The sequence below is a fragment of the Caretta caretta genome, chromosome 3 (assembly GCF_965140235.1).
Source record: "Caretta caretta isolate rCarCar2 chromosome 3, rCarCar1.hap1, whole genome shotgun sequence".
Classification (NCBI taxonomy): Eukaryota; Metazoa; Chordata; order Testudines; family Cheloniidae; genus Caretta; species Caretta caretta.
In genome coordinates, this window is record NC_134208.1 from 103,842,702 (window position 1) to 104,112,612 (window position 269,911).

Here is a 269,911-nt window from a genome sequence, read left to right on the forward strand (position 1 = left end):
AATGAAGAAGTTCTGAACTAGCTCAGGTTCTCTCTCTCAGAGTGAACCCAGAGGGTCACTTTGGACAAGTGCTGCACCACCCACATAGTCCTCATCTGAAGATTGCTGCAAGGCTCAGTCGACCTTTCTCCACTCAGTATTTGTGCCTGGAGCTGGTAAGACATTGTGGGCTGAAGGACAAGCAGCACACAGATAACACTCAGATAATTCCTTTACATCACACGTAAACAACATTATTCCCCAGCTTGCTCAATGCTCAGCCAAAATCCATACCTGAAGGAAAAGCAGCTCACCTAAGCTACACCCATGCAAGACTGAGGTGATGCTTCAAACTAGCCTTCTGTGTGATGTGCCAGGCCCCACTACTGAGGGCATCTGCTCTCAGATTAAGTGGTTTCACAGCCTTGGAGTACTTGATTCCTCAAAAGAGTTCAGTATACTACCAGCAGACCCCTTTTAATTGTTAATTTTTCTGGTGGCAAGGTCAGCAACAGAAAGGAAAACAAATGAACCAAGTACTCTGCTGCCACCATATGGTCACAAACTGCAAACACAGCAGACAAAGCAGCCCACAGGAATGAAAGGCTTTTCAACCTGAGAAGGGCCAGATCTTTGGCCCATGCTAACTTTGGCCCTGTGCCACCATGAAAGAAATACAAAGGGACCATGAAGTAGCCGATTATACCCGGTGTCTCCATCTCCAAAGGAGGCATACACAGGGACTGGGGCAATTTAGAGCAGCCTTTGGACCCTTTAAATTTTAATAGAAAAAGGATGCAAATCCCAGCATTAGCATAGCCAAGCTACATGCAGTAAAAGCCTCCTTAGAAACCATACATTTCAGAGTGTGCAAAGTAATCCAGCTGTAACACAATGGCAAAAATATCAAACTACTCATGTGGGAACCTCAAAAGGTAAATTATGAATTAGTATTCAAGTCTGAACGGTTCTCCAAACATTACCTGAGTTACTGCTACCAGGTACACCTTGGCCTGCCATCCCAGCTCCTTATCCCTCTTCCCAACAGGCCCTGAAAAAAGATCCTTCTCCTAGTCAACCCTGAATCCTTTCCCTTGTGTTTTCTCTGTTCTGGGCAGAGGAGCAATAATTTGCTACTCCCCCATATGGTCAGTCTCTGGTTACTCAACACCTGTAAGTGTCTAGGGGGAATATCTCCTTCTTCCCCCACAAAAAAATTAGTCCTGAGACTAATTCATGAGAAAATTAGTCAAAATGGCCCTGGAACCTGAAAGACCACCATGCAACTTCAACCGAGTGATAAAATCCAGCTCAAAACATGAAGAATACACCACAAAAAACTGCTCTGATATGTCCACTGGCATTTACTTGGGGTAGGAGAGAAATTGTGCCCAACTTCAACTCCATTTTCACCAATGGGAAAGTTTTGCAAGGTGGGCCATTTTAACAGAAGCCTGAAAATGAAAAATTGGCTAATTTTAAGTCGTTTTTTTTTTTTTTTTTTTTTTAACAAATATTTCAAACAGTCCTGCTAAAAGGTGTCACTTCCAGCCTTTATCAATGGGTATATCTGTGACTAGTTCTGCCAGCCAAATTACTTTTAGGAATGTGAAAAATACCAGCATAGGAGCAATCTACATGATGAAAGTTTATAACATCAAAATAACCATTTTAGAAGGACAACAATACAGCTACATACCTTAAAAAAGAGTTATGATGAAAATATGTTTGCTTTATTTGTGCCTTACAGGAATATCCTGGGTCTAGAGCAGAGGTGGGCAAACTATGGCCCCCGGCCTCTCCTCTGCAGCCTCAGATCACCGCGCTGCCAGTGCTCAGGCCCGCCACTCCTGCCGAGCAGCGCAGCAGGCTCCAGCCGGGTGGTAGGGGTGCGATCTCCTGCTGCTCTGAGTGGCATGGTAAGGGAGCAAGGCAGTTGGATGGGGTGGAGGTTCGGGGTGTGGCGGTCAGGGGACTGGGAACAGGTCAGCTGCATAGGCATGGGAGTCCCGGGGGGTCTGTCAGGGGGCGGCGATGTGGATAGGGATCAGGGGGGACAGGAGCAGGGAAGGTTGGATAGGTGGGGTCCTGGGGATCCCTGGAGGGGGTGGTCAGGGGACAAGGAGCAGGGGGGTTGGATGGGTCGGGGGCTCTCAGGGGGGCAGTCAGGGGGCAGGAAGTGGGAGGGGGCGGTAGCCAGGCTGTTTAGGGAGGCACAGCCTTCCCTACCTGGCCCTCCATACAGTTTCACAACCCCGATGTGACGGACCAAAAAGTTTGCCCACTCCGCTCTAGAGTTTAGCACAACTAAATAGATTAGCAGCACTGCCTTGGGGATTTTAGTGTGAAATTTCATTAGTACTAGTTTGATGATGCAATCAAAGTGCAAACCATATTGTTAATGGGAATTACCCATTTAGAGAGGAAATATGTTTATTCCTACTAGAACATATCATCATCACTTGCTTGTATCTTTGTCACTCAAGGTGATTTGTTGACCACAACCATCATTATTTATCACCCTGTCTCTAATCGGCCTTTTTGGGGGACATGTATTCGCAGTGTTGTTGCGGCGATCCCAAGATATGAGAGAGAGAAGATGTGTGAGGTAATACCTTTTATTGGAACAGCTTGAGAAAGAAATGGTGAATTAACTTTGGAATCCTCAGGATCTCCTTGAGCCCTGCGAATCAGGTTTGTGGCTTGGATATGATACAGAATCTACTTTCTCTGCTGCCAGTTGTGCATCTTTAGCTTTAGCTGGTATTTATAAACTAATGGATTTCTATAAAAATTAACTATAAGCAGGCCATGATGTCTTGGCATATCTCAGAGACGCTTGTAAGCACAAATGTCGGTTGTTTATTTTGCCATAAAATACTTAATGGACAAATTTCAGTGTTTTATTGTAATGGTTTTGACCTCAGTGAAAAACTCGTAAGACTCCTTTGCTCCCTCCCTGCCTATCCCTGATGCTTTCATTCCACCAAATGGCAAGTTCAGTTCCCTGACTAGCCAGCAGTTGGTCCACACCAGGCCAGCTTGCAGTCTCTTCGCCACACGATGAACACGCCCCACATTGCTTGACCATATCGTGGCTGCCAGGCCATACTTGACACCATTGGCTCTTTTAATCACTTCCTCTTCCGTATCAAACGGTACCACACATGTCACGGGACCAAAGATCTCTTCTTGCATGCAGCAGGATTCATCCTTGACTTCAGCAATGACTGTAGGCAGCATGAAATAGCCATTCTGATTTCCAGTTGGAAGAGCCAAAGAATCCACTCCTTCTCCACAGAGAATTCTAGCTCCTTCAGCTCGAGCCTTCTTCACATAATTCTTTACCTGAATGGGGGAGGGCAAAAAGTTAATGTGGGAGACTGAAAATGCTGTAAAGTTCATATTTTCAATACGGATAAATCAACAGGGAACCTAGGATCCCACTGTTCCACGTTGGCATTTTCCCCCTGTCATTGACAGGGTCTCATTCCCTAGGTTTTGCAGCCAAATATATGTAAAAAGAAGTCAGAGCATTTTCCCCTGTAAGTAAACTGTTCCCTTTCTCTCATTAATCTGCTAGCCAAAACATTAATTTGTTCCTTCCTCTAAATACATTTGGAAGGGGTGGAACAATAGTCACATTATTAAAGCACAGAAGACCTGGCTCCTATCCCTTATGTATCATAGACTTCATCTATGACCATGGGCAACACACCACACCTCTCTTTGCCACAGTTTCCCCAGGTGTCACATGGGAGAGATTACATTTTCCTACCATACAAGGAAGCTCACTACATGTTGTCATGGCACTCAGACGCTACAGTGATGAGCACAACAGAAAACACAGTCAATAAACCATTACAACAATTTATGTGGTTGCTGCTATCATATGCTATCTTGAGCATACAGGTCGTGCTATTGATCTTGTTCCATCTACAGCTTTGAAACTACTGGGTGCTTTCTCCCACTCTAGGAATTCCACAGATAAATCACCGGGTTTTTTCCACTCCTTTCTTTTAAATGCTCCGTGTGAAAGAAGCCCTGAAAGGTGCCCAGAGAGACTCCCTGAGACTTAAGTCCTCCATGTAGCCAAAGAACAGGTACAGCAGAGGCAGCAACAGTGTAGGGTAATTCACCAATACGTGTCATCACTGACCTGGAGGGCCCAGCACTAGGGCCCAAAGGAAGAGATCAGTCTCTCTGCCTATTTGAACCTTCTCTTCTGTGCAAGATTGTCAGCATGTTACCAGCTCATGCCATTTGCATCAGTGGGTTTTATGATATGGACACCTGATCTCCAGCACACTGGCTGAGACCATTATACTCATTTCACATCAACCACCCAGCAGCCACCAGAGGGTAACTACTGTCACTGTCAGCCACTCATGGCCGAAGCGGAATTCCTGGAATTTGTGGACTACAAGTCTCCATGTATATACCATTACCAATTGCCCCAAAGCCACTCAGTATCCCAGAGAAAGTGTGCTTTTGCATTCCTCAGTAGTTGCATTATAAATCGGATATACTGCAATCTAAATGCAACTTGTTTTATGAGGCAAATAGGTCACCGCTATAGGCCCAACACTTAAGTCAATGAAAATGTTGCCTAATTTGGCACTGTAAGATTCATTTAAGTACTTTCACAATAACAGCTTGATCGCTTAGTTTAAAATTATTTGTCCACAGACTTTATTTTTTCTGAGGCAATAATGTGAACCTAGCCCATACACAGCAGACACCTTAATCATCAGACACTTTTTAATGACCATTTATGGGGAAATGACAGTGTGACTGGCATGGTACTAACACAGACGATGACATGGTCCTCACCACAGTCATGTACAAGTCATCTTTTCTGGAGCTTTAAAATGTGACTATAGTTCACACAGGATTTCCTCTGCAGTTACCTTTTCTAAATGCTCTTTACTTATCAGTGCCCCGATACTGGCTGTGGGATCTGAGGGACTCCCAACCTTCCACTTTCTGGCTTCTTCTACAAACCTCTTCAAAAACTCATTATAAATGCTCCTCTGAACAAAGATCCTGCTGGTGCAAAGACAGATTTCACCCTATCAAACATGAGGAGAGAAACAAAGATACTGTCAATTAATTGCAATATTGTTACTGCTGAGTGCCCAGAAATGTGCTAGGCCCCTCACAAAACACGTAAAGATAGTCCCTACCCCACAAAGAGCACAAACTAAATTTAAAGACACTCAAAATTGAGAATCCTAAACAGACTGGAGGGGAGAAAGAAGAAACGGGGACAATAATAAAATCACACGGTCACTCAATAAGGGATGTAGACATCTTGACTGTTGAGTTTATTATTAAGTCTTGGTTATTTATCTTCCCCATCACTTCTCACAGAAACATTACTTTCCATGTCTGAATGATCATTACCCTGACATCCTGGAAATGCTTTTTTTCTTTTCCTGACTTGCCAAGTTATCTTCGTACCCACTGAAATAATTTTCATAGGCTTGCTGATCGTTGCTGAAGATGTTGACAAAGAATGGGAGCATCTAGTAGTTGAATCAGGTAATTGGAACTCCTAGGGGTTTATACCTATCTGTTGTATAGACTCATTTGATTCTGGGGAAGCCACCTGACCTCTCAGTTGTTCCCTTCTAGATAAATAACTTACCTACTTTCTAGGGGGATAAGTAACTCATTTCCTATAGGTTTCAGAGTAACAGCCGTGTTAGTCTGTATTCGCAAAAAGAAAAGGAGTACTTGTGGCACCTTAGAGATTAACCAATTTATTTGAGCATAAGCTTTCGTGAGCTACAGCTCACTTCATCGGATGCACCGATGAAGTGAGCTGTAGCTCACGAAAGCTCATGCTCAAATAAATTGGTTAGTCTCTAAGGTGCCACAAGTACTCCTTTTCTTTTCCTATAATATCAAATTATTTACTATCATTGTTTCTCTGCTGCTAGGATCAAGAAAGCATCAACTTCATAAGTTTCTACCTACACCCTGCTAATGATATGGAATCTTAACAAAATACCTTTGACTATTTAAGAGTCAGACAAGGAGAAATGCATGCACATGCACACATTGCTGTTTACACACTTAATATGTAACAAGGTTAAGAGAGGGGCATCTCCCTTTACCTGATTTGCAAAGCTGGATCTCACAGTGGTAGGGATGCACTGGTCCAGATTAGCATCCTCAAAGATGATTGCAGGGTTCTTGCCTCCCAGTTCCAGAGAGAGCTTTTTGCAGTGTGGGGCACTCCTCTCCCTGATGTGCTGGGCCGTGAGCGTGCTTCCAGTGAAGGAGATCAGTGGCACATCAGGATGGGAGACAATAGCCTCCCCAGCTTTGGGGCCAGTTCCAAACACAGTGTTCACCACCCCTGGAGGGATTCCTCATGGGAACAAACACACAAAACACTCATGTCCTTTACTTTGGGGTAGCTAGGTTAATTCTGCACTCCCCTCGGAAGCCAGCAAACTACTAATAGTGCTACATTAACGAGGATGCCCTTGACTTTAAGGGTGGTTGAGCAAAATAGGAGAAATAACTAGATAAAACATTGAACTATTGGGTTTTAATCTCTGTTCTTGTATTACTACAGGGGGACCTGGTAGCCCTGCCAATAGTTAAGGTTGCCTGACACCTCCCATTATAAGGCTCAGTTTTCAGTGGGATATAACCAGTGGTGAGCTGGAGCCGGTTGTTAAATTTAGAAGCCCTTTTAGAACCGGTTGTTCCACGAGGGATAACCGGCTCCAGCCCTGGAGCACCTAAGGGGAAAATTTGGAGGGTGCAGAGCACCCACCGGCAGCTTCCCGCCCCACCCCCAGCTCACCTCTGCTCCACCTCCGCCTCCTCCCCTGAATGCGCCGCCCCGCCCGCCCCAGGCTTCCCGTGAATCAGCTGTTCGCGCGGGAAGCTGGGGCAGGCCGAGAAGCAGGCTGCAGCTTCCCACTCAGGCCCAGGGAGGCAGAGGTGAGCTGGCGCCGGTGGGCGCGAGGAGGGCCTCCCGTGCAGCAGCAGGTAACCGGGGTGGGGGAGGGGCGCAGGGGAATCGCTCCCCACCCCAGCTCACCTCCACCACCCTCGGCCTGAGTGTGAAGCCACCGCCTGCTTCTCAACCCTCCCCAGCTTCCCGCCGAACAGCTGATTCGCGGGAAGCCAGGGGAGGGAGCGGAGAAGTAGAGCGGGGCGGTGCGTTCAGTGGAGGAGGCGGAGTGGAGGTGAGGTGATCTGAGTCCAGGCGCGGGGTGGGGAGCTGCCAGTGGGTGCTCTGCACCCACCAAATTTTCCCGTGGGTGCTCCAGCCCTGGAGCACCCACGGAGTTGGCACCTAAGGTGCCACTTTTGATGCGATCAGTGGGGGAGCGGCTGCTCCCCCTGCTCCCCCCCAGCTATGCTCCCCCGCCCCTAGGAGCCAGAGGGACCTGCCGGATGCTTCCTGGGAGCTGCCCCAGGGACTCCCCACCTCACCCCCCGGCAGGTACCTCTGGCTCTTAGGGGTGGGATGGGCACCCACTACAGTGGCCCACGAGACCCTGCTGCCCGGTTCTGGGGGCAGTCAGGGAACAGGGGTGGATGGGGCAGGAGTTCTGGGGGGGGCATCAAGGAACGTGGGGGGGGTTGGATGGGGCAGGAGTCCCGTGGGGGTGGGCAACGACCCCCTCATGGGGTGACGAGGGAACCTGTTGTTAAGATTTTGGCAGCTCATCACTGGATATAAACTTGCGCCAAACTTTCACCATTAGGTCTGAAATTTTCCATGTTGGGTATCTGCTTTAGGCTGATACACTTTTCTTTCTTTTTTTTCCTGTTCTTTCTTTTAAAGTTTCAGCAAACAGTCAACAGTTCAGCCATTTCTGAGAATTAATTTAAGAAAAAACTCATTGTTTTGCCCAGGTTAAAGATATTCCTGCAGCCATTTTCTCTGGAAGTTCTAATGCCTACATACTTGAGGAGAGGGACTTGACGTTTGGCAGAGAAGTCCCTTTGATGTCAGAAATGGGCCTTTTGCTGGTGCTGTGAAAAACTGCACCCATCGGGACAAGTTATAAGACACTGAAAAATCACAGACTGTACATGGTCAGTGGAGGCTTGTTAACTGCGAATCTTTACTAGGAAATAAAAGTGTATTAACTCGAGCTGGCTAACATGAACTAAAATCAGTGAAGAGAAGAGTGTTTGCAGCTTTCACACAAGTTAGCAGGTTGAACTGAAGACTATGGGGTAGACCTAGGGGTTAACTTGACCTGCTAATTTGTGTGAGGACCACTAAGTTCCTTGTCTTCACTAGAATTTTACCTTGTGTTAGTTAACTGAAAGTAGCTAGTTTTTCTTCATGAAGACACAGCCTTAGAGGTTGGCAGCTCTATTTTCTGAAGCTTCCATCTGTACTGAGCATGCTTCAACCTGGGGATGAAGGATGAGCAGTACTTTCTCTGCAATTGCTGCTCCCAGCTACTGGGGACCAATGTGGCACCAGGCACAGGAACTGAGAACAGACAGACTTTTCCCTATGCTCTCCACATTCCCCCTGCTGGCACTCAAGTACTGTGGAGGGAGAAACAGCCTAATGGAATGCAGAGGTGAGGTGAAGGGAATACATGGCGATGTGGAGATGGTGGCAGGGGGAGGGAAGGTATGGGAGAGAGGCAGGGATAGAAATCAGTTCTCCAGGGCAGAATTCAGCTCCCTTAACCCGGTGATCATCCTTTCTCCTCCTGCAATCCTCAGCCTCATTCACTGTGCACCTTCCAACTTCTGCAACAAAGGAGGCAACAGACAGTAGGGGTCCCTGTGCCGAAGGCGTTTCCAAATTACCTGCTTTACCCAGAAGTTTGCACATCATCCAAGCAGTGACAGATGTCATCTCACTGGGCTTGGCGATGACAGTGTTTCCAGATGCAATGGCTGGGGCTATTTTCCAGGTCAGCAAGTAAAGTGGCAAATTCCAAGGACTTATTAAACCAGCTACAAAGGAAAAAAGAAAAGGACAAAATCAAGAGGCCAAATGTATTGGGACAGGAGATTTGAATTTGATGCCCAGGCTTGGCACCTCCTACCCAGATGGAAGCCAAAGCTTCAGTATGGCAGGACAATGAAGGAAATTCTGCTATAGCTTTTACACCCGTACCTTATTCTTAATGGTACAGTGAATCCTACAATAAGGGCCATTTCTAATGGCCAACGCCTTCTGAATAACCCATCTAAACTATGCCAAACATTTCCAGTGCAAATATATTTGACCGCCTCAACTGAACAACTGATTTTTGCTGTACTTTTGTCCCAGTGTAGCAGAGAGACATTGCAGTAGGAGCTTTGTCATGCCCTACAGTCAGGTCCAGGTGTTCAGAATTCACAATTCAATGATGTGCAAATCGAAAATTTTTGTTTTGTTTTAACAAATACGCATAGATTGCCACTTCTGGCCCTTGTCAAATATTAGAGCTGAGTGCATCAGGCACAATGAATAATTTACCTGATGAATTTAGTCCAGGATAATAATGAACAGACTGCCTTCCTCAAATTGCTGTGCTATTTAAATTTATTCAATTACTATCTTCATGAATATTCTTACTTTGTGTATTTATCACAAATATTTGAAACCCAAGCTGTGATGCTTAGTTGTGATTGGTTATGTGATACTCCTTGTTGCTAGATAGGTCCATCAATGGCTATTAGCCAGGATGGGCAGGAATGGTGTCCCTAGCCTCTGTTTGCCAGAAGCTGGGAATGGGCGACAGGGAATGGATCACTTGATGGTTACCTGTTCTGTTCATTCTCTCTGGGGCACCTGGCGCTGGCCACTGTCGGAAGACAGGATACTGGGCTAGATGGACCTTTGGTCTGACCCCGTATGGACGTTCTTATGTTAGATTGAAAGAGAGTGAACAGAGTTCCAACAAAGGCATGTGTAACGAATTTAAAATTTGATGTCTGTGAGCATTTTTGGTCAGTAAGACTCAGATTTTCAATTGCTCATGAGAAGAGAACTAAACAGGTCAAATTCATTAAACAATGTATTAAATAATCAAACTGATATAAAATATTTGCACCATTATTCACGTAGCTCTAAAACAATATATGTATTCAGACTTTCTCTGACGTGACAGCGCCATCTTGTAGCTAGCTTTCCAAAAATAACAGATATAAATATGCAAGCATTAAAAAATGCTCACCATTGACATAGCTCTGCTCCCACTGAAGTCATTGTGAGCTTTGCCAATTGGTATCAACAAGAGCAGAATTAAGTCAATTCTAAGTGTTTTTGAAAATCCCACCCATCCAGACAGTATGTGTCTACATACCACATGTACATACTTCCAGACATATGATAAATACAAATACAGAGAAGATTTTGAGGATGGGAAGTGTCCTACTGTGGGAAGAGGGAACTTTTTAGGATAAATGTTGGAATAGCGCGATAAATGTTGTAATAGGATAAATGTTGTAATTGTTCACTGATTTTGCGGCATGCGGGTGCCAGAGTTCACAGTGGAGTGTCCAAGCTTAACATGGGATCTAGAAGCAGTAAACATTAACTTTATGAGAATCCTTTCTCCCTCTGCGCTTGTGAATGCTGCCTGAAGTTAAAAAAATAAGCAGCAGAGCACAAGGCCCCCATTTTTCTTACTTTTTCCCTCTCTTGGTAGACATCCTGCCTCGCTTTTCAGCACTTGTCCTTTGAGAATACCCACCAATGCCTACTGGAGTTCTCACTGTGTAATGCATACAGTCCATGTGGTCCATCTGAGTGCATTCTGTGGTATGGTGAAGGATAGAAGATGCAAAGAACCGGAAATTGTATGCTGCCCGTGGGATGTCCACTGTTCTAGCAAATGTAATTGTTTTTCCTGAAAGAGAAAAGTAACAAGCATGCCATTGTGTCATTATCAAGCACTTTATCCCAAGGGAAAAACTAACATATTTATATAATACCATAAGTGTGCATACTGCTGTACACACAGGAAGACAAGCATCTGCCCTGAAGAGCTTCCAAATGAAGAGCCCTGAACTAGGATTCCTACCCACTACCTAGGGAAAAACTTTGTTGGTGATGATAAATGGTGAAGTAATTAGATGCTTGGAAAGCATCGTGAATAGCGTAAGTACAAATTATAGCGTAAACAACCATTTAGAGGATAAGCTCTTTGGCGGCTGTTTTTGTCATCCGTGTGCACACTGTGCCGGGCACAATGAGGCCCTGGATTCTTGTCTGGGAGCCTCTAGGCACCACTACCACTATAGATTAAATAGATGATTTTATAGTACATCCATAGGACTGGTAATGCTTCGCTCTTCGGGAGCATCCTCTGTCTGAGGACCTCAAAGTGCTGTATGAATAGTGATTAAATTTAGCCTCAGCCCCTCTGTGCCGCAGGTATTGCCATCCATATTTTGTAGCGAAGAAAACAGAGGCATGGAGGAGTTAAGAGGCCCACATTTTCAAAACCAGCATCTAGTACTGAGTGTCCAAGATTAGAAACATAGCACTTCTGAAAATCAAACCCAAGGACTGTCTAGTTTGGCACACAAAATTTGTGGCAACTTTAAAAATTTGACTCGAACGGATCCAATCACACAGACAGCCTGCATTAGAGTCAAGAATAGGACCTGGCCATTGTGACTCAGTCCTGATATTTAACAAGACCCTCCTTCTCTATAACCTCTTTGGGGAACAGACAAAGAGATGGATGAATTCTTCCTTTACCTTGATCTTTTGATTCTGCTTGTGCAAATGCCTCCAGGTCATGCTCGATCAGGTCTGCTAACTTGTTCATTATCTGAGATCTTTCCTGAGGGCTTTTGGAGGACCAGCCTAGAAAGGCATCTCTGGCAGCTGTGACTGCAGCTTCTACCTGAAAGAATAAAGCAGAGATGGCAAACTTCAAGAGTGCTTCATGGGGGGAAAACAAAATCAATAGAGCCATTGAGACTAAAGATCTTTTGAGTCACCTTGTCCTTGCAGAAGACTGTTCCTTCCTTACATTATAGTCTCAGGTGGTGTGTCCAGTTGCCATCCCTCAGTCTTCTCAAGAGACAACCCACAATCTAACCAACATTAAGAGGGCATTCTTCTTGATACTCTGCCTAAAATTTAACTCTCTTCTTTCTTCTAGTTATACTCCTTTTTTATCACTTCTTGATGGTTACAGCCTTCCGTTTTTTTGAGACAGTTACTTCTCTTTTCCTTTTGTCCCACTCATTTAAACAAATGAAACATATTTCATTCTTTAAAATCTTTCCTGTAGGTCAGTCCCTCTCATCTGGTTAATCATTGCAGTGGCCCTTCTAGAAATTCCTTCCAGTTTCCTGGTGTCTCTCTAGGAACATGGGCGTTGCCATATCAGATTAGACCTGTAGACCATCTACTCCACCCTCCTGTCTCCAGCAGTAGCCAAGATAAGATGCTTCAGAGGAAAGTGCAAGCAATACAGCTATGGAATAACCTGCCCAAAGGAAAAGTTTCATGCTAATCCTATAATTTGGAACTTCACTTATGCCCCAAAACAAGAGAATTTATCTCCCTTCCAAAGCTCTGGGGTTTTTCATTCTTACTAGTGTGAGGTGCCAGGACAATAAACAGCATCCCAGATGCAGTCTCATATATGGCCTATCTCAGTCCCTTCTAGGAACACTGCAGCATATTTTGCAGATGCAGGCCCCTCATTTGAGGCAGTGCCTCCAGCATTACCTTCTCTGACCTCTGCCAACCCTCAGGAGGAAGGTAAAACAGAACCATTACATCATCTAGTCTGATCTCCTGTGTATCACAAGCTATTAAATTTCACCCAGTTACCCCCATTCTAAGCCCTGTTTGGCTAAAGCGTGTCTTCTAGAAAAGCATCCAGTTTTGTTCTGAAGACATCAAGAGATGTAGTTGGTAGTTTGTTCCAATAGTAAATCACCTTCACGGTCAAGACACAAATTTTTATTTCTAATTTGAATTAATTGAGCTTCAGCTTCCAGCCATTGGTCTTGTTATACCTTTCTCCGCTAGATTGACAGCCCTTTAATACCTTGTATTTTCTTCCCATGTAGGTACTTATACACTGTAAACTGGTCACCTATCCATCTTTTTTTTTTGATAAGCTAAACAGACTGAGCTTCTTCAGTGTCTCACTGTAAGGTATCTTCTCCAGCCCTTAAATCCTTTTTTGTGGCTCTTTTTTTTTTTATACCCACTCCATTTATTCAACATCCTTTTAAAAATGTGGATACCAGAACTGGATTCCTGAATCAGTATCACCAACGCCAGTTATAGAGGTGAAATCACCTCCCTACGCCTGAGTACTACTTCTCTACTTATACATCCAAGGATCACCCAAGCTTTGGATGGCTTGTTGGTCTAGAGGTCGGATTCTCACTTAGGATATAAGCAGTCCTGTGTTCAAATCCTGGACAAGCCCAGTTTTCAGGCTGGAAATAGGCATAAATCTGTGACAGTGATTATCCATTGGAACAATGTACCAAGGGTTGTGGTGGATTCTCCATCAATGACAACTTTTAAATCAAGATTTGGATATTTATCTAAAAGATCTGCTCTAGAAACTATTTTGGGGAAGTTCAGTGTGGTACAGGAGAGCAGACTAGATGATCACAATGGTCCCTTCTAACCTTGAAATCTAGGACTCTATGAAGCCCTTTTTTTGCCACAGCATCACACTGGAAGCTCACATTCAGTTACTTGTCGTCTATGCTTCTGAGATTCTCTTCAGAGTCATTGCTTTCCAGGATAGAGCCCCACATTGCGTGGGCCTTCATTCCTTACCTCTAGAGATATTACTTTCATTTGGCTGTACTGAAACATTTTGTTGGAATAGGGCCAGCTTCGCCAGCAATCCAGATAGCTCTGTACGACTGCCCCGTCCTGACTCTGCTAATCTTTGTGTCACCCACAAATTTTATCAGCAGTGATTTTATATTTACTTCCAGATCATTGTTGAAAATTTTGAATCGCATCAGGCCTATTACTGATCCCTGCAGAACTCCATTCGAAACACCCTCAGTTGAATGATTCCCCATTGATGACTACCTTTTTGATATCTGTTAGTTAGCCAGTTTGTAGTCTATTTAATGTTTGCTTATTGATATTGTATAGTGCTAATTTTTTAAGCAGAATGTCAAACGCTATTACATCAAATGCCTTACAAAAGTCTTCTACATTTACACACTTACCATTATTAACCAAACTTGTAATCTCATCGAAGAATGAAATCAGGTTTGCTTGTCAGGACCTATTTTTCATAAAACCATGTTAAATGGCATCAATTATATACCTATCCTTTAATTCTTTATCAACTGTTTCCCACATCAGCTTTTCCATTATTTTGCCTAGGATTTATATCAGGCTATAGTTACTGGGTTATCCTGCTTCCCCTTTTTGAATATTAGCACATTAGTACTCTTCCAGTCTTCACGAAGTTCTCCAGTATTCCAAGGTATAATAAACATGAAAATCAGCGGGCCAGAGATCTATTCAGCCAATTCTTTTAGCCCTTTTGGGGGCAATTAATCCAGATCTGCTGATTTAAAAATGTTTATCCCTAACAGATATTTTTAACATCCTCCTTTGTTACTAATGGAATAGAAAGTACTTCATCATCCTCAGGATATAAGTACATGATATCCTGCTTTCCAAATACAAAAAATACTATATTTATGAATCATTAACAATTTCATCATCTCCATACAGTAATGAGTGTATACCTTTTATAGGATTTCTTTTGTCCCTAGTATATAAAAAAAATTCCTATTGTCCTTAGCTCTGCCACCCATGAAATTTTCCCTGGTGTCTTTAGCTTCCCCTTTCTATTTTTTACACTTCATAGCTTCTAATTTATATCGACAGCTACCAGTTTCTCTTTTTATCGATTTCCTATAGGGTGTTTTAAAATTCTAATTACTGCCTTCACTTTGCCACTGAACTAGAATGGGCTTCGTTTCTTGATTGGGGATTCATGACTTTTGGCCATCTAATAAACCATTCTTAAAGAGCTCTCAATTTTCAGTCACATTTTCCTGTCTATATTTTTCTTCCCAAACAATTTCCCTCAGCTTTAGGAAATTAGCCCTTTTTAAAGACGTGTGCACGCCAGACACAGGTTGGGACTGCCCTCTCTTTGCCCATGCTGAATATAATCAGGTCAGTATCACTGGTCTTAAGGTAACCAGTAACTTCCAGACCTATGATTAATTTATCTTTATCTGTCATGATGAGGTCAAAAATAGAATTGCCTTGGGTTGGGTGCAATACAGTTTATGTTAGGAAATTATCATCTATGAACTCTAATGGTGTTTTAATACTGCTTGCATAGCTGCTGACTGGATCCAGCACTCATCACTCCAATTGAAGTCCCCTGTAACATACCTTTCCTTTTCACACATTATGGTGAGGTGATGAGTTTACCATTTAAAGAGATGAGACAAAGGCTGGGAGAAATAGGGGCACAGAGAAGTGAAGTGTCCTGCACAAGGTCACACAGCAGGTCACTGGCTAAGCCAGGAACAGAACACGGGGCTCCGGACTCCCTATTCATTTGACCACATTGACCCACCCCCGACTCCTTTTTTAAAATACCCTGCTCATCCACCCTTCCGCCACTAGGTGCCATCCTGCTGCTGTGGCTGCTTCTCCCTTTCCTCTTTCCACTGCCACTTCCACACCATGCTGTATGCCTCAGTGCAGTAGCTCATCAGAGGAGGAAGCTGCCTGATCCAGAACTAATTGCCCCATGTAGTATCCAGAGATTCCCCTCTTCCTGAACATTTTGGTGATTTTTATAGGTATGGGGTGTGAGCACTACAGAGGGATTCTCCCAGGCCAAGAGGGGAAGACAGCCTGAGGAAAAGAAAAAAAAAACGTGGGGGCAAGGAGGAGAGATGGGGAAGAAGGAAATGGAAGGGAATTAATCTAAGGAGAAAACGAAAAGGAAGAGGAGATACGGAGATAGAAATACAATGAGAGGGATGGTGCAAAGAGTTATAGAGAAAATAGACTGAAGTTGACTGAGGAAAAGAATCAGAGAGAGAAGGGTCAAAAAAAAAAAAAAAAACAAATGAGCCAAGACAGACAATGTGTGTAATCAAAATGTAATTATAAACCCATGTTTATTGTCATATATACTTCCCCTGCCCTCCTCCATATAAGAAAGGAGAAATAACAGACTAAAAACCGGAGAGAAAGCACAATTTAAAAAAAGCTGGATGTTAAAATGTTAGTCAAAGTACACATGGTAAAGTAAATTTGTTTCTCTCCATCAGGAATTGTAGGAGGACAAGACCCCTTAGGATAAAGGGGTTTTGCCAGACCTCGGTGTCCATGGGAACCAGTGTTCCTGTATGTGAATGAGGGAGACTAACCTACTTACTAGGGTTAAGTTTGATGTTGGCTGTTTGAATATTTATATGAGCCCAATCCTGCAAACCCTTATGCATGTGAATAGCCCTACTTACGTGGCCACTGACCCAGTACTGAATTCTAATACAGCAGGTGCTTATTTTCATGTCTTAATATATCTCCTAAAATGCAGTCAACTGCACCTGGTATTTTATATTACTGTGCTAATAAGCAATGGTCATATAACCACCACCCTATACTGGAAACCTACTGACGGCTATACTTACCTACATGCTTCCAGCTTCCATCCAGGACACACCACACGATCCATTGTCTACAGCCAAGCTCTACGATACAACCGCATTTGCTCCAATCCCTCAGGCAGAGACAAACACCTACAAGATCTCTATCAAGCATTCTTAAAACTACAATACCCACCTGCTGAAGTGAAAAAACAGATTGACAGAGCCAGAAGAGTACCCAGAAGTCACCTACTACAGGACAGGCCCAACAAAGAAAACAACAGAACACCACTAGCCGTCACCTTCAGCCCCCAACTAAAACCCCTCCAACACATCATCAAGGATCTACAACCTATCCTGAAGGACGACCCATCACTCTCACAGATCTTGGGAGACAGACCAGTCCTCGCTTACAGACAGCCCCCCAACCTGAAGCAAATACTCTCCAGCAACCACACACCACACAACACACACACTAACCCAGGAACCTATCCTTGCAACAAAGCCCATTGCCAACTCTGTCCACATATTTATTCAAGTGACACCATCATAGAACCTAATCACATTAGCCACACTATCAGGGGTTCGTTCACCTGCACATCTACCAATGTGATATATGTCATCATGTGCCAGCAATGCCCCTCTGCCATGTACATTGGCCAAACCGGACAGTCTCTATGCAAAAGAATAAATGGACACAAATCTGACATCAGGAATCATAACATTCAAAAACCGGTAGGAGAACACTTCAACCTCTCTGGTCACTCAGTAACAGACTTAAAGGTGGCAATTTTGCAACAGAAAAGCTTCAAAAACAGACTCCAATTAGAAACTGCTGAGCTTGAATTAATATGCAAACTAGATACCATTAACCTGGATTTGAATAGAGACTGTGAGTGGCTGGGTCATTACACATATTGAATCTATTTCCCCATGTTAAGTATCCTCACACCTTCTTGTGAACTGTCTAAATGGGTCATCTTGATTATCACTACAAAAGTTTTTTTCTCCTGCTGATTATAGCTCATCTTAATTAATTAGCCTCTAACAGTTGGTATGGCTACTTCTACCTTTTCATGTTCTCTGTGTGTGTGTGTGTATGTATTATATATATATATATAATCTTCTTACTATATGTTCCATTCTATGCATCCGATGAAGTGGGATGTAGCCCACAAAAGCTTATGCTCTAATAAATTTGTTAGTCTCTAAGGTGCCACAAGTACTCCTGTTCTTTTTTTGGTATTTCAATATCTTCCACTGGAGGACTCTACACCCGCCCCTAACTCCCAGCTTTGTAGAGCCTCCCCACTTGTGTTCAGCAGCCCACCGGCCTAAGCAGAAAACTTCACTAAGTTGATTGGTGCCTAAGTGTAGTTCCTAAGGCGCATGCTGTAGTTGACTCCGAAAACTGAACGAGAAGCTAGTGTTCCTTCAAATATGCATTACCTTACACTTAGATATCTAGAATTTAGCCTGCTATGATGCCCCATAACCTATTTTTGTTCGGTCCTTCTGGCATGCTCACAAATCTCCCTGTTACTGTTATAATTATTTGTGCATCTACTTATGTGAATAAACAAAATGGGGACCCACGTAGCGTTTATGCATGAAAAAAACAATTCTTCAAGCACAAAGAGGTTTTGTACGGACATGATTTTACATTAAGCATATTCTAGCAAAGGCAGCCTGGTTACACTTTAACTATTAGTTATCAGCACCTTGCAAATATTTACCCAACCAAAATTATGGTGCTAAAGGTTTCTGCTGAAAAAGGAAAATGAGATCAACACGATTGATACATATGTGAAAGAGGTATTCTTTTAATAAGACCACTTATTCTGAAAATGAAACAATTTTGAGCACTTATTAGTCAACATTTTGAAAGCCCTTGGAGTGTAATATAACTCCTTTCCGTTCATCTGTCCCCTCGCTGAACCCAGCACACTACATTGTACACACCTCTAACTTCGTTGCTTATAAGCAGTACTTCGCCATAAACTAAATGGCAGTTTCCAGAATATGTGTCTTGTTGCAAATGATGTGGCAAAAAACATGCAGCAAAGATTAATTGCAGGGCTGAAAAGGAATATTGCTTTTCTGCTCTCATTGATTAGAGCAGGCTACTGCAGTGTACAGAAATCACATTCATGCAGCTGCACTAAAATGATTTGTTACCCTTTCACCTGCAATATCAATGTTCTAAATGCTCAAACTCCATCTGCAGAGATCAAACCTCAGGAAGGCTGAGAGATTTTGATCCTGTTTCATGGAAAGAGCCCTGGTGTGCAAAGTCCTTTGAACGAGTAGTAGAAATTAAAGATATTAAGGAAGAAGATACTCATTTGGATACAGTGTCTCCAGGGCTGTTCATGGAGTGGAGATGAACAGCTCCTTTTTTCCTGACTCTGGTGTTATCATCTGCAAACTGCTGATGTGACCATTGCCTTCAACTTGCATTCTGCAAGACGGAGGACTCCATCCTCTGCTGGTGTAATTGACGAACCTCCAGTGAAGTAATTGAAAACTGCACTGATTGACACTAGATGAGGACCAGATCCATAGCTTTTAATAGTGAACAGTGTGTCAAAAAGGATTTGTTCCTGGAGCAATGTTACCTGGCCTTGTAGTAATGTTAAGAACTTATTCATTTAAATATAAACAATTAATCACTAGAACATTCCTCTTCCTGATTTCTCCACCTTCCACCCCACAAACAACTGCACTGATGTTATTTATGCTCCCATTCTTATTTTGCCTTCTGTTAGTGAAACTGCTGTACTCACCTCTTCTTTTCCGCTGTCTGGTACTCTGCAATACACGTCTCCCGTGGATGGATCATAGGAGTCTATGTAGGAGGAACAAGGGACAAATTTACCATTTATGAAGTTCTCCAACACTAAGAGAGTCTTTGGGCCAGCCATTGTCAACAGCTGGCTTCATCTGCGATTTCTTTCAGCTGTCAGTTTATACTGCTGGTCTCATATCTAGTTACACTACAAGCCTGAGCTCCACCCCTTCTTTCTCGCTCTCCCTCTCCAGTGTGAGTGAGAGAAACGCGACAAATAACCCCTTGTGTGCCAGCAGAAACAAATGAGCAGGAAAAGGGTTGCTTTTCCTACCGTTCACCAAGAATATTCTGTGCTGTTTAAGAAGGGTGGCAGGATCAGCAAAAATCTTGATGGCAGGACAAAAAAGATGTAAAGCCCCAAACTAGAACAGAGTGGGACAAACAGTGGTGGGGGGGGGGGGAAATTGCTCCCCTCCAGTACATTTTCTAGCTTCTTTTTCAGTCTAAACGTCCCTTGCGTAACAATTCCACAGTATAAAACACCTTCCCATCAGGAAGTTTCTTCTGTCGTTTACTTAAGCAGTTTTGTTTTACTTGCCTGAGAAATAGAAGCAGACATAAATATTGTCTGCCGAGATTTTTCTCAAACTGTGCAGATTGTTTCAATAAGGAAATCCCCTGTCATCAAAGTGTATACATCATCATATTGCTGTATTCAAAACGTATTCCTCAACAACCCCAACTTCAAACTCAATGAACAGTGCTACAACAACAGGGTCAGATAAGTACCCAGACAGCATGCAGACTGGTGTCAAAAGCCAGTACAATGGCCTTTTCGTGTGTTTTGAAACCGGAAGGGCTGCAGGCAAAACCAGCCATTCAGCCGTTCTGCTGTACCCACTGGGCATTGAATCTCAAGCCTTACTGGATAGCATAATGGAGAGGTGCCACAGGAACTTCATTGCTGGGACCAGGCACGTTGCACAAGCGGTACAGTGCAATGAAACCACCACACCTCAGCCCCTGGTTGGAAAGATGGACTGCAGCTCCCCACAAGTTGCGTATACACAAACAGCACAATAGTCAGTCAGGCTTTGTGTGGCTACCATCTCACTTGTATAATGCAAATACATATGATTTATTTTCAGATTAGCTTGCTTGTTCATTTGTATTGTAATAGTAAAAGGTGTGTTCATGGGGATTGGGGGTGGGGGGGCAGGGGAGAAGATCAAGTGGAATTAGTTGGTAAAGTTCATGCAGTACTCAGGACTTCTGGGTTCTCCACTTAGCACTGATCCGGGGTAAAATGGGGACTGGGGCACAAGGAAAAAGAGCACATTAAATGTAATAAAGGTACTTTTAGGAGGAACAATTTTTTTCACCTTTGTAATGCACCGATCACACAAAATACCATGCGTTTTATGAAATTCCTAATAGGGGATACCCATGCAGCCATCCAACAAGGACTTTACATTTTGCAAAGAGAGTTTTGTAAACAATGTGAGCGGTATTGCTCATCCCTAGAATTTTTCTGTAACTACATCCCTAAGACAGAGTATTGTTAGATACTTCTATAAGGAGATTAATCTGGAGAGCCCTAAAGCTACCAGCTAAAGAGATCTGGGAAATCCTCCTGAATTCTATTTTTCGTTTAAGAACTGGGAAACAGACAACACCCAAGCAACACTTGCACATTGCCCTCAGAGAGCCAGGACTCACATTTTAGGTACTACGCTAGGGCTTTGCAAGTCCATCTTCAATAGCAGACAGGAAAAAGATGGGGGTAAAATCTTGGCCATATTAAGGTTAGGCTAGAAATTCACCCAGAGATTCCAGATATTTGACTCAAGTTCCACTGGAAACATTTTACCATCATCTTCTAACCCAGAGGTTTTCAAACTGGGGAAGGGGGCACAGAGGAACATTTGTGGGAGAGCAGCAACCCACTGCCCCACATGGTGGGGCTCAGAAAAGGAGCACCACCTCCACCTCCTGACTCACCTCAGCAAGCCACCCAAGCCAGTGAGTGTCAACGGCCACCGTGTCCACACCGATTTCTGCTCCCAGCAGCCTCTGCACCCAGCACTGGCTCCGCCCCCAGAGACCGTCATACTTGCCTTCCCCCACCCTGAAAACCCAAAGAGGGAGGGGCAGGTATTGTATCTATTTTTGTCTGGGTTGGGGGAATGCAACCAAAAATTGTAACTCAAAGGGAGCGGCGGGGAGGTCCTCAGCTCAAAAAGTTTGAAAACCACTGTTCTAACCCAAAACATACAGAACTCTAGGACATGCTGTGCCTGAGAAATAATAATAATGTGGTGGAACCTGTACTTTTAAAATTAAAAAAATCACTGATCTCGAAGTTGTAGCATGTCTTTCCTTCATCTTTTCCACCATTTATTTATTTCTGTCCCTTGTACTAACCAGGTGTAACACTTGGGTCAATTTGCATTTTTAAGATGAAAAGAGGCTCTGATGTATATGGTTCCTCATGCACAAGAGTTAGGAACTAGACTAAAATTTTCAGTTTGGGGATACTTTTCTTCCACTCCCAGCACTTCAGCTCTCCTGGGATTTCAGATCTATAAACAGTGTTACCTTGGTTTTAAGTAAGTCTACTGAGGTGGCTCAATGCAAGTGTTTGGGAGTATGAAAGCTCTGGAATCTTGTCAGCCTCAGGACTGCTGCCATAATGGTTTAAGTGCAACTTTAAAGACATGCATTGTTAAAGATCTACTGGAAGCTGTAACTAATGGTACTGGTATAATGGTATAATTCCCCAAACGAGTGTTCAGTTTTGAGGGTAACAGGCCCAGAAATTCACGTAACCTGAGATCAACATGGCCTCTGGTTAGAACCCAGCTTTGGTTTACCTGGGGCCAAAACCTGCCCACTTCACACTGAGGATGCAGGCAAAATAATTTAAGTGCTCATAGCACTACTGTGCCCTTCTCACAGTTCCCCCTGAAGGACAGACAACTTCTCCCACAACTGATGCAACAGACTGTGAAACAATCTTAGTGTTTCTCACCACAAAGAACCATGGGATAAGCTCCCAAGACACACACGGCTGAGTGCAAGAACAGTGATTCATACCTGGCCTAAGCTCACAGAGGTGTCAATTACCCATGTTAAACGTGCAGTGAAGACACATCTTTAGGCCTCAATTCTGCAAATACTTAGCACATGCTAAAGTTGACACACATAAGTACTCCCACTGAAGTCAATGGGATAATTCACATGTGTAAAGTTAAGCACTTGTGTAAGTATTTGCAGAACTGGGATCTATGCATTTGATTGTAGTCAAAGTAACTTCCACCAGTATGAGAAGAGTAAGGATAGATGAGCATAGGTAGATGCCTATGGGAATGTTTTTGGGCAATCACTTGAATAGAATTATAAGCCCAGTCTTCAGTGTTCTTCACATCTCAGGGTATGTCTTCATCACAGAGTTAATCCAGGTCATCGCATTCATGTCTGGGCACCCAGATCAGAATAGCATGGACGGGAACAGTCGCACTGCAAAGTGCTACCCAAGTTACTGTGTCCTGCACTTGCTAGGACTTCTGGGGTCATATCCAGCAAGCTGAGTCACGCTGAGTCCCAATGAATAGTGGGAGAACTTGCCTGTCCTTCAGGGCACACAGGGGGAATTGTGGGAAGGCACTGAAGGACTACCAGCACTCGAGTGGTTTAACATGCATCCTCACTGCAAAATAAGCAGGTTACCAGCCCAAGTGAAAACATCATTCAGGCTATAGCCTGTACCGCGGGAAAGGAATCTCGTGTTGAAAGCATCACTAAAATTGGATCAGTGGGTTTTTCCGATGATGGGAGGGGTGTTGGTGCAATGCGCAAATAAGAGCCTGGACTAACTCTGCAGCGAAGACATACTCTCACATGCTAAGTATGCAGTTTCTAGTTTTATTTTATAATGTTTACATAGAAATGTTTTGTCCTGCAAAATTATACTCAGTGTAATGGAATTTAGCACGGGTTTAAATTAAATAATACGGTTTGAAGGAGGCAAAACATTATGCTCAGACCAGGCTACTTTATTATATTTTTATACTTCAAAAATAAAATTAGTCATTGTTGGCACAGCTTCCACTACACATGAAATTAAACTTTCTTTTTTTAAATAAATTTTGGGATGCGGGAAATAATCTTGTGGATGACATTACATACCATTCTCTGAAACTGAAGTAAACAATTATTTTTTCCCTGAAAATGCATTCATCTCAAACCTTAAAATACATTAGACCAATTAAGTTACTTTACTGGATTAATGTGCAGCAATGAGCAAATCAAAGAAAAAAATGTAAACAGTCTATGGCTGGAAGTAGCAAGATGGTGAATCATCATGGAACAATCTTATCTTCTAATGCACCTTTCCAAACAAGTTTCCATAAAGCTCTATGAGCTGCAAATGTGGGGTGAATTTCACAGAGAAATATGGAACCTTTTGAAATGAGATTGTGCAACATTAGCATTTCCATGTCAGTTGGCATTTTGTTTCGCAGTAGGCAGAGACTGATAAAAAGTTCACTAAATGTCCAATGTGGATTTAAATTTTTTTTTTTTTTTAAATTTAATTGCACTTAGTTCCTTCAGCTGAAGTAACTGGATTCGGAAAGCGGTTTGGATGGCTGATTGCATTTTGGTTGGGTCATGGAAGACTTAGCACCACTGTCATTCTTTAATCTAAAAAGAAGAAGAAGAAAAGCTGTAGGTTTTGTTGTCATTTCATAAAAAAACAAAACAAATGAAAATACTACAGCAAAAAAACAGAGACCACCACCAAAGGGTCATAATGTATACATTCTAATAGATTATCTACTGATACATTTTCAGGGACAATAGTCTGAATTTTCTCTAAAATTCTTTGAAACAACACTGAGTCCTACAAAAAGTTATTTCCAAGCCACAAGCTTATTTAGGCCCCAACCTACTGGCACTTAGGCATGTGCTTAACTTTATTACTGTGAGGAGTCCCAATGGGACACCTCACAGTAGCGACGTTAAATGTGTGCAAGTGATTTATAAGATCATGGCCCTAGCTCAGAGTCCTGTGTAAACTGTGACAAGAAAGTATGTTAAGACACCTTTGTAACATAGCTCACAAAGCCTCACGAGCTCTGGGAAATTGTTTTAAGCATAGGGATAAGAGTTCTACTATTTAAACCATGGGCCTCTGTATAGAAGTGGGAGGATACCAGCACCTTTCCATCACACACTAAACACAGCTGGAACTAGAACTCAGCTCCTACGGATCCAAAAACACAGGCCTCAAAAAAGACGGCACTGTCTGTCAGTTTAGAGGAATCTTTGTATTTTCAAAGGTGCAATCCTGATAATAGAAGACAAAAAGTCTTTACACATGCGCATAGTGCCTGTCCCTGAGTCTTCTGAAGTTAACAGCAGAAAACTCCTACAGCCGTCTGTGCAAGCAGGATTCGGTTTACAAGCCCTTTAAATTCAGTGGGACTAGGACTGGGCCCAAAGCTAGTAACAACAAAAATTAACAATGTTGCTTAATTGCAACCTATTTTCTTTAAACATAGTTGAGGGAGAAGTTTTCAGGAAAGTTTATCTATGTGGAAACTTTGAAGGGATAGTAATAAGCCATTTTTTAGTTGGAGTGATATGAAGAAGAGACATTTTAAAATTTCAAACCGTGGTTCTTTTCATTTAATGACCTGTACTTCAAAGAACAGTTTGACAAATTTTCCTCAAAACTTTGCAGAAGTGTTCTCCTTTGTCTTCACAGTACATCTGGCAATTTTCAGGTCAAATTCATTTCCCAATCCATAGTAATGGGGCTGATAAAATAGGGCTTTGTCATGGAAACTGATTGCAAACCTTTATTATGGAGAAGCTGCCACCTCTCCATAATCAACATTCTAGAAAGTCTGTTACAAAAGCATCGTACCTCTGTGACAACTCCTGCAGCTATAGTGGATCCGCTGTAGCGTAACATAAACCTTCCAAGTTCTTTAAAATCTTTGTACAATTCCAGGGCAACAGGCCTTTGTGTTTGTAGTTCTATTAAAGCATTCTGTCCTTTAGTGAGGACCCTGCAAACAAAATATTAAAACACCCAATTTTTATATCTATCAATATATCTATAAAATAACAGTGAAACATCTGTCAGCAGATAAAAAATCTAATCCAATTGCAAGTTATAGATTAATACGTTATAAGGCCAGCAGGGACCACTATGATAATTGAGTCCGACCTCAGGTTTAACACAGACCATAAGACTTCCCTTAATTAATTCTTGTTTGAGAATCTTTTAGAAAAACATCCAATCTTCATTTAAAACTTTTGAGTGACTATCCCTCTTGGAAAGTTGTTCCAATGGTTAATTACCCTCACTGTTAAAGATTTGTGCCATATTTCTAGTTTGAATTTGTCTAGCTTCAACTTCCAGCCACTGGATCTTTTATACCTTTGTTTGTTGGACTAAAGAACCTTCTATTATCAAATTTCTGTTCCCCAAGTAGGTACTTACAGACTGTGACCAAGTTACCCCCAACCTGCACTTTGTTAAGTAAAACAGATGGAGCACCTTGCGTCTATCACTATAAGGCATGTTTTCCAATCCTTTAATCATTCATAGAATATCAGGGTTGGAAGGGACCTCAGGAGGTCACCTAGTCCAACCCCCTGCTCAAAGCAGGACCAATCCCCAATTTTTGCCCCAAAATCCGAATTGGCCCCCTCAAGGATTGAACTCACAACCCTGGATTTAGCAGGCCAATGCTCAAACCACTGAGCTATCCCTCCCCCCATTCTCATGGTTCTTCTCTGAAACCTGTACAATTAATTAACATCCTTCTTGAACTGTGGATAGCAGACCTGAACACAGTATTCCAACAGCAGTCACACCACTGCCAAATACAGCAGTAATACAACCTTCCTAGTCCTACTCAATATTCCTCTGTTTATACATCCAAGGATAGCAGTAGCCTTTTGGGCCACAGCATTGCAATGGAAGCTCATGTTCAGCTGATTATTCACCCTCACTCCCAAGACTTTTTCAGAGTCATGGCTTCCTAGGATAGAGAACCCCATCCTGTAAGTATGACCCACATCCTTTGTTCCTAAACATTATGAGTGTACACTCGGCTGTACTAAAATGCATATTGTCTGCTTGCACCCAGTTTACCAAGCTATCCAGATTGCATTTGATCGGTAAACCTGTCCTCTTCATTATGTACCACTCCCCCAAATTTTGTGTTCTCCACAAGCTTTATCAGTGATGATTTTGTCTTTTCTTCCAGGTCACTGATGAAAATGTTAAATAGTGTCGGGCTAAGAACCAATCCTTGTAGGACTCCATTAGAAACACAGCTGCTTGATGATGATTCCCCATTTACAATTACATTTTGAGACTTATCAGTTAACCGTGCTTTAATCCAGTTAATGTATATACCATGTTGATTTTGTATCAATCTAGTTTCTTAATCAAAATGTCATATGGAACCAAATGAAATACCTTACAGAAGTCTATATATATTACATCAACGTTATTATCTTTATCAACCAAACTTATGATCTTATTGAATAAAGATATCAAGTTAGTTTGACAGGATCTGTTTACCATAAACCATGCTGATTGCCATTAGTTATATTATTCTCCTTTAATTCTTTTTCAAGTCCTGTATCAACCATGCCATTATTTTGGCCAGGACGGAAGTAAGGCTGACAGACCTATAATTACCAAAGCCATTCCATTTCCCCTTTTTAAATAGTGGCACAATATTAAGCTTTCTTTCAGTTCTCTGGAACTTCCCCAATGTTCCAGTACTTATTGAAAAACAGCATTAATGGTCCAGAGAGCTCCTCAGCCAGCTCTTTTAAAACTCTTGTATGCAAGTTATCTGGACCTGCTGATTTTAGTAGCTGCTTACTTAGCATTTTCAATTTCATTTGAAATGGAAAGTATTTCATGGTCATCGTGTGATATGAATACATCATCTGGCTTTTTCTCTAAAACAGACATTTTTACTGAATACTTCTGCCTTTTCTGCATTATCATTGACTTATATTGCATTATTACTATTATTTCAATCTAGTAATGGACCAATACCGTTGTTAAGATTCCTTTTGTTCCTAATGCACTTTTAAAACGCCTCCTTATTGTCCTCAACTGTGCTGGTCATAGATTCTCCTTGTGTCCGTACGCTTCCCTTCTCAATTTTCTACAAATCCTATCTTGGGATTTATATTCATTACTATCAACTTCCTCTTTTTTCATTTGTTATATATTACAGAATTTTTTTTAAATAGCTGCTTTCATTTCCCTCTCAGCCAACCAATACAGCCTTCTTTCCCAAATGAGGCTTTTGGGGCATCTATTAAAATGTTCTTAAATAACTCCCAATTATCATTCATATTTCTTTTGTTTAAATAATTTCTCCCAACTGATTTAGCTCATAAATTGTTTTCAGCTTTGTGAAATTCTCCTTTTTAAAGCAGACAACTCTAGTTAGAGAATTTTTGTAAACTCCAGCTGAACTAAGAGCTCCCTGTGCATTTTCCTTTCAGATTACTTAAATATTGCTTCATCTATTTGTGTTCTGAAATAAAATGTAAATTTTTAAAAGCTCTCTCCCAACTTTCTCTATTATTACTAAATGCCAAACACTGTAGATAATTTTTTCCACAAGTTGGATGTGTAGTCTCTTTCTAAATTGCTGTTAATAATTAATGATGTTTCATTTACATAGCACTTTTCATCTAGGTCAGTGGTTCTCAAACTTCTGTACTGGTGACCCCTTTCACATAGCATGCCTCTGAGTGCGACCCCCCCTTATAAATTAAAAACACTTTTTAATATATTTAACACCATTATAAATGCTGGAGGCAAAGCGGGGCTTGGGATGGAGGCTGACAGCTCACGACCCCCCATGTAATAACATTGTGACCCCCTGAAGGGTCACAACCCCTAGTCTGAGAACCCCAATCTAGGTGCATGTCAAAGTGTGTTACAGACACTAGAAATTACAGGAATTAAATACTTCCATATGTAGAACAACATGGGACAACTGTTTAACAGTGCACAGTACTAACACACAACAGCTTAGGGCAAACAGGGAAAAATGTTGTGTCCAACTGAAACTACAGGTTGGATTTTTAAATTCAATCAAGCAGAATGTAATTACCCAAGAGGGATGTTGGTTAAACACCAAGGCTAATAACCCTACTCTTGTGAAAGATCAAGGGATCTTTAATGACCACAAGCAGCAGGATCTCAGTTTTAAGTCTCATGTGAACGACAATACCGGCAAGCTGGGGCATTGATTTAATACTGCTTTAGACAGGTGAGTGCTCTCTACTGAATCACCATCACCTCCATTTCCCCCCTAGTGGTCACCCATAGTGGTCACCCAACCAAGTAGTGAGTCTGCTATCTCTGCTTAGCTTGTGAGAGCAGAAGAAAAAAAAATCAGTGTGAGATGAGAGAGAAAGTGCAGAATACTGAGGGGCACTGATATCACCTCTTCTCTAGAGACAAAACACAAATCTTTTTTCTAGGATTCAGGATTTCCTCTGCATTTCTTTTCAGTGTGAGGTCCAGCCATGCATTCGCTGGGAGTGGGCCATTTTGGCGATGTCACAGCCATGCAACAATATGTCAACCAGTGTCTAAAACCATACTGTAGACTCTATCCTGTTTCAGGAAATAAAACTACAGCAGCATGATCTAGTGAACAGGGCACTGAGGTGGGAATCAGGGCATCCATGTTTTATTCCTGACTCTGCTAATGACCTGTTGTGTGACACTGGGCAAGTCAATTCACTTCTCTGTGCCTTAGCAGCTGCAAAACAAGGCTAAAGATACTCACCTTGCTTTATAAAGTGCTTTGAGCTCTACAGATGAAAAGCAGTATAGAATATGCAAGTATATTATTATTTTATCGTTAAACAGAATATGTTTGGGAATAATATGATGCAATTTGTTTTATATTAACCAATTTGAACCTGCCAAATTTCTTCACCTCGCAAATACTTACTTAGGTTTTTTCTTTGTGACTTCGCCAGTACTCTTGTGAAGGATACTCAATAATCGTCTAATAGTGGCAGGCTCACTTACAGTTTGATAGTGTAAAAGTACCTAAAATAACAATAGTTTACTTTTTTCAGTTAGTAACTTGCATTTTAAAATTCTACATTTACACCTACCTACATTGTAAGAGCCTGAAAGATCCTCAAGCTCTGAAGTTTGACTTCTGAAAAATTCTGTCTACTAATGCACATGCCAAAATAAAGAACTGGCCCAATGGTAGCACAACACGCTGGCATCCGTATAAAATCCATTGCTTTACTGATGGACATTCCTCAGTGAAGCATTTGTACCTCATGTTCACAAACACTCACCGGGTATGTCTCCACTGCAATTTGAGATGCAACTGCAGCACATGTAGACAGACCTTAGCTAGCACTAGCTCGAGTAACAAAAGCAATGAAACAGTGGAAGCGAGGGATAGCCTCCTGAGTATATACCCAGGGTCCCAGGCAGACTTATAGAGCCCATACTGCTATGGCTACACGGCTATTGTTACTCAAGCTAGCTAGATCCAAGCTAACTCAGGGGTGTCTGTGCTTGCTGCAATCACACCTCAAATTACAATGTAAACATAAACATGTTCTTTCACTCAGAGCTTATCTCCTGGGGAGCCACATCCTGGACTTTATGGGATCTTTGTGGACATGACTGCTAGATCACTCTTATGAGTTATACTTTTACACATTACAATAAATACTTCATTCACTCTACGTTTTTTGGTTACTATCCATTTTTGAACCCTACCACATCAGTGCAGTCCTGTGGCAGGTACTGAGATTTTTAGGTAATTTACAGCCAAGTGCATTTCTACAATCACGCATATACTGTCTTATTAATGACAGGCATGGCTGAAACCCCCACATTCTCTGAACAGGGCATATCGTCATATCAGAAACCAGCAGACACAGGCATCTACCTCCAAAGCTGTAACTCTGCAGCCTCTTTAAACTAGAATCTGGAATTTCAAGAGAATGCCACTGATTTCACAATTTTGTTTACTAAGTGTTTCCTCTCCGAGTTTAAAATTGGTTTTTAATCAAAAAGAATACTGAGCCACCTAGAAAGAAAATCAGAACATTCAAAGAGAAGAATATTTCAAGACTTACCGGGAATCCTTTAGTAATGGGGACATCAATATTAAAGATGAGGACTCGAGCTCTGAAACGAATGCAGGCTTTGATGGGTTCCTTGAGACCACAAAATATACAGCCAACACTACAAGAGGAAGAAAAAAGACAAATATTCTGATAGCATATTGGAAAAATGTTAAGCAGTATATTTTTAAGTAAACACTAAGTTAAAGAAGTGACACATTAATATGCTGTATGTGAAAAGAAAACATCACACTGTTAAAGCACCCAGTCAAGTGCATTACTACAGGATATAAAAGCTGTTTTATGGGTGAGCACAAAGAATTATGGCAAGATCCAAATGGACAAGTACCTCCACTGCTAAAATTCTTCTGAAATGACATTATTTGGTGAGAAGAGACACTTAGGAGAATAAATTAGCCTGTCACCCAGAGGTCATCTCTCTGCAAGATATTTTGGGATGGGCAAATTTGCAGTGCTGCTGCCTATTATTTACCTGTTCTGTACCTTGACGGCTTCAATCTCCAGCATTGTCAAACCTTGCAACTTTCATCAGCACTATATTCAGTTGCAAAAAATAAATCCACCTTCATAATAGAACTATACTGAATCTAAGAAGAGCAACTGGCAATGTTAAATCAAGAAATCATTTTTTTGTGGGCAAAGGGAGATGGGGATGAGTGTTGCCCTGTGTCACTCAGAACTAACCAGCTCTCCACTAACAAAAAAAACATACAGAAAGAAAACCAATGCCCTATCCCATGCATACATCACTTTGCTACTCACACACAACAACATCAGTTGTACCCTTTTAAACATGACCATAAAAAAAACTTTGGCCAAGGGATCTGGGCAACGCAGCCATGCCCTAGGAATTGGACAGAACAAAATACCAACAATTTCAATAGACCTGAAACTTAAGGACCTCTACTTCCCAAAAATTTACATCACCCAAGATAAACCACCTACAGAACATGGACAGCACAAATCCCACCCTAACTCCATTTGACAACAGCACAAGGACTTCTCACAGGAATACCACTGCAGTGAAGGAAATCAAAATAACTGTCTTCTTTCCTTTCATAAACAAAGTATAAATTTGCACAAATATAGAGGCTAGAAGCATTTGGTCAACCAGCCTGAAAGATCCATGTGAGTTTGGCACTCTGACCCGGAAGCAGAAAAGAAGCCATATGAATTATGTTACTAACAATGTTGCATGAATAGCAATTTACAAATAGCCAATACTCATTGCAACAGTTGTGGCAAACACAGTGTTAGATATGAGTAGGCTGAAATATGCTTATATAAACCATTTATTATTTATTTGAAAAATTGACATCTGTTTCCCAATAATTTAGAAACAGAATAAGGGCCTAAATTTATTGAATAAATTGTTCACTACAAATTTGGCCATATTTAGTTACTGGTACAAGGCTTGTACGTGCTGGCAGTTTAGACATGCTTTGTTGTCTGGATGATTTACAATTTGGTGAATTCTTAGTAAATCTTTTATACTATCTAAATTCTAAATATAATATTAGAGTATTCTCTGAAGTTCCATTTAGCAATTAAGATGTATGTTCTAAGATTCCAAGAATGGGAAGCATAAGCAAAAGGCTTTTACAGTCACTTCTGCCATTATTAGGGTGAATTAATCATGAACACGAACAGTGTTCTTCTGAGGTTGCCGTTGCACATGCAGCAGATGTTTCTAACGTTTGTACATGCAGGCCAGGTGATATGCATCACTTTGGTTTTAAATATCCTGGTAACCAAATCATTCTTCAAGTAAACCGCTGACTGTAAAGTGTAGTAGTTACAAGGTTTTTCATTAAAAACAAACGGTTGCTTAGACTGAAACTCAGATTTGGACTCACTTGATTTTGATGATATCCATGCCGGTCAAAGTGAGACTAACGTGATCTCCTGCTGCAGCCCAATCAACTGGTTCATCATGCAGTGTGATTCCTGGAAATGAGTAAGAACAGAACCTCACAGTGAAGTACCTAGGTTCTGAGCTACAAACATACAGCTCTGTTTGGGCCATTTGTGCTTCATCAACCATTACTCATCAATTTTCAATATGAATGGGCTGAGAGTAAAAGCTTTTGATTAAAAGCACAAAGGAAACAATTTTTTTTTTGGTCAGGACTTATCGCTCTCACTCCACCCTGTATATTAATATGGCTTTGTCTAAGTCATGGGAGTGGACCTGCCGCTAGTCACACAGTGCAGATGATGCGGTCTCGAAAATACTACTGTGCACTAATACCACAGTGCTTGCCCCACCCATCCTCTGATGCACATGAATATTTTACACCGCCTTTCATGTTCCTTAATGGTTCTAGTGTCAACTTTCATTTACCCTACATGGGTTAGCGCTCGCTGGCTCACTGTCATAGAAGGATGCAACAAATGATTTTGGGTTGCAGCATCATGTTATCTATTAGAAAGCTACTAAATAGGTATTATATTCTGTTTGTGAGGTATGCACTCATGGGTGTAGACCAGTGATCTCCAACCTTTTTACGCTCAAGATCACTTTTTTAATCTAAGGGCAACACAGGATCTACCCTTCCCCTTCCCTGATGCCCGCCCCTTCCCCAAAGCCCCACCCTGCTCGTTCCATCTCCCCTTTTCTCCATTGCTTGCTCTCCCCCACCCTCATTCACTTTCACCAGGCTGGGGTAGAGTGTTGGGGTTCGGGGGGGGGGGTGTGGGCTCTGGGCTGACCCTGGGATAAGGGTTTGGGGTGCAGGAGGGAGTGAGGGGTGCAAACTCTAGGAGGGAGTTTGGGTGCAGGAGGGGGCTCCTGGCTGGGGCAGAGTGTTGGGGTGCAGGAGGGGTTGCAGGGTGCAGGCTCTGGGAGGGAGTTTGGGTGCAGGAGGGGGCTCCATGGTGGGGCAGTGCTGAGGTGCAGGAGGGGGTACAGGGTGCTGGCTCTGGGAGGGGGCTCCAGGCTGCGGCTTGGGGTGCAGGAGGAGGTTCGGGGTGAAGAAGGGGGTATGGGGTATTGGCTTCAAGAGGGGGCTCAGGGCTGGGGTACAGGAGGGGATTTGGGATGCTGGCTCTGGGAGGGGGCTCAGGGTAGGGCTTGGGGTACAGGAGAGGGTTCAGGAGGGGGTATGGGGTGCTGGCTCTGGGAGGGGACTCAGGGATGAGGTTTAGGGTGTGGCCTCCTGCCGGGCAGCACTTACCTCCAGCGACTCCTATGCCTACCCCAGTCCCACACCACTCCCGGAAAAGGCCAATCCGCCCCCGGGGGGGGAGACTGACGGGGGGCATGTGGCTCCATGCACTGACCCTCTCTGCAAGCACTGCCCACGCAGCTCTCCAGGCCAATGGGAGCTGCGGGGATGGGTGGTGTTTGCAGGCAGGAGCAGCACGCGGAGGGAGACCCCTGCCCCCTGGGCTGCACTGGCCACTTCCGGGAGCAGTGTGGGAGGGAGGTGGGCACACTGCACCACTGGAGATCGCGATCAACCAGTTGGTGACCACTGGTGTAGACTTATAGGTGAGAATAAAAAATTCATCATGACTTTTAAATGAATGCTATTGATCAGAAGAAAGGTAAGTGTTATAAAATGAAAACTTTGGTAAATACTGCACACATTCACAGACCTAGGTCTGTTTCACTGCAGATCACAACAATTTAAACAAAACACATTCCATGTTAACATGTACCAAACTGTATTTCTTAGTTTTCAAATCTGTCTCTCCTGCTCCCTTCCAGAATAGGCATAGAGTCATTCAAATTCAAGCATGTCAAAGTCATGAGGAACTATTTTGTTAAGCCATGTTGATAATTACTTCACCTACAGGTGGCACTCCCATACATGGATAAATGAACTTCAGACTTTTCTTTCTGTTATAAATGATAAGCTAATAGCATACCATATACAAGTTACCATGCCTCAAGTTTGTATTTAAATATAAATATATTACATTATTTTCTCTTCCTTAAATGTAAGCATGTAATAAATAATGACTCCAAATCCTCAGCTACATTTGAGCCACTATGTGATGCTCCAGCACCAGATGGATCTTCCCAACATAGGATGGAGGATCCCCAGATGACGTAGACCAATCATAGTAGTTTCTGTGCTACCTCCTCCTCTCCTGCAACCTGTGTAGGAAAGTGGTCAGGGCATCCCCGCACTTAGCATACTCTGACTGCTGTAACTTGCCCTTGGACTCTAATGCACTAGAGAACCAGAGCAACAGAGTGCACTGGAGAAAAGACACATATAAACATATGTTTTAAACCATTGTTATTTTTCATCTAGTTTAAATATATCTAGCAGGGCATATCTATGCATTTTACTACTGCAAACTGTATGAAGATTTTGTTGATTTTGTTCCAACACATAATAATGTCATGTTTTTTACTTCTGTTCCATGTAATGGAGAAGCATTTGCACCTTAACATATTTAAATGTACCAGCCATTACTTTGCATATTAATATCAGCGCACAAATATTTTGAATTTTTTTTCACGAGGGCTAAATTGTTCAGTCATTAACCAGTGGTACAAAACAAATAATAAATTTAGCATCAACTCTTCCATATGACGAAATCAGAAAAATGGGTTTTAATTTCCCCCAATGCTGAATACTATATACTTAATTGTTAACACAAATAGATATTCAGCAATTTTCCTCAGTTATGTAACTTTTTACCATCATCAGAAAAATACACTGAAACAAAACTTATTTTCAACACAAATTCCATTCTCTCTTCCATTTGTTGACACAGGAATTAAGAAAACTGTGAAAAAATAAAATTAAATGCTGAAATTTATTTGGCATATTTTGAAAGGGAAATATGATTTAACACTCTTTTGTTCCTTGAAATTTTTAAGACTGCAGAAATATATTTGCAATTCTCCCCTGAGCACCTGGGATCCAGTTGGGCTGCTAAGTGCCTCCATCCCCAGCAAGGAATGTTTTACAGCACAACAGGATATAAAAATCTTCAGCAGTCAAGATTTACCTGCAAGGGCTGTTTAAAACCCACACAAAAATAGCAATGCTCATAAGTAAATCTGACTACTAATGATTTTTTGTGTTTCATACATTTTATAGCTATGAACTGCAGAATTCTCATATTTTCACTCAAAAAAACATGAGGCTGACAAATTTGGTATAACTAGCACTGTAAAAAAGATGAAAACCCATACGAACTTTCACATATCTTTCAAAGACAGATATTTATACCGTCACATCTAAAATTCGTTTATGCTTTCACATGTTATGTTTGACAGTTAGTATCAGTTTGACAACCTGTTACCATTTCAGTAACTGTTCCTAGACCAGTATTGACCTGAAAGTAAACAAGCTTTTGAATACTATACCTTTTGCAGTGCAAGTTTCATTGGGAGGCATAGCCAGAAGTCGGTCTCCAGTCTGTATATATCCTGCTTCTATTTTACCAGTCACACAAAATCCTGATCCTTGGTCTGTAATAAGCATGTTAATCATTTAAAATAATAAAACAATTAACTATATGGTAAAATGCATTTTTATATACAATTAACCCATTAGCAATGTAGACAGATTTTAATGTGATAAAAAGCATTTTCTCAGCTGAGTCAGTATTCATTACTTGTAAAGTCACCAGTTTTACATCATACTGAAAACAAACCATTAATTCCAAAACCCCTTGATCTGATATTTTTCTTAACTAAGAGCAGAAACCTATACTTTAAAATTCATGTGGTTGCATAAATATCCAGTTTTTAGCTTTTCAATACAAGAATTAGATCATTAGCCTATTTTAAGCACCCCAAACACTGTTTACAGACAAAAATATTTATTGAGACACCTTAATAAACCCTCATGCATTCATGCATGTTTATTGTCCAATGAACCAGAAATTATGGAAGCTCTATTGGCATTTTATACTCTCGGAAAATCAGCTAAAGATTGGTTTGCCACCCAAACTTACTGCAATAATGGTGGAAGAGTGTAGCATATTTTATGAATAAAGAAGTATTGGATTTACAAAGTATATTTCTCACTTTGAAGGTCTATATACTGGGTACATTTCTAGTCATAGGAATGTTCACATTGGTTATTTATTAAAAGGTGAGTCGTATGTTACTGTTCTTGCTCTTACGGACACACTTGAAGCAAAGTTGTTTCTCCCAAACTATGGAGACTGCATATATGCAGGTATGTTTGGTTTTACACAAAATGTCTTTTTAAACAAAGTTTTTAAAGTTTCAGTGTGCATCTGGAAACACTTCTTTTATGTATGTATGCATGCTATATTCATCAGAGATGGAATACATTTCCTCCTTTCCTACTCATTGCCATTACTGTAAGGTGCTCCAGTATATGTACCTAGAAAAGCATTACCAGATGTGCCAATGGGACATTTTTCCTCTCCATTAGAGCAAACTTATAGATGAATTATTACTGTGTTGGTCAAATGATAAAAAACATAACACCCCAAAAGTGTGGAAAGTGAGAGAACTGTGTATGCTAGAAAAAAACCAAAAACCTAAAATCAAAAACTATGAGCCCAAATTTCAAAGCTGGATGCATGTTCAAAGCTAGCTTTGAATGCAGAAATTCTTGGTGTGATCTGTATGTGCAACTATAATAATATTTACTATTTAAACAACAGACCCTATATCTGTAAACAGGGATATACTTCCCATAATCACCACCACCAATAAACTTGGAAAATGCAGATTTTTTTTATAGAGTAGGTTTACTGAAATTATTCATTTTAGTTCTTTAGTATATCTGTAAAACTAAGCTCAATGCAAAATTAGTTACTGCAAATAATAAAGCCTTTCATCATAAAGGTTCTCAATGAGCTTTACATACTATATACATATAGCAAAACTGTAATGACATTTACTCTCATATGCAATACACAGTACAGTCATGGTGGTAGTACTGGAAATTTTGGCCAAGGTACTGGGACAAACCCTTATCTAGTGTTACAGTATTTACCATGAGATCCTCAATGTTCTTGCAGAGCTGATAGGTCCTAAGTTTTTAAAGGTCTCTTTGAAAAAGACCCTCTCCCAATCTGCATGGAATGCATTTTTCTACCATTGCCTATATTTGAACCTAATTCCATTTTCACTGGCTTTTTTAACCTGATGTTCAGATTACTATACTATCACTCTGATTCCAAGTATGTACACACTATACAAACAATATGATAAAATCTTGAAGTTTCAACAGTAAAACAATACAATTTATGATAAGGCAATACGTTAATGGATACTATGTCAGGTTGGATATTAAATCTCAGATCACGGTGTCACTTAGTAATGGTCTCAAAGAATAAGAACTGGATTGGAAGCCAGGACCCCTGATTTCTATTCCCCATTCTGCAACCAACTCATTGTATGGCCATGAGCAAGCCACAATCTTTTACCTCAGTTTCTCTACCATACGAATAATAATACACACAATAATAAAAGTGCTTTGCACACAGAAAAGAAGAATAATCCCCTGAACAAAAGTCTCTTTTTACACTTATTTTATGGTCAGATTTTAACAGTATAAGAAATATGATTTTAAAATTATTTAAAATTATTTCAGAATACACACACACACATACATATTACATGTGTGTGCATTCATGTGAGAGATTTACTTACATCTTCAAAATGATTGGTCAAATAAAATTTATACACAGTAAAACCAACCTTTAAAAACATCAGACACGCATAATCTAAATGGTTTATCCACTGATCTCTGTGGTGGCTTGAAAGAATCTGAAAAAAAAATTGATAATACCTTGAGATTTCCTGTATTTAGTAATCAAAAAGACCATCTCACAATTTCTCACTTAAGTAATCAACTATATTGCATTCTATTCCCCCCCCCCAACTTCCCTCCCCACAAAAGAACATTTTTGATATAAACAAGATTACAATGTACCAAATAAATATTAAATCAAGCAGAATGGTACACTCACCAATTTGTTCTAACAAACATTTTCCCTTATACCATTCAGTGAGTTCACTTGATCGACAGCTTGTGACTAGATTTTCACCACCAAGACCACTTGTAGGGATATAAGCTACATCGGACTCCTTATTAACAAAACAAAACAAAAGTCTACAATAAATATACAGTGTTTCTCTAAAATGGTACCTTCATGAAAAAGCAGCAGCAAAGAGCACATTTTCAATATTATAACTGTTTTTAAGCTTATGGACCCTTTGCTTACTATTCCACATTTCCCTTGAATGAAAAAGAAAATACTGTGCCCAATAAGATAACACTTGGCTTCTATTAAGATGGACACTCAATTTATTCAAAATTTGAAGGCCTTTTTGGCTGATCCAGCTTCCTTCTATTTACTGTACATCGAAGCAATGAGACAAACACAGAAATATAGGTTACATGTCAAGGCTGCAACTTTATTAACTGTAATCAACAACTGAACTCAGCGAAGAACCCCTAACCCTATCCCTCAACTGGCAGGAATTTTCCAGTGCAGGTTGCTAGTTTGCCACAATGGCCTAGATTCACAGATTCCAAGACCAGAAAGGACAACTGTGATCATCCAGTGTGACCTTCTTTATAACACAGCCCATAGAACTTCCCCAAAATAATTCCTAAAGCATATCTTTTAGAAACACATCCAATCTTGATTTAAAAATGGTCAGTGATTTAGAATCTATTACAGCTCCTGGTAAATTGTTCCAATAGTTATTCACCCTCACTGTTAAAAATTTACACCTTATTTGCAGTATGAATTTGTCAAGCTTCAACTTCCAGCCACTGGATTATATTATACCTTTCTCTGCTGGAATGAAAAGCCCATTATTAAATATCTGTGCTCACGCAGGCACTTACAGACTGTAAGCAAATCACCCCTTACCCTTTTCTTTGTTAAGCTAAATAGACTGAGCTCCTTGAGCCTATCACTATAAGGCATGTTTTAATCCTTTAATCATTTTTTTTGACTCTTCTCTGAATCCTCTCCAATTTATCAACATCCTTTTTGAATTGTGGGCACCAGAAATGGACACAGTATTCGAGCAGCGGTCACACCGGTGCCAAATACAGAGGTACGATAACCTCTCTTCTCCTATTTGAGGCTCCCCTGTTTATGCATCCCAGGACCACATTAGCCATTTTGGCCACAACACCGCACCAGAAGCTAATGTTCATATAATTATTCATCATGACCCCCAAATATTTTTCAGTGTTCTGCAAGAGGAGGTGCGGAATGTCCGGGAGAGGGATCATTGGGCACGATGCGAGCTGTGACAAGTAAGTCTGTCTTGGCCAAATAGGAGCAATCAGAATGACGTAGGGTACCTCTTTCGGGAAGCCCGACAAACGAAGCCATGACGTTCATAGCATCACCGTAGGTGTGGAGATGGACCTAGCTGCCGTATCGAGTGCAGACTGCAGTAATGTCTTTGCCACTAATTGGTCCTCCTGGATAATGGCCTTAAATTGGTCGTGATATGCTTCTGGCATCTTTTCAATAAAGTCATTGAGTTTTAAGAGTAGCAGCCGTGTTAATCTGTATCCGCAAAAAGAAAAGGAGGACTTGTTAGTCTCTAAGGTACCACAAGTCCTCCTTTTCTTATTGAGTTTTAAGTAATTTATGTAATCATATTTCTCCGTGAGGGCCTAGTAGTTGGCGATATAAAATTGTAGAATGGCTGAGGAGTATGCTTTTCTACCAAAAATGTCAAGACTCTTCTAATCCCTATCCTAGGGAGTAGCCCTTGACTGGTGTTGTCATCCCCGGGAGTTTAAGGCGTCCGCCATGATGGGGTTGGGTGGCAGGTGGGAGAATAGGAATTCAGATTCCTTAGCAGGCACATAGTATTTTTTGTCTGCTCGCTTGCAGGTTGGCACCACTGATTCTGGGTTCTGCCACACAGTCTTTGCCGGGTCTAAAACGGCCTCATTAATCAGGAGGGTGATCTTTGAGGAGGATGTATAGTGGAGGATGTCAAGGAGTTGATGGTGGGTGTCCTTGAATTCCTCCAATGGTATCTAAAGAGTGTCTGCCACTCTCTTTGCCAGCTCCTGGAAGGATCAAAAGTCATCTGCCAGAGACGGTGGAGGAGGCATGACAGCTTCATCTGGAGAAGGAGGAGAACATAGTTCTCAGTACCGGCTTCCCGTTCCTCAATATCTTGAAGCAGTTCTGAAGCTGTCACTGGCAGCGCTAATGTGGACTTGCATACTGGGAGTGTCTTTTTAGAGGAGTGCTTACTCCTGTCCTTCAGTGCTGATGACTCGGTGCCCGTGCCCATCAGGTCCATGGGCCTGTCAGTAGTACCGGTTGCTGCTGGCCTCCATGAGCCAAGGGAATCTTCAGTACTAAGACCATGAGATGGTCTCGGTGCCAAAGACACCGAGCGAGATGGTGATCGCTTATGGCTATCTCAAGGCTCACTGTGGGGACCTCACTCTCTCTTCTTAGATGATTTATGAGAAGGGTCCGTAGCTTGTTTTCTCGACCCACAGCCCTTAGACATAGAAGGCTGTGGGGAAGACTCATGTCTACCAGGTGACTGGGGTGAGAGCTGCCTCCATGAAGATGGTCTTCTGGCAGACCTCTCTGTCTTTGTGAGATCTGGGCCAGAGTTGTTGACAAAGACCACACATTTGTTGTATGTGGCCTTCCCCGAGGCAGTGAATGCACTGAGAGTACTTCTCTGCAATTGGGATCGCCTCTTTACTAGTGAGACATTTCTTGAAGACCAGCATACCGGGCACACCCAGTTGTGGGGAAGGGTCCCCGACAGGGGAGAAAAAGCAGGCAAGAAATTGAAGTCTTTTCCCCTCCCTCCAATAAAATAAGAAAGGAGAAGAAGACTACAACTAGAACTAGGAGATTAACTATAGGTATGTAAAATAAAACGACAGTCTTAATGGACTGCTAATGGCTCCGCCTCTAGCCAGGGGCTGTTGAGAAGGAACTGAGGGGGTTAGCCTGCATGCGGTGGCTAGCACAGCACGAGGAGATACAGCACATGTGCAGGCCTAATGGACATTGCTACCGAAATTCTCTGATCAGCAGCGCAGGGATTCAAACACACTTACAGTGGAGCACCCATAGGGACACTACGCAAAGAAGAAACCTCACTGCTTAAGACATTGATTCATATACCCCTTGTGACAGATAATGCAATACCCTGGATAAACCTTACGGAATTAAGTTAAACTTTACTGCATTAAATGCAATACCTTTGTGGGCAACTGTATTAACAATGCAATTACAATCTCACAACAACATATAAGTATGTAATGTCTCTAGGAGAAGGGGGCATGCTGCTGAAATTCCTCTGGTTAGCAGCCTCTCAAAGCTTTATTCTGGGGAAGGGAACCATTATCTGGCTGATTACCTAGTCACAGTTTCTTCAAAGGTTCAAACTGGATTCTCAAGAGACCAGCAGACAAAGAATGGAGGTTGAGATAAATAATCTGGTGATGAACTGATTCAGGGGTTTTATTCCGATCCAGTAAATGGGCAAACTCCGGTCCAAAGAAGGCCCCAATCATTCAGAAAGGATGGCTACTTAGGCCCCATAAGACTGTGTTCTTGTTCAGAGCAAACAGTGTGGTGAACTTGAAACCACAGGAAAACTTCTGGGCAGGGATCTGAAGGACTTCTCTTCATGTTGGAAGGGGTGATCCCTGGCAAACTTATTACCATGCATGTGGGCTCTTTTATTGTTCCCCTGCAGTGTTTTTGCCTTAAGAATAAAATAGGCTTGATTAGAAAGAACTGTGTGGTGACTTATAACTGGGGCAAATAAACTGTGTACAGTCTCTGGGGAGAGAAGCGAAGCATGCCCTGCTTAGGCAGACTGGCTTTTGCTGGGAATACACAGGGAAGGCAGGAAACTTGCCAGCCTGGAAATACCCTGGTCAGATGGGAGCAAGATGTGGGTCTCTACCCAAGAAAGGCACCAGCTGCAGAGCCGGAAGCCTGAAAGTGGGTGCCCTTGCTGGACCATAGAGGGGAAATACAGGTGCAGTTGCCCTAAACTGTGACACTGTAACAGGGTCATCAAATCCCCACCAATATACATTAATTGGGACCTGACTGAAAGCCAGGCAGTTGGCAGAGGGTGCTAATTGACTGAGCAGAGATACAGCTGAGGGCTTAATTGGATGGAAGGAATCACAACAATTGTGACTATATAAGCAGACAGGAAGGAAATGCTAGGGAGGAGAGTAGGGAGCCTGAAGCAAGGCAGGACTGGCTGCAGCTAATCCTGTATCCTTCCCCAGAAGCAAGCAGAAGAAGCTGGCTACTCTCTGTGAAAAATATGTACACAATACTCCCGACTGTAGCCTACTGAAAGGATATAATAAAGTACAAGGGTGGTTAAGAACACCCGGAGCAGTTACTGAGGCTGGAAAAGACTCTCAGGAGACCCCATGACATCCCCCACCCATCATACAATGAGAGTGTCAGGACCAAAGCCTGCTTCCTTCTCAAATGAGAAGGGTCCCAAAATTGCACTTGCTAACTCACAATGTGTACTATCTACAGTAAGTCCCCTAAACAAGACCTCTTGGATACCAGAAGAAAGATGTATAAAATGTGGAAAGTGTTTTCTTCTGCCTTGATGAAAACACTCCTTCCAGACTCCAAAGAAGGCAACCAGCCACAACTCTGGCATCCCAGGAGATCTAAAGTAAGGGGAGGGTGGGACTGCTGGAAGGGCACCAAACACTCGCTGTCCACACCTGACACTGCCTAAATACCCACTAGTAGGGCATGTGGGGTACAATTCAGACTCTGCTATGTCCCATTAACCCACTAATGGGTTCAGCACAGGCGGCACAGCAAAAACCCAGACCTTGCTGATATGCCCAGGCAAAACTGATACAAACTCATCCCACCTTAGTCCCAGTGTACCAGCAAGGTATGAACAAAGTGTTAACAATCTGTGAAGGTATAAGAGATGGTATATCCCTCGGTTCAGAGGCTGGTAGCTGGCTGGCTGATTAAACCCTATCCACTGCACATAGGAAAAGACTGGCAACTTGCTGTCTCTCTCTCTCACACACACAACAAAAACAAGAGGCTGTGAAGTGTTGATCCTGGTTTTCACTAAGAAGGCTTGAAATAAAAATCCCACAGCAATGAATGACTGAAAAAACTCTCCTCCCTGGATTCTGTGAGGACCCTAGGCAGGATTTTCCCAGTGAAGGAGCTGGCTCTGCAGGCACAAGCCTGGATCTAGCTGGAAGAGGGTGCTGTATAGGAGGCCCCAATCCTTTACAAATCTCATAATCTTAAATTTACTTTACCTTAAAGCCAGCTTGTTTAAGAAACTGGCCAAGTTTACTGGTAATTTCCTGAAATCTCTCCTGTTGCCAACTGACCTAAAATAAAAACATATTTCGATAAAAATATTGGATTTTGGCATATTTCTCTATACAAATTATATTGACCTCTTATACTGTACCTTCCCTAAGATCTTCTATGAAAACTTCAGTTCAAAGATTAAGCCTAATGAATAAAATGTTCATAATGTTTCTGCCATATTTTTGAGAAAAACAGCATAGAGCACACTATGAAAGAAAATAAACTGAGGGCCTTATTCTATAAAGGGCAAACCTTCTGGCCTCAGAACACAGATCCCCTTAATTTAGGGCACACAGGAAGGGACGCAAGACTGTTCACTAAAGGAAACTATTAAGCAAGTACCTGGTCCATTTTATTGACTGCAACTGCCAGTTGTGTTACTCCAAGAGAGCGAACCAATAACCCATGTTCTCGAGTCTGTCCACCAGTCTCGAACCCTGCTTCAAACTCCCCCCTGCTAGCATCCACAACCAAAATAGCCACATCAGCCTAGGTAAGAAAAAAGATGGTTAGGAAAATAATTTCAACAAGAAGAATGAATTATGGATAAATATGGTCCTGAGTGGTCACACAAAAACACATCTTAACCCTCTATGGTCACCAAGAGAATATCAGCATGACTTCAGTTGAATGAGGATTGATTTCTAGATCACTAATGTGGACAGGGAAACAATGAGACATGTACATACACTCATGTAACCATGAGTATGGTTAAATATGGAGACAGCAACTTTATTAAAACTATTAACCAGCTGGAGCTACTATTAAAACTACCTGACAGAGCTGTTCCAGTGTGGATTTCAAATGGGCATCAAAGGCCCTGCGTTCTACTAACCAGAGAATGGGTATAAGGGAAATGCCTTCTCCGTACCCTCAGGCCTGCCCAGGAACCCTGGGTCCAAGCCAGAGTCCCAATTCATGCCCTTCCTTCACACAAGTGATAAGAGGGATAAGATGAGGTGAGCTGAGCCACACACCAAATGACCCAGAGACATATCATACCTCATCACTCTGTAATGTCATGACAATGCCCAAGCAGCCCCTTAGGTTACAGGGAACTCACATCAGACTCTCATTTAACCAACCAACCACACCTCAAAACTGCCAAAGCTGCAACAAATAAAATGTAAGCCTCCAAATATCTACAGTTGCCCTAAAAAAAAAATTACGCTCAGGGCTGAAAAATGCATAAACTATTTTATTAACACTGTGTACTGCAGGACAGATCATGGCCTTTGATAGGGCTGCTTTGCATTTTGCAGAACAGCAGTTGGGGATTCCCTCAGAATGGCAAAACTCCCAATTACTGTAGAGCCATCAGAGTCTGTTCTACACCACCTCTTTATAAACACTTCCTCATAGTGCTGGAGCATGGCAATAGCAGGTCTCCAGTAATCTCCTACAATAGAACATCACTCAAGCCTCTAATTACATTAAAGGCTAGAATGGCCCCTGGCAGCCGAAGGATGGAAGGAGTGTAAAGGAGGATTAAAACTTCCTCTGCCCCACCTAATCTTCACCTGCAGACCCAAGCTCTGGTGCATTTGAAGATCTGGACTTGTATATTCTCACCATGTTACTTACTTGTACAGTCACCAATATGAATCAATAATTTAAATAGAATTAAAGGAAACAGTACAGTTAAGTGCAGCATTTTCCAATATTTCTGAGATTAAAGATCCCCTTTTCTACTTAAAAAATTAAAAATAAATCATGGACATTCTGTAACATGCATAAGCATCCACACCATAAAAAAAACACAGCCCAGTAGATCTGCCATAGACTACTTGTATGATTTTGGGCATACAATTTCCCAGTGTGCTACAATTTCTCCATTTGAAAAATTATGATAATATCCACCTTTGTGATGCACTTTGAGACCTTACATAAGGCCCTCTATACTAGTATTGGGTAAGACTCATTATAACAAATATGACTAGGAATTACTTTTCAAACAAATATACAGTAATGAGAGTAGAGCCCAAATTTGCTTCTTGCCTGTTACTGAAACTTTGGCAATTATGTCTGCACAATAGTTTAGTCAGACTTTCCTGCAGGCCATAGTGACTAAGGCCAACTAACTGGCAAAAATGTGAAGCGGACATTGTAAAACAGGAATTAGTTCTAATACGAAAGAGAACATTACAACACATTTTAACTTCTAACATTCGAACCAGTAACAGGAATATGGACTGTATCGTGCACAGCAGAAGCAGCAGCTCAAAACAGTACTTTGTGAGAACCCAAACTGACTACCCTGACTTCTCTGCATGTAAATAATCAATTCTGTTAATAGTTTTTTAAATTTAAGTCTATGCTTTTAAAGAAAAAAATTATCACATAGATAGATACATTTAAATGTAGCTCTGTTAATCTCTCTCATTCAATTTATTTAATTAAAAAACATCTATACAAAGCTGTAGCTGCCATTACTCTCAATCTTACAACATAAACACACCCAGCAACACTGAAAAACCAAACTTTCACGAAGGAACAGATTTAATTCAGCCCAGACAGCCAGCAAGAAAAGCTTCCTTCCATTCCCCATCATTCTGAGAACATACCCTCAAATCCTCTCCAGAAAACCCTATTAAATTGACGGTAGCTTTTGAAGCATGCCTGGTAGGTCACTGAATTCAGGCTATTTCAAGACCACATTGCAAAGCAAGTTCCAGAGTCCCAGGACTCCCACAGAGACTACCCTGCTAGCAGTCCCCTTCATTTCATAACAGGGGAAATCCAGCTCAAGAACCTCTGCAAGACTGCAACTGTGTCAGTATGTCAAGTGGTGATCTCTCTGGCAGGCAGGTCCCAGCCATTCAGGGCTTTAACATGTAACTACCAACACCTGAAACTTCACCCGGAGACCAACAGACAGCAAATGCAAATCCCAGAGCATTAGCGTCATGTGCTTCCAGCAAGATGGCCTGCCCAGTAAGCTAGCCAATACAATCTGCACCAGCTTCAGTCTCCTGAATGTCTTCACCTGTACACCCACATAGTATGTTATCTCCTGTTTTCACTCAAAGCTTCTTACAACACTTTACCCTATAAAACTTTTTCAGCACTACCTGTTGAGCAGTACATACATCTCAAGTTTGAATATTTAAAGCTAAACTGTTCTTGGAGTTATCCTAGTGCAATAAAGTATTCAAAGTAGTTCGTTAATGAATGTGAAAACCTTTTACCTCAATATAGTTGACTAACCTAAAATACTGCCTTTAAAATGTCCACAAAAGAATGTCAGCTTTCAGTTTAGAAAAAGATTGAGACATAAAAATAAAGACTTATTTTTCCCCATATTTTTTCTACAGGTTAGGAAGCATAGAATAAATTTACATTTATGATATTTTGAACAGAACAGAATAAGATTTATTAACTGATAATATGCAGTATATAGAAACTCTGTTAAAGATTCCACTTTTTCTTTTTTTGTTTAAAAAGGTTAGATTCAAATAAAGTAGAATACGAAATTATAAAACATCACATTATATTTGATAGGTGCAGTTAAGAAATGTTCTCTACCTGTGCAGCTCCTGTGATCATATTTGGGATGAAATCTTTATGTCCTGGAGCATCCATCAGTGTAATAACTTTAGTCTTTGTCTCAAATTTGGTCATACCCACATCCATTGTTACTCCCCTTAAATAAAACAAACATGTAATACACCATTACAACTGCTTCCAAAGTTCACCACACAAAGTTATTAAATAGTAGACTTAACAAATCAGAACACTGTGGCTGCCTTTTGATTTAACCAGAACTAAATTTTGGCCAATTTAATAAGTCTATTTGTGACACTGACTTTCCCTTTCATTGGAGAAACTATCCATCTGCATTGGAATTTCATCTTAAAGAAGTTAAGAAAGCATGTGCTACTGAGAGAAGTTTTACTCTCCTTCCCCTTTATATGCTGCTTTGCTATGTATAAAGATATTCAAATCTAATTCTGCTATGCCAGGCAGGAGAGATGTATAGTCAGCCAAAAAATGTAGATAGGAAGAGAACAGGCAAACAGTTGAAGTCCTAGAAGCTGATAATATGATAGTTGTATACAATAACGGATTATGCCTCGAATCAAAGAACAAGTAGCAAAGTTCAGAATTAACTACTAAAGCGCAAAGCAGCTGTCATAATTTGTAAGTCAGTATTTTGAAGTTCTCCACCCCTGCAAAAATAGGCATCAACACCAGCAAGAGCACAACCAAGAAAAAATTACTGCGTATACAACTACAGGAATAAGATTATATTTTCGTAAATGTCCCCCCCCATTCACATATGCCTGTTATCATTCAGAAAGGGCAGAATAGTTCTGGACTCAATTCTAAATTTGACTAAATAGCACCCAGGGGAAATTGCCTTGGCCCATCTATTTTTTACTCATGACACCAAATGACAGCAAAGAACTATCTAAATATTTGAGGAGAGCTTCAGAATATTTTAGTTTTAAAATATAGGCTTGAGAGCAGAGAAGGATGAGGGAAAAATCATTCAAGAAGTTCTTAGCCTGTTTTGAGGGTGGAAATTCTCTAAGTTTCCCTTAAAACATGGAATAAATCTTTTATTTACAGAAATAAAGGCGAAAAGACATTGTTTCCATTATGTATGTCCTGATGTTTAAGAACACTTTCGTTTGAAGGCAACATTTAGAAATATTTTATTAACAGATGGCCAAATTCCGTTTAAACTTTGAGACCAAAAACATTTTTCACATTTTTGTCTGCAACACTGATTTTTGGTGGAATGGGGTTTTTTGGCCTTTTCACACACAAGCTTGTACTGAACATATGTACGGGAAGACTGGCATATGCAGAAGTTTAGTTATAGGTATGAACTGCACAAGTTCATTTCTCTTATTTTTTAAAAAGCTAGACGCTCTGCAGCCCACCCCACTCTCTATTCCTCTGCATCAGTTTACATTTTCAAGGTTATCTATGCAACCAGAGGAGCTTGAATAAAATGATACCATGGGTGATGAGCATGACATAAAAATACAATTACATTAGATAAACAAATTTCTTTCTGTGGTTTTAAATGAAACCAAAGATACTGGTGAATACCACAAAAACTGTGGTAAGATATTAATTCTACAGTTTAGTTCATGTTTTTCTGAACACAGAAGGTCATTGTCCAAAGATCCAATTTCTACAGTTTTAAAAAGCCATTTTATGAATTTTTTTTAAATTATCCACATCACTTCCTCCTCATGTATTTCCTCACTGTAATACAATTTAAAATGCATTACACAGAAAAAATATTTACACATTTTATTTCAATGTAATATGTTACTGGCAGGGACTTTTCAAAAATAGTTCTAATATTAATTTAACGAGTCAGATATATTAGACCAAAAATTTCACCTTCCTTAAACTCCTCACCTATGCTGGTGCATTGATAAAACAAATTCTATCAGCTCCTCATACTGAGGATTTTAACAAAAAACACCCAACTTCTCAATGCCATTCCATTTCCACAACCAAGATAAGACACTGACTTTTCTTTCAAAATGGTGTATATCTATGTACACAAAGAGGATAAAATATTTCCTACCAAACATTTTAAAACATTTAATATAGGTAGCACATAGCTAATTAGTAGAATGACATTTAGTAACACGTTACAATCAGAGAGAACATTAGTTCACACTAGAAGATAACTTGCCTACCTTTCTCTTTCTTCCCCAGTTTCATCCAAGACCCATGCATACGCAAATGAAGCTTTGCCAGCCTTTTTGGATTCCTGCTCGTATTTGTGCATAGTTCGTTTGTTCACGTTGCCCAGAAGGTAGAGTAAATGACCCATTAGAGTACTTTTACCTGCATCAACATGTCCTAAGAAGGGAAGTAACCATTAGACTACTATTACTAATTTACACATTTTAGACTTCATAATACAGCTGGAAAAGAAACACACTGGCAGATATGGGAATCTAATCCCCTGAAGTTTTGTTTCATGCTCATGCAATTCACAAGAGTCTGATAATCATACATAGTAGAGAGAGGGAGGGGTGGGGGTGGGGGTTTCTAGAGAGAAGAAATAGGTGAAGTTTGACAATGACCTCTGTTCTGCCAAACTCATGTTAAAAAGAATAATGCTAAAAAAATGAGTCAACTTTAAAGTATTTTTTATTTTGACAAGGTGAGGATGAGGGACAGGCAGAAGGCCTAGTTACTACTTTAGTCCATGCAGTGGCTCCCTCCACAGAGGAGGGTAAAGCAGACAGGTTTTTAGTGCAATCTGAGATGTTTCCTTTCCTAAACAGAGAAGTGTCTTGCTTCTGCATCACTCCCAGACTCAACAAGCACACATTTCTGGCCCAAAATGTATTCAATTTGGAATTAAAATAAAGAAAAAAGGGTATTACCTATGACCACTAAATTCAGCAGCTGTTTTCCTTCTTGCCTCTTCTCCAGCTCTGCTTTCACATCTATTTGTTGTCTTGTCTTGCTGGACTTTTTCACTGGAGTAGGTACTGTACTCTGCTCTTCTGGAATCTGAATTGTTTGGGATGGAAGAGCTGATTTAGAGACCAACTCAACTATTCCAGAAGTGACACTGGAATCTTCAGATGATGGTCTTTTTTGAGGTGTATTAGCACTATGACCATTCTCTTCAGCAATCACACTAGGGAAAGCAAAGAGAAAACAAAGATTTATAGGGAATGTCACTGAAGCCCTACAGCTTCAGAGAACAAAGGGAGTGTCTCCAGTACAGTCCAACCCTTCAAATTAAGAATCTCTGATAAGTAGTTAGAGACTATTAAAATGGAAGTGATAAACAACGGAACACAAATGACAGATACAGGCTCTGAATATTCTTCCTGAAAAGCAGCCTGAACAAAAGCAAAAGAAGAAAACATCCCATGTACTATTTGAAATTCAGATAAGACAAAAAAACCCTTCCTCATGGCCACTTCTTTTGATGGGGAGGGAAGAGACAGTTATGAGAAGCAACTAATGAGGGGTTGTCTTTGCTGCAGAGTTAACTTGGACTCTTACCTGGAGGTTGTTCCTAACCTGGCTCCTGTCCATACACAAGAACCTCTCACCCAACTGTGGTGGTGTTTTACAAACAGCTTAGCTGACTAGTCCTTGGATATAGGTTAAAGCCTGAGTGTTGCTAATACTTGGGCTGATAATGCACCCACTTTGTTGCATGCATGCAGGCTAAACCACTCGAGTGCTAGGAGTTCTCCAATGCCTTCCCAAAAGTCAGCATGGTTGCCATGTTTATGGAGAGTTGTGTTGGGGAAGGTAGGTTTAATTAAAAAAAAAAAAAAAAAAAAGGGAAGGATGGTCTTATGATTAAGGCGATGGCCTTGGATTCAGGACATCTGCAGGAAGAGCTGTCTTCCCAACTCTACCACAGATCTTCTGTGTGACCCTGGTTACAGCATTTCCTTTCTCTTTCTGACTCAGTTCCCCATCTGTAAAATAAGGCTAACAATCCCTAATGCACAGAGGTGTCATAAGGATAAATTCATTAATTAGAGTTGCTCAGATACTTATGGTGATGTCCACCACAGAAAAGCCAAACACAGTAAACAAATACTGAAGACCGAAAAATTTCCCATTCTGGCTTATACCCAGAGCTTCAGAAAAATCTACTCATTCAGTCTCTGTGCATGTAAGCTGCCTGGTGAACTAGAATGGGATCAATGGGAAGGCATAAGTTCACACAGCAAGATATGAAAGACCTCATTAAACAATACTACAGTATTATAGTGTAATGGCCCAAATACATCAAACTACCGAGACTGCACTGTTTTGAACAATTACTGCAAAATACTGCATGTCAGAGGTGACACTGGCCCTTTAAGAGGGAAAAAGCCAATGCACCTGTGACTTCTCAGCTGACCCTCAACTGGGCTTAAAAGAGGACACAGAGAGCTGACAGAGTCAGGAGGAGGACAGGTGAGAGCTGCCTGAGGAAGACAGGAGAGACGCAGCAGCAAGCTGGTACAATAAGCGACTGGGAAGAGCAAAAGGTTGATGGTGAGGACTGGCCAGAGCTGGGGAACCCCTTGTGAATCAGCCCCTATAAAGAAGGATAAGAACCAGCCTGGTTAAGAGAAGCTGAGCCCAGTACAAGAGGGTTGATACTGAAGGACAGATCCAAGGAGCAGGGGTAGGACTCACAGGCAGAGAGGTCTGGTCAGTGAAACACTGCAGGGAGTTCTGTTGTGGGATACATGACTTGGGGCTATGGGAGAAAATGTGGGCGAAAAGCAGGTCTTGGAAATCTCAGGTAGGTGGCCTAGAGAATCCAGCCTTGACACAGAGGCTAAAAGGAACTGTGACCAAGTGAATAATGACTCTCGGATAGGTGATCTGGGAACAGTGACCTTTGAATGGGATTGAAGAGCTTCTGCATAGTAAACACTTGTTTTACTTTAGGATTTTTAGAAGAATTGTTTTTGAGAAGATTTGTGGACTGCATCCCTTTAAATTAATAAAAGGTTACAAAACTGCCACTAAGATAAAATATTACTTTTCACAAGTGGATTTCAAGGGGAAACTGAGGCAGGTGTACATGTTCTGCACCAGCTTGCCATTGGAAAGTGCTCCAGGCAGTGCCACATAACCACACTTCACTTTAAAAAAATATTTATAGGGAATGGAAGGATGTTACTGCAATAATCATATCTGTGTCCCCCCCTGCCTCCAAACCCCATTACCCTTTTGCCGTTGGCTTTTCTGTAGGCAGATAATTTTATTCATCACTTTTGTCCCAAGAAGGCCTACCAATGGAAGCTAATGCAGTCTCAAGTTGCATCAGAGTGAGTTTTCATGGTTCACTTTCCATTTACCTGTAAGAGTATATTTCTCTGTTTCCTCCCCTTCAGCTTTCATAACCAAAACTACTTTTCCATATACATCAGAATTTTGTGATCAGCATGGTGTTCCGCTTCATCCTTTTATCACACGATGGCATCCAACAGTGTAGCTGACTCATTTTCTGCCAGTTTTCAACCCTATTAGGAATCTCTTTCTTACTTTAGGCCAATGGTTTTCAAGCTGTGATCCGTGGACCCCAGGAGGTCCATAGATTATGTCTAAGATTTCCGAAGGGGTCCATACATCCATTTGAAATTTTTTAAGAGTCCACAAATGAAAAAGGGTTGAAAACCACTACTTTGGGCTATTTTCCATGACACAAATTATAGGGAACAATTTAACCCAGATTTTCTAACTCTTATAATTGTAGTGTCAGAGACAGCTTATGATCTAGTCAGGTTTCTAACTAAAAAAAAATTAAGCCTGGTGAGGACCCACGTTGCACACCTGCAAAGGAAGTCTACCACATGTGATACAGGAAGTGGCACTGGTGATTTCATAGGTCACACTCTTTCCTCAAATTCAGAACTAAACGAAATGGTCCCGTACTGTATCAGGACAACGTGCTGCTGAAGATGCCATCTTCCTGATGAGATCTAAAGCCAAGGCCATGACTTCTGATGGTCATTAAAGACCCTGTCCCCATGGCACCCCATTTAGGTGTGTGTGAGCACTTTTGTCTTGGTTACATTCAAACAAAATAAATTCCCCTTGTAATTTAAACTGAAGAAGCTATTCTTCACTTCCTGTGCTAAAGATCTGAAAGAAATTGATCATTAAAACATTCATATTTAAAAGTAGTTAAGGGGGAAAAATGACGGCATCTGAACTAATCTACAGAAAAATATAACATCGCTCATCCATGCTTGCTTTTACTAGACAATATTTCAAATCAGCACCTATTCTGCATTGTATACCACAGTCCTTCATTTTTTTTTAAATTACTTAAACAAATAGTATGTCAAGTTTAAACTGAATGCCTGTTCTAGAAACAAACCAGTACTACGTTCATTTCATTCAAAATCACCTTCCCCAATTCCTGTCTGTTTAGACATCTATTTCATAAAACAAAATATATAATTAGTTTTTGCTCCAAATACACATGCACAGAGAACTGTAGTGAGAGAGCTTTTCCCACTACCTGAACAGTAGATTTTAAATATCAGAAGTTATAAAGTAGGCCAAATCAGTTTTGACGGAAGTCATGCATTATTTCGGACTTAAATATGTAAACATACTTTACTTGTATGAGGCTTTTCCCATCAAGATTAAGAGGCTCTTCCAGCCTTTTCTCTGAGACTTTTTTTTAGGTACTTATACTTCGTAATTTTCACACCCAGTGCTTTCAGACTAAAGTGTAATACTTGCACATATTCAAAAGAACAGATATACTTTATATTGGTCTCCTTATGACATTTAAAGATCTAGAGAGAAGTTCTTGCATAAGAAAAGAGGTCAAACTTGACTTTGTAGATGGCGACCCACTACCTCCCCTTTCACTGTCTACATGACTTCCCAGGCTAATTAAAAACAAAGGTTAAAAGAGAAGAAACTATATGAAACTACAATTAATGCAACCCCAAAAGCAGAATTCAGAAGTTTTTCTGCAGCTTTTCAAGCACTCTTCTAGAGATTTTTATACTAAGGCTACCCAAATACCAAGGCAAAGACAAAAAACCAAGAGCACTGAACAACAGATTCAGAAGTTAATCACAGGTTATAACTTTTTTATTGGCTTAACTATATTTATGAAAGTCTCAATTTCTTAGCAGTAATCTTTTATGGCTGTGTAATAATTAGAATTTTCTCAGAAAATTAGTCTTTGATAATTACTTAGAAAATGTAAAGCTTTATATGCTAGGGGATTTTCTTTCTTCAGAGTTCTGGGTGCAATTGCCAGTACAGCAGTCTTTAGGGATCTCAAAATGCACAGTCAAAGAGACCATCAATTTATAGAGGTCATAAATCTCATCATTGGAAGCCTATGTGCACAGCCTCAACTATCCATCCTCCTCCAGCAATACTATGAACCTTTTCAATGAGGCCCCTAATGGCTGGCTACCACTTCCCCCCACTTAGTCATTAGCTATTTGTCACATAAGTACCCTTACCTATAGTTCACTCTCCATGGGACTGAAGAAATTAAAAACAGAATGTCAAGTCCAGGGTGGGGAGTCACTCCTCCCTTCCAAATTAGTGGGGAAAAAAAGCTTACTGTTGGAAGTCCTCCCAGAAAAGAAGTCCTGCTGCCATGCGGCAAGGAGCCTTGCCTGAGTCCCCAGAGTGTCCTTCCCTGGTAATGCACTTTTGAAACAGTGGACACTTAAACAAAGCCTTTCCTCATCTCACTTCTGTGAGAGCTGCATGATGGGAACTGGGAAGGGGACTTGGGAAACATGAGGAGGGAAAGATTTTATAAAGGAGGGTTTGGAGACTCTTGAGGAGTGACACACTAGATGTGCTGGTTGCAAAGGCAGATGAAAGCACAATAGGGAAGAAAGGAAAGGAGGTGAGGAAAAAGGGGATGAGGGTAAAAGGAAGAGAAACTATAGAAGAAAAATGGAAGAGAAGAATTATGCTGAGTAGCTGATGTAAGGTAGAAAAGGAATAAAGAAAGGAGAAAAGGAAAAAAAGTAAGTAAAGTCACAATCTTAAGATTATTAAATGTATTCATTTGTATACTTATATTTTGGTTTGAGTATAAACCTAAGAGTAATAAGGGGAGGGGAGATTTGGGAATTCAAGGATCAGGATTGGAGAAGCAGAAGGGAGTGTGATGGTGCAACTGAAGATGGGAGGAAGGAGAAAATGGACTTTGCAAAGTGGAGGGTCAGGCAAATAGGTTGGGGGACCTGCTTATAAATGGGACAGGGAAAATTGAGGCGCTTGGCAAATAGAGTGAGGGTCTCAGTTAATCAAATCCAAGTTCTCAACTTGACCCAAAACTTTATTTCAGGTACTATGATGTCACTGCTAGAAGAGGAAGCACCACAATGACATTTTATCAAACACATGACAATATTGCCACAACACGAGACATTACTATCACTGATGCAACACCATGATGTGAATAGAAGCATCAAGATGATGAATCATAGTACCAAATACTCATGGAGCCTCAGTTGAAAAACCAGAAGCTGTATTTAAATTGATCATCAAACTTCCCTTAAATAGGCAAAAAGCAAAAAAACTAAGAAAAAGTGAAGCAGTTCAAAACACAGTAGGAGGAAACTCTTTCATTAATTTATGGAAGGAAAAGAAGCTTCAACAACCTCTATCCTAGAAGAATTCTCAAAGTGCTTACGCAGTTGACTGTTCTCAAATAATACATGCATACACCACTTTGTGATCTATGTACTTTTAGAGACTGTGTTAGAATGTCTGTCTGTCTCAATACTGCAAATTAAGTAAAATGCAACAGAAAATGTGCAGTTCCATCTGTTTGGTTTAATTGTGTGAATGCGTTATAAAATGTGCAATTTCTTCTGATACGGTTTAATTATGTGAATTTCAGTTAAATATTCTTTGTAATCTTCCAGTCACCAGGGATACTAAACCTCTTTTGTACAGCAAGCTCTCTTTGGGAAACTTACATTTATTAAGGAAGCTCTCCAAATTGGTTTGCCCATTCCAAATCATAGTTACACACATTTGGTCAGCATGGCTGAAATAATCCTCATTTGCTTACATTTGCTTTCGTTTCTTTCATGAATTCAGGCACAGACAGAAAATGGTAATATTTTCTTTAGTTAGTGGACCAGAGAAGCAGTTTGTCAGAAATGAACAAACCACATTTTTCCAGGATAATCCCTGTAAAATATCCACCAACACCAAGAAAGGCAACCAGAACTCTATAAGCAATTCACAACTGCCAGTAACCATCCATTTGTTTTAATAAGCTTCTTTAAAGAAGAAAAGATCACACTTTATATTAAGGTTCCATTTGCAGAGTTTATAAGGGATAAAGTATTTATAAAATGTTTTAATAAATGCTTAATTGATTGTTATGGAGTCCAACAGATTCCTTATAACCTTCTGTAACAGTGAAGTGCATTAATGGCTATAAGCACATACTAATCTCTGTAGTGCACTTATAAAAAAAAATCTATTTTTTAAACCTTTGTAAGCCATTTATAAATGGAACCTTAACAGCAAGAGTGACCAAAGAAAGCTAATAAAGAATCTTTCATAGGTATTAATAAACTTTGCAATTCCCCCTGATCCTAAACAACATACTATTATGCTTTCAGTATTCCAGATCATACTAGTGTAAAAGAAAACACTGTAGGACAGAGACTCAGTGTTGGCTTTTTTGTTTGTTTCAAGTTCAGAACTACATGTGTAACAGCTGCAAAGGAGTGATAAGCTTGTAAAGCAATACTCATATTTTGGCTAACAACTCTGGGTCTAGTTACAGGCACCACCACTAGGCTTCCTACGGACTAAACTGTCCATTGTACGGCCTTCTCCAACCTGACTATGCATGTAAAACACAAATCTGATCAACTAACCCTCCAAAAAGTGCTCCTTGTTTGCCAGGATGCTTCTCTGGCCGTCTAGCAGGACTCTCTTCAGATCTCACATCTTACATAATCAATAATGACCTTTCCATGATTCCACTAGAGTAAAGCTCCATTAGGAAGGCAGGCTCTATTCAAACAATGGTAGCTTTTTGCACAGAACAAAGTCTTCCCCCATCCTAATTAGTGCATCACTTCTATAATGTTCCCAACTATTTTTAAAGGAAGTACTGCATGAGAAATTAAACCTCTCTCAGAATACTGAGCATTCAAACTCAGCTGGATGACAAGCAGCTACTTCAGAGTTGAAGACTGCTAGCATACAAAACAGCACCGCCACTAAAAGGGAGGCATATACAGTTCCAGTTTAGCATCACTAGAGGAGAGAAAGGGATAGTGACAACCCTGCCAAAACTACTGATGATTTCAAGAAGGAAATGGACCACCAGCTGCCTATCCTGAATTTACTTTAGCCTCTGGATATGGGAGTAGTCTTCCAGAGTTTACCTCCCAGTTGCCCCAAGAAATGGACAACACAGGAACTCAAAGTGTGGCTGTTGTTCAACCAACGGTACATGCATGGTCAGCTCCAAACTGCTTTTTTTTAATATGAAGAATATTTTTAATTGTGATTTTTGTTGGGCACTTAAAAACAAAACTATTCCTACAATCCTTATAGGACTGTTGAAGGATGGAGAGCTTTATCACTTCCATCTACTTTTTCTCTTTCTTTTTTAGAAACTTTTACTCAGAGCAACGAGTTTTACCACTTCCCATGCAGAACCACAGACTATAAAAGGTGCCATAGGAAACACTAGAGAGGGAGGGTGATCTTCTGTCCGTACTGAAGTCAATGAGAGTTTTGCCACTGATTTCAATAGGGAAAAGATTTCATCCAGAGTCACTGGTTACTATGAATAGATGTGTGTCACTGGTCATATCTTAACTCTATTTCACAGATTCCCCAGCAGTAGTGGCAGGATTTTGAAAGACTCAAGGAGTTACATGTTAGATTCAACTTCCAACTCACATATTATAATTTGCTCCAGGTAAGTAGCTAAAAGTAGTTATTGCCACCTGATGAATATTCAGCGGCCTGCGTGAAATTATAGTCTCAGTGCAGTGCCCCATGAGTTGACACCATATTACAAAGCCACTATCACAATTGAAATTAATTGCCCTTAGATAGCATGGTTGATGGACAGTATAGAAAATCCTGTAACAGACAGAATTGCCAACTTTCTTGGCAGTCTTAGCAGAGGCAGAACACAGAATGCACATGAACACTCTCTCATTTCTAAAATGATCACTCCAGAGCAGAGTAGTACACACTGATGAGCCGTGCAGGGCAGTTTTTTCTGCTGGTGCTTGTGATGTCCTTTTTCTGATTCAGACACTTAACATGTTGCTATATTTTTCCTATCAAATGAATGAGTTTTACTATGGAAGAAAGCGGACATCCCACACAATGCTCTCATAGCTCAACTTCACTCTCGCTTTATTCCTGATATATTTCTAAAACTACATCTTCCACTAACTTTCTTTTTTAAATACATAAAAAAAGGAATAGGAGATTCTACTGTTGCAATGTATGATACTTAGCTATCAGTTGCTCACTATTAAAGATTCAGCTCTCTGAACTCAAATTATTTTCAGAACTGTTTTCTTTAATCTGTTTGGTCTTTAATCTGTGAAAAGAAAGACTACTACTCAACAACTCCTAATTTAATCTGACCCTCCTAATTTTGCTCAATCATCGTATTATTTTAGAGAGCACAAAAATGGCCAAATTCTGCCTTCTAATATCATGTGTATAGGCCTTCCACTTAAAGCAATGGAAGTTGCATGTGCAATGGAGGGCAATTAGCCTGAAGTGATTATTTTCTCCATAAATTATGTTCTCATTGTTTAAACTATTTCCTTTCAATGAATAACCAATTATAGTTTTTAGTGACTTGTCTCATAATTCCATTTAGAAAATTTATTTTTAAATAAACTAGCCTCCAGAAAGATAAGCGTTAGCATTCTATGAAGCGGATGTTTAAATAATCTGACTAGTTGATATCTCTGCACTATTCATAGTGAAAGGATTTGTTAAACTCACAACGTGAGATGCCTTCTTCTGAAAGTAATTATGAGTCAAACAAGAAGCCAAGATGGTTAGTTTTGCAGAATGTACACTAAAAACTCTGTAAAAATATATAAAAAAGAAGTAAACTTGCTACAGGTGCACCAGTCTGAAAGAAGAACTGTTAAAGTATCTTGAGGTATAAAGCTTGGTTTACCTTGGCACTTCAAATCCCATAGCTTGTTTCTTTCCAGACACAGTCATTTTGGTAACTTTCGGCACAATTTTAGAATCGATTCTGGTTGACTGGGAATCTCTTGGTTTTCCTAGCAGCAGAAAAATTAAAGTGTGAACTTAAAATTGGAACGAACATTGATAGCATAATAGAAGATTTTACAAATTAAACTCCTAATGTAATCCATTTTCTGACAGCCCAGAAAGTGTGAATTTCACACTTAAAGTAAAATACAAACATTTTCATTGTGTATCTACAATGTAATTACCCATGGGACGACATAAACAAATGTATTTCCAGTGAAAGGCTCTATTGTTTCTCCACTGATTTAGATGCAGACAGTGTCATTCAAAAGTTACATAATTTATTTTATAGAGTTTTTGCAGAAGATCGAGGGTATCTTCCCACAGACAATGAGAATGAAAAAAAGTTCTGTACTTCATTCACTGGCTAGCAGAGTGGAGTTGACTTGTTCTTGTTGAATGTATGTATCTTAAATGAGAGAGTTTCAGGTCACATATTTTTACTACTATTTAAAATTAAACAAACCAAACCACGCATATAATATGGTTTTACTTTGAATTATGTGAACTGGTATTCCAGTGGTCTTGCAAAACCTAACAAATTTGCAATCAAATTCCTTTGAAGGCTGTGTAAAAGGGTCATTGACCTCTGAAAGAGAAGAATCTCACAATCCCAGCAACCTTCTTCTTAAGTCATGGCTCTGAGATGCAGTCATATTGTCCAATAAACCAGTAATTCTAATTTTCAACCAAATGAACAATTCTTTCTTGATGAATAAGTATTTAAATTGTTCTGCCTGACTACAGTAAGATGGGTTAAGAGTTGTTTGATCCTACCACTCAATGGTTAATTTTTATTGTATTTTAAGCACAACAGCTATATCTTCAAAACCACACAATCAAATTGCTATACAGGTTATATATAATTGTGGTCAAAGCTCTTAAAGTTATGTTTCAGGTGAGGAAACAGAATACCACAGACAGTTCTTTAATAGAGAGCAAGCCAAAAGAGCATGTGCATTTTTTTATTTTTTTTTATGATCCCACAACTGGTCACAATATTAAATATTTAATTAATGAGTTTATCTTCATCTCTCTTTGCTCAATTTTCCCCACCTTTAAAATGGGGATAATGATGCTCACTTTTATTTGTAAAGCATTTGGAGATCTATGGGTGAAATGTGCTTACAAGAGCTAAGTATATTAATACAAGGATTTTTTTATATGTGTAGATATATATACACACTGAGAAAAACTGCAAATTTTTAGATTTAAAAAACTTTATTCAAATATGAAAAATAATAATTGGTTTTGATCAAGCACACACACATCCAGAGGAGTTGTAAATAAGGGATAAAATAAAATAAAACGCAAGAAAATAAAGGAGTGATAGACACAAAAAACTCAGTTACTTATGACATATGCATGAGATGATATTAAGTTTATGGATCATACACAAATATGATGCAACTAGTAATGCATAAATTACACAACTGTCTAAAATAAATGGTGGGGATTGAAAACTTCTCATGTTGCATGGCTCACAGACCACTGGTTGAAAACAAAGTATTTGTTTGGTTTTAAAGCACTTACACAGGTCAACTAAAGACTATCTAAACTGAGAGCTATTCAACCTGAAAAATTACATCATTTTGCTTTTTCTCTTCCCACTGACTCTCTCTAGCAGCCATATCTCAAAATGCTTATTTAATTTAATTTTATTACTTCTTGACCCCATTAATGCCTTAAAAACTAAAACTTAAATCCTAAAAAAAATCTGATTCTAGAATCTGTAATTATATTTCTTTTTGTAGCTCACAGAAAACTAGTATCCAGCCCCCCCAGAGAAAAATTTTAACATAAGAATGGCCATAGTGGATCAGATCAATGGTTCATCTAGACCAGTATCCTGTCTTGCGCCAGTGGCCAGTGCCAGATACTTCAGAGGAATGCACAGAACAGGGCAATTTATTGAGTGATCCATCACCTGTCAGCCAGTCCCAGCTTCTGGCAGTCAGAGGTTTAGGGACACCCAGAGCATGGGGTTGTGTCCCTGATCATCTTGGCCATTATCTTTGAAAACTCATGGCGATCGGGGGAAGTCCCAGACGACTGGAAAAAGGCTAATGTAGTGCCCATCTTTAAAAAAGGGAAGGAGGAGGATCCTGGGAACTACAGGCCAGTCAGCCTCACCTCAGTCCCTGGAAAAATCATGGAGCAGGTCCTCAAGGAATCAATTCTGAAGCACTCAGAGGAGAGAAAAGTGATCAGGAACAGTCAGCATGGATTCACCAAGGGCAAGTCATGCCTGACTAATCTAATTGCCTTCTATGACAAGATAACTGGTCCTGTGGATGAAGGGAAAACAGTGGACGTGTTGTTCCTTGACTTTAGCAAAGCTTTTGACATGGTCTCCCACAGTATTCTTGCCAGCAAGTTAAAGAAGTATGGATGAATGGACTATAAGGTGGATAGAAAGCTGGCTAGATTGTTGGGCTCAACAGGTAGTGATCAATGGCTCCATGTCTAGTTGGCAGCTGGTATCAAGTGGAGTGCCCCAAGGGTCAGTCCTGGGGCCGGTTTTGTTCAATATCTTCATAAATGATCTGGAGGATGGTGTGGATTGCACCCTCAGCAAGTCTGCAGATGACACTAAACTGGGAGGAGAGGTAGATACGCTGGAAGGTAGGGATAGGATACAGAGGGCCCTAGACAAATTGGAGGATTGGGCCAAAAGAAATCTGATGAGGTTCAACAAGGACAAGTGCAGAGTCCTGCACTTAGGACGGAAGAATGCCATGCACCGTTACAGACTAGGGACTGAATGGCTAGGCAGCAGTTCTGCAGAAAAGGACCTAGGGGTTACAGTGGACGAGAAGGTGGATATGAGTCAACAGTGTGCCCTTGTTGCCAAGAAGGTCAATGGCATTTTGGGATGTATAAGTAGGGGCATTGCCAGCAGATCGAGGGATGTGATCGTTCCCCTCTATTCGACACTGTAATCTGGAGTACTCATCTGGAGTACTGTGCCCAGGTTTGGGCCCCACGCTACAAGAAGGATGTGGAAAAATGGGAAAGAGTCTAGCGGAGGGCAACAAAAATGATTAGGGGACTGGAACACATGACTTATGAGGAGAGGCTGAGGGAACTGGGCATGTTTAGTCTAGGGAAGAGAAGAATGAGGGGGGATTTGATAGCTGCTTTCAACTACCTGAAAGGGGGTTCCAAAGAGGATGGCTCTAGACTGTTCTCAGTGGTAGCAGATGACAGAACAAGGAGTAATGGTCTCAAGTTGCAGTGGGGGAGATTTAGGTTGGATATTAGGAAAAACTTTTTCACTAGGAGGGTGGTGAAACACTGGAATGCGTTACCTAGGGAGGTGGTGGAATCTCCTTCCTTAGAAGTTTTTAAGGTCAGGCTTGACAAAGCCCCGGCTGGGATGATTTAATTGGGGATCAGCCCTGCTTTGAGTAGGGGGTTGGACTAGATGACCTCCTGAAGTCCCTTCCAACCCTGATATTCTATGATTCTATTCTATGATTCTAATGGCCATTGATCGACCTATGGTATGAACTTACCTAATTCTTTTTTTGAACCCAGTTATACTTTGGGCCTTCACAACATCCCCTAGCAACAAGTTCCACAGGTTGACTGTGCATTGTATGAAGGAAGTATTTCCTTATGTTTGCTTTAAAACTGTTGAGTTAACAACTTCATTGGGTGATTCCTGGTTCTTGTGTTCACTGAAGAAATAAATAACACTTCCTTATTCACTTTCTCCACAACATTCATGATTTTATAGATCTCTATCATATCCCCCTTGTTGTCTCTTTTCTAAGATGAACCGTTCCAGTCTTTTTAATCTCCCCTCTTGTGGAAGTGGTTACAAACCCCTAACCATTTCTGTTGCTCTTTCTGTACTTTTTCCAGTTCTAGCATACCTTTTTTCAGATGGGGTGACCAGAATTGCACACAGTACTGAAGTTGTGGAAGTACCATGGATTTATATACTGGCATTCTGTGTTCCCCTTATGATCTATCTACCCCTTTACTAATGGTTCCTAACATTCTATTAGCTTTTTTTGACTCCGTTACACATTGAGCTGATCTTTTCAGAGAATTGTCCACAATGACTCCAAGATCTTTTTCTTCGGTGCTAACAGCTCATTTAGATTACATTTTGTATGTATAGATGGAATTATGTAAATTACTGTACATTTATCAACACTGAATTTCATCTGTCATTTTGTTCCCCAGCCACCAGTTTTGTGAGATCCCCCTGTAATTCTCTGCAGTCCACTTTGGACTTAACTATACTGAGTCATTTTTATTGTCTGCAAACTTTGCCACCTCACTGTTTACCCGTTTCCAGATCATTTATAAAAAAATTTTTAACTACACCAGTCCCAGCACAAATCCTCAAGGGACTCCGTTATTTATCTCTCTCCACTGTGAAAAATGACCTTTTATTTCTACCCTTTGTTTTCTTTCTTTTAACCAGTTACTGATCCATGAGAGGATCTTCTCTCTTTTCCCATGACAGGCTTACTTTGCTTAAGAGCCTTTGGTGAGGAACCTTGTCAAAGGCTTTCTGAAAGTCCAAGTACAGTATATCCACTGGATCACCCTTGTCCACGTTTGTTGACTCCCTCAAAGAATTCTAATAGATTGGTGAGACATAATTTCCTTTGACTCTTCCCCATCATATCATGTTCATCTGTGTCTCTGTTTGCAATTATAGTAAAGAACAGAATTATCAGTTTCCCTGGTACTGACATTAGGCTTACTGGGCTGCAATTGCCAGTATCACCGATGGAGCCATTTTATAAAAATAGGTGTTACATTAGCTATCCTCCAGTCATCTGGTACAGAGGCTGATTAAACAATAGATTATATACCAGAGTTAGTAGTACTGCAATTTCAAATCTCAGGTCCTTCAGAACTCTTGGGTGAATACCATCTGGTCCTGGTGACTTCTTACTGTTTAATTTACCAATTTGTTCCAAAACCTCCTTTACTGATCTGTCACTTAGGCTATGTCTACACTACCATGGTAAGTCAACCTACGCAATGCAACTTCAGCTACGTGAATAATGTAGCTGGAGTCGACCTTAGGTCAAGTTACCACAGGGTCTACACCACAGGGGGTCAACAGGAGAAACTCTCCCGTCGACTTACCTTACTCTTCTCATCGGGGGTAGAATACAGGGGTCAAATACAGGGGTTGACTGAAGAACGATCTGCTGTTAATTTGGCGTGTCTTCACTAGACCCGTTAAATCAACCGCCGGTTGATCGATCTCAGAGCCTCAATCTCTGAGATGTGGTCTTAGAAAGCATAGCTCAGATCTGGGAATCTCCCTCACGTCCTCTGCAGTGAAGACCATTTTAAAGAATTCTTTTAGCATCTCCACAACAGCCTTGTCTTTCTTGAGTGCTCCTTTAGCATCTGAATCACCCAGAGGCCTCACTGATTGTTTTGCAGGCTTTCTGCTTCGGATGAACTTTTTAAAAAATTGCTATTACTTTGTGTGTCTTTTACTAGGTACTCTTCAAATTCTTTTTTGGCCAGCCTAATTATACTTTTATTCTTGACTTGCCAGAGTTTATGTTCCATTCTATTTTCCTCAGTAGGACCTGACTTCCAATTTTTTAAAGATGTCTTTTTGTCTCTAACCACCTCTTTAACTCTGCTGTTTAGAGACAGTAGCATTTTTTCATGCTCTTACTTTTTTTTTTTTGTTACATTTGGTGTGTGTGTAGACACACACATTTTGAGCCTCTATTATGGTATTTTAAAAAAAAATTCATGTAGCTTGCAGGCATTTCACTCTTGTGACTGTTCCTATTAATTTCCATTTAACTAACTACTCATTTTTGTGTTGTTCCCCTTTTTGAAGTAAAATGTTACTGTGGTTATCTTCTTTGGCATTTCCCCTGTACAAGGATGTTACATTTAATTACATTATAGTAACTATTACCAAGTGATTCAGCTATATTCACCTCTTGGACCAGAATCTGTGCGCCACTTAGGACTAAATCAAAAATTGCCTCTCCCCTTGGAGCAGCTAGTCCTGGAACCCACAAGAAGCAGTCTTTAACAGCGTCTAAACATTTTATCTCTCTATCCCGTCCTGAGGTGACATGTTCCCAGTTAATACAGGGATAACTGAAATTTCTTATTATTGGGTTTTCTATTATTGTAGCCTCTCTAATCTCCCTGAGCATTTCACAATCACCATTCTGGTCAGGTGGTCATTAATATATTACTACTGCTATACTCCTTATTCAAGCACGGAATTTCTATCCATAGAGATCCTATGGTACAGTTTGATTTATTTAAGATTTTACTATATTTGACTCTATGCTTTCTTTCACTTATAATGCCACTCCCCACCAGTGCGACCTACTCTGTCATTCCTATATATTTTATACTCTGGTATTACCGTATTCCATTGATTATCATTGTTTACCCAAGTTCTGTGATGCCTATTACATCAATATCCTCATTTACTACAAAGCTCTCAAGATCACCAATCTTACTTAGCGTTGTAGCATTTGTATACAAGCACTCATAAAATTTGTCACAATTTAGCTATCTACCATTATGTGATGTAAATTAATGGAACTCTCTTTTGTTTAACTGTTTCTTTTCCATTTCTACCTGTACTTTATAAACTTCCATCATCTCTCTTTACTAGGATATAGAGTATCTCCTTTAATAAATCCTCCCCTAAGGGATATGTCTGTCCAAACTGTGGGCACTTATGCACCTCTCAGCTTTTTAAATACTACTCTATTACCTTCTAAAATTTACATGACAACAATCTGGTTCCGTTTTGGTTTAGGTGGAGCCTATCTTTCCTGTATAAGCTCCTCATTTCCCAAAAGGATCCACAGTTCCTAATAAACCTAAATCCCTCCTCTCTACACCATTCTCAGATCCATGCATCAAGATCCTCCAGTTCTGCCTGTCTAACTGGCCCTACACGTGGAACTGCAAACATTTCAGAGAATTCTACCATGGAGGTCCTGGACTTTACTATCTTACCTAGCAGCCTATATTTAGCCTCCAGGACCTCTCTCCTACATTTCCCTATGTCATTGGTATCTACATGTACCATGACCACCTCCCCAGCACTGCATATAAGTCAATCTAGATGTCTTGAGAGGTCTACTACCTTCGTACCCCGAACGCAATTCACCATGCTGTTCTCCCAGTAATCACAAACCCAGCTATATTTCTAATAACTGAATATCCCATTACTAATACCTGTCTCTTCCCTACAACAGCGGTTCCTTCCGCTGGAGAAATATCCTCAGTGTGAGAGGATACCATGACATCCTCTGCAAGGAAGGTTCTAACTATGGGATCATTTCCCTCTGTGCCAGTTTAATGTTCTCTTTCTCAGAGACTTTCAGCCTCCTCAACAGCACAGATACTGTCAGGATGAGGGTGGGACCACTATACCGTGTCCTTGAAAGTCTTGTCTGCATACCTTGGTCTCCCTTAGCTCCCCCAGTTCGGCCACTCTGGTCTCAGGAGCCCATACTTGGTCTCTGAGGGCCATGAGCTGATTGCACCAGTTGGAACACTCTGAGTTAGTATACAGAAACAGCTCTGATTTCTAAATCTAGCTGTTTGACACAGTGAATGATAAAAACTGAAATGGGTGGGAGGACAGGAGAAAGAAACTGAAATGCCGGTGGAGAAATCAAGATAATGAACAGTAATATGTAATTTTTGGATCTATCTCGCAACCTAGTAGGGATAAGGACACAGGCTACATACCGTCTGAAATCTGAAAGTCCTGTGTTTGGAATGGTATACAGTAATTATTTCTAAACCTGAAGATTCATGAGATTTAATATTAAAAGTTTCACTGGTCTCTACGTCAAGTAGCATGTTTTTGACAACGATCCAAGGGCTAAATACCTCAAGTCCCCATGTAATTTTAATTCCCTGAATGTATTTGTCATCTGTTTCTGAGAAAGCAAACCAAATATCTTCAAACGCATTAAACAATTTAATTTCTCACTTGTCTGATAAAATTTTTCAAAACCTGAGCATTAAGATTACAATGTCTTTTTGACATGTCAAATTGTGTATTTCCACTTTGGTAGTAATGTTTAAGCACTCAAAATGGCATGCAGTAAAAACTACATTTTATATTGTAGAACAGACATCAAGTTATTCAATTAAGCTAATATGATTCCTTAGGAAGATTCTGTATATAACCAAGAAATCAGGATTGAAAGAGAGAGTTAAACCAAAGCCTAAAGCATTCATGTTGTACAATATTAGGCAGTAAGTTGGATCTAAATCTAGAAAATTGTAAGAGCTGGACAAAGAAGTGGGAACAAAATGTGAACGTCATGAAGAATTAGATGGGGAAAGTTGTCTGTTGGTTATCTCCCAAACTGTAAAAAATAATGCAATCATGTCAGCATTTACATTAAAAATAAACTTTTTAACATTGCAATACCACTTCAGTACAGGAAGCAGGTTCGGAGCAAACAACAAACACACAAATGGAACTGCAAGAAGATACCACTGTAGCACACAAATAGATATAACTTCAAACCAAGGTTACTTTATTATTTATACTGATCGGGGCACATCTGAAGCACTCTATGCACTTTAGTTGTTTATAAAAACACAATATAATAAATGGAGCAATACTGGACTGTGAGCACTTCAGGTAAGGACTGTGCCTTCTTCTCTTTTTGGAAAATACCTCACACACTGTGGACGTCAATGAAAATATATACATAAAATGTTAGCAAGAAAGTCTCCCAACTCAATACAAACAAAACTCTCTCTTCTCCTTTCTGTTCCTGTTCCCCATCAATCCACTCCCCCCAAAGGAAGGCAAGGAGAATTAATTGTCCTTGTATAGTGCCCTAGGAACAATAAGACCTTGTCTACACTAGGAAGTTTCGGCGCAGTAAAGCAGCTTTCTGCATTGTAACTCCCGAGGTGTACACACTGCCAAGGCACTTAGTGAGCAGAAACTGCACAGCTGCAGGGCTATAAAACCACCACCCCAAAGAGCGGTGTTACAGCTTTCTGTAGACACCCTGGTCGATTACAGCGCTGCAACTGGCATCCAGGAGATGTCCCACAATGCCTGTTTTTGCCTCTCTGGTTATCAGTTTGAACTCTACTGCCCTGCCCTCGGGTGACCGTGAGCCCCACCCCTTAAATTCCTTGGGAATTTTGAAAGTCCCCTTCCTGTTTGCTTGGTGATGCGTGCAGTGGTCTCGGTGCATCTTTCCAGGTGACCATGCCTATTCCACACACCAGACAATCCCACTTCGAGCAATGCCAAGCTGTAGGACCTCATCAGCATTTGGGGAGAGGAGGCTGTCCAGTCCCAGCTGTGCTCCAGCCATAGGAATTATGATACATACTGACAAAGTTCATGATGCATGACAGAAAGGGGCCATGACCAGGACACACTGCAGTGCAGGGTCAAAGTGAAGGAGCTGCTGGTTCTATAAAGAGCTGGATGCGATACTTGGTGGAGACGCCACCTCCATTGCGAAGGTCACTGTAGATACTTTGGTGGTTCATGTGCCAGTCGAGAGTGAATTGAGCCAGGAGGAGGAAATCTTGGACAAGGATGTGGAGGGAGAGGGGGACATAGAGGCAGAGGATGACTCGGAGGCTACAGATGCATGCAGCCAGGAGCTCTTCTCTATCCCGGAGGATGCTAGCCAGTCACAGCAGTCAGATTTCATGAAGCGCAAACAGGAGAGGAGGCCCCTGGTAAGTGGCTTTGATTTTGGGAATCGCTGAAGCGAATTTTGGGGGGCAGGAGGGTTGTAGAAAGAAGGCTTGTGTTTGTGTGATGCGTGTACCACCACATGCCAAGTCTTTGTGTGGCAGAACAGGGTGTTGATTGACTCTCTCACTTCACAGGAATCTGCCTCAGAGATCTACAGGAAACTCTCATGAAGATACTGGGAAATCCACAGCCACAGGTTCTTTGGCAGAGCTGCTTTGTTTCTTGCCCCATTAAGGGTAACTTTCCCGCAGCACTCTGCCATCACTGGGTTGGGGGGGACGGGACCATTGCTGCACACAGGCGAGCCGCATAAGGGCCAGGGCAGAAGCCGCAGTCTTGCAGAAGTCCCACCCTTGAATCCCTGCTCACCCTCACCAGCAAGATATCTTCCATAATGAACACAGCCTGTGGAAAATGTGGGGATAGTAATGATTATAAGGCCCCCCACCTACAGTGCTGGCTCTCCCCAAGAGCCACGTGCCCCATACGGTCCTGGAACACTGATTTCCCCTGCCCCTGCGGTTACTCACCATTCTGGGGGTCTTGTGGGTCATGTGTGCTTGCCTGGGGTCAGCCAGTTAGTGACAGGTATGTGAATAGTGGCTGAGTTTTAAATCACTGAATCAGTGGTCTGTGTGTTGCAAACAATACTGCTTCTCTAAAATGTTGCATTTTGGCTTCACAGATATGACCTTGGCAGCCCAGTCTCCCTCTTCATTATCGCCAGCTGAACGGCTGCGCAGAATTAGAAAGCGGCCACAAAGAACTAAGGAGGACTTTCTGCATGAGGTCATGATGCACTCCGTGGCCAAAAAACAAGAATTGAAGGAGTGGTAGGACAGCGAGAAGAGGGACCGAAAGGAAAACGCAGCAGGCCAGAACGAAGCTACAGAGCGGTTCTTAAACATTACGGAGCACCAAGCAGACACATTCCAGGCACCACTGGCACTGCAAAACAAGCAGCTCCACGCCCGCCCTCCCCTGCAGCCATTGTCGCAAAACTTTTTCCCATGAACCCCCCAGACACTGCCAACACACTCTTATCAACCTCCTGGCGCCAGTCTGTACCCACTGTATTCCACTCCTCCTCCATCACAGCCAGCACTGAGGATTCCCAGTACCACTGCACTCAATACCCATCCCTCTGCAATTCAGCACTGCTAAAGTGCAGTACCCACTGCACTGTACTCCAAAGGAGAAGGTTGGATATATATGATGAGACACCTGGCCATATACAAATCTTTAACCATTCCAGGACCCCACCACCTTCTGGGACCTTCCCTTCTCCCATCCCCTTCAGTGCAGATGTGTTTTTTTGTTTGTCTCTCTCCTCCGGTTGTTGTTTTTTAATAAAAGAATTGTGTTGGTTTGAAAGCAATCTTTATTCTATTAATTGAAAGCAGACAGAGCCCTGCAAAGCAACAGGCAACTTTCTTAAACCTTCATAGTGCATTGTCTGTGCCAATCAAAATCACCTCCCAGCATTACAAGCACTGCACTCCCGAGCATAGCAGCAAATATTAGTGGCTTTCAGCTTCAAATTGTTGCCTCAAGGCATCTCTGATCCTTATGGCCCCGTGCTGCGCCCCTCTAATAGCCCTGGTCTCTGGCTCTTCAAATTCAGACTCCAGGCGCTGAGCCTCAGTGGTCCAGCCCTGAGTGAAGTTTCACCCTTCCCTTCACAAATATTATGGAGCATACAGCACGCAGCTATAAGCATGGGAATATTGTCCAGCCTCTCATATAGGCAGTGCCAGCAGGCCTTTAAATGGCCAAACGCACAGTGCTGCTTGCTGCTGTCAAGGTGCCCCATGTATGGCTTCATAAGGCACAGCATTAAGGGGTAGGCGGGGTCTCCCAGGATCACAATGGGCATTTCGACATCCCCTACGGTGATCTTCTGGTCCGGGAAGGAAGTCCCTGCTTGCAGCTTCCTGTGTTCCAAAAGATGCGTGCGTCATGCACCTTTCCGGACCAGCTTGCATTAATGTCCCTGAAACGCCCATGATGATCCACAAGCACCTGGACAACCACAGAGAAATACCCCTTCCGATTAATGTACTCGGTGGCTTAGTGGTCTGGTGCCAGAATTGGAATGTGCGCGCCATCTATCGTCCCTCCGCAGTTAGGGATGCCCATTTGTGCAAAGCCATCCACAATGTCACGCACGTTGCCCAGAGTCATGGTCTTTCAGAGCAGGATGCGATTAATGGCCCTGCACACTTCCATCAACATGAGTCCAATGGTCGACTTTCCCACTCCAGACTGGTTAGCGACCAGTTTATAACCTATCATTTAAATCAGCTTCTGTACCAAATGACTGGAGGATAGCTAATGTGACACCAATTTTTAAAAAGGGCATCAGAAGTGATCCCAGCAATTACAGGCTGGTAAGCCTGACTTCAGTACCAGGCAAACCGGTTGAAACTACAGTAAAGAACAAAATGGTCAGACATATAGATGAACATAATTTGTTGGGAAAGAGTCAACATGTTTTTTGTAAAGGGAAATTATGCCTCATCAATCTACTAGAATTCTTTGAGGGGGTCAACAAGCATGTGGACAAGGGGGATCCAGAGGATATGGTGTACTTAGATTTTCAGAAAGCCTTTGACAAAGCTCCTCACCAAAGGCTCTTAAGCAAAGTAAGCTGTCATGAGATAAGAGTGAAGGTCCTCTCAAGGACTGGTAACTGGTTAAAGGACAGGAATAAACGGTCAATTTTCAGAATGGAGAGGGGTAAATAGTGGTGTCCCCCAGGGGTCTGTAGGGGGACCAGTTCTATTCAACATATTCAGAAATGATCTGGAAAAAGGGGTAAACAGTGAGGTGGTAAAATTTGCAGATGATACAAAACTACTTGAGATAGTTAAGTCCCAAGCAGACTGCGAAGAGCTACAAATGGATCTCTCAAAAATGGGTGACTGGGCATCAAAATGGCAGATGAAATTCAATGTTGCTAAATGCAAAGTAATCCACATTGGAAAACATAATCCCAACTATACATATAAAATGATGGGGTCTCAATTAGCTGTTACCACTCAAGAAAGAGATCTTGGAGTCATTGTGCTCTCTGAAGACATCCACTCACTGTGCAGCAGCAGTCAAAAAAGCTAACAGAAGGTTGGGAATCATGAAGGAAGTCATAGATAATAAGACAGAAAATATCATATTGCCTCTATATAAATCCATGGTATACCCATATCTTGCATATTACATGCAGATGTGGTCGCCCCATCTCAACAAAGATATATTGGAATTGGAAAAGGTTCAGAAAATGGCAATAGAAATTATTGGGGTATGGAAAGGCTGCCATATGAGGAGAGATAAATAAGATTGGGACTTTTCAGCTTGGAAAAGAGAGGACTAAGTGGGGATATAATTGAGGTCTATAAAATGATGACTGGTGTGGAGAAAGTAAATAAGGAACTGTTATTTCTCCTTCTCATAAGAACTAGGGTTCACCAAATTAAATTAATAGGCAGCAGGTTTAAAACAAAAAGGAAATTTTTTTTTTTTTTACAGAACACAGAGTCAACCTGCGGAACTCCTTGCCAGAGGATGTCAAGAAGGTCAAGACTATAACAGAGTTAAAAAAAGAACTAGATAAGTTCATGGAAGATGGGTCTATCAATGGCTATTAGCCAGGATGGGCAGGGATGGTGTCCCTAGCCTCTGTTTGCCAGAAGCTGGGAATGGGCGATAGGGGATGGATCACTTGATGATTGCTTGTTCTGTTCATTCCCTGTGGGGCACCTAGCACTGGCCACGGTCAGAAAACAGGATACTGGGCTCGATGGACCTTTGGTCTGACCCAGTATGGCCGTTCTTATGTTCTGGGAATTATACCAGTCAGTTTGAAAAAAGAACAGTTTGGAAAGATACTGGAATAAATTATTAAACCATAAATTTGTAAGTACAGGGAGAATATTAGGTTTATAAGGAATAGCCAGCATGGATTTGTCAAGAACAAACCATGCTAAACCAACCGAATTTCCTTCTTTGACGTGTTTAGTGGTCTTGGGGGGGGAGGGGAAGAGTAGATGTGACATATCTTGAATATAGTAAGGCTTTTGACACAGTCCCACATGACCTTCTAATAAGCAAAATAGGAAAAGTGCTCCAGATGAAATTACTATGAAGTGGATGCAAAACTGGTTGAAAGACTGTTAAAGATAAAGAGTAGTTACCAATGGTTCACTATCAAACTAGGAGAGCATATCTAATGAGGTCCAAGAAAGGTCAGTCCTGGATCCAGTCATCATGTTCCCTTTATGCTTCTGGCGTTTAGTGCAGCGACGAAGCTCCTCCACTCCTGTCTGTTTCTGGTAAGTCTTTAAATGGTTCCCCAGCTGTGCCCCAGGTTTACTATTCAATATTTCATTAATGACTTGAATAATGGGTACTGGAGAGGATGCTTATAAAATGTGCAGATAACACCAAACTAGGAGGGCTCGCAAGATTTTGGAGGACAGGACTAAAATTCAAAACAATCTTAATAAACTGAAGAACTGGTCTGAATTCAGCAAGATAAAATTCAATAAAGACAAGTGCAAAGTACTTCAGCTGGGAAGAAAAAAATCAAATGCATAGCTACAAAATGAGAAATAACTGGCTAGATGTGAGTACTACTGAAAAGGATCTGAAGGTTATAGGGAATCACAAATTGAACATGAGTCAACATCACACAGCTGCAAAAAAGGCTAATATCATCCTGAGGTGCAGTAACAGGAATGTCATATTTAAGACATGGGAGGTAATTGTCCCAATCTACTCAGCACTGGTGAGGCCTCAGCTGGAGTACTGTGTCCAGTTCTGAGCACCACATTATGGGAAAGAAGATGACAAATGGGAAATTGAGTCCAGAGGAGAGCGACAAATATGATAAAAGGTTTTGAAAACCTGACCTATGAAGAAAGGTTAAAAAACTGGGCATTTTTAGTCTTAAGAAAAGATAACTGAGGAAGGACCTGATAACAGTCTTCAAATATGTTAAGGGCTGTTACAAAGAGGATGGTGAGCAATTGTTCTCCATGATAGGAAAAGAAGTAATGGGCTTAAACTGCAGCAAGGGAGATTTAGGTTAGATATTAGGAAAACTTTCTAACTATAACAGTAGTTAAGCTCTGGAATAGGATTCAAGGGAGATTGTGGAATTCCCATTATTAGAGGTTTTTAAAAACAGATTGGACAAACACCTATCAGGGGTACTCCAGGTTTACTTGGTCTGCCTCAGCACAGGGAGCTGGACTTGACTTCTCAATGTCTTTTCCAGCCCTACATTTCTATGACTATAAGATTAAATGTTTAGGGTCTACTTTGGTAGGGTCAGATACAATGGCCCAGAATTCGATCGAGCCAAGGATCATTTTGGCAAAGGGGAAAGGTGGAATATGAAGGAGCTAGTTAGGACGCCTTGATTCTCAGGGCCAGCCTCAGCCATAATGTGAACCAAAGCAGTCCAACAGCAGGACACAGGCACAGAACCTTGCTGTACTATATTTGTACCAGCAGGGGAGTTCTCCTCCAACAAAAGAATTCTCTGCTGGATATTGAAAGCCAGATTACAGCATCTTTGCTCTGCCTGAGCAGTTCAAAGGCTCTGCCACACAGAGAATTTGGACTAATATTTACATCCTACTTGTTTCAATGGCAACTGGAAGCTGCAGTTATATCTCCTCAAACTGTTAACATCGCTGTACACAACAACAATATAGATCAAGGGTAAATTTTTCAAATGCACTTAAGTAATTTAGGAGCCTATGTTCCGTTTTCAAAAGTGTCTTAAACTCTTAAGTGCTTACAGCCAATGGGACGTCGACTTCTAAGTGTCTAAGTCAGTTTTGAAAACGAGACAAGTGCTTCTGTAAATTTTACATCAATCTATATTCCCTTTATTTTACATTTACATATGTGGGACTTCTATTTTCTACTTTTAGCAACTGTGTGTAAATGTAATGCCCTTACAGTGTGTCACACTGACTACCTTGGAGACGGAAGACCAGTTTAATCACACAACAGAGCAAGCAGCAATGCAACCTTCCTCAAACATTCAGCCTGTCTCTCTTAACCCTAACCTGGAAGGACCTCCTCTAAGAAGGAGTATGATTCAGTTTCAATGCCCTTTCAGTCCTCGGACTCTCTGCTGAGATTACCAAAAATCAGTGGCAGTTATGATAGTAGCTGTGGACATTTGTGCACTGAAAACTCAGCATCCGTTTCATAGATTCATATGATCATAGATTCACATATTCACAAATTCTAAGGTCAGAAGGGACCTCTAATCTCACCTCCTGTAGGCCATAGAACTTCCCCAAAATAATTCAGAGCACGTATTGTATTGAAAAAAATCTAATCTTGATTTGAAAATTGTCAGTGATTGTCAAATATATTCATCAGAATCCTCCTGCCAGGAAATGAAGTTAGATTCAAATAAACTACATATGGAAGATGTGAAACTGATTATTGCAAAGGATGAAGAGACCATGAGATATTTTCAGCATAGATTAATTTCTCAGTATATTTTCTGGCTTTGTTAATAGCAGGCATTTGCCATTTAAATACTTATTTAAACCTAAAACTAGAAGCCCTGCATATGTACCTTCCCATTATCTTATAAATTACATTACTGTATCTCCAGTCTAAATAAATTATGCACTTCCAATCTTTAGAAGAAACATATGCCAATACCTACCATTGATTACTCAGCACTAATGTTTAATTAAACATTCAACAATTCAGAGTATGCAGAGTTAATGCTGAAAACTGAGCTTTAATTCTGCCCATGCTTGTGACGTAAAATATGATCTCAGTATTACTATAAAATAATTTGTCAAATATAATAAACCAGAATTTCTTACACATTTATAGAGAACTCTACAGTACATGGTTTGGCGTCTCAATAAGTTCTACAGAACATGCCAAATCTGAAGATATGATTTAGTAGCTTTTAATTTATGAACATTTAAAGTTAGTAAGGTCAAAATATTAGTTCTTTTTTAAAAAAAATCAATTCAATCATTGAGAAGCCATGAATCATTTCAGCTTTGAATCAGTCTCACTTGTAGGTTCTGAATGTGTCAATTAATTTAAAAGGTGAGGAAGGATAGTCTTGTTCTTAAGCAATGGAATTGAGAACCAGATATTTTGGCTTCCATTCACAAGAACATAAGAATGGCCATTCTGGGCAAAGGCGCTGGCTTCCTCAAGGTCCCGGGGGTGCTCAACCCTCCACTCCACCTCAGGCACCACCCCCACCAGCTCCCTTCCCTCAAACTATCACCCCCGCCCAGCCCCAGGCCCCGCCCCACTCCACCCCTTCTCCTAAGCTCCCGTCTCGCCTCTTCCTGCCCCTGCTCCACCTCACTCTGCCTCCTCCTTCCCCATTCCGTCCCCTCCCACTAGTGGGCCCTGTCCCCAGCGCTTCCTGCATGTCACAGAACAGCTGACTGCACTGAGCAGAAGGCACTGGGAGGGAGGGGAAGGGGGAGTCATTGACTGGCGGGGCTGCAGGCAGATGGGAGGCACTGGGGGCGGAGCGGGGAGCTGGCTACTGATGGGTGCTAAACACCCACTAATTTTTTTCCATGGGTGCTCCAGCCCTGGAGCACCCACGGAGTCAGCATCCATGATACTGGGTGACACCAATGGTCCAAACAGCCCAATATCCTTTTGTCTGAGAGCAGTCAATGCCAGATGCTTCAAAGGGAATGAACAGAACAGAGCAATCATCCAGTCATTCATCCTCCATCATCTAGTCCCAGCATATGGCAGTCAGAGAACTATGATCACCCAGAGTATGGGGTTGCATCCCTGACCATCTTGGCTAATAAGTCATTGATGGATCTATCCTCCATGCACTTATCTAATTCTTTTTTTAAACTAGTTATAGTTTTGCCCTTCACAACATCCCCAGGCAACAATTTCCGCAGGTTGATTGTGCACTGCATGAAGAAGCACTTCTTTTTGTTTTTTTTAAACCTGATGCCAATTAATTTTATTGGGTGACCCTTGGTTCTTATGTTACGTGAGGGGGTAAATAACACTTTATTATTCACTTTCTCCATTCACCATTCGTTGCTCTGTCACAGACTTTCTATATGCCCATGAGCAAGTAGTCGTTTACACTTAAGTCTACCTGTATTGTGGCAACAGCCACCAATGATGTAAGTACTACCAGACTGTGCTCAGGTTCTATGTAACATAAATCTGCTCCAGGTCTGATTTTACAGCATCAAGAAAAAAAAGCTTTACCCTGGACTACAGTAGTGGCGCTGTACTGTTTGTAATAAGTCATTTTTTCTAGTATAGAGGCACCCTTTCTCTACTTAATATTACCCCATCTGTAAAGTGACTATGATGATAACCAAGGCCCATGTCCACAAAATCCATCCCTTGTGACAGAATGATGCTCCAGAATCCATGCTATCGTTTAAAAAAAAGTTTCTATGCCATTACTATTGTAAAAACATTCCAAACATGAGCATTGTGCAAGATAAAGGATGCAGAGATGTCAGCCTGAGTCTACGCTGTTTCACTTGTGTGACGTGTGAACTGCACCCCTTCATCTCAATGGGAAGTTTACAGGGACATCTATTCATGCAAATTTCAGTATCAATAGAGTTAACTATTTCACTGTTAATCATTATAACACCCAGCTCATGTGCATCTCCAGCAGCTTTCTCTGGGCCATAAATCTCCACTGTTTCTTACCCAACTGTAAGGACCTCCAGCTTCTTGACAACTTCCATAATATAATTATGCATTTCCCAATCAAAACTCTGCAGCACACGGAAAATTTAAAAAGAGATAATATAAAATTAAATGTTGTAACAAATTAAGAAATGGGGAATATTATATTGATTTGCTTTCATTTTTTGTTTTCGTATTTAATTAAATAAAACACTCAATTTAATATATTTGAAGCTGCCACAAAATCTCCAGTCTGCTGTACTAGAGAACTGCCGAACTCAGGAATCTTACTACACAATGCAGATCAAGATTGCCATGGGACCTTCAATGGCAATTATCTAATTTACATGGATGCATTGAGGCCCACCTAAGAGTTTGTACAATGATCTATAACCATGGTCACCAACCGGTCGATCACAATCGATTGGTCAATCCTGGAGACTCCCAGTTGATTGCAATCTCTGGCTGCAGCAGCGTCCCCAGGGCGGGGGATGGGTTCTCTGCGCGCTGCTCCTGCCTGCAAGCACTGCCCCCACAGCTCCCATTGGCCGGGAACGAGGAGCTGTGGTCAATGGGAGCTGTGGGGGAGGTGCCTGCAGAGAGGGGCAGCATGTGTAGCCACATGCCCAACCCCAGGGGCCGCAGAGTCACGTTGGCCCCTTCCGAGAGTGGTGTGGCCACATGGTGCACTACTGGCTGGCGGGGGAGTGGGAGGTGGCCCAGCTCATGATGGGGAGAAGGTTCTGATGTGCCTGAGTGGGGCCGGGGCAAGCAGGGAGCCTGCAGCCCAACCCCTAGCCCTGAGCCCCTTCCTGAAGCCAGCACCCCATACGCTATCCTGTACCCTCAACCCCCTCGACTCCCAACCCCCTGCCCCAGCCTGCCCCCCGTCCCAGAGCCAGCACCCATACCCCCTCCTGCACCCCAACCCCATGTTCCAGCCCCTGCTCCCTCCTGCACCCCAACTCCCCTCCCAGGGCCAGCACCCTGTACCTCCTCCTGCACCCCAACACTCTGCCCCAGCCCGGAGACCGCTCCTGCACCCAAACTCCCTCCCAGAGCTTGCACTCCAACCCCCTGCCCCAAGCTCATCCCGGAGCCCCCTCCTACATGCTGAACCCCTCGCGCCAGCCCAGAGCCCACTCCCCCTCCCGAACCCCAACCCCCTGGCCCAGCCCAGTGGAAGTGAGTGAGGGTAGGGGAAGAGTGAGCGGGTGGGGTGGGTCTTTGGGGAAGGGAAAGGGTAGCTCTTGGGTTGCACTTACATTCAAAAAGTGAACTTGTGCATAAAAAGGTTGTAGACCACTGCTCTACAAGTACAAGGTATTAAGGGGCAGTCAGCAATCTTGGGACTAGATCTTGGGAATAGAGCTCAAAAGTTCAGGATTCTCGACCATGAGCTCTTTATGCCTTGTGACTCAGAATTAGGAGACCACTACTACCTCATCCTCAGATTTTACAATGTCCCCTCCAGACTTCCTAAAGTATCTGAAAGGTTTGCTGAACTTAAATCTTTAAAAGTTTACGTTCTGCTGAAATATGTTTTACAATGTCCTCATCACTAGAAGGCACTTTTGACCAAGCAAGAAAACTTAAAAGCAAAGTCCACTGCACATGAGAAACAAGTACCAGTTGGAACAAATAGGATGTGGTTTTCAGACAAATATACAAAGTAGTAAAGGACTCTAGGAAAGGAAAACTTAAAACATATGAAACAGAACAGACTTTTCTATATTTGCCAAGAGGCATCAGCAGCTCTTTAAGGAGTGATAACACAAAGAGCAAAGATACACCAACTAGCTCAAACTTCACACTATAACTATATTAATGTAAAATTCTGCTTTGCAAAGAACTCTGTTTTTCTACAATTTTAACTTATACAAACTCAAAACTAAGCCATTTTTAGTAAAAGTCACAACATTGCAACCAAATACAACATTTATAAATAAGATACTTGCAATGTACAGTTGATACTACTGAACATCTGTAACTGAAAACTTTAAAATTTTAAATGGGGGCGGGGGGGGGGAGAGGCAAAGTAAGTCAGTCCCACAATATTGAGATTCAGCTATTCACAAGACATTATTGAAAACAATTCCTCAAATAAGAACACTGAGTTTTGTTTTTCTTTTTAAAAGAAAGGTTATTTCCTAAATACAAACCACAGATAGGGGTTTTCCAGGTAACTTAGGCTTATTACCAACTATTATCTTCTCTGTAAGGTTTCAATCAGTAAACATATGAAAATATTTTTTAAAATTTTTCAATGAAACTACCAGCGGGCATTTTCAGTGAAAAATGCTAAAAATGTAACTCTATGCGTGTGCCTGAATATAGGGATATTTAATTTCAAGAGTGGTAAGGTTCTGATTCAGAAGGTGATACAGGAGGGTACTGAAAACAAATTCCTGTATATTATTAGGATTAGTTTGAATTATCAGAACACACAGTAATGCAAACAGCATCCAATTTGATTTCTCCACATTACTTCCAGCAACAACTTATGTCTTGAACAGTTCATTACTGTGCAGTATTATAGCCAGAGTCAATAGCATCCCTTATTATCAAAGTTGTCCAACACTTCCAAGTACATGACCCTGTTTTCTGTTTCTTATAACTTCGCCGAATTTCAACTGTTTAGGCAAAAAACTGCCATGTCAGGTGTCTGCCTCAGACTGAATTTTTTTTTAAATTTTTCAGCCAAAACGATTCAGTTATAAGGCTAGTGAAAAATACATTTTGCCCATGTTAAAATCCTGGAAACCTTTTTCTTTGAAAAGTTTAGTATTGACATGCTTTGGGGACTTGAAATTTGGCAGAGAGGTTGGCTGTGTGTCAGGGTCTAGCTTTTTGCTAAAATTTGGCCCAAGTTCTAAGCTTTTGAAAAACTACAGTTGGCACATGCTCAGTACAGACAGACTTTAGCAGCAAAATTCCCCAGATTCCATCTGCATGGGGCATGCCCCAACCTGAAACTTTAACTGCTGCTCTGAGGAGCTGTGCGTCGCACCATACTGGGTCCAGGCCAATGATCCCTCTAATTTTTTACATCCATGTGAGGAATGAATTTTGTCATGTGCACCAATATGGAGATGATGTATGGTGGGGGTGGGGCTGAGGGGTTCGGAATGTGGGAGGGGCCTCAGAGCTGGGGCAGAGGATTTGGGTGCAGGGAGGGTGAGGACTCTGAGGGTGCTGGCTGTGGGGTGGGCCTAGGGATGAGGAGTTTGGGGTGCAGGAAGGGGCTCAAGGCTAAGGCAGAGGGTTGAGGTGTGGGCTCTAGCTGGGGCCGAGGGACTCAGGGTGCAGGCTGCCCCGGGGAGAGAGGACTCCCCCCAGCCCTCTCTCGCCACAGCAGCCTGGAGCCAGGGGGAGAGGTGCCTCCTCGACCAGGGCAGCTCCAGGGCTGGGGCTAGGGGAGATCGCCTCTCCCAAGCTGCAGCAGCTCTGGGGTCAGGGCCGAGAGCCTCTCCCCAACCGTGGCAGCTCTGGGGCTGAGGGAGAAATGCCTCTCCCCACCTTCGCGCCCACACAGCTTACAGGGAACTTAGGTTCAGCCACCTGAACTGAGAGTGAGAAGACTGTCTTTCCTGTGCTCTCAATGACCCCCCTTGTGGGGCTCACACAGTGTGGAGGAGGAAACCGCCTAATTCAAACGCAGAGGGGACAAGAGGCATACCTGCAGGGGGGAGTAAATTAGGACAAGGAGCCTGGGGTGAGGTGAGGGAACTGGAGGTTGGCAGGAGGGAGAGGAAAACAAATAGTTGTGTGTGGGGGGGCGGGGGGGGGGGGGGGACAGGCACTGAGAACCAGTGGGGTACAGGAAGGAGGAGTGGAGGACAGGAAGACAGATCCGATGAGAAGTTAGGATGCAGGGGGAGAACTGAGCCTGGTTGGGCAAAGAGACTGGGACAAGGAACTGGAGGGAGTGAAGAGGGCAGGGGAGTCATTAAGATTGGATGCAGTAGCACTGTGGACTAGGAGTAGTAGGGCTGGGGAGGCGACTGAAGGCCAGGGTGAGGGGAAGACAGGGATTGGGGGAGAACTGGCCAGGCCAGGAGACAGAAAACAAGGAGCTGGGGGAAGACTGGAACTGGGATGGGAAGTATGGAGAGGTGAGCCTAGTAGGGCAAGACGACAAGGATGAGAAATCTGAGTAGTAGAGACTGCAACTGGCCAAGTGAAGAGAAAGGACTGGCATGAGGACCCAAGGGTAGGAAAGAGACAGGACTGGGACAGAGTCAGCTTAGAGGTAGAATAGTCTGTGTCATTAGACATGCCCCTCCACCGCCTGGAGTGGAATCCAGGATTCCAGAGTCTCACCATTCCTCTGCTGAGAGCAAACATCTGTAAAACCCACTGGCAAATTGTGTGTTTCATCCCTCTCTAGTACTGGTCCCCACACAGGATGACAGCTTACCACTGCTATCAGTTGCTCTGTTAGCTCAAGCAGCAGAGGCCTGTACGATGAACATAAAAATTCCAATCCTGTCAATGACCAACATGGGTGTCAAGATAATGCCACATAATGAATTTTCTATTTTTTCAGTTTGATTTTTTAAAAACCTAGGAAATTGCATTTAAAAACTATATTAAAAATCATTATTAAAGGCTGTAACGTCAAATATTCAAAAGTTAGAAAATGCCAGAACTTAGGTTGCCTATGCAACCTTAATTCGGCTCCTTTGTGCATATGCATTATGATACAGTCTTCAATATACATGATCACATACCATTTTTGTCCACAGGACTCTTGCCTCATTCCGTACACAGAATTTAGGGTGCTCTTTTAAGCAGCTATTCATAGTTTTTCCTCATCCTTGTTCAAAGTGTCGCTTCATGCCTAATTATCTGTGCATTGTTCATGCTCTGTTCTGAAGACAGAATTATTCACTTCCTTAGAGGTTTTTTCTATGGTGCTCATCACAATAGTATCCAAATACTTCACAAATATGAATAGATTTAATGAACAGATTTATTTTCACAACAAGCCTGTGAAGTGAAGGAGTATGATTATTCCCATGTTACAGATGGAGAACTATGGCACAAAGATTAATGTAAAAAGTATCCAGAAATTTTCAGTGCCCAATTTAAGATACCTAGCACCTGATTTTTCAGAGTACTTAGCATTATACAGCACTTTATATGTTCAAAGCACAGCTCCCATTGACATCAGTTGCAGTTATGAGTGCTCAGTGCTTCTGTAAATCAGACTCCAGGGTCTCAAGTCAGGCACCCAGAATATGAAGAACATAAAATTAGTGATCATCTGGGAAAAGTCTGGTCTAAGACTGCTTAGCACCACATGGGAACTTTGCGCCTGAAACAGGGATAGAGCAATCTTCTCTGAGATCCTTCCTGTCCCACAAACAAAGACAGTAGTCAGAAGATTTTGGAAGTGGATTGCTGGCTAGGTAAGTGGTGTAGGGTTTTGGTTTGGAAAACATTGGTCCACCTTCTATAGGGAGAAGGGGCTATAGAGTTTGGACGGCTTCCAGACTCAGTAGATGGGGGACCATTTCCTTGGGGACAGGCTGGCAAGAGAAGTCAGGAGAAGATGTGAGCATTCAGCACAAAATCAAGGATGAGAGAACAAAATTTATCAAGGAACCAAAGGACACAAAAAGAAGAAATTCTTGCATTGCTTATACATTAATGCTAGGAGACTGGGTAACAATCAAGAGGAACTGGAATTGCTCATTTATGAGAGTAAATTTGATCTAGCTGGTATTACTGAAACATGGTAGGAGGACTGCCATGACTGAAATGTTACAATCACTGGTTATGACCCATTTTGAAAAGATTAAGTGGGCAAAAGGGGAGGTTGAGTGGCATTAGATGTCAATAATAAAATTAAATAAATAGACAGTTAACAGGAACAAAAAGAATCCTAACAATGATACTGGTTCATTACTAGATGGAAGCGGTAGAATTATCAACAAAAATAGAGAAATGGCAGGAGTGTTCAATAAATATTTCTGTTCTGTATTTGGGAGAAAAACAGATGAGATAGTCATATCAAATTCTAACACTCTTTCCGTTCCACTAATATCTCAGGAGGATGTTGAACAGCAGCTACTAAAGTTAGACATTCTTAAATCAGCAGGCCCAGATTACTTGCATCCAAGAGTGTTAAAACAGCTGGCTATGGAGCTTGCTAGACCATTAATGCTGCTTTTCAATAAGCCTTGGAGCACTGGGAAAGTTCCAGAACATTAAAAGAAAGCTAACATGCCAATATTTAAAAAGGGTAAACAGGATGACCTGGGTAATTTATAGGCCTTGGCAGCCTGACACTGATCTTGCACAAGAAAACAGAGAGGCTGATATGGGACTTGATAAATAAAGAATTAAAGGAGCATAATGTATTTAATGCCAATCAACAGGTGCTTATGGAAAATAGATCCTGTCAAACTAACTTGATATCTTTTTTTAATGAGATTACCAGTTTGGTTGACAAAGGTAATAGTGTTGATGTAATATAGACTTCTGTAAGACTCATAGATTTTAAGGTCAGAAGGGACATTTGACTTGGTACCTCATGACACTTTGATTAAAAAAAACTAGAAAAAAAAATTAACCTAGCACGCATTATATGTATTACTGGCTAACTGACAGGTCTCAAAATGTATATACAAACAGGGAATCATCACCAAATGGCTGTGTTTCTAGTGGGATCCTACAGAGATTGATTACTGTACCTACGTTATTTAACATTTTTATTAATGACCCGGAAGAAAACATAAAATCATCACTAACAGTTTGCAATGGACACAAATATGGGGGAGTGGTAAACAATGAAGAGGACAGTTCACTGATTCATCTTGATCTAGATCACTTGGAATTCTGGATGCAAGTAAACAACGTGTGTCTCAATATGGCAAAATGTAAATGTGTACATCTAAGAACAAAGAAGGTAGGCCACACTTACCGAATGGGGGACTCTATCCTAGGAAGCCAGGAACGCTGAAAAAGATTTGGTAGTTGTTGTGGATAATCACCTGAACATGAGCTCATAGTGTGATGTGGTGTCCAAAAAGGCAAAAGCTATCCTTGAATGTATAAACAGGGAAACCTCAAATAGGAGTAAAGTGGATATTTTACTTCTTTATTTGGCACTGGTGCAACAGCTGCTGGAATACTGTGTCCAATTCTGGTGTCCACAATCCAAGAAGGATGTTGCTACATTGGAGTGTGTTCAGAGAAGCCTTGAGAATAATTAAAGGATTAAAAAATAAGCCTTACAGTGACAGGCTCAAGGAGCTCAATCTATTCGTTTAGCAAGAGAAGATTAAGGGGTGACTTGATTACAGTTTGTAAATACATATATGGGGGAAAATATTTAATAACAGGCTCTTCAATTTAGTAGAGAAAGACAGAACATGATTCAATGACTAGAATTAGACCAAATTCAGACTGGAAATAAGGCAAACATTTTTAACAGTGAGAGTAATTAACCATTTGAATAATGTATCAAGGGTCATACTGGATTATTTTCTTTTCTAAAAGGCATGTTCTAGGAATTATTTTGGAAATTCTATGGCATGTTATACAGGAGGTTAGGGCAGATAATCAAAATTGTCCCTTCTAGCCTTGGAATCCAATCTTCCCAGGCAGCATTCAACTGCCTTAACCGTACCACCACCCTTTCTTTCCCTGCAATCTCCTGCCTCACTCACTACACTCCTTCCAACTTCTGCAATAAATAAATCAGGATCCTACAGACAACAATTTCCTTTCACTGCCCAATTCTGGTTCATCCCCAAAGCAGGTCCATCCTGGGCACTGAATGAGGCAGGCATGCTGTGGCAAAAAGTAGTATGTGCTCATGTAAGTACAGAGGGTATATGGCACAATAGGGAAAAATTCTGTGGCTTAATTTTGGCATTTCCTAACTTTTGAATGCTTGACTTTGCAACATTAATAGTGCTCTTTTAGCACAGTTTTTGTGTGTGTAATATGCAAATACCTTAGAAGCTCATTAAACTGGACTGTATTTCAGTCACATATATGGAGCATCTGTATACCATACATGCAAATAGGGCTAAGTGGACTGCTATTTCTCATTCACATCTAATATAGTATAAGAAAAGCGCTGCTGTTAAGAGTATAATGCTTGTTTCAAGATTTCCAGTTTCATCAAAGCAGCACTCAAGCATACAACAACAACAAAGATCTGCTTTGGATGGGGCACACACATTTCAGTTTCCATAGAGATTGCATGCGTATCAGCTGCCTTATCTGATGTTTCTGCCTTGCAGAATCCTAAAGATCCAGTAGTGAGTGATGTGTCAACCAAAAGAATTATTTTCTCACTTGTCAATTTTCTAACAAGAAAGTTCCACTGGAATTTTTGGTGCCAAATTCCTGTAGTCCATGGACTAAAATCCAGTAATTAACATGATCACAAGACAATACAGCTTATTCTGTACCTATGGAAAGTCATGATTTGTGGGATACATGCTTCTTTGCTAATCTGCATAGTAAGGCTCAACAAGATCCTTTCTCAATCTATAACTCCCTGCATTTTATCTGAACTCATAATTTGTTATAAACAATCATTTGTACATTAAAAATTTGCACTCCATACATTTCTATAACAGAACACCACAATATCTGATTCTCACAGACATACAACCACGAATCGTTGGTGGTGTTTTCTTATTCAACGTATTTTACTTAAATGACTGTATTATGGCTTTCACTGAGATTTAGAAAAAACTCAGCCCAATATTTCTGAAGTTTAACTCTGACCATAAATGGGCACACATAGAGCAGAGTCAGCATTATATGTGGGATAGCCCTAAAAAGGTATATCCATTAGCCAGTAACCTAAATTGAAAAGAACTGATTACAGTCGATGCAAATTAACAGAATTTCTGTTGAGACTTTGGCCCAATATGAGTGTGTAAAACTGAAAGTACAATATGTACAAACCAGGTACATTAAATGTAATTTCATTTCCAAAAATAATGCAGTTAGTAATGTCAGGTTTGATCTAAAACTTACATTACAGCACCAGAGGATGGTGCTATTAGTCTGTGTTGACAAAGTATTTTAGAAACAAAGATGTTAGTGTTTTATGCATATATAGGTATACCACATATATATTTTTATTATTTGGATTACAGTAGCACCCAAATATGCAAGGTGCTGTGCAAATGTAAGAACTGTCCTGACCCAAAGCTTATACTTATGCACCAGAATTGCCTTTAGCTGATCCCAAGAAACACAAGTTAAATTACTCAAATATATTTGAAGTGTGAAAGGTAGTGAAGCAGGATAATATTGGAATAAAGGTTATTTCCTAAACAAAAAAGAAAGATTACCTCAAATCTGCTGTTCAATTTATCTAACATTATTCAATAAACACCTTCCAGAAATGTAACACGGAAGTGGCATATCAATCAAAGTTGTAAGATATTAAGTACAGTAACTAGAGTCCCAAAGAGCTAAAGAAGATAATCAATCAGCACATAACTGATTTTTAAATTCCCAATCTGGAGACACCCTAACATATAACTAGTTTTAATATCTTATCTAATTTCCTTTAGGCCCTGTGAAGTCGCAGAACTTCTACTCTGTTAGTACCCTAGTGTGCACTCTACTGGTGAAATTACAACCACCCCCAACCATGAATGGTCAAAGACCTGACCTATCTGGGGGAAGTGAGTGATGTTCTCTTAGTGTTACTTTTATCTTTGCTTTCCACTTTCTCTTATTTCTTTTTACTAATTTGCAAAACCAGGTCATTGTGTATGAAAACTGTACTTGATCCTCCACCACACACCTCCCATAATTCAAAGGATGCCCATAGAGACTGCAATGTCACTAGCAGAGTGCATGTTGAGGAATCTCACAGACTGGAAGACTTGTGACTTCAGAGAACTAAAAAAATAATCCAATTATATATTGAAAACCCTTCAATTTAAAAAAAAATAGAGTATTTTCAGGCCATACTGTCAGATATTGTCACAAAAAAGGTAACGGCTAAAAATCGAAGTAAAGAAGTACAAACATTAAGGTTCAAACAGCAATATTCATTTGCTGTGTTGAACATTCTTTTGGTAAGTTTAAAAAGTAATATTTTAAGAGACATATTTAATCAGAAAAACCATGGACAACACTGGTGCAATGCAGCCAGCTTAACCATGAGTGTTAATTTTTGCATTTCCTATTTGTGATTTTAATTGTGCAACTTTAACAGGGAATTTACAGTGTTTTCCCGATTAAGTTGCTTAAGGTATTCTTCTAAAAAATGATGCAAATCTAAAACTACCTGGCTTACAGACTTTATAAATGGCTAACAACGTTCTGGACTCTGGAAAGCCTTGGTGAAAAGCGTTGCAATAGTGAAGACAAGAGGAAATGAAAACTTGGCTGAGGATTTCATTTAAGAGAAAACTGAAGCTCCTAATGTAAACTGGCTATGGTTTGCAAACAGGAGAAATGGTAGGAAGAAGAGAAACACAAGTTCAGGAAATGTACCTATGGATCTCAGAGAAGAGGTCATTCTCAAAGACGACAAAAGAGCAATAACAGAAACAGAACTATGTCATAAGAATGTAAGAGTGGGCAGATTGGGTCAGACCAACAGTCCAACATCTAGCACAGAATCCTGTCTTCCCCCAGTGGCCAGTACCAGACACTGCAGAGGGAGTGAACAGAACAGAGCAATTTATCAAGTGATCCATTCCCTGTCTTCCAGTCCCAGCTTCTAGCAGCCAAAGGTTTAGGGACACCTAGACCACAGGGTTACATCCTTGAACATCTTGGCTAACAGCCATTGATGGACCTATACTCCATAAACTTCTTTGTTGTACCCTGTTATGCTTTTGGCCTTCACAACATGCCCTGGCAATGAGTTCCACAGATTGACTGTGTGTTGTATGAAGAAGTACTTACTTTGTTTTAAACCTGTTGCCTATTAATTTCATTGGGTGACTCCTGGTTCTTGTGTTACGTGAAAGGGTAAATAACACTTCCTTATTCACTTTCTCCACAACATTCATGATTTTATAGACCTCTACTATATCCCTCCCCCAGTCATCTCTTTTAAGATGAACAGCCCCAGTCATTTTCATCTATCCATGCATGAAAGTTGTTCCATCTCCCTAATAATTTTTGATGCCCTTCCTTGTACTTTTTCCAGTTCTAATATACCTTTTTACAGATGGGGTGACCAGAACTGCATGCTGTATTCAAGGTGTGGGTGTACCATTGTTTTATGTAGTGACATTATGATTTTTCTGTCTTATTATCTATCCCTTTCCTAATGGTTCCTAACATTCTGTTAGCTTTTTTGACTGTCGCTACACATTGAACATATGTTTTCAGAGAACTATCTATGACTCCAGGATCTTTCTTGAGTTGTAACAGCTAATCTAGACCCCATCATTTTGTACGTATAGTTGGGATTATGTTTTCCAATGTGCCTTACTTGGCATTTATCAACACTGAATTTCTTCTGCCATTTTCTTGCCCAGTCACCCAGTTTTGTGAGATCCCACTGTAACTCTTTGCAGTCTGCTTTCAACTTAACTATACTGAGTCATTTTTATAGTCTGCAAACTTTGCCACCACACTGTTTACCCCTTTTTCCAGATCACTTATGAAGATGTTGAACTGCACCGGTCCCAGTACAGATCCTTGGGAGGCCCTGCTATTTACCTCTCTACACTGTGAAAGCTGATAATTTAATCCTATCCTTTGTTTTCCTTTCAACCAGTTACTGATCCATGAGAGGACCTTCCATCTTATCCCATTACTGCTGACACTGGCATAAGAGCCTTTGGTGAGGGAAACTTATCAAAGGCCTTCTGGAAATCCAAATACACTATATTCACTGGATCACCATTGTCCACGTTTGTTGACCTCTCAAATAATTCTAACATTCTTGATCCATGTTTTCCTTTTACAAAAGCCATGTTGACTCTTCCCCACCATATTGTGTTTGCACGAAAAGTGCTATTCTAATTTCCTCTAATCACCTTTTGCATGTCTTTGACAGATTTCAGAGTAGATTTTCAAGAGAGAACCAGAAATGCCTACATCTGTAAGAGACAATACCAAATGATGAAGCAGCCCATAGTGTCAAAAGCTGCACTGAGGTAAGCATAAAAGCAGTACCCATAATCAACAAAAAGAAGTCACTGTAGATATGCTGGAGGACCCTTTTGATGCTATAGCCAGAGAAAACCCGAAGAGAAATCTATCAAAGATATGATTGTGCAAAAGGTGATTGGAGGACATTAGAACAGCACTTTGCTGCAAAATGCAGTTAAAAATGAGGCAGTAGTTAATGCCTATGAGTATCTTGGCCACACGAGGTCTAAGAGAATTCTATCATATTTCTGGGACTTGAGGAAGTTGGAGGTAATCAAGATAATGGGAGTAACCATTTTGAGGACACAGGATCAAATGTAAGAAAGAAAGGAAATGTAAGAAAGAAAGAAAGCTTTTGACACGGTCTCCCACAGTATTCTTGTCAGCAAGTTAAGGAAGTATGGGCTGGAAGAATGCACTATAAGGTGGGTAGAAAGCTGGCGAGATTGTCGGGCTCAACGGGTAGTTATCAATGGCTCCATGTCTAGTTGGCAGCCGGTATCAAGTGGAGTGCCCCAAGGGTCGGTCCTGGGGCCGGTTTTGTTCAATATCTTCATAAATGATCTGGAGGATGGTGTGGATTGCACTCTCAGCAAATTTGCGGATGATACTAAACTGGGAGGAGTGGTAGATACGCTGGAGGGCAGGGATAGGATACAGATGGACCTAGACAAATTGGAGGATTGGGCCAAAAGAAATCTGATGAGGTTCAATAAGGATAAGTGCAGGATCCTGCACTTAGGACGGAAGAACCCAATGCACAGCTACAGGCTAGGGACCGAATGGCTAGGCAGCAGTTCTGCGGAAAAGGACCTAGGGGTGACAGTGGACGAGAAGCTGGATATGAGTCAGCAGTGTGCCCTTGTTGCCAAGAAGGCCAATGGCATTTTGGGATGTATAAGTAGGGGCATAGCGAGCAGATCGAGGGACGTGATCGTTCCCCTCTATTCGACATTGGTGAGGCCTCATCTGGAGTACTGTGTCCAGTTTTGGGCCCCACACTTCAAGAAGGATATGGATAAATTGGAGAGAGTCCAGCGAAGGGCAACAAAAATGATTAGGGGTCTGGAACACATGACTTATGAGGAGAGGCTGAGGGAGCTGGGATTGTTTAGCCTGCAGAAGAGAAGAATGAGGGGGGATTTGATAGCTGCTTTCAACTACCTGAAAGGGGGTTCCAAAGAGGATGGCTCTAGACTGTTCTCAATGGTAGCAGATGACAGAACGAGGAGTAATGGTCTCAAGTTGCAGTGGGGGAGGTTTAGATTGGATATTAGGAAAAACTTTTTCACTAAGAGGGTGGTGAAACACTGGAATGCGTTACCTAGGGAGGTGGTAGAATCTCCTTCCTTAGAGGTTTTTAAGGTCAGGCTTGACAAAGCCCTGGCTGGGATGGTTTAACTGGGAATTGGTCCTGCTTCGAGCAGGGGGTTGGACTAGATGACCTTCTGGGGTCCCTTCCAACCCTTATATTCTATGATTCTATGATTCTAAGGAAGGTAAAAGGCAATTTACCTTTCTTTAGGGTCATCTACATTACAAAAACTACTGTGTTGTAACTGGGTCCTCTAACAGTTATAATTCATTAACTGGAGTACAGTAAGCTCCAAAGGAGACAAGGGAGTAGCAAAGGAAAGCATTTATTATTTTATAGTACCTGTAATGTGCTAGCCAAGTCACAAGGAAAGCATTGTGGCATTAGGGCTGGATGACACTCAAATTAGGGCAATGAAGCAAAAAGAAACCCCTCACACTTTGTCTCTAAAGCTGGGAGGATGATCAGAGAGGATGGAAACAAACTGTTAAATATGATGGACATTTCTCTTCTTTTAGATAATCATCATCTGAGCTACACAACAGGCCCTTATTACTTAATGTTTATATAAAAGGATGAAAATGTGCTACCTATTGCATCTAGCATTTAAAAAAAGTAACTATTTTGCATACATAAATTAGTAGCATATAGCACTGCTTCAAAATTTTCAAAACTACAAAAAGTTTTGTAATATTTTTCAAAAAATTACATCCTGATGTCTGATCAGGTCTAGTAGTATGTAAAACTGTCTATACATTGACATTTTATATACATTAATAAATCATAATACCTCTCTATCACCACCCACTCCCTTTATAGGTTAAGCAATATAGAGATGGATTCAATACAAGAACAGTTAGACTAGAAATATGTTTAGTGTTTGTAACAGGGCAGTCACCCCACTCCGGTTTGGAAGAGGTTAAAAATAGCCCTGGAAAAGTGAGCCAATCACGAGCGGGCTTGCAGCAGCCAATCACAGCCCAGCTGGGTCAGTATAAGAAGGGCTCCTGGGAAGGAGGAGGTCAGTCTTGCTTCAGAAGAACGTAGCTGCCTGGTAGAGACAAGGGTACCTTGGACAGGGGATGATGGACACGTTGGGCCTGCGGGCAATGCGGACACCTACAGTGTGAGTCCCCAGGCCCAACGTGGAGGATCCAGTTGAGCCCCAGCGAGAAGGGGGGACCCAAGACAGACTATGAGAGGCCCAAGGCTGCAGAGGAGCAGGGAGTCTACTTTGGCTGCCGCGAGCGGGGCCATATTAAGAGGCACTGCCCCCTCAGGGGAGGGCGGCCGAAGAAGAAGGTGCCTGGCGACCCAGAACAGGCAAAGATGAGCGTGGTCAACACTGCAGTGAAGGCGGTAGACCTGCCCGAGAGCCACCAGCATGAGGTGGCAGAAAAAGGGACTGAGACAGAGTGGACCCAGTGAGAGGTCAGGACCCAGGCTGTGAGCAAGCAAGCTACAACGGGAACCCCAACCCTGACGTTAGAGGGTCCAGGGGACATTAGCCTATGTATGCAGCTGATGGCCACGGAACAGGCCCTCTGGACGGTGGAGGTGGAGCTGCAGAAAGCCCACAAGGAGAAGGAAGACCTGGCCCTGAAGTTGAAGGAAAGTGAAGAGAAGTGAGCTCAACTGGCAGGACATCTCTGGGTCACACAGGCAAGAGGACCCCCTTATCGCCAGGCGTGGGATTTTGAGGGGGAGGTGTAGTGTGGTGGTCACCCCGCTCCAGTTTGGAACCGGTTAAAAACAGCCCTGGGAAAAGGCTGCCGCAGGAAGCCAATCATGAGCGAGCTTGAGGCAGCCAATCAGGGCCCAGCTGGGCCAGTATAAGAAGGGCTCCTGGGGAGAAGGAGGTCAGTCTTGCTCCAGAAGGATGTAGCTGCCTGGTAGAGACAGGGGTACCTTGGACAGAGCAGTAGAGGGAAAGGGCAAGCTGAGCTCTGGCCTGGCAACCTCCCAGGCTGAGGCCTTGAGGCAAAGGCCTGAGGAGGTACTAGTGCTGCAGGGAGGCAGCCAGGGAAAGAAAATGCAGCAAGTCCAACCCCCTTGCCAGTGATGAGTGGCCATTTCAGATTGCAGTTTGCCCCTGAGAGAAGGGACTAAATGATGACTGGCAGTAGCCACTGAGGCAAGGTAGGTACAAGGGATTGGGATTCCCCTGGGAGGGGAGACCCAGAGTGTGGTGACCCTGCCGTAGGGCAGCACTCCAAGGTAAGGGGCACCATGGTCTGGGAGGGACATGGGGCCTGAACTGGTGGAGATAAAGGGACGGCAGAGGGGCAGGTAAGGGCAGGGGAGAAACCGGTCAGAGGAGGGAGCTCTGGAACTGGATGACCTAATTCCCGGACTGACCAGCAGGAGGTGCTGCGGCGGTGAGTGCCCCACCTTATTACAGTGTAGTGTTAAAACAGATTAAAAGTGTTTTGTCAAAGATTATGCTGGGAGTATGAATGGGAGCTGGGATTAGCCTGTTACAAGCCTGCTACATTCAAAATGTTTAAGGAACTATTGGAAACCTTTACCCTTTGGAAAATGTTTAAGAAAATATTAACAGACCTAAGTGATTTACAAATGTCAAAATTAAGTTTGTTGAAAGTTAAATCCTTAACATTTAACATCTTAAAATATTATATTTAATATGTAATACAGTGCTTGTGAAATGTAATCATTTAGTAATACATACTCATTTTGAATAAATTAAGTAGTAAAGTAGGGGAAGATTTATAAAAAATATTCTTAGCCTTTAAAGAACAAAAAAATGATGGTAAGAGGAATCATGGGAAATGAATTGTTTTCCTTTGCACATGTAAATTAGGTACAGTTAAACATTTCACACGATCTGTTAAAAATGAAGTTTGCTGAGAATACATATCCCTTTTATAGTATTAGTTTTACTAAAGTTTAAAAAATATGCAGCAGATATACAACAGTTACCTATCCACACACAATCATGTAAACTTTTTTTAAAAACAAAACTAAGTGAATGGTATTGTTATATTTAAAACAGAAAGGCAGAATAAAATAAAAGGCATTTTATTCATGTACTGAAGACTGTTACCATTAATTGTTTCATGTGGTTTTCAGATATTGGAAGGGCTGTTTTGTGCCACTATAACCTAGGATTTGGTGAAGTCTCCATTATCAAATCCTGTTTTTTCAGTAATTATTTGTTTAATTTAAAAAACAGCGACTACTCCATCCAGAGCAGCATTTATATAAAACAAATGTCATAAAAATATTGAATTGTGAATATAAAATGAAGATAATTAGCTTAACACATCTGGTTGCTATTATACGTAACCCAATTAAAAGAAATAAAATTTGCCAAGTGAAGTTCATTATATAGTCCAGTCAGTTCTGGTATTTTGTAGAGATATGTAACTCCAATAAATGGCCAGCACATGTTTACAGTATTTGCTTAAGGATTTTCTTCCTCATGCTAATGCATTTGTTTAAAGTATTTCAACATTTGTATGATACAAATAATCTCTAAGTGTTAAAACGCTCATACATTATGATTTTTATGCTGCTATACCCTACAGCAACTTTTGTTTTCCAAATTATTTTAAAATGCACAATAGTCCCAGGCAGGGAACATGACAACTTTAAACTTGAGGTGAAGATGACATAGATATTAGGAGGTTCACAATCCAAAATAAAAAGTTATAAATTGCTTTGGAGCTGTAAACGGGGGGAAGAAAAGCAGCTCTGGCCACAGCTGCCATGCAATCATCTAAAGGCAGTTAGGTATCTCGTACGATCCCCATATTGTAAGCTCGAATGAAACTGTGGATGCACCCTGTAATAAAAGGTCTTTGCCAGACCTTCCAGTTGCTCTCTCCCAACCAGCCATCTTCACTTCATTATCTCAATTAAGTTTCACAACACCCCCATTACCTATGTGCTATTCCTATTTTAAATTAGGAACATGAGGCTCGGAAGTCAGAACATTTGCCCAATGTTAAACAAGATCTAGCATTTTTCCTCAATGCTACTTCCCACCCCCATGATGGAGCCTGAAGGAGGCGGCAGAGGGAGACTGAAATTCTATCTGCTTAATGGACACTTCTCTGATGAATATCACCCCCATGTACAGTTGCACCAACTTAGAACAGGAGAAGGGGCAGAACCTAGAAAAATTAACTGTTATCCTGACCCCGCTACAAAAGAAAAAATCTGATGCTCCAAACATGCTCTGGTATGATTGGATATTTAATGTATTGTAGTTGGTTTCCAAAGACATTGTGGACCTTATTCACAGCACACAAGGACTGGGGATTCTCACTTTACAAACAGGCTGACAGAAAACAGTTTGAAATAAGTCTCTCTTGAGACTAATTTTAGTGCTAAATTGTTTTCCTCCTTGATTTAGAGAAAATGCCTCTTTGTTTTTAGCATCTCATCTGCCAGGTTAACAGGCTTGAAGATTCACTTTAACTCTTACGTTTCTTACCGCTCATTTCAGTCTCCTGGTATTTTTCTGAAGTAAAAAATTAAATCAACCAGAGTTTGCCACTCTCCTCTCTTGCATCCTCACCATCCTGGACTGTATACATATACAGTACATTTGAATAAGAGCAAAGTGCAGAGGAAGGGGAGGGCATTAAAAATACTGAGAAAAAGCTTTAGTATTCTTTGTTATTTAAATGTGTTAGTGGCAACACATTTACAGAAAAAAAAACCTTTGAAATCTAGGTGTGAAACTGCTAAAGCTGCTTTGAATCTAACTTGAAAAACATAAAACCAAGCTGTATCAATGCAGCAGGCTGATTAAGCATAGTCTGAGTTTATCTGCAACAACTTTTGTGGTATTTAAAAACAATATATTAGCAGTAAAAAGTACACTGATAAAAATTCACATCTCATTACTAGAACTATGGTGACAAACCTTAAATTATGCAAAAAGCTAGGAAGGCAGTTTTCTTAGACTAAGGCCTTGTCTACACTATGGGGAGAGATCAATCTAAGTTATGCAACTTCAGCTACGTGAATAACATAGCTGAAGTTGACATACTTAGAACTACTTACCACGGGGTTCACACTATGCAATGTCAACTGGAGACACTCTCCCATCGACTCCCCTTGTGCTTTTCGTTCAGGAACTGACTAGAGAGCGATCAGTGGGCAATTTAGCAGGTCTTCATTAGACCCACTAAATCAACCGCTGATGCATCAATCGCCACACGTCAAACCCCGGTAAGTGTAGACAAGCCCTAAAATTATTTATCCAAACATTCAGATAGCACAGATTACATAGCTGGGACCAATGCATTGCATGAAAAACGCATGGTCCCATCAAAAAGCACAGTGTGAAACAGAAGCCACCAGCCAGACTGGTGTGTGCATGTATCAGAACTCTGTGGGGTAGCCATATATGTAAGTATATGGTGAATCCAGTACTAAATTGACTGTTCAGGTAACAGAATGGCTATCACTAGTAATCTGGTATCAAACCATAATCTTTGATTCTGGTTGCATCTATCCAAGAGAGAGCTGGGGGGGCAGGAAGGGGAGACCAGGTTTGGAATCAGACTGGAGGAAGACAGGCTATGTTTAAAATTCCAGCACCGAATGCCATTTGCTATTTTAAGTATCAAAGATTCAAACAAAATTTCAGATTCACTTTTGTATGAAAACAAAACCTGTAAAATTTCTGTACAGAGTCTCCATCACAGAATCATCCTATTCATTATTGTAACGCTCTTTGAACAGAAATTTCAGAAATTAGTGTCTTTTGGGGTGGGTTCTTTACATGCATGGTCTCAAATTACATGCTTTTTTTAAAGCAAAGTAATCCTTACAGCATTTTTGAGATGTTTCAGAGTAGCAGCCATGTTAGTCTGTATTCGCAAAAAGAAAAGGAGTACTTGTGGCACCTTAGAGACTAACCAATTTATTTGAGCATAAGCTTTCGTGAGCTACAGCTCACTTCATCGGATGCATAAAAGTGGAAAATGCAGTGAGGATGTTTTTATACACACAGATCATGAAAAAATGGGTGTTTACCACTTCAAAAGGTTTTCTCTTCCCCCCCACCCCACTCTCCTGCTGGTAATAGCTTATCTAAAGTGATCACTCTCCTTACAATGTGTATGATAATCAAGGTGGGCCGTTTCCAGCACAAATCCAGGGTTTAACAAGAATGTCTGAGGAACGGGGAGGGTGTTTGTTGGATCTGTATTCGCAAAAATAAAAGGAATACTTGTGGCACCTTGGAGACTAACCAATTTATTTGAGCATAAGCTACCCCCTGTTCCTCAGACGTTCTTGTTAAACCCTGGATTTGTGCAGGAAATGGCCCACCTTGATTATCATACACATTGTAAGGTCAATCTAAGATACGCAACTTCAGCTACGTGAATAGCATAGCTGAAGTCGACGTACTTATTTCTACTTACCAGGGTGTCTTCACTGTGGTAAGTCGACAGCTCATACTCTCCCGTTGACTCTGCTTGCGCTCCTCATTCTGGTGGAGTACCGGAGTTGACGGGAGAGCGATTTATCACCCCCGCTGGATCGATTGCTGCCCACCAATCCGGCGGGTAGTGTAGACAAGCCCATAAAGGCAAGTAAGCATCCATATTCTGACTCTAAGAAAATGAAGATATGATCTACCAAAAGGAGAGAACTTTCACGGGGAAAGAATAGTACTGTGGGCATATACTGTAACCGTAAACTAAACTTATGTATTTCCAAAGTAATAGTACATAGTTTTTTAAAACTCTGAATAACTTTGATGCCAGCCACAATACTCTGTCCATTTGTCCTCTTCACCCCATCCCCCATTCTCCAGCTTCAAAGGGGGGAGGGGGGAAGAGACAGAAACTGGAGAAAAACAGTGATTACACACCTCTGCAAATCTTTTAAGACTTCCCAAGTATGACACCAGTAGATCTATATAGGAACTTACATTACCACCATCTCAGTAGTAGCAAAGTGTTTGGTAGTTAGTAAGAAAAGACATGGAAATATATTAGAAAAAAGTATGGATAACACCCTCTATCTGTAATAAAAATAAAAAGTTACCTCTAGACCAGAATCAAAACTGAGCTGTGAGACCCTACCCAGATCAATGGTCTTTACAAAATCAAATTACACTGTATAATAATGAGAAGTACAATGAACAAACTAGTACAGTGAGGTAAATTAGCAGACAGCTAGGGTGAACACTTACAGCTCTATTCCCAGGTGCTGAAATTAAAAAAAGGCTTCCTTAAACTACTGGTAAGGTTATAAATATATTACTTTAGGGAAGGTAACCCTAAGAAAACATAGGATTTAAAAATATCAAATATTAGAAGCCAGGAAATTCAAATCATACTTCACCATGAAAAATATTTACTTAAAGTAATATTATTGCAAGATGTCTATAACAGGAAAATAATTATCGCTGTTTTTCAGCTTACTTTGTGCATTGAATAGTCCTTTGTGTATAGTGTCATCATTTCCCCTGTATTGCCAAATTAGTCATTTTCCTCTTTTTATGTGGGTCAACAGGGAAGAGAAAAACATAAAAATATAGGAAAATGTGATTGTAAAACCACAGAAAGTAGCAGCAGGGACTCAGAAATGGCTGTAGTACCTGAAATTATTTTAAAACTTTTTTTGGCATTTATTAGATTTAAAGTTAACAACTCAAATTTAATATTTTAAACACAGCAAAGTATGAAAGTGGAGCTGGGGCAACCCAAATGACCATAACTATTCCCTATTTCTCCCACATTGTGCATCCTGGTAAACAGTAGATATGTATCTATGCTAAGTATCAAAGCTACTTGCACGTTACACTCCTCCCTATTCTTTGGCATTTCAACCAGGAAAATCTTATCACCATGTACCTTGACAGTCCACTTAAAAGATTTTCTGTCTATCACCATAAAGATATGCAGGGTATGCAGAACAGAAATATAGGACTTAAAATGGGACTAATGTACAGATCATTTGTAAAGGTTTAGAATGGGGGAAATGCATGGGACTTATATGAAGGAACTATACCAGAAGTATAGATGAGGATTGGATGATTTCTTTATATAAAGTGTGATATCCACAGAATGAAATGGAGTATGTTCTCCGGTGTAGATGTGGGAACACACATAATGGGTGGGTAGCGCCTATTATTTCATGTATGATATAATGTACTAGAATATGTACTTAATGCTTTCTATGAGGAGGATGAACAATATGCAGCCGGAAAGCTGTCTTATGATGTAAGCGTAGGTGGAGAAGAGAATACACAGAAACGTCAAAGCCATGCCTTTCTACTTGTATTGTAAGATGCCTAGCACACTTGGGTACTAAGATACTCGAAACATTATTGTTATTTAAGTCTGCATTTGCATACTTCCCTCCCGCCCCCCTTTTTTTAAACTTACACTTAACTTTGCTTTTCCTGAGTTTGTACATTTATTTTTTAAGCTACAATGTTCTTTTAGGCTCTTTCCCTTATGTTATTTATACATACTTACAATTGTAAATCCAGTTTAAAGGTTTTTTCCCACCCCTCTGATTTCTTAAAGATTTTTGTCCTTTTGATACTTATATGTCTATTACTAGATTCAAAAGCTGGAATGTTTTTGTTTAGAATTGTGAAATATTAATGTGACATAAACCTCTGTAGGTAGTAACAACATCTTCAAAGTGGAGCTCCTCTAATCTTTGGCTGCTTAGCTACACACTTCAGGAGACATCTGTAATCTAACAGCTATGCACAATAGCAGCAAAGTCATGAGAGACATTACCAAAGTTAGCCTCAGGCCACATGACTTTCTGAAGATCCATAAGGTCTCTCAGACCTTTGGACTTCAAAAAAGAGATTTTTCTCTTTCCAACTGCCAAATTGAATATATATAAAAAAGTAGCTCCATTCTCAAAAAATAATGAACTGAACTTCAGCAAGGATGGATAAAAGACTAAATCTGAAGTTTCTAGGCCGAGTTGTTAATTTCTTTTGAGTGATGACATCACAAAAAAGGGACCTGAGTAGGATTGTTGTTCCCCCCCATCCCCTACTTGAATTTTGTTTAAGTCCAATAACTTATAAATAAACTATCCATTTCACCTCAAAGTTTTGGGGAAAAGTTCTTCACTCAAATCTCACACATGAAATATGAACTGCAGAGATACACAATGGGGAAACAAAAGGCAAAATCAGCCTTACAATGGAAAGCTTCCTACATTCTCAACTAAAGAAGGAATGTTCTCTTCCATAATCTTATGGAAATGGCAAAGCATTCATTTATATATTTGGTCACTAAAGTGTTTACATATTGATTTAGTTCTGCAGTGGTCTATACGGTGCTTTGAAATCCTGTGATATATAGGTGATAAACAAGTTACCTGTTAATTTCCTCCGAAATTTTCAAAGTCATTCTAGACAATAAGACATCTATCATCAACCAGTAGAAGACTGATCTTACTGCTCAAAATTTTGACAATATTACTCTGAAGCAGATTAACTGATCTCCTGAGAACTGCACCTATCTGAACAGCAGAGACAAAAATCACATATAATGAAAAACTAACACCTTTAAGAAATACCGGTCTATAAAAGGAAGAGGCGCTAAAGGAATGTAGTGCTCACAGAAGGTGCTGGATTGACAACATTAAACACTGTTCTCCATTTATCCACAAAAAACAAAACGCAAGCACGGACGCAATGAAAGCTTATCCTTCCTACTCCACACATTTTCAGATACCAAACTGGGGTGCAGAATGTTACTGTCTTAAAGAAAAATTCTGCTCTCCTGGCGGATCTTTATGCAAATAAGATGGGCTCCATAACTGCACACACTTCATGCTGACAGCAGGAGAAAAAACTACATATATAAGGAGAAAAGTATATTGGAGTCAAGTTCTGCCATAGGCATATGAGAAAAGCATTTGGCTCCTACCAAAAAAATTGGGAGTGAAGTTTGTCATACTGTGGAGAATTTTTTTTTAAAAACCTGTTTAGTTTATTTAAATTTTTCCAATCAGGCTTCTACAATGCTCCAGAACGCAAGCTGTTGTTTAGAGAATCCCACAGTTTAGAGATCAGATTGATTGTTCGCTTCAGTGTATGGAACAAAAATGAAAATATTATTCTCCTAAGGCAAACAGAAAATTAACGGATATACATACTAATCATCTGCTCAAGACATGATCCAGGGGGATACAAATAGGCCACACCTGGATATCAGGAACCAGAATACTAACTCTGCTGGAGATTTTTTTTTAAAAGGAGGTTAGTCATACACCTGTCAGGGATGGTCTGTTTACTTGGTCCTGCCTCAGGGCAGGGGACTGGACTTGAAGATCTCTCAAGATCTCTTCCAGCCCTACATTTCTATGATTCTTTTGCTGGCTCCTGTGGAACCCTATAGAGTTCCAACTGGATATCATCAATTTAAATTTTCTAAATACACAGTATTCATGTGTACTATAGCTAGCTATATGACCTACTTTGTATAGATTGCTATTCTTTGAAAAATAAACTATATTACTGTAGTGTTAAAATGCTGCAAGGCAAAACTTCTCTCTCTCAGAAAAAAGGCTGGAGTGTCATTTTTTCCAGTGTAGGTGTACAGTATATAAAGAGAATCTCAAAAAGGTATCTCAGAACGTTTTAAAAGCTTTTCACTGCTGATGACACATTTTTCTGTGAAATAAGCCACTTCCTTTCTAAAGCCCACACAGTATTTTAGTGCAGAGATTCAGTAAGTCCTAATGTCTGTGCAGACATATTTTCAGTACACAAAACAGTCTTGAAGTAGCTCATTATATCCCATGATTTAAAAGCTAGTTGAATAATCAGTTATATTGGATTTCAAGTGCTTTATATCAGAGCTAAAACATTAAGCTCTGTTGGTCAGGAAACATTTTTATACACTTATTTATACAGCACCTAGCACATCACTAACTGAAGCATCTGGGTGCTACCATAACAAATGTTTAATAAATAAAAATGTGACCAGTAAAAGACCATGACAACATTTCCAGTTTCCTACTGGGAAGTTTAGATGTAAATATGAAAATGATTTGCAGACTGGAGTGGGTCAGAATACAACAACCAAGCATGATAGTTCCTATATCCTGAACAAAAGCTGTAGGCATCTTAAGCAAACAAATATATTAATCACTATTATTATAAGCATCAGAACACTTATTTTTCACTGTAATTCCTGGGAATCCTCCCTAGGGATGCAATGTGAAAGTCTAGCATTTGGATGTATGTTTTTCTAGTTTGACTTAGATTTTTATGAACTCACAAAACAGCCAAAAGTTAATCATAGACTTTAAAGCCAGAAGGGACCACCTTGATCATCTAGTCTGATCTCCTACACATTGCTGGCCATAGAACCTTACTCACTCACTCCTGTAATAGAGCCACAATCTCTAGCTGAGTTACTGATATCCTCAAATCTTGATTTGAAAGACTGCAAGTTACAGAGAATCCACCATTTAGTCTAGATTAAACCAGCAAGTCGCCTGTGCCCCACGCTGCAGAGGAAGGCAAAAAAAAAAACAACAACAAAAAAACCCTACGTCTCTGCCAATCTGACCTGGGGGGAAATTCCATCCTGACCCCAAATATATTGATCAGTTAGAACCTGCACATGTAGAGAGACCCACCAGCCAAACACCTGAGAAAGAATTTAATGCTGTAACACAGAGCCCTTCCCATCTAGTGTCCCATCTCCAGCTGTTGGAGATACTTGCTAATAGCGGGTGCAGCAGTGCCATATACCATTGTAGGCAACTTCATCATATCATCTCCTCCATAAATGTAACAAGCTCAGTCTTGAAACAAGTTAGGTTTTTTGTTGTTTTTTTTGCCCAGGCTACGCCCCTTTCAAGGCTGTTGCAGAAATTCAGCCCTCTGGTTAGAAATCAATGTCTAATTTCAAGCCTAAAAACTGATGTCTAGTTTATATCCATTTATTCTTGGGCCAACATTGGCCCCTAACTTAAATAACTCCCCTCGCTCCCTGGGGTCTATCCCTCTGATATATAAGTAGAGAACAATCCTATCTCCTCTGAGCCTTCATTTGGTGAGGCTAAACAACACAAGCTCCTTAAGCCTTTTATCATGATAGGTTCTCCATTCATCTGATCATGCTAGAAGCTCTTCTCTGCACCTGTTCAAATTTGAAGTCACCTGTCTTAAACATGGAGGATCAGAACTGCACCTACTATTCCAGATAAGGACTCACCAGTGCCTTGTACAATGGTACTAACACTTCCCTGTCTCTGCTGGAAATACCTCGCCTGATGCATCCTAGGATTGCATTGCCTCTCTCATGGCCACATCACACTGGCAGTTCATAATCACCTGTGATCAAACAATACACCCAGGTCTTTCTCCTCCTATGTCACTTCCAACTTATAGCAAAAAAAATCTTGTTGTTAGTCCCTAATTGCATGAGCTTGCACTTTGCACTACCAAATTTCACCCCATTTCTATTACCCCAGTTTCCAAGGTCATCCAAATCATCTTGTATGATATTCCACTCCTTCTCTGCATTGGTATTACCTCCTAACTTTGTGTCATCCACAAATTTTATTCGGACACTCCCACTTTTTGTGCCAAGGTAATTAATGAAATCCTTGAAGTTCACTAAACCTCCCTCCAGCCTGACAGTTCCCCTTTCAGTATGACCCACTTTAGTCCCCCCTTTAACCATTTTTTTTACCCACCTTTCAAGTCGCATATTAATCCCCAAATTGTACAAATATGATTGTTTACATTCCACTATAGTGCACTCTGGAATAGACAGCTGTTGCAACTGTAATGCGCATCTAGAAGCATGAAAGCCAGACCATCAAGTGTCTGTCATTGGGGAAACCCCTATCACCATGGAGCAAAAAAGTAGGAACCACTATAGTAAGCTAAAGGGGTTAGTGCAAGGCACTTCTGTGGCATTTATCTGAGTGGCTGTTTCTTGTTCCAGTGTGTTGTCATACCTAAGCTATGCTCATATGCCAAAAATTGTTTATGGAATAGAACTGGGACAGGTTTTGATATAAAGAAAGAGGAAGGGAAGGGGTTGAGACAGAGGAAGGTGATTAACTTAGAATAAAATGTAGAGCTAAAAAAATATACCACACATCTGCTTACTTTGCTTTTATGTTGCATCCTTTTCTCCTTCCCGCCCCGGCCCCCATCACACCCCCTTTATCTGTATGTTGGAGAAAAAATTTGTCTTCAGACATGTCTGTAAAATTCCCAGAATACTTGACATTCATGAACAAAAATAATAAATTAGCAATTTATACTAAGTAAATACTGTCTCCCCTGTAGTCTGTATCTCTGCCGGTGAGGCACTGAGGACTAGTGGATAGGGCACTGGACTGGTTTGCGAAGACCTTGGTTCTATTCCCAACTCTGCCAACGACACGCTGTCAGACCTTGGGGCAAGCCTCTTTAATTCTCTGTGCCTATTTCCCCCAACCCTTTGCCTTATCTATTTTGATTTTAAGTATTTTTAGTGTAGGATTGTCTGTTACCATGCATTTTGTAGTACCTGGCAGAATGAGGCTTCATTCTTGTTTGTGGACACTAGTATATAGTGCTTTGTGTATCATAAGTTAATAATTAATATGCATTAAACAGAATATCTTCAACCAGAATTTGAAAAATTATTTTGTAAAAATAGACGCAGCAGAATTCCATTTTTATTGCTTCAATAACTTGCAGGTCAAATGTTCTGTTAGTACCACCATTTTAGGGATAGATGAAGTGAGTCATGGAGCAATTAATGGGATTTAGGCACCAAACTCCCATAAGCACCTTTGAAAAATTCCAGCTAAGTAACTTGCCCAAACATTGTACAGGCAATAGCAGGGGATGTCCTTTATTGGGGCAGCAAACCAGTTGGAACAGAACAGCACAGAATGACTTGGCAAAGGAAGCTTGTAGCATGACCCTGAAGCTGGTGATAAAACTGCATGACAGACCTGTTGCTCCACTAGCCAATCACTGATGCTTCCTCGGTAGAGGAAGCAGAAAAGGATCCTGAAGGAGAGGACAAGAAGATTTACAGGATTTTTTTTTTTTTAACCCCAAAAATTTTAGCAGAGATCTGACTTTTTCTGGTTCATGCATCACTGAAAATAAAAATCTTAATCAAAGTGGTTAACAATTCTCTTAATGAGGCCCAAGATGGAATAAAATCTAGCTCACTCACCAGTATGCATGTCTGTGTGTTCTATAGGTTTCAGAGGAACAGCCGTGTTAGTCTGTATTCGCAAAAAGAAAAGGAGGACTTGTGGCACCTTAGAGAATAAATTGGTTAGTCTCTAAGGTGCCACAAGTACTCCTTTTCTTTTTGTGTGTTCTATAGTGCTAACAGGAGTAAAAAAAGTAATGAAAACATCTTTAATAGTAAAAAGCAAGTAGAAATGAAAATGAATATGCCTAAGAAGCACATCCTTTTGACTAAGAGGGTGCCATTTTTTTACATAAGCATTTTTCAGATGAGAATTATGCTGGAAGTGTTTTTTTTTTTTTAAAGATTTCTCAGAGAAGTTGCAATCCAAGTTGCAAATATTGGATCACACCCTGGATCAGTCTATTTCCAATGTTTCAGAAGGCAAAAGATTCACCTGAATAACTGCGAATGGGGGATGCAGGAAGGGCGGCCAGCACATCCTTCGGCCCACTCCACTTCCCACAGCCCCCGTTGGCCTGGAGCGGAGAACCGCAGCCAGTGGAAGCCGCGATCGGCCGAACCTGCGGACGCAGCAGGTAAACGAACCAGCCCGGCACGCCAGGGCCTTTCCCTGAACAAGCGGTGGACCTCAGTTGTGAACCACTGCCTTAGACAGTATAGCTACACATTTTAATGGACATAAAATTAACCATTTTTAACATTCTAACAGTATTTGCATCCACTTCCTTGAGCAATAAATTTCACAGGCTGACTATATTCTATTAATTCTAAATTTGTCCTTTTTCCACCATCTAATGTCTCTACATTCTCAAGAAAGGAAAAAATATCAAATTCTGCTTTGCCCTTCATTAGTCTGGGATTTCTGTCTGGTCCCCTTATTATTCTCCTTCTCTACATAATTTTAGTCTCTGCAATCTCTGGTGTACATCTAACCATATTCTTTGCTCTTTCCTTGAAAAACTTCACTTTTGTTTCCTAAGGTAAAGAACACAGCACTCTATTCAATGGTGTACCATTGTCCAATATAGCAACATGAAATGCAGTAATTTCTATTCTTTAATACACTCAAAGTTTCTTATTTGACCCTAACTGCTAATATACATCAGACAAACATTAAATTAGACATACATAGTAATTTGTATAGCACAGCAACATTCTCTGGGAAGCACTCAAAGTGAGTGACCTCCCTGGAGAAAGCAACTTAAAGGAGGAGAGGAGTGGAGTTCCAGCTGCAGAGAAAATGCAAAGACTTATTTCTAAATGTACATTACAGATGCATGGAGACTTATTCCCTTTTTTGCCCCCCTCAGAAAATCCTGCAAGTTTAAAGCCATCAGTGTATGAGAAGTATATACTATTTGTGCCCGTATGCATTACCTTAAATTTAGTTAAGTTTATTTCATCTTCCATCATGATGTCCAATCTTCTACTCCATTTAAATCTCCCTACAGTCTCTCTCTTACAAACTAAGGCAAAAACTCATTAGCTCAATTTCCAAAACAATTCTGGCTCAAGACAAAGCTAGCGTCATTAAAAGTAGTACCGTAGCCTACTTGACTTTATTGTGAAGTTATGTTTTCTGAACACATTCCATGTAATAACCAATGAATACATACTGTAGCACAGCCTCAAGCTTTAAAATGGTTTTCGGCCCAAAAGCATATAATCTGTATCAGTGGTTCCTCAAAGTGATCCCTGGGGGTCTGCTGTGGGTTATGCAGGGGTCCGTCTCTTGAGCCAGGGCTGGAATGTGCCAGAACAGTATTCCACTGCTTTTGCTGCATGGAGACAAAATGGCGTCCTTCAACAGCATGGCAGAGAGGTCATGATGGCAGGGGCATTCCCACGCTGGCAGGGTCATTCTAATAGTACCAGAAATGAAAGGGGCTAGAACATGTAGTCAGATGCCAAAGAGATCCTTGGCAGAAAAAAATTTGGCAGCTACTGATCTATATTATATAAATCAAACAAACCTACATTAAAAGAAAATTAAGGTTACAAAATTAACCACTGAAAAGTTAGGAAATGCCAGAATTAAGGTTGCCCATGCAACCCTAAGTAGGCCCCCTTGTGTACATGCATTGTGAAAGTAATTATGACCACATACTATTTTTATGCTTCCTCCCAATGCCATTACAAAGCATGGCTTTCTAAAGAAATAATTGCAGGAATCACTGTGCAACACAGAATGAAACTGATAGTTCAGAACTTGGAAGAAGCATCTCACTGTTCACAAGTCTTCAGTACAGCTACCTACTTTCTATAGCCACTGGTTACTCTATTTGTTTTGCAGAAAGGCTTATTTGCAGACAAGTAGTCTAGTGAAAAATATAGTTGAAATGCATGTAATTGGGTTGGATAGGGCAGAGCACAAAATTCCAAAGATTACCTCTCTCAGTTAGACCTTTGGGCACTGCAAAGAATACAGAAATTCTCATGAAGCAGTGTGATTCAGAAAGACCTGTGTGTGAAAACCTGTTCCTTCTGGGTCTAAGATTCTGAGAATTTTATGAAAAGCTTTTAAAGTAATTTTATCATTTTGTTTACATACTTAAGAGTATCAGATAAATAAATTGGAGAAAGGAATTATTCTGTATGTCTATTCTCCAAATAAACCCCATCAACAAACAACCAGGCCCTTTAAGCTTATTGCACATGCTTTTTGAAGGCAATCAAAAGTCTAAGGCAGCAAGCTTAAGACTTTTTCTCCTCAACTTTCTACAAGACAAAAGGAAAGAGCAAAGGCAATCAATCTTGATTCCTTCAAAAATGATCTAAATGTAAAATATGAACATGACAAAATTAGTCCACATTCCTGCAATCAACTCTGCATGAATGCAAGGGACCTATCCATGTGGAGCCCCACTGCAGAATCACGGTCTCAAAATGTAAGCTTGCTGGGTCAAGGACAGTGTCTTACTGTATCAACATGTTCAGGCCCCATTCTTACCACTCTTCTGTAACACATTTTAAAAGGTAAACTGAACATACCATTTCAAGGTACTACCTTTTTCCTTCAGACATTGATGACAACGCTTATAAGCATTGATGTAATTTCTACATCTACACAAGTATACTGCAACGGTTTAGGTTAATTACGTTTTTGTTAAACAGCATATCTGTTTGCCTTTAAGTCTCATGTTGTAACATGTCTCTTGACCTCAGTACCTTGTGGCAATTAATTCCACAGGTTATTCACGTATCACGCAAAGTAGTATTTCCTTTACTCCACTTCAAATTGGTTGTCTTTCAATTCTTCATTGAATGGCCCTTGTCCTTGCATTATGTAAAACAGTAAGTGCCTGCCTGACCTGCTCTGTATTATTATTTTGTGTGCCTCTTCCACATGCCCTCGTACTCATTTCTTCTCCAAATTAAAGAGCCTCAATCTTTTCAGTGTCATACATGGAAGATTCTCCAAGCCTTAAATCAATTTTGGCACCTATCGCTGAACCCCTACTATATCTAGTATCTTTTTTGAGACCGTAACCAGAACAGAACACAATGTGCCAACTGAGCTTGCACATTGCTGATTATAACATTATAATTTCACTATTCAGTCAATCCAATTGGTATGAAATAGAACATTGATCTATGAATTTACTGTAGTTTTATCTTCCTCACGGACGCTTTTATTATACCAAACTACTTTGCTTTTCAGTGTTTTCTTTGCATATCTGATAATTATGCAAGATGCATGTTCTACAAGAGCTATCCTCCAAACAGAGTTTCTATTCCTGCTTGATCCTGCAGTTAGTATTTTTGCATTTATGACAGTATTTTTGCTCTATGAATGACTGTGAGGTGTCAAATTTAGCACTTCACTGAAGGATTAAATAGAACATGGACTGTGATAGAGCAGTCTCTTATTTAATCACAAACAGCTTTGGTAATCAGCAAGCTAACAGGGAAAATATGAAAAACAAGTTGGATAAATTTGTTTAAATCTAATATTTATTTTTTCTGCTTTCTGAAAGTCCTTAGTGTACAGTTTTTATTTGCCAAGTTTAGTTATTGGTTCATGCAAAGTACTATAGGTAGGGCCCTACCAAATTCTCAGCCATGAAAAACACGTCACAGACTGTGAAATCTGGTCTCACCCTCGTGAAATCCGGCCTCTTGTGTGCTTCCCCCTCCCCCCCCATACTATACAGATTTCACAGGGGAAGACAAGCATTTCTCAAATTGCGGGTCCTGATCCAAAAGGGAGTTGCGGGCAGGGGGTCATGGTATTGCCACCCTTACTTCTCCGCTGCCTTCAGAACTGGATGGCCGGAAAGTAGCAGCTGTTGGCCAGGCACCCAGTTCTGAAGGTAGTGTTCTGCCAGCAGCAGCACAGAAGTAAGGGTGACAATACCATACCATGCCATGCCATTCTTATTTCTGCACTGCTGCTGGCAGTGGCTCTGCCTTCACAGCTGGGCTCCCAGCCAGCAGCCACCGCTCTCCAGTTGCGCTGCTCTGAAGGCAGCACCACTGCCAGCAACAGCAGAAGTAAGGGTAGCAGTACCGCAACCCCCCTCTACAAAAACCTTGCGATTACCTCCCCCACACACACACAACTCCTTTTTTGGGTCAGGACCCCTACAATTACAACACTGTGAAATTTCAGATTTAAATAGCTGAAATCATGACATTTACTATTTTTAAAATCCTATGGCCATGAAACTGACCAAAACAGACTCTTAATTTGGTAGGGCCCTAACTATGGGACAGCATTCAAAAGTCACTTGTCAATTACAAATTAAATCTTCCTATGTGACGAGAGACGTTTAACCATTTTATTTCTGTAAAAGTTAAGCTTTCATTTAAAAGAAGTTAACCTCCTGTAAATTAATCCATGCAGCCTTTTCTTGTTATGCCTGGAAACCACTCTAGTGTCTGTGCTGTTGCTTGTTGAAGAGCTATGAGCAGCAACATAGTGAAAATGAAGACCCTGATCATTTTCACTGCTGTTTACTGAGTCTGGTGGACAACAGCAAAACTGACAATCAAATCAATGACACTCTATTCCTACTTAGGAAAATTAGCACAGCAAAAGCCCTGCACCACAACTATTCAGGAGAGAAGAGAACCCAAAAGCAATGATACCCTTTACTCTCTGAAAACGGCCTGGAGGACAGAAGGGCAGAGTGGCAGAGATTCCACACCTAAACAGAAATCATGAGGCTCTAGATGAGAGGAGAGGGGGAAAAGAATGCACGTGCAGCCTTATCTATCATTTCCTGATTTTTTTGGATGTTTCACCATGCAACCTTAATTTCTCTTAACATAATTATTTGGATGAAATTCCTAAGTTTTATCAAACAGAAAAATAAATTCCATGTCATGCAACTAATCATTTGTCTAGATATCACTGGAATCCTCTGTATCAGATTCCTAATAGTCCAGGTCTGCAGGAGGGCATGCCACAGGAGACCTGGACTACTTAGGAGCTGTGCAGCTTTTACCTGCAAGATGCATAGAGACTGAGGCAAGGACTATAACTGGTCTGCACATATATGCAGTATAGCCTTCCTGAACTACATAGACAAGCTGTTAAAAGAAGTTTATTTTTAATTGATGGAGAAAGTTTAATTTTCCATTCGCCTTGTACTCAGTGTTTTTTTGTTGTTGTTGCTCAATTTTTCCAAAACAAGTACACCCAGAGGCAGACACAATAACCTGGAAAATTTAAGTCTGAAAGATAAGTGTCAGACAGTTATAAATGCCTGAACACCTGTACAACCTTAAATGCAGCAGCACTGATAGCCCCCACTGTAATGTACAGTCTGAAGCTGGTCTAACTAAAGCTGAAAGTTGACCTACGATATGCTACTTCAGTTACATAAATTACTTAACTGAAGTTCACATACCTACGGTTGACTTACAACATGTCTGCACTGTGCTGTGTTGACAGGAGAGCACTCTCCCACTGACTTACCTTACGCTTCTTGGAGACCTGAAGTACAGACGTCGACGGGAGAGCACTTTCCCATCAACTTAGCGGGTCTTCACAAGACCCACTAAATGGACACTGCTGCATCCATCGCAGCAGTGCCAATTTAGCTGTAAATATAAACAATCCCTGAGAATGAATGTCAGGCACAGAACTTTTTCTTTAGAGCTAGATGGTTATTTCATTAATATCTGTTCCCTTTTACTTTTTGCTTAGAACTTAGAGAAGCTTAAAAATTCTATCCATAATCTAACAGCTTGAAGGTTCTCAATTACATTTCTAAAAAAGGCCAACTATGACCCCTATACTGCACCTGGATTCCATATGTGTGGATATATTTGTCTGCATAGAGCCTGAGTCATTTCCGGAAACTTGTATGGGAACAGGAGTACATCTGTGCAAATCTAGTCATACACTGGGGCCTACCTCCCCAAAAGAAATGGCTAGTGCACTGCTAACAGCGACAACATTTGTACAAGACAAATTACTAGCAAGAAATCATGTGTTATTTAATCAGTCTTTACAGAGTGTTTTATTTTTTGTACATAAATGAAAAACAGTATTCACAAAGAAATTTCGTTAAAAAAATACTAAATGACCCACTTAATTTTAAAAAATTACATATAAAAACACTTTAATGTACAAAAGATTTGTACTTTACAACAGTCTGAACACTGTAAGCAGTATATTCCATGTAGCTTAATGCTTTCTTTCATGTCTACATTGTGTGTGCATAGACACAAATACTTTACGATTTCAAAATCTGAATATCAATATATAAGCAATTAGTACAAGTGACCCATATACACAAATGCAAAGTTAAAGACTGGCTGCAAACTATTAAGGAAATATTTATAACAAACCACCTCCCTGACTATTTTATATAAAACATAAACAAAGAGGGATTTCACTAACAGATTTTAATGTTCATTAGGTAGAAATACTTTTGGAACCAACCAACCAACCAAATGCTATATGAAAATTCCAGGTGCCATAATATCATGCAGTAATTGAAGAAAATTAAGAATATTCTGTGGTGAACCACATAAACATAGTTCTTATTGAGTAACTGTTTTATACACCCGTTTCAATTTTAAAAATACAGTAACATGCTACCATTTAGTTATAAATCAAAACTGGGTAAAATTTTCAAAAGTGCTTAAGTGGCATAGGAGCCTAAATCTCATTGTATTCAATGGGAGTTGGGCTCCTAAGTGATGTAGGATGTCACTTTGGTGCTTTTGAAAATTTTAGCCTCCGTGCAAATTTATTCAAGGGTCGTTTCAGGCTGCAGGATTACAGTCTAGTCAGACAATCCCCACCACACGCTGCATGATTTTTATCCTCCTGAACAGCATTATGCATTGCATCCTCAGGATCACCAATAGTACTAATGCAACAGATGTGCGAAATATTAAGGGTTAGTCACCTAGTACTTACATGTAAAGTTAGACACTGAGGCCCCAATCTGCAATGACATCTGCGTGGGTGGACAGCAACATGTGGTTGGAGTCCGACTGAAGTCAATGGAGCTCTGTGTAGGCCCATGGGTTCATCTGCACAGATATCATTGCAGGACTGGGTTCTAAGTGCTGAATTCTTTCATCAGAGACTTGCACATAAGTTGTGATTGAATCAACAGGAGTTCTGTGCAGGTATGATTTCTGCAGAATTTGGCTCAAACTGCTAGCAGCATCTAATGTTAAAGAAGGGTTTGGGAGAAGAGTAGCAAAAAGGAAATGAGAGAACAGAGACAATACAATAAGACTAGACAGAACAGGACGAAGACAAGACAGAAGCAAAGAAACAATTTATTCCACTAAATATAACAGCACTTTTTCCACCAGAGATTAGTAACATCTCCATTAGAAAAGCTAATTCAAGCCATCAGGAAGTGGCAGGAACAAGAAAAGACCAAATCACCTAAAGTAAACTAAAAAAGACTGGGCCATTAAAAAAAAATTATTAAAATGTTAAACAATTTTTTCATCACTGTCAGAACACTATCCCATTTAAAATAAATTTGGAGATCTGTTTGTTGCACAAATTCTTCAGATAAGACCTAAAATCTTAATGGGAAAAATAGATTCTGGGTATCAAGTAAAGGGCTGTTCATATTTAGAGAGACTTCAGAAAACAGCTAACTTGAATGAAGATTTTTTAAAACATTTTTGAGCTATTTAGTCAGTATTTTGAGCCAGTGAACAGCCTCACCATGATCTACCTTGCTTGCTTATTGTTCAGCAAGTAAAATTGGAGCGCCTACTATGAAAATCTTAAATGATAAAAGAACTAGCATACTTGAGGGATTGCCCTGTGATAGCAACAAAAGTCATTAAGGGCTTTCTCTGTTTAAGGTGTGAGACAGCGGAAAGTTCTTCTCATAATTTGAGAGAATGTGACATCCTTCTGGACAAGGCTCAAGAAACTGTTTGCATGTTAGTTTATGATGGGAAAAATATATACAATTTGTGAGCAAAATAGGATGACGTTTGGTTTTACTTCTGTTCTTTGAGTTACCTAAATAAGCTATGTTTACAGTAATTATCTTTTAACCTATTTAAGGCTCCTAAAGACTTCTGGATATGAGTGACTAAACAAAAACAAAAACAAAAAGCAAGCTAAACAGTTAGAATATAAACACTGAAGTGCTACCATCTTTATTAAAAGGCACTAGAACCATGAACTCTATTCTAGAGAGGTTAGACGATCAGAAAAAAAATCTGATACTCCTATGTTTAAAGAATTCCCTAAATAGTGACAATTTACAAATATCTACCAGCTAAACAAAGTAACGTACAGCAAATGAAACCAGCATTCCAGTGCTTTCAAATACATTTTTATGACTAAACTGACATAGCTTCTTAAAGCTAGGAACAATTCTAAATATTAAGTTTTATTTTTTATAAATCACCTTATTAAAGCTCCACCATTAAGATTTAACCCATTATTTCATAAGTTTCCTGTTTCTATTTGAATAAAGTTATGGTAAACTATGAACAAGCTTATTTTTCTAGTAGTAATAGTACCTTTATAGGATATATTGCAGATTGACTGTTGAACATACTAACTGGTAGTCCCTGAATCCAAGTGAAAAGCTACTAATATCTGACAAACACAAATACCTGTGTAAAGGTGCAACTACCTACAGACAGCATCAGAGTCCAATGACTATTAGATAAGAAATGAAGTTCAAGACCTGACTTTGGCCTCACATATTAAGGCTCAAAATAACGAGCACTGGCTCCAACAATAAAAGAGAATGTAAAATTACACATTTCCATTACTAAAAGTAACTTTTTCCTAAAAGGAGAAATAGCACCTATAGCTTGTCCTGAAACATGTCCATTTCACTAGGCAATGACTAATGCCGAAGGGGAAAAAAAAGGGGAGTTCTTCCTACACACTTCAAACAGACTTAAAATAAGTGATGGATTCCAAGTAGAAAAATTTTGATGAAATATATACAACACCACAATTGTTTTCAAATGTCCTTAAATGTCCAGTTTTAGCACTTAAGGTTACAATTTTTGTATCTGTTCAAAACACTCAAGTTATAGTACTTTGCTGTCATAAGAAAGTCTGGTCCCACCGAAAAGCTAGCAAATGGTTTTTCAAGCATAGTGGTCAATGACAGATTTTTCTGGAGTTATTTCTTTTAAATGACTGGTGCTTCTGAGAAAATAACACAATTTTCTAAGATTAGTGACATCACTATGACCAAAAAAAGTATATAAAGAATAATGAAATTGAGAATGAAATAAGCAACAGTTGGAAATTAAACCATGCCACAAGACAGTAATTATGGAACGTATCAGAAACCTTAATCTTTAAATTTAAGTACATCTAATCAAATTAATCCAGAGCAATATCTATTTTAAGTTTCGTTCTGCAATATAACCAAACAGTAAAATTGAATGGCAAATCTAGGATTTTTTTTTCAAATTAAGTCTATTTTTTCTTACTTAGAAATGTACTTTTGTATAGTAGTACTCTATATATATGCAATTCCTACGTATTAAAGATTAAGACTTTGAAAATTAACATGTTGTATCTTTGTTGATTAAAAGTATGCAAAAAATAAAAATACAGACTCAGTGCAGTAGTTTAAAAATTCACAAATTTTATCACCAACTATTTGTTGAGAATTATCAAATGTATAATTAAAAAATATAGAATGTGAATTCTGAGTTATAAAGTCACCCTATACAAAATTTATAAAATCATTTAAAAAGGCTCTGAAGGATAAATACTATTTATTTCCCCTACTTTATACTATTCTCTTGTAAAGGCTCTTTTTTGTCCAGCTTTTACAATGTCATCAGGAGATGCTGATTTAAAGTCAAATGGTGTTATTGATATTAAAGGACCAATTTCCTTATTTTTTATTTCTTGTACTTGCCTACTGTATAGGAAAGTCTTATGGATATCAATCGTGCGCCGTTTACATCCTTTTGGAGGATAACGGAGACACAAAGTTAAAGCAAAAGCTGAAGGTCTGGCACAGAGAGCCTTCATCCACGAGAGAGAGAGATCCTGGCTCTTAGAAATATGCCTTTTTTTGCTTTTTTTATTTCCTTTTGCTAAAATAATATTTTTTCCTTGCTTTGAACTTAAAACTTTAGTTTCTGGGATTATGGTATTTGACTGGCATACTACTGATTCTGCAGATACGTCTGGATTTTTTATAAGGACACTTAAGTCAATGTTTGTATTTACTCCTGCAGAAGGCCACGTTTCAGTGATACTGAACCTCGAACAGTCTTTTGCTTCTTGAGGCTTATCTACTTCAATGGTTTCTGCAATTAAATCTGAAAGTGACAAATTCTCAAGTTCTCTTACTGGAGAAGCCTTAGACAATGCCAGAGAAGACAGAGATCCTGTTAATTCTGACATCCCAGTTGCAGTTTGATGTTGACTAGCTAGTTGTGACAATGGTGAGGATCCCAATTTCAAATCTGTAAAACTCGTAGATGATTGATTATAAAGATCAGACAAAGAACAGTGCCTTGAATTACTTTTCTGGTGCTCTTGAAGTAGGTCAGCCAGTGATGGACCTCCAGATTTTGAAAATGGCAAATTACCCATTTCTGAAGATGAGATGTCTTGCCTGGTACTTTGTAGAAATGAAGGAAAATTTTCAAAAAGCTCAGTCTTTCTATTCTGAGTAGAGTTTATATCATTATCAAGTGCCAGTTTCCGTACAGCACTCATTAAGCCAGGACTACTATCCATACTTCCTTTACTATTATGATCTGAAGAATTCTGGACCCCAAGTAGTCCCCTGTCTTGGAGACTTAAATAATCATAAGTTATATTCTGCATCATCAAAGATTTCAAGTCTTGTGATTCCTTGCACTCCAACTGCTTCCAGGAAGGATTTTCAGATGGACTAGCTTCCAATAATTCAGCACCTACACTAAAGCAAATTTTGCCTTCATTGCTGGAAATCAAACTCACTGTGCTGGTATTGTCTGGTAATCGTACTGCTACACGTTTATTGACAGATTCATAACATGATTCTTCACACATATTATTACTGAGGGAAGAATGTAGAACTCCTGAAGATTTATGAGAAGATTCAGATATTTTCTTTTCAATTGAGGATATATTAGAATGTTTAGCTTTGAAGAGTGTTTTGTCACTTAAAGTTGAAAAGTAACAAGGTGATTTAGTTTTGACTGTCAGGCTACTGAGCTCAGACATGCTGGTGTTTGCTGAAGTGTTTTCTATTAAGTAAGACAAGTTCTCCAAATAAGTAAAAGTTTCTGAATAAAGTAAATCTCCTTACCTTACAAGAGCCAATAATTTTCAGATAGATGCACGGTCACAACGAAAATTCCATTTTTTTTTTTAAGGAGACAGCAACAGCGAAGTTAAGAAGAAACATGAAAGGCATTTTAATTACTAAATGTTATTTGAAAAATTGCATTGCATCATAGTCTCTATAATCAAATACAACAGAGTTCTGAAGGGCATTTATTCAATCATTTAGCAGAACAACAATTATCCAATTATCCACTAAAAGAAACACTAAGTTAGTAAATTAATATCAACCCTTAAGAGGTCTGACTCTACACAACCAAGCTATTGTACTAGCTCTACAAAAACAGTCTTGCTATATCGCAAGCAAACATTTAAAATGTCTTAAAATTTGCTGTCTCAAAAAAATTTTAAAATAAATAAAAAGTTAGCAGTCGGATAACTTAAGTAGTAACATAACTAAGGTATTTATTAGAAAATAGAATTTCATTGGGAATTGTGATTGCTTACATTCTGAATTTAGCAGAGAGGACCAAGCCTAAAACTAAAACTTGATTTTAAGTTTAGTAAAAACTATTGCTTCCTTTAAAGAGATGTTCTGTATATTTCCTAAAACTGTGAAATGTATTTAGAAATAGAAGATTGAGAACTTTGTTTTGTTTTCCAATGAGTCATTTTGATACAATAGTGCAAGTATCTTCCAGTTCTAAACTCACGAGTATCCTATGCACAGCCAGTGAACTTTAATCTAAACCAGTGGTTCCCAAACTGGTGTTCGTGAAATGTTAGAGGGGGTTCTCAGGAAAAAATTCCCTAATGGTGGACAGAGCTGTCCCTACGGACTCCAGGCAGCACAGGGTCAGCAGCCAGAGCCCCTGGACTTCCAAGAGCTAAGCAGATCAAGTAAGCATATCTATCACACTGAGGAGACTGAAACTTCAAGACTTCTTGTAAGAAATGGAAAGGGAGGTGGATATTTTTTGCTGTTTTTAAAATTATATAGGCAGCTAGTATTGTTTTTTAAATTATTATGAAGAACAAGTTTAAGCTTTGTTGTAACAAGCGTTGTTTGCCTGGACTCTTCAAGACCTGAATGCTTGTGTAGGACGAACTCTTTGAGTTGGCTTCTTAAATACCTTCATGCTGTTCCACATCTGATACTCCTTGATGAAACATAGGAGCTTTGTCTAATAACAGGCTTATTCAAAGTGATACAAGCTATGAAAGTGAGATCTTGGAAGAGTGTTGCTGTTTTCATAATGTAATAAAAATACTGTAATTATAAATAATAATAAAGTGTGTGTAATAAGCATGTCATAAGAATACATTTTATATTTCCAAGATCACTGCTTTAATAATTTATACCCAGGTAAAGGAGAAGATCCCTGGAAATATTCATTTTTAGGAGGGCGTTCGTCAGACACGCCATTTTAGTGAAAGGGGTTCACAGGTTGTTAAATTTTGGGAACCACTGATCTAAACCAAAACATAATTAAATAAAAGCATACCTTTTGTTGTCTTTCCTGTAGTCACAGCTTCTTCATTCTTGGTCTTCACATTTTGCTTACTGTCTTGTGCAAGCACAAGATCCAAAGCCTTCTGTACATCAAATTTACTATTCAACACTGCTTCCACCATCACCTGCTCTGGTACAGCTTCCCCCAGCACTTCTCTCATCTGGTCAAGGCACGAATAAAGACGAGCTACAAAAGACATCAGTAGTTATAAAATTATAAAACGTGTGTTTTCAAAAAATAGCACGATAAATTACTAAAACCATACTTGCAATAAATATATTTGGGGTGGGGCAGGAATAGTAATTATAAAATCATTGCAACCTGATTTCTTACTCTGGCAGGCTCTCTCACCCCCAGCACTGAAGAGGTTTTTCCAATTATTTCACCAAAACATTACTATAAGAAATACATCTAATGATTTTTAAATTGTCTTTAAAGGGCCGAACACTTAATTATGAGGTGTTACCAGCATGAACAGTATTCATGCCAAAGAAGAAATGCAATCATTCATCTTAAAACTATTCCAAGTAATTTGATAAATCATGTGATATCCATTTAACAGGACATTTTAAGTGTTTACAGATAGTGTATTTAACTTTTACGGTGAACAGCATCTTTTCAGGCCTTGGAACTTAGCAGCTGAATAAAAATAAATGGTCTCATCTTTAGATTAACACTTTAGCATTAAAGCTACCTGAAATCTTACCTTTCCTAGAACTAAGAGAGATTTCTGGGTCTTAAAATCCATATTCTTTGAAGACAGACTTCTCCATTAATATTGCATACATTACAGAAAGTAAAGGGAAATTAAAGGGAGACTGCAGAATAAAGTGATGGACAATCCTAAAAACAATAAACCAAAATCATAGCACTAGAAAGGACCTTGAGAGGTCATCTAGTCCACTCCGCTGCACTCATGGCAGGACTAAGTATTATCTACACCATCCCTGACAGGTGTTTGTCTCACGTGCTCTTAAAAATCTCCAGTGATGGAATGAAAGAATATACAAAAGAAATGTCGGTTTAAAACGGAGTATAAGCCCTGGTCTACACTAGGACTTTAGGTCGAATTTAGCAGCGTTAAATCGATGTAAACCTGCACCCGTCCACACGATGAAGCCTTTATTTTCGACTTAAAGGGCTCTTAAAATCGATTTCCGTACTCCACACCTGACAAGTGGATTAGCGCTTAAATCGGCCTTGCCAGCTCGAATTTGGGGTACTGTGGACACAATTCGACAGTATTGGCCTCCGGGAGCTACCCCAGAGTGCTCCATTGTGACCGCTCTGGACAGCACTCTCAACTCAGATGCACTGGCCAGGTAGACAGGAAAAGAACTGCAAACTTTTGAATCTCATTTCCTGTTTGGCCACCGTGGCAAGCTGCAGGTGACCATCATGGAGTCCCAGAATCGCAAAAGAGCTCCAGCATGGACTGAACGGGAGGTACGGGATCTGACTGCTATATGGGGAGAGGAATCCGTGCTATCAGAACTCCGTTCCAGTTTTCAAAATGCCAAAACCTTTGTCAAAATCTCCCGGGGCATGAAGGACAGAGGCCATAACAGGGATCTGAAGCAGTGCCGCATGAAACTTAAGAAGCTCAGGCAAGCCTACCAGAAAACCAGAGAGGCGAACGGCCGCTCCGGGTCAGAGCCCCAAACATGCCACTTCTATGATGAGCTGCATGCCATTTTAGGGGGTTCAGCCACCACTATCCCAGCCGTGTTGTTTGACTCCTTTAATGGAGATGGAGGCAACACGGAAGCAGGTTTTGGGGACGAAGAAGATGATGATGATGAGGTTGTAGATAGCTCACAGCGAGCAAGCGGAGAAACCGGTTTTCCAGACAGCCAGGAACTGTTTCTCACCCTGGACCTGGAGACAGTACCCCCCGAACCCACCCAAGGCTGCCTCCTGGACCCGGCAGGCGGAGAAGGGACCTCCGGTGAGTGTACCTTTTAAAATACTATACATGGTTTAAAAGCAAGCATTTGAAAGTATTAATTTGCCCTGGCATTCACGGCTCTCCTGGATGTACTCCCAAAGCCTTTGCAAAAGGTTTCTGGGGAGGGGAGCCTTATTGCGTCCTTCATGGTAGGACACTTTACCACTCCAGGCCAGTAACACGTACTCGGGAATCATTGTACAAGAAAACATTGCAGTGTATGTTTGCTGGCGTTCAAACAACATCCGTTCTTTATCTCTCTGTGTTATCCTCAGGAGAGTGAGATATCATTTAATTGGGGATTGGTCCTGCTTTTGAGCAGGGGGTTGGACTAGATGACCTCCTGAGGTCCCTTCCAACCCTGATATTCTATGATTCTATGGTCTCCTGGTTGAAATAGGGGGCTTTTCTTCAGGGGACATGCAGAGGAGCCCATTCCTGATGAGCTATTTGCCTGCGGCTGAACAGAAATGTTCCCCGCTGTTAGCCACGGGGAGGAGGGAGGGTTGAGGGGGTAGCCACGCGGTAGGGGGAGGCAAAATGCGACCTTGTAACGAAAGCACATGTGCTATGTATGTAATGTTAACAGCAAGGTTTACCCTGAAAGAGTGTAGCCACTGTTTTATAAAATGTGTCTTTTTAAATACCTCTGTCCCTTTTTTTTTCTGCACCAGCTGCATGTGTTTCAATGATCACAGGATCTTCTCCTTCCCAGAGGCTAGTGAAGATTAGAAAGAAAAAAAAATGCACTCGTGATGAAATGTTCTCTGAGCTCATGCTGTCCTCCCACACTGACAGAGCACAGACGAATGCGTGGAGGCAAATAATGTCAGAGTGCAGGAAAGCACAAAATGACCGGGAGGAGAGGTGGCGGGCTGAAAAGAGTAAGTGGTGGGCTGAAGACAGGGCTGAAGTTCAAAGGTGGCGGCAGCATGATGAGGAGGCAGGATTCAATTCTGAGGCTGCTGGAGGACCAAACCAGTATGCTCCAGTGTATGGTTGAGCTGCAGCAAAGGCAGCTGGAGCACAGACTGCCACTACAGCCCCTGTGTAACCAACCGTCCTCCTCCCCAAGTTCCATAGCCTCCACACCCAGATGCCCAAGAACGCGGTGGGGGGGACACCGGCCAACCAGCCACTCCGCCACAGAGGATTGCCCAAAAAAAAGAAGACTGGCATTCAATAAATTTTAAAGTTGAAGAGCTCCTGACTACTTTCCAGGCTGCCTGTGTACGGCTTCATGAGCCATGGCATTAAGGGGTAGACTGGGTCCCCAAGGATACATATAGGCATTTCAACATCCCCAACAGTTATTTTCTGGTCTGGGAAGAAAGTCCCTTCCTGCAGCTTTTGAAACAGACCAGCGTTCCTGAAGATACGAGCGTCCTGTACGTTTCCTGCCCATCCCACGCTGATGTTGGTGAAACGTCCCTTGTGATCCACCAGAGCTTGCAGCACTATTTAAAAGTACCCCTTGCGGTTTATGTACTCGCCGGCTTGGTGCTCCGGTGCCAAGATAGGGATATGGGTTCTGTCTATGGCCCCACAACAGTTAGGGAATCCCATTGCAGTAAAGCCATCCACTATGACCTGCACATTTCCCAGGGTCACTTCCCTTGATATCAGCAGATCTTTGATTGCGTGGGCTACTTGCATCACAGCAGTCCCAACAGTAGATTTGCCCACTCCAAATTGATTCCCAACTGACCGGTAGCTGTCTGGCGTTGCAAGCTTCCACAGGGCTATCGCCACTCGCTTCTCAACTGTGAGGGCTGCTCTCATCTTGGTATTCATGCGCTTCAGGGCAGGGGAAAGCAAATCACAAAGTTCCATGAAAGTGCCCTTACGCATGCGAAAGTTGCGCAGCCACTGGGAATCGTCCCAGACCTGCAGCACTATGCGGTCCCACCACTCTCTGCTTGTTTCCCGAGCCCAGAATCGGCGTTCCACAGCATGAGCCTGCCCCATTAGCACCATGATGCATGCATTGGCAGGCCCATGCTTTCAGAGAAATCTGTGTCCATGTCCTGATCACTCATGTGACCGCGCTGACGTCGCCTCCTCGCCCGATATCGCTCTGCCAGGTTCTGGTGCTGCATATACTGCTGGATAATGCGTGTGGTGTTTAATGTGCTCCTAATTGCCAAAGTGAGCTGAGCGGCCTCCATGCTTGCCTTGGTATGGCGTCCGCACAGAAAAAAGGCGCGGAACGATTGTCTGCCGTTGCTTTGACGGAGGGAGGGGCGACTGACGACATGGCTTACAGGGTTGGCTTCAGGGAGCTAAAATCAACAAAGGGGGTGGCTTTACATCAAGGAGTATTTCAGGCAGGACTTCACGGAGGGTTCCAGTAAGAAACCTTTGACCATGGGATGGTGTTCCATGAAGGAGGAGTGCTGGGCAGAGATGGGCTCCACCTAACGAAGAGAGGGAAGAGCATCTTCAGAGGCAGGCTGGCTAACTTAGTGAGGAGGGCTTTAAACTAGGTTCACCGGGGGAAGGAGACCAAAGGCCTGAGGTAAGTGGGAAAGCGGGATACTGGGAAGAAGCACAGGCAGGAACATCTGTGAGGGGAGGGCTCCTGCCTCATACTGAGAATGAGGGGCGATCAGCAGGTTATCTCAAGTGCTTATATACGAATGCACAAAGCCTTGGAAACAAGCAGAGAGAACTGGAGGTCCTGGTGATGTCAAGGAAATATGATGTGATTGGAATAACAGAGACTTGGTGGGATAACTCACATGACTGGAGTACTGTCATGGATGGTTATAAATTGTTCAGGAAAGACAGGCAGGGCAGAAAAGGTGGGGGAGTTGCACTGTATGTAAGGGAGCAGTATGACTGCTCAGAGCTCCGGTACGAAACTGCAGAAAAACCTGAGTGTCTCTGGATTAAGTTTAGAAGTGTGAGCAACAAGAGTGATGTAGCGGTGGGAGTCTGCTATAGACCACCGGACCAGGGGGATGAGGTGGATGAGGCTTTCTTCCGGCAGCTCGCAGAAGCTACTAGATCGCACGCCCTGGTTCTCATGGGTGACTTTAATTTTCCTGATATCCGCTGGGAGAGTAATACAGCGGTGCATAGACAATCCAGGAAGTTTTTGGAAAGCGTAGGGGACAATTTCCTGGTGCAAGTGCTAGACGAGCCAACTGGGGGAGGGGGGCAGCTTTTCCTGACCTGCTGCTCACAAACCGGGAAGAATTAGTGGGGGAAGCAAAAGTGGATGGGAATCTGGGAGGCAGTAACCATGAGTTGGTTGAGTTCAGGATCCTGACACACGGAAGAAAGGTAAGCAGCAGGATACGGACCCTGGACTTCAGGAAAGCAGACTTCGACTCCCTCAGGGAACGGATGGAGTTCCCTGAGGGGACTAACATGAAGGATGGGTATGATCCCCTGGGGGACTAACATGAAGGGGAAAGGAGTCCAGGAGAGCTGGCTGTATTTCAAGGAATCCCTGTTGAGGTTACAGGGACAAACCATCCCGATGAGTCGAAAGAATAGTAAATATGGCAGGCGACCAGCTTGGCTTAACCGTGAAATCCTAGCGGATCTTAAACATAAAAAAGAAGCTTACAAGAAGTGGAAGGTTGGACATATGACCAGGGAAGAATATAAAAATATTGCTTGGGCATGTAGGAATGAAATCAGGAGGGCCAAATTCCACCTGAAGCTGCAGCTAGCAAGAGATGTCAAGAGTAACAAGAAGGGTTTCTTCAGGTATGTTGGCAACAAGAAGAAAGCCAAGGAAAGCGTGGGCCCCTTACTGAATGAGAGAGGCAACCTAGTGACAGAGGATGTGGAAAAAGCTAATGTACTCAATGCTTTCTTTGCCTCTGTCTTCACAAACAAGGTCAGCTCCCAGACTGCTGCGCTGGGCATCACAACATGGGGAGTAGATGGCCAGCCCTCTGTGGAGAAAGAGGTGGTTAGGGACTATTTAGAAAAGCTGGACGTGCACAAGTCCATGGGGCCGGACGAGTTGCATCCGAGAGTGCTAAAGGAATTGGCGGCTGTGATTGCAGAGCCATTGGCCATTATCTTTGAAAACTTGTGGCGAACGGGGGAAGTCCCAGATGACTGGAAAAAGGTTAATGTAGTGCCAATCTTTAAAAAAGGGAAGGAGGAGGATCCTGGCAACTACAGGCCAGTCAGCCTCACTTCAGTCCCCGGAAAAATCATGGAGCAGGTCCTCAAAGAATCAATCCTGAAGCACTTACATGAGAGGAAAGTGATCAGGAACAGTCAGCATGGATTCACCAAGGGAAGGTCATGCCTGACTAATCTAATCGCCTTCTATGATGAGATTACTGGCTCTGTGGATGAAGGGAAAGCAGTGGATGTATTGTTTCCTGACTTTAGCAAAGCTTTTGACACGGTCTCCCACAGTATTCTTGTCAGCAAGTTAAAGAAGCACGGGCTGGATGAATGCACTATAAGGTGGGTAGAAAGTTGGCTAGATTGTCGGGCTCAACTGGTAGTGATCAATGGCTCCATGTCTAGTTGGCAGCCAGTGTCAAGTGGAGTGCCCCAGGGGTTGGTCCTGGGGCCGGTTTTGTTCAATATCTTCATAAATGATCTGGAGGATGGTGTGGATTGCACTCTCGGCAAATTTGCGGATGATACTAAACTGAGAGGAGTGGTAGATACGCTGGAGGGCAGGGATAGGATACAAAGGGACCTAGACAAATTGGAGGATTGGGCCAAAAGAAATCTGATGAGGTTCAACAAGGATAAGTGCAGGGTCCTGCACTTAGGACGGAAGAATCCCATGCACTGCTACAGACTAGGGACCGAATGGCTAGGAAGCAGTTCTGCGGAAAAGGACCTAGGGGTGACAGTGGACGAGAAGCTGGATATGAGTCAGCAGTGTGCCCTTGTTGCCAAGAAGGCCAATGGCATTTTGGGATGTATAAGTAGGGGCATAGCGAGCAGATCAAGGGACGTGATCATTCCCCTCTATTCGACATTGGTGAGGCCTCATCTGGAGTACTGTGTCCAGTTTTGGGCCCCACACTACAAGAAGGATGTGGAAAAATTGGAGCGAGTCCAGCAAAGGGCAACAAAAATGATTAGGGGTCTGGAACACATGACTTATGAGGAGAGGCTGAGGGAACTGGGATTGTTTAGTCTGCAGAAGAGAAGAATGAGGGGGGATCTGATAACTGCTTTCAACTACCTGAGAGGTGGTTCCAGAGAGGATGGTTCTAGACTATTCTCAGTGGTAGAAGAGGACAGGACAAGGAGTAATGGTCTCAAGCTGCAGTGGGGGAGGTTTAGGTTGGATATTAGGAAAAACTTTTTTCACTAGGAGGGTGGTGAAACACTGGAATGTGTTACCTAGGGAGGTGGTGGAATCTCCTTCCTTAGAAGTTTTTAAGGTCAGGCTTGACAAAGCCCTGGCTAAGATGATTTAAATGGGGATTGGTTCTGCTTTGAGCAGTGGGTTGGACTAGATGACCTCCTGAGGTCCCTTCCAACCCTGATATTCTATGATTCTAAGAAATGGTGCACCTAAGTTATTGTTCTTATTGGAACAAGGAGGTTAGTCTGGCCTCTGATTGATACATGGCTAGATTTACCTCGCTGCTCCTTTTCTGTGAGTGACTGCAGTGCGACCTAGAGGAATGAGTCCCCTAGACCGGTGTGGGGGGGGAAGCAAATGAGTACAAAACAAATCTGGTCTATTTCTTGTTTTGATCCACTCCATCTATCTTTTACATCTTTGGCTGGCAGCAGATGGTGCAGAAGGACTGCATGTCATCCACATCTCATGGCTGCTTGGCAGAAGATGGTGCAATACGACTGCTATCCATCCTCATCTCTTGCCTGCTCAGCAGAAGATGGTACAGTACGACTGCTAGCAATCCGTATCGTCTGCCTGCTCACCATAAGACGGTTCAATAGGACTGACTACAGGACTAAAGAGAATGACCTGGTCGAGTCACTCCAAATTTAGTCCCTGCGCCCATGTCTGCCCAGGCGCTCCTGGCCGATGTGGCCAGGAGCACCTCGGACATGACGAGGACGGCTACCAGTCGTATTGCACCGTCAGCTGCCAGAAGGCAATGGGTTGCTGCTACTGTGTAGCAATGCAGTACCGCATCTGCCAGCACCGAGGAGACATACGGTGACGGTTACCTGAGCAGGCTCCATGCTTGCCGTGGTATGGCGTCTGCACAGGTAACTCAGGAAAAAAGGCGCGAAACAATTGTCTGCCCTTGCTTTCACGGAGGGAGGGAGGGAACGGGGGCCTGACCATATGTACCCAGAACCACCCGCGACAATGTTTTAGCCCCATCAGGCATTGGGATCTCAACCCAGAATTCCAATGGGCAGTGGAGACTGCGGGAACTGTGGGATAGCTACCCACAGTGAAACACTCAGGAAGTCGACGCTTGCCTCGGTACTGTGGAAGCACTTCGCCGAGTTAATGCACTTAATGCACTTAGAGCATTTTCTGTGGGGACACACACACTCAAATATACAAAACCGATTTCTAAAAAACCGACTTCTATAAATTCAACCTAATTCCGTAGTGTAGACATACCCTAATTTACTTATTTTAAAAAGAGAGAGACAAAGTGGGTATTGTAATCTCTTTTATTGGACCACCTTGTGTTTTAAAAAGGACAGTCAGAAATATGCTCACTCTGGCTGTTTAGCACGAATCCCTACTACAGATCTTATATGTTTTAAATCAATGCTACTTATATATCCATTACAATAGTATTTCCTACCTCCAATGTCAATCTGACCTTACCTTTATTTTCTAACATTACAAATATTTTACACATTGGTAAATGCCTCCCTTCCCCCTTTCCCCCCCCCTTGGAATTACATACACAGAAAACTAACAATATCATCCCTAACAAAGATAAAAAATTCACAGTCACATACCCCTAACCCTTTGTTCAATCTGAGACAAATACAGATGAATCTGTCTGTTATTCAACCCACCCCCACCACCAAAAAAATTGTGGAACTGACATGGCATTTGCTGCTATCACTTTGTAACATGCAAGCAGAGTTAATTCTCCTTCCCTTCCCCTACCAGCTTTCCCCACCCCACCTGTGTCTGTCTTGTCTACTTAGACTGTCAGATATTTGGGGCAGGGATCACCTCCTTCTCCATGTTTGTACAGTCCCAGCACAATGGGGACCCTACTTGGTTGGCCTTTAGGCACTACCATAATAAACATGATTGATAATCATTCAAATTTCTGATCACAGTGAGAGCTCTACAATGGAGAAGAAAACTTTCTTCATCTCCATTACAGTCACAAGATACATCCTTCAAGATTTCTTTACCACACATCAATCAGAAAGATTCAGTGTGAAACTTCTGATGCTGTCTCTCTATCCCCTAACTTAATGATTTATCTGTTGCAGGCCATTTAAAAACCAAGACAAAGTTATTAATGTTCAGAATTTAGAATAAAATATCAGTAGTCAAGGACAAAAAGAAAATTACATCCTGCTACTATCAATAAAGTGATCCATTATATTTACAGCATTCACAATCAGCAACCCCGAAGTCTTCTATCCCCAGCAGACCAAAGGTGAGCCCTGACATCAAACAGGAGAAGGTAACGATTCTGACCATCCTCTTCACCAAAACTCTACACTACCAAGATTTAAAGCAATGCCAGCTTTACGTGCTGAGCCAAAACCCACATGACATGTCTCATGACTATAATGGCAACCATAAGGTCTCTGAGGCTCTTTTTAAGAGAAATTAAATGCACAAAACTAAGATAATACAATATTAGCATCCCACAATAAATATTTTAATGTATCAAGAATCACAGAAAGGCTATATGCTAATAGCTGTGGTTCTTCAGTCACCCTGTGCATTTATACTTGTGGGGGATGGTGCCCTTGCCACCTCAAGAACCCCTCTTGAAAATCCTATCTGTGGGGGCTGAATGATAACCCTTTTTTAGGGAACATTCAGACTCTATAAAGGAGTGCAGCTCCCAGTTGCCTCAGTTCCTTCTCATGAACCACAGAGTCCTATGTGGATAGAGAACTGTTGGGTAAAAGAGAAGGTGGGAGGTAAGTGTGAATGTGCAGAAGCAACTTTCAAAGAATCACTGTTACTGGGAGGATTTTTCTTCAGTGGACCCCTGCACATTCTGACTAGTGGGGGATTAGTGAGTAGTACAGCCCCAGTGGAATGTAGCCTGAAGAGTTCTTAGGAAAAGACTGCAGAACAGCTCTACTAAACCCATCATTAGAGTGTGATGCTAAATTTAAGCAATAGAGTTTACTGAGTTTATAAACAGAACTCCAAATAGCTGTCCTGTAGTGTTCAGCAACTGAGATAAGTCTAAGGCATGTCACAGACTCAGCAGTGGTCTTACTGAGTGAGCCTTAAACCCTGATGGGATGTGGACTGCAGCTATGTGATAACAAAACTGTGTAGGATCTAATCCTCTGATAATCTCTGGGTGAATATGGCACTTCTCCCCATGCAGGCTAAAACCATCTGTTGAACTGCATAAAGTTTAGTTATTTCCAAATGGAAAGAGAACTCTTTTCACAGTAAATATATGGAAACAAGCTTCACCTCCATAGGCCATGGGCTTAAGGGAAAGAGATAGGAGCAGATGGATTGGTTGATGTGCATGTGTAAAACCACTTTGGGAATTAACGTAGAATGTGACTGGAGGACCAGTGTGTCCTTATTCAGCGGTTCTCAACCTGTGGCCCAATTAGCACACAGCTGCAAACCAGCTCAAGTGCTAAAGGGCAGCCGACAGACCGGGGTCAGCCAGGTTCCCATCAGACCGCTGAGGAGGGGTCCAGGTTGCCCCACTGTCCAGCGGGGACAAGGTCGGGACTGCCAGCCCACCCCTCATGGTGGGGGTCCAGGGCAGCCGCCCGGCCCCGCAAACTCCAGGGTCTGTGTCTGGGGCAGCTGGCCCGCCCCACGTGGCAGGAGTCTGGGGTTCAGGGCAGTCACCCAGTCCTGCAAGCTCTGGTCAGCTCTGGCTGGCCAGGGACAGGTGGTCCGGCAAAGGTCCGGGTGGGAAGGCAGCCAGCCCCAGGCAGCCGGCCCCGCGCAGCAGAATTCTGGGGTCCAGGCTCAAGGGCAATGCTGCTGCTGACCAGCCACCTGGCCCCTGAAGCTCAGGTAACACATTGTGAATTAAGTTGACAACCACTGCCTTATGTAATGTGGTATGAGATAAGTCATTAGGATTTGTAATTCTTCACTAGCTCTCCTGATAGAAGTAATAGTCATGAGAAATGCCATTTTATAAAGATAAATGTGTAAGGGTACAATCCCCCCTAGGGCACTGTTTTCCAAACTTTGGAATGCTGGCTTACCTCTTTCGGAAAATGAAACCAACTGTGCCACCTCTGCTACACTGCCATGTGCTGTTAAAGAACTACGTATCTTAAATTTATACATCTTCCGTGAGCTTTACCCTCCAGGCACCATCCATCCTAGGTTAGCGTTTTCCCAGAAAGATTCACATGATAAATAAGGCAGATCCTCTGTTCTTGGGCTTCATAACCTATAAAAGGCCTGTGATGGGGTGTACACTCCACACTCACCATTAAGGGGTTAATGGAGGCCAGATGGGCCAATTAACCTATTAACTGAAGGCTGAGAGAAAAGCCTTAATTAGAAGAAGCTCATCTGTGCAGGAACTGGCGGAGCCTGTATGAGCCAAGAGGCTGGCAACAGAAGAGGCTGCTGGGAAAGGCTGCAGTCACTCTGTGGGAAAAGGGAAGAGTGTTTGGAGGCTACAGAGACGTGTAGGCTGCAGTTGTTCCCTGGGAGGAGGGAGTGCTGAAGGTGGCAGACCCAAAGATGGAAGGGAGAGCCGAAGGTTACAAAAGGGCTCAGGGAAATGCAGCAAGGTACAGAGTGAAACAGGCCTTGACTGCTGACTAGAGGGTCGCTGAACCGGAACCCAAAGTAGAGGGCGAGCCAGGGTTCCCCAACCAGCCACAGGAGAAGTGGCACCAGCAGGGCAGCATGTAGGAAGACTGCCTGAGCCTGTACGTGGGAAGGCAGAACCCAACCCCCCCGGGAAGGCAGAAGCCAAAATAGTGACCAAGCCAGGGAACTGAGTCACAAAAAGGCTGCAGCAGCTCCTGGAGTGAGAGACAAGCTGCAGACAAAGAGACAGAGGCAGAGGCACAGTGTGCAAAATCAGGAAGGGGTGCTGACCTGTTGAACTATTCCCGAGAATGACAAGAACGAAGCACCATACCTGCAGTGAACTGAGCACCCCATCACAAATAAGTAAGTCATATCCATAGGACCACTTCAGCAATTGGACAGGTCCCTGCATAAAATCCTTTCAAAGTCACAAGGACAGAGACAAAGCTGCCCCCAAAGTCAGAGACATCATCGTCTTGGTGACAAGGCAAACATGAATGACGCTCAAATCCCATACTGGATGGCACAGAGACCGTTGCCAGTCCCAAAACGCAGATTAATGTTAAAGGATTTTGAAACTGTTCCAGACCAGAAGATAATGTATCTAGAGAAGCTATAATAATAATGGGGATGCTAATATTTAAAACCTAAGTTCAACAGCAAGGCTCGAGGATGTGGACAGAGTCAAAGAGATGTGGATAACAGAAAAGTCTCCTGGTGGTTCTGGGATCACTGCACAGTAGACTTCAGTGCTGGTGTGGTTGCTCTGGAACATTATCCTTAGAATGGGGCCAGCGTTTTTTTCTGTTTTGAGAGACATTCTCAGTACTAGATAAAGGATCTCTCCTCTCCTTTCTCTTGGCAGAAAAAGTTAAGAGACATATGGTACAGAGAGATATTAAAAGCATGGTAGCTCACATGGGCTGGGTCATCAGGGCCAGACTTCTGGGTTCAGAGAGGCATCATTTTTTCCAAAGCTCTGATAACAAAGTTGTCCGGAGGCCCTTTGAAGTATCAGGTTTTGTTTGCTTGCTGCCAGAACCAGGTTGAAGAGTCTTAGCAAGGTTCATCAGTGCAAACAACTCAGTGGTTTATTGATCGTCACATTAAATGGAAGAGTAATGGACTTAGAGAAACCTGTGCTCAACCTCACTTAAAGTCTAGTGCTGAAGCAGGATGAAGGCAGATGTCTTGGGCCATTATGTGGTCATGGGCTTCATCACTAAAAATAAACATTATGGGCCCTGGATGGAACCCTGGCCTTCTGGAGTCTCAGCCTGTGCATTCAAGTTTTCTCTCATGTCATATAGCCCTGGTCTACACTAGGACTTTAGATCGAATTTAGCAGCGTTAAATCAATGTAAACCTGCACCCGTCCACACGATGAAGCCCTTTATTTCGACTTAAAGGGCTCTTAAAATCAATTTCCTTACTCCACCCCTGACAAGTGGATTAGCGCTTAAATCGGCCTTGCTGGCTCGAATTTGGGGTACTGTGGTCACAATTCGACGGTATTGGCCTCCGGGAGCTATCCCAGAGTGCTCCATTGTGACCGCTCTGGACAGCACTCTCAACTCAGATGCACTGGCCAGATAGACAGGAAAAGAACTGCGAACTTTTGAATCTCATTTCCTGTTTGGCCACCGTGGCAAGCTGCAGGTGACCATGCAGAGCTCATCAGCAGAGGTGACCATCATGGAGTCCCAGAATCGCAAAAGAGCTCCAGCATGGACTGAACGGGAGGTACGGGATCTGATCGCTGTAATGGGGAGAGGAATCCGTGCTATCAGAACTCCGTTCCAGTTTTCGAAATGCCAAAACCTTTGTCAAAATCTCCCAGGGCATGAAGGACAAAGGCCAAAACAGGGACCCGAAGCAGTACTGCATGAAACTTAAGGAGCTGAGGCAAACCTACCAGAAACCCAGAGAGGCGAACGGCCGCTCCCGGTCAGAGCCCCAAACATGCCGCTTCTATGATGAGCTGCATGCCATTTTAGGGGGTTCAGCCACCACTACCCCAGCCGTGTTGTTTGACTCCTTCAATGGAGATGGAGGCAACACGGAAGCAGGTTTTGGGGACGAAGAAGATGATAATGATGAGGTTGTAGATAGCTCACAGCAAGCAAGCGGAGAAACCGGTTTTCCAGACAGCCAGGAACTGTTTCTCACCCTGGACCTGGAGACAGTACCCCCCGAACCCACCCAAGGCTGCTTCCTGGACCCGGCAGGCAGAGAAGGGACCTCCGGTGAGTGTACCTTTTAAAATACTATACATGGTTTAAAAGCAAGCATGTGAAAGGATTACTTTGCCCTGGCATTCGCGGCTCTCCTGGATGTACTCCCAAAGCCTTTGCAAAAGGTTTCTGGGGAGGACAGCCTTATTGCGTCCTTCACGGTAGGACACTTTACCACTCCAGGCCAGTAACACGTACTCGGGAATCATTGTACAACAAAGCATTTCAGTGTATGTTTGGTGGCGTTCAAACATCATCCGTTCTTTATCCCTCTGTGTTACCCTCAGGAGAGTGAGATATGATTCATGGTCACCTGGTTGAAATAAGGTGCTTTTCTTCAGGGGACACTCAGAGGAGCCCGTTCCTGTTGGGCTGTTTACCTGTGGCTGAACAGAAATGTTCCCTGCTGTTAGCCACGGGGAGGGGGGAGGGTTGAGGGGGTAGCCACGCAGTAGGGGGAGGCAAAATGCAACCTTGTAACGAAAGCACATGTGCTATGTATGTAATGTTAACAGCAAGGTTTACCCTGAAAGAGTGTAGCCACTGTTTTATAAAATGTGTCTTTTTAAATACTGCTGTCCCTTTTTTTTTCCTCCACCAGCTGCATGTGTTTCAATGATCACAGGATCTTCTCCTTCCCAGAGGCTAGTGAAGATTAGAAAGAAAAAAAAAAACGTACTCGTGATGAAATGTTCTCTGAGCTCATGCTGTCCTCCCACACTGACAAAGCACAGACGAATGCGTGGAGGCAAATAATGTCAGAGTGCAGGAAAGCACAAAATGACCGGGAGGAGAGGTGGCGGGCTGAAAAGAGTAAGTGGTGGGCTGAAGACAGGGCTGAAGCTCAAATGTGGCGGCAGCGTGATGAGAGGAGGCAGGATTCAATGCTGAGGCTGCTGGAGGATCAAACCAGTATGCTCCAGTGTATGGTTGAGCTGCAGCAAAGGCAGCTGGAGCACAGACTGCCACTACAGCCCCTGTGTAACCAACCGCCCTCCTTCCCAAGTTTCATAGCCTCCACACCCAGACGCCCAAGAACGCGGTGGGGGGGGGCTACCGGCCAGCCAGCCACTCCACCACAGAGGATTGCCCAAAAAGAAGAAGGCTGGCATTCAATAAATTTTAAAGTTGTAAACTTTTGAAGTGCTGTGTGGCATTTTCCTTCCCTCTTCCACCACCCCTCCTGGGCTACCTTGGTAGTCATCCCCCTATTTGTGTGATGAATGAATAAAGAATGCATGAATGTGAAGCAACAATGACTTTATTGCCTCTGCAAGCGGGGATTGAAGGGAGGAGGGGCGGGTGGTTAGCTTGCAGGGAAGTAGAGTGAACCAAGGGGCGGCGGGTTTCATGAAGGAGAAACAAACAGAACTTTCACACCGTAGCCTGGCCAGTCATGAAACTGGTTTTCAAAGCTTCTCTGATGCGTACCGCACCCTCCTGTGCTCTTCTAACCACTCTGGTGTCTGGCTGCGCGTAACCAGCAGCCAGGCGATTCGTCTCAACCTCCCACCCTGCCATAAACGTCTCCCCCTTACTCTCACAGATATTATGGAGCCACAGCAAGCAGTAATAACAGTGGCAATATTGGTTTCGCTGAGGTCTAAGCGAGTCAGTAAGCTGTGCCAGCGCGCCTTTAAACGTCCAAATGCACATTCTACCACCATTCTGCACTTGCTCAGCCTCTAGTTGAACAGCTCCTGACTACTGTCCAGGCTGCCTGTGTACGGCTTCATGAGCCATGGCATTAAGGGGTAGGCTGGGTGCCCAAGGATACATATAGGCATTTCAACATCCCCAACAGTTATTTTCTGGTATGGGAAGTAAGTCCCTTCCTGCAGCTTTTGAAACAGACCAGCATTCCTGAAGATACGAGCGTCATGTACCTTTCCCGGCCATCCCACGCTGATGTTGGTGAAACGTCCCTTGTGATCCACCAGAGCTTGCAGCACTATTTAAAAGTACCCCTTGCGGTTTATGTACTCGCCGGCTTGGTGCTCCGGTGCCAAGATAGGGATATGGGTTCCGTCTATGGCCCCACAACAGTTAGGGAATCCCATTGCAGCAAAGCCATCCACTATGACCTGCACATTTCCCAGGGTCACTTCCCTTGATATCAGCAGATCTTTGATTGCGTGGGCTACTTGCATCACAGCAGTCCCAACAGTAGATTTGCCCACTCCAAATTGACTCCCAACTGACCGGTAGCTGTCTGGCGTTGCAAGCTTCCACAGGGCTATCGCCACTCGCTTCTCAACTGTGAGGGCTGCTCTCATCTTGGTATTCATGCGCTTCAGGGCAGGGGAAAGCAAATCACAAAGTTCCATGAAAGTGCCCTTACGCATGCGAAAGTTGCGCAGCCACTGGGAATCGTCCCAGACCTGCAACACTATGCGGTCCCACCACTCTCTGCTTGTTTCCCGAGCCCAGAATCGGCGTTCCACAGCATGAGCCTGCCCCATTAGCACCATGATGCATGCATTGGCAGGGCCCATGCTTTCAGAGAAATCTGTGTCCATGTCCTGATCACTCATGTGACCGCGCTGACGTCGCCTCCTCGCCCGATATCGCTCTGCCAGGTTCTGGTGCTGCATATACTGCTGGATAATGCGTGTGGTGTTTAATGTGCTCCTAATTGCCAAAGTGAGCTGAGCGGCCTCCATGCTTGCCTTGGTATGGCGTCCGCACAGAAAAAAGGCGCGGAACGATTGTCTGCCGTTGCTCTGACGGAGGGAGGGGCGACTGACAACATGGCTTACAGGGTTGGCTTCAGGGAGCTAAAATCAACAAAGGGGGTGGCTTTACATCAAGGAGTATTTCAGGCAGGACTTCACGGAGGGTTCCAATAAGAAATCGTGCACCTAAGTTATTGTTCTTATTGGAACAAGGAGGTTAGTCAGGCCTCTGATTGATACATGGCTAGATTTACCTTGCTGCACCTTCTCTGTGAGTGACTGCAGCGTGACCTAGAGGAATGAGTCCCCTAGACGGGGGAGGGGCGGAAGCAAATGAGTACAAAACAAATCTGGTCTATTTCTTGTTTTGATCCACTCCATCTATCTTTTACATCTTTGGCTGGCAACAAACGGTGCAGAAGGACTGCATGCCATCCACATCTCATGGCTGCCCGGCAGAAGATGATGCAATAGGACTGCTAGCATTCCCTATCACCTGCCTGCTCACCATAAGACGGTTCAGTAGGACTGAATGCAGGACTAAAGAGAATGACCTGGTCGAGTCACTCCAAATTTAGTCCCTGCGCCCATGTCTGCCCAGGCGCTCCTGGCCGACATGGCCAGGAGCACCTCGGACATGACGAGGACGGCTACTAGTCTTACTGTACCTTCTGCTGCCACAAGGCAATGGGTTGCTGCTACTGTGTAGCAATGCAGTACCATGTCTGCCAGCACCCGGGAGACATAGGGTGATGGTTACCTGAGCAGGCTCCATGCTTGCCGTGGTATGGCGTCTGCACAGGTAACTCAGGAAAAAATGCGCGAAACGATTGTCTGCCCTTGCTTTCACGGAGGGAGGGAGGGAACGGGGGCCTGACCATATGTACCCAGAACCACCCGCGACAATATTTTAGCCCCATCAGGCATTGGGATCTCAACCCAGAATTCCAATGGGCAGCGGAGACTGCGGGAACTGTGGGATAGCCACCCACAGTGCAACACTCCGGAAGTCGACGCTAGCCTCGGTACTGTGGAAGCACTCCGCCGAGTTAATGCACTTAATGCACTTAGAGCATTTTCTGTGGGGACACACACACTCGAATATATAAAACCGACTTCTAAAAAACTGACTTCTATAAATTCGACCTGATTTCATAGTGTAGACCTACCCATAGAGTCAGAGTTGTCTGTCCAAACAAGCTTGAGTTTAGAGAGCCTTGCAAACCAACGTTACTACAGAGCGGGCCCTCTCAGGCAGATGAGACACCATGCATGCACATCAGATTTTCCCCCAAAATTGAGGGATATCACAAACCCTTTGGGAGACCAGGTGTAGGACCACTGAGGTTTCAAAGAGACAACTGAGGGGGGAGTATGATAGAGGTCTATAAAATCATGTGTGGAGAAAGTGAATAAGGAAGTGCTATTTACCCCTTCACATAACACAGGGATGAGGGGATACACAATGAAATCAATAGGCAGCAAAGTAACATAAAGAAGGACTTCTTCAGACAATGCACAGGCAACCTGTGGAATTCACTGCCAGGGGATACTGTAAAGGACAAAAGTATAACTGGGTTCAAAAAAGAAAGAATCAGAAAAGTTCATGGATCCATCAATGGCTATTAGCCAAGATGATCAGCAACTCAACCCCTACACTCAAAGTCCTTAAAATTATGACTGCTGGAAGCAGGGACTGGACAACAGGGGATGGATCACACAATAAATACCCTGTTCTGTTCACTCTCTCTGAAGTTTCTGGCACCAGCCACTGTTGGAAGACATGATCCTGGAACAGATGGACCACTGGTCTAATCAAGTATAGCCATGCTTATATTTTTATGTAAAGTCGTGCAAGTTACACAAAAAAAGCCGAAAACTCTCTCAAAACTACCAAAAATCCACTACTAACTATAAACACACCCACACCCATGTATATAAAGCTGAGAAGACGTGCTAAGTAAGGGTCTGAAGGTGCGGGCATGGACACAGCAAGGGTTTCTGTATACTCTCCACCACAACAGTAAAGAAACTGATGCTGTCAAAGATTACAAGACCAAAGGGATCATTGTGATCATCTAGCCTGAACTCCAGTATAACACAGTTCACAAAACCTCCCCAAAATAATTCCTCGAGCATATATTTAAAAATTGTCAGTGATGGAGAATCCACCACAACAGTTGGTAAACTGTTCCAGTGGTTAATTAGGGTCACTGATGAGCCTTATTTCCAGTCTGAATTTATTTAGCTTCAACTTCCAGCCTTACATCATTATACCGATCCTACTAGACTGAAGAGCCCATTATTAAATATTTGCTCCCCATGTAAATACTTACAGACTAATCAAGTCATCCCTTAACCTTCTCTCTTTGTTAAGCTAAATAATTGAGTTATTTGAGTCTATCACTATAAGGCAGGTTCTCCAATCCTTTAATCATTCTCATGGCTCTTCTTTGAGCCTTCTCCAATTTACCACCTCCTTCCTGAATTGTGGACATCAAAACAGGACACAGTGTTCCAGATGCAGCCACTCTAGTGCCAAATATAGGGGAGATAAAACCTGTTTACCCCTACTCGAGGTTCCCCTTTATGCATCCAAGAATCACATAAGTTCTTTTGGCACAGCACCCCCACATGGGAGCTCATGTTCAGCTGACTATGCACTATGACTTCCAAATCTTTTTCATAATCACTACTTCCCAGGATAGAGTCCCCCATTCTGTAATATGACCTACATTCTTGTTCCTATTTGTATACATTTAGCCATATTAAAACATTTTGTTTTCCTGCACCCAGTTATCCAAGCGATCCAGATCACTCTTAACCATTGACATGTCCTCTTCATCACTTACCACTCCCCCAATTTGTGTGTCATCTGCAAATCTTATCAGTGATGCTGACAGGTTTTCTACCAGGTCATGGATATAAATGTTAATTAGCTCAGGACCAAGAACTGATGCTGGAGACACACATGCTTGATGACAATTACATTTTGAGACCTAACAGTTTGCCAGTTTTTAAACCATTTAAAGTACAAGACTTTAATTTTGTAAGAGACACAAGGTGGGTGAGGTAATATCTTTTATTGGACCAACTTCTGTTCATTAAAGAGGCAAGCTTTTGAGCTCCACAGAGCTCTTCTTCGGGTCTAATTCAGACAATTGGCCCAACAAGAGATATCACCTCATCCACGCTGTAGATTTCATATCCTGGGACCAATATGGCTACAACAACATGGCAAACAACAAACATTAATTTTATATCGTTCTGATTTTTTTAAATCAAAATGTTGTGTGATACCAAGTCAATCACCTTACAGAAGTCTAAATATATTACACTAACACTGTTACCTTTATCAACCAAACTTATCTCATCCAAAAAAGGTATCAAGTTAGTTTGACAGGATCTATTTTCCATAAACCCATGCTGACTGCATTAATTACATTACCCTCGTTTAATTCTTTATTAATCAAGTCCCATATCAGTCACTCCATTATCTTGCCTAGGACTGGTGTCAGGCTGCCAGGCCTATAAATTACCCAGGTCATCCCATTTACCGTTTTTAAATATTGGGACAACATTAGAGGACTTCCAGTCTTCTGGAACTTCCCTACTGTTCCAAAACTTACTGAAAAGCAACCTTAACGGTCCAGTGAACTTCTCAGCCAGCTCTTTTGGAACTCTTGGGTACAAGTTATCTGGCCTTTCCGATTTAAACATGTCTAAATTTAGCTTTTGTTTAACATCCTCCTGAGATACTAGTGGAATGGAAAGAATGTTATCGCCATATGTGAGACTATATCTCCCCCTCCCCGCATACAGAACAGAAATATTTATTGAACACTTCTGCCTTTACTGCATTATTATTGATAATTCTACCATTACCATCTAATAATGGATCAATACCATCGTGAGGAGTCTTTTTGTTCCTAACTTTTTTTTTAAAAAAAACTCTTAATGTCCTTAACTCTGCTGACCAAAAATTTCTCCATGTGTCCCTTAGCTTCCCTTATCATTATTCTACAATTTCTAACTAACTTCCTCTTTATATATATATATATATATAAAATAATCTTTAAAAAATGTATAGCTCCCTTCACTTCCCCTCTAAACAAGGTCAGTTTTTAAACCAGTACAACCTTCTTCCTCTATTGTGGCTTTTGGGGCATCTAGTAAAGTGTTCTTAAATGATTCCCAGTTCTCATTCACATTTTTCTGATTAAATTCTTCCAGCTAGCTGACTTGCCTCAAAATTGTTTTCAGCTTTGTGAAATTTGCCCTATTAAAGCACCAAATACATATATTACTGGTCTGGCCTTTATTCAGCTTGCACATTATAAATGTGATCAAGTGACAATCAACCGTGCTCACTCATACAGTCTCTTATACAAGTGCCAAATGGCATCACTCATGCTACGTCAGAGTCAGTTTTCCACAGGGTTTGTGCAACCAGCGCATTGTTCCCCTTAAATGGAAATGTACAGAGGCTTTCATAAATGATGATACAGTATTCAGAGTAAAGTTAACTTGGAAAGGTTCTACATGCTGACTATTTTATGGTATACATTTAACAAACTACATATTTAACAAGAAAACTAACAATGATACATGTAGTATAATCAATGTGGCTAATTTAACAATGGTGGGGGTCTTTCACAGATCACCAAATCAAACCAGAGAACAGGATGAATTACTCCTTTAACTCCTCCTCTGAAACGTGTGGAAAGAAAAACTCTTATAGGAAATTCAATTTGGGAAATATATGCTGGAAGTCTCATGCAGATAGTAATAAAATATCATTAAAATTTCTCAAACTTATTTAAGATGGTTTTCTAACACAAAAAGTATTGCACCCATATAAGAACTATTTTGGACCTCATTATGGTGAATAAAGCTGAATTAATCACTGGACTCAGAGTTTGTGGTTGACTAGTGATCACTTATCATGACCTGATTATATTACGGGCAAAAAGAGGATGGTTCCAACCAGTAAGATATATACTTGGTACTTCAAAAGTGCTAAGTTCCCAATGCTGAGAACAATTATGAACAAAATTGGTTGGGAGGAAAATTCAGAAAGAAAAATGTCAATGAAAATTGTGAGTTCTTTAAGAAGAGTTTATTAGATGACCAAAAAGTTACAATTCTACTATCAAAAGAGAGGACAACTGTGGCTAAAACCTATCCTGGTTTAGTGCCCAAGTGCAGGCAGTAATTGGAAATGAAAAAGCAATTTATAACACATGAAAAATAGATAGCAATCGATAAAAATTAGAAGTTAAAAGTGCTGAAAATTGATAAGGGAAGCTGAAGGCAACAGGGAAAAATATATGGTTGGCAGAACTACGGACAATAAAAAGGTGAAGGTTTTATTTTTTGTTTTGTTTTATTTTAAGTATGTAAGCAATGTAAGTAATCCTAATAATGGAATAAGTCCATTACTTGATGGAGATGGCAAAATTCTTAATCAGGATGCAGACAAAGCAGGGCATTCAATTAATCTTTCTGGTCTGCATTTGAAAAGAAAACAGGATAATGAATTCATAACACATGAGGATGATGAAGTACCTTCCAGTCCCTTAGTAACCAAGGAGGACACGAAACCTCATTTACCAAGGATAAACATATTTAAATCAGGAGGCCCAGATAACTTGCACCCAAAAGTCCAAAAGAGTTGGCTCGGAAGACCACTGGCCTGCCGATGTTAATTTTTAATGTATCTTGTAATACCGAATAAATTCCAAAAGACTTGAAGAGTACTAATGTAGTGCCATTATTCAAAAAAAAGGGCAAGTGAGATAACCTGGACAATGGCCCTATTAGACTGACATAAATCCCAGCCAAAGTAATGAAAAGCTGATACAAGATTCAATTAATAACGAATTAAAGGATAGAAATATAGCTAATGCCAGTAAACATGGCATAAAAGAAAAAAGGTCAAAAAATCTGATTTCATTCTTTGATGAAATTACAAGTTTGGTTGATAAAGGTAACTCTGAAGACAGATGTAATATACTTACACTTTTGTATGACGTTTAACTTCATACCACACAACCTTCCAATTAAAAAATTAGCACTATATAATATCAGTAAAGCACACACAAAATGGATTAAAAACTGGCTGACAGATCTCACAAAGTTTACAACAGGGAATTATCATTGAATGGGAATATTTCTAAAGGGGGTCCAGAGGAATCGGTACGAGACTTTAGTCCATATTTTCATCAGTGACCTGGAAGTAAATATAAAAACACTACTGACAAAACTTGCCTGTGACCACAAAGATTGGCAGAGTAGTAAATAATGACCAGGACAAGGCAGTCACAGAGAGAGATCTGTATCTCTTGGTAAACTGGAGCCATTCAAACAAAATGCATTTTAATACAGCAAAATGAAAGTTATACGGTCAGGAAACAAGGAATTCAGGCCATATCTAAAGAATGGGTGAGGTGTCTGTATTCTAGAAAGCTATAACTCTCAAAAGGATTTAAGAGTCATAGTGGCCAAGCAATTCAACAGGAGTTTCCAGTGCAAAGCTGTGGCTAGAAGGACCAATGCAATCCTTGGATAAACAGGGAAGTTGTAAGAAAGAGTGGGGAGGCAATTTTACCTCTGTATGACATTTGTGAAACCAATACTGGAATATTGTACCCAGTTCTGGTGTCCACAAAAAAGAAGTAGCGGTGACTTGATTATAATATATAAAGTACCTTCACAAGGACAAAATACTGGGTACACTAAAGGACTCTTTAATCTAGCGGAGAAAGACATAAGATTCAAAAGCTAGAAATTGAAGCCTTCTAGAGATTATTTTTGAATGTATTATTAGATATGACCATTCCTTAGAATTTATGGGTGTTCTACTATTTGGCCCCAAAATGGTGGGCAGTTTGAGAAAGTCAGTTAGTAATAAAAGTCGGTTAGCAATAAAAGATAATTCAATATAAGAGGATTTCAACAAAGGGCTTTAAATCACAGAAGAATGAAAACATGACTGAATTGATTAACTGTTCTTAACAATTACCTTGATCAACTCCAGTTAGCTGATGATTGGATGTAATATTCTTGGCAGGTTCTTGCACATCTTCATAGCCATACTCTTCTTCTAATCGCTCAGCAAATGCTGAGGGTTTGTCACGTCTTGAGTAAATAAACTGAGCAGCTACAACAACCAGGAGCAGAACATTAAGAATAGTTTCCCTTCAAACAAGTATCCCATTGTTTGAATACAAAAGCTAGCTAAAGAAAATACATACTGATGGTAGCCTGCATTAATTAATCTGGAAAAAAGAATCTCATTTTGTAATTATTAGCCTCGAGGACTGCACTGGGCAAAGGAAAGTCCATACTTAAATACTGCGGATGGCCCCCTTCCACCAAAAGAGGAGAGACCCTATGGAGAAGACAATATCCATGTACCTTTTAATATAACGCACAATTCTACCCAGTTCAGTATTCTGTAACAAAAATATCAAGTTTATGAAGACTTTCAAAGGCAAAAAAAAATTTTAGACCAAGAGTTCTCAAGTATTTTTACTTAGGACTCAACTTATAACTTTATGACCCCAAATCTCAAAAACCTTTGCACTATTTCAGCTTTTAAAAAAGCACATTAGCCATAATTAGTTTGTTTTAAAGTCCAGTGTGGTGTAGGGTTAAAGTAGCTTTTACTAGTTTCTATCTATTCATAACAAAGTTTATTCAATTAATTCAGCCCATTTTTCTGTTCTTGACCTTTAATTTTTACAAAAACAGGCCATGATTCAAAGTACTTTAGCATATGTTTAAAATTTAAACACATGCATAAATCCCACCCCTAATAAGCGAAGCACCTAAATCATATGCTTAAATGCTTTGCTGAATCCTGGCCCTAGTCATTATTCATAATTTTCAAAGTTTATGTAAAGAAATTTCAGACTAGGAGTCGTCTGTGAACATTCACTACAACTATTTGCTATATTTTATTTATGGTGTGTGAGCAGATTTCTTGAAACATTTGGTTTTGTTTCTACTTTGTCCCTGGATGGCTAAAGCTTTTCAAATGAGAAAAGCAAGCCTTGTCCACACACAAATATTCTAGCTTCCATGCAAAAACAAGAGTTCAGTGACTCCTCAAACTTTGCTGTAATAATAAATAATAATAATTTCTACAAATGATCACGAGTAGCAAAAACACACACCATACAGACATGGTCAAAGAACACAGCTATTCATTATTTGACCAAGTGGTCCCATACACCATAATGTAATATTCGCAAAATGCCAACTTTTATTGTGAACAAATACAAATTTGATAATCTCATCTTTTAAGAAGTTATAGTCTTAGCAAATGTTTCTTAAATGCACATCACCCAATAGTTTATATTCAATCATCTTAGTTGCTGCTATCTTGCAAAGCTATCTTTCTAGATGTAACCAGCATTAGGCACTTTTTAAATAAAACCTTACTGTTGAAAGATTTTGTAGGGAATCAGGTGCACACAAGCCTCAGCACAGCTATGCAACCCACTTGTTTAAAAAGAGAATACATCTAGAGTGTCTTTTCATTTGTTTGTTTGTTTGTTTACAAGGTGAGAGAACCTCCTCACTCCTTACAAAAAGGACAAAAAAAAACCCATCAGCAAAGTTTAAAAATGAACACGAAGCAATTTAATTTTAAATAGGGGAACATGACCAAAAATATTGTAAATACATACCTATGTCTGCAACTGCTTACTATAGAATAAAGAGTAACCAGACTGACAAATGACTATATTTTTAAAGGTATTTAGTTGCCTAAACAAGAAGATGTGTGTCTAGTGGGATTTTCAGAAGTGCCTAGGACCCTAATTCCAACTGATTTCAATAGCAGTAATGCACTTAACTACTTTTAAAAATCTGGTCCAAATAGCTTTGTTCTGGAAATAAATGTATGTTTTTGCAACTGCTGCTCCAATCACATTCCAAATATAGCACTACTCAGCCAGCCTTGCCTTCGTTGACTTCTCAGTTCTTTTACCCATCAGAAAGTCCCAATATTCTGTATAATTTTTTATCATCTATATTTGTTCAAATTTCTCCAAATGAGACTTGCATAGACAAACATTGAACTAACCTGTTGAAGGGGAAATACAACAATCATCCTCTACTGATTGGCCATAAAGATCATCATCTTCAAAATCTAAGAGGCAGAAACAGTAAGAATTAATCTGTATATAATTTATTTTTAAATATTTAACAAGTACGGAGTGTTTAAAAGCAATTTCTTAAATATTTTTAAAAACCCTCTCCCCAATTACACAATAATTATTCCACTTCAGTATTTCTAAGGTTCATCAATAAAAAGTGTCTTTTAATCAGCTATAAGTAAGAACAGTAATACATGTATTGTTAATATTCAATAGGCTATGTATAGGACAGTGAAAAAAATTCAAGAACCTTCTAATTCTTTTCTGCACCCCTCTAACATGGAACCTAAGCAAATCATGGGACTGTCTGTATAATCAGCCTATTTCCTACTAGAATATTTAACTTCAAGGATAAATTTATAAAACCACATACCTAAAGTACTTTCACGTGCACTGAGCATTCAGACACGCAGGATGGTTTAGTATAAGATACTACAATAGAACACACTTACACAAAAGAAAATGTAACTACAACTGTACTTCTATTACTGTAATATATTATATAACATAGTACATAATAGAGAAGGGCTACTAGGATGATCTGAGGAATGGAAAACTTGTCTTATGAAAGGAAACTCAAGGAGCTTGGCTTGTTTAGCCTAACCAAAAGAAAGTTGAGGGGAGATATGATTGCTCTCTATAAATATATCAGAGGGATACATACCAGAGAGGGAGAGGAATTATTTAAGCTCGGTACCAGTGTGGACACAAGAACAAATGGATATAAACTGGCCATCAGGAAGTTTAGACTTGAAATTAAACGAAGGTTTCTAACCATCAGAGGAGCGAAGTTCTGGAATAGCCTTCCAAGAGAAGCAGTAGGGGCAAAAGACCTATCTGGCTTCAAGATTAAACTCGATAAGTTTATGGAGGAGATGGTATGATGGGTAACATGATTTTGCCAATTAATTGATCTTTATTCAAGGTAAACAGGCCCAATGGCCTGCGATGGGATGTTAGATGGGGTGGGATCTGAGTTCCTACAGAGAATTCTTTCCTGGGTATCTGGCTGGTGTTTAGCTCAGGGTTTAGCTGATCGCCATACTTGGAGTCGGGAAGAAATTTTCCTCCAGGGCAGATTGGAAGAAGCCCTTGGGGGGGGTTTCGCCTTCCTCTGTAGCTTGGGGCATGGGTCACTTGCTGGAGGATTCTCTGCACCTTGAAGTCTTTAAACCATGATCTGAGGACTTCAATAGCTCAGACATAGGTGAGAGGTTTATTGCAGGAGAGGGTGGGTGAGATTCTGTGGCCTGCATTGTGCAGGAAGTCAGACTCGATGATCATAATGGTCCCTTCTGACCTTAATGTCTATGAGTCTATAACAGAAAATTATACTAAATGCAATTATTTCAGCCAAAAAGCAAGGATCCTGTACCATTATTGAAATATAATATACATTTTCCCAACCAGGAATTTCTCTGCACTCAACAAATTGATTGGTCTAACCTGCAGGGTTTGAAAGATTTCCCCGATATTTTCTAGCAAGGTGAAGAACACCAGTGTTGCCATCCCCCAGCTATTCACAACCTTGCATATTAAAACATTAAAACAAAAAAAAAAAGTAACTATGGCACTATCAACTTCCTATTTTGGGAAACTTTAGCAATTGTAGTTTACTCTCTTTCCTGTATTAATGTTATACTTTGTTTCTCTTTCCTACCTTCACTACACTTTTTCTTTTCTCTTGTAGATTGTTCTCTTTCTAATATGTTAAGTGTGATGTTCCCTCATATCCTTTTTACTCTCTCCATCCATTTACATATTTTCTCTCTTTTTTCTCTTTACACTGTGGTCTGTTCTACAACTTCTCCCCTATATTTCTGTGTCTCTCTCCTTCTCCCACTCTCATTTAAAAAAAAATCACTATCAGTTCTGCATTTTTTTAAATTTATCGTCTCCTTATATTAGTTATTCCAAGAATAAGAACTTTGCTGACTTTTAGAGAAGGAATGGAAAACATTTAGCACCGAGTAAGTGTCCTTCTAGCAATGTGATTGCTCATGTTTTTTGTAGATTTTCCTTCTATTTCCTTTTAAATATGAATTACAATGTCATTAAGTAATAACCATATCCTCAGTTGAATAAACTCTTTGGCCTCCTTGGGAAGAAGCATGATCTATTTTGAAGGAAGGAGCATAAGATTGAGAGCCACAATATCCTGGCTCTTTCAATGACTGTTCCATCTCTTGCCTCACTTCTCCATCTATAAAATAGGAAAATACTATAAGAGTACTGAGAAGATTAACAGAGCAGCTGTATGGACATGTAAAGCTATGTAAAGATAATATTAATTATTTCTAATAAATATGTCTATGTTTATTCAGATCAGGATATGGCTCTCAAAGCTCATTAAAAGGAAGCAAATGATACCAATAATACGGAAAAGAAACTTATTTTCAAGGCTTAGTATTTACAGATACATAGTGAACATAAAGAATAAAATATATACTAAAATATTGTTTAAAAAACACTAGTACACACTCAACAGTTTAAAATATATATAATTTGTTTTAAAAAGTCATGAAGAATGAAGTAGCTTGCATGCTAACAAAACTATGCACACTCCTTAATAACAGCTTCTACACCAAAGCAAATGTTGTACCCTTCCCTACAAAAGGCACTCACATCGATCTGGGGAATTAAAGGCTTATTGCTCTGACTACTTGATGTGACATGGACAAATCAGGTTCTGTAAAGAATAATCATACCTCTATTAGAATTCTTTGGATATGTCAATAAGCCAGTGAATAATGGAGAACAGGCTGTCATAATTATTTGGACTTTCATTAACCATTTGACAAAGTTCCTCACAAGCAGTTGCTAAGGAAACTAAATAGCAGCCATAGGGTGAAAAGTAAAGTACTGCCACGGATTGGAAACTGGTTAATGGGGGCGGGGGGAGATCATTTTTCAACATGGTCAGAAACTAACAGTGAAGTGTCCCATGGTTCCACACTAGGACTGGTGTTTATTAATATATTTCCTATTAATCTGGAAAGGGGGCTGAGCAGTGATGTGGGAAATTTTGCAGATGAAACAAAATTACTGAATTAGCCACGAGGAGAGCAAATCATGATGAAATTCAAACAAAATGAACAAATACACACTGATAAGTGCAATTCCAGTGTTGACAAATGCAAGGTAACACACATTGCAAATAATAATTTGAATCACTCACACTCCTTACTGGGTCCTAAATTAACTGTAACTTGATAGGGAAAAAAAGACTAGATACAGGCATAAATATACTGGCATATGAAGAGAAGGGAGTTACCTTACAAGTGGAGAACGAGTGTTGACTAGGCCAATTCAGTCACAGTGGATGTGGTCCATCCCAACAATTGATGAGGAGGTGTCCATACCAAGAGAAGGAAAATGAAAATTACAGATACAGGCAATTTTCCCTCTCTTGGTATTGATACCGCCTCATCAGTTATTGGGAGTGGATCACATCCACCATAACTGAACTGGCCTAGTCATCACTGGTTCTCCATTTGTAAGATAACTCCCTTCTCTTCATGTGCTAGTATATTTATGCCTGTACCTGTAATTTTCACTCCATGCATCTGAAGAAGTGGGTTTTTTACCCACGAGAGCTTATGCCCAAATAAATTTGTTAGTCTTCAAGGTGCCACCGGACTCCAACTAGACAGATGTACCACTGGTTTGATCTCTTATGGTAATTCTTGAGTTCCCATCCCCAAACCAGCAACAGGTATATTTAAATTTACATAAATACATGATTTAAACCACAATTGCATTACAACAAAAAATAACATCGCTCTTCTCTTTGGACATTACGAGATTTATTCATAAATAAGTGGGGCAATTACTACTATATTCATTTTTACCCATTTGAAAACAGCTCCCTCTCCTTTTGTATTTATGATTTCTAATTTTTGAAAAAGGTAAAGGAAGAACATCAGAATTATTAAAAAGAAAGCCTGCCCACAAGAACTCATACTGCATCAAGTGAGCACAAGAGTAGTTTGATTTTGCACTGGGAAGAAGATGGATTTTCTTCTTTTGTTTTCTCCTAAAATTTTTCCACATTCAATGCAGCTTCAGCAGAGGCAGCAATGATGGGCAAGCTAGTGTAGAGAAAGGGCCAACACCTTCCTGTGATTTAGCCATGGAGTCATTCAGATATGTACTAGGACTCAACCATGACTACTCCCGGTGGAACTGAACCAGCAGCAAATTTTAAGACAGAAATACAGTAAATATACATATTCGATGTATAAATGGTCTTTCCTGTCCCTAATTTCCATGATGAATAATCATCAGTACTGGAATGCAAAAGATTTAATATGGCCAGTCCGGCAATAGAAGTGATTTTTTTAAATTTACCTACACAAAAATACAAAATTACATCATCTACGCAAAAAGTAAACTCACAGCAAAACCCTAACTATGCTACAGGTAGCATGTCCCCATAATATGAGTCTCTGGGTGTGTATATATGTACGTATGTGAACGCATGTATACATACAAACACACACCCAAAACTAACAAATTTGGATACAACAGAATTTGTAGACCAAGTTTCTGATGTACATAATAAGATGTTCATTATACACATATAGCAATTAAAGACTGCAATCCAGCAAACACTTATGCAAGTAACTTTAGATGTGTGAGTAGTGTAGTCTTAATGAAAAGGATTACTCATGTGTAAAGATATCCATGTGTTTCCAGGATTGGGACCCAAGTGTTTAACAGGAAAACTGAAAACCACTTAAAAGTAGGGACATTTGTAGAGTTTAGCCCAAGGGTTCTCAAACTGGGGGTCAGGACCCCTCAGGGAGTTGCAAGGTTATTGTACGGGGGGATTGCAAGCTGTCAGCCTCCACCCCAAACCCTGCTTTGCCTCCAGCATTTATAATGGTGTTAAATATACTGTGTTTTTAATTTATAAGGGGGGGGGAGGGTTGCACTCAGAGGTTTGCTATGTGAAAGGGGTCACCAGTACAAAAGTTTCAGAACCACTGGTTTAGCCCCATCACAGACTAGGTGAAACTGAGTTAATCTCCAAGGGGTGAAACAATCAAGCAGAGAAATCTCCAAGCAAGTCTTAAGGTTTGTCTACATTAGGTTAATTTGCATTCCTAATGTAGATGCGTTGGATTGATGTAGTGTCACTTTCATTGGTGTAGCTTACTCCAATAAGCTATAAACGCCACTAGTGCAAACCTCATTTTACACCAGTGAAACAACTACACTGAGGAGGCTGAAACACTATAGCTGCTCTACTGAAAAATAAGGAAAAGATTTTAGTGACTGCATGATCTGAAACTCTTATTTTCATAATATAGTTTGAGAGTGAACAGATACAAATTAGACCTGAATTGCAGCAGGGAGCTACAGAACCTGATTAAAGAGAAGTGCAAATCATTATTTAAAATCACTGGTATAGTTACACAAGTATATGAGCACCTAATATAAACTGCAGTGTAGGTAAATGGGATAGTATACCAAAGAAAGCTGCACTAACAAAGGTGTTCGTAAGAATATAGTTATATGAAGGCAAATTTAAAATACACAGAGCCTTAAATACTCCCATCTTAAGACAAGTTGTCTGGAAACGAAATGCTTTATTACATGCCCTGCAAATTCCCTTTCAGGGACCTGCATGTCCTCCCCAAGAGATTAGGGACATCAACCAAACTTAAAACACAGAGGAAGGCAACTAACACCACCTTGATGTTTCAAGTGGTTGTGATGGCATAAATTGTTCCGGGAGACACACTGAACACTCAGTGCACAGCCAGGTTAGGTGAAAATAAGCTTGTCGTAAGTTTTAAGGTAACACTATCCACTTGAAACGTAGCCTGTTCCAAACAGAGCCGAAAGTTGTGAGGTACTACACCCGCCCTGTCCTCCCCTGCCAAGTTCTGTGCTTTTAAAATGCGTTTTTACTTTTTAAATATTTCTCTCTCCCGTGCCATGCTGCGAAAGTCCCACACAGCGATGGAAACGGGTGAACTGGTTTCCACAAGGGAGAGAATTCGACCGAGCACACCCACACTGCTGTCAAATGCGCTCCCTAAACAATCCCTGGAAGTTAGAGGAAAAATAGCCCCCTCCCACTCCCCCGGGGCCTAGCACCTCCCCATACACTCCACTCCTGTTCCCGGGGCCTAGCCCCGTCCATGGTCTGGCGTACACACAACACCCCCCTTCCCTCCCTGCGAGGCCGCCTGGGAGACGTGTTAATGCCGCTGGTGCTTCCTGCCGGGGGGTGGGGGGGGGTACTGGTAGGGACCGGGGATGTGAAAGGCGGAGGCTTCTCACTACCTTCGTCGTAGTTATAGCCTCGGACGTTCCTGTGCCGGGCCATGGCGGCGGCAGCGACGTCGCTCACACTCGGTGGCGTTGGCGGCCGCAGCCCTAGGCCGCCATCTTGGTCTCCGCCTGGCCTCTACGAATCGCTGTGCGCACGCGCGGAACAGCCCCCCTCCCGGACGTTTTGTATGCGCATGCGCACTCCCTCGCCAACTGCCCAGCCGGAGGAGCTGCTCTGAGTGCGAGTTTTCCCTTGCCCAGAGCCGCGTCAGCTCCCCCTCCCACTTCCCCCCGGCTCGTTCAGCCTGACCCCGCCCTGCGGCCAACGCAGCCCGCCTGGCAGCACCGCCCAGTCTGTGCCCCGCCGTCCCCGACACGTGCACACCCTGCCAAACCCGAATTACGTCACCCCCCACGCGCACCCCCCCACGCCATCTGCGCTGCGAATAACCGCCCCAGAGCGCCTCTCACCCGCGCCCCCTCAGAACCCGTCGCGGTCCCTGCGCACCTCCCCCCGCGCCAGTCACTCCATCCACGGCCCTGACTGCGCTGTACCCCACCTAGCCCGTCCCTGGCCTACCCCCCCCACACAGACCAGGCCATCCCCGATCCCATGTACCAGCCACACTGCCCCTTCCACACACACTGCACCCTGCCCTTCTTCCCGGTGTACACCGCCCCCCACCTCCCCCCGAACTCCCCAAGCTGAGCCACTGCCCAGTCAAAATTGCCCTGACACCCAGATCAACAGGCCCCGAGCCGCAAATATAATTTGTATAATTACAATTGGTTTGTATAATTTTTGGTGGTGCCCAGAACAGGTCCAAGTCCTGCCCCCCTCCCTCTGACCGCACTTGCCTAAGGGTCTGGGAGGGAATTTGGGTGTGGGACTGGGACTGCTCAGCTTGGAAAAGAGACAACTAAGGGGGGATATGATAGGATCTGTAAAATCATGAATGGTTTGGAGAACATACGACTTCAGTCTGGACCTTCACTGATGCATCTCAAAATGCTCTAAACCAGTGTTTCTCAACAACTGGTGCGTGGACCAGTGCCAGTCCCCGAGATCTCCCTGACACAGTTCAGGAAGGCAGTATGCCAGTCCCTGGTATCAAAACGGTTGAGAAACACTGCTCTCGATGACTAGGTTTTTTCAAATGTTAAAATCTGTGATAAATATTAAACACATTAAAGTAACAGCGTCTTTTCTATTTCATATAACTCTTTTGTTAAACTTGTTCATATTTTTAACACAAATCTCATCAGTCTCTTATCAATTTATCATTTTATCACACTTCCTTGAATTTTGGTACCAGTTTTACTGGCTTATTTATCACTTTTTTTATTACCCCTAATTTTTGGGACAAAAACCACATATCCTTTATTTGATAACCAAATCTAACACTGTTTTCAAGACTTAGGAAGTTTTATTTAAAGTGAATAACTTAAATAATGGCACTAGAAAATATAAACATAACTACTCTGCAATGCAGAAGAATCTATGTAGTATAATCCATACATGCCAATAATACGAAGCTTCCCTGAAGCAATAATTTTAATGGTAAAGCAGATGTAACCTTTAAAAGGAACCTGTAACTTACAATATGTCTTAGTTTAATGTGTAATTATCACTTAGCAGATAGTTTGAAAAGAAGACCTAACAACAGTGCATTCCAAGGACAATAGCATGGAGAAGTATTATTTTTGTATTGCAATAGAGCTCAGGATGGCCCCATCTTTGTTCTCTTTGGAAAGCACCCAGCACAATGGGGTCCTAGTCCATGATGAGGACACCACTGTAATGCAAATAATAATAATAATAAATGTGCCATAGGCCTTCCCTAGGTACTGTTCACTCTGAGCCCGATATAAATATTTGGAGATGATGACCAGCTAACGAATTGTTCAAGAACCATGTGACAGTGTCATATTTTTAAAGCTATATTTAAAGCTCAGTTAGTGGCATTCTTTTAAAGTGAATGTAATGCTCATGATAGGATTTACCCCCATTTAAATGCTACAGTGGTTCAGCCGCAGTGCTGCGGCTGCACCACTGTAGTGCTTCAGTGTAGACACTACCTACACCTACAGGAGGGGTTCTCCCCGAGATGCGGTAGCTAAGTCAATGGAAGAATTCTTTCATCAACCTAGCACCGTCTACACTGGGGGTTAGATCAGCTTAACTACATTGTTCAGGAGTGTAGATTTGTCACATCAGTGAGCGACGTAGCTGGATTGACCTAATTTTTTAGTGTAGACCAGGCCAAAGGTACAAGACTAATAGCAAAGGACATAAATTAAAACTTCTGTCTAGCCACAGATCATGTGCAATAGGATAACAGTAATTCAAGCACTGACACAGTATCCTACCAATCTGCCTCCAACATCTTTAACCTGGAGCTAGCTCCTCTTGAGGTGAACAGGTTCATTCTCTATGATCATTCAGACCCTAGACCCTTCACTGAGACTGCCTTGAAGTGATATTTCTTATGTAAGGACCTGTGTACTGGGAACTGAATTGAGATCACCAATGTATTTTTCAGAGACCGTCAAACAGCCAGCAGATAGTAATGATTTTTGGTGGTTATCAATTTGCTGATCTGAACTGTTGACCTAGAGGTATCCATAATCCATCAGTAATCATCTGTCAGATAGCTTCCTGTGATAGTACATTTAAAAAAGTAAATTATCATTTAATTAAAGATTTCATACTAATTTATGCTGCTTATGGGATAAAACTCCTAGATAGTGTTTATTTTCTTTAAAAAAGTGTAGTTTTCGTTTTTACTGTTTTTGACAAGTAAAATGTCTTCTGAGGATCTCACAACAAATTTTCAAAAGAACCTCTTTTCTACTCATCTTGTATAATTCTCAGTCCCCAAAAGGTTCACAACAAGATTACTCAGTAGTAATTACTCAGTTCTCGACTGTGTTTAAATGTCTAACAAGGCCTTCAGTTTTCTGAACAGAGAAATATTGTACAGGCTACCTTCTCCTACCTGCTCGTAGTGGAAGAACAGTCCCCACTCATTCCCAGGTTACTCAACCCTGTAACTGTCTAAAAAGCTTTAAGTATCAAGCACTCAGTACAAAGATTGTGCTTAAACACTCCTTTTAAAACCACAACTAAACAGGGCATGGTTTGGAGAAAACTAATTCCAGGTGGCTTACTGCACTGTCATGTGTCACTTTTGGGTTAAGTTTTAAAATATAATGTCAGTGTCACTAAATATGTATCTAACTGATAAATGATCTGAACTTCTCAAAAGATCTGAACCCATTTAATACATGTATATCTTTATTTAAAAAGGACAGTATCTAGCTCAGAAACGGGCTAGGAGACAAAAGAGTGGGAATAAATCATTTTGCAACACAGTATTAGATTTACAGTGGGCATCACAAGTTTGCAAATTGTGATCAGTGTTGTTGTATTCATGATCTGGAAAATGGGGTGAGCTACAGAGTAACAAAAGTTTCATATAAGACAAAATTATTTAGGTTAGTCCAGACGAGAGAATATTATGAGGAACTTCAGAGGGACCTAATTAAACTATATGAATGGGCAACAAGATGGTAAATGAAATTCAGTGTTGACAAATGCGAAGTAGTGCATATTTGGATGGAATAACTGTTACTATTTATGCACCTTACAAGGTCCTAAATTAACTGTAGCAACCCAGGAAAAAGACCTGGACATCACTGTAAGCCTGTTGCAGGGCCGTTACCCCCATCACACTTTAGGGAGGGGCATTATAGCCCCTCAGCTGAGTCCAAATGACTACACTTAACTTCAGGGAAGTATGGCCAGAGTCAATAAGGCACCCCTCCGTGGCGGGGCTTCGTGGCCAGAGTCAATATGGCTGCCCTCCTCAACAGGGCTGTTTGGCCTAGTGGCCAACAGGGGAAGTGGGCCGCCACCAGGACTGGGTGGCATCTGGGCTAGGGGAACCCCGGTCCTCCCTACTCCACCAGATCCCAACCCAGGGCCTTGATAGCAGCAAATGGATTTGCCACTAGGTCAGCGGGGGTCTGTCTGAAACACACTGCCTTCGTTCCAGTTCCACAACCGGATCAATGTCTAGTTCCCCTGGGTTACTTCCTATGCTGCTTTCCAGTGTTGCTGTCCACATGTCTCCTGGGCCTCTGGGGTCATCAGCTGGAGAACCTCTCAATGACTCCATCTCCTCTTGGGCTTCTGCAGGTAGTCGGGTATCTGCCTGGGTTTCAGCACACTTGGCCTCTGTGATCTAGGGCTCCAGCAGTTCCTAGAAGTGAGCCTGCAGTGTGCATCCTCCCTCCTCAGCAGCTAGCTCCAACTGAGCTGGGCTGCTCCCTTTTATACTGAGGGTCCAGTTGGAACATGCCCAGCAGTGGTGGGGGTGTATGGCTTCCTCTGCCCACAATATGGGGTTAACACCTTCTTGTCCAGTGCAAGGCTGGTACACCCCATCATAGGGCCATTCAGTGAAGCCCTCTGCTCAATATGCTTCAGCAGCTGAAAAGCAAACAATATTCTAGGATGCATGACAAATCAAACAGAAAATTATATGGAAATACTGTAATGCTATTATGTAAAACAATGGTATTCCCTCTCATAGAACAGTGTGTTCAGTTCTCGTAACCCCTAAAAGAATATCACAGAAATAAAGGAGGTTCAGAAATGGATGATAAGAATTATTAGGGGCATGGAAAATCTCTTATATGAAGAGACATTGAAAAAATTGGGATTTACCTTATAGAGGAAATGAAGAAGAGAGGACATGATAAATGTATAGAATAACGAGGGCATACAGAAGATAGATCAGAAATTTCCATTACTTTTTACAAAATCCACCTCATCTGGATGCAGCCATTGATTATATTAGCCACATAAAGACATCTCACTACCAAAATTCTTGACGCAACACTTAGCATTAAAAATTTGCTGACATACATATCCCCATAGCAGGGGGATATACAATTATAGTTGCTTGTTGGGAGAGTAGCTTGTTAAACTAGGGTGTATTTAGCTGGTAATTTTTTTGATTTTGTTTTCTGTGTTCTGAACTTTACAATTTCTGTGAATTTGCTGTTGGTAAATTGAGCAGAACCAGCATGTTACCAAGGAAATCCATACAATGCTGTCTTGTGGGGAGTTTACTCTTGTTCTTTGTTGTTTTTCTTGTTGTGTTGTTATTCTAAATACAAGTTGTCAGAGTAAAAAATATGTTTGTTCTGTGTATGAAAAACATAAGAAAAACCATCAGCAGTTCCTAGAATATACACAACCTGTTATATGAGTAAAAGTTGCTGGCCTGGAACAACCATCATTGTGATTGTGTGTTGCTGCATGCAAGTTTTTCCCCACTTACATTTCTTTGCATAAGTGAGCTCAGGATCAAGCCTATGGAATTGTGGAGCATTTGTGGCTGAAAAATGTAATGATGTACATAATGTATTTGATTGTATTGTTTTTAAGTGTGACATGGAGCATCACAATTGCCATGAGGCATATGGCCACATTCAAACTGATAACATTATACTTTGGTCTGCGACTAAAGTCTTTGAGGTTGCTACAGGAGAATCTTGAGTTCAATGTGGTGTCTTTTTCTCTGTTCCCCCTAGCTCCCTCTTTTACTGTAGCCCTGGAAAAATTCTGCAGCAGACATTGCCATTTCATCATGGAATCACAGGCACTTTTAAGGTTTATTTACTTCCCTTCTTCATGTTCAGCTAGCTTAATTTTATATTAAGACCAGATACTAGACCCAAATTTGCAGTTTTGGAACACAAAGCAGTGGAACCAGTAGAGAATGGAAACTTGGCCCTGCACCAATAATCTTGCACAATACTATCCTTTCAGCTTAGTTTTTGTCACTGGATCTGATAACCAGGAACTACTCACCAAGATGTCAATATACTATCTAATTTGCTTCACATGTCTAAAATGTAAAATTCTATCACCCATTACTAGAACAAATGTCCTATCTTCCAGAGACTAATCTTCTATGGCAGATGCACTTTCTCAAATGTATAAATCTACTTGAAAACCAATCTGATAACATTTCATGCCTGCACAATGATGATTCATTTATATCAATGTACTTGTCACTCAGACCTTTAAAAAATAATAATAATACCATGTGGCTGGGTGGGTGCTGAAAATATGCAAGGTCTTGATAATGGGAAAACATTAGCCACAAAGTGTAAAGGAGATACATGAATAAAAAAAGTTCTAGTCAAAATTTCCTAATGCATTCTGGAGTCTTTATAACACAGAGATGTAAGCATTCTTTGGGTGCCACAAAAACTGCCTTGTCTAGCTGTACTTCCGCTACATTATAGATATCTATTCATCTTTCCTATTTTCATATTCCCATAATGTATAACAGCAAATAATGAATTAGACATTACAAATGCATATTTTTTATTTTGGTGCTAGTAGTTAATAGGTTCATCTGCTGCAATTGCACATTGTACTTCCAAATTATTGCCACCTTCCTAAAAGTCTACTAGTGTTAGTTATTAAGGTATATCTGACTCTAGATTAATTGTATAAACACTGTGCAAAGCAACATTAATTTAAACATTATAATTTGCTGTATTTGATTTCTTTGTAGATTGCAGCTGTGCTGAATTAGATTCTTACATGAATGGCATCATTTTTCTCATGTGTGTATACAGAGGAATAATTCATTGAGAAAGGCACAAATAATAAGTTGTGGTGCAAGCTGAAATTTTTTCAGAATTCAAGTTATTCTCCCCAAAATATGTACACAATAGAAGAGAAACAGGATACACATCCATCCCTTCCCTTACCATACACAAAATAACAATTTCCCACCAAAATTCAAGTTGCATGTGTATTCTGTGCTGATCATTACTGCAGATATTTTCCTTCATGGCTAACAGCATTTAAATGCAACTCTAGAGACCTGTTTCAGAGTAGCAGCTGTGTTAGTCTCTATCCGCAAAAAGAAAAGGAGGACTTGTGGCACCTTAGAGACTAACAAATTTATTTGAGCATAAGCTTTCGTGAGCTACAGCTCACTTCATTGGATAAATTTGTTAGTTTCTAGAGACCTGCTAACAACAATTACAATATGCTTAAACACAATTGAGGCTAGTACCGTTCTGTTCCCAGAGTGAATAGGGCCTTAGTTTCTAAGAGCAATAAAGTTCCTCTTTGCTTGGTATTTTCTGACTTTTCAGGAATTAAGTTTACTCTCTTTTTACAATCTTGCCAGATCAAGATTTTAAACCAACACACTTTTTTGATTGGGAGATACTGATACTGAAGTCTGAGATGTTGTATATAGTCAATCAAACTAAAGCTGGTAGTAAGAGAGTCAGGGGACAATACAGTACTCTCTAGTATAGTGTTTAATAATTGAGTCGACTGTAGCAGGAATGGATTTATGCATTAATAATAATTTAGTTGACAATTAGAGATAAGAACTATTGGGCAAATTCATCCTTGAAGTAATTTCAGTGCAAGGTCTCATCAGGGTTGAATATAGCCCCATACTTTTAAATTTTAGTAGCTACTACCCAGTTAGGTCCTGCTCCAGCAAAATACATAAAGCAGATGTCTAAGTAGATACTTAAGTACTTTGCTGGATTTGGAACCTTAATATTGAGACTACAATTTATGGTAATGACATGATACCCCTCTGGTATATTGGTTGCCTCATTCTCAGTATTCAAAGAAAAGTTAGAGTCACTGGAAATTTAACAAGGAACAGGATCAACATATATCACATATACCAACTACATTTTGCATTTGGTCTTTGTTCTGTGAACCAGGATTAAATATATGCACACTCCATGCCAACATCACAACCCTAATCCCAGCCTAATGCAGAGCGGAGGTCCAGAGAGGGGAGGAGGGAGCTTGAGAATGAGCTGCTCCCCGCACTCAACCCACAGCAGTGGCTCCTGTCCTGTAGGGCTGGGCCTGGCAAGAAAGGAGCCACCACTGTGGGGATGAATATCGGATGGGTTTGCCTTCCAACCACTGCCCACTTCAGTGCCTCACCTCCGTCCCAGGCCAGGAGAATGTATGAATGTATGTTTACCTAGGCCAGGACCCAGTGATGGGTTAATCCAGCTATGAATGTGGCGACCCATCTAGAACCTTCCTACCACCAACTGGTGGATCAGGACCCAGCACCTGGGAAATACTGAGGTACAGGAACCAAATTTGCCTGGCCAAGATGGTGCAATTAAGATTACTTTGGCTCTGTCCTGCTTGACTTTGTCTAGGACTCTGAGTAGCAATGGGTCAGAGGATAAGCATAGAGGAGAGTCCTCAACTAGGAGATGAGGAAGGCGTCTGCCAGAAATTGATGGCCTAGATCCCCTCTTGAGCAGAATTTTTGGCACTTTCTGTTGGTGATGATGGCAAAGAGGTCTATTTCTGGAAAACCCCAAGTAAAGAATATATGTTTCAGAATCAGATTATTCATTTCCCAGTCATGATTGTGGCAGAAGTGTCTGTTCAGCCATTGACTATGGTATTCTGAAGACCCAGTAAATCCCAGGCCAAAATGAAAATCCAGTGGTCTATGCACCAGTTCTATTGCTTCTGCACCAACTGAGGGGGATCGTGCTCCTCCTTGATGATTTCTTTAGTTCATGCAGGTTATGTTGTCTGTCATGATCTTGATGGATTCACCCTTACTCATTGGAAGGAAGTCCTTGCAGGCATATCTGACAATTCTGAATTCCAAGAGGCTGATATGGAGAAAGGACTCTTCGGTGGTCCATTTGCTTTCAATAGTATGTGTTCATAGATGAGCTCTCCATCCCACAGGAGATGCATCTGATACTATGGTGGAATTGGGGCGAGGTGGAGTGACAGAGAATCCAGCAACAGAGCTTGTCTGGGTCTTGCTACCAATTGAATGAGTCTAGAACTCAGGGATCAACAATAATTTGTTCAGACTGTGTTTGTTAGGGTTGTAAACAGTTCTCACCCATACCTGGGAGCAGTGTAGATACAGCCTGGGCTGCAGTGTGACAAAGGTGCAAGCTGCCATTTGACCTAGGAGTTGCAGACAAGTTTTGGCTGATGTCTGTGGGCTCAACTGAACCTGCACAATTAAATTCATAAATGTCAAAAACTTTTCCATTGGTAGGTAAGCTCTGGTTGTTGTGGCATTTAGGTAGGATCTTATAAACTTTATTCACTGAACTGGTGTCAAAGTGAACCTTCCTCTGTTAAGTTGAAGTCCCAGCTTGTCAAATAAGGCCATAGCTACCCTTACTGCAGAAAGTACTGTGACAAAGCTCTGACCTTGTCTCAGTGAGTCCTGTGCTTCCTGGAGGATTACGCTAGCCTCAGAGGCTCACCGTGACCCTCCACATAGCCCTTCTCTCTCTAGAGGCAAGGGTCACAGCCAGGGCCCGTGCAAGGAGGTTTCGAGCCCTAGGCGAAACTTCCACCTTGCGCCGCCCCCGCCCTGCTCTGCGGCAGCTCCCAGCTGCCAGCACCTCCTCCCCTCGGCCCGGGGAGCCCCCCCTGCGGCAGCTCCCCGCCGCCGCCCCCTCCCCTCGGCCCGGGGGAGCCCCCCCTGCGGCAGCTCCCAGCTGCCGCCACCTCCCCTCGGCCCGGGGAGCCACCCCTGCGGCAGCACCCCGCCGCCCCCTCCCCTCGGCCCGGGGAGCCCCCCCTGCGGCAGCTCCCCTTCCTCCCCTCGGCCTAGGGAGCCCCCCCCTGCAGCAGCTCCCCTCCCTCCCCTTGGCCTGGGGAGCCCCCCCTGCGGCAACTCCCCACCGCCCCCTCTCTCCCCTCGGCCTGGGGAGCCACGTGCAGCAGCTCCCTGCCCCAGCTCACCTCTGCTCTGCCTCCTCTCCGAGCATGCCACGACTTCTCCTGCCTCCCAGGCTTGCAGCACCAATCAGCTGTTTGGCGCGCCAGCCTGGGAGGGAGAGAAGCAGAGCGGGGCGGTGCTCAGGGGAGGAGGCAGAGCAGAGGTGAGCTGGAGCGGGGAGCGGTTTCCTTGTGCGCCACCCCCCCCGCCATTACTTGCTGCAGGTGGCCTTCCCCACGCCCCCCTGCCCCAGCTCACCTTCGCTCCACCACCGCCCCAAACCACTTGGTGCCCTAGGCCACCACCTAGTTCACCTAGTGGTTGCACTGGCTCTGGTCACAACCTACTGAGCCATTTTCATCATAAGCCAGCAAGGGAGGTGCGGAGAAGCTATCCTCCCTTGCACAGTCTCTGTTGTCTCCCAGTCTCAGTGATTAGTCAGGAAGGGGAGTGGGGAGCCTGGGCCCGCCCTCTACTCCAGGCTCCAGCCCAGGGACCCTGTTAGTAGCAGCTCTTGGTAGCTGACTTTTTGAAAACAGGACGAGTACAATTCCCTGGGCCACTTCCCCACAGCAGCCCCCACTTCCTCAATATCTACATCACCCTTACCTCAGGGCCTCCTTCCTTGTGCCTGATAGGGTTTGTACTGCTCCATTTCTCCAGCAGCGTAGCTTCCTCCTGCAGCTCCTGACACACGTCCCCACCTGATTAACTGGGAGACTTTTAACTAGTTTCAGCCAGCCCCTGATTGGCTTCAGGTGTCCCAATCAACCTAGCTGTCTTCCCTGCTTTCTGGAAGGATCTTAATTAACCTGGAGCAACGGTCATTTGTTTACCCTGGTAACAGGGATTTGTTTAGCCTGGGGCTAATATATCTGTCTCCCACTACTTTCCTATAGCCCGTCATAGTACTTAGTTGTGCAAGATGCCCTTGAAGAGCTAATCATTAAGATAAAGGAAGACAGTTGGATGTACCTATGGATGTAGCTGAGCAGCCAGCACCAGAAAAAACTTCATAAAGACCCTGGTGGCAGTAGAGAGTCAGAAGGGGAACACTCGATACTGACAGTGCTCCTGGATAACCATGAAGTGTAGGAGCCTTTTGTGAGATGGAGGCATTGTGATATGAAAGTACATGGCTCAGGTTGAGAGCCATCTAGAAGGAATTATAGCTGTGAGTGTCACCATCCTGAACTTCAGTGTTTTGATGAAAGTGTTCAACAATCTGAACTATAAGATTGGTCTCTATCCACCCTTCTTTTTGAGAACCAGAAAGTACTTGGAATAAAACCCCCTTCCTCAGTGTTGGGCATGAAGTTGTTCTATGGCTCCTATGTGAAGAAGGGATAGGACTTCTTGTCTCAACAGATGTTCATGAGATGGGTCCCTGAAAAAGTGATAGGGAAGAGGGATAGGGTGGGGGAATAGAGGTGAAATGGATGGAGTAGCCCAATGTTCTGACCTCCAAAACCCATCTGTCGGAATTAATCTGCTCCCATGAGGTTTGGAAAGGAAAAGACAATCTTCAAAGGGTGGGAGTCAAAATAACACAGCTTTAGATTCTGAAGGTGGGACTGTTCTTGATGCTCTACCAAAAATATCAGAATTGACACTTGGATGATGACGAAGGCTGAGTAAAGGTCCTAAAAGTGGCAGATGTTTTTCTCTTCTGGAACCTAGATCTCTTCTTAGGTAGTTCCAAAGACCTGTAGTAGACAGGCAATTGGGCTGGGTGGGATATCTGCACTGTCTGTGAGCTGCTGAATCCTATTTTGTTTGCAGGTATGTAGATCCTTGAGAGAATGCAAGGATCCATTGTTGGACTCTCTAAAGAACTTGGGCCCATCAAAAAAAAGGTCCTCAGTGGTGTTCTGGTCCTCCTTTGGGATTCCTGAGGATTGCAGCCAGGAGTCATGATGCATGACAATGGCTGTAAAAATAGAGTAAGCTGCCATGTTAGCCACATTTAGGGAAGCCTGTAATTTCTCACTATTAACAGGCCCTCCGTGATGATTCTCTGAAATTGGTCCTATTTTCTAGATGGAGATATTCAATAACAGAGTTAAGTTTGCTGTAGGTGGTATGATTATACTTAGCCATCAGGGCTTGGTAGTTGACGATTCTGAATTGCAACATCATGGAAGAGTAGCTCTTGCAACTGAAGAGGTCCAGGTATTTTTGGTCCTTATCATATGGGGTGGCTTTAGAATGACTTTACCTGCCACATCAACAACCAAAGAATTAGGTGCTGATTTCATGAACAAAAATCTGTAACCCTAAGCTGGAACATAATGTTTTTGTCTGATCTTTTACATGTTGGACATGTGGTGGCTGGGGTCTGCCAAATTGTTTTGGCAGGTTCAAGTAGAACCTTATTCATGGGTAAGGCTACCTGACCCAAGGTTGCAGAATGTGGAATGTCTAAAAGTTTATGTTGGGTCTTGTGAATCTCCTTTAATGGATTCAGAAGAAGTCAGCGATCCTCTTCATAACCTCCTGGAGCTATTTAAAATCATTCACATAAGAGGTGGAGAAGCATTACTGCCATCTGGTGAGGAGGAGATGTTAGTTTGTGGTGTCTCTTCCTCATCAACATTTGCCTCCTGCTCCTCAAAAGATTTCCTGAGGTGGAGATTTATGCGGAGGGACAGAAGGAGCAGGTGACTGCTGTCTCTGGCGCTCCCTATGGGTGGAGCTGCCAATAGGTTACTCATGGGTTCCAATATCGCAATTGAGGAGGGTCATAAGAAAAGGAGGGGGCATCCAGGATTGATCATGCCAGGAGGAATGAAGATTCACATGAATCTGTCTGTGTCTCATAGCTTCTTTCTCAGAAAAAATGTCAGGAGAAGCAGTTCTGGGCTGGTAATCAAGTGAGTCTCATACTGAAATCTAAGAGTCAGAAGAACTTATCCTCTTCAAAGTCCAAGAGAGGAGCAGACAGGGATTGTGATGAGAGAGGTTGCCTGTCTCTTTTAGTGAGTACTGGGGAGCCAGGAGGTACTGGAGAAAGGTGCAGTACCAGTGACACCTGAGGTTCTGGTACTAAGTCTTTCAGTACCCATTAGTAGAGGGGACTCCGGCTCATCCAAGGTGAATAAGTCTCTGGGGAATCTAAACTCTTGTGGTGCTGGGTGGATCTGTACCAAAACCTGGCAAGGCTCTGCTGGTGATACAGAGGATGACCTTGGCTTCAACAGTACCAGTCTACTGTTTTACGACACCCATTTGAGAATGGCAGGTAATGTGGGAGCAGGGCTAGCAATCAGTACTGACCTCTTTGAGGCAGAGTTCTTAGGACCCCTAGCACAGCATTCATAGCCAGTTTAGGTACCAAGGTATATCAGATACCGTGGGACTTAGAAGAGCCTGAAAATTTAACTGACGAGCCCTCAGTACCAGAGGCACCTGGAGCCTCATCAATACCCTTTCTGGGAAACAAGATCTCCAAAACAGCAGGTCTCTGGGGTGACCTAGGTTTCTTGGCACCAGCTTCTCTAAGCAGCTGATACAGTAAGAGACACCATCACTAACTGGGATAGAATCCCAGCAAGTGAGACAATCTTTAAATCCTGCATGACCTGAGGATAAAACCCCCCAAAAGGGGAGAGAGATCTCCTGCGGGGAGCTGGGGGGGGGAGAGAAGATCTTGCAAAGAAATCCCCTCATACAAAACTAAAGCTACTAATTAAAGACAAGGCCTAAAACAACAAATGTAAGAGTTAAGCTATTCCCTAAGAGGAATGAATCTAGCTTAGAAATGAGGACTGCAACACACTCTATCTCAGGCCTAGGCAGCTGAGAAGGAACTGAGGGCAATATGTCCACCACTGCCTTATATATCCTTGGTACGGAGCGTGAGGATAGCTAGGGTGCATGTGCAGACCGAAAAGGCACTGCTGATCAAAGGTGCATGGGGCGTATGCACACCTGAAGTAGAGCACCCACAGAAACGTTACTCGAAGGAGAATGATCACCTACCAAAGAAAAAAGGAAACGATTGTTGTCCAAATGACTTGATCTTTTAAACATTGTATTTTAATAATTTTAAAGGTAACTGTTTTCAAAAACGAGGGAAGAAGGATAGAGGGAAGTGGCATCCCAAATATAAATATAGTTACACATAAATCTATCTGTGATCTAATACCTAGAGAATATTCATATGTTAAGGCCCTAATTCCAATCCGACAGCAATTTTACACCTGTGTAACACACTTGATTTAAATTAATTACTTCTGATTTAAACCAACATGACTTAGATCAGAATCAGGCCCTAAATAATGATATAATGGTATTTATTGTCAAAGCTTCCAAGTAGTCTTGGAGTTGGGGCTCAAGCAATAACTTATTTTCCTTTAAAGAAAGAAATGCATACATGTAGACCCACTGGGTCTGCTGCTCTTGTACCTTTCACCATGTGAAGATGTAATCTGTGCTGTATCTACGTCATCCTTGGTGTTCCAGGAAACCAGAATGGTCCCCAGCACATATGAGAGCAGCCTTAAGGGTGCTCTAATTTATGCCTGGTTGCCAATAGCTCCAAAGCTCTATGCCTGCCAGCAGCTGGGGATTGCCAATATGTAGAGACACCCTTTCCCTGATGCATCAGCTGGCCAAACAAAAGGAGCATACAAAGGGATTATTCCACCATCTGACTGAGCTGGCGTTACAGTTGTTCTGTGCCACTAGAGTGGCTCAAAGCAGCCGTAGTGGGATCTGGCCTACTTTGCATAGGTGTTTTATCCTCATTGGTATTTACTTACAACTTGTCAATTTTTGAATAAGAATATCAGAAAGCAAAAACAAACCACAGCTTACAATTCACTGACCCATATCTTCAGGAAACCTCTCTTTATCAGTCTCCAGTAGCTGGTCAAATGATTATATTTATTTATTTATTGAATAATTATTCAATTTAAAATCAAAGTCACTCTGGATCAAAACCACCACCAAGCTGATGCCGGCATGTCTTTTATGATCCAGTTATTCATTAGTTAGTATAGTTTAACACTTTATGTTTTGACAAGAGGTGATATGAACTGCCTATCAGGTGTGGCCATGTGGTATTAATTTCCTAAATTCTTTACTTAAGCACCTGCTAATGCAGTGCTAGGCTGGGATAGTCTGCACTGGTTGTTAACCATTTCCAGTGAAAGATTTTTATCCGTATCAAATATACCGTAGTAACAAATGTAAATATTTCACACTGTGGGCCTGATTCTCCCTGCACTCATCCCTGTTTTAAATTAGTATAATTCCACTGCTGTTCTTATATTAACTGGAATTCCCCTTAAAGGGGACAAAGGCCATTCACTATGTGTTCCAGTGAAGAGGATTCTACTGTATTTTGCCTCCACAAATTGGTTGAATATTTATAATGGTGGTCAATTCTTTGCAATACCTTATGGGTGATCAAGGTTCAATGTCCACATTCCAGTCTCACAGGCATGGTGGCCTTACCTTTATTTTGAAGTTGACATGGGGAAAAGATTAAACAAATTATAGTGAGGGGTAGTTTACACAAGAAGTGTGAGAAGAATATACACTAAGAAGGAGAATAATAATTGAGGGAGGTCTAAAGGGATGTGCAAGACTGGGAGAAGGCACAAAGGTCTGATGGGCTGGGGCTGCGTAAGTCTTAAACCACCCATGCCAATGAATAGGCTGTTAGTCACTTAACTACCCTACGCCTTTGCTTTGAGAATTAAACTTCTCTTGTAAAATGTTATATACCAGTAACTAACAGTACAGTATAGATACACAGGGTTAAACCCTTGATCTCTTTACATCAGCAATGTTGAGGGGAAAGTTGCACTGTTTTAACTAGTGAATGGATGAAAGTGTTGCTCCAGTGTAACACATTTTATACGTATGAGAAAACTTAAACTGACAATCTGTTCAAGGTATAAGCAAATGTGATTATTTATAGTCTAAGCCAACTGCATACTTAATACACTTAATTCTGTGAACAGAAAATACTCTGCTAGCTTAAGAAAGTGTTTGTTTGTAAGCACTGCCACATGGCACAGAGTATTTACTGAGGCCTGATCTACATCTAAATATAGGTCCACCTAGCTAGTTCACTCAGGGCTGTAAAAAATTTCACACCCTGAGCACCATATTTAGTTGATCTAACCTCTGGTGTAGACGCGGGAAGGTCACCGGAAGGATTCGTCTAGCTACTGCCTCTTGGAGAGGTGGATTACCTGGAGCGCTGCAGCTGTACTGCTGAAGTGACTGTAGGGTAGACATACCCTGAGAGGGATAAGGCAACTTCTCCTCCAAGGAATAGAGTTTTACAGGATTTGTGATCTTGTTGTTTTAGGATCTGATCCAAAGCCCACTGAAGTCACTGTAAAAGTTCACACTGAATTTGATGGGCTTTGGATCAGGCTCTTAAGTGATTGCTATTTACTATGCTGGGCCAGTGCAACGTTTACTGTGGGAGACAGGAAAGAAGCACCTGAAGAATGACTTTCACACTGGTAAAGATTCTTCCTAAAAGAATAGGAACCAGGCAGGTAACAATAGATCCTATCTGGCCTAACATAATTGCAGCCCCATTTTGCAGATAAAATAAATCAGCTATTTTTAAAATGGTCATTTCTGTAACATGAATACAGTGCATATATAATCTATGTTTGCTTACTATTCCTTTTCCCATCATGACGTGAAAAGGGGGACCAACCCGAGCAAAAACCAAAATACAGATAGATTTGTATAAGTGCAGAGCCATGACTCAGCAAAACAGTGGCGCACAGTGGAAGTGTACTTTAAAATTGGAGGATACATTATGCCATTGGTTGAGTGTGTGAAAATCTTAGTGAAGCCAATGGAAGCCTTGTATGCATATCAGGCAGAGTTTGCTCCCTGGAATGCACTGTATGATGTAGAGCAGCATGATTCATCCTCCATGGATGTAAGCAATCATATATGCTTTCCTGTATTTTGAATGCCTATCAATATTGTACATAAATTACCACAGTTTGTTCCTGTCGCTGGTGATTTCCTGTTGCTTGCATGTGACCCTGGCCTCACCCCTGCAAACTGAGTGAACCCTGGTGCTCCATTACCTGTTTACAGAGGCTCTGCAGCATCTGGGAAACAAAGCATGGAGCAGAAAGTCAGGAAGTGAAGCCAGAGTACAACTTTTCAAGCAGTGGGGTGGGTGAAGATGGAAGAATTCAAATTTTGCTCTGACACCATAGCACAAATGTCAGACGGGACCACAGATTAAGAATCAGGCGATCAAGATGCTGGGCTCAGTGTGTGTGAGAGAAGAGAGTGACCTGGGAAAACAGATCAATATACACCTACTTAAGAGCATAGCCCTAACTCTGCAGCTGCTGTTTATCACTCATGCTTCTCTTTCCTTTTTATCATAAAAAAAATTACAACTAAACTACAGATGTCAAAATAAATGGACAAATTACATATTAATATGCATTACACCTTCCTTTTAAAAATTGTGTTTAGTTCATTTAATTGATAATTGACACCACAGAGTATTTTTCAAAGAATCTCCCACTCCTTAGTGGAAATTTCTCCTACTCAATATTAAATGGTTGATTTCGCAATTTTACTGTGACCATTCTTGGTGGTTTTACACACCACTAACAATAAGGGCTCTGTGCTAATCAAATAAATGGCCTATAAAAGGTCACAGAATAGGCTTCAGTACCCAACACACATTATCTCGTTAAACCTCTCTGGACTGCAGAATTTTATTTTTTGCTGTTCCTTGAGGGCCTCTCACTGAGAAACAAAAACAGAGAGGGGATTTCAATGTTATTATTTCCAACTCCACTCTCGCAACCTGTCTGATTCTGCACAACCATAAAAAATGTCTGTGAAACCAAGAAAGCATTTATAACAAGACAAGTTAAACAGATTGAGAGCCTGATTAGTGATGGCACATGCTCTTAGTCACAAAGACAAAAAGGACAGGCACCCATTTTGATATGTTTAACTCTTGACACTTGGTCCAGCTCCTACTGAAGTCAGAGACTCTTTCCGCTAACAACACCGAGAGCTAGATCCTTTGCACATATTTCATGTTCATATATGATCAATATGTAGACGCATGTTATCTTTTATCTACCACAGTCATTAAGATCTACCTTTAAGCTTTTGATAGCCACCACTTTTACGCAGATGGCACCGAACTGTGCATGTTTTTCTAGACATTTAAGATTCCTTTCCAGGGTCACCACCTCTTTCTTTTCTGTGTTCTCAGGTATACATGTGGCTTCATCTCAACCTCCTCCAGGTAGGTGTTTCAGAGACAGAACTGATCAAAAGTGGCATCTAAAATCACAAATCCATCACCCCTGTTTCCCTTCTTGAGCGAGACCTTTCAGTGACCTCCTCTGTCTGAGTTTGCAGTCATTCTTGATCCTGAGGACTCCATCTCCAATCTGACTATTACTATCTCTGCAGTGTCACCCTACTACCTCACTGCCTTAACTCCCCTTATGCTAGAAACCTTATGCATTCCTTCATCTCCGTTGCCTTAACTAGTATATATTTAAGATATGCCCACCCATTACCATAGTAACCAAGCACCTCACAATCTCTGGCATGTTTACCACACAATGCCCCTGTGAGGTAGTAAGTATTTTTATCCCCATTTTACAGATGGGTCAGAGAGGCACTAAGAAACTAAGGGGCACATTTTTAAAGGTATTTGGGCATCTAAAGATGAAGACAGGCACCTTCAATTTTATTGGTCTCTGAAATTCGTCACTGTTTCTCATGTTTTTGTCAATGTGTATCTTTCAAACACCATTGTGTATCTACACAAAAATTGGCTGGAGGTGGAGCTCGGATTGCTGCATGTTGGAGCCCCCCACTGATGCTATTCTAGCAGATGACTGAAGGTTGGGGGCAAGAGGGCTCTGCTAGGATGTGGTTGGTCCTCTGTTCAAGTTCTCTGTTCAAGCCCTCGGGGATTGGGGGAGGCTATATTCCCCCTCCTTCTGACCTCAGTTCATCTGAAGACAATGAACAATGATCCAAGAAGGATCATTCCCCTTCTCTATTTTTCCTTTGATACTACTTACACTTATTTTCAAGGTTTTGCACTGGACTTTCGACATTAGCACAAAGTCAAACATGATTCACATTGCTTGAGAGAATACTTCAAACATGGAGGCAGGTGGTGTCACAACAGTGCTGGATGTCACCCTCAACAAGATGTACTTTTCTCAAAACCACAGTCTGCTTTTGTGGTTGGTGTCTCAGCAGAAGCCCTTTAGCTCTGCAGCAGGTGTTATCACATGACCTCACAAAGTGTGGGAAATGATACAACCAACAGGTGCTAAAAGACCCTAAAAGACCCCACATACCAGAAATTCAGAAATGACTAAAGTCAGGCCAAGATACAAAAGTACCAAAAAATACTGAAAAACATTTTTAAGGTAGAAAGAACCAAAGCAATGAAGGAATATACCATTCCTGAATAGACTGGAGAAAGGTTTTATTAAAGTGTTGATAGAGTTAAAAGGCCCACAATGACACCACACTAGAAAATTGTATTTATATCCACTATACTCATTAGATTTCAAAGTTAACAACCCTTTCCTGACCAGTCAGAGCTATTATTTCAGGATGTCGGCAGAATCCCGTAGACAGTGTTGTATCTATTACTCTTGGTTCACATATGGTAGGTCTTTACACAACCATAAGGGTAAGTAACTTACCCCTCTTTTCTTTTGATTTGAAAGATATTTCATAACTCTGTGAAATCACCATATATACTGTGTCATGAAAAACCCTCAATGCAGAGTGAATACAAACTGGTATAAAAGTATTTTCAAAATGGGCTGCATCTGCATATACAAATGAACGTGCGTGTGTGCAATATGGACAACTGCCTATTTGCCCATTGATGTGGCCATTTTAATATGCAAATACCTATTTAAATATGTAAATGAAGGATATTCTGAATGCAGAATTTGCGGATATAATTTAGGGAGGCAGTTTTGAAAGTGTGAGACATAATATCTCTGAAATATACTGGCAGAAAAGCTCAAAAGTTAAACTATAAGAATGTCCCAGAAACATAAAATATTTTTACTAAAGGGACACATTTGAATTTGGTGCAAGGTCAAAATTTGCACTCAACTTATTTTAAGATATGAGTTTCAAAACAGGCACTGATAACGAAAGGGTATCTTCTGAAACAAAGGCTGAAACAGACTTTCAGTTAAAGGCATTGGTTTTTCATTGCTATCAAGACTGGGGCACAAGTTGACATGTGCCATCTCAACTCCCTGCCAACTCTCTTTTTATGAGTCAGCAAGGGATCAAAAGTCTGTCAAAAAACAAAAAGGAGATAATACAATTCTAAACCACATTGTTTCATACATGCAATAGAAATATACTTATATAGTAGGTGAGAGGAAGCATTTGCAGCCAATTCCTCTGATCCAGCCAAATTCCACTCAGTACAGGACCTGGGGGATGGGGAAAATGGGCAAAGCTGGTTTAAAGTCACTTTTGCAGTTGTGGTCCAGTTTGACCACTGGTGTAGATTAGTGAATACTCTGCGCTGCTCTAACCTATGCTGGCTGTAATGATCCCTCAGGAGCTGTTCCACAAAATGCTCCTATCACACGCATAACACACCCCATACTCCAGGGAAGCCAGGAGGGAGTGGGTGGGGAGGCAGCTACTACAAAAGTTATTTTATGGATGTGATCCTGAACTCCTTCCTATACCCCAAAAGTCTATTGACTTTAGAGCAAATGTTGTGTGCAGAATCAGGCCCAACATATTAAAAATGTGCTGTATCTGGGAACAAAACTTATTTTTTCCTCAGAGCTGCAAACATTCTATTCAGTACACAATTAATATGAGGCATTTAGACAGATTATGGGGATTAAAAAGTCAGTTTTTGCTATTCACAATATTTCAAAAATATTTTTAGTATTTAAGGAAATAAACATCCAGAGAAATTCCATGGTGCATATTCAGCTCTGATTGTTATAATATGGAATAACAACAATAAATTATATTTATAAAGCATCCTACCACACTAATTGTGAAAATAATGAAAAACAATCAGAAGCATAAAATACACAGTATAAAAATAAGTAAAAAAAAAATTCAAAGAAAGGGGCATCATTACAATGGATAGTCAAAACAGAAAACTTTACCAAATATTTCTAATTGCTTTTTGAAAGTGGGAGGAGTGATCTTAGGTTGATGTCCAGAAGCAGTGAACTCCACATGGTGGAATGCACCTCAGCAAGTCTGAGTCACTTCCCTACATAAACTGCTACTGTTGAATCTCTAAAAGGTGTCACAGCATAGATCACCACCAAAATGAGAGTCGAGGAGATCTTCACCAAAGACACATTCCTCTGTATTATGGGTTTTAATACTGCACCAGCACTTAGCTAAAAATCAGTTAGTCTTCATTATAGGCAGTTAGGTCAATGAACAAGGTTACGGCCACATTCTGTACAAGAAACCTGATCCAAAGCCCAGTGAAGCCAGTAAGAGTCTTTCCATCAGCTTCAATGGTCTTTGGGGGAGGCCTAAGTTGATTGGGGCAGAGAGGCTCTGTTGAAAGCTCTGCTAAGGGAAGAAGTCTATACAACACATATAACAGCAATCAGCAGGAAAGTGGTTCTGCATATGTACACATTTGCCTGCTCACCACACTTTAACACTAAAGTCAATTCAACTGTCTTTGTTTTGACTTGACTAGTTTAAAATTTGCAAGGACTGAGCTGCACTGGATAGAGGAACGAAGTGTTGCGTGATCAGTTAGATCAGACAATCTGAATCTGAAGTATTCATAGTATGAACTGCTGTGGAAGTCTCAGTACCGTTAAGAAACGATATATCCTGAATAACTGAAAACTAAGAAAACCACCAATAGGTATTCTTTGAGAAAAATACCTGCTTGATACATGAAAATCTGACCACAGTATGACTCATTGTAAATAGTCCCTTATGATTCACTGCTAATTATTTTGTAAAAAAAACGTGATAATAATCTTTGCTGGTTAAAGTAAACTTCACTTATTTCCAAACACAATTTAAAAAAATATTCTTGGGGCTGTTTTCCAGATTGACAGCCTCTAATTCTGAAGTCTTTTTTTTTATCCCCGCAACAGTTATAATCATGGACAGCAGTAGGGTAAGTTTCTTCATACTTCCCTGGCAGTACCCTTCAAACATTGACCCTTCTCTAACACTGTTCAGTCTCTATGGCAGATTCAGTTCTTCCTTCACTGTTGAGACTCAGACCATGATTTAGTACTAAATCTGGTGGCAGTGGTCATCTGTCTTCTAGGAACTGGACTGGGTCCACAAAACTCTCATTAATATGCCACTGAACATGTCAATATAACAATTTCAGTTTAAATTCACACGTTAGAATGATTATACTGAAAAAACCTTCCTGTGTAGGCAAGGCCTTAGGGGTGAAAGACTGAGTAGTGCTTTAATCCCCTGAGCCACCCAGCCTCAGCTCTGACCCTAGCTCTTCCAAATGATGGGTCTTATAAACTAGCCACAAAAAGTTTTATGTGGACAAGCAACTGCAGCAGCTCCAAACCTTCTTTGATTTGGAAATAGAACTGGAAATTGTACGAGGTGAAGCTCACTCACTAGATTTCCAGTACAACTTGGTGTCATCTACAGTAAGCCAAGGGTCCTGTCCACAGTCCAGAAACCACATTTATAGTGCACGTACAGAGCTAAAACCGTTCAGTTTTGCAGTAGAGACACGATTGACCTGTGTTTAATTCGTGTTTCTGAACCATGCTACAGCTGTGAAGTTTATCAGGGTTGCAGCACAGCTCAGAAACACATTTTTAAAATGGTTTAGTCCTGTCTTCTCCGCAAGACCACTGGTGCTTCAACAGTGTAGATAAGATCAAAGATACCCCAAGAAGACCCTCTCTTACAGTATTTCTAGACCTGATTTTTTTCATGGGTAAAACCAGGAACTTTACATGGTGCAAAAATGTACCTTCCTTTTTCAACGTTCAAAAGAGTTTGGGGTTCATTTTGAGTTCTAAGTAAAGCTTCAGATTGGTTTTCTATATATCTTAACCCATGTGTCTATCCATGACATAAATATTTACATGTTTTGGTGAAGTACTATTTTAGTAGGAGAAATAATGTAATCACTCAGCACTAAACTACTTAAAATAGCCTGCAATGACAGAGTTTCTAGCAGATTAAATTTAAATACAGGAACTCTTCTTAATGAGATGGAGGATAGGGATTGAAAGGGAAATGTAAAAAATATTATCCTCACAAAGTGCAAGTTTATTCTCAAAATTAATTACAAGAGTATGTGACATCAGAACACAGTCTCATAACCCAAGCTAAGGTCTGGACTACACGTAGTTTCTGTACCTATTTAACTATTTCAGGCAGGAGTGTGATTTTATAATTAAATCAGTACAATCCCCAGCACGAATGCAGTAAGCAGGTATAAAGATGCTTGCATATTCCTGTACATTTAGGGGTCTACACTACAGTAGAATAACCACCTTTATAGTTTATAACTATATTGGTACTAGGGAGTACTATCACTTTAACTATATTGGTTTCTAAACTGATATAGTATAAGCAGTGCAAAAATTGTGCAAGAAAGCCCTAAGGTTTCAGGCACTATGGCAAATACCCCTGACAAGTCTCTGTTACTTAGCTCAGTGGTTCTCAACCAAGGGTACTTGTACCCCTGAGGGTACTCAGAGGTCTTCCACGGGGTACATCACACATCTAGATTTTTGCCTAGTTTTACAACAGGCTACAGAAAAAGCACTAGCAAAGGCAATACAAACTAAAATGTCATAAGCAATGACTTGTTTATTCTTCTCTATATACTATACACTGAAATGTAAGTACAATATTTATATTTCAGTTGATTTATTTTATAATTATATGACAAAAATGAGAAAGTCAGCAATTTTTCAGTAATAGTGTGCTGGGACACTTTTGTATTTTTATGTCTGATTTGGTAAGTTTTTAAGTGAGGTGAAGCTTGCAGGTACACAAGACAAATCAGACTCTTGAAATCAGTAGTCTGGAAAGGTTGAGAACCACTGACTTAGTCAATGATCCAAAGCCTATTTAAATCAATGGGAGTTTTTCTGTTTTCCCTACTGGACTTTGGATCAAGCCCTTAGGCCCAGATTTTTAAAGGTACTGAGGTGCCTAACTCCTATAGGCACCTAACAATCTTTACAGATCTGGGTTTTAGCCCCTAAACAGAAGGAGAGGGAGCTATGTCCAAACACACAACAAAACAGCCACAAATTTCTTTAGGATCAAAAAGTTTATTTGTTGTTTGCTGTTTTCAGTGGAATTGACTTGACAAAATGTATAATGAAAATCAGTTCCCTAAAATTATAAGCCAAGAACTCCAGTAGTTTAATCTCCTTGTTTATGCATACAGTGGTGTGGCCACTGATCGCCTCTTATGCACCCCCTTTCTGGACAGAGGTCACTCTACCACCCTGCCTCTCTCATCCATCCCATCTCTTCAGGGGCCTTTTAAGAATTCAGTTCACAAAGTAATTCAAACAATCCCCAGAAGGGGTCCCATTGATTTAGTCCTCAGGTGCATATGAGCCCTCCAGGCCCCAATCCGCATTCAGTGTCTCTCTCCCAGTAGTCCAACGCAAAGTCTTTCCAAACAAAATACAAATTTAAACAGTCTTTGCCCCAGTTTCAGATGGGCACAGCCCCCTCCTCCCTGAGGATAGATCGGTCTGTCTGTCAGTTTCTCCTCTGCTTCTTGGACAGAATCTCTCCCAGCACAGGCCTCCCTGCCTAGAGAGTTTTCTCTTGTTTACTGTCAAGCTTCTGCCCATCTCCCTGTCCCCCGCTTCTCAATTACACCCTCAATACCCCCTGCCTACTGCCCCTTTACCCTGGGATCACCTGACTCCCCTCAGGTGCAGATCGCCATGTAATTAGTGCTGGCTTAGCTCCAGGCTCTCCCACCCAAGGGCAAGCCATGCTGTTACAATGCAATTCTTGACCAAAACTGTGAATCTGTTCAGATTATTATGGAAGGCTTTAGTACATTGTCACCTGTCCACTACGAATACTATTCTCATTCTTTTGTGTTGAAGTTCAGTTCTTTAGGCTCCTATCATTACTGTTGATTAAAAAAAAAAAAGATGGGCTTAAATAAGTTTCATGGTGAAAGTTGTCCCACTGCAGAAGGGCTGCATCATGTTATGCAACACTTACACCTTTTATACAATATGTAAGTGGTGCTTAAAACTTTGCATGAATGTTCTATACTGGAGTAAATTTCATGTGAACAAGGCCCGATTCTCCACTGCCTGCACTTTGTATGGTCACTTATACCTGTTGAAAAGAAATATAGAATATTTACTGTTCTGAAAAACACCTGGAGTGTAAAACACTATCAGATCAGACAGTAATGTAGTTCATCTAATTTTCACACATGTAAAAGGTACCCAGGGCAAAGCAGCGAAGAATCAAGCCTGTGCACTGAATCAACATGCTAACCAGAAAGAAAAGTCCAAGAAAACTGTTGCTAATCATGGAGCAAGTTCATTCTGTCATGCATAATGTACTGGACATTAATGTCCTCTATATTAATCAACATGATTGTGTCAATTCTTTATGAACCTTCCATTTAGATTTCAATGTATTTGAACCCAGCAGTTTATTCAGTTTCAATGACTATATTGCAATCAACACTTCCTTGATAGCTATAGGGGCATCTGTTCACTAACACACAGGGTGGTCAATATCCCTTTAGGAGAAAATCAGCTAGTTCCTCTGTTCTACACACTTGGGAAGAACAGAGTTGCTTATAAAATGTAACAAATGTTTCCTGGATTTTGGCCAATATATTTCTGATCCTCTCTTGATCTTCATTTTCACTAATCCTTTTCTCTTTGTGTTCTTTCCTTTTGTTGATAAGCCAAAGTTCTGTCAGTCTTGTTTCCTCTCTCGAAAAACGTATTTTTGTTAAGTTTAATTAAGCATTCTGCTTTGTTTGCCAAGAGCAAATTAAGTTCCCCCCACGCTGAAATCAAATTTCGCAAAGTGTCCGGGCAATTAGCTCTAATATGTGGTTGCTGTAACTCTTAAATTTTCCCTTTCAAAGGTTTTCATATTCCTTAGTCTTTGTTTCTGAACAGAGGAAGTGAAACTATTTATCTTCCCTCTGATTGTGGCCTTTGGGTTCTCCCAGGCAACAGTATCCCCTAGGTCCACCAGGCCATTAACCACCCATTGATATTCAGCCAAAACCTTCCAGATAATCTATAACCCAAAGGTATTTGAAGTAACAAATTGTTCATTCTCCAACTAAAATGCTCTGCTGATGGATCAACCTGCTGGAACTGGAACAAAACCTGAGTAGGGTCTTCTGAAGAGCTCTTCCAAACAGCACATTTAAAGCATTCATCTGCACCGAGGGAAATCGCCTTTACAAACTGTACATTGGCACAACCGCCCAAAACAATTCAACAGCCTCAGTCTTTCACACAGAGAGTTTATCTTCCGTGTGTTTATTGTCAGGGGTTTGACTTTAACAGGTTTTAACAGAAAGAAAACACAACGTGATGCAAAATAAATGGAATAGCAAAAAGGACCTGCTTGAGCAAGCATATAACAAAACCCAGTCTTTTGTAATCTGGTGTTGTGGCCTAGCTCTAGGTTGAGCCTGCTAATTGATCCTCTTTAACCTTCCTAATGAGCTGTTTTCATAAACTTGAAGAAGTTTACTCCCGGTTAGCCAGATACGACACTTTAAAGGGCCTGGCTACATTGGAAACTTCAAAACACTGCCGCGGGAGCACTTTGAAGTGCGAATGTGGTCAAGCACGAGCGCTGGGAGAGAGCTCTCCCAGCACTCCTGGTAATCCATCTCCACCAGGGAATTAGCTCAGAGTTTTGGGAGCATGGCTCCCAGTGCTCGGAGCCTGTCCACATTAGCGCGTTAAAGCGCTCAGACTTGCTGAGCTCAGGGGGGTGATTTTTCACACCCCTGAGCCAGCAAGTTAGAGCGCTATAAAATATAAGTGTAGACAAGCCTTCTGTCAGGAGAATACAATTGGTGCCAAGTGATAGTTGTTTCAGCTCCAATAAAAAGCCACATTTGATTAAAAAAATAAAATAAAAATAAAAACCCTGGATTGCCTCCAAAATGTCAACTAGATAAGCATCAGCTAATTTGTTCATAAGGAATTTGACAGTTTAAACATTATGCTGTCAGTCACTGTCCCTCTCCTTTCCTCCAATCTCCATCCTCCTCCTCCATTTATTTTGGCAAAGTGATATATTGCATTGTAGAAAATGGCACTCTGTCAGTAACCATCATGATACCCCGAACACATCACTCTAGGTCAGACAGAACTGCTTGGACTGTAGAACAAAAGGTATCAGTGCACTTCCAGAAATGATAGTCATTGACCAGTCACGTTGCAAGATTCCCTAATGAAGAAATAATTGGTTTTAACATATGAAACCTGTAATTACATGTAATATCCTTTTGTTAAAAAACAGATTTTACTTCAGGCCTCAGACATGTTTTCTTGCTCCAGATACACCCCCTGCTGCTCTCAAGCCTCCTTCCCCCCAACCTATTGCTAGTTCCTTTTAGCCCCAGGCTCTATATGGGTTTTACTGTTCATCTCATCCCCCTTCCTCTTTTCACCCTCCCTGCCCCCACCCCCGTCACATTCACCCCACACCTGCAAAACTGAAAAATCTGAGACTTTCTTTTGGCTGACTCTGCTGCTTAAATAATACAGAGGGAAGGCACAATCAGCAGTTAGATGCCCAAATCCCTTTGACTTTCAGTGGGAGCTGGGCACCTCACTGCCTTCTGTGATTTTTAAAATCTCCCCCATAAATAGTAGAGCAATAATATAGTCTCTATTTCACATGAAAGCAAACACAATGGGGCTCAAGAATTCAAGAACCACCTTCTCTATGGCCTGTCTGCATTGTAACAGACTCAGTGCTTTTCCTCTGTTGTATTCAGCATCATAGCTGTAGTATCTGTGGCTGTGACCCCCATTGTCATAATACTGCTAAAAGTCTGGGATTTTTGGAGGCAGGCCTTTATGTCGGTGAAATCCCCCCAAAGGCTGAAGTTGGACAGTTATGTTCTGCTCCTTTCTCCTGTTTCTCTCTCACTCCTACTTCTCTATCCTTCCCCTGCTCCTCTCTCTCTCTCTCTCTCTCTCTCTCTCCATCTTCTCTTTTTCTACCTAACTAAGCTGCTCCTTTCCATTTTGACGTCTCTTCTATCTCAGGTTTCAGAGCAGCAGCTGTATTAGTCTGTATTCACAAAAAGAAAAGGAGTACTTGTGGCACCTTAGAGACTAACAAATTTATTTGAGCGTAAGCTTTCGTGAGCTACAGCTCACTTCATCGGACGCATGTAGTGGAAAATACAGTGGGGAGATTTTATATACACAGAGGACATGAAACAATGGGTGTTACCATATGCACTGTAACAAGAGTGATCAGGTAAGGTGAGCTATTACCAGCAGGAGAGCCGGGGGGGGCGGGAGGGAGGAAACCTTTGTAGCGATAATCAAGGTGGGCCATTGACAAGAACGTGTGAGGAACAGTTTGGCGGGGGTGGGGGAAATAAACATGGGGAAATAGTTTTACTTTGTGTAATGACACATTCACTCCCAGTCTTTATTCAAGCCTAAGTTAATTGTATCCAGTTTGCTGAATTGGAATTAATTTGCAAACTGGATACAATTAACTTAGGCTTGAATAAAGACTGGGAGTGGATGTGTCATTACACAAAGTGAAACTATTTCCCCATGTTTATTCCCCCCCCCCCCCACTGTTCCTCACACGTTCTTGTCAATGGCCCACCTTGATTATCGCTACAAAGGTTTCCTCCCTCCCGCCCCCCTCCCGCTCTCCTGCTGGTAATAGCTCACCTTACCTGATCACTCTTGTTACAGTGCGTATGGTAACACCCATTGTTTCATGTCCTCTGTGTATATAAAATCTCCCCACTGTATTTTCCACTACATGCATCTGATGAAGTGAGCTGTAGCTCACGAAAGCTTACGCTCAAATAAATTTGTTAGTCTCTAAGGTGCCACAAGTACTCCTTTTCTTCTTCTATCTCACACACTTTGCTCCTAAACTCCCAGATCTTTCTTGTTACTTGTCTCCTGCTCCTCACCCCCAGTGAAATTGATGTTTCCCCCCACTAATAGCTGGAATTAGTGAAGGATTCATGATTCAGCTCTATTGCAATGAAGTGGGAAGTGGAGATGGTAAAAACAGTATATGAAACATACTCTAAACTAAAGCACTACATTCCAGCACCTCTCAAAAGAAAACACATGGCCTTTTTTTTTTAAGATTTAGGATTTTAAACAGAAACGGAGAACCTGGTTGAGCATACAAGGGAGTAAGCACTACCCAGAGAAGCTATTTTTGAAAGGTATATTATATTTGTCTTATATTTTATGATGGTTCCAACTTTTATGAGAACATGTCTGACTTCCCAATTCCAAACCTAAAACCCTAATTATTACTAACAACTGTCAGGATAGAATTCTACATTTTTGTTATAGGAATATAACAAATCTTGTTAAATGCTGTTTTGCCTACTGTATACAATTTTTTGCTTCGCAATGTTCAGTCATTTTACTTTTTCTATAATTGATTGATTTCTGAAAGGTTAGGATTAAAGGTCATAGAAAGTTTGTCTAACATTGATGGGGTGAATTCACAATGCCATATTTGCAGATAGCAGCTTAAAAACTTTGTTTTCCTCTCTGAGTCAAATGAAAAGGTTATTTGCTTGACAGAACAATGATCCTAATCTCTTTCCCATTCATTTCAACTTTCATAGCCTTTGAAACTTTATTTCAGCAAGTGTGCAACAGAAGCTAACCTGTATTTAAACTCATACTTCGTAGCCTCTAGTGTAGAACTTTTGCAGTTATAACAGCCACTCCTCAATAGCATATGACCATTTAGATATTATTTTTATCCATTAGTTTAAACTTTGATCATTTAAATACAAGGAGACAGATCCTCAGCTGGTATAAATTGACTAATTTGTACAAGCGGAGGATTTGGCCCAATTATTTTAATTTGTTTTGCCAGAATAAATATGTGGTGTTATTATAATTACTCGCTGAGTTTTGTAACAATTTGTAACAATAAGGGCAGAAAAATTAGAATTCTGGTTTATATAGGATCTTTTATCTGAAAAATCTACTAACGTTAACTTCTTTGTGCCTTACTCATTACGTGTATATTTCACAGTAAATTATATTGACCGTGTTGAGGCCTATATGTTTGGCCTACAATCATAGGTCCATTATAGTAAGTGGAAAGACTCTCACTGACATCAGTGGGATCTGGATCAGGCCCATAGTTTCTGTCAGCTTCCCAGGCAAACAATCTTTAGTTTTGAATCATCTTTATTGCACTATCACAGATCTCGCTGAAAAAAATCCCTACTCATTCATGGAGCTCGTCTGAGTACCAAAGTGATGGAGGGACTTGAATAGATTTATCTAACTGGAATGCTAAGCAAAATATCAGCGGGGTTCTTCATCGAAGTCTATACTTGTTCTAAGGAGCCTATTAGGAGCTGCTTACTCAGGCAAAATTCCTATTTGAAATTTGGCTGGGTATGGAGCCTAGCATTAGGCCTTAGATGTGAAAAAGTTGGTTCCATGTCTGAGCACAAATCACCTGAGTCTTTACAAAGGATAGTCTTGTCATATTTGATTCAGTGCCAACGCAACTGAGCAAAACAGGGGGACAGTAAAATAATTTCCAGGCTTGTTGACTGAGTTTAGTAAAGGCCCTGCCCTCTGTGGATACCACTGAAGTAAATGTCATTTATGTTTCATAGCAACCACAAACCTGTAGGTGCAAGATTAAAACAGAAAAAGGGGTAAAAAAAGAAAGCAAATACTTACAGTTAAACTTTTGTACCTAGGGCTCACATACAGTAGTGATTCATTTTTACCAAGAGGGAAAGTAGGGGTATCCCTTTCATGAGTCAAATTCTTTTTCTTGTGGATTTCATTGTTTTGTATGTTTTGGTTCTTGATTTTACTTTAATATCCGTGTAATATTGATAAGAATAGTAGCAAAAGATGCAACCACCAAATTACGCTTTCCCCTCACCAAGAAAGAAAGAAGCCAATCATCTAACACAGTATGTCCAAAACATACATTTTTATACAGAGATTTGTAAGAAAAATAGGCCTGCTATGTTTCATAATAGCAACACATGGCCTACAGTTGCATACCTGAGCTTAATGAACCAAACTCCAGTTCAAAACCCCTCAACTTCAGTGGGAGATTCAGGAGCTCCGCAAATCAAGCCAATTGTTTAAGTGCCTAACATTGGCACTCAAGTTTGAAATTTTGGGTCATAGTTCCTTTCATCTAAAGGAATTTATAAGCATTCATTTAATTTAAGATTAACTGAGTTAGCTGAGATTTTTACAGATAGATGTACTGAGATACAAAAAAGCAAATTCAGCCCTGATGTAATTCAATTGTCTCTTGAGTTATGCCAGAGATGAATTTGGTAGATATGGTCAAATGTGTCCACTGATTTTGTATGTCCCTGTTTATGGTTGTCTGGCTTGAGACACTTAACAGTAGGTGTCTAAATCTGGACTTCTAAAAAAAAACCACAGGGGATTTTTTTAAAAAAAGTTCTCTCCACGTGATTCATTCAAGGATTTTGAGTGAGTCAGTAGCAGATTCAGAAATGGAAACCAAGGACCTAATCCAAAGTCCATTGAAGTCCATTCTAGGACGCACATTGACTTGAATGGGCTTTGGATCAGATTCTAAGAGTTCTGACTTCTAGTCCCTGGCTCTGACAATCACACTGTGGTAATATACATAGCATGGCTCTGTGGCAGAATGAGATGCTCATTTCACATTTATGCCTCTTATTGCTTTTCCAGCTCACAGTTATTTGAGAACTAAGCTGGTGTCTGAGACCTTTGAAAAAAGCTGAAGGATTTGGGCACTGCTATTAATTGCATGCAGCTCTTTTCTATACTTTTTTGCAGGAAACTAAAGATATATTACTCCCTCTCTCCCATGTTGACATCTTTTTGGTCAGTCTGGGTAAGCTTTAAAGATCAGTGAAGACATACACAAAATACACACTTCTGTCAAATTATGGTCTGACACAATGTAGGGTGAATTACAACAGAACCCATGACATTCAACTGTACCAAATACTTTTGTGCTATTATTATTGTTATGACTTCATAATGATAAAAATAAGTTTTCTATTAAAAGTTATATTAAAAGCCCCCTGATTCCTCTTAGGGTTGATCCCAACAGCCATCTAACATGATTTAAAATTACAACAGCCTTGTCATCACTGAAATTTTATCACAGGTTAATATGGGTTAGTTTAACATAGTTTTAAAATACACTTTTTTTCCTAATGAAGAAGAGACTGCAGTTTCACAAAAGACGGCACTAGGAAAGTCAGTGGTAGAAAGAAAGGTTTTAAAAGATTTTTTAAAAAGGTGACAAATTTTAATTTCATTTCGTTTTTATCAAGATGGCTACCACAAGTCGGCTCAAAAATGCTAACTATTTCAAATATGCTTTAGATTTTAATCATGGTGACCAGTGTTTCTTAATTTAGAATTTTCAATCTGCTGGGCTAAGTAAAATTGTTTTTTTAATGACAAGAAATGCCTCTTCCTTTCTTTCCACCAGAATGGGAGAATAAGTTGAAAATTGAACCCAGGTCTCCCACATGCCTAAATAGAGCACATCACCAGGCAGCCCTTAGGTGTTTTCAAAAAGCAACTACAATAACTTTTCATTATCAAAGAAGCAGCTACAGTAACTTTTCATTATCAAACAATAATAAAGTTGCCTGAATACTGAATGAAAGCAGCTGGAAATCTAATGGCAGAAATCCCAGGATGTGTAACGACTTGGTTAAAATCAACTAGAACCTGAAGATGGAAGTAACAAGTCTATTACCTGTGGTTACTTATATGGCCTGTATTTCTTTAGCACCTCATAATGTGTTTATTCCACAACACCCTTACGAAGTAGGGAACAGCTATTATCCCTATTTTACAGATAGAGAACTTAGGCACTGACAAACTAAGTGACTTGTTCATGGTCACATAGGAAGCCTGGGATGGAACAAGGAACCCAATCCACATCTCCAGAATCCCAAACCAACACTCTACCCAGCAACCTATACTTCCTCTCTCAATCCTCTTCTCTTCTAGCGAAATAACATGTATTCTTTGATCAAGGAGCTAGGCTCTCATGGGGCTTGGCTAAGCACTTAAACAGTGAGCATCTAGTAAATAATATATTTTACTGAGAGAGAGAAAGGCATTGTCTAAGCACAGGAGTTGGAGCCTGAAACTCCTGAATCCTAGTCTGGCTCATTTAAAAAATAAATTGTGTGGACTACAGGGCTTATAATGGAGAAGTGTAAAATAAGAAATGGCAGTGGAGAAGCAAGGGGAAAGGGCATGATGATGATGATGAAGTAAAAGGAGGAAGTAGGAACAATATATATTTATTAAAAAAAACACAAATAAAGTCTATTAGCCCGGTCCCATTTCAGTTAATGGCATAACAAGACCACTCATTTGACAAAAGTTTCCAGGTAGAGGTAGTTGAAATTTGGAATTTTCATCCTGCGGGAAAATTCCAAGATTTCAAAATCTGATTTCATCCCAAATCAGAATATTGAAATCTAAGAATGTTTCCTAAAACATAGGTGATGAGAAGGTTGGATGGTTGCTCTGTCCCATTTATGCCTTTATGAAGGGGCTTGTTGATGTGAAGGAGGCAGGTGAGACCAACGGACACTGCTGGCTAAAGCGTTCTGATCTCTGGCACGTGGGACAGATGGCCAGTAGAAGAGGAACACATATAGACAAGCACTTGAACTCTGGTTTTTTCAACTTTATTGTTTTTACTTATGTTATGTAACAAAAGTTAAAATGATAGCGAATATATATATATATATAATGCAATATGTAATACAAAAGTTGCAAAGATAACATCAAAACAAAATGCTCTGACCTTATTGAAATGAAACATTTTGGTAATTTCTCACAAAAATGTCAAAAAGATCAATACATTCCCACAAAACATTTCAGGTTAGTTAAATCAGCATTTTCTCACAGAAAATCTCCATCAGAAAATTTTTGACCCTCTAATTGCAGGAAGTGGCACTTTGCATTCAAAATGTAGTGTGCGATTTTCAAAAGTGCTCCACGCTCCCCTAATTCTAAATCTTATTCCCACTGATGTGAGATCTTTTCCATTGATTTTAATGGAAGTATGACACAGCCTATTACCTTTAATAGGCTTTGGATCAGGCCCTTACAGAAGAGTCTTTTGTTATATCACTCATCACAGTCAGAGAATAAAGAGATGGAAATTAATCAAAAAAATAATTAAAAACGTGTTCACTGCTCTAGGCATGTTCCAGTTTGTTGTTCAGCTCACTTCATTTCAGCATTTCATTTCTAGTGATTTGACTGGTTATGACTTAAAAAGCAATAATGAAAAAGATTGAAAGATATTTGTTTTGTTGTAGATGGCACTTCAGAACTCATGGAATATTTATAGCTAGCTAGCTATACAATAAGATTTTCAACAAAGCATGCTTTTTAATTCAGTGATATAGGAGTATGTCATACATTTTCATTGCACAATCAGAGGCAGCATTGCATATATCTATTTGCTATCAAATAATACAATGAAATAGATATTTTCCCTAGTGGTAGGTTTATATGATGAGGACTAAAGTGCATTGACTCACACAGCTTCCATTCTCTCCATCATATCAATAAGCCACGCATTAGTTAGAAAACCTAAAGAAAATATCTCACCAGACTTAAATAAGCCTGACTAAAGCCTGACATGGTCTCCCTTTTGTTCAATCTAACTAGGTTCTTATACCAGGCTCGTGGTATCTGAGCACCTAAAGAAGTGGTGCAAACAATTATTTCAATCCACTGGCCTCTGGGTTATGTTGCATCACACAGCTGCTGACCAATACAAACTCAGAGCAGAACTACTATGATGCAGTAAGCTGGGCAGGCTGATATCCATAGTCGACACTGTATCTAGCCCCTGGGTAAAACTTTAGCCTCTGGAATTTTTGAACATCTTTCTAGAACTACACTAAAATTTACTAAAAAAAACACTGAGTGCATAATTAAAAGTCTGCCACAACTCCAATGACTTCTGTCAGAGTTGGACTGAGATCTTAACTATGGTTCCTCCCGCATAAACAGTCTAGATGGATGGAAGATGAAGAATGTTCTTATTTCCCCGCATCCAAACTGCACCCATACCACATACTGAGGAGTGAAAGGAAGGGAGGAACAGCTAGCACTGTTTGCATCACTGAGCAGTCCAGGGGGCAAGCTTTCTGGCTGAGGTGGGGTAGGAGTGAATTAGAGAACTGCAAATGAGAGAAGAGCAGAATATCCGAACTGAGATGCATCATGTGCAAATGAGAGGAGAATAATGTTAAGGTATGCCTTAGAGCTGGCCAGAAAATGGAATTTCTGAATCAGGACAAAAAGTCAAAATTTGCCAAAGATGAAAATTCCAAAACATTTTGTTTCAGAAATAGTGTAATGACTGTATTAAATTATTTATGTTGAAATATTTCATTCTGAGAGGGTGAGGGAAATTTTCCTAGAAGGGCAAAGATCTAGTTAATATCCTACAACAATATCCTAGTCTCCCCTTTGCATCTTTGTGGAGCCAAGTGATATCAGTGGAGCTCTGTGCAAGTCCAGGATTTCTCCACATGAAGCCTGACTGGGGCCTGACTGGGGCCTTCATTTCTATCTCATTGGTCAGTCTCCAGAATCTTGAGAAAGGGGCATAAACTAGGTCAGATTTTTAGATTCATACTGCTACATTGTGTGAACAAAAGTAGGGGGATTTCCCATCTCTGAATTAGGGCGAGGGAGAGCATGCACCTGTAAAGGCTGAACATCAGTGATAATTTGGCACAGAGTTAGCTTCCTGTTCCTAATCTTGCTGGAACATTTTTCACTTTTTTAAAAAAACCTCTCCTTTTTGTTACAGCTGAAAAACAATAAAAATTTTAACACGGTGAAACCGTATTTTCCCACTGGCTCAGGTCTTAACATGACAGGACTGTTTTTGTATTCAGACAAACTGGAATTGCTTCCACCCTCTCTACTCCTTTGCCTCCCAGTCTTGTTCTGTGATTTATTGTCTCTCTCTGTCATTTTGTTGATATTCTTTAACAACAACCACACCCACTGTTAGGGTGACGAGACAGCAAGTGTGAAAAATCGGGACAGGGGTGCGGGATAATAGGAGCCTATGTAAGAAAAAGACCCCAAAATCGGGTTTGTCCCTATAAAATCGGGACATCTGGTCACCCTATCCACTGAGCTTGTACTATGGGAACAGTTTTTGCTTTTCTTTTACTTGGCTCACTTATTTGCATGTCATGTCGCTGATAGAAGGCTAGAGTGCACAAGGGAGATAAACCCCATTTCTCTTACATGAAATAACGGTTGGACAAGTGTTGCCCAAAATATATCCCGAAAGGGCCCAATCCAGTGTCCGTTACAGTCAATGGGAGTCCTTTCATTGACTTCCATGAATGTTGGATCAAGGACCAAATGATATTTTTTAATTAAATCCTTGGATATTTTGGTTTAATTTAACTTGTAAAGAGAAAATCAAATTCAAGTTTGCGATCTTTTTTGCTTCTTCATTATATATAAAGAAAGACACCACGTTTCTTTTTCAAAACCATTTACTTCAAGGGGAGCAGTGTTCACCCAATGTTTTAATTTCTCTTTTAATTTCTGCTTTTTTATATCAGAAACTCTCTTCTATAGCTGAAGGATTTGTTAAAGATTTCAGATGTGTTTTGTGGCCTCTCAGTCCTTAAGAGAAGGGTCCGGCTGTTGAACATTTAACAAAGTCAGCTTTTCTCCAACAGTTTATTTGAGCATTTGAGTGTTAAAGAACAATTTTAAATAGATTGAATAAAAATCATTTCCCCTCCAATTTTATCAGGTTTCACCTGCATGACATCTCTAATATCACCATCCTATACATCCTCCAGTCTTTCAGGAATAACAGACCTGGATTTCTAATGTAAGAAAAACAAACAAAGACTTCAGACTCAAAAACATTTACGGCTTTTACACATGCTAAAGAAAAAAAGGACAAAAATATCTCTCTCCCACTCCCTGGCAATTGCCTTTTAACTGCTGCATACAATCTACAGATATCAGAAAAGTCATGTTAGCTGGCCCCGTGCCCTGGGATCTCCTGGATCAGTTTGAAAATATATGCTCTAGCTTTGTATTTTTGATGAATACTTCAGCCCTTATCTTTCCGTAACATAGTGTGCTCAATCAGAAGATAGAATTCCATTAACTTTATCACATATAGAAAACCTGTGGCAATGAGTTATAAAGCCAATTAGATATTAGCTAAGTACAAATATTGACAGATGAATTTTCAAAAGATGCTAGGGACACTTTTTTTTTAATCTTTAGCATTAGTATTATTAACCAGGCACAGAAGTGAAATCTTCTCTGCATTAGGCTTAGCTTACTGAACAAGGAGAGTTCCTTTCTAGTTATAAATAAAACAGAGAGTATATTTGCAAATTTCTATTTTATCTAGGTATTCATCTGGACTCCATCACCACAGAATCAGAGACTCTTCAAACATCAATGAATTAATTCTCACAACATCCCTTTTAGGCAGGAAAATATTATTATCCCCATGTTTACAGATGGGGAGCTGAGAAAAGAAAAGTTAAGTGTCTTGCCCAAGGTCACACTGGAAGTCTGTGGCAGAGCCAGGAATTTAACCCTCTTTTCCTGACTCCCAGCACAATGTCTTAACCACAAGATTTCACTTCCACCCAAGAAGAAGTTCCAACTGTTTGATTTGCAGCTTGCTGTTGTTCTTAAAGGCATCTTGTTTAAGAAAAGCTTTGACTTTATGTCTTATGATATGGGCCCACACCTTTCCCTCACTGAAATCTGTCACAAACTCACACTGATGTCTATGGAAGCAACATCAATTTACACCAATTTAGATTTATACCCACTTCCCAATATGTAATATGAACACCCTCACCCATCACCTCCAAATTTGTCCCATTAGATCTAATGGAGTTTCAGATGGGGGTAATTCTCATGACTAGGGAACAGAAGATAGGAGTAAAGAAAGAAAAGTAACTAACAAAACTATAAGTGCATTTAAAAATTACAGATTAACTGAAAGTTAGATTTTAAACCCATTTCATTAAACTAGTACAATTCCTGTGTGGACAGTCTTAATCTGATTTAAATCTGGCTCAAATCAGTTCATTTTAATTTAACGGATAAGCTAAATCAATATTATCTAGTTTTGATCTAATGAAGAATGTCCACACTGGAATTTAGAACAGTTTAACTAAATAATTTAAAATCAGATTTAAAGTTAAATTGCTGCAACTCTGACATGGACAAGGCCTAACTCTGACCCTAGTGCTCCAGAATATTTCAAAATAAAACAAACACACAGAATGACCAGAGTGGAAGGAACACTTTCAAATTGCTATCAATTCCTAAGAAACGGATAGTTAAATATAGGTGAGCTCACTCAATCTGCAATGGGATGAGAGGCTGAGCACATTTTCAAAGTTTTGGTAATTATAGAGAAAGGGAAACTGAATGACTCTGATATACTCCTCAAAAAATTCAGTTACTACTTCTTGCCTGGCATGGGGTGTATACCACCCATGCTGGTTTGGCAACCAAAGTTCAACACAGAAATTGCCTGCTTGCCCAGCCAGAGCTGATTAGCAGCCTCACAGCAGCTGTAAGGGAGGAGAGCGGGACAGCTGCCAGAGAGGCAGAGGAAATGTGGAAAGAAGCTCCTGCCAACAAATGGTGAGAATCTGCCCGAGAAGCCAACACTCCAGAGAGAGAGAAACAGAACAAGAGGCTGGAAAGCCCTCAGAGGTAGGAAGCAGCTGAGGGAACAACAAGGGACTTCAGAAGGGTTAATTTTGACTGCTCTGAACAAGAGCCCTGAGCTGGAGCCCAGTGGAGCAGGTGGACCTGGGTTCCCCTATCCCTTCCTTGGGACAGGGGGAAGGTCAAGGACTACAAGTGTCAGACAAAGGCCAGAGGAGAGGCTCTCAGGCCACTGGACTTTGAGTTCCTTATTTTTGGACTTCTCTGTGAGCCACAAAAGGTGATTGACTGCACAGTGACGTATCAGGAGAGCTAGGCCACATAAGATAATAGACTATCTTGAAGCCATAAGGATGTGCGAGACTGAAAGGACACCTGTAGCACTGCACCTGGATATAGGGAGGTACTCTAGATGCAAGGGTGTCCACCTATATGTGGTACTGAAGTGGGATTTGGCATATAACCACAGCAAAGGCCCACCAATCCCCACAGAATTTTAGGATGGAGGAATCTCTCTGATTGTTTGCCAAGCAATATGCTGCACTCCTAGAACAGACAGCCGTGCAAGAGCAACAACGACAAAGGCAAGCTCTGACACTACACTTCGCAGGCCCAGCACGAGTGAGCTGCAAGCGGTGGCCCAGCAACAGCAACAAGAAGCCCAAACCCTGGCTCAATAGTGAAACCAGCAGATGCTAGAGATGGTAGTTGCGCAGCAACAGCATCTGGACAACTTAGTTTGACTGTTGGCTGGAAGAGCTTCACCTTTGATGGCTGAAGCTAAGACAGGCTTGGGAGGTTGGTCAGGAGGCCCTATGCTATCTAAGGTAAGGCCCAGCAATAACCCAGAGGCCTTTTTGGAGACCTTACAATGTGTTGCAAGTTATGCTCACTGGAACCCTGAAATGCGGGCCATCTGCTTGGCAGGTGTCTTGATGAGAGCAGCACAGGCGGCCTATGGGGCGCTACATCATCAAGCCACCTTCAATTAGCCAATGGTAAAAGCAGCCATATTCAAAATAAGCGAAGAGACTTACTGTCACAGTTTCAGCAAACAGAAGTTTAGCCTGTTCACACAACCCAAGCTGCTAGCACTGAATCTTAAAGATCGCTGGTGGAAGTGGATGAAACCAGAAGTCAGGACGGGCAGGCAGGTGGCTGAGTTGATAATTATGGAGAAATTCCTCTGAGTTCTCCCTGCTGCTATATGAGAGTGGGTACAGAGACACCAACTGGAGACTCTCGACGAAGCAGTGAGGCTCACTGAAAATTACTTAAAGACTGACACCTCGCAAGATACCAGGGAGAGAGCCCACCTCTCCAAGGCCCATAACAGGGGTCCATATGAGGGTTGGCCACTTCAAGGTCATACAGTTCCAAGGGACTCTCTTCAGTTCCAAGGGACTTCTCTTCATTCTCTTCTGGAATGCAATTATGGAGCAGAGTTAAGCTCTTCCAGCCTCAACCAAACATCCGCCAGTCCAAAGTTAACAACAGTGGAACAGGTTAATGGGTAGGAATTGCAAAAGCTTTGGTACTTTCAGGTCTGGGAGGAACAAGTCAATACAACACCCAGTGTGGTATAGTATGTTCTACAACTGAGAGACCGCTTGAAGGATTTACATGATTTTTCACAGAAGAACCTACCCAGATTATTCAAGAACAGACTACAACAAAGGGGCCTGACTAAGAGAGTTTGGGCTCAATGAATGGGTCTTAGTGCTGTTACCTACTTCAGAATCTAAGCTATTGACAGGTAGCAAGACCCATATGAGATTACTTAAAGGGTCGGCCCTGTAGATTCTGAGGTTCGTCAGCCAGATCAGAAGAAGGAAAAACAAATCTATCATGTCAATCTGTTAAAACCCTGGAGAGCCAGAGTATAGTATATCTCTGTACTTCCATGAACCAAAACTAAGACCACAAATACCAATGCCTGTTACAGGCTCAGAGATCCAACTGAGGGAACACTTGACCCCCAAGCAACAAAGGCAGGCCAAACTCCTGGTAAGCAAGTTCAAAGCCATCTTCTCAGAGAGGTCAGGACAAATGGATCTGATACTCCACCACATCAAGACTGAGGGCATATCTACACTTACTGGTAGATCAGCACTGCTGCGATCGATACAGCGAGTGTCAATTTAGCGGGTCTGGTGAAGACACGCTAAATCAATGGGAGAGCACTCTTCTGTCGATTTGTGTACTCCACCAGCCCGAGAAGCGTAAGGGAAGTCAACGGGAGATACTCTCCCATCGACACAGGGCAGTGTAACCATTGTGGTAAGTGGATCTAACTACGTTGACATCAAGTACATTATTCACGTAACTGAAGTTGCATAAGTTAGATCAATTTACTATGGTAGTATAGACCAGCCCTGAGCTAGGGAAGGTGGTGCAGGAACCATACAACTGCCAGCTAAGAAGATGCAGGCCCTAGTCAAAGAAGACATGGAAAAGATGCAGAAGCTGGGGTGCCATCATGGAATCTCAAAAGCACTTGACGCACTCCAACACTTCTGGTCCCCAAACCCAACCTCTCAGGCTCTGCATAGACTTCAATAAAGTAAATGAGATCTCTAAGTTCAATGTCTACGCTATCCCTCATGTAGATGACCTCTTCAAGTGCCTGGAGGAATCCCAATATATAACAACATTGGATCTGAAGAAGAAATATTGGCAAATCCTTCTGATGAGAGTGTCTTGGGAGAAGATTGCCTTCTCTATGTTCTGGGGACTCTGAGTTTATAGCCATGGCCTTTGGCCTACACAGCACAGCAGCCACCTTCCAAAGCTTGATGGATGAGGTCCTACGACTACATACAGATTATGTGGCCACCTGTTTGGACAATGTAGTAATCTTCAGTCATGACTGGGAGTCACATTTAGAGAAAGTGACAGCTGCTGTATGCTCTTTATGGGCTGCTGGGCTAACAGCAAACCTGGCCAAATGTGCTTTCAGCAAGAAGAAGACACAATACCTAGAGTACCTCCTGGGAGATGGGGTAATCAAAACCTTAACTGATGAAGGTACAGGCCTTGAGAGACTGTCCTACCCCCATGATAAAAAAAACAGGTGTGGTCCATTTTAGGCCTACCTGGTGATTATAGAAAATTCGTAGTGATATTTGCCATATTAGCAGCACCCCAGAAAGTATGATGGAGTGCTGAATGCCAGGCAGCATTCCAAAAAATTAAAGAGATTCTATGCAGCCAACTGGTCTTACAGACCCCAGATTTTGAAAGGCCCTTTATATTCCAGACTGATGCCTCAGACATCACCATAGGGGAAGTACTGTCCAAAAAATATGACAAAGAGGAGCATCTGGTGTTATACTTCAATCACAAGTTGCTTGTCCATGGAAGAGCCTGTGCAATAATTGAAAAGGTGTGTCTCATGGTAAAGGAGGCCATTGAAACACTGCTGTTTTCTACTATGCAACCACTTTCAATTAGTCGACCACACTCCACTGAAGAGGCTGAACTGTATGAAGGACATGAGTGCAAGAGTTATGAGGTGGTATCTTAGCCTGCAGCCTTACTCCTTTTTGGTGGGGTATCGCTCCAGTCATTAGAAGGAGAATGCAGATTTCTTCTCCCAGGAAAAGGAGAGCAACGCTTCCACAGAGAATGTTCCTGCTTAATTCCAAAGAGAGGAGGTGTCAGGGACCAGCCCAGGTAGGACCAGCTGCTGGCCTGTTCCCTGACTAACTTCACTGCTAGGCAACCAAAGAGCCCAGCTGCACGGTCTTAGAACTGACAGAGTGGCCAGAGCCCTTGACTGGGTGCTAGTTTAACAGCTCTGCATATAAGCCTGAGCCTGGCCCCCACAGTGGATCAGAGGCTGCTCAAAGCATACCATGCCTATATCTGTACTTGCCCTTGGTCCAATCCCTGCTCCCCTCTGCTTCAGACTTCTGACTTTGATCCCCAGCTCTGCCTCTGGCTTACGACTCCAGTTTACCCTCTGACTCTGGCATTTGGCCACTGCCCCTCTGGTACTGACCCTTGGATCATTTCCTGGATTCCGCCCACCGGTAGGCTGAACTCTTGCTTTTTCACCATGAGGCCTGACCACCTATAGCCCAGTTGGCTACAGTAAATCTGTCATGGGGCCTATACACCCCATGCTGCTTTGGCAACCAAAGGGTCAGAGCTGACTGGCAGCCCCACAGTAGCTGTGAGGGCAGGGCCGGATTAAGACCTTTAGAGGCCCTAAACACTGAAAAGATTATGGTGCCCCCCCCCCATATGTAATTCAAAATAAAAACAATACTATACCATAAAATAAAATTTTGTTTTTCGAAATGAGACAAAACGTACATGTATGCTGAAATTAAAATAGCTTCTTTTTAGATTTTCTGATTGCAAAATTCTGGATAAGTTCATTGAAGCTGACTCGATGAAGCATGTCCGCTTCCATACGTAATAGGGAAAGCGAATCAAGTCTGTCCTGACACATTGTTGTTCTCTGGGGGTTTTTTATTCTTTTCAGCTGAGAAAAAGAGCGTTCTGCAGAGCAGTTAGTAATCATCAATGTGAGAAAAATACGTAGTGTGATCTCTACATTTGGAAATACATCTTGTATTCCGTCTTTCAATATTGTGTCATGAAGATGAATGTGACTGAATTGAATTTTTCCTGTTTCATTAAACTTTGGTTGCATATAACAGTGGAACTGCCGTACTTCTCCACAGAGATTCATGTTCAAGTCAACAGGGTAGGAGTCAACTAGCTTTTGGGAACCTTGTGAATATTGTTCGTCAGATAAGTCCATATTGTTTAGAAAAGAAAATCTACTTGATACTTCCTTGTACACTTCACAACTCCTCTTCATATGAGCTTCAAGTGTATCAATTATAGCATAGTAAGTAGATACGTGAAATTTGTCTCTAGGATTCAATGCTGTTTCTGTTGCACTGCTATCATTTGCTTGTTTTTTCCTTATTCGCTTGTGGGACTGGGCTTCTTTGTAGTTATACCAAAAGATATCTTGCCTGATACTGTCTTCAAATCTTTCAAAATCATTCCTCAAAGTATGTAAGTGGTCTGCTAATGATTGACAGAGGTCTACACATGTTTTCAAATCCAATTCTTTTTCTTGGAGAGCTTGACTTGTGTGGTAAAAGTGTTGTAAAATTTCATTCCACATGGTCAACATGAATACAAACTCTAGTTCTTACATCTTGTTTGCAATGTTTTCTGCCTTTTGTATAGTTTCTCCCTTTTGTGATTGGTCTTCAGCTGTACTTTCTAATGCACCCACAATCTTTGAGTAGGACTCCAGAATTGCACTTTTTGCCCCTGCATGTGCCTCCCAGTGAGTATTAGAAAGAGATTTCAACACATGATCATTGCTCAAATACGTTTAAAGAACTCCGCATTGGTGTGTGGAGGAAGAGAAAAATGTATAAAGTAACTGGACTGTTGAGAAAAAACTTACTGCCACCGGACAACAATCAACAGCACTGTGGCCAGCAAGACTGAGAGAGTGTGCAGCACATGCAGCGGCGTATTATCACCTAGGCCGAGAAGGCCTAGGCCTAGTGCGGAAAACTTGCAGGGGGGGCAAATTTATAATAGCCATAGCTGACTTTAACCGATGCTGGTGGGTGCTTGCGCCCCCCCGTCTCAACTCTGCCCCCCAAATACCCAGCCCTGCCTCCTTCCCCCTCTGTCCCAGTCTTGCTGCAAGAAAGCGCTGGGAGGGAGGAGAAGCGGAGCAGCGGCACGCTCAGGGGAGGACATGGAGTGGAGGTGAGCTGGGGGAGCGGGGAGGGCCACAGCAAGTAATCCGGGGGGGGGGGCGGCAGAGGAACCGCACCCTGCCCCAGCTCACCTCCGCTCCACTGCTGCCTCCTCCCCCGAGCACACAGCTGCTCTGCTTCTACCCCCTCCCTCCTAGGCTTGCCACAGGAAACAGCTGCTGGGCGGTTCAAACGAATTTGTACAAAAACTAAAACAAGTTCATATGGGGCCGGGGGCAGCAATTATTTCAGGGCCTAGGGGCGGCAAAATCATGAATCTGCCACTGAGCACATGGTATGAATATGGCATATTTGTTCTGTTCTAAAAGCTTCTTCTCCATTCCTTGATAACGCCCTGACATGTTGGCAGCGTTGTCATAAGATTGACCTCTGCACTTTGAGAAATCTAGTTTACAAACTTGGCACAGATAATGCAATACTTGATTTGCCATTTCTTCACCAGTGTGGCTTTTCAAATTGAAGAATGTTATAAATTGTTCAACTGGTTTTCCATCTGTGGGAGACACATATCTTAGTACAATACTCAATTGATCAATATGTGAAAGATCAGGTGTAGAATTGACAGATAAACTGAAGTACCCAGCAGTACTTATTTCATCCAAAATAGCTGAACGAACTTTGTCACTCATTAGACCAATGAGTTCATCACATATTGTCTTGGATAAGTATGATGAGTTACCTTTGCCAGCATTCCCATATTTTGAGATATGGCCTGCTAAAAATGGGTCAAACTGAGCCACAAGCTCCAACAATCCCAAGAAATTTCCATTCTGCAATGATCCAAATGTGTCATTTGATCCCCGGAAAGGCAGACCACATTCAGCTAATGTTTGAATAACAGCTACAACACGCTGCAAGACATGTTGCCAGTATTCACGCTCCCCTTTAATTTGTTCTTCCAATTTTTGTGTCAATCCAAAGCCCTCTTTTCGATTTAAATATGTCAACATTGAATCTCTGTGAGTAGTGCTATTTTCGGTTCAATTTAAACAGTATTCCACCAGTCACTAAATCCATCTGCAGCAAATCGTGATGTTGAAGGTTTATATGCAAAAAGTTTGCAAACAAAACAGTACACAGACCCTGTTGATGGTGAATACAGTAGCCATTCTCGAGTGTATTGCTCACCATTCACTTTCATGCCAAAAATATTTTTTGTGGACAATATCTTGTTTGTTTGCCATTGGTAAAAGTCCAACGTGATTTCTCAAATGGCCCAGTGTGGTGTTGACAGTCATTTGGTCCATGATCTATCCAGTAAGTTACATCATCGGTACTGAAATCAACCCAAATACCAGGTCTTTTCTTCTATTATTTACAGCATGAGCAGGTTCAGTCTCTGACATATCCACACCTTCTAGAACAATGTCTGTTTTACCACCAGGAGTAGGAATTATGATAATAATTCATAATAAATAGTGTGTAATAAACATGTCATAAAAACAAATTTCATATTTCCAAGATCACTGCTTTTATAATTTATACTCAGGTCAAGGAGAAAATCCCTGGAAATATTCATTTTTAGGAGGGGGTTCGCAAGACTTGACATTTTAATGAAAGGGGTTCACAGGTTATTAAAGTTTGGGAATGACTGTGCTAGAAGTACTGGAAGGGGCACTAGAATGAAAAGACCCCTGCAGCACCACACTTGGACGTAGGGAAGCACTCAAAAGGTGAGGGGTACTCCTACACTGCCCACACATAGCATATACAACAGGGTTTTTACCAGCACAAAAAAAAAGACAAGGGAAATCCACTGAAGCATCTGTCATAACGCTGTAACTTTGGGGCTAGTAAAAGTGAACACATTTGAGACAGACTGGTAATTGGTATTTCTGAAAAGGACTGAAGGGAGGATCTCCAGTCATAAACAAATTGAACCCTAGAGAATGCCACCGAGATGACACATCACTAAGAAGTCCGGTCAAGAGGCTGCCCAAGTAGTTGAGGCAGACATTATTAAAATATTCCCAAGCAACAAAAGGGCACAGACAAAGCAAGCATACACAGTTAAATACACAGAGAACTCACAAAAGCAGCACACATGTGAAGCTGAGTATACAGCCAGAAATATAAAATGCAAAAATGCCTTAAGAAAAGGGCTATTTTGCAGTCTTGTGCTGAACAAAAGGTATTAAGAAGTAACAAGCAGAGACATTCTTCTTAGCTCAATTATTTGTGCCGATAACACTGATGAACCCTGAAAAGTGGATTTGCTAATTCATGGTAAACCGGTGAGATTTAAAATAGACACAGGAGCTAATGCATCTATTGTCAGTCAATATACAGTGGTCTTCATTACCAATCCAAGCTAAAATCACATGTTATCCAGAATAGCCCAGTGGACAAACTGGACTTGAAAGGGCAGTTTATAAATGAGGCAACAGACAATGACTATTTGTCAAGGTTAGAGTATAAGAAGGTCATAGGTTAACAACCTGTGGAGTTGTAATGTTATAAGAATAGAACTGATACAGAACATTGAAGGGAGCATTTAGGAAATGTGTCTCTCTTGAATTGTGAGTCAGTGAGTATAAAACTGAAGGGGCAATTCCTTATAGCATTAACAAAGACCACTGAGTCCCATTTTTTCTCAAGATCAAGGAGGAACGTTAGAAAGGTTAAAATGCAACAATAACAGAACCTACACAATGGACCAGATTGGCAATGTAAGAATACATGTTGACCAGAAACAAATTAACAAAACAGGGGAATGGGAGTGATACTCTCATTTAACAGTAGAAGATATAATCCCAAAGATAGAAGGCGTGCATGTTTCCCCATTAATTGATACTTCAAGCAAACTTTGGTAGAACCTACTGCATCCAGACAGTGCCAAATTCACATTTGTTAATTACTTTGGCAAGTACTTAATTTTTTCATTTATTTTCTTTTTTCTTGGTTGTTTAGCTTTTTGATATTAGCAGTGATCCTAAAATATTTCAGCAGTAAGGGCCTAATTCAGAAAATCATCCTTATTCAGGGCAGTGCATCAGCATGTGCTTAATTTAAATGAAATCAATCAACTTAAGCACCTATTCTGAATAGGATTGACTTAAGCAAGTGTATAAGTGCTTTCCTGAATCAGGGCCTAAATTACCAAAATAATACAGGGGCAACACATGCATGATATGTTGTTCTATGCTGATATAGAGGGAAATAAGAGAAACACTTGTCTGTCCCATGACTGTTCTTGTGTGAAATGAAACATATGAAGACAATTATACTATCTGATAATCCTTTGAGTTTCACTGTTTCCCTAAAGTAAGGCTGTCTCAACAGTTAATTAACAGAGTAATGTTTACCTATGCCAGAATGGAGAAAAAATGTTTATTCTTTTGTTTCTCCAAAACAACATATTGTATAATGTTCTAGTTGTCTCAAATTGTTCCTTCCAAGTCATAAAAAGAAGAGTATTCTTTGTACTAATGCCTTCCCTATAGATTGTAATATTACTTTTTCCTATTTTACATGTGATATGTGATAACATGAAACCAATCACAACAAATTCAAAATATATTCACATGCTAGAAGAAGGAGAAGCAATTATAGGGGTCACAGAAATCTATAGGCCAATGTTCTTTGGAAAAAAGTCAAAGCTGGAAAACTAGATAGGCAGACCAAAACCTCCTGCTGTAACTCATACTGGGATAAAGGGTCAATATATTAAAAATAAGCCTCAAAATATGTGTCTTCTAAACAAAGAAACCACTTACTCGATCTTAAAAGCATGCTTCCTTATTGAATTTCATCCTATTTACTTCAGACCATTTCTCCAGTTTGACTCTATATTAGCCTGTAACAAGTAAAGAATCTTGAGAACCTGTGGGTTCTGCTAGGTCAATAAGCCAACACAAAAGGGAAGAGCCTTTCGTAAAACACCTGGGTCTGACAAGCCATGGGAGAGGAGTGGGTGTCAATCTCTGAGCTAAATGGAGAGAAATATCTAGCTGCAATAGAGTATTACTCAGGATACTTAGAGACTGCATGCTTGCTAGATAGAATGAGACTAAGTGTTATTGGAAAGGTTAAGAGTATGTCTGCTTACTGGGGAATTCCAGAGGAACCATTACAAAAAATGGGCCACTATTTATAGGGCAAGATTTCAAAGCTTCCATGGCAAGATATAATTTCCAGCACATTACCACCAGCCCTCAATATCTCCAAGCAAACGAAGGGGCTAAAAGAGATGTGCAGACAGCTATAAAAATCATATGGCAAGATGATCACTGCTTGACACTGTTAACTTACAGATCAATTCCCCTCCTCAAGTAAGTCAGAGATGCTTAGTAAACAAACACAGTTATTGTTCCCACATTATAGAAGAGTTTGCGCTCTAAATGACCAATTTTCAAACAAATTCAATGCATAGATAAGAAAGATGAGGGAAATAAAAGCAATGTTTTGACTAGTGCAATTGCCTGAGAACCTTCCCAGAGTTTAGATGGGGAGCAAAGATGAGCAGTAGTTGCAGTAGTCAAAGAAAAAAGCATCTCACCAAGATCACATGTAATAGAAACACAAAGCAAGAGTGTGGTCTCTTAAGAAAATGATATTATCTCCAGGAATGCCTCACATTAATCTTAAACTGAAACAGTGATTTAGCCAGTTGTCAGGGCCCAGCATATTCTGAGATTCCATGGTCACAGAATTTGCCAGGGACTCCAACTGTCATGGAAGAACTGTACTACAAAATCCAAGTTTCAATTAAAAAAAAAGTTTCTATACCTTATGGTTCAGGAAAAGAAAAAACAACAACTAATCAAAAAACCCTCTTGAAAACATGAACCAAATGTATACTGAGGCAGCATGTATCCTTCCTGAGTCTGCAGCTTGTCTGAAGTAATAGCTCTGAGACTCACCCCATTCATCTTACTTGGTTAAGTCTGAAACCTAAAGATGATCATTTAAATGGCGACACTGTGAACTATTGCACAGCTGATCATTTCAGCATGAACAGCCAGCTAATGTACTTATCTGACAATCCCAGACTGCCTCCCAAACCTCTTTAGGTGCCAAAAGCTCCAAATGCCTCATATTCAACTGCCAAAACATCCAGCTCCATTCCTGACAACTTCTAGAATACAATGGCTCCAGAGTAGCAAGGTGACCTTGTAGTTAAGACATTAAACTGGGACCAAGGAGCTCTGAGGTCAGTTCCTGGTTCTTCATCTTTTGTGACCTTGGGCTTCCTGTATGAATTTAGGTAACTTGAAAGGGACTCTGTGGCCCATATACCCGTAGGTAAAATGGGAATGATAATACTACTACTTTTCACCCAACTTTTGTCTGTCTTGTTTATTTACATTGTAAGCTCTTTGAGGCAGGCACTGGCTCTTATTACATGTTTGCACAGTGCCTAGTACAGTGGGGCCCTGATCTTGGTTGTGGCCTCTAGGTGCTACTGTAAAAAGTAATTCTTATAAGAGGTCAGTACAAAAGTCAACAATTTAAAATGTGGAATCAATGTAAAATAAATTGAATTTAATATCAGAATAGATAACATGAGGGCTATTATACTGATTACATTGTTCAATTTCATATTTAATTGATTAAAAGCCTACCATTTCAAATTTAAATAAAGCTGTCACAGAATTTCCAGTCTGCCACACCAAAGTGCCTCTGAGGACCTGCCATGGAATTTAAGTCCTCTTGCAACAAAGTACATGAGGCCTTGTTTCCACTAGACCCACCTATCATGTATAAATCTGGGAAGGAGGGAAAGAACACAAAAAGAAAATAACATTGATGGCAACAATTCCAGACAGTAGACATTGGGGGACCTTCCCACTCAGAAACATCAACGTACAAGGTTTTATTTAAAGAAAAAATATTGTCACAGCAGGAGTTCAGTCCAAAAAACAATTTTAAAAAGCACAACTGTCTTCTTTATGAAAAGCATGTTGCTTCTATTTGCCATCCATTTTCATCACTGACCTAGAAGTGTGAGGTTCCATATTTCCATTCTCTGAGTCATTTCCATGGTCCTATGCTGTGTGCTTTTAATTGTAATTTTGATTTTCTGTGTAATCATAATATCCACTGCAGGACTGTCTCTGTTATTGTTCAATTTAAAAGGGATAATATATCCAAAGAGGTGACATTTGTTTTGCAATTTTGTTCATGCACATTTAAGTTCATTCTATCGCTACAGATATTACCATCCTAGTTGTATTCTACTTGAATATCTCTAAAACCAGAATGAACATTTTAAGTTCAACCACCATAGTATTCCATAGAACTCTGTAAAAAGAAGCAATACACTAGAACATTATATACTCTTGAAATTGACCAATGAATGAACTGCACATAGTAATGTAAGCTCACTATTGGCTTATTAATTAACCCTATGATAAATATTTTATTGGAGACTGGGCTAAATTCTGCTTACTTTACTCATGCAAGTATTCCAACTGAAGTACATGAAGACCACTACCTTAGACTTAGTTATGTGAACATAGATATGCAATTAGATTACTATGCAAATCTTTTCTTTGTGAACAGATACTGTATATTTTCCATTTATTCCTCTTTGATAAAGTCAGTTTTTCCACTGATAATGTAGTAGAGTAGCTAGTCAACGTAGGAAGAAAAGGAGGAAGTATCTGACTTCAACCTATAAAAAGTGATTTTGAGTGAGCGGTTATGGTCCAAAAAGTGTAATTTTGTTGTATTTCATTCTTTTCCAGCAATGATTGCCAAATCAAATTGAAAACACCTGCCTGTACTACAAGCTCACCCTGCTACCGAGTTTTAAAATGTAGCTGGGCTCTGCCAGCTTCTGCATCACCACCAGAAATAACGATTCAGGAATCAGAACCTTTCTGGTCACTCAGCTGATCATGCAATAGGCAGAATTAAAAGCTGTTCCAGCTCCCTTTTCACAGCTATATTGGCTGTGCAGTTCTGACGGCATTAGAACTTGTTTTTGTCAATATACTATCCAGATATGACTCAGAAGACATATGGAGAGTAGATATCTACAGTACCAAGATGCCATTTTTAAAGAGTCACTTTTCTGTTCATAACCACACTTAAGAAAAAAACAACACAAAAAAACTGCTAAACTGCTGCAAACTGTCATTAACGCATCTTCTCTTGGCTGTTAGCAACCACCTCCTGTCCTGTAACCTAGTTTTGGGGTTTTTTTTACTGATAAGTTTACTTTATTACTATGAAAAACTTTTGTTCTGAAAAAACTTTTAAATTACTAAGACTTACTATTGAGCACTGTTTATTTTATAAAAAGTAAATCTGAAATCAAAACCTGTAAAACAATAAAATTAGGAGCAAAATACAGGGGTTTGGCACGTAACCCAAACACATCATTTATCATGTAAAAAACTAGGTAAGGTTTTAGCGTTTTAGAGTTATGGAGGGGTTATGTTGTATTAAAATATATTTTAAAAATAATAAGTGTCCAATAAATAGTGTAATATATGCTTTCTATCTTTGGATGCATTTACTGTTGGGGAACTGTGTATGTAACATTACAATATAATGCACAGCAAATGGCAAACTATCTGGTGGTTTAGAATCCATACTAGAAAGCAACAGTAGATGGCCTACTTCTCACAGAAAGTGAGATCTAGGGAAAGCCACATTGTGCCATAGGGAGGGGAAGCACACACATAGCCTTCATTATTAATTGGCATCCATGAGAAAGAACAAGCAGAAACAAGACTAGGAAAAGAAAGAGGCAACTTCTTTCCAGAAACATAAGGAAAGCACAAAAACAGAAGTAATAAAACATTAAAGGGATACAAAAACCAATGTGATCCAGAATGTGAAATCACTAATGATGAAGATAATGACAGCAGCAGAAACATGGACACCACAGTGCTAATAAGCGATGGTCACTTAAACACCACCCTATACCGGAAACCTACTGACCGCTATTCCTACCTACATGCCTCCAGCTTTCACCCAGACGACACCACACAATCCAGCGTCTACAGCCAAGCTCTATGATGCAACCACATTTGCTCCAACCCCTCAGACAGAGACAAACACCTACAAGATCTCTATCAAGCATTCTTACAACTACAATACCCACCTGCTGAAGTAAAGAAACAAATTGACAGAGCCAGAAGAGTACCCAGAAGTCACCTACTACAGGACAGGCCCAACAAAGAAATTAACAAAATGCCACTAGCCATCTCCTTCAGCCCCCAATTAAAACCTCTCCAATGCATCATCAGGGATCTACAACCTATCCTGAAGGACAACCCATCACTCTCACAAATCTTGGGAGACAGGCCAGTCCTTGCTTACAGACAGCCCCCCCAACCTGAAGCAAATACTCACCTGCAACCACACACCACACAACAGAACCGCTAACCCAGGAATCCCTCCTTGCAACAAAGCCCGTTGCCAACTGTGTCCACATATCTATTCGAGGGACACCATCATAGGGCCTAATCACATCAGCCACACTATCAGAGGCTCATTCACCTGCACATCTACCAATGTGATATATGCCATCATGTGCCAGCAGTGCCCCTCTGCCATGTACATTGGTCAAACTGGACAGTCTCTATGTAAAAGAATAAATGGAAACAAATCAGATGTCAAGAATTATAACATTCAAAAACCAGTCAGAGAACACTTCAATCTCTCTGGTCACTCGATTACAGACCTAAAAGTTGCAATATTACAACAAAAAGACTTCAAAAACAGACTCCAATGAGAGACTGCTGAATTGGAATTAATTTGCAAACTGGATACAATTAACTTAGGCTTGAATAGAGACTGGGAGTGGATGGGTCATTACACAAAGTAAAACTATTTCCCCATGTTTATTTCCCCCCACATACACACCCCACTGTTCCTCAGACGTTCCTGTGAACTGCTGGAAATGGCCCACCTTGATTATCACTACAAAAGGTCCCCCCTCCCCACTCTCCTGCTGGTAATAGCTCATCTTAAGTGATCACTCTCCTTACAGTGTGTATGATAACACCCATTTTTTCATGTTCTGTGTATATATAAATCTCCTCACTGTATTTTCCACTGAATGCATCCGATGAAGTGAGCTGTAGCTCACGAAAGCTTATGCTCAAATAAATTGGTTAGTCTCTAAGGTGCCACAAGTACTCCTTTTCTTTTTGTGAACACCAAAGTTGAAGGTCTTTTCTTCAAGTGTAAAAAGGGATGCATGGAAAGGTTCTGAGGTGCCTAAATAAGAAACATCTGGAAGTCTTCCTAAGTATCATTTTCTATATAACCAACTGTAAAGGGGCTGTTGGCCCTTACAGAAACTTGGTGTTTGGTTTCTTTGTTTGGTCCTCTTGCAATTCCAGGAGAAAGGGGAAGGGCTGAAAAGGAGTCCGGATCCTGAAAAGGAAAGGTCCCCAGGGCCCATGGGGAGAGGCCAGTGCTCCAAGTCAGCTGGATTGACAGGACAGGCAGGCCAATGTGGGAGCTGAAAGCCTAGGGCCCATCCTCCATGTGAGCTGGGACTGCCAGGGCACAGCCAGGAAGAGTGCAAGAGCCTGGGCAGCCAGAGCAGCAGCTCAAAGCAGCCACAGCAGCAGCTGGAGACAGAGAGGCACTGGAGTGATAGTGGTGGGGTGAATCTCCTTCTCTCACAGCCGGGTTGTATATGCTGGTCTAAGGAGAAAGGAAGAGATGGGCCTCTTTCCCAAAGTCTGTCAAGAGGACATTAAGTGCCAGACCCAGAAGTGGATGTGTCATGGCAGGAAGGCCAGAACTGAAGGTGGAGAACAAGATCTGTCACACAGAGCCCAAACCCATCCTGGCAAATGCTACCACTTCAGCAGCACATCCAGCTCCAGGAAGAAGACACCAGACTTGTAAATTTGTTGTAACTGTAAAGTTTTTTGCACTTTAGAGATTGCTGCATTAAACCTTACCCAAGCCATGTCCTCACAGTGCTTATGCTGTAAGTGCTCTTTAATCCCCAAATAAATAGTTTTTAGTGTAAATAAATTGTATATATGTTTAAATCAATTGCTGTGATTACAGGTTAAAAGGGTAACAAGTGAGTTGGGAGTATCCTGGAATAGGGACACTCTCATCCCTGCCCAGAGTTGCCCATGGAAAAAAAGAGGTAAACATCCAGAAATGCCTGAACTCCAGGAGAAAATGAGCAAGGTGGAGTACCAGGACCCATGACAAGTTCCAGTTGGGGATCTGATCTGGAAGGAGCAGTTAGTGATTGGGCTCAGAGATGATTACGGACACTCCATTGTGAAATGAAGAGGAAAGCTGAGAAGGAGCCAGATGAGAAATTCCACAGTTTCATGTAAACTGCCATTATGTGGTCTGAGGAAGAGGAGATCCTTGTGAAGGATGATGCTGGGCCCATCCCCCAAACAAGGAGAGGCTGGGTAGTGAATCAGCTGCCATGGAAAGAGCTTCTTCACAGACACAACGTAAGAAAATTTACATGAGGCTATCCAGGAACTGGTTGTACAGCAGGGAGAGATACTGAAGGTGGTGATAAAGGAGAAAACATCAAGAAGTATACTGAAGTACCAGAAGTCATCTGGATTCAAACAATCTCCTCTGAAGAACAGTTAGGGATGGTACATTTGCTACATGTGTGAGAAGCTTGGGCATACAAGTAGAGAATGTCCCTCAAGAAGGAAATCAAAGTCTTAGGTGCCCAAGGATAGTGAGACATTGAACACAAGCAGCCCTTCTACATTAGAAGGCCAAGCAAGGATGTAAGGATATCTAGGCCAGTCCTTGGTGGAAAATCAACCTGCAGACAGGGTTGAAAGGAACTCGGACAGCACTAGTGTATCTAGCAACACTCTGAGCGAGCTTTGGAGACTGCTTAAATGCTGAAGTATCTATAGCAGGGGTGAAGACCAGCTGTTTGTTAGATATGGGCTCAGAAGTCACCACCATTACTGAGTCACATTTTCAAAAATATTTCAAGGATAAGGAGCTGACTATGCACAACACAGGGTTTGTGCAGCTAATGGATTGGCAATCCCTATAGTGGGATGCCTAGAAGCAGATGTAGAATACATGGGTCAGATGTTGCCAAGAAAATGAAAATTCATACTGAAAGACACAGTCCCTGAAGGAAGTCCTATAGAAGATGGAGTCCCAGCAATTCTATGGATGAACATCAATAGTGAGCTGAAGGAGCTACTGTTGCCAAGAGAAGAAACCAGGAGGATGAACCGGCATGGGCAGTCTAAGCAGAATGCTGTGCTGAATAGAGTACTGGCTCGAGTGGAGAGACAGAGCCAATCCCTGAGTCCCACTGGGCAAACTGGATATGGTAAAGAAGAAAAGAAAGTGGTCATTCCTCCCTGGAGTGAGAAGATCAGTGATGCACACTGCTGAGTACCAGGAAATACTAACGGACATCAAGTGATTGTAGAGCCTACGTCTGGGGCAAGCCTACCTAATGGGTTCCTGTTAGCCAATATACTGGCTAATGCCATCTGTCATGGGGCGGATTGGCCGCCCACAGACCCAGACGGGGAGAAGCCCCTCACTGAACCCTGGTGGGCAGAGGCAGACCACGCTCAACCCTCCCACCGGAAGTCAGTAACCAGGACCAGAAGTACAAAAGGCGTGCCGGAGAACTCAGTTGGGAGGCAGCCACTGGTGGAGCCAGACATCTCCTGTGGGCTCCCGAGCTGGGAGGCCACTGCAGACCCCAAGGGAGCCGAGGACTGGCCAGGACCGCCAGGGCCATTTACGGACCCGAGCATGGAGGAGCTGCAAGCACTGACAGAGGTCTTCTTCCCCGACAACCAGGATGACCCTCTACAGAGCCAGGTACATCCTGAGAAGGAGTTGGGAAGTGGCCCAGGGGTGGCCGACCCCGTCTGGCTGCAACGCTGACGGCAAGCGAGTCAGCGTGTTGCGGTCAGGATCCCTGCTGACCCAGTGGCAGACCGCTCTGCCGCTGCTAGGGCCCTGGGCCAGAACACAGTGGAGTGGGTGGGCCTGCGTCCCTGTCCCCCCCGCCACCCCAATCCGTGGGTGGCAGTCTCCCCCTCGCTTAGGGAAGAAACCTGGCTTGTCGGCCCTCTGCCAGAGCTAGGAGACCCGACTGTTTGTAGCTCAGCCTGAGTGCAGGCCTGAGCCCTCTGACTCTCTACTACCGCACCTTGATCAAGGGCCTGGGCTAACTGACCGGTTGCTGCCCAGCCTGCGTACAGGCCTAAGCCCGAGACTCTTTGCTGTCCCACCCCACCCACGGGCGGGGGTTCCGTAACTGTTTGTTGTTCGGCCCTGATCACAGGCCTGAGCTCCCATCTTCCGTTGCCCTGCTGATTCCTCACATCAGGTGACCCCCCCGGAGAAGTAGTGGGGCGGATTGGCCACCCACAGACCTGGAGGGGGGGAGCCACTCCACCCACAATGGACTACACCATCAAAGGAAGAGTACCAGTGAGACTCCTAAACTCAGGTGTGAAGGCTGTGGAGTTATATCCTCAAACCAGAGTTACAGAGATACACCGGCCTGAGAAAGTGGTCCCTCAGGTGGAGGTTACCTTTGAATAGAATGGAGATGAGCTGTGTGTGACAAGGTGGGAGAACAAATTGCCTCTTCTCAAGAGAGACATGGTGGGAAAACTTCCAGTTCAAGCAGAACTCCAAGGGCTGACTCCTGCTCAGGTGGCAAACTTAAAGGCACTGCTAGAGAAGCATCCAGAAGTCTTTTCTAAGGATGAGTGAGACTTTGATTATACCACCACAGTGATGCATTGTATATCCACAAGAGATGCCACCTCAATGAAGAAGAGTCATCGGAGAATTTTGCCACAAGTGTTTCAAGAGGTTAAAAACCTTGTCCAGGATCTGATCTCGCAAGGTGTTCTTAAGGAAAACCACAGTCCCTGACGAATGCCTGCAGTAATGTGATCTAAAAGGGTGGTGGAGTGTGGTTCTGCTGCAATTTCAGTAAACTGAATGAAGTGACGTTCCTGGACACCTACCCACTGCCCCAGGTGGAAGAACCATTAGATGCATTGGGAAATGATCTAAAATGATCTAAAATGATACTAAACTGGGAGGAGTGGTAGATACGCTGGAGGGGAGAGATAGGATACAGAAGGACCTAGACAAATTGGAGGATTGGGCCAAAAGAAATCTGATGAGGTTCAATAAGGATAAGTGCAGGGTCCTGCACTTAGGACGGAAGAACCCAATGCACAGCTACAGACTGGGGACCGAATGGCTAGGCAGCAGTTCTGCGGAAAAGGACCTAGGGGTGACAGTGGACGAGAAGTTGGATATGAGTCAGCAGTGTGCCCTTGTTGCCAAGAAGGCCAATGGCATTTTGGGATGTATAAGTAGGGGCATAGCGAGCAGATCAAGGGACGTGATCGTTCCCCTCTATTCGACATTGGTGAGGCCTCATCTGGAGTACTGTGTCCAGTTTTGGGCCCCACACTTCAAGAAGGATGTGGATAAATTGGAGAGAGTCCAGCGAAGGGCAACAAAAATGATTAGGGGTCTGGAACACATGAGTTATGAGGAGAGGCTGAGGGAGCTGGGATTGTTTAGCCTGCAGAAGAGAAGAATGAGGGGGGATTTGATAGCTGCTTTCAACTACCTGAAAGGGGGTTCCAAAGAGGATGGCTCTAGACTGTTCTCAATGGTAGCAGATGACAGAACGAGGAGTAATGGTCTCAAGCTGCAGTGGGGGAGGTTTAGATTGGATATTAGGAAAAACTTTTTCACTAAGAGGGTGGTGAAACACTGGAATGCGTTACCTAGGGAGGTGGTAGAATCTCCTTCCTTAGAGGTTTTTAAGGTCAGGCTTGACAAAGCCCTGGCTGGGATGATTTAACTGGGAATTGGTCCTGCTTCGAGCAGGGGGTTGGACTAGATGACCTTCTGGGGTCCCTTCCAACCCTTATATTCTATGATTCTATGATTCTATGATTCTATGAAATGCGAGAGTGTTCTCAATCCTCAATTTGACTTTGGGCCATTTCCAAGTAGCAGTGGAGAAACAAGACAGGGAAAAGACTGCAGTGATGATTCCTTTAGGACTGTCTGAATGGACACATATGCCATTTCAGTTGTCCAATGCATCCACTGTGTTCCAGAGGCTAATGGAGAGAGTACTGGGAGTCTACATTCTGGACATCTTGTTGATATATCTAGATGATATTATTGTGTTCTCCAGAGACTTTGAAAATCATATGGAAAAGCTGGATTTGGTCTTCACATGTTTGAAGGAGCATGGCTTGAAACTGAAACCTAGCAAGTGTTGCTTCCTACAAACTGAAGTCAAATTCCTGGGCCATGTGATCTCAAGACAGGGCATTCAGGTAGACAAAGAGAAGATCAAGGCATTGAAAAACTGACCTGTCCCTAAGAATGCCAAACAAGTGAGACAGGCGTTGGGTTTCATGAGTAATTACAGACGATTTGTCTCAAAATCCTCACACAATGCTGCACTTTTACATTGACTAGTGGGCCAATAAGACCAAAAGAAGGGGAAAGGCCAGTCTCTACAGTTTGCGTGGGATGACACATCAAGAAGCCATCAATGAGCTCAGACGACAGTTAATTACACCACCTTTACTCGCAAAATCTGATTTCAGTTTGCCTTTCATAGTGACCACAGATGGGAGCCTTCACAGCCTGGGCATGGTACTCAGTCAAAAGCAAAGGGGGCTGAAAGCGTGGTTGTGTATGCAAGTCATGGGTTTAGGTGTTCAGAGAAAAATTACAAGAACTACAGTGCCTTTCAGCTGGAGCTGCTTGCCCTTAAGTGCGCAATCACAGAAAAGTTTAAGGACTATTTAATGTATTTGAAGTTCAGGGTTGTTTCAGACCACAATCCTCTCTGATACCTGGCAACCATCAACAAAGGTGCTGTTAAGCATACATGGGTGGCCCAGCTCACACAATTTGCTTTTGAAGTGTATTACAAACTGGGAAGACAAAACACCACGCTGACACACTGTCTCAACTGCTCCTAATGGAGGAACAGGAGGAGAGAAATTTCCTAGTAATCCCTGAAGATGTCACACAGGCCTGCCTGTGGCTGGAGCAGCCTGTACCTGAGTGTGATAGAGATGTAAGGAATGCTCCCCAGAATGCAGTGGTGGCCAGGGGGGATCCTGTGTCTTCCAGGAATGGCACAATGATTTCAAGGTAATCCTGGGAAGAGATTTGGGGTCCTGCAGCAGCAGGGTGACATTGAAACAATCCTAGCAGCAGTCATGAAGCTAACAAGGCCTATTTGGACATTTGGAACCAAGCACCCACAATCTGAGAAATTAATCCAGCAGTGGGAATAATTTAAATTACACCATGGAGTGGCATTCTAGCTGCTATAAGACCCAAGAGATGGAGAAGAGATGTGGCAACTGGTTGTGCCAGTATCACTATTCAAGAAAGTCTATGCGGCTACACATGACCACAGAGAGCACTTTGGAGATATGATGAGATGATGATGAGAAGTTACTACTGGCTCATGGTGGTTAGGGATGTCCAGTTCTGGGTTAAGCAATGAATGCAATGCTCCCTAGCTGAAGACATATTTTCTCATACTAGTGCTCCTTTAACTTGCACCAGTGTTACAGATCCAAAGGAAGTCTTAGCAATGGGCTGCACCCAGCTAAAAAGGTCTTCAGATGCATATGAAAATATATTCATCCTCACTGACATGTCTACCCCTTTACCATTGCTGTTCCAAACAGAAATCAGAGCGGACGATTGCCCAGATCCTCATAAAGCACTGGCTCATATGTTACACTTGTCCACCACCACTGCATTTGGACCAGGGAAGGAATTTTGAGACAGAGGTTATCACCGAATTGTGTAAGCATTATGACATAGCTAAGAGCTGGACAATGCCCTACCACCCACAAGGAGATGTTCAGTGTAAGAGATTTAACGGGACCATGCATGACATGTTAAGGATACTTCCACCCAAAAAGAAGTGAACCTGGAAGAAGAAGCTCCCTGAGTTAAGTATTGGCTTACAGCTGTCATGTTCACTCTTCCACCGGTTACGCTCCTTTTTATCATATGTTCGGCAGAGATCCTAGGTTGCCACTGGACATCCTGACCAAAGAAGGTTCCAAGAAGGAAGATATGACCACCATTGATGACTGGATCAAAGGTCACCATGAAAGACTGAAGGGGCTCTGTGAAGTTGCTCTGAGCAGAGCCCAAGATGTAGCCCAAAGCAGAAAGAGGACAGTGTATGTCAGTGTATGTTTTTTGTTTCGTTTGTTTTTGTTGGCCCTCTCACAATCTCAGGACAGAGAGGAGTCAGGATCAGACAGATAGGTCCCCAGGGCCAATGGGGAGAGGCAAGCACTCCAAGTCATCCAGATTGACAGGACAGGCAGGCCAATGAGGGTCCAAGAAAGTCCAAGGCCCTCCTCCACCCATGTGAGCTGCAGCTGCCCGGGTATAGTGAGGCAAAGCAAGGGAGAATGCAGCAGGCCAGCGCAGAGCCAGGAAGAGTGCAACAGCCCAAACAGCCAGAGTAACCACAACAATAGCCCAGAGCAGGGGTGCTGGAACAGGAAGAGCCAGGGTGCCGTGGCCCTCCCACTTTTTGAAAGTGCACGGGCCTGCCCCATCCACTTTTTCCCACTGGCCCTGCCCACACCCCTCCTATTCACCCTGAGGCCCCGCCGTGCCCGGCCAGTCAGCAAGCCCAGGCAGCTGTGGGGCACCGCACCGTGGACCCTCCACTTGCCCGGGTTGGGGAGGTGAAGAGCAGCCCCTGACCTGTGTCTCCATCCCGCAGGCTCGCTGCCCAGGGGCTGCTCTCCGCCCCCCACCCCAGGCAGGTGGAGGGTTGTGGCGCTGCACGCAGCTCTTACCCCAGCCTGACTCTGGCTGGGGGGCCACAGCCCGGCCATGGTAAGAGCTTCACGGGCAGCTGTGGGGAGCCGTGGACTCTCCTGTCCTGGGCGGGGGGCCAGTGGGGTGGGGACAAGAGCCGGGGACTGCTCTCAGCTTTCCCACCGCCAGCCAGGTGGAGGGTCCACAGCTCCCAACCCCTTCTGCCTTCGGCAGGGCCTCCAGTGGAAGAGGAGGGGCAAGATGGGGCCTTGGGCAGAAGGGGCAGGTGTGGAGCCTCAGACAGAAGCAGTTGGGGGCGGGGCCTCGGATGGAAGGGGCAAGGTGGGGTGGGGCCTCAGGTGGAAGAGGAGGGGTGGGACCTCGGGTGGAAGGGGTGGGGTGGGGCCACAGAGGGGCTGGGCCCATGGGGAGAAGCCATTGCTCCAAGTCAGCTGGATTGACAGGTCAGGCAGGCCAATGTGGGAGCTGAAAGCCCAGAGCCCATCCTCCATGTGAGCTGGGACTGCCGGGGCACAGCCAGGAAAGTGCAAGAGCCTGGGCAGCCAGAGCAGTGGCTCAGAGCAGCGGCTCAGAGCAGCCAGAGCAGCAGCTGGAGACAGAGAGGGACTGGAGTGATACTGGTGGGGTGAATCTCCTTCTCTCACAGCCGGGTTGTATATGCTGGTCTGAGGAGAGAGGAAGAGATGGGCCTCTTTCCCAAAGTCTGTCAAGAGGACATTAAGTGCCAGACCCAGAGAGGGATGTGGCCTGACAGGAAGGCCAGACGGCCAAAGGTGGAAGAACGGGTTCTGTCACATAGAGGCCAAACCCATCCTGGCCAAGTGCCACCCCTGCAGCAACACAACAGCACATCCAGCTCCAGGGAGAAGACACTGAACTCATACATTTTATTGTAATTGTAAAGGTTTTTTTGCACTTTAGAGACTGCTGCATTGAACATTACCCAAGCCATGTCCTCACAGTGCTTATGCTGTGAAGTGGTCTTTAATCCCCAAAGAACTAGGTTTTGGTGTAACTAAATTCCTAACAAGTGATTGAGGAATATCTTCGAGTAGGAGTACCCACGGAGAAACTGAGGTAAAACACCCAGGAACTCCTGGGCTCAGTCTTCCCTGTGTGATGCGAGTCCTGTTCACATGGGGCTGGGAGAGAAAGTCAAGGTGGACAGGTTCCGGGGTGAAGTGAATCGGAGCGAGGACTCAAACATCTTCATCACTCAGTTCAGCTGGGGTACTGTGAACATAGAGAAATTCCCCTACTATGATGGGACAAATCCCCTGCTTACCTAAAAATATCTCACTTAACACAGATGAAAGGGAAAACACAGAAAATTTCCATTCTGCAATCTATTCTTAAAATTTGTTTTCATTTTGACAATCTATGTGTGCAACTACACGACAAACTGGCCAAAAAGCTACAAAAGCCATCCTTTGCTACAAGAAAGTCTTCATATAATGGGCCTGATTCTCCTTTCACTTATGCCATTGCCTTCACTACTCCTGATTTACATAGGTTGCTAAGTCTTTTGAATGACTGACTTGATTTCCTCTATCAGACTGTGCTCTCAGCCTGAAAATTTCTGTCTTTTGTTTATCAACATTTACAAAAGAACTGTAGAAATATTTATGTAGATTCCCAAAGCACTTGCAACAAAAGAAAGCCCACATAGATGAATGCAGATGCAATGTAACATGCAATCTGAAAAGTTATTACCAATACATGTAATTTATTTTTACATAAATGGTTTTAGAAACTGAAAGAAAATGTGTTTGGTACTAATACTTGGAATTAAAATGGTGCCTGTTCTTAAGTTGTCTAAATAATTGTAGTCACCTGTTTAATCTCTTTGTTTTACTCTATAATCCTGACTAGGAATAGCATATTCTTTCAAAATTAAAGGCCTGATATATGTGTAGTTCCATTGACTTCAGTGGAAGTATTCATGGGCATAAGGAATTCAGGAACAAGACATAATATTGTAGATACTCACAGCTCTGTTGAACATATCATTTGATAAACCCTTGAATATCCATACACCAAGAGAACTGCAGGGTATAAAATGGAAGTGATGAATTTTCTCTTGGCCTAATAGGATGACTTTTCTTGCCATTCTTTTGGCACCATCTGCTGACATAATAAAAGGAGCAACACATAGGGCCTGGTATCATAGAACTATAACAAGTAAGAAGAAGTTTTGCCCTTTATTCTACAATAAGCTCCCCAATAGTGGGATAAAAGTGTAGGGAAGTAGAACAGTAAGGAATGGGTTCATGCCCCTTTGAAAAATTCTACTCATGCACTTGTATTGAGATTTTCTTTTTTTTAAAACAAACAAGTAAAATATCACTCCACTATTTTATAATAATAATAGTAGTAATAATAATCATGGAAAATATAGGTGCCTCTTGTACCTGGACTAAGTGTCCATGACAGTTTTACAAGGCTGGGTTAACTACAGGTCATTTGTAAAAAGAAACTTCTTGGAAAGGACGAGGATCAGTGATTAGGGACCATAGGACTAATGGAGCCATTTGTCACTGTTTTACAGCTAGTAAAATTTCACGCATTTTAAAGACAATAGGCGTGATTCTCCACCCCATTGAGTAAATGACTACATAAACTGCAAGGCAGTGGGAATATTAGACCCCATAGGCCTCTCACTTGCACTGGTGTAAATCATGAGTGGCTCCATTTAAGTCAATGCAGATTCATATTTAAAAGCCAGAAGGGACCATTGTGATCATGTGGTCTGACCTGTATAACACAGGCCTTAGAATCTAATACTGAGTTCTTCCCTAGCGATTTTCATCAATAGATCTCAAACAGTTTTACAAAGGAAAGTGGCATTCATTATCACCTATTATGAATGATGAGACCAGGATACAGAGGGGGAAAGGGATGTGCTCAAAGTCACACAGCAGGTCAGTGGCAGAGTGGAAACAGAACCCAGGCCTCCTGAGTCCTATTCCAGACCAGATGCCTCCCTAATTACACCAGGGGAAAATTAGTATGAGTGGAGAATCAGGCCCTAGCAGCCAAATTCTGTTTTCATTTACACCAACATAAATTAGAGTACCACCAAGGATATCAACAGCATTACTTTGGGTTTATTCTAGTGTAAATGAGAGAAAAATCTGGACTTTGGTCTATTCTGAAGTTAGTCTGAAAGTGCACCTCAGTCAGGGAACACATTTAAAAGCAACACACAACAAAAGCCTCTCTCTTTGACAGCAGCCACACCTTATAATAACCACACACTCCAGAATAAACCATGAATATAGATAGAGCAAATCATTTTCTGTGTACAGTATCATTTTAAGAAGCATATTGCTATTTCTTGACATATTAATGTATTTAAATGAAGCATTTCGTAAAAAAAAGTTTGCTTGTGTTTAGGTCTATTTGTCATGTTTACTATTATTAATCTAATGTGTCCAATACTTTTATCACATTGTGTTTCAAATCAATTAATAAGAAAATTAATAAATACAACTATTACCTTGGAAATACACAGTGTCAGAAGCTGAGATGAAAGAAATGAAAGAAAGGAAGCTTAGAGTCTGCAGCGTGACAAGATTATGTGGGAGAGGTAGTTTGTACTGTGCAGACCTAAAGCATACAATACTAATATCCTGCTATATTGTTATCTTTGTATTACTCTTAAGGCTGTGATATAAATAACCTGTTATAGGTTAGATGGATGCACAAGATGTTCCTTATTTTCTGTACTGTGCCTTGGAAAGAAAAGTATATAATTTTATGTATTTATTTATTTATGAGAGCATTGTGTTTCATCGTATGCACTGTGTTTGTCCTCTGTACTATCAAGCTCACACTGCTAAATATAAATTCATAGATCTGGGCAATCCAATACACTTTCACCCTTTGCAGAGTGTAAGACTCAAATACAGCCCTGGTTTAAGCACATGCAACTTTGCAGATGGCCAAGGAATTGGTCCCATTTCCCCCAGGGTTGAATTTGACCCTACTGCACTCTGCAGAAACAAAACATAGTGCTGTTGTTTCAGAACTAACGAAATAGCCTTTGTAGAACACATGTTCAACTTCTATAGTATTCTGGTTTTGCAGTTGGGAGGCCCCGGGCATAGCTCTCCCTTCCAAGCCATTATACAAACAAAGAGGGGTTGCCACAAAAAAGAACCACTGCTAAAATGTGGAGGATTTTTCATCATTCACGAAGGATCATCATTTCATCCAGTTTATACCTCTTTCCTCCCATCCTGATATTATACAGCTGCACTCTATAGTGCTGTCCTATTGGCAGCATGAAGCACTCAGGTTACTGTTGATTTTCCCTTACCCTTATACAGAGATCATTACTTACTTTAGACCTTATAGCAGGGTCTTCCAAAACTGGGCCACTGTGAGAACCTGAAATATAGTTTGCACTTGAACGCAACTGAATCTCTACTCTGCAGTCCCCTTTTACACAAAACTTCTATTGACTTCCATGTGGATAACTCAGACCTTGATGTTTGCTACTGGCTGAGTTACCTACATGCACTCCAGAGTGTGGGGGTTGATGGGAGGCTGTGAGATCATGGCCCTCTTCATGTGTTCCTGAGTTCCTCTGCATAGAGGGGCTCGGCTTAGCACAGAGAGGCTCTTCTTCATTAACTCTTGAGTGGATTTCCCCTAGCCTTACTACTGTTCCTCTATCTACCCACTGATGGAACTCCAGCCCATTGCAAGGTCCTCCACAGGACACTGGAGAAGGTGATAACAGTGGAATGGAATTAAGTATTTGACTATCCTTTTAGAGTGGTTCCCCTTGTACAGACCCTCAGTACATTATCTGGTTTGGCCCTTCCAGATTAATTAAAATGTAAATTTTCAGGAAGGTGGCCTGCCTTTAGGGTACTACTTATACCTACCTTTTTGTTCCTGCAGTTCCCTTGCGGTTACAAATCTGAGTAGTGACACTTTTAACTATCTTGATTGCAGGTACAAGTCAAGAAGTTAGAAGTCTGACTGCTCCGATGTACACTCTCGATTCATTTTGCAGGAGTAAAAATGTAGATGCAGATTTTCAGTCACAAATTGTACCCACAATTAAGGGAGCCTGGAATATGACACAAAATATATATAACCCTAAGGGACTTGACACGCAAGAAGTCTGTGGCATAACCCATGTTACAACTGAGGCCTCCTGACTCCCCCTCTTGTGTCTTAACCACTCTTCTTTCTTTATTCACATATACAAAATTATATTTGAGAGAGTCTATGTTAAAGCAACGCCATCAATTTAAATTCTGCCTCAAATCTAAATGTTAAAACAAACCTTTTTTTAAAAAATATCACATTTTTCCAAATTTCTTTAAGTCCTTTAAAACCAGCTGATTTTAAGCAATAAACATTCTTCTGCAGCATATGAAACCCAAACATTACAGCAACAAGAATCCAAAAATGAAACAAACAATAAAAGTAAAACCTACTTCACTGATTTTCATTGTCCAATCTGAGGGAAATGCAAACAGCAAACAAACAGCACAAATAATAAATTATTTTTAAAATATTACTTTTGATAATCTAAGGTGTTACTGGTAACATGGGTAAAGAAAGGTGTTGGTTTATAACATATAATTTTAAATTGGCAGTGTCCCTTTAAGGTTCTGCAACAAACCCTGAAAAAACAGGAACAAATAACGGTTAAGAATTAAAGCTGGTATTTGCAAAATGGCCTAAGAAAATCAAGCACCAACTCATAGCCTTTTTGAAAAACCCAGTCTAAGGGTGCAATCCTATAATCCTTCCTCAAGATAAATTCCCATTAAAATCAATGGAAATTTTGCCTGACTAAGGATTACAGGACTGAATGCCAGACTTTCAAGAACTAGATATAGCGCACAACAGGAAAATATCAAGGATGAACCCATAGTGCCCACATTATGGATTTCATTCTGAACTGTGCATTTTTTTTACATACTTTAATACAGTGTGTGTCGGCGGTGGTGTGGGGAGTAAAGATTTAGCATTTTTGCGTATTATCCTGTATTTACTATGTACATAATTACTTTTATTGAGTTACTTATTACAGTTTCCAAAAGTAAATAAAAGATCACTGGAACATGTAGTTATGCCTTTTATAGTTATTCTGTCGTCTGGTGCAATTGCTGTAAATAGGTGCAGCCACATCATAAATTAATGAAGTCTGGGCAGGAAGAGGTTAACAATAAAAAAAAATGTGTCACTGCACATCCAGAGTACATGGTTTTAAAATTTAATATCTCAGATATAAACGGGTCTTCAGCAAAGATATACAAAAATCCCCCTGACACCCAAAATTGTTTTAAGTTGTGCAAATGTGAAAAGAAAAGAAGTTCTGGCTACTTTCCTTTAGTTAATCATTATTATGTTGTAAACTTTAAGGATGCAAGACATTCCCCCGTGATGTGCACAAATCCTGTTGACATCAGTGGGAGCTGCACACATATATCTTAGGAGATGACTGACCATTAACTTAATTTTGTTACAAAATAAAAGCTTTCCCCCTGAAAGTTATGTTTTGCTTGCAGTTTCATGTAGAATCATCATCATCATCACTCCCATAACCGCACTGGTCGCTGGGGCACCATCACTGATGAACAATCAACCAATTGTCTCCACCCCTGACGACTGTGTGTCAGTGATTGAGTCTCTGTGAAGTCCATTCCTGTCCACTCTTTTATGTTCTCAATCCATCTCTTCTTCTGTCTACTTCCTCTTCTCTTCCCCTGTACTGCCCCTTGGAGGATGATCTTGGATAGGCCAGATGATCTTGTTACATGGCCTTACCACTTCAGCTTGTGCTTCTTCACGGTCATCAGGAGGTCTTCATATGACACAGCGCGTTGGGTGATGATGTTGCGGACCTCTTCATTAGTGATGTAGTCGAAGTAGGAGATGCCCAGGATTTTATGAAAGTATCTCATCTCTATCACCTTTATTTTCCATTCAAGTTCTGCCGTAAGGGTCCATGTCTCGCACACATACAGAAAAACGGAGATGATCAGTGCGTGCAGCAGTTTCAGTTTGGATTCCAGGGAGATGTTCTTGTTCCTCCAAATTGGCTTTAGCTACGCTACTGTTGCTGTTGTTTGCACAGTTCTTGCCAGAATTTCTGCCTTTGATCCTTCATCAGTGATGATTGCCCCCAAATACTTGAACTGTTTCACTGTCTCCAGCTCTTGTCCACTGACAATGATATGTGAGCAGATCAGGTCATGTTTGTTTGTCATTAGCTTGGTTTTCTCTGTACTGATTTCCAGGCCATGTTTTGCGAAGGTTTCATCCAATTGTTTCACAAGGTCGCAAGTTCATCTTCGCTACCTACCAGGTCGTCAATGTCAGCAGCAAACCGAAGATTTGAGATTGTTCGCCCCCCAATACTGACTGTGCATATGTGATCTTCTAGGGCATCAGTCATTATGCACTCCAAATAGATGTTGAACACAGACAGACAAATTGATTTTTTTTTTTTAAATTCTGGGAGGAAAAATGTGTTTGTTCAGGTTCATAATAGAAACGGCGTATTCATAAATGTAAATACCTCCAAGGAAGCTTGAACATATAACCACCCACTTACTTAATTCAGCAGACAATAACAGAAATTCAATGAATTAATTTGTGGAAACTTAGATATGAATAGACTGGGGATGTGTTGAGTTTGTCTCAGCTAACATTCACTCTTTATGTATCTGAAAGTAGTCAAAAAAGGGAAAACATCTTCCTTAAGGGAAGGAAGGACCATGAAACAGCACATTTAGGAGGTATTTCATATATATAATAGACAGTATGCACATATCATTTCACTAAATGACCAATTTTTACTCACATTGAGTACTCTTTAGTCATGGTGAGTAATACTTACACAAGTAGGTCCATCAAATTCAAGGTCCCATTCTTATGTTTATCTTGATTAAAGGCCTACCTTACAGCCCATTTGTGAAAACCATACTCACACTGAGCAGTACTTACTCATATGTGTCCTACTCATATAAAGAGCTTTGTGCAAGGGATGCAGGATTAGACCCTAAGAAACCAGGCGAGGTAAAATAAGTACCACCCCCATCAACAGCAATGCAGCATACATTTTCCAAATAAAAGTTCTATTCTTGTGGATTGTCAAAAGTTTTGATTCTTGAGCTGACAAACTCTGACTATACATGAGAATAAGTAAGGGTTACTTTGCTACAAATAACAGATGTTCTCACTGTAACATACAATGAGCATGGCTGGGTATAATACTGAAGATTTGATGTTTCCCTTCCTGAATACCAACTTAATTGCCATCAACTTCCTATGGAATACTTTTAATAAACCACCAGCACTGCTGCTCAGTAACCAATTTTTACCAATCCCTTAAGAACTTCATTAAGATACTACAGTATAATAAGCTTTGTCCTCTGCAGTGCTACCTCCCTGACTCCAAAAGGATTTCTTTACCAGAAGAAACTCTGAGGCCATGAGTATTTCTTGCCCTCCCTGAATTCCCAATACAACTTCTCTTGAAGTCAATGGGAGGTGGCTTCAAGGGACGCTAGAATGGGTCCTTGGTTTTTTAGTATGTCAGCATTAATTATTCTTATTATTTCCTTTCTATCTGAGAATTTCAGTGTACTTTACAAAAAATTATAAGTTAAACCTAACAACCTTGGGAATTAGGAAATTAGACCTATTATGCAAATGGCCAAACAGAAGCACAGAATAGCAAAGGGTTTTGCCCAAGGTCATATAGTGAGTCTGTAGCAAAGCTGCAGTGAGAACACCTTACTGCTAATTTATTGAAGTTCGTATTTCCGATAACATGTCGTGACTTCTGACTCCTAACAATCTAGGGAGTGCCCCTGACACAAATATTAAATTCACAGACAGATATTAAGATTTAACAAATTATATTATGAAATATATACAGAATTAAATAGACATGTATGTACACATAAAATGTTGCAGTCACTAGTGTGTTAACTGCTCCAATTAAAAAGTCTACATAACTGCAAGGGCTACAGTATGTGACTGTTTATTACAAATGAAAGTGTTATATGCGTTACACTTTGTATTTTATTCACCACTACCCTTGAATGAAGTCTTCCACTTCTAAAAAGCCCTAAAGGACTTGGAGTGAAGTGAGCTCAGGCCACTGGCTCAGCAAGTTTGGAAGGTTTTGGAGAGTTCACAGTTAGATTCAGAGAGGAACAACGCCACCGAGAACTCATAAATTGTCATTCTTTTGGGTGCGCTTTCAGTCTGAGTATCCTTCTGGTGATTTGCCTGGGTAATTTTAAAGTGCACATCTTAGAATGTGGATCTTTTGTGGTCTTGTTCTTTAAAAATAGCCTGACACTTTAGAGTCCATAAAACTGAAAGTGCTCAGGGTGCTTATGGCTCCATTGTCCCCCAGACGGAATGAAGGCAAGAAACGTTCATTCATAAACTAAGCCTTTGGTCGAAGAGTCCATACACTGGGGGACACCACAGGTGTCTGAATTGTAACTCGCAGAGTAGCCTGGGAACTTTGCATGTTTCACCATTTTCAAATTGTGACTCATTTATGTATTAAAAAAAAAGTTTTCTGGAGCTCATCGGACACCCACTACCTCTGCTAAAACGGGGAAGGCAAGCTGCAGTAACAGGCACAGTCCAGGTCCCGGTAGCAGCAAGAGGAACGACAGTAAAAATCCCCAGCGGGACTGCATGACAGACTCCAGCAAAAATCAGCCTCCTACACCAGCAGCAACACAAACCCAAACAAACAATGATTCGTCCCTTACAAACTACTGGGCTTCACTCCCTTCGTTTTGGTTTTTCAGTGTAAACCCTGCTGAACCAGAGCAAACTAAAACTAAACAAGCAAGCAACAGGTGCACTTTGAGCTGGGGACATTTCCCCCTTCCACTGAATGAACTACTCTCACACACACATACAACTCAGAGTAACCTAGAGTCAGAGTCACACACCACATATTGACTCACACGTATCACCCCCTCTCAGACACACACACACACTGCTCTACCCAGCCAATCCTACTCCACCGCCACGCAGGCAGATTCAGACCCACGGGAGATCCAGACCCACTACACCCCGCACTTAAGCACAGGCTTGCAGGAGCAGGACCCTCGCACCCCTCCCACAGCTGCACCCCCTGTCCCTCGCACACGCGTGCCAGGGACGCACCCTAGAAGGGGCTCCTCTCAGGCTGTGGCCATCCGGCTGAGGGGCATGTCACACCACTGGGTCTGTGAGCCTGGCTCTGAAATGCACCCAGCGCAAGTCCTCCCTCCTCTGGTGTGTGTGTGTGCGGGGGGCGGCGGTTTAATCACTACAGTTTTTTCGCATCAACCCCCCGGAGAGCTGGCACGGGGGGTGGGGGTGGGGGGGCTGAGAGCGGTGCTTCTTAGCTCTGCTGCCCAGGGACAACTTGTGTATGTGTGTGTGTGTGGGGGGGGAGTCACGGGGACTTGATGCTGCTGAGCGGGGATTGTGCAGCAAAAGGCGCCTCTCCTGCTGCCGCCCTTGCCCCGCTCCTGGCCGCCGCCGTCGCGCGGGCTCCCAGCCACGCAGGGGGAGAGGCGGCACGGCTGGAAGCGGCTCCTCGGCCAGCCGCGGCCCCGGCAATAAACCCCAGCGGCCGAGGCTGGAACCTCCCGGCTCTGAGGCGCTTGCGCATTGCAGGGGCGCCAGATTTGGCGGGAGGGGGAGTGTCCAAAAAGCCCTTTGTTTGATGGCATCTCTGTTTACAGAGTTTACTCTTTAATCTCAACCTGTTTCCTCCTCCTCCTGCTGCTGCTCCTGAAAACTTCACTGTGCGGCGGTGGGGCACTTTTAAGCAGCACAGAAAGCAAAGCACTTCAGCCAGCACACGTCCCCCCTTCCTCCCCCTGTGGCTAGTCCCAGGATGGCCAGGAGACCCAGGCACAGGTAAACTCTTTGCAGCATGAAAGCATTTGTGTGTGTGTGTATGTTTAGTAGTCTATGGATAGAGAGGTTTATTTGGGTTATTATTTTTATTTTTTTAGTTTTTGCAGGAGTGGTTTGCCAGATCCTCCCCACGCCTGTCAGACTGTGCACAGGGAAGGGGAGAGGGAAACTTAAACAGACCCTGCAAGACCAAATGAATAGCATATTAGGAACCCCCTCAGTCCCTTCTCAACCACCCCCCTCTCTCCCTCCCTCCCTCCCTCCCAAAAAAAGACTCAGGATATTGGGAAGATTGCAATTTGCAGTGCATTTTGCAAGTTGCTCAGGCAGAAATTTCCCAGGACCGTGCATGGCACGCGTGGCTACAAATTAGAAGGGGGGGGGAGTGTGTGTGTGTGTGTGGGGAGGGGGAGACAGGATTCCCACTTGGACTTGTTGCCTTCAGCGATCTGTGCCGAGCTGCTCTGCGGTCTGTTTGAGCTGGAGGAGCTAAGCAGATGGCAGATGTAAGCCCAAAAATGTCGGACTTGTTTAGTGGCTGCAGGTAGTTCATTCCCATTTCATTCATTCTTTGTGGAGGTGGGATGTCAGGTGGGTGGCAGACAGGCGGCGTGAAAAGGAGGCGCTGGGGAGGGAGCAAACCTTCTTTCTTTCTTTCTTTCTTTCTTTCTTTCTTTCTTTTTCTTTTTGTTTTTGTTTTTGCAGTTGCAGAGCCTTTCTTTTAATGACTCCGACTCTGCCCCGCTCATCTCTCGGTTTATAATTATGCCCTGCAAGGCTTTTTATTTGTAATGCACACGCCGCTCCGCACATGTCGGAGCCCGAGCAAGCTTTTCAGCAGCGCGATGAGAGCAACTCTTTAGACTTTGGCAGGAGGGGGTGGGGTGGGGAGAGAAGAAGGAGAGAGGGGCGTTTGGCAGCAGCTGTCATGTGGCTGCTCCCGTTGCTGTTTTCCTCCTCCTGGGGAATGGGCTATTGCATGGGACTGAGGGGGGGGGGGCACAGACCGCGAGCTGTGTTGTGGTGGTGGCGGGGGGGGGGGTACTGGGGTGACTGATCCCTGCTGCTCCCTTCCCTCTGGCGGGCGGCGTGCTGCGAACTGGAAGGGAGAGGTCTGAGCGCCTCGTGGTGGCTGCTGTTACAGACACACACACACACTGTAGGAGGATTGTTTTCTAATGATCTCTGGACTGGCGGTCGGACACGTGGAGATTCTCTTTCTCCTTTCTGTCCACCCCCCCCCCCCCCCCGGCTTGCGACAGAAAAGCAAATCCCCCTCCCCCGCAGCTTTTCCCTCTTGTTGCCGATCGCTGACTTAAAAAAGGTTTGCATTGCCCAGCGTGTGAAATCTAGAAGGAGGCTCGGGGTGGGGGTTCGGTGCAAACTAGATTGTTACTTGAGTATGAGAGAGCGAGTGTGTTACTAGGACGGACGGACTATGAATTACTCATCCTGTCTCTCCGGGGGGGGGCAGGGGGGGCGGGGGCCAAGTCACAGTAGATGTGTCCCCGCCTCGCTTGCGCCTCCCTCTTGGGGCTAGACGGGAGGTGGTAGTGATGGGGGGTGAGAGCCTAGTGGGTAGTCTGTATTTTATTTTGACTTTGCAGAGTGGCGGAATGAGCGTGTCAGGAGTGGTGGAGGAAGCCAGGCCTGCAAAACGAAAGGGTCAGTTGCTCTTTACAGGAACTGAATGAGCGGGAGAGACGGGAGGAAAGTGGAGCTGCTTAGCAGCTTTCAGACTGGTCCTTCCCAGCCCGAGTGGTGGTGATTCGCCGTGCTCGCGGAGCAGCAGATACTTTCCCTCTGGTTGCGAAGGGGATGTACTGGTGCGAGAAGGGAAACTCGAGATTACATAGCTTAAGCAGCTCCGTGAAGTGCACTGCAAGGAGATGTCGGCAAAGTGGATTAGTCAAAACAACGAAAGTGGATTCCCCTCGGTTGTTTGTGCCCAGTTTCTTCAATCACAGTAGAGCAGCAAGTCATTTCCTCTCCACCCCCACCCCCTTTTTTATCATTGCACAATTTGGTTTCCTTGACAAAAATGTAGCATTCATATTTGTAGAGTATTTAAACAGCACTGAAAGCTAGCATGTGTGGCATCATTAACCCTTTCACTTAGTCCACTCTACTGGTAATTAGCAAGTGCATTTGTTGTTGGGGCCAGATTTTGAGCATTCAGATATTTAAAAAAAAAAATGTTCCAGACATATGCTAGAAACCTGATTCGCTAAATGTGGTGCGGATCATCCTATAACCCCCCCCCCCCCAGGCCGAATTCTTTTGTCACAGGAGACACAGAGTGGGAGTTACTCATTCTGTATGCCACAATAAGGTCCTTGGTAGGTACGGAAAGAATTTAGATTATAAGTATTACATTAAAATAATGGTAACCTTTTCATCACTAATCTACTCCAGTTTCACTTGTGTCATGTTCCGTTGATGTACCTGGAACATTTGGCAGCACTGGAGATGTCACCCTGCTGGCTGTACCTGGTACTTCCAATATCAGTGACACCAATTTTCAAAGTGATACATGGGTATTTAGCTACAAAACTTCTGTTAACGTTAATAGCAGTCACACAATTGTCTCCATGTGTTACTTAGAAAAGAAAATCTAACTTTAAAAAAAATAAAAGCAAAGAAATAGAGCTAAGGCTGTCATTCTGTTCATATGAATAGGACCCTGGAACCTTTATTCATGTAAGTAGTCCTACTGTAGTCAGTGAGACTACTACTGTGAATAACTACTCTTTTGAGTTGAAGGATTGTATTGAGTTGAAGTCACTAGTTATGCCTAAATATTCCACAAGTCTTTGTGAGTGAACTATCTGGTCCAGTGGTTCTCAAACTTTTGTACTGGTGACCCCTTTCACACAGCAAGCCTCTGAATGTGACCCCCCACCCCATAAATTGAAAACATTTTTTAAAATATTTAACACTATTATAAATACTGGAAGTGAAGTGGGGATTGGGATGGAGGCTGACAGCTCAGGCGATCCCCCCATGTAATAACCTCGCAATCCCCTTAGAGGTCATGACCCCCAGTTTGAGAATCCCTGATCTAGTCACATGTGCCACCCTACCTAGGCACAGTGGTAGTAAATTAAGAATGGAATTAGCAGACCTGTTTTGCCAGTTTGTTAGCCATTTGCGACTTGGTCTCAAATAGGCCACATGCATCACTGCAGATGCTGAAAAACCTCTTAAATAGCGATTTTCCTTGATACACAACATGTGCCAGAAGACAGGGCTGAAGACTTAATGTTATTTTAACTGAATATACTTTCTTTTAAGCTTTTTGATTGCTTGAATTTTGGTGGTACTTGCATCTTGGCTAGCAACCTGTACATTGAACTTCAGCTTAATGACCCCCCCCCCCCAAGTCTCTGAAAAACAAGATTAACAGGAGGAATAGTGTCTGGTCCATCCTTAATTGAAGTGTTGTTAGTGTGGATTTATTAATATGGCTGTTTATCAAAAACAGGTTTTTAAAATTGTATCTAAAGATTCTTCCATATATCATGATCATTAGTCAAATACTACATTGTCTTTTCTGTAGTACGAAAGATGTCATCTCTTTGTTGAAGTTTCAAAAGTGATGTTTATATCTTAAAGTTGGAAATAATACTTTACCCAACAGAAAGACAACTCCTGTTGCAAAACACTTCAATTTTAGCTAGCGGGATAGGGTTAGTGCTGGTTGTGAAAACAGTAATAGATTCCTTTTTACCCATAGATAGCCTCTGGGGAAATCCCTTCGTCATTAATTAGGTGAGGACTAGAGTATTTCAAAAACAGTATGAGGTATTTAGAAATGGCATAGAGGTAGTAAAGTTATAAAGTTTAGCAAAATGCTCAGTATAAGGAGACTTGATCATTTATGTGGTTACTATAGAGATCTTGTATTGTACTAGTCCTCAGCTTTGTCTATACTCGACCATGAACTGTGACATAATTGATAAGAGTTTGTTTACAAAATAATGTGATCGCTTGATGGCCTTCATTTTAATTAGTTTTGAAAAACTTGTGCCCTTCAATATTTTTGGTCTTCTAATCCCAAAATGATGACTAATATATTATTGCATAATTTTACTATTTTTATATTTGTACATAAAATACCATGTGGGAATTGTGTAACCAGCTACTTCATCAAATATGTGAAAACATTAAGCACTCTTCAAAATATGTAGCCTGAGTTAAAGATTTTGCATATGCACTTGTGTAAAGGACATAGCCTCTTGTTCTCTTTATTGTCCTAAACATTGTATTTTAATTTGAAACTTTCATTGGTTGAAAGGCTGCCAAGTGTGTAAGTTGCCACTGATCTAACAGTATGAGCAGGTCTAAACATGTACAGTAATAAGAAGGTTGCCAGCCTTTTGCTTGTATCTGTGGATACCAAAAACAGCAGAACCAGTTCAGAATAGTAGAATAGAATGCAGAACAAAATCTTGTTGTGCAAGTTTTCAAACTTTTATCTGTATAACCTTTGTAAAGATTGTTGTTTTTCATATATTTTGTAATTCAGGAACTTAAGTCTTCATGTTCCACTCTAAGTCACCTCCTGTTTCTTTTTGTAGTATATATAGTAGTGATGATGACGATGAAGATGTTGAGATGTATGATCATGACTACGATGGTCTGCTTCCTAAGGCTGGAAAACGTCATTTAGGAAAAACCAGGTGGACCCGTGAAGAGGTAAATAAAGGATCACTTACTACATTTGGGTTAAAAAGAGAGAGTAAATGGGTCAAATTCTTCTCTCAGATGCAGATTTCATTAAATATCAACTTCAGTGTGAATCTCATGCAAATGTATGAGGGCAGAATTTGGCTATATACATAATTAGATGTAAATTTGTGGGTCGTTGTTTTTAAAAAAAAAAAGTCTAAATACTGATCCTTGACTCCAGAAAGACTGTTATACCCGATAGGTGTTCAAACTACTGCATTAAGCTGGCAGGGTTCGACAATTTTAAAGTTACCTGTAGCAATGTTTGATTGTTATTGCTGGCTCTTTGTTTGAAAATGGTTGCTATGTGAGAAATGACGTCTATTCACTATCTTAACAGCAGCAAACAACTGTCGTACAAACTTCTGCCCTCTTATTACAAATAAATGGATCATCTGAAGTTTGTGCTTTAATAATGGAGTTGTGATTCCATGGGTCAGTAACTAAAATCTGGAAGAAACATCTATTCTGTACCTCAAACTGACATTAAAGATACGTTCCCCTTTTGAAAGACTGAATATAAGAGAATATGCTTTGGTAACTTTTAGTGCTCTTGTGTCTATTTTCTGCGCAAATTGTAGTAATAAAAAGTTCATTTACAGGGGTGGATAATCCATGGTCATTTACAATGGTTTAATTTTTGTGTGAAATGTGTTAATTCAGTTATTTGAGTGATATTTGGGCTTTTTCAACACCAGTGATTCATTCTGATACATAAACATTAGCAGGCTGCTTCATGTAAGGTTTTTTTAAAAGCTTGAATTGCTATTACAATACCTTTGTCCTTCTTGATGTTTTTAATTGGCTGTTTTTGGTATTTAGGGCCTACATTACTGGACTTTCCTTTTAGGATATTGGGCCAAAATCTCTGCTGATGAAAATATTCAAAACTCCTTTGAAGAAATGGAGTTTCACCCATTTAGGAGTTTTGCCCATTTACACCAGCAGTAAATATGGCGGATTACTTACGTTATGCATTCAGTATAGAATCTTATGCAGTATTGTGATTAACATTTAAAGCTTTTTGAAAACAGCCTAAAGGAATATGGCACCTAAATCCTATTGAATTTCAGTGGACATTGGACACCTAACTCCTTTAGACTTATTTGAAAATACCAGCCCCAAAATAATCATTTAAATTGCCTTGGCTGATAAAATGCAGATCAGCATAATTTGCATAGTCCAGAAGCCCAGAAAATATATTTAAGTTCCTACCCATAACCAAAGAAAAACTATCTGCTGAATGAGGAGGTGTATTTGGCAAGAAAAAAAGTATTATCAGGCCAGAGACTTCCCTTTTATGTCAGTCCTGGATCCCTGAAAGAAGTGGATCCATAAAAATTCAGCAACGTGGAGTATTTTCTTTTTTTACCTTAGCTTGACTGATATATTTTAGTTGCAGCGCTAAGTGATTGGAGCATTGATGATGTTGTCTTTATGAAAAACTAGGATGAAAAACTAAAGAAACTTGTGGAACAGAATGGTACAGAAGACTGGAAAGTTATTGCCAATTTTCTTCCTGTAAGTGGACACTGTTTCTGTTTTCGTTTGCAGAGATGACAACTCTTTATCACCCATTTTCAAGTAAGGGGTGGGGGAGAGATTATTTCTTAACTACATTTTCATGTGATATAAAGCCCCCCACAAATGGGAACTTAAGAAATGCAGCTATAATACAGTAGGATGCCTTGTTGAATATCAATTTTTATGCTCAATTTTATTTATCTCACTACTCATCTCAGATGGGGGAGGGGAAATGTAAAAAGACTTTTTTGGGGATTTGTTATAGAACAGATGGTTGATCTGTCAGTAAAACAAAAATGTCTTAGTACAGAAAAAAAAACCTAGCTTTGATCACTAGTAAATGCTGCTTATAAAATATGAGATCTCTTTTGTGATCTCTTATTGTTGTTCAAATTCTACAGATAACATATAATAACACTTGTTCTTTAAAAATATCTTTAATAGATATTAAAGGATAAATTTGTTTAGTTACCATGATACAGTGACAATTATGGAAAAGATGCTTTTCTAATTCAATGTGCAGAGTACTTCCCAGCCGTTGATTTGCTGAGGACCCTCATTTCAATCTTGTCTCAGTTATTCCCATATAGCTTCATTGTATTAATTGGCAATGAGATACATAGAGGGTCTGTTTGGGGAGCAAGTGCACCGAGAAAGAAATATTGCAATTCTTTCATCTTATATGACAAGTGATTAATTTGTATATTTTATATGCAATTAGAATCGGACAGATGTGCAGTGCCAGCATCGATGGCAGAAAGTACTAAATCCTGAACTTATCAAAGGTCCATGGACTAAAGAAGAGGATCAGCGGGTAATCAACTTTTCTTTCAGCCTCATATTTTAAATAGTACTTAATGATAGGCCCAATACTGCAGCCTTAACTAGGATAAAACTCATCTAGACTTCAGTGATTTCAGTGGGAGTACTGCCTGAGGAAGGACTTGAAGACTGGCCCCAATAATATCAATACTTAGCATTTATTTAGTGCTTCCTGGTACAGTTTCAAAGTGCTCTACACAAATCAAGTAATCAATACTTTAATGCTGCAAATCTAAACGCTAGAAATGCCTTTTATATTACCAAAGCCTTTTCCTTTTGGGTAAATATATAAATAGAAAATATGAAGCAGTGCCTACCCATCTGCTCTACTACAGCGGTTTTGAGAAACTTCATTGATGATATTGGAGTGTTACAGAATGATTGCACTAATTCATTATGTCACACTAAAACATGGGCGGTTCTTCTGTGTTTCTTTGAAGGTGATAGAACTTGTGCAAAAATACGGCCCAAAGCGCTGGTCTGTTATTGCCAAGCACTTGAAGGGGAGGATTGGAAAACAATGCAGGGAGAGGTGGCACAACCATCTGAATCCAGAAGTAAAGAAAACCTCCTGGACTGAAGAAGAAGATAGAATTATTTACCAGGCACACAAGAGGCTGGGAAACAGATGGGCAGAAATTGCAAAGTTGCTGCCTGGACGGTAATGACATATAGTAGCCGTTAAATAGCGAAGAGAAGGTTTTGAGTCTGAGCAGTCTGTTTCAGGTGACTTCTTAGTACACTGAAAGAATTGCATGTTCTAAACCAAAATGCTTTGAGCCAAATCCTAGTGCCATTGATATCAATGTGTGTTTTTGCCATTGATCTAACTGGGACCAAGTATATGGAGAAATATTTTTTAAAGTATTTGCCACTGGATGAAGAAATAGTAAGCATAGTAAATCATCAGGGCTTTCCTAAGTGTGGCTCTAGTCTTGTTTGTGTTGGAGTATTTGTCAAAACTTCTGTTGACTTAATGGTGCAAGATCAGACTCTATATATGAAACTAAGTTTACATTCAGCTAAGAGGATACAGTCAGCTTGAAATCCAGTCAGTATTTTTAACAATGAATTAAAAGTTGTTTCATAAGCTACATGTACCCCTGTGCCCCAGACAGTTTTGATGGTTTTACATTAATATTTTCCCCATATTTTAAAGTGTTTTACTCTTCTCTGTTGCTATGTGAATGATCCAAATACAAACTAAGGGAAACTAACTAACTCAAATGCCAATCCTGAAAACCCTCATGTAGAATGAGTAACTTTATTCATATGAGGTGTTCTATTGGCTTCAATGGGACTACTCATCTGTAAGTGTGCATCTGTAAGTCTTACTGACTTTGCAGCGGTAACAGTGAAAGTGCCCAAACACAAAATGCTGTCAAATATACAAAATAAACAAGCAACATTCTTTTCCCTCTAGACTCCAGTAGTTGGTAAAACATCTCCAAGACACAAGTGTGATGGCCTTTTTTGGCTGGAGAGAAGAACCACAAATAGGCTTGTCGTTTGGAGAGCCTTACAATCTTCTTGCAGCCTTCCTTGTACCACAGACACCCACAGTTAATAACACTGCGTGATGGTGAAGTAAAGACTCTCAGATAGAGGTGTTATATTTGAGTTACCCCAAGACCTGATTTTAATAATGCAGTTCTCATAGCTTTTGTCTAATCACACAATTGAATACTTGAAAGTTTGTTTTCTGAAATTTAAAAAAAACTTTCCCTAATAACTGTTCGGTTGCCCAGTTGTGAAATTTGCTTGGAGGTTAACCGTTTCACTGCTGGTTCCTGCACTTTCTCTTTGTAGTAATAGAATGCAGCAAAATTCTATTGGAATGTTAATGCTTCAAAAAAATGATGGTGCATGAAGCAACCTAGAAGGTGGGGTTTGCTCCACATGCCAGTTGCTTCACCTAGCGGAGATGTGGTAGACCTCAAGTGATTAATTTCTCACAGTGAGATATAATTGAAGAGAAACATCAGAACTGGATCCATAAATCCTAGTCATAGTAGAGATCCATGCGTCTTATCCCATACATTCTTATGGTGCATATTGCCACTGGTAGTTGATTTCAAAGTGCAATGACCTGAGAGAGCTGATTTGTATTTGGAATTGTTAAAAATCTGTGCTTAAGAATTATGGGTTAGTAGGAGGAGGGTAGAACACCTTTCTGTGTTACACACACCATTGAATTGTGACAAATTTATTGAGGACTCTTAGAAATGCTCTATACTGACAACAGTTTCCAGTCAATTAACTTTAATTTGAATTAGAGAGACAAGGTGGGTGAGGTAATATCTTTTATTGGATCAACTTCTTTGGTGAGAGAGACAAGCTTCTGAGTCACACAGAGCTCTTCTTCAGGTCCAGAACTCCGTGTGGCTCGAAAGCTGGTCTCTCTCTCCAAAGAAGTTAATCCACTAAAAGATATTACTTCACCCTCCTTGTCTCTCTAATAGCTTGGGATTGACATGGCTACAACTATACTGAATTTGAATTGAAAGTTTTATTTGAAAAAATCTTTATATGCATGTATTCCTCCGTAGAACTGATAATGCTATCAAGAACCACTGGAATTCTACAATGCGTCGAAAGGTTGAACAGGAAGGTTATCTTCAGGAGTCTTCCAAAGCCAACCAGTCATCATTAGCTGCAAGTTTTCAGAAAAACAATCACTTAATGGGCTTTGTTCACACTCCACCTTCTGCACAACTTCCAGCAGCCACCCAACCCCCAGTTAACAATGACTACTCCTATTACCACATCTCGGAGCCACAAAATGTAAGCTGCTGAAAACTTTTTGTTGCATATGTAGATCTGTGATTAAGCTATCTGCATTGAAATTGATGAAGAATGATGTTTTTGTTATTGCTTTCACGGATGGACTAGAGGAATGAGGGCAAATAAGGAATGCTGATCTTAGACACTCAGGCCCTGATTCCACAAGTCAGTTCAGCATGTGCTTAACCTTCAGAACATGCTTATGTCCCATTGAAGTCAATGGGACTTCACACGCATAAAGTTAAGGAAGTTCTTTGCAGAACTGGAGTATCATATACTACAATAATGGGCATACATAACCCTAAAATAGGTAAACCTGCTTTCATACCTTTGTGCTACAGCATTCTAACATCTTAATTTTTAAAACAAACTAACCAACTATAATGCATATGAATTAGCATTTCTTATGGTGGTAAGTATTGCACTTGTTGAAATTCAGCTATATTTGGGCCTGATTCTGTAGTCCCTTTTTATGTGACTCTCCCATTGACTTCAGTATTTGTTCTGTTTGAGTATTGATTGCAGGGTCATTGTTACTGTTTTTAATCCAAATCCTTTTATGCTAATAACTAATATGAAAATTATTGCTACCTTTAAACACAATTGTGTTATGGATTTTAGATTGCAGTTGGGTTTTACATTTTATTACAATCTATCTGTTTCCCATTTGCACTTCAGTTTAGAAACATTTAACAAACATAAAACTTTCTTTGAATTATTCATCCACTCTCAGAACTGGTGGGTGCTTCTTGTTTGAACGTCTTTCCTCCTCTGATGCTTAGTGTCGTATTTACTTGTTAAAAGCTGCTCAGTTTTCTTGCAAGTTAGAAGAGAGGAATTTTATGGATTTTAAATGTTCAGTGTAAGATGCAGGAGTAGTGCTTGAGTTTAACCCCAACACACACTGCAGCTCGCATAATGGAATTAATAACTTTGAGTGTCTTTTGTGTTTTGGCCTAGGTCCCTGGTCAAATCCCATATCCAGTAGCACTGCATGTAAATATTGTCAATGTCCCTCAGCCAGCCGCTGCAGCTATTCAGGTAGATAGTTTAAAGATCATTTCACGAGTCAATTTGTTAAACATTTGATATGGAAGTTAAAATGCAAACTTCTTACCTTGAAAAAACATTTTTAACATACTGAGTGATGGAGAAGAAAATGGGGAAGGGGAGGGAGTTCTGACATAGCTAACGATCAGTTCTTTCGAGGTAAATTTGAAACACATTAGCTGATATTTAGTGTGATGGCTTTCACTTTTTCTATTTCAATGTCTGTATTGAAATTCAACAGGGATTTTTACAGTGGAAAACGCAATTGACATTTGTTTTACCTCTGAGGCTAATTTGGCCGTGATACCACAGGACGGCAAGCCATAAGCATTTTAGTTGCAACATCCGATCAGACCTTTATCTTTTCTTTTCCCTTAACTCTTAATTGCAGAGACACTATAATGATGAAGATCCTGAGAAAGAAAAACGAATAAAGGAATTAGAGTTGCTACTAATGTCGACTGAGAATGAACTGAAAGGGCAGCAGGCATTACCAGTAAGACTGTCACTGTGTGCTTGGATGGAGGGATAGCAGCTTTACCCCAGTGCTTGTCTTTTACCTTTTTACTCCCCCTCTGCCTGTGACACTAATCAAGGCCCTATATTTCCGATTTAAAAGAATGAAACATAGCACATATTTAGTATGAATTTGCTTTATAAATTTATGTATGTTATGGTACTAAACAATTTGCAGGTATTTTTACTTTTGCAAAGTCAGCGGGAGCAAGTTTGGGCTCTACATTTTACCACAAGGGTGATAACACTAAAGTTAACAGAGTAAATCCCACCAGATCTGATATTACTGGGGATGTGTGTTTCTGAAAGTGTGCAATGGTTCATGTAATGAAAATGTAGTGCCTGTTCATTAATTTTTCCTCTCTGTTGCATTCCTTACTTCAGCTGTGTATTACATACTTTGTAAACTTCAGACTTGGTGCATGTTTGATAATTTGTTTTACTTTTCTGTGAATAATGTTAGAACCTTTAGCTGCATGTGTGCAACCCATGCTGGCTATTACTGAATTCTCACATTTTGTCATGCATAGGTGGTAAAATAGATAAGTAGCTTATTCTATGTAATAATATAGTTAAAACAAATAAACCAAAATCATCCTAGAACATAAGTGATAGCCAGCAGATACTTTTATGAGTAATTTTTTCTGGTTAATAATAAAATGATTGTGTGCATGATGTGTTAGTTTGGCCACTTTTAACTTTAGTTAATGTTTTGCAATTTCTTCTGTTGCATGATCACACTGGAAAGAAACTTCTGTTAATTTGCTCTTCTGCTTTCCTAACCACGTTGATTTGACAGCCTCTTCATTGCATTGGTGTAAGCTGTAGTGTTAGACAGGGATAGAAGAAGATGAGATGTGCAAACAAAAGCAACTCTAACTCTTAAATCCTTTAGCCTCTTACAGAGCTGAGGGTTAAGCAGGGAATTCTTGTGAATTCTTGCTTCATGCAAGAATTGTAGACTCTATGGGACTTTTGGAGTAACATAGTAGTATGAATTTATTGGATATACAATATATATGCCCATGATACCTAATACTGGATCTAAATAATGAGGTACTTTCAGGATAAATAAAATGTACCATTGTAAGGTCTTGCATTGATGAAAGGAAACATCTTGACAATTGTTTCATAGGCGTAAGCTTTTAGATGATGCAACTGCTTTTATCTTTCCTCCAGCAGCATCTGACACCTTGTGCAATTTCATTGCTAAGTTCCTTCTGCCTTTTTTCCCTCCTTTTTTTTTTTTTTTTTTTCTTCTTCCCTTAGACACAGAACCACACGTCAAGCTACCCAGGCTGGCACAGCACCACAATTGCTGACAATACCAGAACTAATGGCGACAGTGCACCTGTTTCCTGTTTGGGGGAGCATCACCACTGTACTCCATCTCCGCCGGTGGATCACGGTTGCTTACCTGAAGAAAGCGCATCCCCTGCAAGATGCATGATCGTTCATCAGAGCAACATCCTGGATAATGTTAAGAATCTCTTAGAATTTGCAGAAACACTTCAGTTAATAGATTCCGTAAGTAGAACTCTCAGTTCCAGGCAAATTTGCATGCAATCTAGGTATAAGTGGAGTGGAGCTGGGAGCTCCTTATATTTATTTCTATTTTCAGAACAACATAAATGCAAGATTTGAAATTTATTTTTAAAATAACACATGGTTGTTTGTATCAAGTCCCAAAGAGTGATTTAATCTTATATAATATATGGATTTCTTTTCTTTTTTTTTCCTCCTTGTGTGTGTGGGAGGAGTAATTTTCGGCAAACTACAAAATTCAGTAGTTTAAATCAGTGCTACTCACAAAGTGGTGGTCCGCGGACTGGTGCCAGTCCACGAGCTGTCGGCTGAAGGTCCATGGTGCCTGGGACCCGAGGCAGCGCATTCTGCTCGCGCCGGCTCCGCTCTGCGCGTGCTGCCCTGGCTTATGCTGGCTCAACCCCGGCCACTGCTGCAGCAGCTGCCGGAGATTCTGCCATGGCCGCTGCCATTGGCCGGGTCGCCCCCCCACCTTTACGCCACGGAGAGGGAGAGGCACAGCATGTGTAATGTATGTGTGTGTTTGTTTCCTGCACGTTGTGGCATCCATTCACACTGCCCGCTGCCCAGCCCCGAGCAGACAAAGCCCACGGACACACTAATAAGGAGAAGACTCATTAATCTCTGGCAATTTCTTGGGCTTGGCTGCCACCCCCTCTCCTTTTCTCACCCCTCCACCCCACTCCAAAAAAAAAAAGTAGCCCCTTGATGCTGGAAGACAGTTTAGCGCAGGTTTGGGGAGAGGAGGATTAATTATTATTGTTGGTGTTGTTGCTCTGTGAAATTTGACAGCATCTGCACTGATCAGCAGAGCTGGTGGAGGAAAAAGACACTGCAGTAGGTTGTCGGGTGGGAGCGGATAAGCCCCCTAAAAAATGTCTGCCAACTTTTATTACATTCATTATATTGTTTCTGATATAAATTAATATTACTACGAACGTTCAAGTAATATTTTCTTGGATCGTAATACAAATAATAGTCATTTTATACTATCGGCACAGACGCACAGCCTTTCAGTCAGTCTTCAGTGCATTTAAATGGGAACAGCTTTGCAAGTACGCCACACTCCCACTCCAATTAATACAGTGAAGAATGTTAGTTTTTCTGATCTGATGTGCTACGTGCCTATGCGAATACAATAATAATATGGCACAAATATGGTACCGGTCCCTGGTATACTGAAAAAAAATTGCCAGTCCGCCACATCAGATAGTTTGAGAAGCACTGGTTTAAATGGACTCTTCATAATACCCTCTCTCAAAATGAAATCAAATTAGAGATAACAAAACCAGCGTAATAGTGTAAGTGATATTCAATTTGTGTCAGGAGGCTGTAGTCTTATGTGTGAGTGTGCACACTTCTATATGCTTTTCTGGAATTCTTCCTTGCTGTGGGACAGAACATCAATAGCTGCCTCTTTTCAAAGCTTAAAGAGCTTGCATGGCATATTTAAAGAATTGGAAACCTTAATTTAATACTGAGTGGCTTACTGCATTTAACATAGGCTTTTGTTCACTGTGATTTTTGGGTATGTCAGTTGAAATAGAGCTATTACATTGATATGATTTTGTAGGTGTCATCTTAGTTTATAACAACTAGGGTGCACATTTCAAACTTTGCTACACTCATTCAGCATGTAGTTGCAAGCATCCTGGTTAGAGAGAGGATGAGCTTTATTTGGAGACTGATTAACGTATTCTTCCATAATACGAAGATATTATCTCTACATTGATGTAACTAATATTGGTAGGACATCACTTGACTCATTGCTACTTTCAGGAATTTGGTTTCCAGTACCAATGGAATAATATTCAGTTTAATATACTCAGTGGATATATTAAAAAGATGAGTAAGTGTTCATAATATTACTCAAAAAACTAGAGTCAAAGTGAATTAATTGGGAAGGGCTTTTTGTTGTTGTTGTTTGTTGTTACTGGCATATCGTAATGCTGTATTTTCATGAGGTGGCACTATATACTGTCTTATAGTTCCGTGCCTCCCACGTTGTTTCAGGATCCTTCATCATGGGGTGATCTCAGCAGTTTTGAATTCTTTGAAGAAGCAGACACTTCGCCTAGCAAAACTCCCTCAGGCAAAGTCTTACAGCTTCAGCAAAGAGAGGCCAATGCGTGTAGACCTGAAGGACGCCCTAGCACAAACTTGAGCAAAATAATGTTGAGTCAGGGTTCTCTTGACTCACCAAAGTCCTTATCTGCCTCAAAATGCAGCACAGCTCCGTTGGTCATTCTTCGCAAAAAGAGAGGGCATTCCAGCCACTTAGCCAGTGGCTACGCTAGCTCCTTCAGATTTGCTGAGGCCAGCAGTTCAACTCCTAAGCGCTCCCCTGTCAAAAGCCTACCCTTCTCTCCCTCGCAGGTAGATCAAGTCTTCTGCACAGATGTTACTAATTCTCAAAAGTCACCAGAGTGTTAACAGTTTAGAAACTAATCCTTTGGAACAAATGACTAATTGCTGTTGCACTTGTTGATTTCACTCCATGTTTGAATCTTCTTACTGCTGTTAATCTTCACCACTGAGTTTAGATTATCAGCAAGCTAACTGTTGATTCTCTTTTTTTTATTGTCTCTTTAATTCTTGGTGGTTTTGAAGGGGAAGATAGTTGTTTGCTTTTTCTTGCTTTTAATTCCTCCAACTACCAGAGTTTAACATTTCTGTTCGTTGTAACACTTTCCCATCTCTGTCCATTTACGCGGTGTGATTCACTGACCCAGAAAAACCCAAACTGTTTATTTAAATAACATGCAGATTGTGAGACAAACTGACAACAGCCAGAAAATTCAAATGATTCTTGCGGTGGGGTGGGACAGGGATAAAATTTGTATATGAAGGTCATCTTGATCTCCATTTTGAATTTCCTGTCATTTGTTGCTTTGTGTCACAGCTGTAGCATTATGTCAGCATGATTTTTTTTCTTTGTGGATTTCTTGGTTTTCTTTTATGATGGTCCTTAAAGAGAGAAAAATAATTTATTGGAGGTTATCAAATGCATTTTATTTATCTAAAGGTCTGCTACATTTGCAAATCGGTATATTTAAACATATATTATTGACTGAGCTAAGTGCATATTTTGAGATGTAACAAATTAAAAAGATGCACATACAAAAATATAGTACAAGTAGGTCTATTGGGTAATATGTATTTTGGCAAAACTTTGACTAACAGAGTAATGATGCCACTAAATTCATAGAATCATAAGCATTAGAGATGGAAATGAGGTTAAGGCCACACCCTCCCAATGCAGAATTTTTACCTAAATAATCCAACTGTCTCCTGTTCAATCAGTCCAATACTTGCATTTCAGAACATTCAGTGCATTTGTAACTTGCTATAATTTTCACTTTGTGCTGTGCAAATGGAATACTCTGTTTTCAGAGAGATAACAGGAGTTCAGTGTCCTATAATAAACACTTTATTTACTAATTTAAAAACATGCCTAATATTTTACATAAAGCTTAATGGGATTTAACCACCATACTCTATGAGCCAACTGCTGAAATCCTTACTCATTTTTACTGAAGTCTTACTTAGGCAAATGATGGTGGCAGTCATTTGCAGTTTATTTGATTAAAAACTGAATTGAGTTCTTAAGATTTAGCTTTGTGAGTAGTGGTAACTGCTTCTTATTGGAACAGAAAGTAATTTTTGTTCATAGTTCCAGCACTTGAAATGCTAATTTTTTTTTCATGATTCTCTCAAGCAGCTGCTCATGAGTTAACACCCTTGCCCTGTAATCAGACACGAATAGCCATACATACAATTATATGTGGATCAATAGAAATAATCTTGTTAATTGTCTAGAAAGATGATTTTTTTCCCCCAGTTTTGCTCAAAGGCAACATCATCATCTAGGTGTTCATATTGCTTTTTCTTTTCATAACTGCAGTTCTTAAACACCTCAGCCAACCATGAAAATCTGGACCTGGACAATCCTACTTTAACTTCCACTCCACTCTGTGGTCATAAAGTGTCTGTTACAACACCACTTCACAGAGACCAAACTTTTAAGACTCAGAAGGAGAACAATATGTAAGTCCTTTTTATTTTAACATTGTATTTTCAGACTCTCCGGGGTTTATTTTTTTCAGTTTAGGACTGAGCCAACACAAAATGCTGGATTGTTTGTTACAGTCCTGTTTGTTGATGCATTTTATTTGGATTTTCTTTAGTTTAGAAAAATACTTCTATTTTTCATTATAGAGTTTCTGAATGGGTAACAATCATGTATATACAGTCATCAATTTATTAGATTATTGTTTTACATTAAATGATTAAAACACGTGCTTCCTCCATAAAAGTAAAATAGCATAGTGTGAACTCATGGCATTATCACAGGATAGTATTTAATATTAATTTAATTTAATAATCCATCGGTCTTTAACAGTAGGTCACTTTTTCGTTGAATTATAGGGTCAGAACAAAGATGCTCGAACACATTCTCTGTAACAAAATTTTTCTCTTGCTCATTTTAAAGTTTCAGAACTCCAGCCATCAAGAGGTCAATATTGGAGAGTTCTCCAAGAACACCTACTCCATTCAAAAATGCACTTGCAGCTCAAGAAATCAAATATGGCCCCTTGAAGATGCTGGTAAGAAAGAAATGGTGATAAAAGTCACTTGGATATTAGTGTGAAGGGATTGCCTGAGACATAAACTATACATTTTTTTTTCCCTTTCAGCCTCAAACTCCAACTCATCTTGTAGAAGACCTGCACGATGTTATCAAACAAGAATCTGATGAATCTGGAATTGTGTCTGGGCTACACGAAAGTGGAATCCCTTTGGTGAAAAAAATCAAACAGGAGGTAAGGCATAAAACTTTTACGTGGGGCAACCTAAATCAGTTTCACAGCAAACGGTTCTATCAAACTTATTTTCAAACAATCAGATGTCTTTTTTTCCAGGTGAATACCAAGTTCTTAGTGCCTGAGCTAAATAATAAAACATATGAGCTAAATAATTACTCCTAATAATATTAGTAAGACTGTGTTTTAGTCCTGGGTATTTTTTGTAAAAGTCATGGACAGGTCACAGGAAGTAAACAAAAATTCACGGCCTGTGATCTGTTCATGACTTTTACTATATACCCCAAACTAAAACTTAGGCTGGGGGCCATGGATGCTCAGAGGGGTGGGGTGGCGGTTTGGGGGTGCTGTGAGTGCTGGGTGGGTGGCCCGGGACCCCCGCTGGTTCGGGGGGCAGGGGAGGGTTGGTGGGGCTCGCAGGCTCCCTACCCAGCTTCGTGTCTTTGCAGCTCCTAGGGGGAGGGGCGGCCAAGGGGTTTTGCACACTGCTCCTTTCACAAGCCCCGGCTCCGCAGGCGCAGCTCCCATTGCCCGGGAACTGCAGCCAATTGGAGCTGCGGGGGCGGTGCCTCCCTGGCCCTTCCACCTAGGAGCTGCGGAGACATGCCGGTGGGAGCCAGAGACCCCTCCCAGGTAAGGAAACCCCCCCCCACTGGGGGCACACTAACCTCCTTCCTCAGCCCCCTCCCACACCTAGACTGCTGCTGCTGGACCAGGGACTGCCAGCTCAGGCAACCCCTGAGCCAGCACCGGCCACTGCAGAAGTCACTGAGGTCACAGAAAGTCACGAAATCCATGACTTCTGTGACCTCCATGACCAACACACAGCCTTAGCTATTAGTACCCAAGTCTTCTCCCATTGACTTCATTGGAAGTCTCTGTTGATTCCAGTGGTTCAGGTTATTATATAATGTGCATTATTTGCATCTTATAAAGGTAGATTTGTCCAGAAATTTGGACTAATTTTTCTAATATTGGTGAAATATATAAAATAACCGAATGGGGACCAAACTACAGAGTGACCTAGAAGTCCGGTGGTTTGAAAATATCTCATTAAATTAATTTATCATTTATGCAAAGCCCCAAAATACATGCTCTGTCACTACTTTTAAAAAAGGATTACAACTTGTATAAATGAAAGTGGAACTAGTGAATATCTGAATGCACATATTCAAAGATCTGTTATTTTTTAATTGAGTATTTAAGAATTTTTGGATGTAAAGAACAAAATTGCTACAAAGGGCTAAATTGTGGCTTTGGACACCTGGACCCTGCGGACCAGTCCAGTTGCTGAGGAACTTAAAGCATAAATATTCTCATGGACGTTGCCTTTTAACACATGGTTCCTTTTCTGCTTCCAGGTGGAGTCTCCAACAGCTAAAGCTGGAAACTTCTTTTGCTCGAATCACTGGGAAGGGGAAAACCTGAACACTCAGCTCTTCACACATGCATCTACTATGGAAGATGTGCCTGTACGTACAAGTGTCCAAACTCCAGAACTCTTTCTTCATTTTTAATCCAACATTCTTAATGGCAAGAGACAGAACAATTTATTTTTAAACTTCCTAACAGGAAAAGTATTGGTGCATTATGTATGTAGTGCCATTTGTGTGTTTGTGTATTTTACACATATGTGAAAGACAAAGGGCAATTCTGGTCTTAATTAGACCTTTGTGACTCCCACTGAAGACAGTGGGAGTTGCAGGCATTCAGATATAGGTGTGGCATTCCCGATTGTCTTTGTAAAAGGCATCCACTTAGAAGAGAGCTGTACCTCTATATAAAAACGCCTAGATCACAGAGTTAGAACTGGTAGAAGAGAAGAATTTCCACTTGGGTCCCATTCTGGCAAAGCATGTGCTTAGCTTTAAACCTCTGAGTAGTTCTATTCAGTTCATTAGGATTGCTCACATGCTTAAGTGCTTTACTGGATCAGGGCCTTACTCTACACTTTATAATGCTGCTCTATAATCAGGCTTCAGGGATGAGAGGGCCCAAGCTCTCTATGCAACAAGGCACGCTATTATCCAGTGTGCAATTAGGGTGGATCTGTTTTTAAAACGTTTAAATATTGTTTGTGGTCTTTCTAAATTTAGTGTTATGAAAATTCCTCTAAATATTCCCCCTTTTTTTTTTTGTTTAGAATCTTCTTACTAGTTCCGTTTTAAAGATGCCAGTGTCAGAAGAGGATGAAAGCATTCACAAAACATTTGCAGTACCTAGAAACAGGCCATTGGCTAGTCCGTTGCAGGTAATTGATCTTCAGATATAAATATCTCTTTATATGTATACTAGACATCTCTTACAGAATGATTTAACAAGTTTTCAGGTGCAGAGAGGTGATATCTTAAGATTAATTGACCAAGGTTTAGCAAACTCTCGGCCTCACTTTATCTGGTTGTGCATTCAGTGGTACTCCATACAATATAATGTAGCAGAGTGGCACAGTCAAGCTAGTCCTTAGCTGAAAATAAGAGGATACCAGAGACGCACGTTTAACTCTAAAAACAACGGTGAGTCCTTGTGGCACCTTAGAGACTAACACATTTATTGGTTTAACTCTACCACTTGAAAACCTCTTAACTCAACAAGTCTTTTGTTCAGCTTTTGGTATTGGTCTCTCTTGACTGTATTAAATGTTTGTATGTTTTACTGTAATTTGAATAAGGCTAGATTCATTAAGTGTTTACATATATATGTTTTGCCAAATTTTAATATATAAATATTTAGCCTTTAACATTCAAAAGAAACAACATAGGGTCTGATCCATTTAGGTCATGGGAAGTCCTCCCACTGATCTCTATGTTCTTTGAATCAGGCCCTAGAAAACAACAATAAAAAGTTAGGAAATTGAATAAAACAAAAATAAAGCACTTTACAGATACTGACTAATTAAGCTTCCTTCAGAGCGTTCATTTTAAGGTAGATGGCTAAACAACATTATTCCCCTTTTACAGGTGGGGAAAACCGAGGCAGAGACATTTAAGTGATTTGCCCAGTGCCAGAGAGTGCGTCATTGTTAGAGTGGGGATTAGAACCCCATAGTTCCTAGTTTTCAGGCATGTGTTCTACAGTATACCACTAATACTCCTCCCCTCCCTCTCTAGCTAGTAATAGCATGATTCAGCATTTATGAATAACCTTTACTTTAATAAATACAGATTAAGAATAGTTTTACAGATAAACAATCTACTTTTGAATTTGCATTAATAGAAATGTTGATTATTTATTACAGTTCAACAAAGCAGCAAAATCTGCCTTTGATTAATTCGCTAAACCATGGTGTATAAAGCAGTACATTAAAAGATCATGTCTGTCCATGTTTCTACATTTCAAAGGTTAACAATATGTTAATATCAATAGTAGAACTGTGTGAGAACCAGAATTTCTATTTAGCAGGAAATTCCACAGTTTTAAAATTTGTTCTCTTTCCAAATTGGAATGAAAACAAGGAATTTAGAAATTTCCAGCAGAACCAAATTTTTGAAAAAAATTTTGCTTTGGGCCAATTGAAACAGTTTGTTTTGAAGCTGAGTTTTAAATATATATACATTTAATAATATAAAATAATTTCCTAAGTGAAAATTGGTTTAAAAAAAAGTGTTCCGTTCCAACAATTAAATGGAACATTTTTACTATATCAGAATGCTTCTTTTCCATATTCTTTTCTAAACCCAATTTCTTCAAAATCGACACATGCCAGTGTAAAGTTTCAATATGAACCAGAGGTTCCCAAATTTTTTTTGCTGCGCCCCCCTTCTCCATGGGAATCACATATAGGCCTCTTCCCCAACTCCCGCCCATCCGGGGAAGAAAGTGATTCACTGAGGGCAGAGGGCAGCTTATATCCAGAGTGGTTGCAGGACCCCAACTGTCTTCATCTCCAGAGGTGCCTATGGCAGCACAGACTGGAGCAGACCAGGGTCCTCACCCTCCCTCCCTCCCTGCCCAGAGCCTCTTGTTCCTGCAGGCTCCAGAGGATTTAAAATATGAGGGGCTGTGGCCTGCCAGGTATCCAGGACAGGACAAGGCAGCAATAGGAAGAGCACACAGGGAGTCCCCAGTGGCCAGGGAACTGAGAAAGGGGAGAGCAGCCGACTGCTGCTGGGGCACAGCAGGACTGCGCTTTCTCTTCCTGTCCCCAACCACTGGGAACTTCCTGCCTGCTCTCCCTGCTGCACAGACAGCCACCACGCCTCTGATAACCTCATCACGCCTTTGGAATTGCACCCCTCTCCCCAGTTTGACAATCAGCAGTTTAGACAAAAGAGCATTTTCTGGTGAAAAAGCATTCTGTCCAAAAAAAAAAAAAAAAATTCAGCACGCTCTAGTCAATGTGTATAAGATCAGGTTGCGTTACTGAAAGGTGTCTAGCTAAATCCTGAACTCTTCCATGGAAAAGTAAACCCCCACTGAATTTTAAGATTCTAGGGGAAGGGGTCGGCAACCTTTTAGAAGTGGGGTGCCGAGTCTTCATTTATTCACTTTAATTTAAGGTTTTGCATGCCAGTAATACATTTTAACGTTTTTTAGAAGGTCTCTCTCTGTAAGTCTATGTATTATATAACTAAACTATTGTCGTATGTAAACAAGGTTTTCAAAATGCTTAAGAAGCTTCATTTAAAATTAAATTAAAATGCTGATCTTATACCACTGGCCCACTCAGCCCGCTGCTGCAGAGGACTGGGGGTGTATGAGAGGGTGCAGGGGTCGGGGCAGAGGGCTGGGGGTGTGGGCTGGGGTCGTGGGGGTGCTCCCAGCCCCCTGCCCTAAGTGGCTCATGGCAGGGGGGCTGGAGGGGATATGCCATTTCCACCCCCTTCCCCAAGGTCCCTGGAGCAGAGAGTGCACAGGGGCTCATAGCAAGGGCAGTCAGCTGATCGGCTACAGGGAGGGAGAGGAGGAGGGGCAGGAACCCAGCACGCTGGGGGAAGAGGTGGGGGGAGGGGGGAAGCTTGCCTGCCCTGCAAGAAAAGAGCGGGGGGCAGAGAAGAGCGGGCCGGGCAGGATTTTTAATGGCACGCTGCTGTCTGCCAGGGTCGGCAGACAGCAGTGTGCCATTAAAAATTGGCGATGGCACGCGAGCCATAGGTTGCCGACCACTGTTCTAGGGTGATATTTTCCAAAATGACTAAATGAAGTAGGAAACCTGCACAACACATTCAAAAGACCAGCCTGGGAGCTTAAATTCATAATTTTGCTAGACACTAAAAGTCATGGACTGAATAGAGACACTGGATTTATGGCTTATTACAAAATTCTGTAACCCACTAACCCCTCTTTTTATCCTATGACTACAGGGGTGTTAATGGACCACTCTACCTTGAATGGTCCCTTAGAATATGTGCTAACTACTTATGCTGAAAGGTTTCAGAGTAGCAGCCATGTTAGTCTGTATTCGCAAAAAGAAAAGGAGTACATGTGGCACCTTAGAGACTAACCAATTTATTTGAGCATGAGCTTTCGTGAGCTACAGCTACGTCCGATGAAGTGAGCTGTAGCTCATGAAAGCTTATGCTCAAATAAATTGGTTAGTCTCTAAGGTGCCACAAGTACTCCTTTTCTTTTTACTTATGCTGAACTACCTGTTTGCTCTTGCACTTAGCTGTGAGGCTCTTAGGGCTTGGCTACACTTACATTTTATAGCACTCTAACTTGCTGGCTGGGGGGGGAGGGGTGTGTGTGAAAAATAACCTCCCTGAGCGCAGCAAGTCAGAGCGCTTTAAAGCTAGAGAGAGCTCTCTCCCAGTGCTCACGCGCGACCACACTCGCACTTCAAAGTGCTGCCATGGGAGCACTCCCGCGACAGCGCTTTGAAGTTTCTAGAGTAGCCATGCCCTTAGTACCTTTCCCAGACCTGAAGAAGAGTTCTGTGTAGCTTGAAAGCTTGTGTCTGTCACCAGCAGAAGTTGGTCCAGTAAAAGATATTACCTCCCCCACCTTGTGTCCCTAAATGACATAGGAGCAGAAATCCCATTGAAAATCAGCACTTGTGCTCCTTAGGAGTTTTTGAAAATCCCTCCCGAGTAACTTACAAAACATTACTGTCTGGTGAATGGGATATTTTGATCTTTGGAAATATTAAATCAAGTTACATTTCCTATTTTGTCAAAGTAAATTTTTTCATTAACTGTTATCAACCAAGGGCCTTATTCTATTTTTGCTCCTTCCTCATATCAGTATCTGTGGAGAGTTTTGGTATGTATACAGATTAATGTATCAGCCTAATTTCTGTACAAAATCTTGACACATTTCCATCAGACAAAAATGCTATTGCCTTCAGTGGGCATTAAGGAGGCTCAGTGAGTTTTTAGCGCCTCTCAGGATTTGGCCAAAAAGGCATTTTACCTAAGTAGGGACGGAATAAAAACTGACTTAATAACTTAGCCTAAGAATTAGTAACTGGGAAACTGAAAGAAGAACTAGTAGTAAAAAATACAAAAAACAAGTAGCTGACAGAAGACACCTTGGAACAATAGTTCAAAGGTTAAATTCTTTTCTTCTCCATACTTGACAAAGAGACATTCAATGTTCAACCCAAATATAAAATAAAAATTAAGAATGAAGCTACAGGCTGAAATGCTTACCTATTATGACTTATCTGTTTTCCCCCCAGAGGTGAAATACAGCCATTTTATAGTAATACAGCATCAGGGTTTGACTTTGTGTCTCTCATAACAAATCCAAATTAGTGACATGCAGATAAAGAACAAAAGAACCAAATTCATCCCTGGTGTAACTGTTGACATCAGTGGATTTACATCAGCGATGAATTTGGGCCAGTATTTCTCTCTCCAACTTGTAGGGACAATTTTACTATCATCAACTTCATTTCATCCACTATAGGAGGATCCTGTGTATGTAGTAAAAGCAGAATGTTTTCTAACAGGTATAAAACAGCTGAAACTCTTCAGTGCATAACCAGATTCAGTAAGCTTTCCCTTACATTGTTCCCCTCCCTGCTCCATTTTCTAAATGTTTCCTCCCTAGGTAGGTTTACTAGTAATCATAGAATCGTAGGACGGAAGGGAAGGTCTTCTACTCCCGTCCCCTGCACTCAAGGCAGGACTAAGGTGATGCCTAGACTACCACTGATGTTGGCAAAACTTATATTGCTCAGGGATGTGAATATTCCACCCCCCGAGTGACATAAATTATGCCTGCAAAAGCATTAGTGTGCACAGCACTGTGTCGGCGGGAAAGCTTCTCATGCCGCTCATTGTGGGTGGATTAATTATGTTGATGGGAGAGCTCTCTCCAGTCGACATAGAGCGACTACGCGAGTGATCTTACAGCACTGCAGCTGCATCGGTATAGCTGTGCAACTGTAAGCTCTCTCGTGTAGACATAGCCTAAGTATTATCTAGGTCATCCCTTACAGGTGTTTGTCTAATCTACTCTTTAAAATCTCCAACGATGGAGATTCCACAGATTCCCTAGGCAATTCATTCTAGTGCTTAACTACCCAGACAGTTAGGAAGTTTTTCCTAATGTCCAACCTAAACCTCCGTTGCTGCAATTTAAGCCCATTGCTTCTTGTCCTATCTTGAAGAGGTTAAGGAGAACAATTTTTCTCCCTCTTTGTGACAGCCTTTTATGTACTTGAAAACTGTTATGTCCCCCCTCAGTCTTCTCTTCTCCAGACTAAACAAACCCAGCTTTTTCAATCTTTCCTCATAGGTCATGTTTTCTAAACCTTTAATCATTTTTGTTGCTCTCCTCTGGACTTTCTCCAATTTGTCCACATCTTTCCTGAAATGTGGCATGCAGAACTGGACACAATACTCCAGATGAGGCCTAATAAGCACAGAGTAAAGCAGAAGAATTACTTCTCGTGTCTTGCTTACAATATTCCTGCTAATACATCCCAGAATGATGTTTGCTTTTTTTTGCAACAGTTTTACACTGTTGACTTATATTTAGCTTGTGATCCACTATGACCCCCAGATCCCTTTCCGCAGTACTCCTTCCTAGGCAGTCATTTTCCATTTTGTATGTGTGCAATTGATTGTTCCTTCCTCAGTGGAGTACTTGGCATTTATCCTTACTGAATTTCATTCTATTTGGAGAAATAGTCTGAAATGATATGTCCAGATCATTTTGAATTTTAATCCTATCCTCCAAGCATTTGCAACCCCTCCCAGCTTGGTATCATCTGCAGACTTTGTAAGTGTACTCTCTATGCCACTATCTAAAACAGGGGTGGGCAAACTTTTTGGCCTGAGGGCCACATCGGGGTTGCAAAACAGTATGGAGGGCCGGGTAGGGAAGGCTGTGCCTCCTCAAACAGCCTGGCCCCCGCCCCCTATACGCCCCCTCCCACTTCCTGCCCCCTGACTGCCCCCCTCAGAACACCCAACCCATCCAACCCCCCCGCTCCTTGTCCCCTGACCGCCTCCTCCCAGGACCCCCCACCCCAACTGCCCCCCCCCGGGACCCCACCACTATCCAATCCCCCCTGCTCCCTGTCCCCTGACCCCTATCCACACCCCCACTCCCTGACAGGCCCCCAGGGACCCCCGAACCATCCAACCCCCCTATTCCTTGTCCCCTGACCGCCCCCTCCCAGGACCTCTGTCCCTAACTGGCCCCCACTCCCTATCCATCCCCCCCCCCCCCCGCTCCCTGTCTCCTGACTGCTACCTCTACCCCATCCAACCGCCCCCTGGGACCTCCTGCCCCTTATCCAACCCCTCCCTCCCCCTTACCATGCCAGCTGCAGGACAGGCTTATTGGAAAGCCTGGGAGGTGGGTGTGCTCAAGCAGCGCTGCTCGCACGGTGGCATGGCTGCGGGGGAGGGGCCGGACTAGCCTCCCTGGCCGGGAGCTCAGGGGCCAGGCAGGACGGTCCCGCGGGCTGGATGTGGCCCGCGGGCCATAGTTTGCCCACCTTTGATCTAAGTCATTGATGCAGATATTGTAGAGAGCCAGACTCAGAACTGATCCCTGCAGGACCTCACTTGATATGTCCTTCCAGCTTGATTGTGAACCACTGATAACTAGTTTCCGGGAACAGTTTTATGCACCCACTTTAAAGTAGCTGTACCTGAAACTTTACTGCCCAGCCTGAAGCTAGACCCCAGCTCAAACAAACACCTTTGTTTATCGGAACACCCAGTTATCTGAAAGCTTTGGATGTCCCCCAAGCGGTTCAGAGTGTACTGTGTTTGGGCTTTATGTGATTGCTTAATTTCACCCAGAGTCCTTTCACGGTCATGATTCAAACTAAACTCCATTTCACTGCAGATGGAATTTTGCCTGAGTAAGGACTTCAAGAGATAAGACTTTGGGATAAGTCCTTACCCAGGCAAACTGATTCACTTCAGTGGTATTTTGTCCGAGGAAAGCCTGGCTCTGTAAGGGCTTTAGGATTTGGCTGTTCAAGTGTAATATGCATGCTTTTAAAGAACATTTATATATTCACTAACATATCCACTAGTCCATCGGATAACAAGAATGATCATAAAATATACAATACTAGGGAAAGAAAAACAGGCTAAATCAGACTGCGCACCCATTCCTGCAGTCTTCACTCTGGCAAAACACATCACCTCACAGCAGCCATTTTAAAATAGAAAACTTCTAAAAAAATTGATTTGTTTAGAAATAACACAAGGAAACTACATGTTGTACAAGCCCTACATGTTTAAACAGCACATTCTTAAACCTTTAGCTCCCATCACTTTCCTCTTTTTAACCACAGACTGACACCCTTCAGTTTGAATTTCCTGACTTTCAATGGTTTATGTCACAATCTTAATTTTCTTTTAAAGAATGAGTTTAATGCAAGTTAAAAACACAGTTACTTCTATTCTGGAGCCTTGTTAGTCTTCTCCAAGGGCCCTGGTTATGATATGACAGGATCTTCAATTTTCTCCTTTTTTATTTTGTGGATTTCTTACAGCACATTGAAGTTAGGCTAGAAAGCGAAACACATACACATGAGACCGCATATGTAGCTTGCAGCAGAGGTCTTTGTGAAGAACCTGCTGGTGACTGGCTTTCTGGGGATATTGGGGTCATAAGGCCATATGTTTCCCTCTGTTCCCAGAGTGAAGCAGCCCTAATCCCGCTAGAAGAGTTGAACTTTTGTGGAGGGAAATGTGGCCATGATGTATAGTATGTTTTCTGCTAGTTGGGTAGCCCCCTCTCTCTGTTCTATGGCTGATACACAGGCGCCCTTGCTTCCTTCAGTTGTGCAAAGCAGAAGAGGTCAGAAGTCAGGGGACAATCAGTCTGTGCAACAGTGTTCTCTCTGAGCAGCAGAACTTAGGTGCAAATGCATCAGAGGTGACTGCTGCCTTAACAGCTGTGGTTCCTTCATGCAGTTTTCAGAGACCACAGAAGCGGTACAGGCACATGGCAGCAGAGAGGCCATTGCAGTATTATCATGAGCTTTGAATTGAAATAATGTAATCTAAAGGGGGAAGAAAAATCTAAAGGGAAAATCCTGAAGTCTTTACTTGGGAACAAAATCTGACAGGTGTTCAGTGTTTGTCCCATTATCCTTACCCAGGAAAACTCTCGTTGGTTCCAAATGTGAATGTTGCCTGAAATAGGATTCCTATCACTACCAAATACTTGTTCCTAACATTGATATAATCAGTATAATAATAAAAGCCAAAGGGCCGTGACATTTTATTTTGTTTAGCAAGAGTGGGCTACATATCTGTACAACTGGAAGAACACCAAGTTGGGAAGGGGATTGCTCAGTGCCCCAGTAAGAGCCAATGTCTACACCGCAGTTAAACATCCGTGGCTGGCTCATGTCAGCTGACTTGGACATGCCGGGCTTTGGCAGTGGGGCTGTAAAATGGCAGTGTAGATGTTCAGGCTCAGGCTGCAGCCCGTAGGGTCCCAGAGCCCAGGCTTCACCCAGAGCCCAAATGTCTACAACACAATTTTATAGCCCTGCAAGCCCAATTCAGCTGACGTGGGTCAGCCACGGGTGTTTACTTGCAGTGTAGACATATCCTTAGTGCTATTATATTGCTGCTACTTAAGCAAATTAGAACTGATTAGTTGCTAAGCAAATGAAGTACGATTGGTTTACAGTAACTTGACATCCGCATTAATCTTCACATGGAACTGATAAATAGCTAGTGAAAAAACATGCCTCAGTTCCAAATACTGATGAAATAGGGAAGCTTAAGGTTATATTTGATGGGTATTATGTTCTGTTAGGGAAATACTTTATTAGGGCATCTATTCTGCTGTTACTGTTAAGTAAGGAGCTCTGCATTTCTACTGTAACCCTGCTTCTAACGGCATGCTGTCACTGAGCCATAAAATATCAGTATAGGTTGCAATTAGTCTCAGTACCCCACATACTCTAAGTAGAGAAGGAGGGTAAAACACTCTCAGTAGTCTCACCCCTTAGAATGTCTGTGACAGTTTCTTTAATGTCAGAACAACTGGGCCAAATGCTGCTCAGATGCACCTGGGCAAATGTAGAGGAACATCAATAACTTCAGTGAAGCGATTGCAGATTTTCACTGGCCTAACTGAGATCAGAATCTGGTCCAGGGAGTTTTAAATATATCTTCCAATACGTGCCTTTGCCCAAGAGTTTTATTATATTTCCATCAGTGTAGTAGTTCTGTATTACGTGACTACAGAAGTGCTTGTTGCGAGTACCATTCTTAGCAGGTATAGTGTGGTAATGCTGAAAGAACATGTTAAAAATATACAGACAGCATAATATAAGGAATTCATACTCTGGGCGCAGAAAGGCTAGTCCTGTCAGAAAAGCACCTTTGCACAGCCTTGTCTTGCTTTACTGTTCTGTTTTCTTTAAAGGATCCAAGTTTTTATTTAAAGTGCTTTAATTGGATATCCCAGTTAAAGCTTTAACAGTTTGTTTACAGTTCACTTCTGCCTGGGGCAGCTGAAGGCACGTTACAGGATAAGTGAGATAATTCATCTGCCAAGAGAAGGATGTCCTGGTAGGATTACTGATGCAAAAAAATGAACCAAGGAGAATGACATGGCTAGAATTGTACCACAGGTCTCTTAATTGTATGGGAACTCATGGTAGCATACATATTCTGTTTTTTTTCCATTATTCTAATTTAAAGAGGGAAGAAACTGTCAGTGAAAGAACAAAAATACTGCTACAGAAATATTGGTAACTGTAGACTGAAGAATTCTTACCCATATGCAGACTTAAAGGCCTGATCCAGAGCCCATTTGGCTTCAGTGGGCTTTGGATCATGCCCTAAAGCTTCTAATTATGGGCCCAATCCTTTAGTCTTTGTGCAGCAAAACTCCTATTGACGGCAACAGTTTTGCCTATGTAAGGCACTGTTAAGTGAGCTCTGAAACAGGGAAGGTAATGACGGCTCTCTAAACGGTGTATTTTAGTGTCTGGTTCTGACCTGTTTCCTTTATGTCTCTAGCTTTCTGCTCAACCCCTGTCCCTTTCTTTTAATCTTTTGATGTAAGTATTAGGCTCTGCTTTCTGCACTCATGTTGAAATTCTCTTGAAACTGAGCCCTGCTGACACTTTTGCTGATCTGATTCATTGTGCTTCTCAGCCTCCAAGTTGCTTTTCCCTCTTTACAAAGTGGATTCTTGGACTTTTTATTCACATCCGGAAATGTGCTCTGCCTGGGTTGTGAGACCTAACAATCTGTGCCAAGAGTGGAAGTAGAGTTGCCTGAGTTCAGATGACTTTAACACATGCCTCCAAAAGTGAGCTGCAAGGCTGGCAGAGCAAAGGCATTGTGCTTTGTTAGGGGCTTGTTCTAACTTTCTTAAAACATTATCTGAATACCAAACGACAAGAGTGAAAACTTCAATAGAAATCACACAGGTACTTTGGTCCAAATTCCGTGGTCCTTATTCAAACAAAACTCATACTGACTTAAATTGGACTAAAGAATTTGGCTGTTCATGGGTACTTTGTGTGTGTGGGGGGGAGGGAGAATTAATAAAGTCTAAATTTCTAGTACAGATAGAAAACATATTAGAAGCCAAATTCTGCCATCATGTGAGTTCTGCTCTATAGACATAAGTCACTTAAAACTGATGCATGTTGTGGATCCACTGAATTCTCCTCTACCCCTCATAATATTTGTGTGCCTGATCTAACTCTGCTTCCTCATTGTGGCATGGGAGACAACAGACACCAAAAGTAGGGTTTGGTACTGTTTCATTGGATTCTTCCATCTTGACACTCACTTAAATGAAGGCCAATGTGGTAAAAATGTTATTTAATGCTTTTTAAGTGGAATAACAGACATGTAGCAGCCTGCTGAGATATGGAGATGGCAGGATACATGGGTTTTTAAACACATACATCTCTTAATGCAAAGAGCCCAATGTAAAAATACCTGACACTCAAGAATAGTTTATGAAATTGGGACACTCTCTGCATGATTTTAGTTCCATGTTTAAAAAATTGTCAGCTTGTGACAGATGGAATCTTGCTGCCATATGTTTTCAGCTATTTAAAGGAAGACTGAACCCACTTTTGTAGACCAGCACATTGAAACTTCAGAAGCTCAGAAGGAAAATGGAGACATACTTTTGTCATTTAAAACATCAGACTTCTGGAATGACCAAACAGGGGAAAGTTTTCTTTCAACTATTTACTAGAGACCAAATTTGACCCTGCAGTAAAATCAGTGGCGTTACACCAGAGATTAATTTGACTCTTTTGAGAGAGAATCCAGAAATGTGGGGGGTAAACATTTCACAAGCACCTAAGTCACTTAGGTGTCTAACTCCCATTGAAAGTCAATGTAACTAGGTTTCTCAATGACTTAGGTGCTTGTGAAAATTGAACCCTGGAAGCTGTTTACCTAAAACATACGAGGAAGTTGCAGCATTTTGAGGCATGTCACGTGCGTCTCTGTGAAGTGAAAAGTATGTCACACCTGCTTTTCAGCTGTGGTATGTAATCTAGACGGAGTTACACCACACGGTGTATGACAAGATGAGGTTGGGTTGAACTAGGTGTACGATATGTCTCTTCACAGATACATGCAGAGCCTAATGATTTCATGTCTGACCTAGTACTCCTTCTGGGTGAGGGGACTTTACTGGAAGTCAGTGGGAGTTTTGCATGCAAAAAGACTGTAGGATCAGACCCAACATTTGGAATCTAAAAATAAATCGGTGAAGGCAAAAAATAAATTTAAAAAAGAAAAATCCAGATATAATATGATGCGCACCAGCCTTCACCTGGATTCCACTGTTTATGTGTTGTATCCCTTTCCCTCCACTGGTCATTTATTCTCTCTCTTTCGGATTGTAAACCCTTTTGGGCAAGGAGTACGTCTGCCTATGTGTTTGTACAGCACTCTGCACAGCAAAGTTTTTATTGGGGATATTTGTTAAATGTTATCTAGGATAACACATGTATATAATCGTTCAAATTATATACTGGGTTCCATGGCTTTTCACATCAAACCTAAATGTGTCTCAAATAACATTGTTCCCAGTTAGGATGATAGTCTATATAAATTCAGGTTAGAGACTAACTAAGGAGCCTATTATGTGTTCAGTAGGCCAAAACAAGTACCTTAAACAGCACATGCTTTAAGCTAGAGTCCTAGAATTAGGGCAAATAATGACCATGTAATTGAACAGTGTGGATCTTGAAATGTACAAGATGCTGCATGTTGCAGGCAAAGGAGGATTCGTGTTTGTTTCTGCTGATTTGGCCACACTTTTAGATCTTCAGGCAATCAGGAGATCCACCAACTTGGTTGTTAACAACAATTCCCCTCTTAGCAAACAATTTTGAAGCAAGTAATTATGTTTAGATGTTTGGAACACAGAAATTTGTATGGCTAGCACTGCCTAATAATGCAGTTGTGTGTTTAGATGGTAAATTGTCCTGGCAAAAGTGTTAGTTTGAACAACAAAAATAGATCAGAGGAAAAATGTGTGTGTTAGTAAATTCCAGGAGCTGAAATTCCTACACTACTTATGGCTCCAGGCAATGAAGAATATTTCACCTGTATAGTGAGTAAACAAACACACTGTGCGCAGCCCTCATAGTGGATATGTTTATCTCAGTGTAACACTGTACTGAACAGTCTCCAGTCCCTGTAAATAATCCAAGAACTGAAATGTCTTCAATTATAATTAGCCTGTTATTTCTGCTGAAAGCCAGTTCTCCCCCTCCTCCTTTCTGCTAAAGTGGATCTGCGACTGGGTATGTGCTAATCACTACGCACAGGCAAAAGTGGCTAAGAAGGTTGAACTATTTGTTAGCTGCCGTCATGATCATCAAATCTGGTTGAGGGGTGCAGAGGCAGGTAGAATCTATCTTTATAGTCTAAAAATGCAGCAGGAATTTACATGTGCCTGTAGTTCTTAATCTGTCAGAGCAATGTTAGGTTAACCTGCAAAGAACATCTCTAGTTAGGCCTTTACTAGAAAGGCAAGAGAAGGGAACTCTCTGAAGATACTCTTGTACAGAGGAAGGACAGCCTTCCAAGTCTCAGGAGATTTGAGTTCCATTCCCTGCTCTGCCTGTTTGATCGTAAATCATTTAATCTCTTTCTCTGCCTCAGTTACCCATCTGTAAAATGGAATAATATTTCCTTGGTATATCTTGTCTAATTAGATGTTAAATTCTTCAGGGCGGGGGACTGTCTCCGAGTATGTTTGTATAGTGTCTCGCACCTTGAGGTCTGATCTGAGCCGGGCCTGGAGGTGCTACCGTGATACAAAAAAATAAATAATATTCTACCAGACCCTAACTTCTCTCCTTGTTTTTAAAATTTAGCACCTGAGCAATGCCTGGGAATCAGCATCCTGTGGGAAGATAGAGGATCAGATGATCCTCACCGAGCAGGCACGCAAATACATGAATGCATTCTCAGCACGGACTCTGGTCATGTAAAGGGTCTACAGACAAGCATTACGGTTTTCAAAACACTTCACGTTGACCTGGAATTCACCGTTCCTCTACATGGAAACTTTTCACGAATGGGAGAAGAACATATTTTTGTTGTGGTACAACAGTTGGGAGCAGCACAAAGTGCATTTAGTCACGGAGCATATTCTTGTTGGATTTCACCCAACTTAAACGGATTTTTTTAAAATAAATGACACTTGCCTAAATTATTAGGCATTGAATTTTAATCAACGAATTATTATCTTAATGCAGACTTTTAAAAATCAAGTGATTGTTTTTGTACTTTTTCAGATCAAGCAGACATAATACACCAGTATTGTTATTTCAGTGACAAACCGTGTGGGGTTTTTATAAAGAGCAGGTACTCAGACAGTTCTATTCTGAATCACTGAACAAAATGCATTGGTACAAAATACTGCAATAAAAAAGCATTACTACAAACGCTAGTCTATACAAAGGGGGAAACTGATCAAGATTGTGAATGCTCAAAAATCCATACCGTTTGAAGTACTATTTGATTTTGTTATGGTTTTAGACCACTTATACATTGTGTGTTTCTGTTTTGGGGGGATTTTTATTAGCTTGCTTTAAAAATTATTACTGTATGAAACATAGATTTATGAGAGCAAATTATATTTTTATTCAGTAATTTAATTTTGTAAATGCCAAATGGATACTGTGTTTTGCTGCTACGGACTTTAGCATGTAGACATGCTGCCAGTGTAAAAGGGGCAGTAGAGCTTTATATGGAAAGAAAACAAACTTTGGTGTTAGCTAATTGACTCTGCACTAGCATTTCAGACCTTTTTATTTTATTTTTTTATATATTTACTTTCCCCCTCCCCCTTTTTTTATAAGCAATACTTTTGAACACTGTTCCTGGGAGATTTCTTTTTTATTTTTTGTCTGGTTGTGTTTTGTTTCTCATTGGTTTGTAAGAGCATGCATTGCACCTTCATATGTTTGGGAGAACGCTGTCTTGTTCATGTTGTCTGTTTCGTTCCATGTTTAGCCTAATTGTTCCCTAACTTGGGTTTCACATACTGAATCAGGTTCTTAGAAATGTATGGTTCTTTATACTGCCGTACCAAACCTCTACCGATCTGGCAAGAACACTGGTTTTTTTTTTTGTTTGTTTGTTTTTAATAAGACTCTGACTTTGCTGCCTTAATAGCATTTGGTGCAGCTTCATCTGCACTTAATTTTTGGTATGACAATGTACTGCCTTGTAGATAAATAAAGTGTGTCCTTTTTTTTACTTAAATTCGCTTAGTCTCTGAAACTTGCTCCTATTAAACATTATTGTCAGAAATAATATTGCCACCATCAGGTCAACGGGCTTGAGGCCAATGGGACAATTAGGTGAGTAAGCAGTAGCAGTTGGGTTCTGCCTCAGTCCAGTATATAGTAGTAGTGTATTCTTAGTAGCAGTCTAAGAGTAGGACTTTGTTCAGACCTCAAGGGCCTCATCCTGGTACACAGTCAACACCCTCAACTCTTATTGACCTTTATGGGAGTCAAGGGTGCTCAGCTTCCAGCATATTCAGGCCTGAAAGCTACAGCCACACCAAAAAACAGAGTAATCTTGGCAACTGAGGGGCTAGCAGCAGCTTCTGTGCAAAACTGGTGCTCTGCTGGGTTATTGTCCAGTTTATTTGCATCCTCCCATTTGAGACTGGCATACCAGATGCAATAAAAGCAATATCCTGGGTGCATATACTGCAGCAGGGCGTTCATGCGTACTTTTTTGCACGGCTCAACAAGCCAGAGATCAAAATCTAACCCAAAACTCCTAGTGAGTTTCATGGATAAGTGATCAGGCCTGTAGGGCCAGATCCAGGACAGTGCGGAGGAGAATCACACTCCCTAGGTTTAGCTGGAAAATGAGGGCACTCTGCCCCTTGCTCTATCAGCTTTTCAAGAGATGCTATCATATAAGTCAGTATTTAAAACTATCATTCATCTTACTTAACTGTTGCAGAACACCCTGTGCTAAAATTCAAGTTGATGCAGGTGTTCCAGAGATACACTGCTGTAAATGAGAGCAGAATTTGGCTCCATCTGAGAGACAATTTAACATAATTTGAGACTCAACCTACTAAGTCTCTAAGAACCAGGGCTAAGATCCATACCCTGACTCTAGCCCCTTTACTCAAGGTAAAAGGGCTGCAACAGTGTAAAGGAGCTCTTAGAGCCCCATATCCCCCTGCGGGAAGGTTCTCCCGGTACAGGCATGGTAGTAGATTGCCATAAGGTTGCCCTTCAAGGATGTCCTTTGCAAGCTTTGGCACATGGGTGTGCTGGGGCGGGAGGTGTATGGCAGGGTGGGCCTCTGACACCAGCGCTGCAGAGGTTGCAGGGAATGCTGCAGCCCATAGGCCAGCCCGGAGAGACTTGGTCTCATGTAGACAGGTTCCCCAGGGCTGCCTAAGTTACTTTGGAGGCCCCTGGAGTCCCCAAAGCAGCCCAGTATAATACAAGGTCAAAAGATGGCTTGGAGCGACCTTAGCTGCCTTCCTTCTGTGCTGTGACTAAGATGTGCAACACAGTTTCTCGCCTAGGTCATCTGGTGCACCTCCAGAGGTGCAGTTCAGGGAAAGGAGAGGACCAATGTGACTTTGCAGCCCCTTTGAAGAGCCTGCATTCTTGGGTGCTTTTGGCCCCTGGTGTAAGTAGGAGCAGCCACAGGCCAGCGGAGGGCTGCTTATGTCAGCCTTACGCTGCCCACACACTGGGGGAATTGCTCAGCCTCCTGCGGCTTATTTACTGTCTTTGTAGTCTGCTACAGTGGGGGATAGCACCGACTCTCCGCCCTGGGGGCATGAAATTGTTTATACAAAGTGAGAGGGGGGGCTGCAGGATTTCATGGACAATGAAAAGTGTTCTATTTGTGCATGTTACAGCTTAAGTAAGGCTTTGAAGCTAAAACAACCCCAAACTTATGCTAGGTCTCTCATTTCACTGAGAAGCCTGCCCCTGGCTGTGAAGGTCTGCAGTCCTAACTGCAAAGCACTGCTGGTTTTTGAGAGCACGTTACTGTAACCATCTAGCCAGGGTTTAGCTAAATAGAGAATCTGGAGGTTTGCTCTGGAAATACCCAGCATTGGAACTTTCATCTTTTTGCAGAGGACTAATCGCCCTAACATGGCATGCAAACATCGTTTTAATAGGTGCCTTATTTATGGTGACAGTTATAGCTAGTACGTCGGAAAACTCTTCCTTTTTCCTTTCACTCCTTTTATTGAAAATGCAAAACACTCAGCAGATTAAGCCTGATTTGCATAGAATTCTGCATGCATGTGGATCTTGGAATGAACAAGGGAACAGGCTTTGTTTGAATGCTGTGGCCCACATATTTGATTATTTATTTTTTTCTACCAACTTTCACTGTGCTTGCTCTTCAAAATAAAGGTTAAATCCTGCTTGCCGTGTTCACCTGAACAGTTCCCTTTGGTCAAATTCTGCTCAAAGGAGTAAAATACACCCCCTTGCAGAGGCTCAGCATAAGTCCTATGCATTAGTTAAGCAGCATTCAAACCCTCTCTTGAGGTTGTAAGTGGTCTTCGCAAGAGGTAATTGGCTTTGTGCCAATTCAGCTTCTGCACTTGGGTGAATTTACCCCCGACTGTTGGAAATATGAAGTCACTCCAGCAAAGTCAATAGTGTACGTGAAAGTAGAATTTAGCCCACTGAGATTCAGTCAAGTTATTCTGCATTGAACTAGGAGCAGAATTTGGCTCAAACATTTATGAACCGTTTTACAGCCCTGCAATTATAGGTTCATAACATCACCAGTGTGAAGGCTTTTGAATTTTGCAAAGAATTATATATATGTATATTATTTAAGCAGGGGGCACTAATTTCAAAGGTGTTATTTTGTCTCGGGTGCGGCGGGGGGGGGAGGTATTTTAAAAAGAGGCAGAGGAGCAGTGAAACAGTAAACAGAAAATACCAGACCATGAAGCAGTTTTCCAGCAAGCTTTGCATTTTTTTACCTGTCCTCAGTGCATTGTTCCAGAATAGTGCATTTTCTGTGCAAGAGGTTCCAGGTTCAAATCCTGGAAAAGACTCAACTATGTGAGAGCTACCATCTTGGACTGCGGATCTCCAGAGCGAAAAGTATAAGTCTGTACATCTTGAGCTAAAGAGCCACTCTCTCCTAGCTAGTGGCTGTAACGGATTCACATCTGCAGTGGATCAGACACCGCAGGAGACCCATAACACAAACTGACCACTGGGTTACATCTCGCTACAAAAAGCTGGAGGAAAAATATTTCCCAGGTGTTCATTATTTTTACCGCCTTGCATGGTGTCAGGTTTCAGAGTAGTAGAAATGTTAGTCTGTATCAGCAACAACAACGAGGAGTCCTTTTGGCACCTTAGAGACGTAACACATTTATTTGGGCATAAGCTTTTGTAGGCTAAAACCACTTCATTCAGTCACCAGTCATTTAGCCCATGAAAGCTTATGCCCAAATAAATGTGTTAAGTCTCTAAGGTGCCACAAGGACTCCTTGTTGTTTTTGCTATTACTTTTACCCTCACTCTCTTGGTCCTACTGTATTCTCCCTAGCCATCCTTTTGGCATTGCTCCTTCACGCTGGCTGGCCAGGCAAGTGGTTGGCTCTAGAACAGTGGTGTTCAACCATTTTTTAATTTGTGGACACCTAAAAAATTTTGAATGGAGGTACGGACCTCTTTGAAAATCTTAGACACAGTCTGCGGACCCCCAGGGGTCCATGGGCCACAGGTTGAAAACCACAGCTCTGGAGCAAACCGCAACCCCACATGGTCAATCATTTAAACCAGGTGGTTTATCCACCCTTTCTACCTTCCCCTTCTGCCAGATTAAATTCTATATCTAAATCATTCCCCTATGCAGGGGGCAGAGGAGGAAGGATTTAGTTTATAGAATAAACCAGGCTGTTTCTACTAGGAAGAAGAAAACGAGTTGAGGAGAGTAAGTATTATGGTTTTTAAACACTGTTCTGCATCCTGCTTGGCTGCTTTTTCATTATTATGGGAGGAGTCAATCAATAGAGCAGACAAGCATTGCCAAGAATCAGTGTGTCTGAGGTATGCTTTTAGCTGAGCAGCCAAGGAGAGGCAGCCTGGCCAAATCTTTCAATCCTCGGGACTCATGTCTTTAATTCAAATTAAATTGATCATTCCTAACCGACTGGAGTAGTTGTTGTTGTTGACCTCTTTTTTTTGGACTCGACACAGGCGTCTAGGCAGTTTTCACTGCAGTCCCTGGTGCCAGTGTGAACTCACAACCTTCTTTTCCTGCCAGAAAGAAACAGCTAGAGCTTTTCCTTTGGATGACTACTGTGTTTTAAATGAGTGAGGATATATCATCCAGAGCCAAATTCTGCCCTCAGAAATGCAGGCACATTAATAGGGCTGGTTATACAATTCAAAGTTAGCAATTTATTCAGCACGTTTGATGCTTTTTATTCGTGAACTATCTGCAATCAAATTAAATTTGTTATGTATTTAATATGGTTCTACAAATCATTTTTACAAACATACTTGGGTCTAAGAACTTTAAGTGAATTGTTCATAGAAAGTATTTGGGCAACTAATCAGAATTCCTTATACTGAAGTTTGTGATTGGTCACCTAAGTCACATGGTGCTGCTATTTCTGTTCCTTGATTGAATAGCTTAATATTTATGAACTACTTTGACTTTTGTCAGAAACAAATTTCATTTCATGGGGAAACAAATTTTGTTTTTTGATTAATCACAAATATGTAACATTTACAAACATTTATCTGAATTTTTTTTTTATTTTTTTTGGTCAAATGAATATTCACAAACAGTGCCTAATAACGTTTTTAATTCAGAAAAGTGTTCATAAACAAATTTTTACACTATTTGACCAACTCTACACATCTCCCAATTATTTCCAGTGTAGCACATAACGAGAGCACTGCTGATGCCAAATACATCAGGAAGTTTGAATGGCTGAACACAGATGGGCATGAATGCACGTATACTCCTCTGTTTGTCATTTTCTAGCGATAATGTTTCACTTACTCTCAAATCAACAGACGTGGGCACACTCTAAACTTGAGGGGATGGTAAGCCATGGGTTTGCAATACAGTACCTATATTCCCAATAACCACAGGTTTTGATCCTAGAAGCACTACTCCAACTTTTGTAGGTAGATAAAATATGGACTGTGCAATTCATCATGGAGTTGTGGGGAAGTGGTGGCAGGTCTGTTGGAGGGAACCTTAACAATGGAGTGTCCTATTTGCATTGCATGGACATTAGAGTTTCCACAGCCCTTTTCATATATAGGGCTTTGCCATTATGTCTTTGGCCAGCAACATCCCCTGCATTGCTGCGTATGGATGGCTGTGAGTAGACTGTTTATGACGTGCTTAGGTCTGATCAATAAAGAGAGGGAAAGGAAATGCCTCTTTTGCAGTTTTAACCATAGCCCCTGAATACTGTAACATAGCCACACATGAGCACAGATAGAATATGATCAATAAAAGCTGTTGGTATTGAACTGTTTCACAAGACTGGTGTCACTAGCATAGGAGCAATGAAGAAAGTGTATGAAGCTTTGGCTGCTTTCCCTAACACAATCTGCATCCTGTGATCGCCTAAACCCAGTGACAACGGTTCTGCATCCCTCAATGGAGCCTCAACCCCTCTGTGGTGTGGTTTGTTTCAAAGAGAAAAGTAAAGAGCCAAACAAAATACAACAGGGATTACCTCAGCCAGAGAAAAGGCAAGCGAGGGCTTACTTCAGCTCCTTCCAAAGCAAAGGTCTTAGCTACATCTCATTTCAGTCATGGAATAAAGAGCAATATTTTCTTTCTTCTTTTGCCTTTCAGCGCCAGTCATGTTTCTAGCACTCCTCTCTTGCTGCTACACTTAACCACCACAGCACATCTGTGTGATAGGGCCTGAGCCAAAGCCCATTGAGACCAATGAAAAACCACATTGACTTCAGTGGCTTTCGGATCAGACCCACACAGTACTGGGCTAGAAAATATTAATTGCCCACAGCTGACTCAGCCCTGCACTCAGGGAAGGCACCTGTGGTTCTCACTACGGTATTTCTGAAGTGCTTGCTATCTTGGTGTCTAAGGGCTTGTCTTCACTGCAAAGTTAACTTGAGTTGTAGCTCAGGTGTTGCTGCAACTCACATCCCACCCATACACAAAAACCCTTAACTGGAATTGGCTGGCCCAGCGGAGATGTCCGCTGAAGCTTGAATTAGCACAACTCATCAGCTGCTTAGCAGCTACTCCTGCAACGTGGGCATAGGCTAGCACCATTTGAGTGCTGCTAGTCCTCTAATGCCTTCCCGCAATCCCCACCATGTGCTCAGAAAGGGCCAGACTAGTTCTCCCGCAGTTTCCTGGTAAACAATTCAGAGTGGCTCAGCTTATGCAGGGCTAGGCACCATGGGATCTAAACGGCTTAGTGCCACATCTGAGTGAGTGCAGTGCCTATGGGCGGCAGGTATAATAGGCCAGAGGAAGCTAAGCCTCCCCTGGCACAGCCACTGCTGACTGGCTGCCAGGTGCCTGGGCAGTGTGGTGGTCCCGCCTGCACTCCTCCTCTCCTCCTCCCCACTCCACCCCTTCCCTGAGGCCCCCACTGCCTGCCCGTGCCTGGTGAATCTCTCCTGTCCTCCACTCCGCCTCCTCTCTCTGGAAGTCCCAGCCACTCGCCACGTCCCTCCTCTCCTTCATCCCCCTCCCTGAGAGGTCTCCCTGCCCGCTACTTGCCCCATTCCTCCTCACTCCGCCCTCGGATGAGCAGATGTCCCGATTTTATAGGGACAGTCCTGATTTTGGGGTCTTTTTCTTATGTAGGCTCCTATTACCCCCCACCCCGTCCCGATTTTTCACACTTGCTGTCTGGTCACCCTGCCCCCCCTACCCCCCGATGGGGATGACAATGGAGGAGAAGAGGAATGAGGGGAGTGGTGGGCGAGGGAGCCTCGTGGGCGAGGAGAGGAGCAATGTGGTGAGTGGTGGTGGCCAATGGAGGGTGGAGTGGGGAGGGGGCAGAGGCCTAGGGCAGAGCAGGGGCAGGGACGGAGTGTGCGGGGGCATGGGAGGAAGAGCCAGGACAGGGAGCTATCCTCCCCCAGGGGAAGCTTCACCTGCCGCCCACGGCAGCTCCAGTATCAACCCAGGAGCTGGAGTTTTGTTTCACAGCATGGCCACTTTCACTAGAGCTAGGCAAACTTGAGAAGAGTAACTTGAGTGTAGATAACTTCAGTTAACTCTGCAATGAAGACATAGCCCTAGCTTCCTCTAACCAAAATAGGATTAACCCTTCCCTTGCCAACCTCTGATTGGAATCTATATACTTTGTCACAAAACCCATAAAAATACAACTGCAGCTCATATAGTGAAAGAAAACCATCACAGAAACTACGGTGTATATATCCTATGCACCTCAACTGTAAAAACAACGTGTCCCAGCTCAGCTTTGGATTGTCTGCATTCAACCAAAGTGGCATAGTCTGAACGTTTAGGTCCCAAGAACAGTGTGAGGCGAAAGGGATAAATCTGACACACCTGCCCTTTACTTCAGCCTTAGGCATCATAAAACTGCACCCCCCTCCCCACCTATTTGATCATTAAAATAACATGCTGGATTATTTTCCTAGTGTTAAGCTGTCACTTCTATGGTTTGGGCATCTTTCTGACTTCCAAAAAACCCCTGCTACCATCCACTTTGGCATTGGATGAATGGAGCAACCACCTTTTTGATATGACAGCTTGAATGGATGGACTGTTAAATTTAAAGTGATACCTTGGTTTGCCTCCCTAACCGTCAGACTGACACAAGCTCCTTTTGCTTCCTCTTTAACTGACTTTGTTCAAAGGATTTCCAAACCAAGACATGAACTCTTGTTAAAAAATTTGTCTTGAAATAAAGAAATCCCACCTGAAAGGCCAATTTGTCCATGCTGTTTAAATTTCCAAGTACTTGTGTGTCATGCCAGAGAGACTCATGATGCTAGAACTGCAGTCTGGTTACATTGGCAGTACCTGCCTAGGACGGGGTCGAAAGTTCACAAGGAAATTGAAATATATGGAAGAAAGGAGAAATTCATTTCACTACATTTAGAATAATTTAAACTTAGGTTTTCTATTCATTATGTACATCGGTGGGGAGAGGGCTGACCTACCTACTGCTCTAGTGGCATTCAGAGAATACATCGACGAGGATGATATAAGATATTATAGAGAAGAGAAGAATATAATGGGAGGATGTGGAGCTCCAGGTACCACTCACCATCTCCCTGAGCTAGGACTGTTCCAGTGATAGTGTATATGCTGCTCTTTGAGAAGTTGCACTCCGTATTTCTCTTAGGGGCACTCCCTTCTAGCCAACCCAGGAGAAGTATTGATGTGCCTCAGAGTATTGATGTGCCTTCTTCGCTCGAAAGACATAGGCTTACAAAAGGGAATAAATGGAGGGAACTGACAGCCTCCCACTGCAAAAATTGAAAATAATCCAAAAAGAGATTTGCTGTGTGAACAGCAAAGACCATTTTTTGCTATGAAAAATGAAACTGCGTGCTATCAGTTTTCATTGAAGACAAATCAACAAAGGGTCTGAAATCAGTCATGTTTGATATGTTTGAATAAAACCATTAACATTTATTTGACCCTGTTCAGATGTTACGATGATAGTGATCTGTCCAGCAACACAGGGCTTTAATGTTTCTCACATATTAGCTTCAACATGTGTAAATTGCAGCCTGGACTTAACTGTAGAAGTGTCTCTAACAGTAATTCCTGCTTGCCTTACTCAAGTAGTCCCAGTGAAGTCAATGGGAGTAATCATGTGAATAAGGCAAGCACCATTTGGCCTGAAAATCCCTACCACTCTAATTTGTGGGTCAAAGTTTCTTTGCCTGAGGAAAGGCACAATGCAATGCCAACAGTGAATGGCCTTTACGTGGTCCATTTCCAAGAGATATAATGATACCACCAAACCAATGGGACTGTATCCACATAATGAAATGTGACAATGCATTCATTTGTGAAGGATAAAAGAGAGCCATGGTAGTTAGGACAGCATTTGCATAATCACATTAACTTCAAGGACCTACTTTAAGATTGACCTAACAATGCTTCCTACTGTTGAGAGCCACAGCTGTCCATGCTGATCTGGCAATATGCTGGGGCAACCTGTGTTGCAGCTATCATCTCCCTGAGGATTCAGAAACCCAAAGGGAAAAATTGTGGGCTCAGAGATACCCTGTGAATATTTGGCTTCCCCTGGAGGTTTTAGTGTCCATGAAGCCCTGGGTTTTGAAGCTCCATTTATGTAGTATGTTCCTCTGTGAATTATGTGACCTCAAATACAATATTCTCTATTTTCCACAACCTTTCAGAGCACAAAGTGTGAAAGTACACACATGAGGCTGGAAATTACTTATTAAGAATGTTGGAATAGATAGATGTCAGATATGTTTGCGTAGCTGGGGGCATGTTGATTCTGGGCTTAAAAGAGATACAGAGATGATATAACGATTCAGAACAAATATTCTATATCTTATGGATCCTGGTGACATACATGTTGGCTTTAAAACATAGTTAGGGAAGGTTGGTTTGTATTCATTTTAAATGTTCCCTTGTACAATGGTTCCTGTACATAGATGTAGATGGCATTCTGTCCAAAAAATGTATTTGGCAAGGACTATTTCATAGGAGAACTATTCACTTAAAGTATTGGTGAATTTCATGTTAACTGCTGATAAACAGAAGTACAATAATCTAAATTCTGATGAAACAACAGCATCGCAACAGCTAGTCCCAAAGGCTGCTTTTTGACAAAGACAACCTTGTCCAATCCAAAATGTGACATTTGTTTTAAATATATCCAGAATTCTGAGATAAGCAAGGTGTTTCAGGATTAGTTTCTGGGAACCTGAAGCTTTAGAGGGAGTCTTCTTTCACTAACACTAGCCATGTCACAATTAGTAAGAAGGTTAGTACTATTGCAGGTAATGAAATTACTTAATGCTCCTTCTGTATTTGAAAACAAATAAAAGGGATCAATCAAAAAACAAAACAGTTTTAGCAAAAACGGTTCAGCCATTTCTGAGAATGAGGGTAGGGACTATTTTTTTATTTTAATTTTTGCTCACCTTAAAAAATAATAATCTTGCAACCATTTAACTGAGAAGTTCTGGTGCCTCCATGCTTGGGATCAGGGACTTAACATTTGGCAGAGTGATTGCTCTGCTGTCCGGGATGTGCCTTTTGTGAACCAAGTTTGGCCAAATTATAACACCTGAAAATCTGAGTTCACACATGCTCAGTAAAGATTTTTTGAGTTTGGTAGCTAAATTATCTGGAGATTCTGTCTGTACAGAGCATGCTCCATCCCAGGTTGCAGGGGCTGAGAAGGATATCCCGGAAAATGTTCCTCCCACTACAGAGGGCCGTTGTGGTGCCAGGCATCAGAACTAAGAGAAAGAGGATTGGCTCTCCCGTGCTCAGAATGCTTCCTCTGATAGCCCCAAGGCAGTGTAGAGGAGAGGGAGGAAGCAACCTGACTCAACTACTGAGGGATGAAGAGCAAAGTGGGAACAAGGATAGGCTGAGAGTGGTAAGAACTGGTGGAAGTGATCCTGTAATTAAAGACTGTATCATAACGCATACACACCAGGGAGACCACAGCCAGGGCCGGCTCCAGGCACCAGCTTTCCAAGCAGGTGCTTGGGGCAGCATTTAGAATGGGGCGGCAGTCCGTGTCCTGTGGCGGCAATTCGGCGGCAGCTCCGCCGCTCTTCCTACCATGGTGGCTTTCGGCGGTGACTGCGACTGCTTGGGGCGGCAAAATTGGTAGAGCCACCCCTGACCACAGCTGTGGTATCTCCTGAGTGCCTGGCTTTGCAACCTCAATGTTCTTTTAACATAGTTTTTTGGATGTAACTTTCTTTATATGTAATCAAAAAAAGGGGAATATTTTACACCAGAGTTCATTCAAGTTGAGAAGAGTAACTGAAAAGACGCAAATGGTAATCAAAGGTTATGCACTGTTTATATGTGAGCTAATTATTGGTAAAGTGTATAAGCACATTTACTTAACCGGGATGTTATTTATTTTGTGCAAATGTTTTACATCATTGGTGATAAGAAAAGGAGTACTTGTGGCACCTTAGAGACTAACCAATTTATTTGAGCATAAGCTTTCGTGAGCTACAGCTCACTTCATCGGATGCATACTGTGGAAAATACAGAAGATGTTTTTATACACACAGACCATGAAAAAATGGGTGTTTATCACTACAAAAGGTTTTCTCTCCCCCCACCGCACTCTCCTGTTGGTAATAACTTATCTAAAGTGATCACTCTCCTTACAGTGTGTATGATAATCAAAGTGGGCCATTTCCAGCACAAATCCAGGTTTTCTCCCCACCCCTTTTCCACACACGCAAACCCACTCTCCTGTTGGTAATAGCTTATCTAAAGTGATCACTCTCCTTACAATGTGTATGATAATCAAGGTGGGCCATTTCCAGCACAAATCCAGGGTTTAACAAGAACGTCTGAGGAACGGGGGCGGGGTGTAGGAAAAAACAAGGGGATATAGGTTACCTTGCATAATGACTTAGCCACTCCCACTGTAGGGTGGAAGTGGAACTGGGAACAGACACGAAGGCAAGACAACTGACTATCAATTTTCATGTATATTTTAGTAGTGGACGGGTGGAGGAAGATACAGGTTATGGATGAGATTCATTTGGCAGTTCTTAATAAAACTGCCCATTTGGGAACTGTTAATCCTATGAGGAGATGCAGCTTCAGATGGCTTAGATTTGAAACGAATCCTTGAGTTTGGTCCTTGGCTTCCTGGCAGTACCAAGGAGTGCTGCAAAGCAAACTCTGTAGGAAGGGGAGGTCTCAGTCACCCTGCAGTGACCCCTTGTAGTCCATTGAAGGAATAATTCTAACCTTCAACACACTCCTACAGCACTATCGGGATACATTGGGGCTATGTCTGCAAA

General features: G+C 41.5%; 3 protein-coding genes across 9 annotated transcripts; 1 reads left to right on the top strand and 2 right to left on the bottom strand.

Moving 5' to 3' along the window:
* Positions 1-2,581: 2,581 nt before the first annotated feature.
* On the bottom strand, positions 2,582-19,547 carry ALDH8A1 (aldehyde dehydrogenase 8 family member A1). The gene is made up of 7 exons (XM_048844500.2): positions 19,335-19,547; positions 11,678-11,825; positions 10,665-10,820; positions 8,788-8,937; positions 6,102-6,358; positions 4,890-5,051; positions 2,582-3,327 (listed from the first exon to the last, which is right to left on the bottom strand). The coding sequence occupies exons 1-7, from the start codon at positions 19,470-19,472 to the stop codon at positions 2,875-2,877; spliced, it is 1,464 nt and encodes a 487-aa protein (XP_048700457.1). The 5' UTR covers positions 19,473-19,547; the 3' UTR covers positions 2,582-2,874.
* Positions 19,548-23,373: 3,826 nt separating this feature from the next.
* HBS1L (HBS1 like translational GTPase) lies at positions 23,374-151,265 on the bottom strand. 4 transcript variants are annotated; one of them, XM_048844496.2, is made up of 18 exons: positions 151,019-151,174; positions 144,649-144,714; positions 142,579-142,716; positions 118,788-118,982; positions 59,481-59,589; positions 50,203-50,462; positions 49,504-49,669; positions 47,363-47,480; positions 44,180-44,326; positions 43,780-43,854; positions 38,453-38,570; positions 38,181-38,249; positions 35,862-35,966; positions 32,386-32,476; positions 30,521-30,629; positions 29,362-29,462; positions 25,272-25,416; positions 23,374-24,043 (listed from the first exon to the last, which is right to left on the bottom strand). In XM_048844496.2, exons 1-18 carry the CDS (start codon positions 151,059-151,061, stop codon positions 24,032-24,034), a joined length of 2,067 nt encoding a protein of 688 aa, XP_048700453.1. In that variant the 5' UTR covers positions 151,062-151,174; the 3' UTR covers positions 23,374-24,031. The 4 variants fall into 4 exon arrangements, with proteins under 4 accessions (XP_048700453.1, XP_048700454.1, XP_048700455.1 ...); XM_048844497.2 differs by lacking the exon at positions 142,579-142,716 and having other exon boundaries at positions 151,019-151,178; XM_048844498.2 differs by lacking the exons at positions 118,788-118,982; positions 142,579-142,716; positions 144,649-144,714; positions 151,019-151,174 and adding an exon at positions 97,827-97,848.
* Positions 151,266-223,015: 71,750 nt separating this feature from the next.
* Positions 223,016-258,164, top strand: MYB (MYB proto-oncogene, transcription factor). 4 transcript variants are annotated; one of them, XM_048844484.2, is made up of 16 exons: positions 223,016-223,231; positions 227,812-227,929; positions 229,412-229,483; positions 230,208-230,300; positions 230,749-230,969; positions 232,858-233,092; positions 234,053-234,133; positions 234,534-234,638; positions 235,928-236,185; positions 238,217-238,579; positions 240,108-240,250; positions 240,696-240,810; positions 240,901-241,026; positions 242,388-242,498; positions 243,170-243,277; positions 256,769-258,164. In XM_048844484.2, the coding sequence occupies exons 1-16, from the start codon at positions 223,209-223,211 to the stop codon at positions 256,883-256,885; spliced, it is 2,289 nt and encodes a 762-aa protein (XP_048700441.1). In that variant the 5' UTR covers positions 223,016-223,208; the 3' UTR covers positions 256,886-258,164. The 4 variants fall into 4 exon arrangements, with proteins under 4 accessions (XP_048700441.1, XP_048700442.1, XP_048700446.1 ...); XM_048844485.2 differs by lacking the exon at positions 234,053-234,133; XM_048844489.2 differs by lacking the exon at positions 238,217-238,579 and having other exon boundaries at positions 223,028-223,231.
* Positions 258,165-269,911: the final 11,747 nt, after the last annotated feature.

What these genes read in the sequence shown, in the direction of transcription:
- ALDH8A1 (XM_048844500.2), bottom strand. Translation starts at nt 19,472, where the DNA reads ATGGCTGGCCCAAAGACTCTCTTAGTGTTGGAGAACTTCATAAATGGT. An exon ending in GAGAACTCCAGTAGGCATTG is followed by an intron (nt 8,938 to 10,664) that starts GTGGGTATTCTC and finishes TTTCCTTTGTAG; the next exon opens with CTGGTTTAATAAGTCCTTGG. An exon ending in CAAACTTCTGGGTAAAGCAG is followed by an intron (nt 6,359 to 8,787) that starts GTAATTTGGAAA and finishes TGTTCCCATGAG; the next exon opens with GAATCCCTCCAGGGGTGGTG.
- HBS1L (XM_048844496.2), bottom strand. Translation starts at nt 151,061, where the DNA reads ATGGCCCGGCACAGGAACGTCCGAGGCTATAACTACGACGAAG. An exon ending in CAGTCAATAAAATGGACCAG is followed by an intron (nt 43,855 to 44,179) that starts GTACTTGCTTAA and finishes TTTTTATTTTAG; the next exon opens with GTCAGTTGGCAACAGGAGAG. An exon ending in CCATTACTAAAGGATTCCCG is followed by an intron (nt 29,463 to 30,520) that starts GTAAGTCTTGAA and finishes TTGTTATTTTAG; the next exon opens with GTACTTTTACACTATCAAAC.
- MYB (XM_048844483.2), top strand. Translation starts at nt 227,774, where the DNA reads ATGTTCCACTCTAAGTCACCTCCTGTTTCTTTTTGTAGTATATATAGT. An exon ending in CAGCCGCTGCAGCTATTCAG is followed by an intron (nt 234,134 to 234,533) that starts GTAGATAGTTTA and finishes TCTTAATTGCAG; the next exon opens with AGACACTATAATGATGAAGA. An exon ending in CTACTATGGAAGATGTGCCT is followed by an intron (nt 242,499 to 243,169) that starts GTACGTACAAGT and finishes TTTTTTGTTTAG; the next exon opens with AATCTTCTTACTAGTTCCGT.